The sequence below is a fragment of the Gorilla gorilla genome, chromosome 5 (genome assembly GCF_029281585.2).
Source record: "Gorilla gorilla gorilla isolate KB3781 chromosome 5, NHGRI_mGorGor1-v2.1_pri, whole genome shotgun sequence".
Lineage (NCBI taxonomy): Eukaryota > Metazoa > Chordata > Mammalia > Primates > Hominidae > Gorilla > Gorilla gorilla.
The window spans coordinates 195,278,672-195,564,277 of NC_073229.2; the positions used below are offsets into that span (position 1 = coordinate 195,278,672).

At 46.3% G+C, this 285,606-nt stretch overlaps 5 protein-coding genes, 1 long non-coding RNA gene and 1 pseudogene across 11 annotated transcripts; 6 read left to right on the forward strand and 1 right to left on the reverse strand.

Annotated features, from left to right (window-relative positions):
- Positions 1–18,270: 18,270 nt before the first annotated feature.
- Positions 18,271–22,461, forward strand: LOC129534177 (uncharacterized). 3 transcript variants are annotated; one of them, XR_010134430.1, is made up of 4 exons: positions 18,271–18,498; positions 19,274–19,464; positions 21,531–21,588; positions 21,707–22,461. XR_010134430.1 is itself a non-coding variant. In XM_063708019.1 (3 exons), the coding sequence occupies exons 1-3, from the start codon at positions 18,342–18,344 to the stop codon at positions 22,221–22,223; spliced, it is 732 nt and encodes a 243-aa protein (XP_063564089.1). In that variant the 5' UTR covers positions 18,271–18,341; the 3' UTR covers positions 22,224–22,459. The 3 variants fall into 3 exon arrangements, 1 of the variants encoding a protein (XP_063564089.1); XR_010134431.1 differs by having other exon boundaries at positions 21,710–22,461; XM_063708019.1 differs by lacking the exon at positions 19,274–19,464 and having other exon boundaries at positions 21,707–22,459.
- A 6,656-nt stretch (positions 22,462–29,117) lies between these two features.
- Positions 29,118–37,080, forward strand: LOC129534554 (uncharacterized). Its single transcript, XM_055392015.2, has 5 exons — positions 29,118–29,350; positions 32,734–32,791; positions 32,885–33,117; positions 36,150–36,207; positions 36,326–37,080. The coding sequence occupies exons 3-5, from the start codon at positions 32,961–32,963 to the stop codon at positions 36,840–36,842; spliced, it is 732 nt and encodes a 243-aa protein (XP_055247990.1). The 5' UTR covers positions 29,118–29,350; positions 32,734–32,791; positions 32,885–32,960; the 3' UTR covers positions 36,843–37,080.
- Positions 37,081–46,889: 9,809 nt separating this feature from the next.
- Positions 46,890–71,196, forward strand: LOC115930119 (double C2-like domain-containing protein beta). The gene is made up of 8 exons (XM_055392017.2): positions 46,890–47,086; positions 52,593–52,667; positions 54,671–54,780; positions 55,320–55,446; positions 60,868–61,025; positions 68,635–68,716; positions 69,563–69,659; positions 70,255–71,196. The coding sequence occupies exons 1-8, from the start codon at positions 46,967–46,969 to the stop codon at positions 70,389–70,391; spliced, it is 906 nt and encodes a 301-aa protein (XP_055247992.1). The 5' UTR covers positions 46,890–46,966; the 3' UTR covers positions 70,392–71,196.
- A 13,293-nt stretch (positions 71,197–84,489) lies between these two features.
- On the reverse strand, positions 84,490–99,534 carry LOC129534555 (MORN repeat-containing protein 5-like). Its single transcript, XM_055392016.2, has 4 exons — positions 99,191–99,534; positions 92,326–92,473; positions 89,489–89,600; positions 84,490–84,768 (listed from the first exon to the last, which is right to left on the reverse strand). The coding sequence occupies exons 1-4, from the start codon at positions 99,532–99,534 to the stop codon at positions 84,548–84,550; spliced, it is 825 nt and encodes a 274-aa protein (XP_055247991.2). The 3' UTR covers positions 84,490–84,547.
- On the forward strand, positions 99,467–208,044 carry LOC129534552 (NADH dehydrogenase [ubiquinone] 1 alpha subcomplex subunit 8-like; annotated as a pseudogene).
- LOC134758795 (uncharacterized) lies at positions 120,074–166,865 on the forward strand. Its single transcript, XR_010134434.1, has 4 exons — positions 120,074–121,096; positions 157,739–157,887; positions 163,632–163,744; positions 165,250–166,865. It is a non-coding gene; the product is annotated as an uncharacterized lncRNA (long non-coding RNA).
- Positions 208,045–216,143: 8,099 nt separating the features above from the next.
- Positions 216,144–256,163, forward strand: LOC129534553 (solute carrier family 35 member F5-like). Of its 4 annotated transcripts, XM_055392012.2 has the most exons (10): positions 227,864–229,949; positions 232,185–232,352; positions 235,338–235,425; positions 238,359–238,423; positions 240,500–240,604; positions 244,494–244,653; positions 246,844–246,934; positions 250,730–250,884; positions 252,096–252,193; positions 254,743–256,163. In XM_055392012.2, the coding sequence occupies exons 2-9, from the start codon at positions 232,289–232,291 to the stop codon at positions 252,169–252,171; spliced, it is 804 nt and encodes a 267-aa protein (XP_055247987.1). In that variant the 5' UTR covers positions 227,864–229,949; positions 232,185–232,288; the 3' UTR covers positions 252,172–252,193; positions 254,743–256,163. The 4 variants fall into 4 exon arrangements, 2 of the variants coding, with proteins under 2 accessions (XP_055247987.1, XP_063564090.1); XM_063708020.1 differs by lacking the exon at positions 227,864–229,949 and having other exon boundaries at positions 229,956–232,352; XR_010134432.1 differs by lacking the exons at positions 227,864–229,949; positions 235,338–235,425; positions 238,359–238,423; ... (4 more) ...; positions 252,096–252,193; positions 254,743–256,163 and adding exons at positions 216,144–216,660; positions 217,505–217,569; positions 224,080–224,270; ... (1 more) ...; positions 226,487–227,396; positions 234,153–234,234.
- Positions 256,164–285,606: the final 29,443 nt, after the last annotated feature.

The following is a 285,606-nucleotide window of genomic DNA, read 5'->3' on the forward strand; positions in this document are numbered from 1 at the left end:
CTAGGGTTAGGCTTGGTTTAGGGTCAGGGCCAGGGCTCAGGGTTAGGCTTGTTTTAGGGTCAGGGCCAGGACCGAGGGATAGGGTTCTTTTAGGGTCAGGGCCAGGGCCCGTGGTTTTTATTGTTTTAGGGTCAGGGCCAGGGCCCAGGGCTAGGCTTGTTTGAGGGTCAGGGCCAGGGCCCAGGGTTAGGGTTGTTTTAGGGTCAGGGCCAGGGCCCATGGTTAGGCTTGTTTTAGGGTCAGGGCCAGGGCCCAGGGTTAGGGTTGTTTTAGGGTCAGGGCCAGGGCCCAGGGTTAGGGTTGTTTTATGTCAGGGCCAGGGCCCAGGGTTAGGGTTGTTTTAGGTCAGGGCCAGGGCCCAGGGTTAGGCTTGTTTTATTGTTACGGACAGGGCCCAGGGTTAGGGTTGTTTCAGGGTCAGGGCCAGGGCCCAGGGTTAGGCTTGTTTCAGGGTCAGGGCCAGGGCCCTGGGTTAGGCTTGTTTTAGGGTCAGGGCCAGGGTCCAAGGTTAGGCTTGTTTTAGGGTCAGGGCCACGGTCCAGGGTTAGGGTTGTTTTAGGGTCAGGGCCAGGGCCCAGGGTTAGGGTTTTTTTGGGGTCAGGGCCAGGGCCCAGGGTTAGGCTTGTTTTACGGTCAGGGCCAGGGCCCAGGGTTAGGCTTGTTTTAGGGTCAGGGCCGGGGCCCAAGTTTAGGGTTGTTTTAGGGTCAGGGCCTGGGCCCATGGTTAGGGTTGTTTTAGGGTCAGGGCCAGGGACCAGTGTTAGGCTTGTTTTAGGGTCAGGGCCAGGGCCCAGGGTTAGGCTTGTTTTAGGGTCAGGTCCAGGGCCCAGGTTTAGGGTTTTTTTAGGTTCAGGGCCAGGGCCCAGGGTTAGGGTTGTTTTAGGGTCAGGGCCAGGGCCCACGGTTAGGCTTGTTTTAGGGTCAGGGCCAGGGCCCAGGGTTAGGGTTGTTTTAAGGTTAGGACCTGGGCCCACGGTTAGGCTTGTTTTAGTGCCAGGGCCCAGGGTTAGGGTTGTTTTACGGTCAGGGCCAGGGCCCAGGGTTAGGGTTGATTTAGGGTCATGGCCAGGGCCCAAGGTTAGGGTTGTTTTAGGGTAAGGCCCTGGTCCCAGGTTTAGGCTTGTTTTAGTGCCAGGGCCCAGGGTTAGGGTTGTTTTAAGTTCAGGGCCTGGGCCCAGGGTCAGGGTTGTTTTAGGTCAGTGCCAGGGCCCAGCATTAGGGTTGTTTTAGGGTCAGGGCCAGGGACCAGGTTTAGGGTTGTTTTAGGGTCAGGGCCAGGGCCCAGCGTTAAGGTTGCTTTAGGGTCAGGGCCAGGGCCCAGGGTTAGGCTTGTTTTAGGGTCACGGCCAGGGCCCTGGGTTAGGCTTGTTTCAGGGTCAGGGCCAGGGCCCAGGGTAAGGCTTGTTTTAGGGTCAGGGCCAGGGCCCAGGGTTAGGGTTGTTTTCGGGTCAGGGCCAGGGCCCAGGGTTAGGCTTGTTTTAGGGTCAGGGCCAGGGCCCAGGGTTAGGCTTGTTTTAGGGTCAGGGCCAGGGCCCAGGGTTAGGCTTGTTTTAGTGTCAGGGCCATTGCCGAGGGATAGGGTTGTTTTAGGGTCAAGGCCAGGGCCCATGGTTTTGGTTGTTTTAGGGTCAGGGCCAGGGCCCAGTGTTAGGGCTGTTTTAGGGTGAGGGCCAGGTCCCAGGGTTAGGGTTGTTTTAGGGTCAGGACCTGGGCCCAGGTTTAGGCTTGTTTTAGTGCCAGGGCCCAGGGTTAATGTTGTTTTAGGGTGAGGGCCAGGGCCCAGGGTTAGGGTTGTTTTAGGTCAGGGCCAGGGCCCAGGGTTAGGGTTGTTTTAGGTCAGGGCCAGGTCCCAGGGTTAGGGTTGTTTTAGGGTCAGGGCCAGGGCCCAGCGTTAAGGTTGCTTTAGGGTCAGGGCCAGGGCCCAGGGTTAGGCTTGTTTTAGGGTCACGGCCAGGGCCGTGGGTTAGGCTTGTTTTAGGGTCAGGGTCAGGGCCCAGGGTTAGGCTTGTTTTAGGGTCAGGGCCGGGGCCCAGGGTTAGGGTTGTTTTAGGGTCAGGGCCGGGGCCCAGGGTAAGGTTTGTCTTAGGGTCAGGGCCGGGGCCCGGGGTTAGGTTTGTTTTAGGGTCAGGGACCGGGCACAGGTTTAGGGTTGTTTTCGGTTCAGGGCCAGGGCCCAGGGTTAGGGTTGTTTTAGGGTCAGGGCCAGGGCCCAGTGTTAGGGTTGTTTTGGGGTCTGGGCCAGGGTCCAGGGTTAGGGTTGTTTTAGGGTCAGGGCCCAGGGTTAGGTTTGTTTTAGGGTCAGGGCTCAGGGTTAGGGTTGTTTTAGGGTCAGGGACCAAGGTTAGGGTTGTTTTTGGGTGAGGGCCCAGGGTTGGGTTTCTTTTAGGGTCAGGACCAGGGCCCAGGGTTTGGGTTGTTTTAGGGTCAGGGCCAGGGCCCAGGTCTAGGCTTGTTTTAGGGTCAGGGCCAGGGCCCTGGGTTACGGTTGTTTTAGGTTCAGGGTCAGGGCCCAGGGTAAGGCTTGTTTTAGTGCCAGGGCCAGGGCGCAGGGTTAGGGTTGTTTTAGGGTCAGGACCTGGGCCCAGGGTTAGGCTTGTTTTAGTGCCAGGGCCCAGGGTTAGGGTTGTTTTAGGGCTAGGGCCAGGGCCCAGGGTTAGGGTTGTTTTAGGTCAGGGCCAGGGCCCAGGGTTAGGGTTGTTTTTGGTCAGGGCCAGGTCCCAGGGTTAGGCTTGTTTTAGGGTCAGGGCCAGGGCCCAGGGTTAGGGTTGTTTTAGGGTCAGGGCCAGGGCCCAGGGTTAGACTTGTTTTAGGGTCAGGGCCAGGGCCCAGGGTTAGGCTTGTGTTAGGGTCAGGGACAGGGCCCAGGGTTAGGCTTGTTTTAGGGTCAGGACCAGGGCCCAGGGTTAGGGTTGTTTTAGGGTCAGGGCCAGGGCCCAGGGTTAGGCTTGTTTTAGGGTCAGGGCCAGGGCCCACGGTTAGGTTTGTTTTAGGGTCAGGGCCAGGGCCCAGGGTTAGGCTTGTTTTAGGGTCAGGGCCACGGCCTAGGGTTAGGGTTGTTTTAGGGTCAGGGCCAGGGCCCAGGGTTAGGGTTGTTTTAGTGTCAGGGCCAGGGCCCAGGGTTAGGCTTGTTTTAGGGTCAGGGCCACGGCCCAGGGTTAGGGTTGTTTTAGTGTCAGGGCCAGGACCCAGGGTCAGGGTTGTTTTAGGGTCAGGGCCAGGGCCCAGTGTTAGGCTTGTTTTAGGTTCAGGGCCAGGGCCCAGGGTTAGGCTTGTTTTAGGTTCAGGGCCATGGCCTAGGGTTAGTGTTGTTTTAGGTTCAGGGCCAGAGCCCAGGGTTGGGTTGTTTTAGGGTCAGGGCCATGGCCCAGGGTTAGGCGTGTTTTAGGGTCAGGGCCAGGGCCCAGGGTTAGGCTTGTTTTAGGGTCAGGGCCAGGGCCCAGGGTTAGGGTTTTTTAGGGTCAGGGCCAGGGGCCAGGGTTAGGGTTGTTTTAGCGTCATGGCCAGGGCCCAGGGTTAGGGTTGTTTTAGGGTCAGGGCCAGGGCCCAGGGTTAGGGTTGTTTTAGGGTCAGGTCCTGGGCCCAGGTTTAGGGTTGTTTCAGTGCCAGGGCCCAGGGTTAGGGTTGTTTTAGCGTCAGGGACCAAGGTTAGGGTTGTTTTTGGGTGAGGGCCCAGGGTTGGGTTTCTTTTAGGGTCAGGACCAGGGCCCAGGGTTTGGGTTGTTTTAGGGTCAGGGCCAGGGCCCAGGTCTAGGCTTGTTTTAGGGTCAGGGCCAGGGCCCTGGGTTACGGTTGTTTTAGGTTCAGGGTCAGGGCCCAGGGTTAGGCTTGTTTTAGGGTCAGGGCCAGGGCCCAGGGTTAGGCTTGTGTTAGGGTCAGGGACAGGGCCCAGGGTTAGGCTTGTTTTAGGGTCAGGACCAGGGCCCAGGGTTAGGGTTGTTTTAGGGTCAGGGCCAGGGCCCAGGGTTAGGCTTGTTTTAGGGTCAGGGCCAGGGCCCACGGTTAGGTTTGTTTTAGGGTCAGGGCCAGGGCCCAGGGTTAGGCTTGTTTTAGGGTCAGGGCCACGGCCTAGGGTTAGGGTTGTTTTAGGGTCAGGGCCAGGGCCCAGGGTTAGGGTTGTTTTAGTGTCAGGGCCAGTGCCCAGGGTTAGGCTTGTTTTAGGGTCAGGGCCACGGCCCAGGGTTAGGGTTGTTTTAGTGTCAGGGCCAGGACCCAGGGTCAGGGTTGTTTTAGGGTCAGGGCCAGGGCCCAGTGTTAGGCTTGTTTTAGGTTCAGGGCCAGGGCCCAGGGTTAGGCTTGTTTTAGGTTCAGGTCCATGGCCTAGGGTTAGTGTTGTTTTAGGTTCAGGGCCAGAGCCCAGGGTTGGGTTGTTTTAGGGTCAGGGCCATGGCCCAGGGTTAGGCGTGTTTTAGGGTCAGGGCCAGGGCCCAGGGTTAGGCTTGTTTTAGGGTCAGGGCCAGGGCCCAGGGTTAGGGTTTTTTAGGGTCAGGGCCAGGGGCCAGGGTTAGGGTTGTTTTAGCGTCATGGCCAGGGCCCAGGGTTAGGGTTGTTTTAGGGTCAGGGCCAGGGCCCAGGGTTAGGGTTGTTTTAGGGTCAGGTCCTGGGCCCAGGTTTAGGGTTGTTTTAGTGCCAGGGCCCAGGGTTAGGGTTGTTTTAGGGTCAGGGCCAGGGCCCAGGGTTAGGTTTGTTTTAGGGTCAGGGCCATGGCCCAGGGTTAGGGTTGTTTTAAGGTCAGGTCCAGAGCCCAGGGTTAGGGTTGTTTTTGGGTCAGGGCCAGGGCCCAGGGTTAGGGTTCTTTCAGGGTCAGGGCCAGGGCCCAGGGTTAGGCTTGTTTTAGGGTCAGGGCCAGGGCCGAGGGTTAGGTTTGTTTTAGGGTCAGGGCCACGGCCCAGGGTTAGGGTTGTTTTAAGGTCAGGTCCAGAGCCCAGGGTTAGGGTTGTTTTTGGGTCAGGGCCAGGGCCCAGGGTTAGGGTTCTTTTAGGGTCAGGTCCAGGGCCCAGGGTTAGGCTTGTTTTAGGGTCAGGGTCAGGGCCCAGTGTTAGGCTTGTTTTAGGGTCAGGGCCAGGGCCCAGGGTTAGGGTTGTTTTAGGGTCAGGTCCAGGGCCCAGGGTTAGTGTTGTTTTAGTGTCAGGGCCAGGGCCCAGAGTTAGACTTGTTTTAGGGTCAGGGCCAGGGCCCAGGGATACGGTTGTTTTAGGGTCAGGGCCAGGGCCCAGGGTTAGGGTTGATTTAGGGTCATGGCCAGGGCCCAGGGTTAGGGTTGTTTTAGGGTAAGGCCCTGGTCCCAGGTTTAGGCTTGTTTTAGTGCCAGGGCCCAGGGTTGGGGTTGTTTTAGGTTCAGGGCCAGGGCCCAGGGTCAGGGTTGTTTTAGGTCAGTGCCAGGGCCCGGCATTAGGGTTGTATTAGGGTCAGGGCCAGGGACCTGGTTTAGGGTTGTTTTAGGGTCAGGGCCATGGCCCAGGGTTAGGGTTGTTTTAGGGTCAGGGCCAGGTTCCAGGGTTAGGGTTGTTTTAGGGTAAGGCCCTGGTCCCATGTTTAGGCTTGTTTTAGTGCCAGGGCCCAGGGTTAGGGTTGTTTTAAGGTTAGGACCTGGGCCCACGGTTAGGCTTGTTTTAGTGCCAGGGCCCAGGGTTAGGGTTGTTTTAGGATCAGGGCCAGGGCCCAGGTTTAGGGTTGTTTTAGGGTCAGGGCCATGGCCCAGGGTTAGGGTTGTTTTAGGGTCAGGGCCAGGGCCCAGGGTTAGGGTTGATTTAGGGTCATGGCCAGGGCCCAGGGTTAGGGTTGTTTTAGAGTAAGGCCCTGGTCCCAGGTTTAGGCTTGTTTTCGTGCCAGGGCCCAGGGTTAGGGTTGTTTTAGGTTCAGGGCCAGGGCCCAGGGTCAGGGTTGTTTTAGGTCAGTGCCAGGGCCCAGCATTAGGGTTGTTTTAGGGTCAGGGCCAGGGACCAGGTTTAGGGTTGTTTTAGGGTCAGGGCCAGGGCCCAGCGTTAAGGTTGCTTTAGGGTCAGGGCCAGGGCCCAGGGTTAGGCTTGTTTTAGGGTCACGGCCAGGGCCCTGGGTTAGGCTTGTTTTAGGGTCAGGGTCAGGGCCCAGGGTTAGGCTTGTTTTAGGGTCAGGGCCAGGGCCCAGGGTTAGGGTTGTTTTCGGGTCAGGGCCAGGGCCCAGGGTTAGGCTTGTTTAAGGGTCAGGGCCAGGGTCCAGGGTTAGGCTTGTTTTAGGGTCAGGGCCAGGGCCCAGGGTTAGGCTTGTTTTAGTGTCAGGTCCAGCGCCGAGGGATAGGGTTGTTTTAGGGTCAAGGCCAGGGCCCATGGTTTTGGTTGTTTTAGGGTCAGGGCCAGGGCCCAGTGTTAGGGCTGTTTTAGGGTGAGGGCCAGGGCCCAGGGTTAGGGTTGTTTTAGGGTCAGGACCTGGGCCCAGGTTTAGGCTTGTTTTAGTGCCAGGGCCCAGGGTTAATGTTGTTTTAGGGTGAGGGCCAGGGCCCAGGGTTAGGGTTGTTTTAGGTCAGGGCCAGGGCCCAGGGTTAGGGTTGTTTTAGGTCAGGGCCAGGGCCCAGGGTTAGGCTTGTTTTAGGGTCAGGGCCAGGGCCCAGGGTTAGGCTTGTTTTATGGTTACGGACAGGGCCCAGGGTTAGGGTTGTTTTAGGGTCAGGGCCAGGGCCCAGGGTTAGGCTTGTTTCAGGGTCAGGGCCAGGGCCCTGGGTTAGGCTTGTTTTAGGGTCAGGGCCAGGGTCCAATGTTAGGCTTGTTTTAGGGTCAGTGCCACAGTCCAGGGTTAGGGTTGTTTTAGGGTCAGGGCCAGGGCCCAGGGTTAGGGTTTTTTTTGGGGTCAGGGCCTGGGCCCAGGGTTAGGCTTGTTTTATGGTCAGGGCCAGGGCCCAGGGTTAGGCTTGTTTTAGGGTCAGGGCCACGTCCCAGGTTTAGGGTTGTTTTAGGGTCAGGGCCAGGGCCCATGGTTAGGGTTGTTTTAGGGTCAGGGCCAGGTACCAGGGTTAGGCTTGTTTTAGGGTCAGGGCCAGGGCCCAGGGTTAGGCTTGTTATAGGGTCAGGTCCAGGGCCCAGGGTTAGGGTTGTTTTAGGTTCAGGGCCAGGGCCCAGGGTTAGGGTTGTTTTAGGGTCAGGGCCAGGGCCCACGGTTAGGCTTGTTTTAGGGTCAGTGCCAGGGCCCAGGGTTAGGGTTGTTTTAAGGTTAGGACCTGGGCCCACGGTTAGGCTTGTTTTAGGGTCATGGCCAGGGCCCAGGGTTAGGGTTGTTTTAGGGTAAGGCCCTGGTCCCAGGTTTAGGCTTGTTTTAGTGCCAGGGCCCAGGGTTAGGGTTGTTTTAGGTTCAGGGCCAGGGCCCAGGGTCAGGGTTGTTTTAGGTCAGTGCCAGGGCCCAGCATTAGGGTTGTTTTAGGGTCAGGGCCAGGGACCAGGGTCAGGGTTGTTTTAGGTCAGTGCCAGGGCCCAGCATTAGGGTTGTTTTTGGGTCAGGGCCAGGGACCTGGTTTAGTGTTGTTTTAGGGTCAGGGCCATGGCCCAGGGTTAGGGTTGTTTTAGGGTCAGGGCCAGGGCCCTGGGTTAGGGTTGTTTTAGGGTAAGGCCCTGGTCCCAGGTTTAGGCTTGTTTTAGTGCCCGGGCCCAGGGTTAGGGTTGATTTAGGGTCATGGCCAGGGCCCAGGGTTAGGGTTGTTTTAGGGTAAGGCCCTGGTCCCAGGTTTAGGCTTGTTTTAGTGCCAGGGCCCAGGCTTAGGGTTGTTTTAGGTTCAGGGCCAGGGCCCAGGGTCAGGGTTGTTTTAGGTCAGTGCCAGGGCCCAGCATTAGGGTTGTTTTAGGGTCAGGGCCAGGGACCAGGTTTAGGGTTGTTTTAGGGTCAGGGCCAGGGCCCAGCGTTAAGGTTGCTTTAGGGTCAGGGCCAGGGCCCAGGGTTAGGCTTGTTTTAGGGTCACGGCCAGGGCCCTGGGTTAGGCTTGTTTTAGGGTCAGGGCCAGGGCCCAGGGTTAGGCTTGTTTTAGGGTCAGGGCCAGGGCCCAGGGTTAGGGTTGTTTTCGGGTCAGGGCCAGGGCCCAGGGTTAGGCTTGTTTTATGGTCAGGGCCAGGGCCCAGGGTTAGGCTTGTTTTAGGGTCAGGGCCAGGGCCCAGGGTTAGGCTTGTTTTAGTGTCAGGGCCAGCGCCGAGGGATAGGGTTGTTTTAGGGTCAAGGCCAGGGCCCATGGTTTTGGTTGTTTTAGGGTCAGGGCCAGGGCCCAGTGTTAGGGCTGTTTTAGGGTGAGGGCCAGGGCCCAGGGTTAGGGTTGTTTTAGGGTCAGGACCTGGGCCCAGGTTTAGGCTTGTTTTAGTGCCAGGGCCCAGGGTTAATGTTGTTTTAGGGTCAGGGCCAGGGCCCAGGGTTAGGGTTGTTTTAAGGTTAGGACCTGGGCCCACGGTTAGGCTTGTTTTAGTGCCAGGGCCCTGGGTTAGGGTTGTTTTAGGGTCAGGGCCAGGGCCCAGGTTTAGGGTTGTTTTAGTGTCAGGGCCATGGCCCAGGGTTAGGGTTGTTTTAGGGTCAGGGCCATGGCCCAGGGTTAGGGTTGATTTAGGGTCATGGCCAGGGCCCAGGGTTAGGGTTGTTTTTGGGTAAGGCCCTGGTCCCAGGTTTAGGCTTGTTTTAGTGCCAGGGCCCAGGGTTAGGGTTGTTTTAGGTTCAGGGCCAGGGCCCAGTGTCAGGGTTGTTTTAGGTCAGTGCCAGGGCCCAGCATTAGGGTTGTTTTATTGTCAGGGCCAGGGACCAGGTTTAGGGTTGTTTTAGGGTCAGGGCCAGGGCCCAGCGTTAAGCTTGCTTTAGGGTCAGCGCCAGGGCCCAGGGTTAGGCTTGTTTCAGGGTCAGGGCCAGGGCCTTGGGTTAGGCTTGTTTTAGGGTCAGGGCCAGGGCCCAGGGTTAGGCTTGTTTTAGGGTCAGGGCCAGGGCCCAGGGTTAGGGTTGTTTTCGGGTCAGGGCCAGGGCCCAGGGTTAGGCTTGTTTTAGGGTCAGGGCCAGGGCCCAGGGTTAGGCTTGTTTTAGGGTCAGGGCCAGGGCCCAGGGTTAGGCTTGTTTTATGGTCAGGGACAGGGCCCAGGGTTAGGGTTGTTTTCGGGTCAGGGCCAGGGCCCAGGGTTAGGCTTGTTTTAGGGTCAGGGCCAGGGCCCAGGGTTAGGCTTGGTTTAGGGTCAGGGCCAGGGCTCAGGGTTAGGCTTGTTTTAGGGTCAGGGCCAGGGCCGAGGGATAGGGTTGTTTTAGGGTCAGGGCCAGGGCCCGTGGTTTTTATTGTTTTAGGGTCAGGGCCAGGGCCCAGGGCTAGGCTTGTTTCAGGGTCAGGGCCAGGGCCCAGGGTTAGGGTTGTTTTAGGGTCAGGGCCAGGGCCCATGGTTAGGCTTGTTTTAGAGTCAGGGCCAGGGCCCAAGTTTAGGGTTGTTTTAGGGTCAGGGCCAGGGCCCAGGTTTAGGCTTTTTCTAGGGTCAGTGCCAGGGCCCGGGGTTAGGGTTGTTTTAGGTTCTGGGCCAGGGCCCAGTGTTAGGGCTGTTTTAGGGTCAGGGCCAGGGCCCAGGGTTAGGGTTGTTTTAAGGTTAGGACCTGGGCCCACGGTTAGGCTTGTTTTAGGGTCATGGCCAGGGCCCAGGGTTAGGGTTGTTTTAGGGTAAGGCCCTGGTCCCAGGTTTAGGCTTGTTTTAGTGCCAGGGCCCAGGGTTAGGGTTGTTTTAGGTTCAGGGCCAGGGCCCAGGGTCAGGGTTGTTTTATGTCAGTGCCAGGGCCCAGCATTAGGGTTGTTTTAGGGTCAGGGCCAGGGACCAGGGTCAGGGTTGTTTTAGGTCAGTGCCAGGGCCCAGCATTAGGGTTGTTTTTGGGTCAGGGCCAGGGACCTGGTTTAGTGTTGTTTTAGGGTCAGGGCCATGGCCCAGGGTTAGGGTTGTTTTAGGGTCAGGGCCAGGGCCCTGGGTTAGGGTTGTTTTAGGGTAAGGCCCTGGTCCCAGGTTTAGGCTTGTTTTAGTGCCCGGGCCCAGGGTTAGGGTTGATTTAGGGTCATGGCCAGGGCCCAGGGTTAGGGTTGTTTTAGGGTAAGGCCCTGGTCCCAGGTTTAGGCTTGTTTTAGTGCCAGGGCCCAGGCTTAGGGTTGTTTTAGGTTCAGGGCCAGGGCCCAGGGTCAGGGTTGTTTTAGGTCAGTGCCAGGGCCCAGCATTAGGGTTGTTTTAGGGTCAGGGCCAGGGACCAGGTTTAGGGTTGTTTTAGGGTCAGGGCCAGGGCCCAGCGTTAAGGTTGCTTTAGGGTCAGGGCCAGGGCCCAGGGTTAGGCTTGTTTTAGGGTCACGGCCAGGGCCCTGGGTTAGGCTTGTTTTAGGGTCAGGGCCAGGGCCCAGGGTTAGGCTTGTTTTAGGGTCAGGGCCAGGGCCCAGGGTTAGGGTTGTTTTCGGGTCAGGGCCAGGGCCCAGGGTTAGGCTTGTTTTAGGGTCAGGGCCAGGGCCCAGGGTTAGGCTTGTTTTAGGGTCAGGGCCAGGGCCCAGGGTTAGGCTTGTTTTAGCGTCAGGGCCAGCGCCGAGGGATAGGGTTGTTTTAGGGTCAAGGCCAGGGCCCATGGTTTTGGTTGTTTTAGGGTCAGGGCCAGGGCCCAGTGTTAGGGCTGTTTTAGGGTGAGGGCCAGGGCCCAGGGTTAGGGTTGTTTTAGGGTCAGGACCTGGGCCCAGGTTTAGGCTTGTTTTAGTGCCAGGGCCCAGGGTTAATGTTGTTTTAGGGTCAGGGCCAGGGCCCAGGGTTAGGGTTGTTTTAAGGTTAGGACCTGGGCCCACGGTTAGGCTTGTTTTAGTGCCAGGGCCCTGGGTTAGGGTTGTTTTAGGGTCAGGGCCAGGGCCCAGGTTTAGGGTTGTTTTAGTGTCAGGGCCATGGCCCAGGGTTAGGGTTGTTTTAGGGTCAGGGCCATGGCCCAGGGTTAGGGTTGATTTAGGGTCATGGCCAGGGCCCAGGGTTAGGGTTGTTTTTGGGTAAGGCCCTGGTCCCAGGTTTAGGCTTGTTTTAGTGCCAGGGCCCAGGGTTAGGGTTGTTTTAGGTTCAGGGCCAGGGCCCAGTGTCAGGGTTGTTTTAGGTCAGTGCCAGGGCCCAGCATTAGGGTTGTTTTATTGTCAGGGCCAGGGACCAGGTTTAGGGTTGTTTTAGGGTCAGGGCCAGGGCCCAGCGTTAAGCTTGCTTTAGGGTCAGCGCCAGGGCCCAGGGTTAGGCTTGTTTCAGGGTCAGGGCCAGGGCCTTGGGTTAGGCTTGTTTTAGGGTCAGGGCCAGGGCCCAGGGTTAGGCTTGTTTTAGGGTCAGGGCCAGGGCCCAGGGTTAGGGTTGTTTTCGGGTCAGGGCCAGGGCCCAGGGTTAGGCTTGTTTTAGGGTCAGGGCCAGGGCCCAGGGTTAGGCTTGTTTTAGGGTCAGGGCCAGGGCCCAGGGTTAGGCTTGTTTTATGGTCAGTGACAGGGCCCAGGGTTAGGGTTGTTTTCGGGTCAGGGCCAGGGCCCAGGGTTAGGCTTGTTTTAGGGTCAGGGCCAGGGCCCAGGGTTAGGCTTGGTTTAGGGTCAGGGCCAGGGCTCAGGGTTAGGCTTGTTTTAGGGTCAGGGCCAGGGCCGAGGGATAGGGTTGTTTTAGGGTCAGGGCCAGGGCCCGTGGTTTTTATTGTTTTAGGGTCAGGGCCAGGGCCCAGGGCTAGGCTTGTTTCAGGGTCAGGGCCAGGGCCCAGGGTTAGGGTTGTTTTAGGGTCAGGGCCAGGGCCCATGGTTAGGCTTGTTTTAGAGTCAGGGCCAGGGCCCAAGTTTAGGGTTGTTTTAGGGTCAGGGCCAGGGCCCAGGTTTAGGCTTTTTCTAGGGTCAGTGCCAGGGCCCGGGGTTAGGGTTGTTTTAGGTTCTGGGCCAGGGCCCAGTGTTAGGGCTGTTTTAGGGTCAGGGCCAGGGCCCAGGGTTAGGGTTGCTTTAGGGTCAGGACCTGGGCCCAGGTTTAGGCTTGTTTTAGTGCCAGGGCCTAGGGTTAGTGTTGTTTTAGGGTCAGGGCCAGAGCCCAGGGTTAGGGTTGTTTTAGGTCAGGGCCCGGTCTCAGGGTTAGGGTTGTTTTAGGGTCAGGGCCAGGGCCCAGGGTTAGGGTTGTTTTAGGGAAAGGGCCAGGGCCCAAGATTAGGATTGTTTTAGGTTCAGAGCCAGGGCCCAGGTTTAGGCTTGTTTCAGGGTCAGGTCTGGGGCCCAGGGTTAGGGTTGTTTTAGGGTCAGGGCCGGGGCCCAGTGTTAGGTTTGTTTTAGCGTCAGGGCCGGGGCCCATGTTTAGGGTTGTTTAAGGTCAGGGCCGGGACCCTGGGTTGGGGTTTTAGGCTCAGGGCCAGGGCCCAGTGTTAGGGTATTAGTGTCAGGGCCCAGGGTTAGGGTTTTAGGGTCAGAGCCCAGGGTTAGGGTTTTAGGGTCAGGGCCCAGGTTTAGGGTGATTTCCAGGAAGTGACATCACAATGACTCAAGCTACCACTTACTGTTGATTGTGACAAAATGCCAGCTGAGGCACATGCCTTGGGAGCTAAGTGGTTGCTGCCCTTGACTACTATGAAGACTGGTGTGGGAAGGGTCGCTTTGGATGCACTTGAGCTGGGGTCCCCAACCCCTGAGCCATGGAGCCGTAAGGAGCCACACAGCAGGTGAGTGGTGTCGAGTGAGGGAGTGAGGGAAGCTTCGTCTGTATTTACAGCCACTCCCCTTTGCTCACATTCCCGCCTGAGCTCCACCTTCTCAGATGAGCAGCAGCGTTAGATTCTCATAGGAGAACGCACCCTGTTGTGAACCGTGCATGTGAGGGATCTAGGTTGCGCTGTTCTTATGAGAATCTAATACCTATTGATCTGTCACTTTCTCCCATCACGCTCAGGTGGGACCATCCAGTTTCAGGAAAACAAGCTTAACACGCCCACTGATTCTACATTATGGTGAGTTCTATAATTATTTTATTATATATTCCAGTGTAATAATGGAAATGAAGTGCCTAATCAACATAAATGTGCTTAAATCTTTTGGCCCAGCTCCTACCTCCCGGCAGCCTGGCCAGGCCCAGAACTCTCTCCAGTCAGCCTCTACAGACCAAGCTCATGACTCACAATGGCCTATTTAGGCCCATACCCTACCTCACGGCAGTCTCCGCAGATGAGCCTACTGCCTCACAACAGCCTCCACAGGCACAGCTCCGTCGTTACAATGGCCTCTTTAGACCCAGCTCCTGCCTCCCAGCCTTCTCTCCAGGCCCTGAACTTTCTCCGTAAGTTGAGGTAGCTGGGACTGTAGGTATACATGATGATACTTGGCTAATTTTTAAATTGTTTTGCAGACATGGGGTCTCACTTTGTTGGCCAGGCTGGTGTCAAACTAATGGCCTCAAGTGACCCTTCCACCCCTGCCTCCCATCTTCGAGGTATGTGCCACCACAAGGAGCACTTGTTCAATTTTCTAAAGAAAAAATTTCTAAAGTAAGGCTGTGGGATGATGGCAGGAAGATAAAAGAAAAACAGAAGAATAAGTTAGAATGACTTATTCACACATATTTTTTGACAGCAAGAAGAACTGTTAGTATATACATTCCTTACAAACAAACAAACGGCAGATAAACAATGTTGTATAGGAACTTCAACACACACTGTACAATATTCCCACTTTGCTGACATAAGTTATGGAAATTTCGTGGTTTCCTTGAGTGTCGCTACCAGTATTTTGCTCTTCTGACGATTTTTATCAACTTCCTCATCTGTTAACTTCTCTCCAAAGTATGTCATGACACGACATACTGCCGCTGCACGAACACGGCCAGTGTCTTCCTATTAAACATGTAGAATGCTTTCCTAATTTCTCCTTTTACTCTCTGTCTTTGTGTTCTGCATTTTCCTTACTTTTATTGTCAGAAACTCCAGAAAGTCAATCGTACTAATTTATCACGATTTGCTTTATTAATTTATACTATGCTTATATGGAATTTTGCCCAACAGACCTCATTACAATTTGGGCCAGGGCCCAGGGTTAGGGTTGTTTCAGGGTCAGGGCCAGGGCCCAGGGTTAGGCTTGTTTTAGGGTCAGGGCCGGGGCCCAGGTTTAGGGTTGTTTCAGGGTCAGGGCCGGGGCTCAGGGTTAGGGTTGTTTTAGGGTCAGGGCCGGGGCCCAGGGTTAGGGTTGTTTTAGGGTCAGGGCCGGGGCCGAGGGTTAGGGTTGTTTTAGGGTCAGGGCCGGGGCCCAGGGTAAGGTTTGTCTTAGGGTCAGGGCCAGGGCCCAGGGTTAGGCTTGTTTTTAGGGTCAGGGCCAGGGCCCAGGGTTAGGCTTGTTTTAGGGTCAGGGCCGGGGCCCAGGTTTAGGGTTGTTTTAGGGTCAGGGCCGGGGCCCAGGGTTAGGGTTGTTTTAGGGTCAGGGCCGGGGCCCAGGGTTAGGGTTGTTTTAGGGTCAGGGCCGGGGCCCAGGGTTAGGGTTGTTTTAGGGTCAGGGCCGGGGCCCAGGGTAAGGTTTGTCTTAGGGTCAGGGCCGGGGCCCGGGGTTAGGTTTGTTTTAGGGTCAGGGACCGGGCACAGGTTTAGGGTTGTTTTCGGTTCAGGGCCAGGGCCCAGGGTTAGGGTTGTTTTAGGGTCAGGGCCAGGGCCCAGTGTTAGGGTTGTTTTGGGGTCTGGGGCAGGGTCCAGGGTTAGGGTTGTTTTAGGGTCAGGGCCCAGGGTTAGGTTTGTTTTAGGGTCAGGGCTCAGGGTTAGGGTTGTTTTAGGGTCAGGGACCAAGGTTAGGGTTGTTTTTGGGTGAGGGCCCAGGGTTGGGTTTCTTTTAGGGTCAGGACCAGGGCCCAGGGTTTGGGTTGTTTTAGGGTCAGGGCCAGGGCCCAGGTCTAGGCTTGTTTTAGGGTCAGGGCCAGGGCCCTGGGTTACGGTTGTTTTAGGTTCAGGGTCAGGGCCCAGGGTTAGGGTTGTTTTAGGGTCAGGGCCAGGGCGCAGGGTTAGGGTTGTTTTAGGGTCAGGACCTGGGCCCAGGGTTAGGCTTGTTTTAGTGCCAGGGCCCAGGGTTAGGGTTGTTTTAGGGCTAGGGCCAGGGCCCAGGGTTAGGGTTGTTTTAGGTCAGGGCCAGGGCCCAGGGTTAGGCTTGTTTTTGGTCAGGGCCAGGTCCCAGGTTTAGGCTTGTTTTAGGGTCAGGGCCAGGGCCCAGGGTTAGGGTTGTTTTAGGGTCAGGGCCAGGGCCCAGGGTTAGACTTGTTTTAGGGTCAGGGCCAGGGCCCAGGGTTAGGCTTGTGTTAGGGTCAGGGCCAGGGCCCAGGGTTGGGCTTGTTTTAGGGTCAGGGCCAGGGCCCAGGGTTAGGGTTTTTTAGGGTCAGGGCCATGGCCCAGGGTTAGTGTTGTTTTAGGTTCAGGGCCAGAGCCCAGGGTTGGGTTGTTTTAGGGTCAGGGCCATGGCCCAGGGTTAGGCGTGTTTTAGGGTCAGGGCCAGGGCCCAGGGTTAGGCTTGTTTTAGGGTCAGGGCCAGGGCCCCGGGTTAGGGTTTTTTAGGGTCAGGGCCAGGGGCCAGGGTTAGGGTTGTTTTAGCGTCATGGCCAGGGCCCAGGGTTAGGGTTGTTTTAGGGTCAGGGCCAGGGCCCAGGGTTAGGGTTGTTTTAGGGTCAGGTCCTGGGCCCAGGTTTAGGGTTGTTTTAGTGCCAGGGCCCAGGGTTAGGGTTGTTTTAGGGTCAGGGCCAGGGCCCAGGGTTAGGTTTGTTTTAGGGTCAGGGCCACGGCCCAGGGTTAGGGTTGTTTTAAGGTCAGGTCCAGAGCCCAGGGTTAGGGTTGTTTTTGGGTCAGGGCCAGGGCCCAGGGTTAGGGTTATTTTAGGGTCAGGGCCAGGGCCCAGGGTTAGGCTTGTTTTAGGGTCAGGGTCAGGGCCCAGTGTTAGGCTTGTTTTAGGGTCAGGGCCAGGGCCCAGGGTTAGGGTTGTTTTGGGGTCAGGTCCAGGGCCCAGGGTTAGTGTTGTTTTAGTGTCAGGGCCAGGGCCCAGGGTTAGACTTGTTTTAGGGTCAGGGCCAGGGCCCAGGGTTAGGCTTGTTTTAGGGTCAGGGCCAGGGCCCAGGGATACGGTTGTTTTAGGGTCAGGGCCAGGGCCCAGTGTTAGGGTTGTTTTAGGGTTAGGGCCAGGGCCCAGGGTTAGGCTTGTTTTAGGGTCAGGGCCAGGGCCCAGGGTTAAGCTTGTTTTAGGGTCTGGGCCAGGGCCCAGGGTTAGGCTTGTTTTAGGGTCAGGGCCACGGCCCAGGGTTAGGGTTGTTTTAGGGTCAGGGCCAGGGCGCAGGGTTAGGGTTGTTTTAGGGTCAGGGCCAGGCCCCAGGGTTAGGGTTGTTTTAGGGTCAGGGCCAGGGCCCAGGGTTAGGGTTGATTTAGGTTCATGGCCCGGGCCCAGGGTTAGGGTTGTTTTAGGGTCAGGGCCAGGGCCCACGGTTAGGCTTCTTTTAGGGTCAGGGCCAGGGCCCGGGTTAGGGTTGTTTTAGGGTCAGGCCCAGGGCCCAGGTTTAGGGTTGTTTTAGGTTCAGGTCCTGCACCCATGTTTAGGGTTGTTTTAGTGCCAGGGCCCAGGGTTAGGGTTGTTTTAGGGTCAGTGCCAGGGCCCAGGCTTAGGGTTGTTTTACGGTCAGGGCCAGGGCCCAGGGTTAGACTTGTTTTAGGGTCAGGGCCAGGGCCCAGGGTTACTCTTGTTTTAGTGCCTGGGCCCAGGCTTAGGGTTGTTTTAGGGTCAGGGCCAGGGCCCAGGTTTAGGCTTGTTTTAGGATCAGGGCCAGGGCCCACGGTTAGGGTTGTTTTAGGGTCAGGGCCATGGCCTAGGGTTTGGGTTGTTTTAGTGTCAGGACCTGGGCCCAGGGTTAGGCTTGTTTTAGTGCCAGGGCCCAGGGTTAGGGTTTTTTTAGGGTCGGGGCCCAGGGTTAGGCTTGTTTTAGAATCAGGGCCCAGGGTTAGGGTTGTTTTAGGGTCAGGGCCCAGGGTTAGGGTTGCTTTTGGGTCAGGGCCCACGGTTAGGTTTGTTTCAGGGTCAGGGCCCAGGGTTAGGGTTGTTTTAGGGTGAGGGCCCAGGGTTGGGTTTGTTTTAGGGTCAGGGCCAGGGTCCAGGGTTAGGCTTGTTTTAGGGTCAGGGCCAGGGCCCAGGGTTAGGGTTGTTTTAGGGTCAGGGGCAGGGCCCAGCGTTAGGGTTGTTTTAGGGTCAGGGCCAGGGCCCAGGGTTAGGGTTCTTTTAGCGTCAGGGCCAGGGCCCACGGTTAGGGTTGTTTTAGGGTCAGGGCCAGGGCCCAGGGTTAGGGTTGTTTTAGGGTCAGGGCCAGGGCCCAGGGGTAGTGTTGTTTTAGGGTCAGGGCCAGGGCCCAGAGTTAGGCTTGTTTTTGGGTCAGGGCCAAGGCCCAGGGTTAGGGTTGTTTTAGGGAAAGGGCCAGGGCCCAGGGTTAGGATTGTTTTAGGTTCAGGGCCAGGGCCCAGGTTTAGGCTTGTTTCAGGGTCAGGTCTGGGGCGCAGGGTTAGGGTTGTTTTAGGGTCAGGGCCGGGGCCCAGGGTTAGGTTTGTTTTAGGGTCAGGGCCGGGGCCCATGTTTAGGGTTGTTTAAGGTCAGGGCCGGGACCCAGGGTTGGGGTTTTAGGCTCAGGGCCAGGGCCCAGTGTTAGGGTATTAGTGTCAGGGCCCAGGGTTAGGGTTTTAGGGTCAGAGCCCAGGGTTAGGGTTTTAGGGTCAGGGCCCAGGTTTAGGGTGATTTCCAGGAAGTGACATCACAATGACTCAAGCTACCACTTACTGTTGATTGTGATGAAATGCCAGCTGAGGCACATGCCTTGGGAGCTAAGTGGTTGCTGCCCTTGACTACTATGAAGACTGGTGTGGGAAGGGTCGCTTTGGATGCACTTGAGCTGGGGTCCCCAACCCCTGAGCCATGGAGCCGTAAGGAGCCACACAGCAGGTGAGTGGTGTCGAGTGAGGGAGTGAGGGAAGCTTCATCTGTATTTACAGCCACTCCCCTTTGCTCACATTCCCGCTTGAGCTCCACCTTCTCAGATGAGCAGCAGCGTTAGATTCTCATAGGAGAACGCACCCTGTTGTGAACCGTGCATGTGAGGGATCTAGGTTGCGCTGTTCTTATGAGAATCTAATACCTATTGATCTGTCTCTTTCTCCCATCACGCTCAGGTGGGACCATCCAGTTTCAGGAAAACAAGCTTAACACGCCCACTGATTCTACATTATGGTGAGTTCTATAATTATTTTATTATATATTCCAGTGTAATAATGGAAATGAAGTGCCTAATCAACGTAAATGTGCTTAAATCTTTTGGCCCGGCTCCTACCTCCCGGCAGCCTGGCCAGGCCCAGAACTCTCTCCAGTCAGCCTCTACAGACCAAGCTCATGACTCACAATGGCCTATTTAGGCCCATACCCTACCTCACGGCAGTCTCCGCAGATGAGCCTACTGCCTCACAACAGCCTCCACAGGCACAGCTCCATCGTTCCAATGGCCTCTTTAGACCCAGCTCCTGCCTCCCAGCCTTCTCTCCAGGCCCTGAACTTTCTCCGTAAGTTGAGGTAGCTGGGACTGTAGGTATACATGACGATACTTGGCTAATTTTTAAATTGTTTTGCAGACATGGGGTCTCACTTTGTTGGCCAGGCTGGTGTCAAACTAATGGCCTCAATTGACCCTTCCACCCCTGCCTCCCATCCTCGAGGTATGTGCCACCACAAGGGGCACTTGTTCAATTTTCTAAAGAAAAAATTTCTAAAGTAAGGCTGTGGGATGATGGCAGGAAGATAAAAGAAAAACAGAAGAATAAGTTAAAATGACTTATTCACACATATTCTTTTGACAGCAAGAAGAACTGTTAGTATATACATTCCTTACAAACAAACAAACGGCAGATAAACAATGTTGTATAGGAACTTCAACACACACTGTACAATATTCCCACTTTGCTGACATAAGTTATGGAAATTTCGTGGTTTCCTTGAGTGTCGCTACCAGTATTTTGGTCCTCTGACGATTTTTATCAACTTCCTCATCTGTTAACTTCTCTCCAAAGTATGTCATGTCACGACATACTGCCGCTGCACGAACACGGCCAGTGTCTTCCTATTAAACATGTAGAATGCTTTCCTAATTTCTCCTTTTACTCTCTGTCTTTGTGTTCTGCATTTTCCTTACTTTTATTGTCAGAAACTCCAGAAAGTCAATCGTACTAATTCATCACGATTTGCTTTATTAATTTATACTTTGCTTATATGGAATTTTGCCCAACAGACCTCATTACAATTTCTAACCTGTTTTATTTTGTTTTTTTTTTTCTGAGACAGGGTCTCCCTCTGTTGTCCGAGGCTGGAGGGTAGTAGTGCTATCGCAGCTGACTGCAGCCTCAACCTTCCAGGCTGAAGCGATCCTCCCATCTCAACCTCCCACGTGGCTGAGACTACAGGTGCTTGCCACTACGCCCAACTAATATTTGGTATTTTCGTATACGTGGATTCCAGAGGGGTGACAGCGAAACGTGAGTAAGCATGGATTTTGGTATATGCAGAGATGGGGGGCTGTAACTAATTCTGTATACTGAGGGACGGCAACTGTATATGTTTTTACAATTACGCTGTAGGATACATACTGTTGCATAGCCTTGAAAATAATAATTTTTAATGGAGTGGAATAATAATAATAATATTGCTAAAAGTAGCAGCTGGCCAGGTGTGGTGGCTCACACTGGTAATCGCAACACTTTGGGAGGCTGAGGCAGGAGGATGGCTTGAGGCCAAGAGTTTGCGATAGGCCTTGGAAACAAAGGGGGAGTCACCATCCCTACAGAAAAACACATGAATTAGCCTAGTGTGGTGGCACGTTCCTGTAGCCCCAGCTACTTGGGAGGCTGAGGTGGGAGGATCACTCAAGCCCAGGGAGGCTGAGACTGCAGTGAGTCATGATCAGGCCTCTGCACTCCAGCCTGGGTGACAGAGTGAGACCCTGTCTCAAAACAACAAAAAAGTAGCAGCTAACATCAACTGACCTTTTATACCAGGTGCCTATTGATACCATAGTTTAATTTCTTAGAACTGTTTCTTATTTCACTTACCAACTCTGTCTTCAGTTACTCCCAGATTTTTACTGTGTGTGTACAGATGACCTTTTGTTTAGATTGAATTGTCTCCCCAGAAGTAAGATTACTGTGAGTCATGGTGAATGGACATTCTCATTACCCTTGATGTAAATTGACAGGGTTTTGGGTGCCTCCCAGCTATAATCTTAGCACTTTGGGAGGCTAAGAGAGGAGGATTGCTTGAGGCCAAGAGTTGGAGGAGGCAGTATGGCAGTATGGTGAGACCCTGTCTCCATTATTTTAAAAAATTGACAAGCTTTACCCGGGAAGGCTTATACACAATGTAAACACCCCTCATAGTATAAGAAAGTGCCCATTTCACTGCACCTTTGCCAGCACAGGGTATTATAATTTAGTAAGTCATTTTTTGTTTGATTATTTTAAATAGATAAAAGACCTCATATTACTTTACTTGTCACATTTCAACATCTTTCCTTAGCTTATTAGCTCTACCTCTTTTCTGTCTGTAAATGGTTGTTGTTGTTTTGTTCTTTGAGACAGGGTCTTGCTCTGTCACCAGGCTAGACTGTAGTGGCATAATCATGCCTCGCTGCAGCCTTGACCTCCCAGGCTCAAACTTCAGCATTCCGAGTAGCTGGGACTACAAGTGTGCACCACCACTCCCAGCTAACTTTTTTCTTCTTTTGGATAGAGACAGGTTCTCACTGTGTTGTCCAGACCGGTCTCTAGCTCCTGGCCTTAAGCAATCCTCCTGCATTAGCTTCTCAAATTGCTGGAATTTCAGGCATGAGCCACCATGCCTGGCCTGGGCTAGTCCTGTATTCTCTAGAGTTCTCTTTACTTTGTGCTAGCCAATCTCTCATTATGCTGTTCACCTGTTATAATGAATAATTCTCCGTATTAAATTTTACCACTTTAAACTTTTGAGTGGTTTATGCTTCCTGATTGGACTCTGACTAATATGTTAGGAAGGGTCCCAGGAGATAAACCCACACAGATGGGATTTGGGCATAGGTTTGGTTTCCCAGGGGGCAGTGCTGAGCTCTTTGCCAGTGGGAAATGGGATGCTGGTGATTTCCAGGAAGTGACCTCACAGTGACTCAAGCTACCACTTACTGTTGATTGTGACGAAATGCCAGCTGAGGCACATGCCTTGGGAGCTAAGTGGTTGCTGCCCTTGACCACTATGAAGACTGGTGTGGGAAGGGTCGCTTTGGATGCACTTGAGCAGGGGTCCCCAACCCCTGAGCCATGGAGCCGTAGGGAGCCACACAGCAGGAGGTGAGTGGTGTCGAGTGAGGGAGTGAGGGAAGCTTCGTCTGTATTTACAGCCACTCCCCTTTGCTCACATTCCCGCTTGAGCTCCACCTTCTCAGATGAGCAGCAGCATTAGATTCTCATAGGAGAACGCACCCTGTTGTGAACCATGCATGTGAGGGATCTAGGTTGCGCTGTGCTTATGAGTATCTAATACCTATTGATCTGTCACTTTCTCCCATCACGCTCAGGTGGGACCATCCAGTTTCAGGAAAACAAGCTTAACACGCCCACTGATTCTACATTATGGTGAGTTGCATAATCATTTTATTATATATTGGATATATAATACGTATATATATTTATATATATGTAATAATGGAAATAAAGTGCCTAATAAATGTAAATGTGCTTAAATCTTTTTAAGCAGATTCTTCAGGCCCAGCATCTGCCTCACTGTGGACCCCCCAAGCCAAGCTCCCAACCTTTCAGCAGCTTCTACACACCCAGCTCCCACCTGCCAGTGGCCTCTTCAGGCCCATGGGGCTCATTCCTCACAACAGCCTTTCCAGTCCCAGTTTTTCCCTTCCGGCGGCCTCTCCGGGCTGAGAACCTCCTCAAGTCGGCCTCTCCAGACTCACTTGCACCCTCCAGGCGTCCTCTCCGGGCCAAGCTCCTCTTCCTGGCTGCGTCTCCAGGCCCGACTCCTGCCTCTCAACAACCTCTTTGGACTCAGTGCCTACCCATCTCCTGGCGTCCTTGGTCGGCCCACAGCTTCCTCAAGCCAAGCTCCCCAGGCCCAGGTCAGGCCTCACGGTGCCCCCTCCACGATGAGCTCCTGCCCTCCAATGGCACCTGCAGGACCCAAATGGTCTCCGGTCGGTGGGCTCCTCCACGCCAAGCTTGGGCCTCCCGGTGACCTCTGCAGGCCCAAGTTGTCCTGAAGTCGGCATCTCCCAGCCATGCCTCCCAGCAAGTAAGCAAGCTCTTTTGGCTCAACTCCTGCCCAGCTCCCAACCGCCTTTGTAGGTCCCGAACTTTCTCCAGCCAAGTTCTTTGGGCCTCATTCCTGCCGCCCGGTGGCCTGTACGGGCCCAGCAATGGTTGGAGAACGGCCTCTGCAGGTCCCGCTCTTGCCTCCCAGGGGCCTCTCCAGGCCCAGCTCTTGCCCCCACGGCGGCCACCTGGGGCCAAGTCCCTGCCTGCCTCCCAGCAGCCCGCATGCGGCCCAGCTCCTCCCTCACGGTGGCCTGTTGATGCCCATGCCTCTGGTACCCTGCCCAGAGGCATGAGCCCCTGCCACACACTGGCTCCTCCCACGCTGAGAGAGGTCAGCGTGAGCCCTTGCCTCACACCGGCCCCTCCCATGCTGAGAGAGGTCAGCGTGAGCCCCTTGCCTGACACTGGCTCCTCCCACGCTGAGAGAGGTCAGCGTGAGCCCTTGCCTCACACCGGCCCCTCCCATGCTGAGAGAGGTCGGCGTGAGCCCTTGACTCACACCGGCCCCTCCCACGGTGAGAGAGGTCAGCGTCAGCCCCTTGCCTCACACCGGCCCCTCCCACGCTGAGAGAGGTCGGCGTGAGCCCTTGCCTCACACCGGCCCCTCCCACGCTGAGAGAGGTCGGCGTGAGCCCCTTGCCTCACACCGGCCCCTCCCACGCTGAGAGAGGTCGGCGTGAGCCCCTTGCCTCACACCGGCCCCTCCCACGCTGAGAGAGGTCGGCGTGAGCCCCTTGCCTCACACCGGCCCCTCCCACGCTGAGAGAGGTCGGCGTGAGCCCTTGCCTCACACCGGCCCCTCCCACGCTGAGAGAAGTCAACATGAGCCCCTTCCCTCACACCGGCCCCTCCCACGCTGAGAGAGGTCGGTGTGAGCCCTTGCCTCACACCGGCCCCTCCCACGCTGAGAGAGGTCAACATGAGCCCCTTGCCTCACACCGGCCCCTCCCACGCTGAGAGAGGTCAACATGAGCCCCTGCCTCACACCGGCCCCTCCCACGCTGAGAGAGGTCAACATGAGCCCCTTGCCTCACACCGGCCCCTCCCAGGCTGAGAGAGGTCAGCGTGAGCCCTTGCCTCACACCGGCCCCTCCCACGCTGAGAGAGGTCGGCATGAGCCCCTTGCCTCACACGGGCCCCTCTCACTCTGACAGAGGTCAGCCTGAGCCCTTGCCTCACACCGGCCCCTCCCACGGTGAGAGAGGTCAGCGTGAGCCCCTTGCCTCACCCCGGCCCCTCCCACGCTGAGAGAGGTCGGCGTGAGCCCTTGCCTCACACCGGCCCCTCCCACGCTGAGAGAGGTCGGCGTGAGCCCCTTGCCTCACACCGGCCCCTCCCATGCTGAGAGAGGTCAACATGAGCCCCTTGCCTCACACCAGCCCCTCCCACGCTGAGAGAGGTCGGCGTGAGCCCTTGCCTCACACCGGCCCCTCCCACGCTGAGAGAGGTCGGCGTGAGCCCCTTGCCTCACACCGGCCCTTCCCACGCTGTGAGAGGTCGGCGTGAGCCCTTGCCTCACACCGGCCCCTCCCACGGTGAGAGAGGTCAGCGTGAGCCCCTGCCTCAACAGGCCACCGTGAGGGAGGAGCAGGGTCGCACGCGGGCTGCTGTGAGGCAGGCAGCGACTTGGGCCTGGGGGGTCGTGGTGGGGTGAGAGCTGGGCTTGGAGACTCCCCTGGGAGGCAACAGCAGGGCCTACAGACTGTTCTCCAGCCGGAGCTGGGACTGTTCAGGTACTGGGAGGTGGGATGTGGGTCTGAAGAGCTTGGTTGCAGAAACTTCGGGGTCTACAAACGCAGGTGGGAGCTGAGCCAAAAAAGCTTGTTTGCTGGGAGGCGGGAGATGCAGCCAGGAGAAACAGCTGTGCCTGCAGAGGCCGCCATGCGGGAGGCGGAGGCCGGGCCTCCTCAAATCGGCCTCTCCAGACCCACTTGCAGCCTCCCGGCATCCTCTCCGGGCCCAGCTCTTCCTCCCGGCTGCGTCTCCAGGCCTGACTCTGGCCTCCCAACAACGTCTTTGGACTCAGCTCCTGCCCAGCTCCCAGCAGGCCCAAGTTGTCGTCAAGTCGGCCTGGAATTGGGCCCGGAAGAGCAGCAAGTCGGCCTCCCCGGGCCCAGCTCCGTCCTCTCGGCGGCCTCTCCAGGTGCAAAACTTCCTCGAGTCAGCCTCTCCAGGCCCAGCTCCTCCTGCCTCCCAGTGGCCTCTTTCAGCCCAGACCAGCTCATGGCTCTTGGCGGCCTTCCCAGGCCCCGCTTTTGACTTTTGGTGGCCTCTTCAGGCCCAGAACTTGACCTCCAGTGGGCCTTTGCAGGCCCGGCCTCCTGCCTCTCGAAGGCCTGCACGGGCCCGGACTCACAGCGGACTCACAGCAGACTCTCCATGCCCAGCTAGCTCTCGCCTCATTGCGGCCTCCCGAGTCCAAAGCTCCTGCCTCTCGGCCGCTTCGGCAGGCCCAGCTCCCGCCTGCCAGTGGCCTCTTTAGGCCCAGCTCATTCCTCACAACGGCCTTCCCAGGCCCCGTTTTTCCCTTCTGGCAGCCTCTTGGCCTCTAATTTGTTTATCTTTTGTGTATAAATCCCAAAATATTGAATTTTGGAATATTTCCACCATTATGTAAATATTTTGGTAGGTGATTTATTTGGGGTGAGTTTCTGCACCAAGCCCGAATTTTTTATTTTATTTTCCTTATTATTTGGTGTTAAACAGGTTTAATGACGGTCATGGCAACTGTTTGGCACAATGAAAAATATCGCCCATGATCAACGTGTTCTGTTCTGGGGAAGGGGGCAAAGGCAGGGTGAATCACTTTCTTAAAAAGTATAGCTCAAGTTGGGAGTGCAGAGGGAATGGGGAGAAAACCCTCCCGCTGCCTGTGTCGAAGTGCAGGAGCCCCCACCCCCATACTCACCTGAGTCCAGCCCCTCTGGGGAAAGAAGGGGTGCATGAACTCCCCCTAGTCCACAGGCACCTCCCTGTGGCCCAAGGCCCTCTTCACACTCCATCTTGTAGCCCCAACAGGAGCTATTTTCCGAAAAGTGAAAAGCTCTGAAGGTCCCACAATTCATGGTATGTACACCTCCCTCACCAGGGGCTGCAAAGTGGCCTGGAGCTCCATACTGAGTAGAAGTCTTTGGGCCAGAGTCAGCATCTGGCTGACGGTCCGGATATCCTGGTTGGAGTGACCCTGGTGCGCCCTGCCAGGGCCTGGTGCCGCTTGCTGAAGATCATGACCGCCACTCATGGGCCACCGATGTGGTCCTTGTCCCATTTGTTGGGGCTGCGTCCATCCTTCTCAGAAGATGAGTCCTGTTCCTTGCGCAGGGCACTGAGGGACTGGGCCTGACATCATCTGAGTGGTAGAGGCAACTGGGTGTCAGGAGACATGATGGAGAGGAAAGCATCATCATGGTCATTCTCTGTCTCACTGTCCAGCAGGGACTCCCCTGAGGGGCCCAGGGCTCCTCCTCCATGGTGGGAGGTGAGCTTTTAACAGGTTCCACCACCCCCAAAGTGTGTAGGGTTGCGGGCCCTGGGCTTTCAGGGCAGGTGGCTCCAGGGGGCTGCCCAGGGTCAACACTCCCTGTGCCACCTGGTGGATGCTCATGAGCAACAGCTGCCAACTTGGCAGGTTGTTTTCTCTGGTTGGAGGCCACTGAGTAACTGGCAGGTTGCTGGGCCTCGTGTGGCTGCAGGGAGGGGTCAGGAAGGGGAGGGAGTACCAGGGGAACACGGCCACAGAGTGACCTTCCACATTCCTCCACACGAACATGCTGACGCCACGGGAGGCCTCACTGAATGCAGGCCTGGGGGCCGAGTACTTGGTCCGGGCAGGGAGTTCCTGGCAGGGGCTCACACCTCACCCCCTCCTCAGCCCAGGTGGCTTGGGCCCAGAGAAGTGGGGGTTGGAGAGGAGCAGAAGACCAGGCCTCAAGTTTTGTTTTTTTTTGTTTGTTTTTTTGTTTTTGAAATGTAGTTTGACTCTTGTCACCCAGGCTGGAGTGCAGTGGCACGATCTCAGTGGCCTTCATACCTGGCTAATTTTTTGTATTTTTACTGGGGGTGGGGTTTTGCCATGTTGGCCAGGCTGGTCTTGACCTCCCGACCTCAGGTGATCCACCCACCTCAGCCTCCCAAAATGGGATTACGGGCATGAGCCACTGCTCCCAACTTCATTCATTTTTACTTGAAAAACTCCGTTAAGCATTTTTTTAAGGTAGACCTAGTGGTCCTGAATGCCCTCAGCTTTGTTTGTCGAGGAAGCACGTTATTTCTTTTTTCTTTCTGAAGGACAGCTTTGTCAGACATAGTATTAGTTGCTGGCACTTTTTTTCTTTCAGCACTTTGAATGTATTATTCGATTCTGTCCTGACCTGCAAAGTTTCTTTAACTTTTGACTATTTGATTATATTGTGACTTGGTGAGTATCTATTTGGTTTGAACCTCTTCAGGAATCTTTAAGCTTCATGGATTTAGATGTGTAAATCTCTCCCATGATTTAGGCAGTCTTCAGCCATTCTTTAAATAAGCTTTCTTCTCCTTTCTCTACTTTCCTTTTCAAACTCCCATAACCTGACAATGGGTTGCCTAATGGTGTCTTGTTGGCTTTCTTTTCTCTGTCTTTTTTTCTTTTTTTTTTTTTTTGAGACAGAGTCATGCTCTGTCACCCAGGCTGGAGTGCAATGTGTGGTCTAGGCTCACTAGGGTTCTGGTTAGGGTTTTAGGGTAAGGGCGAAGGGTTAGGGTTTTAGGGTAAGGGCGAAGGGTTAGGGTTTTAGGGTAAGGGCGAAGGGTTAGGGTTTTAGGGTAAGGGCGAAGGGTTAGGGTTTTAGGGTCAGGGCCCAGGGTTAGGGTTTTAGGGTCAGGGCCCAGGGTTAGGGTTTTAGGGTCAGGGCCCAGGGTTAGGGTTTTAGGGACAGGGCCCAGCGTTCGGGTTTTAGGGTCAGGGCCCAGGGCCCAGGGTTAGGGTTTTAGGGTCAGTGCCTGGGGCCCAGGGTTAGGGCTTTAGGGCCAGGGCCCGGGGCCAGGGTTAGGGCTTTAGGGCCAGGGCCCGGGGCCCACGGTTAGGGCTTTAGGGCCAGGGCCCGGGGCCCAGGGTTAGGGCTTTAGGGTCAGGGCCCGGGGCCCAGGGTTAGGGCTTTAGGGTCAGGGCCCGGGGCCCAGGGTTAGGGCTTTAGGGTCAGGGCCCGGGGCCCAGGGTTAGGGCTTCAGGGTCAGGGCCGGGGCCGAGGGTTTGGGCTTCAGGGTCAGGGCCCGGGGCCCAGGGTTTGGGCTTCAGGGTCAGGGCCCGGGGCCCAGGGTTAGGGCTTTAGGGACAGGGCCCGAGGCCCAGGGTTAGGGCTTCAGGGCCAGGGCCCGAGGCCCAGAGTTAGGGCTTCAGGGTCAGGGCCTGGGGCCCAGTGTTAGGGCTTCAGGGTCAGGGACCGGGGCCCAGGGTTAGGGCTTCAGGGTCCGGGCTCGGGGCCCAGGGTTAGGGATTTAGGGCCAGGGCCCGGGGCCCACGGTTGGGGCTTTAGGGCCAGGGCCCGGGGCCCAGGGTTAGGGCTTTAGGGCCAGGGCTCGGGGCCCAGGGTTAGGGCTTTAGGGTCAGGGCCCGGGGCCCAGGGTTAGGGCTTTAGGGTCAGGGCCCGGGGCCCAGGGTTAGGGCTTTAGGGACAGGGCCCGGGGCCCAGGGTTAGGGCTTCAAGGCCAGGGCCCGAGGCCCAGGGTTAGGGCTTCAGGGCCAGGGCCCGAGGCCCAGAGTTAGGGCTTCAGGGTCAGGGCCCGGGGCCCAGTGTTAGGGCTTCAGGGTCAGGGACCGGGGCCCAGGGTTAGGGCTTCAGGGTCAGGGCCGGGGCCCAGTGTTTGGGCTTCAGGGTCAGGGCCCGGGGCCCAGGGTTTGGGCTTCAGGGTCAGGGCCCGGGGCCCAGGGTTAGGGCTTCTGGGTCAGGGCCCGGGGCCCAGGGTTAGGGCTTCAGGGTCAGGGCCCGGGGCCCAGGGTTAGGGCTTCAGGGTCAGGGCCCGGGGCCCAGGGTTAGGGCTTCAGGGTCAGGGCCCGGGGCCCAGGGTTAGGGCTTCTGGGTCAGGGCCCGGGGCCCAGGGTTAGGGCTTCAGGGTCAGGGCCCGGGGCCCAGGGTTAGGGCTTCAGGGTCCGGGCCCGGGGCCCAGGGTTAGGGCTTCAGGGTCAGGGACCGGGGCCCAGGGTTAGGGTTTTAGGGTCAGGGCCCGGGGCCCAGGGTTAGGGTTTTAGGGTCAGGGCCCGGGGCCCAGGGTTAGGGTGATTTCCAGGAAGTGACATCACAACGACTCAAGCTACCACTTACTGTTGATTGTGATGAAATGCCAGCTGAGACACACGCCTTGGGAGCTAAGTGGTTGCTGCACTTGACTACTATGAAGACTGGTGTGGGAAGGGTCGCTTTGGATGCACTTGAGCAGGGGTCCCCAACCCCTGAGCCATGGAGCCGTAAGGAGCCACACAGCAGGTGAGTGGTGTCGAGTGAGGGAGTGAGGGAAGCTTCGTCTGTATTTACAGCCACTCCCCTTTGCTCACATTCCCGCCTGAGCTCCACCTTCTCAGATGAGCAGCAGCATTAGATTCTCATAGGAGAACGCACCCTGTTGTGAACCGTGCATGTGAGGGATCTAGGTTGCGCTGTTCTTATGAGAATCTAATACCTATTGATCTGTCACTTTCTCCCATCACGCTCAGGTGGGACCATCCAGTTTCAGGAAAACAAGCTTAACACGCCCACTGATTCTACATTATGGTGAGTTCTATAATTATTTTATTATATATTCCAGTGTAATAATGGAAATGAAGTGCCTAATCAACATAAATGCGCTTAAATCTTTTGGCCCAGCTCCTACCTCCCGGCAGCCTCGCCAGGCCCAGAACTCTCTCCAGTCAGCCTCTACAGACCAAGCTCATGACTCACAATGGCCTATTTAGGCCCATACCCTACCTCACGGCAGTCTCCGCAGATGAGCCTACTGCCTCACAACAGCCTCCACAGGCACAGCTCCATCGTTCCAATGGCCTCTTTAGACCCAGCTCCTGCCGCCCAGCCTTGTCTCCAGGCCCTGAACTTTCTCCGTAAGTTGAGGTAGCTGGGACTGTAGGTATACATGATGATACTTGGCTAATTTTTACATTGTTTTGCAGACATGGGGTCTCACTTTGTTGGCCAGGCTGGTGTCAAACTAATGGCCTCAAGTGACCCTTCCACCCCTGCCTCCCATCCTCGAGGTATGTGCCACCACAAGGGGCACTTGTTCAATTTTCTAAAGAAAAAATTTCTAAAGTAAGGCTGTGGGATGATGGCAGGAAGATAAAAGAAAAACAGAAGAATAAGTTAAAATGACTTATTCACACATATTCTTTTGACAGCAAGAAGAACTGTTAGTATATACATTGCTTACAAACAAACAAACGGCAGATAAACAATGTTGTATAGGAACTTCAACACACACTGTACAATATTCCCACTTTGCTGACATAAGTTATGGAAATTTCGTGGTTTCCTTGAGTGTCGCTACCAGTATTTTGGTCCTCTGACGATTTTTATCAACTTCCTCATCTGTTAACTTCTCTCCAAAGTATGTCATGTCACGACATACTGCCGCTGCACGAACACGGCCAGTGTCTTCCTATTAAACATGTAGAATGCTTTCCTAATTTCTCTTTTTACTCTCTGTCTTTGTGTTCTGCATTTTCCTTACTTTTATTGTCAGAAACTCCAGAAAGTCAATCGTACTAATTTATCACGATTTGCTTTATTAATTTATACTATGCTTATATGGAATTTTGCCCAACAGACCTCATTACAATTTGGGCCAGGGCCCAGGGCTAGGTTTGTTTCAGGGTCAGGGCCAGGGCCCAGGGTTAGGCATGTTTTAGGGTCAGGGCTGGGGCCCAGGTTTAGGGTTGTTTTAGGGTCAGGGCCGGGGCTCAGGGTTAGCGTTGTTTTAGGGTCAGGGCCGGGGCCCAGGGTTAGGGTTGTTTTAGGGTCAGGGCCAGGGCCCAGGGTTAGGGTTGTTTTAGGGTCAGGGCCGGGACCCAGGGTTAGGGTTGTTTTCGGGTCAGGGCCCGGGCACAGGGTTAGGGTTGTTTTCGGTTCAGGGCCAGGGCCCAGGGTTAGGGTAGTTTTACGGTCAGGGCCAGGGCCCATTGTTAGGGTTGTTTTGGGGTCTGGGCCAGGGCCCAGGGTTAGGGTCGTTTTAGGGTCAGGGCCAGGGCCCAGGGTTAGGGTTGTTTTAGGTCAGCGCCAGGTCCCAGGGTTAGGGTTGTTTTAGGGTCCTGGCCAGGGCCCAGGGTTAGGGTCGTTTTAGGGTCAGGGCCAGGGCCGAGGGTTAGGGTTGTTTTAGGGTCAGGGCCAGGGCTCAGGGTTAGGCTTGTTTTAGGGTCAGGGCCAGGTCCCAGGGTTAGGGTTGTTTTAGGGTCAGGACCAGGGCCCAGGGTTAGGGTTGTTGTAGGGTCAGGGCCAGGGCCGAGCGTTAGGCTTGTTTTAGGGTCAGGGACAGGGCCCATGGTTAGGGTTGTTTTAGGGTCAGGGCCAGGGCCCAGGGTTATGCTTGTTTTAGGGTCAGGGCCAGGGCCCAGGGTTAGGGTTGTTTTAGGGTGAGGACCTGCTCCCAGTGTTAGGCTTGTTTTAGTGCCAGGGCCCAGGGTTACGGTTGTTTTATGGTCAGGGCCAGGGACCAGGATTAGGCTTGTTTTAGTGCCAGGGCCCAGGGTTCGGGTTGTTTTAGGGTCAGGGCCAGGGCCCAGGTTCGGGGTTGTTTTAGGTCAGTGCCAGGGCCCAGCATTAGGATTGTTTTAGGGTCAGTGCCAGGGCCCAGGTTTAGGGGTGTTTTAGGGTCAGGGCCAGGGCCCAGCGTTAGGGTTGTTTTAGGGTCAGGGCCAGGGCCCAGGGTTAGGCTTGTTTTAGGGTCAGGGCCAGGGCCCAGCGTCTGGGTTGTTTTAGGTTCAGGGCCAGGGCCCAGGGTTAGGGTTGTTTTAGGGTCAGGGCCAGGGCCCAGTGTTAGGGTTGTTTTAGGGTCAGGACATGGGCCCAGGGTTAGGCTTGTTTTAGTGCCAGGGCCCAGGTTTATGGTTGTTTTAGGTCAGGGCCCAGGGTTAGGGTTGTTTTAGGTTGAGTGCCCATGGTTGGGTTTATTTTAGGGTCAGGGCCAGGGTCCAGGGTTAGGGTTGTTTTAGGGTCAGGGCCAGGGCCCAGGGTTAGGCTTGTTTTAGGGTCAGGGCCAGGGCCCAGGGTTAGGGTTGTTTTAGGTTCAGGGCCACGTCCCAGGTTTAGGGTTGTTTTAGGGTCAGGACCTGGGCCCAGGCTTAGGCTTGTTTTAGTGCCAGGGCCCAGGGTTAGGGTTGTTTTAGGGTCAGGGGCAGGGCCCAGGTTTAGGGTTGTTTTAGGTCAGGGCCAGTGCCTAGGGTTAGGGTTGTTTTAGGTCAGGGCCAGGTCCCAGGTTTAGGGTTGTTTTAGGGTCAGGGCCAGGGCCTAGGGTTAGGGTTGTTTTAGGGTCAGGGCCAGGGCCCAGGTTTAGGGTTGTTGTAGGGTCAGGGCCAGGGCCCACGGTTAGGCTTGTTTTAGGGTCAGGACCAGGGCCCAGTGTTAGGCTTGTTTTAGGGTCAGGGCTAGGGCCCAGGGTTAGGGTTGTTTTAGGGTAAGGACCTGGGCCCAGGGTTAGGCTTGTTTTAGTGCCAGGGCCCAGGGTTCGGCTTGTTTTAGGGTCAGGGCCAGGGCCCAGGGTTAGGCTTGTTTTAGGGTCAGGGCCAGCGCCAAGGGATTGGGTTGTTTTAGGGTCAGGGCCAGGGCCCAGAGTTAGGGTTGTTTTGGGGTCAGGGCCAGGGCCCAGGGTTAGGCTTGCTTTAGGGTCAGCGACAGGGCCCAGGGTTAGGGTTGTTTAAGGTCAGGGCCGGGACCCCGGTGTGGGGTTTTAGGCTCAGGGCCAAGGCCCAGTGTTAGGATTTTATTGTCAGGGCCCAGGGTTAGGGTTTTAGGGTCAGGGCCCAGGGTTAGGGTTTTAGGGTCAGGGCCCAGGTTTAGGGTGATTTCCAGGAAGTGACATCACAATGACTCAAGCTACCACTTACTGTTGATTGTGACGAAATGCCAGCTGAAGCACATGCCTTGGGAGCTAAGTGGTTGCTGCCCTTGACTACTATGAAGACTGGTGTGGGAAGGGTCGCTTTGGATGCACTTGAGCTGGGGTCCCCAACCCCTGAGCCATGGAGCCGTAAGGAGCCACACAGCAGGTGAGTGGTGTCGAGTGAGGGAGTGAGGGAAGCTTCATCTGTATTTACAGCCACTCCCCTTTGCTCACATTCCCGCTTGAGCTCCACCTTCTCAGATGAGCAGCAGCGTTAGATTCTCATAGGAGAACGCACCCTGTTGTGAACCGTGCATGTGAGGGATCTAGGTTGCGCTGTTCTTATGAGAATCTAATACCTATTGATCTGTCTCTTTCTCCCATCACGCTCAGGTGGGACCATCCAGTTTCAGGAAAACAAGCTTAACACGCCCACTGATTCTACATTATGGTGAGTTCTATAATTATTTTATTATATATTCCAGTGTAATAATGGAAATGAAGTGCCTAATCAACGTAAATGTGCTTAAATCTTTTGGCCCAGCTCCTACCTCCCGGCAGCCTGGCCAGGCCCAGAACTCTCTCCAGTCAGCCTCTACAGACCAAGCTCATGACTCACAATGGCCTATTTAGGCCCATACCCTACCTCACGGCAGTCTCCGCAGATGAGCCTACTGCCTCACAACAGCCTCCACAGGCACAGCTCCATCGTTCCAATGGCCTCTTTAGACCCAGCTCCTGCCTCCCAGCCTTCTCTCCAGGCCCTGAACTTTCTCCGTAAGTTGAGGTAGCTGGGACTGTAGGTATACATGACGATACTTGGCTAATTTTTAAATTGTTTTGCAGACATGGGGTCTCACTTTGTTGGCCAGGCTGCTGTCAAACTAATGGCCTCAAGTGACCCTTCCACCCCTGCCTCCCATCTTCGAGGTATGTGCCACCACAAGGGGCACTTGTTCAATTTTCTAAAGAAAAAATTTCTAAAGTAAGGCTGTGGGATGATGGCAGGAAGATAAAAGAAAAACAGAAGAATAAGTTAAAATGACTTATTCACACATATTCTTTTGACAGCAAGAAGAACTGTTAGTATATACATTCCTTACAAACAAACAAACGGCAGATAAACAATGTTGTATAGGAACTTCAACACACACTGTACAATATTCCCACTTTGCTGACATAAGTTATGGAAATTTCGTGGTTTCCTTGAGTGTCGCTACCAGTATTTTGGTCCTCTGACGATTTTTATCAACTTCCTCATCTGTTAACTTCTCTCCAAAGTATGTCATGTCACGACATACTGCCGCTGCACGAACACGGCCAGTGTCTTCCTATTAAACATGTAGAATGCTTTCCTAATTTCTCCTTTTACTCTCTGTCTTTGTGTTCTGCATTTTCCTTACTTTTATTGTCAGAAACTCCAGAAAGTCAATCGTACTAATTCATCACGATTTGCTTTATTAATTTATACTTTGCTTATATGGAATTTTGCCCAACAGACCTCATTACAATTTCTAACCTGTTTTATTTTGTTTTTTTTTTTCTGAGACAGGGTCTCCCTCTGTTGTCCGAGGCTGGAGGGTAGTAGTGCTATCGCAGCTGACTGCAGCCTCAACCTTCCAGGCTGAAGCGATCCTCCCATCTCAACCTCCCACGTGGCTGAGACTACAGGTGCTTGCCACTACGCCCAACTAATATTTGGTATTTTCGTATACGTGGATTCCAGAGGGGTGACAGCGAAACGTGAGTAAGCATGGATTTTGGTATATGCAGAGATGGGGGGCTGTAACTAATTCTGTATACTGAGGGACGGCAACTGTATATGTTTTTACAATTACGCTGTAGGATACATACTGTTGCATAGCCTTGAAAATAATAATTTTTAATGGAGTGGAATAATAATAATAATATTGCTAAAAGTAGCAGCTGGCCAGGTGTGGTGGCTCACACTGGTAATCGCAACACTTTGGGAGGCTGAGGCAGGAGGATGGCTTGAGGCCAAGAGTTTGCGATAGGCCTTGGAAACAAAGGGGGAGTCACCATCCCTACAGAAAAACACATGAATTAGCCTAGTGTGGTGGCACGTTCCTGTAGCCCCAGCTACTTGGGAGGCTGAGGTGGGAGGATCACTCAAGCCCAGGGAGGCTGAGACTGCAGTGAGTCATGATCAGGCCTCTGCACTCCAGCCTGGGTGACAGAGTGAGACCCTGTCTCAAAACAACAAAAAAGTAGCAGCTAACATCAACTGACCTTTTATACCAGGTGCCTATTGATACCATAGTTTAATTTCTTAGAACTGTTTCTTATTTCACTTACCAACTCTGTCTTCAGTTACTCCCAGATTTTTACTGTGTGTGTACAGATGACCTTTTGTTTAGATTGAATTGTCTCCCCAGAAGTAAGATTACTGTGAGTCATGGTGAATGGACATTCTCATTACCCTTGATGTAAATTGACAGGGTTTTGGGTGCCTCCCAGCTATAATCTTAGCACTTTGGGAGGCTAAGAGAGGAGGATTGCTTGAGGCCAAGAGTTGGAGGAGGCAGTATGGCAGTATGGTGAGACCCTGTCTCCATTATTTTAAAAAATTGACAAGCTTTACCCGGGAAGGCTTATACACAATGTAAACACCCCTCATAGTATAAGAAAGTGCCCATTTCACTGCACCTTTGCCAGCACAGGGTATTATAATTTAGTAAGTCATTTTTTGTTTGATTATTTTAAATAGATAAAAGACCTCATATTACTTTACTTGTCACATTTCAACATCTTTCCTTAGCTTATTAGCTCTACCTCTTTTCTGTCTGTAAATGGTTGTTGTTGTTTTGTTCTTTGAGACAGGGTCTTGCTCTGTCACCAGGCTAGACTGTAGTGGCATAATCATGCCTCGCTGCAGCCTTGACCTCCCAGGCTCAAACTTCAGCATTCCGAGTAGCTGGGACTACAAGTGTGCACCACCACTCCCAGCTAACTTTTTTCTTCTTTTGGATAGAGACAGGTTCTCACTGTGTTGTCCAGACCGGTCTCTAGCTCCTGGCCTTAAGCAATCCTCCTGCATTAGCTTCTCAAATTGCTGGAATTTCAGGCATGAGCCACCATGCCTGGCCTGGGCTAGTCCTGTATTCTCTAGAGTTCTCTTTACTTTGTGCTAGCCAATCTCTCATTATGCTGTTCACCTGTTATAATGAATAATTCTCCGTATTAAATTTTACCACTTTAAACTTTTGAGTGGTTTATGCTTCCTGATTGGACTCTGACTAATATGTTAGGAAGGGTCCCAGGAGATAAACCCACACAGATGGGATTTGGGCATAGGTTTGGTTTCCCAGGGGGCAGTGCTGAGCTCTTTGCCAGTGGGAAATGGGATGCTGGTGATTTCCAGGAAGTGACCTCACAGTGACTCAAGCTACCACTTACTGTTGATTGTGACGAAATGCCAGCTGAGGCACATGCCTTGGGAGCTAAGTGGTTGCTGCCCTTGACCACTATGAAGACTGGTGTGGGAAGGGTCGCTTTGGATGCACTTGAGCAGGGGTCCCCAACCCCTGAGCCATGGAGCCGTAGGGAGCCACACAGCAGGAGGTGAGTGGTGTCGAGTGAGGGAGTGAGGGAAGCTTCGTCTGTATTTACAGCCACTCCCCTTTGCTCACATTCCCGCTTGAGCTCCACCTTCTCAGATGAGCAGCAGCATTAGATTCTCATAGGAGAACGCACCCTGTTGTGAACCATGCATGTGAGGGATCTAGGTTGCGCTGTGCTTATGAGTATCTAATACCTATTGATCTGTCACTTTCTCCCATCACGCTCAGGTGGGACCATCCAGTTTCAGGAAAACAAGCTTAACACGCCCACTGATTCTACATTATGGTGAGTTGCATAATCATTTTATTATATATTGGATATATAATACGTATATATATTTATATATATGTAATAATGGAAATAAAGTGCCTAATAAATGTAAATGTGCTTAAATCTTTTTAAGCAGATTCTTCAGGCCCAGCATCTGCCTCACTGTGGACCCCCCAAGCCAAGCTCCCAACCTTTCAGCAGCTTCTACACACCCAGCTCCCACCTGCCAGTGGCCTCTTCAGGCCCATGGGGCTCATTCCTCACAACAGCCTTTCCAGTCCCAGTTTTTCCCTTCCGGCGGCCTCTCCGGGCTGAGAACCTCCTCAAGTCGGCCTCTCCAGACTCACTTGCACCCTCCAGGCGTCCTCTCCGGGCCAAGCTCCTCTTCCTGGCTGCGTCTCCAGGCCCGACTCCTGCCTCTCAACAACCTCTTTGGACTCAGTGCCTACCCATCTCCTGGCGTCCTTGGTCGGCCCACAGCTTCCTCAAGCCAAGCTCCCCAGGCCCAGGTCAGGCCTCACGGTGCCCCCTCCACGATGAGCTCCTGCCCTCCAATGGCACCTGCAGGACCCAAATGGTCTCCGGTCGGTGGGCTCCTCCACGCCAAGCTTGGGCCTCCCGGTGACCTCTGCAGGCCCAAGTTGTCCTGAAGTCGGCATCTCCCAGCCATGCCTCCCAGCAAGTAAGCAAGCTCTTTTGGCTCAACTCCTGCCCAGCTCCCAACCGCCTTTGTAGGTCCCGAACTTTCTCCAGCCAAGTTCTTTGGGCCTCATTCCTGCCGCCCGGTGGCCTGTACGGGCCCAGCAATGGTTGGAGAACGGCCTCTGCAGGTCCCGCTCTTGCCTCCCAGGGGCCTCTCCAGGCCCAGCTCTTGCCCCCACGGCGGCCACCTGGGGCCAAGTCCCTGCCTGCCTCCCAGCAGCCCGCATGCGGCCCAGCTCCTCCCTCACGGTGGCCTGTTGATGCCCATGCCTCTGGTACCCTGCCCAGAGGCATGAGCCCCTGCCACACACTGGCTCCTCCCACGCTGAGAGAGGTCAGCGTGAGCCCTTGCCTCACACCGGCCCCTCCCATGCTGAGAGAGGTCAGCGTGAGCCCCTTGCCTGACACTGGCTCCTCCCACGCTGAGAGAGGTCAGCGTGAGCCCTTGCCTCACACCGGCCCCTCCCATGCTGAGAGAGGTCGGCGTGAGCCCTTGACTCACACCGGCCCCTCCCACGGTGAGAGAGGTCAGCGTCAGCCCCTTGCCTCACACCGGCCCCTCCCACGCTGAGAGAGGTCGGCGTGAGCCCTTGCCTCACACCGGCCCCTCCCACGCTGAGAGAGGTCGGCGTGAGCCCCTTGCCTCACACCGGCCCCTCCCACGCTGAGAGAGGTCGGCGTGAGCCCCTTGCCTCACACCGGCCCCTCCCACGCTGAGAGAGGTCGGCGTGAGCCCCTTGCCTCACACCGGCCCCTCCCACGCTGAGAGAGGTCGGCGTGAGCCCTTGCCTCACACCGGCCCCTCCCACGCTGAGAGAAGTCAACATGAGCCCCTTGCCTCACACCGGCCCCTCCCACGCTGAGAGAGGTCGGTGTGAGCCCTTGCCTCACACCGGCCCCTCCCACGCTGAGAGAGGTCAACATGAGCCCCTTGCCTCACACCGGCCCCTCCCAGGCTGAGAGAGGTCAGCGTGAGCCCTTGCCTCACACCGGCCCCTCCCACGCTGAGAGAGGTCGGCGTGAGCCCTTGCCTCACACCGGCCCCTCCCACGGTGAGAGAGGTCAGCGTGAGCCCCTTGCCTCACACCGGCCCCTCCCATCCTGAGAGAGGTCAGCGTGAGCCCCTTGCCTCACACCGGCCCCTCCCACGCTGAGAGAGGTCAGCGTCAGCCCCTTGTCTCACACCGGCCCCTCCCACGCTGAGAGAGGTCGGCGTGAGCCCTTGCCTCACACCGGCCCCTCCCACGCTGAGAGAGGTCGGCGTGAGCCCTTGCCTCACACCGGCCCCTCCCACGCTGAGAGAGGTCAGCGTCAGCCCCTTGCCTCACACCGGCCCCTCCCACGCTGAGAGAGGTTGGCGTGAGCCCCTTGCCTCACACCGGCCCCTCCCACGCTGAGAGAGGTCGGCGTGAGCCCTTGCCTCACACCGGCCCCTCCCACGCTGAGAGAGGTCAACATGAGTCCCTTGCCTCACACCGGCCCCTCCCACGCTGAGAGAGGTCGGCGTGAGCCCTTGCCTCACACCGGCCCCTCCCACGCTGAGAGAGGTCAACATGAGCCCCTTGCCTCACACCGGCCCCTCCCACGCTGAGAGAGGTCAACATGAGCCCCTTGCCTCACACTGGCCCCTCCCACGCTGAGAGAGGTCAACATGAGCCCCTTGCCTCACACCGGCCCCTCCCACGCTGAGAGAGGTCAGCGTGAGCCCCTTGCCTCACCCCGGCCCCTCCCATGCTGAGAGAGGTCAGCGTGAGCCCTTGCCTCACACCGGCCCCTCCCACGCTGAGAGAGGTCAGCGTGAGCCCCTGCCTCAACAGGCCACCGTGAGGGAGGAGCAGGTTTGCACGCGGGCTGCTGTGAGGCAGGCAGCGACTTGGGCCTGGGAGGTCGTGGTGGGGTGAGAGCTGGGCTTGGAGACTCCCCTGGGAGGCAACCGCGGGGCCTACAGACTCTGTTCTCCAGCCGGAGCTGGGACTGTTCAGGTACTGGGAGGTGGGATGTGGGTCTGAAGAGCTTGGTTGCAGAAACTTCGGGGTCTACAAACGCAGGCGGGAGCTGAGCCAAAAAAGCTTGTTTGCTGGGAGGCGGGAGATGCAGCCAGGAGAAACAGCTGTGCCTGCAGAGGCCGCCATGCGGGAGGCGGAGGCCGGGCCTCCTCAAATCGGCCTCTCCAGACCCACTTGCAGCCTCCCGGCATCCTCTCCGGGCCCAGCTCTTCCTCCCGGCTGCGTCTCCAGGCCTGACTCTGGCCTCCCAACAACGTCTTTGGACTCAGCTCCTGCCCAGCTCCCAGCAGGCCCAAGTTGTCGTCAAGTCGGCCTGGAATTGGGCCTGGAAGAGCAGCAAGTCGGCCTCCCCGGGCCCAGCTCCGTCCTCTCGGCGGCCTCTCCAGGTGCAAAACTTCCTCGAGTCAGCCTCTCCAGGCCCAGCTCCTCCTGCCTCCCAGTGGCCTCTTTCAGCCCAGACCAGCTCATGGCTCTTGGCGGCCTTCCCAGGCCCCGCTTTTGACTTTTGGTGGCCTCTTCAGGCCCAGAACTTGACCTCCAGTGGGCCTTTGCAGGCCCGGCCTCCTGCCTCTCGAAGGCCTGCACGGGCCCGGACTCACAGCGGACTCACAGCAGACTCTCCATGCCCAGCTAGCTCTCGCCTCATTGCGGCCTCCCGAGTCCAAAGCTCCTGCCTCTCGGCCGCTTCGGCAGGCCCAGCTCCCGCCTGCCAGTGGCCTCTTTAGGCCCAGCTCATTCCTCACAACAGCCTTCCCAGGCCCCGTTTTTCCCTTCTGGCAGCCTCTTGGCCTCTAATTTGTTTATCTTTTGTGTATAAATCCCAAAATATTGAATTTTGGAATATTTCCACCATTATGTAAATATTTTGGTAGGTGATTTATTTGGGGTGAGTTTCTGCACCAAGCTCGAATTTTTTATTTTATTTTCCTTATTATTTGGTGTTAAACAGGTTTAATGACGGTCATGGCAACTGTTTGGCACAATGAAAAATATCGCGGCCGGGCGCGGTGGCTCACGCCTGTAATCCCAGCACTTTGGGAGGCCGAGGCGGGCGGATCACGAGGTCAGGAGATCGAGACCATCCTGGCTAACACAGTGAAACCCCGTCTCTACTAAAAAATACAAAAAATTAGCCGGGCGTGGTGGCGGGCGCCTGTAGTCCCAGCTACGCGGGAGGCTGAGGCAGGAGAATGGCGTGAACCCAGGAGGCGGAGCTTGCAGTGAGCCGAGATCGCGCCACTGCACTCCAGCCTGGGCGACAGAGCGAGACTCCGTCTCAAAAAAAAAAAAAAAAAAAAAAAAAAAAAAAAAAAAAAAAGAAAAATATCGCCCATTATCAACGTGTTCTGTTCTGGGGAAGGGTGCAAAGGCAGGGTGAATCACTTTCTTAAAAAGTATAGCTCAAGTTGGGAGTGCAGAGGGAATGGGGAGAAAACCCTCCCGCTGCCTGTGTCGAAGTGCAGGAGCCCCCACCCCCATACTCACCTGAGTCCAGCCCCTCTGGGGAAAGAAGGGGTGCATGAACTCCCCCTAGTCCACAGGCACCTCCCTGTGGCCCAAGGCCCTCTTCACACTCCATCTTGTAGCCCCAACAGGAGCTATTTTCCGAAAATAGCTTTTGGAAGGGTTGCACCAGAGCCTGAGCAGGGTGAGGTGGGGTCAGGCAGGGTGGGAGTCAGGGCAGGGGCAGCAGCAGTGGACCCGCTATGCACACATCTTCTTCTCCAAGGTTTGTGTGCAGAACCTCCTGCCCATGCTGCCCCAGCAGCTTCAGTTGGCACCTGCCCCAGTCCAGCCTCTGGGACCCATGCAGCAGCTCCCAGCGGCCCTGCACCCACCACCAGCATCCGTTTCACCTGCAGTTGAAGATCCGTGAGGTGCCCAGAATATCATGTAGTCATCAGTCCCACAGAGCAGCCCGCGAGGCTGAGGGTCCTCCCACTGGACCGCCCCCCATCTGGCACCAGTGCTGCCCCTGCCCCTACTCTCAGCCTCACGTGACTCTCGGGCAGAGGCAGTGGTGGGGCAGCCAGGGCAGCGTCAAGAGTCTGAGCCAGGTGAGGTGCAGTCAGGACCCCCACAGGGCTGGGAGTCAGGGCAGGGGCAGAACAAACCTTGGAGGGGAAGATGTGTGCATAGTGGGCCTGGAGGGCGGCTGTGGCCTAGTGGACGGGAAGAAGCAGTGGGCCTGGAAGAGCTGCATGATCAGGGCTGGCACTGGTCCAGGGTGCGTGCAGTGAAGAGGACAGCGCCTTCTCGGTCTCCGGTTCCCTGAGCCTGTCCTCGGGAGCCTGCCCCTACCTGAGAGGCCCTCCTGCCCGGCAACCACCTGTGGAAGCCCAGTCCATTCTTCAAAGCTGTAATCACTAGAGTGCCGTGGGTTGCAAGTGACAGATAACCAACTCAGAGTGGCTTAAACAATGAGGACAGCTGAGGTCTTGCTGCACCAGGGTGCACCAATGCAGTAGCCCCTCAGCACTGTTAGGGTGATGGTTCTCTCCATCTTTGCTTGTGGCTGTGCGCTTTTCCTTGTAGAGCAAAATCAAGTCCCGTTTCCTATTCCTAAGGGTGTCTGGGTGAGGAAGGTTCAGGTGCAAACCAAGGTCAGAATGACGCTGTCAGTCTCCATCAGCCAAGCAGGACCCTCAGGTCCTAGGTGGCTGCTGCAGGTCCAGGCATCACATGTAACAATAAGGTCCTTGGCTGGGTAAGGAATTGGTAAGGACCGATTCCTTTTCTCGTGTCTCAGTTTAAGAGCGAGGAAACCTCTCCCAGAAGTCCCCAGGAGACCTGTCCTTTTGTCTCGTTGGCCAGAATTGGATCATGTGCCCGTGTTAAACCTGCCCTGTGTGGTTCACCCAGGACCGGGTCAGGACTGATGCCTGTGCAGGTCTGGAGCAAGGACAAGGCGTTGAGTCCACCACAAAGGTTCTCCATGTTAGGGGGCATATTCCAGCCCCCATGGGCTGTGGTGCCCCTTCCTTTGAGCCCAGAACCTCTTTGGCCCCAGTCATGTTCTACCTGGACCTGTGATATTTGTAATGCACTCGATGTTACGGCACCAACTATGTGGCAGGCTCTGTGTTAGGCACAGAGATACAAGAATGCTGAGAGGCAACCTCTGACCTGAGGGTGTTCATCAAAACCAAGACAAACAGGCGACCCCACAGCGAGGGACAGGGAGGCAAGAACCCAGATGGAAAGCTCTGGCTGGCGGAGGTCACTCACAGAGAGGGCTCAGCCCTAAGACTGGGAGGAGGGAGGAGGTGGGCTGACGGAAAAGAGGAAAGGGAGGTGCTCTTGGCAGAGGGACAGCTGTGTACGCAGGTCCTGAAGTGTCAGAAACTCAGCCCAGTGTAGGCAAAACAATAGAGCCAAGTGGCTCAAAGAAGGGGAAGAGACCTATGAGGAGGCCAAAGCGGTCATATCACACAAGGTCTTGAATGCCACACCAAGGAGGCTGAACTGAGTCCAGGAGTTGATGGAGAACCTTTCAACAATTTAAAGCAGATGAATGAAGATGTTTATAAAAATCTTAACACTTGTCTCTAAGCTCCTGGGAAGCAGGGATGATGGCTCGTTTCTCTCTGTCCCCCCTGCAGTGCCGGCCTGGCTGAATGGCTGTTTCCCCAACTATAAAATGCTTTCAACACAAGCTTGATGATTTTCTATGGTCCTTGCCACAGTTGTTTTGTTTTGTTTTTTAAACTATTTGAGAGCCTGACATTTTTCTTAAAAAAAAAAAAAAAAAAATCAGGGCAGATTTCCTATTCCCAAGGGTGTCAGGAAAGTCCAGGCACAAACCAAGGTTATGATGATGCTGTCAGGTCTCCATCAGCCAAGCAGGGGGTGTTCGGCCTTAGAGGAGCCAACAGGCACTTGAGCTTGATTTTCTCTGAATTAGCCCCATTAAAGCTCTGTAATTATCGACAAGTGGGTGACAACTCTCAAAGGCCCATTAGTGACCAACCCTCATGATTTTTCCAAAGATGCAAACTTCCATGGGGTCATGTGATTGGAGCACCCCAAGGGCAGGGCACTGTGGCTCACAGAGAAGCACCTTCTCCTGCCCTTAGGGCCCTCCTCACGCCCAGCACAAGCCCAAGGTGCTTTTCCAACTCTGAGGGCTCTTCAGGGCAGCGGCTGAGCCCCCACTCTCCTTCCCCTAGAGCAACTCTGCTTTTCTCTCTTTTTGTTTCTTAGTTGCATCCTCCTAAGATTTCAGCTAAACAAAGTGGCCAAAAAAAAGCTTTTTGGACCAGGGCAGAGTGGCCCGTGTGTGCCTGTAATCCCAGCACTTTGGGAGGTGAAGGCGGGAGGATTGCTTGAGCCCGGGAGTTCAAGACCAGCCTGAGCAACGTAGTGAGACCTACCCCCCGCCCCCCCCCACACACACACCACTGTCTCTTTTTTTGTAAATATATTTTTTAAATTAGCCGGGCATGGTGGTGGGCGCCTGTAGTCCCAGCTACTTGGGAGGCTGAGGTGAGAGGATCGTTTGAGCCTGGGAGGCTGAACTGTGATCGCACCACTGTACTCCAGCCTGGGTAACAGAACAAGACCCTGTCTCAAAAAAAAAAAACTTCTTGGGAGCCAGTAGGCTTTAAGGGAGAAACTATCAGGATGGAAGTGAAGAGGCCTAGATTCTGTGCCTGGGTCTGCTGGGCCACGCTGAGCAGCTCACCTCCCCTCTCTGAGCCTCATTTCTCTAAAGGGAAATGAAGAGTTTGGGCCATGTGCTCCGTAAGAGAGCTTCACCAGCCTCTCAAAATTGTGACTGAGCTTCTATTTATGAACTATCATTTCTTACAGACCTTCCAGTGGAGTTCAAAGAAATTCATCAGTCCCTTCCTGGTGACACACTGGGTGTGCTGTTCCTTCCCAGGAGGTGGTGACAGGTGTCAGTTTTCCCCCCAGGCAGTTGGAGAAGATCCCTGCCCTCCTTGGACAGGGGTTTCTGTAGAGCCAGTGCAGGGGCTCCTCCCCTGCAGGAGCTGGGTGTCCCAGGGGGAGCAGGCAGCCGCTCTGTCTTCTGGCTGTCCTTCTCTGGGGTTGGGAAACAGGCAGAAATGAGAATGTGCATTTTTACACTTGGGTGTCACACCAGATCCCAGCTCCTGGGAGCACCTGGAGGGCAAGTTGGTTTGAATGGACCAGCCATGTATGTCTGCATCTGCTGTTTGTGGGTCTCACAGGTGTGGCCAAGGCATGGTCCCTGTGCTCAGGGGGCTAATTCGCTGGGGGAACAAACCCCAGGTAGGCCTGACCTGAACAGCAGATCCATGTACTCTCATGTAAAGCCAACAGCTTCAGAGAATAACAGATTGGTGCATCTTGGGCTGTGGCTGTGTTCATTGCTGCAGGAGCAGTGGGATATACCTCCCTTCCTGCAGCCTCACCTGCCTGGTGTGGAGATGGCAGCTAGCATGCAGGCAGCTGAAGGCCAGCTATAGCCATTGCTGCTGCACACATACCCTGCTCAGGAGAACGTGCCTCAGGCTTCACTCAAGACCTAGTATTTATTTATTTTTTTGAGACAGGATCTCGCTCTGTCGCCCAGGTTGGATACAGTGGCACAGTCACACTCACTGTAGCCTCAACTTCCTGGGCTCAAGCGGTCCTCCCACCTCAGCCTCCCGAGTAGCTGGGACCACAGGCATGCACCACCATTCCTGGCTATTTTTGTATTTTTTGTAGAAATGGGTGTTTCCATGTTGGCCAGGCCAGTCTTGAAATCCTGGGCTCAAGTGATCCACCCGCCTCAGCCTCCCAAAGTGCTGGGATTATAGGCATGAGCCACCACACCCGGCCATTTTTGTAGTTTTTGTTGCCATGTTGGCCAGGCTGGTCTCAAACTCCTGAGCTCAAGTGATCCATCCACTTCGGCCTCCCAAACTGCTGGGATGACAGGCATGAGCACCACACCAGCCACTCAAGGCCTGTTGTCTCTTAGTTTGCACACAGTTCCAACAAGTATCATCACCTGGTCTCATGGGAGAAACAATTATTGAATAGGTGAGAGCTGTCTGCGCCAACACAGACAAGTAATCTAATAGGAGTTTCAGGCTGATGTCAAAGGAAGAGGCAGAAACATGAAGAAAACCAAAAAGAGGGCCACCCGGGACCCTCTGGTGCAGGGGTTGCTTCGTGTCCCCTTTTGCCTCTGGACCATGACCGTGACATACGGAAGAGTCATCGTGGCCATAGCAATGACTCAGGTTATTCAGAAAAGTTTAAGTGACTATTTGTATGTTCTGTTCCCAAAGGCAGGGAGGGAAATGAGCCAATTGAGGACAGTTTCATTCCAGAATGGGTCTTAGAGAAGCCAGTACTGTTAGCTAGAAAATCCACCATAGGGATCTGCTCCTTCTATAATGATCTACTGAGCACCTCCTACACCCCAGGCACACTGTGCTGTGAGGTGGATACTACCGTTGTCTCCATTTTACAGATGAGCAAACTGAGGCATAAAGACGTTAGATAAGCTGGCCACACAGCAGGGAAGTGCACGCTGGGATTTGAACCGAGGAGACTGATGTCAGAGGGCAGGTCTTGCACCCCACACTGCTGCAAAGACAGAGACATGTGCCTGATCCGTGTTAGAAGGGGATGATCTAGACAAATGCCACTCCCATCACCAGCTCAGAATAAAGGACACTCCACACTCGTGGCCTTTCATTAGCCAATTTCCCTGCAGACCCAAGAAACTTTGTTATGCCTGGGCCCAGCACTCGCCCAGAGATCTGCAAACTTGTTCTATAAAGAAGGGCTGGGTTGTAAATATTTTCAGCTGTGCAGGCCATAGGGTCTGCTTCTGAAGTAGGAAAGCAGCCGCAGACGAGATGTACATGGTGGGCCTGGTCAGGTGTGGCCGTAATTGGATCTAGATCCATGTTGGGAGCCTAGCTCAGAGCCTGAAGAGCACAGTCTTTCAAGTTTGGCCTTCCCTTATCCCAGGATCACACCAGCCACTAAGCCTGCACCTGCTGGTTGGCCTGTGGTTGGAATCGTCACCTCCCCCAGCCCCTCTTTGCCATTGGCCAACTCCTACTCATCCCTCATGGCTCAGGTGAAGCATCACCTCCTCCAGGAAGCCTTCCCTGGTGGTCCCAATTCACATGGGCTCCGCATGGCTCCCGGCTCACCAGACTCTACTGCGGCAAATTATTTCCATTTGTTCCTCCCCTTAGGCTGTGCTTTCCTTGGGGTAGGGACTCTGCCTCACAGATGTCCATCCCCTAGAGTCTGGCATGTTGTAAACACTTCGTAAATAATGAAGGAATGTGACACCAGTTGACCAGCCCTGCAGCCTGGGAGCAGGCTCTGGGCTTCTGAAGCCATCTGTGAATGTGCATCTTGCTGTCTGCGGACTGCCCCCAAGCTCTGCCCCCCACCATCACCTCGGCCTTCATGCTGGGAGCCGCTTCTGCATGGAAAGCCACAGCTGCTATGAGTGATTGCCCCCGGGGAGGGAGGCAGCTGCACCCAATTATGGCTGCACCCTCCCCCTGGCTTTTGGGAGTTACCATTGCCATTGAGAGACTTGGGGGCAGCAGTATGAGGACTCAGCTGGCTCCTCACAGCCTGCTCAGGGTTCCCAATGGGCCAGAGAGACAGAGGAGCTGCCGTCCTGTGTGTTGGCTGGGGGACTGTTGAGCAAATCAGCTGATCTTCCTGGCCAGGGCCTGTCCCTCTCAAAGCCTCATCTCCTCCGCCTTGTGTGATCCTTGTGACATTTCACAGGTGAGGGAAACTGAGGCACGGGGCCCAGACTGGCAGTTGCACCAGGAGGGCAGGAACTCCTTTGGCTGGGTGCCCAGCTCAGGTGGGCCACGCACTGGGCCAGACAGGGAACTGGAGTGACCCACCTGACTTCTCTGGGTCTCAGCTCCTCCTCTGGAAAGTGGGGAGATTATTGTGACTTCCCAGGGTTGGGTGGGACTGGGAGGATGGGTGAGGGGCTGGCATAGAGCAGGTGCTTGGTTGGTGGCAGCCACCATGGAACGGTGGCACCTGCCCAGGCCAGGCTCATCTGGTCTCACAGGGGCAGGCGAAGCCTCTCCAAGATGGGGCCAGGGTGGGACCTGTGCCCTCCTCTGTCCGCAGCCGCCCTGGGCACGCTGGACTTCAGCCTGCTGTATGACCAGGAGAACAACGCCCTCCACTGCACCATCACCAAGGCCAAGGTAGGCCCCGCCAGCCTGCCCCCAAATTCCCTGGCCCGGGGTCCTCGAGAGGGCCTAGGTCAGGGAGGCCAGACCACACCACTCCCCAGGTTCCTGTCCAGGCTTTTGGATGTCTGCGCTGTGTGGGGTGTGGGGCCAGGAAGGAATTCTTTAAACCTTCTTGAATACCCATCCCCAAGAAAGGCCTTGGACAGTCAGGCATTGCGGGGAGCAAAGAAACAGATGAGAATGGGAAGATGAAGGCCTGGACCGAGGACCCTCGAGCCTGGGGAGGGGCTGCTGATAGGCAAAGAGAGGGGCAGGGTGATGTCTGTCCTGCAGGCCAAGGGAGGGCGGGTTGGGTGCTGGTGCCTCCAGGCCTCCCAGACGCCCTGAGGAGTGGGGACCCCACTTTGCACCCTGGAAGCCGAGCCACTGTAGGAGGCCGATGCCACTCCAGGCAGGGTGTCCAGGGCCTGAGCCCAGAGGCCCTCTGAGCCTCACTACGTGGGCTGGGGTTGTGGGTGCCTGTGGACCCCTCTGCAGCCTGGCCCGGTCCCTGGTGCTGCCCTCTGCAGCCTGGCCCGGCCGCTGGTGCTCCCCTCTGCAGCCTGGCCCGGCCCCTGGTGCTGCCCTCTGCAGCCTGGCCCGGCCCCTGGTGCTGCCCTCTGCAGCCTGGCCCGGCCCCTGGTGCTCCCCTCTGCAGCCTGGCCCGGCCCCTGGTGCTGCCCTCTGCAGCCTGGCCCGGCCCCTGGTGCTGCCCTCTGCAGCCTGGCCCGGCCCCTGGTGCTGCCCTCTGCAGCCTGGCCCGGCCCCTGGTGCTGCCCTCTGCAGCCTGGCCCGGCCCCTGGTGCTCCCCTCTGCAGCCTGGCCCGGCCCCTGGTGCTCCCCTCTGCAGCCTGGCCCGGCCCCTGGTGCTGCCCTCTGCAGCCTGGCCCGGCCCCTGGTGCTGCCCTCTGCAGCCTGGCCCGGCCCCTGGTGCTGCCCTCTGCAGCCTGGCCCGGCCCCTGGTTCTGCCCTCTGCAGCCTGGCTTGGCCCCTGGTGCTCCCCTCTGGCTCTGCCGCTCAAGCATGTGTCAGCTCCATGTTCTCAACTGTCCTGTTCCCTTCCCCTCACCCCATCACTCCCTGTGGGAGGAAGGTGCCAAAATTGATGTTCTCTCGCAAGGTAAGGGCCTGCATGGCCAGTAGAGTCTCCGTAGTAGTGCCATGGAAGGGCCTGAGTCAGCCCAGCTCAGATCCAGCGGCTTCCCACAGAGCTGCCTGGGCCCAGCCCCACCCAGCCTCCCAACCTGCAGGCCCCCTGCCCCTCCTCCCAGCCTGGCAGCGAGGGCTGTCCTTGGCACCATGGCCACCCAGCAGGACAGGCTACTGCGTGCCACCCCAGGCTGTCCCCCAGCCCAGCCTGGGCCACATGTGGACTGCCATGGGTAGGTGTGAGTGCCATCCACGCCAGCCTCAGGGCCCTGGTAGGGCACTGAGAGGCCTGCACGCTCCATCCCACCCCTGCCCTCTCCTCTAGAACCACCCATGCTATGACTCAGGGCATGTCCAGCCCTGCCTGGCGGGGGCTCCAGCCCACCCCTAGGAGCAGAACTGAGCATTTGTCAAACCCCAGCTGAGCCAAGGTAGAGACCAAGCTAGACCCTTCCTCCTTTCCCTCTGTCCAACTTTGTAGAGGTGGTCCAGGCCTGGGGACTGGAGAGGTGCCAGCTGCCAGGCCACTCTGGCCAAAGCCCACCCCTTCCTCTCTCCTTGCCAGACACCAGGGCCTTCCCTTCCCAGCTCCAGGTGCGTTTGTGTGTATGCGCATACATGGCTGTATGTGTGTCTCTGTGTGTACATGTGTGGTACTGTGCGTGCACACATGTAATTGTGTGTCCACTTTGGGCTGTATCCCTCAGGTATCAGAAGTGGGGGTGGGAGGCCCAGTTCCTTCTCTGTGTAAATCCAGTTCTGTAGGGAAGGGGTGGTGCAGGCTGGGGAAGAGCTGGGGCTCTGGGCTGGGGTGTGGGGAGGGGCCCAGGGTGGGTGAGCTGAAGCAGGACTGGCCTCTGGAGGGCCAGGGTGGGGGCTGGACACCCTGGGGTGCACCCTTGCTTGTCCCCCCTTAGAAGGGTCAGTCTCAGTTTGCCCATCTGTAAATAGGGTTGGTTGTCCCTGCCCTACATGCCTGTTGTGAGCATTAAATGAGTTAACATGCGGCCCCTGGCACTACCAGTTCTGGGAGACTTTTTATTTTTATTGTGGTAAAATACACAGATATACATTTCCCACCTCAACCACCTTTTTTTACTTCTTCCCTCAGCGCTCAACCATTTTTAGCATACAGTTCAATTGTGCTAAGTACCTTCCACCTTCACACTGCTGTGAAACCCATCTCCAGAGCCCTCTTCAGCTTGCAAAACTAAACTGGGCCCATTAAACAACAGCTCCCCCTTCCTCCTCCCCTGGCCCCTGGGGAGGCTGCCATTTGGCTTCCTTCTCTATGGATTTGACTATTCTAGGGACCTCATGTAAGTGCAGTCTCCCGGTATCTGTCCTTTTGAGTCTGCAGTCCCCGGGATCTGTCCTTTTGAGTCTGCCTTCTTTCACTCCGCAGAATGTCTTCAGGCTTCATCCCCATTGCAGCACGTGTCAAAACTTCCTTTTCAGGCTGAATGATACTTCAGACTAGAAAGCTCCTCTTCTGAACACTTCACCAGCAACAGCCTCTGAGAGGCCCAGGGCGGGGCAGGGCTAGGTTTTTGGGGAGAGGCTCTCCTCTCAAAGCCAGACCCCCCATCTGTTCCCTCAGTGCCAGTACCAGCCAGGGCCTCCCCCGGGGCCGCTTCCGCCCATCCCCCCTGTATTAGTCCATTTTCATGCTGCCGATAAAGACATACCTGAGACTGTGTAATTTATAAAGGAAAGAGGTTTATTGGACTTGCCATTACACATGGCTGAGAAGACCTCACAGTTATGGCTGAAAGTGAAAGGCACTTCTCACATGTTTGGTGGCAAGAGAGAGAATGAGAGCCAAGGAAAACGGGTTTCCCCTTATCAGGCCATCAGATCTCGTGAGATGTATTCACTACCTCAAGGACAGTGTCAGACCATGAGATCTCGTGAGACATATTCACTACGTCAAGAGCAGTCTGGGAGAAACCTCCCCTTGTGACTCGGTTATCTCCCACTGGGTCCTTCCCACAACCTGTAGGAATTATGGGAGTACAACTCCTGATGAGATTTGGGTGGGGACACCGCCAAACCACGTCACCTCCCGTGAGGCCCACCCCTAAACCATGGGATCAGTTTATGTCTCTTGCCAACTCCCAAGCTGGGGATCATGTGCCCAAGGGCCCCACTAGCAGCTCCCTGCCCTGGAAACAGCCTCCCCACCTTCCCCTTCCGTGGACAGAGGTCAGGCTTCATGGGAGGCCAGCCCCACAGAAGGTGGAGGCACTGGCGGAACCCCAGGTCAGGGCCAGGGAAGCTGCCTGTTTGGGCACAGAAGTTGGTGGCAGCACAGTGACAGGGCCTCAGGCAGTGCCTGCTGGTCCTTTTGCTTTTGGCAAAATGTGTGGCTGCCCAGGGTGCTCAGGGAACTGCCGGGTGGAGGAGTAGAGAGCAGCAGCAGGGGCCTCGTCACAGTCCCGGGGTCTGAAGGACAGAGCAGGCATCCCTCCCGTCCCAGCATGACAGCGCCCCTCGACCCAGCCTAGCTCCCACGGGTGTCTCGGGGCACGGAGGTGGGACCACGAGAGCCACTGGAAAGACATACGCCAGAACATGTGGTGGCCCAGAGGTTTGTAAGTGAAACGTGTCGGGAAACATGGCCCAAATGGAAACATTTTAAGCTACAACAAACAAATGTATAAGGACTGTAAGAATAAGACACAGCAGTCAGGCACTGCCTGGTCAGGCCGGGCCACCAGATTCCCAGAACTCTGCACTTCAGGCACTTGGTGGGAGAGGTGCAAGGCAGGGTGAGGGAGTTGGGTTTGGAAGAGCAGCCTTGTCACCTTGAGCACGTGTAGGGCCACTGAGCCAGGCCCTGTCCCAGAGGCAGCCCCACAGTGCAGGGCACAGCTCAGATGCACCCAGCAGACCTCAGCCACTTCTCCGGCGTCTCATGGGGGCCTGGCGTGCAGGGAAGGGAGCAAACCCTGCCTGCCAGGCCCTGTGTCCACACGGTCTCCCTCCCTCTCACTCCAGCCCTAGGAAGGTGGGATTATTACACCCCTGCCCTTTTTTTTTTTTTTTAACTTGAGACAGGGTCTCACTCTGTCACCCAGGCTGGAGTGCAGTGGTGCGATCACGGTTCACTGCAGCCTCCGTGTCCCAGGTTCAAGCGATCCTCCCACCTCAGCTTCTCTAGTTGCTGGAACCACAGGCACATGCCACCCCACCCAGCTAATTTTTTAGTTTTTTGAAGAGACAGGGTCTTACTGTGTTGCCCAGGCTGGTCTTGAACTCCTGGGCTCAAGCGCTGGGATTACAGGCGTGAGCCACCGTGCCCGGCCAACCCCTTTAACAGATGATAAAGCTGAGGCTTAGCGTGCAAAGTAACTCATCCACTTCCCAGCTGGTGAACAGGAGCTGAGCCTGGAGCCCAAGCCAGCCAGGCCCCCAAACCTCTGCCCTTTGCCAGTGGCAGGGAAGTAGGTGGTTGGAAGCCCCTGCCGCATCCCCCAGAGCTCCGTCAAACTGAGGTGGGGTGGGCCTGGGAGGGAGCCCCAGCCTTCCCTTGGAGATGGGCCTGGTGTGAGCCGCCGAGCTGCCTCCCCGGCCTGGCTGGGTAGAAGCCCTTTGAATACTATCCTGGGGTTGCCGGCTGCACCCCCACAGATGCCACAGCTGCCTCCCTGCATCCCTGTGCACCATCCCAGAAGGAAACAAATGCAATTTTCAGAGACAAGAGCCTGCTGAGGTCAGCAAAGCCCCTCTCTGTCCATGCTTCTGTGTGCCTCTGGCTGTGCACGCGTGGCTGGGTTTTCTAAAAGAACCAAAGTGAGAGAGGGGTGCCATCTTGTGGAGGGACCCTCTGTGGCCAGTCTGCTTGTGTGATCTCTGTGGACTGACTGGGAGTTGTGACAAATATGGCCAGAAATGGGGCCTAGTCTCGGACTGTGTCCCGGGGTTACGTGGATTTAGGGTCAGTGAGGGGCGTGGCCACTCAGGAGGCCATGCTTGGTAGATGGGGGACGGGAGTCAGGATGATGGCAGGGCCTGAGCAAAGCGGGGTGGAGAGGGAGGCTCAGAGAAGGGGGAGCCACCTGGCTTCCAGGATGAGGAGAAGAGAAAGTCTGTCCTGACAGAGGCCCCATGACAGCTGCCCTGGGCCAGGATGTTTTGGGGAGGGGAGATTGCATCAGCATTGAGCCATCCTCACTCCCTCCATCTGGAGGTGTGGGGCCCGGGGGCTTCTGTGAAACGGGCCATGAATGGACCCAGCCAGGAGACCCAGGGGACAAGGGCATCTGCAGGCCCTGTCAGTTCCATCTCCCCAATTTCCAGTTCACACCGTTTGCTGTTCTCTGCCCAGGGCCTGAAGCCAATGGACCACAATGGGCTGGCAGACCCCTACGTCAAGCTGCACCTGCTGCCAGGAGCCAGTAAGGTGAGGGGTTCCACCCAGGCCTGCCCACCAGCTGCACCCGCCCACCACCTCAGGCAATGCACTCTGGTCCTTTCGCTTTGGGGCCTGGGCTGGGCTGCGGGCACCCAGGGAGGACCACAGCTGCCACTCCCCTCAGAGTCCAAGCAAGCTGATGGGACCTCAACCATTCAACTGCACACAGAGCACCCAGTCTGCCCCACACCCTGTTGCCTCCTGGGGACCTCACGAGTCAGCGTTACCTACCTGCTGATCTGGGGAAACCCCAGGAGAATTTCCAGGCCAGCATTTTATAAGAAGCATTCTCAGCTGGAAGTTACTATTAGGTGAAAACAAAGGACTCTGTGGTTAAATAACATGGGGAAACATTGTTAAACAGGTTTCTGTACCACAGGACTTCTCAGAGCATCTAACGTGTTGATGGGCTGTTCCCTGACTCTCCGTAAGGGGGATGAAGTGGGCAGAATCTGCCCCATGTGTTTGACCACAGGATGCCCTGACTCTCCGTAAGGGGGATGAAGTGGGCAGAATCTGCCCCTCATTCCTACGCCGGATGACCCAAGCGTCCGACCACACATGTGCTCAGGGCACCAGCACAACAGGTGCATCTCAGACAGGAGAGAGAAAAATTGCTGTTAAATAAAAGCATCAAGGTGACCTTGGGCCATGGAAAGTCAGAACTTAATTAGACTTCCTTCTGTGCATCCTACACTTCAGTGCTGTTTTATTTTTAATTTCATGGGGCAGAGTCTGAGTTTACGTGGGGGCTAAATGGGTAGGCCTGGGGCCCACAGCAGCCCAGGAGGACCACCCCAGAAGGGGCCCTTCCCCCTTCTCTAGGGAAGGCAGGGCTGTAGGAGAAATGGCAGTGCCCCACCACCTACTCCTGGGGAAGAAATGGGCTCCCCACACCGGGTCTTGATGCCCTTATGCTGCAAGAAGGGCTCAGGGATGTGAGGGCCAAGAGCGAGTATGACCAGGGAAGTGTGCTCAGTGACCCTTCATTTGTGGGACTGGAGCCGGCAGTGCATGGCTGCCCAGTTGTAGGAAGTCCCCAGGACTTTCCCTAGTGTTTTATAAAGAGCAGTCTCCTTACAAACAGCTCCTGAAAGCAATGGGAGAGAGGGATTCCTGTGCTCTTTCCACAGTGGGGAACCTGATGCTGCCACAGAGCTGGAATTGGAAGCCCAGGCTGTCTGACCTCCCAGCCTGGGCCGGGTGTGGCAGGCATCAGACCGATTCAGACAAGGAGCTCAGAGCCGCTGGCACAGGAGGAGGGAGTGGCAGCAATATTCCAGCTCGGAGAGGCCACCCCCGAGGCAGACCCAAGGACGGGATGGGTTCCAGGCAGAGGGGACGGTCCACAAAGGCAGGGAATGCCCTGGGAAGGAGACTCCAGTTCCACACAGGCCTCCTGCAGAACCTACCCCGTGGCATCGGGCTGGAGGTGGGGTCCTCCTTGGATGAGCCTCCTATGGCTGCTGCCAACAAATGACCACAAACTTCGTGGCTTAAAGCAGCGCGTTTACTCTCGGACTGCTCTGCAGGTTAGAAGTCCAACAGTGGTCTCTCTCTGGGCTAAAATCAAGGTGTCGGCAAGGCTGCATTCCTTCTGGAGCCCGGGGAGCCCACAGCTTCCTAGCTCTTTCCAGCTTCTAGAGGCCATCAGCCCTCCTGGGATTGTGGCCCCTTCCTCCACCTTCACAGGGGGCCCCATTGCATCTCTCTGGCCCCCTTCCTTGGTGACGTCCCTGACTGTCTTCTCTGTCCATTCTTCTGCTTTTAAGAACCCTGTGACCACGTTGGGCCACCCAACAATCTAGGATAATCTCCCTATTCTAATGTCAGCTCATTACCAACCCTAAGTCCACCTGCAGCCTCAGTCCACTTGGCCATGTTGATAACACATTCACAGGCTCCAAGATGAGCATGTGGCCATCTCTGGGGGCCATTTTTCTGTTTGACACACACTTTGATGCTAATAAGATCATTTTTCTCTTCTCCAGGCAAATAAGCTCAGAACAAAAACTCTCCGTAACACTCTGAACCCCACATGGAACGAGACCCTCACTTACTACGGGATCACAGATGAAGACATGATCCTCAAGACCCTGCGGTGGGTGAGGGCCCCAGGCCGCCTGCTCCCTCCCCAACCCCCACTCTCACCCGGCTTTTCCTAATGAAGGCAGGACTGGAGGGTCAGATGGTCCCCTGTGGGTTCAACCTCATGCCAGCAACTCCAGCCTGGGGGCTTGAAGAAAGGCAGAAAGGTCTGCCCATGCCAATGGAGCCTGGTGGGTGGAAAAGGGTCACCCTGGCCCCAGTCCCCTGAAGGTGCTTCCTGGGGCCTCTCAGGGTGCTGGAGGTGGTTCCCTCCAGAGAACCGGCTCTCCCAGCCTCCTGGCTACTCCTGGCACTGGTTCTGCCTTCTCCTGTCCCCTCTTCCAACCTGAGGACACTTGTCCATGAGGACAGTGCCTGATATCATGCCACACTCTGCCCCTGTCAGGGCCCAGGCATCTTGTGCGTCTCCCACCCCAGACGAGGGCAGGGCTTGGGGCAGGAGAAGCCAGGGCTGGCCCTACCTGTGCACATCTCCACCATGCCCAGTGCATCTGAGGCACTGGCTGTGCCCCTCACCACCGCCCCCGCTAGGATCTCTGTGTGTGACGAGGACAAATTCCGGCACAATGAGTTCATCGGGGAGACACGTGTGCCCCTGAAGAAGCTGAAACCCAACCACACCAAGACCTTCAGCATCTGCCTGGAGAAGCCGCTGCCGGTGAGGGGATTGATTGAGCACCTGCTGTGTACCTGGCTCGGTGGCAGGTGCTGGGAAGGCAGAACTTCCTGCCTGTGATGGGACTCATGAGGGGCAGAGTGAGAGGGGAGGGGAGACCAGGGAGGTGAGCATGGAGAGTCAAGGGGGTGGAGGTGAGGAAGGACCCTGGCTTTCACTCTGAGTGGCCACGGGAGGGTGCTAAGCTGAGGGATCACGGGGGATGACATTTTACCAGGCTCGCTGGCCTGGGCTCAGGATGGCTTGAAGAAGAGGGAGGAGAGGGCAGGAGGCCTGGGGAGATGGGGAGAGATGGGCACAACCCTGGCCTGACCTTGGCAGCGGTAGGAGGGCTTGATTCTGAACCGGATGTGCAGGCAGCAGATAGGACGTCCTTGGGTGAGGGAAGGGCAGATCCGAGGTTTGGGGCCTGAGCCACTGAAGCCTGAGGGGCTGTTTGCTGCGCTCAGAGGACTCAGCAGGGACCATGGGTGGACAGGACGTGCAAGGAGCATGCTTGGAACATGTTAGACCTGAGTGCCTGTGAGATACGCAGAGGAGACAGCAGAGTATCCTTTCCTAGAAATGGCATTTGTCTCAACGTTATGTCAGAACAGATTTGCCCCCGGCCTGCTCCAGCAGCTACGCCCTCTGAGTCTTGGTCTCTATGTCCCTCTTCCCTCCTCCATCCTCCCTTGTCTATGGCCTCACCTTCACCTGGTTCATAGGGCTGGTGAAGCCAGGAGTCCCCTGTGCCACTGGGGTCAAGAGAAATCCTGGGGCCTCAGCCTCCCAGTGTTCAGGACACAGGCGGAGGCACGGTCCCCTCGATGGCACGTTGTCCCCCTAAGAGGACTGGGCAAGGGGCAAGTTTGGGAGGACAGAGCCCGGTGGCTGTCCCCAGTGTACCCAGCCCCAGTGGGGCCCGGGGACGTGGACTCACCTCGAGCTTAGCCCAAGTCAAGCCCCGGGGGCGAGTCAGCCTGAGGCCACGGCTTCTTCCTAGAATCCCAGTTACTTTTGCAGAATTTGATCCAATTTTATTCCTTGTCACATTCTCTCCCCCTCAGACATTTGTGTGATGGATATAACTTTTCTTGTTTTATTATTAGTCACTAACCACAGGTAACCCGGTTTTTCCACATGGTCTATGTCACTTAAGAAAGGCAACATCTTAGGAGGCCAAGGCAGGTGGGTCATGAGGTCAAGAGTTCGAGAGAGCCTGGCCAACATGGTGAAACCCCGTCTCTGCTAAAAATAAAAAAATTAGCCGGGTGTGGGGGTGCATGCCTGTAATCCCAGCTACTCAGGAGGCTGAGGCAGGAGAATTGCTTGAACCTGAGAGGCGGAGGTTGCAGTGAGCCGAGATTGCACCGTTGCACTCCAGCCTGGGTGACAAGAGCAAGAGCAAGACTCTGTCTCAAAAAAAAAAAAAAAAAAAGCAACACCAGCCCTGCCTTAGTGTTCCTGAGTTTTCATCACTGGCATAAACAAACAACCACGTGGGTATGTACGTGGGGTGTCAGCGTGTGTGTGTGTGTGTGCTCGTGTGTGAATTGTGTGTAAGAGCATACGTCAGTACGTGTCTGTGTGCGACAGTGTGTGTGTCCACATGTGTGGTGTGCGTTCGTGAAAGCATGTGAGTCCCTGTGCATGGCCATGATCAGGGCGTTGCTGGATGCGCTACCGGCTCATTGGTGCCATTCGGGGACTCACAGTGACCGCAGGAGTGCGGCTGGGGATGCACCCCTGGCAGTACAGCCACATTCTGGTGGTACTTTTATTATTATTATTTTTTTGAGACTGAGTCTTGCTCTGTCATCCAGGCTGAAGTTCAGTGGCAAAATCTCTGCTCACTGCAACTTCTACCTCCTGAGTTCAAGCAATTCTCATGCCTCAGCCTCCCGAGTAGCTGGGACTACAGGCGTGTGCCACCACGCCTGGTTAATTTTTGTATATTTGGTAGAGATGGGGTTTCACCATATTGCCCAGGTGTCTCAAACTCCTGACCTTGAATGATCCACCTGCCTCAGCCTCCCAAAGTGCTGGGATTACAGGTGTGCGCCACCACGCCTGGCTAATTTTGGTATTTTTAGTAGAGACGGGGGTTCGCCATGTTGGCCAGGCAAGTCTCAAACTCCTGACCTCCAGTGATCCTCCTGCCTCGGCCTCCCAAAGTGCTGGGATTACAGGCATGAGCCCCTGTGCCAGGCCTCTGGCGGTAGGTTTTAGAATTTACAGTCTGCGAACATTATCTGTTTTAAGGCAATACTGAGCAAGACCCAGTGGTCTTCATATGAAACAACCCGAAGTACAATGTCCCACCCCTGAAAAAAGAGCTAAAAATATGCCTGCTGGTTGGTTGGTTTTTTTTTTTTTTAATGAGATGGAGTCTATGTCACCCAGGCTGGAGTGCAGTGGCGCAATGTCGGCTTACTTCAACCTCCGCCTCCCGGGTTCAAGTGATTCTTCTGCCTCAGCCTCCCAATAGCTGGGATTACAGGGGCCCGCCACCACACCCGGCTAATTTTTGTATTTTTAGTAGAGACGGGGTCTCACCATGTTGGCCAGGCTGGTCCTGTACTGCTGACCTCAAGTGATCTGCCCGCCTTGGCCTCCCAAAGTGCTGGGGTTACAGGCGTGAGCCACTGTGCCTGGCCCCTGCTGGTTTATATTGTTTAATTTTCACACCACACACACTGACACAAGCAGCACAGGGCATCGAGGCCCTCACACAAAGCTCTGCCTGAGCGGCAGATAGCGAGATCTCGCAGGCCTGGCCTGATCCACCAGGAATGGCTGCCTGAGCACTGTGTTGAAAAGGATTCTGAGGTGGCATTGGAGCCCAGGGCAAATGCTAGGATCGATTAGCCATGTCTGCTCTGGGCGTGGGAGGTGGCGAAGGTGGCCGGTGGGGCATGTATGTCTTCCCTGCTCAACATCCCTGCTCACCTCACAGGAGTCTCATCTCCAGAAAGGGTTAGATGTAGCCAGAGGGACTCACTTTGGTGTTAGGCAGGGCACGGTTGTGAGCAAAAGGAGGTGGCTGGGGCTGCTTAGGGGGCACAGTTGTGAGCAAAAGGAGGTGGCTGGGGCTGCTTGGGGGGCACGGTTGTGAGCAAAAGGAGGTGGCTGGGGCTGCTTAGGGGGCACGGTTGTGAGCAAAAGGAGGTGGCTGGGGCTGCTTAGGAGAGGAGCCTGTTAGAGTCCTAAGGGGATCCAGGGGGACACAGGGCTCAAGCTGGGTATGTCTGGGTGGGCTCAAGCTGGACGTGTCTGCATGGGCTCAAGCTGTGTATGTCTGGGTGGGCTCAAGCTGTGTATGTCTGGGTGGGCTCATGCTGGGTATGTCTGGGTGGGCTCAAGCTGGGTATGTCTGGGTGGGCTCAAGCTGGATATGTCTGGGTGGGCTCAAGCTGGGTATGTCTGGGTGGGCTCAAGCTGGGTATGTCTGGGTGGGCTCAAGCTGGGCATGTGTGGGTTGGCTCAAGCTGGGTTTGTCTGAGTGGGCTCAAGCTGGGTTTGTCTGGGTGGGCTGAGGGCCTAGGAGAGAGGGTTTGGGGTGTGCAGCAGCCAGAAGGAAGAAGCCGGGTAGTCTCGGGAGGGCAAGGAATGGAGAAGCATCAGGCTGGCTGGGGATGGGGAGGCCTGGAGCTGAGATCTGCCTTGAGAGGCAGGCACTGGCAGCTGCTGAGGCAGGGAAGGCACTGGATGGGCTCCCTACCTGGCTCCCAGCTTCTCCAGGGTGAGGAATGTACCAGAACTCTGTCTTCGGGGTTCTCCTGAGGGAGCCACATCCAGCACCCTGAGAGGCTCCAGGAAGCACCTTCAGGGAACTGGGGCCACGGTGACCCTTTTCCATCCACCAGGCTCCATTGTCATGGGCAGACCTTTCTGCCTTTCTTTGAACCCCCAGGCTGGAGTTGCTTGTATGAGGTTGAACGCACAGGGGACCATCTGTCCCTCCATTCCTGCCTTCACTAGTACAAGCCTCCAGTGGGCCCTTAGTGCCAGGCCCTTGCCCAGCCCTGAGGTATTAAAGATGACGCAGGTATTATCTGGATGCGGTGGCTCATACCTGTAATCCCAGCACTTTAGGAGGCTGAGGTGGGTGGATCACTTGAGGTCAGGAATTCGAGACCAGCCTGGCAGACATGGCAAAACCCTGTCTCTACCAAAAAATACAAAAATTAGACTGTGTAGTCCCAGCTACTCAGAAGGCTGAGGCAGGAGAATCGCTTAAACCCGGGAGGCAGAGGTTGTAGTGAGCCACGATCGTGCCACTGCACTCCAGCCTGGGTGACAAGAGTCAGACTCTGTCAAAATCAAAATTTACAGGTAGAGTTCCAACTTCAAGGAACTTAGGGGCTGGGGCAGACCCCTGAGGAAGCAGGGGGCCACACCGGGCCATGACAGGATAAACCCGAGGCAGTGGGCGCGCAGAGGGGACGGCCAACCCACCCTGAGGGTCAGAAAAGCCCCCCAGGCCCAGAAGGACCAGGAACTTATCAACGGTGAACACTGAGGAGGTCAGAGGAGGGTGCTGGAGCTGTGGATTAAGGGTGCGCAAAGGTGTGGAGGTGGGACCCGGCTTCAAAGCCAAGGGAAAGTCAGGGCGGGCTGTGAGGAGGACCTGGTGGAAGACCGTCCGCGGAAGCCGAGCGCACCAGGCCTGGGGCTGCAGACCCGTGAAGGGCCGCTTAGCACTAATGTTAGGCTCTGTGTGCCTCGCAATCTGTGGCCACCATGCAGCTCTGTCCTTAGGGCAAAAGCAGCCATAGAGAAGCATCACGGAGCTGGCAAGGCTGCGTTCCAACAACATGGTGTTAATGGAAGCTGAAGTGTGAATTTCATGTCATTTTCATGTGTCACAAAATATTTTTCATTTCATTTTTCTTTCTGCTATTCCAAAAAGTAAGAACCAGCTGGGCACGGTGGCTCATGTCTGTAATCCCAGCACTTTGGGAGGCCAAGGTGGGAAGATCCCTTGAGCCCAGGAGTTTGAGATCAGCCTGGGCAAAATAGTGAGACCCCTGTCTCTATTTTTTTGAAAAAGAAATTGTTTAAAATAAGGGTAAGAGCCATGCTTAGCTCACATCCCACACAGAGCCAGGCGTCGGGCCTGATCTGGCCCCCGGGCTGCAGTTGCCAACCCCTGGGCTGGCCCTTGCTGGGCTGTGAAGGCCACCGTAGGCCACATGCAGCCAAGAACAGGGAGGGTGTGGGTGAGATCCAGCCCTGGAAGAGCCCTTGGAAGGGAAGAGATGACAGAAGGGCTGTGAGTTCACAGTGAGGCCACTCACCAGGGACTGTGACCAGGCCCGGCTGCAGCAGCTGGATGGGCGGGCTCAGGAAGAGGAGGCCAAGGACGGCCAAGAGAGGGGTGGGAGCAGGTGAGGACTGAGTGACCGTCCCGTCCAACAGGTGGACAAGACCGAAGACAAGTCCCTGGAGGAGCGGGGCCGCATCCTCATCTCCCTCAAGTACAGCTCGCAGAAGCAGGGCCTGCTGGTAGGCGTCGTGCAGTGCACCCACCTGGCCGCCATGGACGCCAATGGCTACTCGGACCCCTACGTGAAAACGTGAGTGTGCCTTGCATGTGACCACCTGCCACATCTTCACCTCCAAGGACGGGGGTCCGTGTGCCAGCTCCGTGATCCCAGGTGGCAGGCACCTAGGGAGTACCTGAGGTACAGGGGCGCCTGCCACGTCTTCACCTCCAAGGACGGGGGTCCGTGTGCCGGCTCCGTGGTCTCAGGTGGCAGGCACCCAGGGAGTGCCTGAGGTACAGGGGCACCTGCCACGTCTTCACCTCCAAGGACGGGGGTCCGTGTGCCGGCTCTGTGGTCCCAGGTGGCAGGCACCCAGGGAGTGCCTGAGGTACAGGGGCGCCGTGTTCCCTGATGGGCTACCTTGGCAACTCCAGGGGTTAAGCATGGCCAGCCCATTTCACAGATGGGGAAACTGAGGGACAGAGAAGCTGAGTGGCTTCCCAGGGTCATGCAGATATTAGTTATCACCTGATGCTATGTCCAGGCCTCTCTGTGACTGAGGGGCCCAGGAGGGGCCATGAGTCGGAGGAGGGGACAGAAGGTGGGGCCAGTGCCAGGGGTAGCCAGGAGGCTGAGGGAGGATGCAGAGGAACTCTGCCAGGCCTTTGCAACTGCCCACATTTGCCCAGCCCTATACTGGGGCCACAGATGCGGATAAGAGTCCACCCAGCTCTACCAACAGGGCTGATGGTGGGCCCAGGGAGAGACACTAACTCAGGGGGCCATGCCAGGTGGCCTGGGCCACAGAGCTGTGGAGCTGTGAGCCTGGTCAGGAGAGGCTGTGTAGCTCTGAGAGCCAGGCAGGAGCTGGCGACCCTTTGGAGAGGGTGCTACAGGTGCCACAGTGACTACCGTCAGTGCTCGGGGCTCTTCAGAAACTAGGTAGGTATGAGTGTGAGCTCACAGGGAGACTCTGGAAAAGTGAGACTTGGGGAGGAATTTAGTTCAGCAGAAAGGAGGGGCAGGTGCTTCAGGGAGGGGGAATGACAGAGGGATGGCCCTGACCTAGGGGACACCAAGGACCCAGGTGACTAAGGCCTCAGGGACATCTTGGCACCATGAAGAGGCCAGTACTCCTCGTGGCACAGCTCTAGGGCCACCATTCCCATGGCCATGATCATATTTCTGTCACTTTAAAAATTGTATGTGGCAGGTGCAGTGAGTTACACTTACATTCCCAACACTTTGGGAGGCCAAGGCAGGAGGATTGCTTGAGGCTAGGAGTTTGAGACCATCCTGGGCAACATAGTGAGACCTCCATCTCTACAAAAAAATTAAAAATTAGCCTGGTGTAGTGGCATGTCCCTGTAGTCCTAACTACTTGAGAGGATTGCTTGAACCCAGGAATTTGAGACCAGCCTTGGCAACATACTGAGACCTTGTCTCTACAGTTAAAAATAGTAATAAATTAGGCCGAGTGCAGTGGCTAGTGCCTGTAATCCCAGTACTTTGGGAGGCTGAGGCGCACGGATCACCTGAGGTCAGGAGTTTGAGACCAGCTTGGCCAATATGGGGAAACCCGTCTCTACTAAAAACAAAAAAATTAGCTGGGTGTGGTGGCGGGCGCCTGTAATCCCAGCTACTTGGGAGGCTGAGGCAGGAAAATCACTTCAACCTGGGAGGCGGAGATTGCAGGGAGGCGGAGATTGCAGTGACCCGAGATCATACCACTGCACTCCAGCCAGGGTGACAGAGCGAGACACTGTCTCAAAATAATAATAAACAAATAAAAATAATATGACAATAATGGGATGGCCACTTTGGGAAGCAGCTGATAGTTCCTCAGAAAGTTAAACACAGAATCACCATTTGATCTGGCAATTCCACTCCTAGTTATATACCCAAGAGATAAGAAAAACATGTCCATCCTAAAACTTGTGCAGGAATGTTCATAGCAGCACTATCCACAACAGCCAAAAGTGGAAACACCCCAAGCGTCCGTCCACTGATGAATGGATACACAAATGAAGTCTGTCCCTGCAGTGGAATATCAGCCCTAAGAAGGAGTGTAGCGGGTGCGTGGAATATCAGCCCTAAGAAGGAGTGTAGCAGGTGTGTGGACTATCAGCCCTAAGAAGGAGTGTAGCAGGTGCGTGGACTATCAGCCCTAAGAAGGAGTGTAGCAGGTGTGTGGAATATCAGCCCTAAGAAGGAGTGTAGCAGGTGCGTGGACTATCAGCCCTAAGAAGGAGTGTAGCAGGTGTGTGGAATATCAGCCCTAAGAAGGAGTGTAGCAGGTGCGTGGAATATCAGCTCTAAGAAGGAGTGTAGCAGGTGTGTGGACTATCAGCCCTAAGAAGGAGTGTAGCGGGTGTGTGGAATATCAGCCCTAAGAAGGAGTGTAGCGGGTGTGTGGACTATCAGCCCTAAGAAGGAGTGTAGCGGGTGCGTGGAATATCAGCCCTAAGAAGGAGTGTAGCGGGTGTGTGGAATATTAGCCTTAAGAAAGAGTGTAGCGGGTGTGTGGAATATGAGCCCTAAGAAGGAGTGTAGCAGGTGTGTGGACTATCAGCCCTAAGAAGGAGTGTAGCGGGTGCGTGGAATATCAGCCCTAAGAAGGAGTGTAGCGGGTGTGTGGAATATTAGCCTTAAGAAAGAGTGTAGCAGATGTGTGGAATATGAGCCCTAAGAAGGAGTGTAGCAGGTGTGTGGAATATCAGCCCTAAGAAGGAGTGTAGCGGGTGTGTGGAATATTAGCCTTAAGAAGGAGTGTAGCAGGTGCATGCTACACGGTGGGAGGACCTTGAAAACAAGATGCTAAGCGAGAGAAGCCAGACACAGACGACCACGTGTTGCAGGACTCTATTTCTATGAAGTGTCCAGAATAGGTCAACCCACAGAGGCAGAGACTAGATTTGTGGTTGCAGGAGCCAGGGGAAGCTTGAGGGGACATGGGCAGTGTGTAGAATGTGGTACTATGAAGTTAAAAATGAATAAATTTGAACTAGAGGAATTATTGTAACATGGACAGCTGTCAAAAACACAACAAACGACACACACAGTAGGATACTGGTTTGCGTATATATGTGTTTTTTCTTCTGACTTGTCATTGACTTGAATCTCATGCGTATATATCCTTGCAGGAGGATATGCAATCTGAAGCCAAAATGGTGTGATTTTTTTTTTTTTTTGAGACAGAGTCTTACTCTGTTGCCCAGGCTGGAGTGCAGTGGCGTGATCTCAGCTCACTGCAACCTCTGCCTCCCAGGTTCAAGCAGTTCTCATCCCTCAGCTTCCCAAGTAGCTGGGATTACAGGCATGCGCCACCACGCCAGGCTAATTTTTGTATTTTTAGTAGACGGGGTTTCACCATGTTGGCCAGGCTGGTCTTGAACTCCTGACCTCAAGTGATCCACCCACCCTGGCCTCCCAAAGGGCTGGGATTACAGGCGTGAGCCACTGTGCCCGGCCTATGGTGTGACATTTTTAAACCAGTTTCAATGCCCACCTGCCAGATGGACAGGAATTCCAGGGTCACCTGCTGGGTTGCCCAGAAAGCAGAGTCTTACCTGCTGTGACAGATGGTCTGGTCAACTTCCACAGGCAGGTGGGGGGCCATCTGGGCAGGGCCTGTCCACTGTACCACAAGCTCCTCCCTGCCACAGGTGGCTGTTGTGGGTGCTGCTGGACCCCTGTGGCTGGGTCCCACCTGCCAGCCGTGGGCCAGGTCACGTGGCCTTTCAAAGACAGGCCGAGCTGTGGGCCACTCCCTATATCTGAGCCACGCCTCACCTGAGACCTCCACGTCTGTTTCAGACACCCTGGGTGAGACACGAGGGCTGCTGCTCAGGGCTCCTCAGGGGTCCCCATCTCTGAAAGGCCCCTTCATGGACCAGGGGCCTCTTCCTCACTAAAGCAGAGGAAATAAGGGCACAGATTAGATGGTAAGAGGGGCACCCCTCAGCTGCATCCTAGACCTGGAAGAGAGTGTGACCTGTGCCCCAGAAGAAAGGGAGGGACGTATCTAGCGGTTGATGCTGAGGGCCAAAGCTAGATGGGTCAAGGCCTTTTGTCTGCACTATTATTTTTATTTGTTTTCTTTATTTCTTCCTTTCTTTTTTGAGACAGTGACTCACTCTGTCACCGGGCTGGAATGCAGTGATGCGATCACAGCTCACAGCAGCCTCAAACTCCTGGGCTCAAGCAGTCCTTCCCCCTCAGCCTCCTGAGTAGCTGGGACTACAGGTGTGCACCACCATGCCTGGCTAGTTGTTTTTTGTATTTTTTGTAGAGACTGGGTTTTGCCGTATAGGCCAGGCTGGTCTCAAACTGCTGGACTCAAACGATCCTCCTAGCTCGGCCTCCCAAAGTGCTGGGATTACAGGTGCAAGCCACCATGCCCAGCTAGCACCATTATTTTTATAAAGCTCATCTCTGGTGATACTTGCCCCAGTTTCCCCAGGCTGGAAGTTGACCCCAGGCCCAGCTCTTGAGGGTTTGATGGAAAACCCCAGGAGTAGCAGTGCCTGTGACAATCGCTGACATGTCAAGTTACACGTAATATCCCTGAGCTGCGCGATGGCTGCGTGTGACGCGCTCAGCAGCCTGTGCGGTCGCTCCTGTTGTTATCTCCATTTCATGCCAGCGAAAATGGCAGTAACTGGCAGCAACGTGCTGTGCCACCCTGGGCAACTCCCTTCTCTGGCTGTCTTATGTATAACCAGAAGGGGTTTCTTCTCAAAGCCACAGGCAAGCAGAAGGCACTGTGCAGAGGGCTCAGAGGTACACGGCACAGGGCGGCTCTGTGAGCCCCGGTGGCCAGGACCACTGTCCTGACAGCAAGGGAGGGAGAGACGCCACAGGGTGGGCCTCAGGGGCTTTGCAGGGTGGGCTTGTGCCAGAGTAGGGTGTGCTCAGGGAGGGTGCTGAGGGATCTCCCCAGAGTGGTCAGATGAGGAGGGAAGGGCACTTCTGGTAGAGAAAATAGCAGAACAGAGGGCAACGCTGGCGGAACTGTCCATGGCTGAAGGTGCCGAGGCTGGAGCCTGTCGTGGAAGTCTGGTGGCTGAGTGAGGGGTCACCAGATGGGCACAAGTTGTCCAGGCTGAGGGTGCAGAGATCCCAAAACAACTTTCCTTCCAGGGGCTTGTGAAGGCAGGGCACGCAGGACCCTTCTGTCCCTGCTCCTCACCCGTCACCAAACAGGCCAAGGACAGTTCACAGCAGACACAATACCAATACGTAGAGAAATGGCCAAGGAGCATAGTAAGTAACTAAGGAAATCTGCTGTTTCTGGGTGGCGGGCTTAGGGGAATCCCCCCAAACTTTTTTTAAATCAGGTTTATTGAGGTACAGGTTGAGCGTCCCAAAGCTGTAAATCCAAAACCCCAAACATTCCAAGCACCGACATGACGCTCAAAGGGAATGCTCATTGGCGCGTTTGGGATTTCAGATTTTTGAATTTTTGAGTTAGGGATGCTGAACTGGTAAATATACTGCAAAGATTACGAAATATGAAAAAATCCAAAATTCAAAACATCTGGTCCAAGCATTTCAGATAATGGATCCTCAACCTGTATCATTCATATCCAGTGAGTTTTTCTTTTCTTTTCTTTTTTTAGAGACAGGGTCTTGCTCTGTTGTCCAGGCCAAAGTGCAGTGGTGCAATCATAGCTCATTGCAGCCTTGAACTCCTGGGCTCAAGCATCTTCCCACCTCAGCACTGTGAATAGCTGGGACTACAGGCATGCACCACCATGCCCAGCTAATTTTTAATTTTTTGGTAGAGATGGGGTCTCGCTGTATCACCCAGGCTAGTATAGTCTTGTTTCCACCACCAGAATCAACATAGAGAATATGACCCCAGAAAGTTCCCTGGCCCCAGGCAACCACTCACCTGTTTTCTGTCTCAATAGTGTTGCGGTTTCCAGACTTTCCCATGAAACAGTCAGATAGTGTGTTGCCCTGTGAGTCCGGCTTCTTTCACACGGAGGAATGCGTTTGAGATTCATCTGTCAGTTGCATGTACCAAGAGTTTGGTCCTTTTTGTTGCTAAGTGGTCTTCCATTGTGTGGGTACACCACAAGTTTGTTGTTGATGAGTTCCCCAGTTGAACGGCGTGTGGTTGTTTGCAATTTTTGGTGATGGTAGAAAGCTGCAATGAACAGGTTTTTGTGTGGACATATGTCTTCATTTCTCTCTCCTAATCCCAACTTTTGTCCACATGCATTTTCTAGTGCTTCTGTAATAAACCAGTATTATTTATGCCATGAAAGTCACAATTTTAAAATATGCAAAGTAAAGCAACTATGAGATATCATTTTCTGCCTGTCAAACCAGCAACGAGTTTTTAAATGATAGCATTCAGCTTTGTCGCAGGCACTGTGTGTCAACCATGCAGCCTTTCTGGAGAGGAACTGGGCAGAATAAGCTGGACATGGGCGTGTCTTTGGGCGGTGCCTTCACTTCTAGGGATGCAGGTTAAGCTGGACATGGGCGTGTCTTTGGGCGTTGGCTTCACTCCTAGGGATGCAGGTATTCGCTGGACAGATGTTTGTTAAGCTCCCTGGTGCCAGGCCCAGGGAGTTGGTCATGGGTGAGACCCCAGAGACCCCAGAGCACATTCAGCAGGGACAAGGCAATTGTCATGCAATTATCTATGCAGGAACAGGGTGAGAAGCTTTGCAAAGAAGTTGGGGACCTCTTGTCCCCTTCTCCAGCCTGCATATGACCTCCCTGTCATAGAGAAAGGAGTCTGAGCCTGGCTTTCAAGCACCACACTTGTGCTTGCGGGCTGTGTGACCTTGGGCAAGTCACTCCCCCTCTCTGAGCCTCAGAGGAAGACAGCTGTTCTGCATCAGAGTCTAAGGCCTTAGTGGCTGTGGAGGGAAGAACATCTAGGTGGCCTCCCTGTGACTGCACAAAAGGTCTTTTCCTTCCTCAAAGCTCCAATGGAGGTAGTGGTGATGGTTGTACAACTCTGGGAGCCTACTAAAGGCTACTGCATTTTACACTTCAGAAGGATGGATTTTATGATATGTGAATTATATCTCAATAAATCTGCTATTTTATAAAAGAAGCTTGAGGCCGGGGGTGGTGGCTCACGCCTGTAATCCCAGCACTTTGGGAGGCCAGGGCAGGTGGATCACCTGAGGTCAGGAGCTAGAGACCAGCCTGGCCAACATGGTGAAACCCTGTCTCTACTGAAAATACAAAAATTACCTGCGCATGGCGGCACATGCCTGTAGTCCCAGCTACTCTGGAGGCTGAGGCAGGAGAATCACTTGAACCCGGGAGGCGGAGGTTGCAGTCAGCCATCTGAAAAAAAAAAAAAAGAAGTTTGAACAAGAGACCAACTCTGCTAAAAACTCTGTTCTGGTGGGAAACGTGAGCTTTATGAAAATTAGACTTCCAGAAATGAGGAAAAACCCCTTTCCTAGGGGAATGGAGGGCGCCCCCAGGGTTAACTTCAGGAATGTGTGTGTGAACAGAAGTGCGATGGATGAAGGGACCACTTGCTTCTCGAAAACAACGTCTCGCCTTTGCCACAAAATAGCGTTGGGAAAATCCAATGATTAGGACAAAAGAAGGGCCCAGGAATCTCTCTCCAGGGACAGAAAGCTCTTTGAATACCTGCTGGCTTGATCTATACCCCATAGCATGTCCCCATCCTCTGCCTGTCCATTGGATGTAATTCCAGATACCTGAGGCCAGATGTGGACAAGAAATCCAAACATAAGACAGCGGTGAAGAAAAAAACCCTGAACCTGGAGTTTAATGAGGTGTGAGGGGCTGGTGAAGCTTCATGAAGGCCATTCCTCTGCCCCACAGCAGTGGGGGTGTGGCTGGGTTTTCAAAAGGTCATGGCGGGATGGGGAGGGTGGTCAGAGACGGTGGGGAGGGGCCGCACCAAGCCACAGACACAGGGGAGCTGAGGGACCCCTGGAAAGCTCTTGGCAGGATTTGTCGGATGTAGGGCTGGGGGGAGGGAAGTGTTGAGGGGAGTCCTGGGTTCCTCTTGGAGGCAACAGGGCAAAGAGGGGGTGAGAAAGATGGGGAGAAACTCTGTGTGGGGCAAGGGGACTCGAGACACCCTGGGGCCCCAGGAAGTCTTCCGCCCAAGGCGGCAAGTATGGCTGGAAATGCGGATTCCCCCCAAGGAACAAGAAGGAAAGAAGAGCAGAGGGGCCTTGGGTAGAGCCCACGCCACACCAGTGATCCAGAGGCAGGCAGGGGAGGTCGAGAAGATGCTTCCAGAGAGTGAGGGGAACCCCGGATGGAAGGGAGGGTCCCACAGAGAAGGGAGGGGTCAGCAAAGCCAGGCCCCAGAGAGGCCCAGGATGACAAGGACTGTGGGGCGTGCAGTGCCTCTGCAGTCAGGAGGCTCCCGGGGTGTGGGGAGAGCAGGCTCAGGGACAAGGAGCAAGCGGGCGAGGGGACAGGGGCCCTGAAGACCCCAGTGGAGCTCAGGGGGAAGTGGGCGAGACATGTGAGCATCCACCCCTCATCCACTCTGAGCACTGATCACCCCCGTCCCTCCTCTTTCCCTACACCTCATACCCCTCCTGGCCCCCGGCCGAGGCCCAGGCCTCGTGGCATCAGCCCTAACACTCCCTTCTTGCCAGCAGGAGTTCTGTTACAAGATCAAGCATGGGGACCTGGCCAAGAAGTCCCTGGAGGTCACCGTTTGGGATTACGACATTGGAAAATCCAACGATTTCATTGGTAAGGGGGCATAGTGGGAACACCGTCTCACTGTGTGCCTGTCCTGGATCAGGCCACAGCCCCTCTTTCCTGGTCCATGGGGAAAGCTGGAACCACGGACCACCTGCCCCTAGGTCAGGGGCCTCAGACCTTCTCCAGCCTGACCCTTGTGCCCCAGGAAGAGACAGACCCAGAGATGGAAGGAGTTCTGGGAGGGTCACACAGCACTCTGTGCTGGAGCACAGACAAGAGACAATGATGGGCAGTGCCTCGGGCTGGACTCTGAGCCCTAGAGGCCCCAAATTCCCAGTGGGCCTGGTGGCTGCGCATAGTGGGGCTGCCTGGCCCTTTCTCCCCTCTTCAGGCCCCCATTCCTTGACCCCTGATGCTGCCTCTGCACCCTGCCCCTATCCCTGCCCTGGTGGAAGAGAGACAGGATGGCTGGGCCCTGACGGGGCCAGAGTGTGGCATGGAGGTCAGGTCCTGTTCATGCTCAGAACCCAGCGGGCAGTGGGAGAGGCTGGCCTTCGAGCACAGAACCTGGGAGGGGGCATGGGCCCCACGCCTGGGAGTTGGGGGTCCCTGTGCCCCAGCTGCCCCTCCTGTCCTCCTGCAGGTGGTGTGGTTCTGGGCATCCACGCCAAGGGGGAGCGCCTGAAGCACTGGTTTGACTGCCTGAAGAACAAGGACAAGCGCATCGAGCCCTGGCACACGCTCACCAGCGAGCTCCCAGGGGCCGTGCTCAGCGACTGATGCCCACCCGCCACTGCTACCCCTGCCGCCACCTGCGCCCAGCACGGCCGGCCCCGGGCTTCCCCAGCAGCCACCAAGGCCTGTGGCCCCCACACTGGGGGAGATCCAGAACCCCTGCTTGGACACAGAGCCACTGCAGTCCCCGCTCGGAGGATGTGGAGGGCTCAGCCACTCTGGGACGGGGAGGGCAAGGAGCTGGGGTGGGGGGCTCTCAGCCCTCTGGCGCCCAAGAGGCCGGTGGTGGAAACAGACCTCAGCACCTGCCCAGGGGAAGGGGACACGCCCATCTGGGAGCAAAGACCCTTCTAGAGGCCAGCCCTGGTTGAGAGGACAGGAGTGTGGGGGTGCCTTGGCAGACAGTGGGAACAGAGGAGGGAGGTGGTGAGCAGACAGACAGGTGGAGGATGGGACCTTGAAGACTGGCTGCTCCAGCCCAAGAAAGCCTGACTGCATCCCTCATCTCCTTCGCTGCTGGGCAGATGGAAGAAGCGGGCCTGCCGGCCGAAAGTCTGCCAGAGTTCCCGGAGGCTCCTGATGACGGGTAAATTGGCACATGCTTCACTCAATTATTCCACAAGCCCTGGGGGTGAATGAGACACAGGGCCTGCCCTCAGGGAGTTCCCATCTAGTCAGGAAGCTGGGAACAAACCATTCCAACTGGGGTGAGAAATACCAAGACCAGCTTGGCCAGTCTGCAAGTACTGTGGGCTCTGTTGACTCTGCCGGGAGGTCAGGGAAGGCTTCCTGGAGGAGGCGGTGCTTCCGTAAGGCCTATGGAGGGTGAGTGGGGGCTTCTAAAAGCAGTCCAGGCAGTGGGAGTGGTCTAAAATGGCCTGGAGAGAGAAAGCCAATGGGGCTGGGGTGCTGTGGACCCAGGGTCTCCTCTCCAGGGGAGGGTTTGTTAGGAAGGTGTGAGGCTCGAGGCAGGAGGTGGGGGACGTGATCGAAACACCATGGAGAAACTGGTGTGGGCTGAAGTTCAGACCTCAGACCCAAGTCTCCCACTCTGATCTCTTTCTACTCCTGAGGGACCTCAAGGGCGGAGCCCGCCCCTCCTCCTTCCCGGCATAAGCATCAGGTCAGCTGCGGTGGAGAAAAGGGTCCCTTGTGCTTGGAAAAAAAGCAAGCATTCCTACACGTCCTGACTCTCCCCTCCCCTCCCCTCCACTCCCTGGCTCACACTGGGGGCCTCCGGGTGCTTGCTCGTGGCATCTTGGTCCCACTACCGCCGCAGATGTCCCTTTTGGGAGTAATCCGTGGCAGTCCAGGGCCTTGTCCACCCTCCAGGAGCTGAGAAAGAATCACCCTGGCTGGTGGGCCTGTCTGCTCCCCTGAGTAAGACTCCCCAGGAGGCTTGAGAGTATCTGAATCTTGGGGCCCAAGCCTGAAGCCCACAAACTTTCTCTGCCTACCAAGGGCCCCTCAGGAACGCTGGGTGAACAAATACAGAGCCAAGGAGTTGCACAGCCAGAGTCCCAGTGTGCTCAGCCCATCAGTGTGTGATGGAAACAGAGGCCCAGAGAGGTCAGGTGACCTGCCCAGGGCCTTCCAGCCCCCACACAGCTGGGACCAGGATCCACAGCCCCCAGCCCAGAGTGCTGGACACCACACTTCAGGGGAATTGGTGTGCTGACCTCACACCAGAGAGGTCCTGCTAGCTGCCAGCCTGGGGCTCCCCCGCCTGCTGCCCACCCCTTCAACACCGATAGAGGGACTCACAGGCACGACGGTGGGACCTTCCAACTGCAGACACAAAGCACACCACCACCTGAGGTCCAGGGTTGTGATTTGAATCCTACCAAGTGCCTATCAGGCCTTTCCCAGGTTGCAGGGAAAACAGGACCCCAGCCCCCACACAGTCCCTGGCCACCTGCTGCTCATGGAGACTTGTCTCCCCACCTTTAGGAAGGGTTTCTATGTGAAGGTTTTTGCATGCACTGGTCTGAACGCATGTTCACAGCCCTGCAAGGTGGGTTTGATTCTCATCCCCATCTTGCAGGTGAAACAGGTTCCCAGAGTCTGAGTAGTTTGCCAAGGCCACACAGCCAGGAAGGGGTGAACCAGGACTCAAACCCAGGTCCTCTGACTGCCACTTTCTCTCTCTGGGGGTCGGTACCCCCAGTCCCTTCCCTCTTGGTCTGTCGGAGACTCAGCAGAGACACCAGGTGAAGGCTCAGTAAGCTCAGGTGCGTGATGGAGACCTGGGGTCTTGTCACTGTCCTGCCACCTCATCCGCTGGCTTTGAAACCATCCGTGCTACTTCAGGCTTCCCCAGAGGTGTCTAACCTGGCCCCAAAACTCAGCCACCCCACCCTAGCCTCTGGGGGCTGAGGCAAGGGCTCCTCTTTTCTCCACACAGAATGGGCACCCTCTGAGGGCCTAAGGTAAGAGGTGGTCTCTTTCTAAAAGTCCTGGTGTCTAGTTAAGCTCTGGGTATCTTCTTAGCTTTGCTTTTTTGGGGGTCTCATTCAGAGAGGAGATTTGACAGCCGCTCTGAAGACACAGAAGTGAATGGCAGAGCGAGAAGAGGCTGTACCCCCCACCTACCATGACTTCCTTATTAGGCACATGGGGAATGTGAGGCCCAGTGGGTGAGAGGGGCCTGAAGGGGCACAGCTGGGACAAGAACCCAGAACTCCAGCCCCCCAGTCCAGGGCCCTCTACTGCCCAGGCTGTGCAAATGGGGCTGGGACCGAAAGATGGGGACATTCAGGCTGGGAGGCGGGCTTGCTGGCCAGCCAGCCCAGGGGCAGCACAGGCACTCGGGCAGGAACTCCCCAGGAAGTTTGGAAACCTTCCTTCCCTAGGATCTCAGCACCCTTTTAGATCCCTTGCAGATTGTCTTTCTGTTAAAGCGTTTTGAGGCACTATGGCTCACGCCTGTAATTGCAGCACTTTGGGAGGCCGAGGCTGGTGGATCACCTGAGGTCAGGAGTTTGAAACCCGCCTGGCCAACAGGGCGAAACCCCATCTCTACTAAAAATACAAAAATTAGCCGGGTGTGGTGGCGCACGCCTGTAGTCCCAGCTACTCAGGGAGGCCGAGGCACGAGAATCGCTTGAACCCGGGAGGTGAAGGCTGCAGTGAGCCAAGATCGCGCCACGGCACTCCAGCCTGGGCGACAGAGCAAGACTCCGTCTCAGAAAAAAAAAAACAAAAAACGCTTTGAGAAGCTGCAGAAGCGGCTCTGCCTTTGACCCCGAATGGGCATCTTTACTCGGGTCCATCATCCCCACAAAGACAGGAAATCTGATGCCAAAAAAAAAAAAAAAGTCATTCCAGGTGTCAGTAACCAGGCGCTGCCTCCAGCCCCGCCCCGCCCGCCGCCCCGCCCGCCGCCTGCGCCAATCCCCGACGGGCCCGTCTTCCAGCCCCGAAGCGGTCACCTCCTGACCTCTAGTGGCGAGCGCGGGGAACTGCGCCCCGGCTCGTCCGCCCGCCGAGCCAGGGCCGTGCATGCCCTGCCCGTTGTTCCTTCGCAAGCCGAGTGAACCTCCCGATGCATGGACTCTGGCTGTCGTCGACGCAGACTCTCGTGCACTGCTTAACCCCGTTTTGCTGCCATGTGACGGCTGCAGACACTGTCCTCAAACTGCAGTCCCACAGACAAGTTTTGTATTTTGGTCTGACCTACCCGAAGGTGTCCTTTTTAAGTCTTATTTGTTAATATTTATAATGACATATAATCCAAAGTAAATGGAAACTTCATATTGCGATCTCATTGCCTTGGCGAGACTCTCACCTTTTAATAGATTTGAAGGGGGTGGGGGCGGTGGCTCACGCCTGTAAGTCCTAGCACTTTTGGAGGTCGAGGTGGGAGAATTGCTTGAGGCCTGGAGTTCGAGACCAGCCTGGTCAACATGGAGAAACCACGCCTCTACACACACAGACACACACACACAATGACAATTAGCCTAGCGTGGTGGCACACACCTGTAGCCCCAGCTATTCAGGAGGCTGAGGTAGGAGGAGGAGGATCGCTTGAGCCTGGAAAGTGGGGATTGCAGTGAGCCGAGATCACGCCACTGCACTCCAGCCTGGGCAACAGAGGGAGACCTTGTCAAAAAAAAAAAAAAGAAAAAAAGAAAAAAAAAAGATTTGGAAGGGTAGGAGGGGAGGGTGGAAAGACGGAGGAAAAGGCAACTGAAACCTACTCCGGATATAGTCTTGTTACTCTTCACCAGGAACCCATTTGAGGTAGGCCCTCAAGTTACAGATGGGGAAACTAAGGCCCAGAGAGGTTAAAATACTTTTACAGAATCACACGGCTGGTCGATGGCAGAAGCAGGATTCAAACTGAGGCAGCCCAAGACATTTTGCACCAGGACCTGTCGACCATGCTGTTGTCCACTCATCCAACAAACAGCCGTGGAGTATTGACTAACGCCAGCCCGTCTGAGGCTCCAAGAGTCGTACATTTTGGAAGGTAATTTAAGACATGTACTGCTTAGGTTTGGAGGGAAAAAAATAAACCTTCCTAACCACAGATTAGTGCATTAGGACTAGTAGCAATCCCCACACTTTATATTTTCATTCCACCTTGTTAGAAAATGTCGATCAATTGTTGAATACAGTTTATTGTACATCATTCTTTAGGTCAGAAATTTCTCAAGATAAAAGCCTTTGCTTTCTAACATCGACTAACGAAGAAAATGTATGTCATTGAATATGCAAACCTCTCAATCTCTTTCCTCTATGTCCCCCTTCAGGGTCAGGGTCAGGGTTTAGGGTCGGGGTTAGGGTCTAGGATCAGGATTAGGGGTTAGGGGTTAGGGATTAGGGTTCAGGCTTGGGTTCGTACTAGGTCCGGGTCCAGGTCCGGGTCAGCGTTTCGCATTTAGTCAGGGTTTGGTGTTCGGTTTTGGCCGGGTTAGGGTGGGTTAGGACTCGGGTCATAGTTTTGGGTTGGTGCGGTCGGCATCCGTGCTGGAATTTCCTTTCTGGCTGTCACCGTGGCCGTAACCTGTATTCTGGTTCCACTGCTCTCCCCTGTCTAATTATCAGGGCTCTTTTCACCGCTGGCTCCATTCATTGCTCGCTCCTCCTGCTTATCTCTCCTGTCCAATCTGCAGAGCTCGCCACCTTCTTGTTCCGCCCTCTTTTCCCTAACATCCAATAGCAGCCTTCTCCGCAGTCCTTGCTCCTACCACTCCTGTCTCTTGTCCAATCAGCAGGCTTTACCAATGCTTACTCAGCCCACTTCTCTCTCTTGTCCAATTGGCAGGGTCTCCTCAGTGCTCACCCCACCTACTTCATGCCCGTCCAATTGCAGGATCTCAGTGCTAGCCCTGCCCTCTTCTCGCTCCTATCCAACCAGTAGAGACTCTACCAGTGCCCACCCTGCCCACTTCTCTTTCTTATCCAATGACAGGATCTCCTAGTGCTCACTCCGCCCACTTCTCTGCCCCATCCAATCAGCGAGCTCTGCCAGTGCGTTGCGTTCCTGTCCTTTGGGGAGGGAGTCCGGGGTCTCTCGGGGAAACGGAAACGCAGGCTCAGATGTGCGGGTCCAGTTTCGAGGCAAAGCGGACAAAGCGCTCTTCCAGCACACAGTGGTTTTGTGGGGCAAAGGCCGCGCGATTCCGCAGGCCCTGACCCTGCAGGGACTCAGGATGGCCCTGGGCGCTTTGTCCGGGTGGAGCAAGGGGTCGTGTGCGGGCGGCTGCGCAAATGGCCCCGCCGGCACCGCGCGGGCCCGGGTATGGGGGCAGCCTGGGGAGGCAGCGCCTGCGGGTGCCGCCCACGCCGAGCGCTCTCTGCCTCCCCGAGCACTCGCTGCGGACTCCAGGGCACCGTGCACCGAGTGTCATACCTGCTGTGCGCACAGGGGCTCGGCTGGGCTCCCGCTCCCTCTCCCGGTGGAATGAGCTGTCAGAGCCGCCTCTGCGCTCTCCCGTGCTAAAGGAATGGAAGCTGGGCTCCATGCCCCGGGAAAAGGGTGTTTGGCGCCACCAGCGACTGGCAAACCGGTTGCACACCTGCTCAGCTGTCAAGCTCATCTGAAGGACAAGTCCCCCGACCCCCAAACAACAAAACCTCCAGCCCGGCTGGAAGGCGGAGCTGTGGCTGCTCATTTGCAATCCGAGGTCACTGTGTGGCAGGGCCAGGAGCTGAGCTGGAGACGAGGGCATCGTGTGGCAAGAGGAGGGTTCAGTGAGTATATTTGAGAGGTGAACCAAGCACCAGGATTTGGGGTGTCTTGGATTAGTAGTAATGGATTGTTGGTTCAGACCAAAGACCTGCGAAGAAAGCAAGAATATTTGGATGGCCCCGTGGCAACAGCCTTTTGCAGCCAGCAGGGCTGCTCTTGCTTGCTGGGAAGGAGACTGGCACCCAGACGGAGTCTCACTAAGCCTCCCCTCCCATCTCATCGCTTGCAGAGGGACGTGAGGAAAAGGGGCCTCCACAATCCCCAGAGACAATCCAAGGACCGTGGGAGCCGCTGGCCTTAGCCTCGGACTTTCCTGGAGCAGAGACAGTTTCAGAGCCACTGGCTGCCAGGTACTATCATCCCATGGCCATGGGACCAGCTCGTGATCAGTTCCTTTCCCTCCTCAGATGGAGACTGGAGTGTGGAGTGGGTGTGTCGGTGCCAGGGCCCCGACACGGGGACAAGGTCAGACCCCAGGGATGGGGAAGCCACCAGCAAGGAGCCCACGTCAGGGACTGGGGTTGGGGGCTTCCTCTGACCCCACACTGCTCCTGCACCCTGACTCATCACCTGAGTTCATGTCTGTTTTGCAGAATGAGGGGACAGACTTCGAAGGAAACACATGCAGGCCTGACACCTAAAGAGAAAGCCAGCTGTCCCTGTGGTTTATTTCTAGTATTTTGTCTGATTGCTTTTCAGTGAGTCAGTGATAGCCAACGTCTTTAGTTCCTAGTACGTACCAGTGCTGTTTGAACACTCTCCCTGCGCTCTGTGCTCTTCCTATGATGAAGTGAAAACTTCATGTAAGGACAGGAAAAGTGTATCCTGGCCAGCTGTGGGGCTGGATCCACGCGGGGTCAGCCCATGGCATGTTTGGCCATCACACCATGCTCACTTCTGCTCCTTCTTTTCCTTGTACTGTTATGACATCAGCGTCTCTTCTGAGACCACCTGTGCCTGCTCATATTTAGGCCTGATACTGCCCAGGTGTGTGACCCTAGGCAGGTTCTCAAACGTCTCACCTGTAAAATGGAGATGGTACTAGGACCTTCCATGGGGTGGTTGCGAAGGTTAAGCGGGGGTGGTTAGCCAAAGCCTAGGAGCATCAAGGAGCACCATTGAGACACAGTGAGTATTTGTGGAATATTAATTCTTAATTCTTTAATAATTCTCTAATGAATTATTTACTTAATTCCTTTAGGATCAATCATCATTTATTCAGTCAACTGTTAGGCTCTAATCATTTTCAGTTAGGTTAGACATAGCATAGGGTTATGACTGTTAGGGTTAGGGTGGGGATTAAAATTCTATATGAGATTTGGGTTGGGAAACAGAGTCAAACCGTATCATCAGTTCAATATTTTATATTAAGAGTTACAGAGATGTTGAACTCATATTCCTCATGGAGGTTAAAAACTCTATATGATGGTGAGAAGTTGTAGTTAGAAAATTTATTTATTCTATAAATTTATCTTTGTACACTAAGGACCCGTATTCATTAAACTAAAATAAAATATTCTGAGAACTGTGTGATGTGACTAAGCTATGACCATACCAGCTCATTTAATCCTTACCAACTGATAACTATAGTGCCCACATTTTGCTCATGAGGAAACAGAATTAGAAAGATAAAACATCTTGCCTAGACTCCCAGCTAGCAAGTGACCTATGCCAGGCTTGAGTCTACAGACAGATCTGAAGTCTTGGACTTTTAATTACTATTCCTATTCAAGTCTATCATTTTGGATGTATTTTCTGGGTGACAGGGTGAGACCCTGTCTCAAACAAAAAAAGAAACCCAAAAAGTTTGTTTGTGAAGAAGGAGGAAAACTAGTTTTATGTGGTGTCATCAAGAAGTGAGAAAGGAAAATGTCTTGATCATAGAGCATGATCTGATACTTTAAAAGTTGCCGAGAGGTCAAATAATGAAGGCAGATGGGACCTTTTGAGCTTACTGGTGACCTTCATATGAGCAATTTCACTGTTGGAGATGAAGCCATGTTGGTGTTCAGTTACTCAACATTATTCAACATCCCTTCATGCTAAAAACTCTCCATAAACTAGGTATTGATGGAACGTATCTCAAAATAATAAGAGCTATCTATGACAAATCCACAGCCAATATCATACTGAATGGACAAAAGCTGGAAGCATTCCCTTTAAAAACTGACACAAGACGAGGATGCCTTCTCTCACCACTCCTATTTAACATAGTACTGGAAGTTCTGGCAAGGGCAATCAGAGAAAGAAATAAAACATATTCAAATAGGAAGAGAGGAAGTCAAATTATCTCTGTTTGCAGATGACATGATTTTATATTTAGAAAACCCCATCGTCTCAGCCCAAAAACTCCTTAAGCTGATAAGCAACTTCAGCAAAGTCTCAGGATACAAAATCGATGTGCAAAAATCACAAGCATTAATATACAGCAACAATAGACAGAGAGCAAAGTCATGAGTGAACTCCCATTCACAATCGCTACAAAGAAAATGAAGTACCTAGGAATACAACTTACAAGGGGTGTGAAGGACGTCTTCAAGGAGAACTACAAACCACTGCTCAAGGAAATAAGAGAGGACACAAAACAATGGAAAACCATTTCATACTCATGGATAGGAAGAATCAATATAGTGAAAATGGCTATACTGCCCAAACTAATTTATAGATTAAATGCTATTCACATCAAACTTCCAGTGACTGTCTTCAAAGAATTAGAAAAAACTACTTTAAATTTCATATAGAACCAAAAAAAGAGCCCGTATAGCCAAGAGTACCCTAGGCCAAAAGAACAAAGCTGGAGGCATCACGCTACCTGACTTCAGACTATACTACAAGGCTACAGTAACCAAAACAGCATGGTACTGGTACCAAAACAGAAATATAGAACAATGGAACAGAACAGAGGCCTCAGGAATAACACCACACATCTACAACCATCTGATCTTTGACAAACCTGACAAAAACAAGCAATGGGGAAAGGATTCCCTATTTAATAAATGGTGCTGGGAAAACTGGCTAGCCATATGCAGAAAACAGAAACTAGACCTCTTTCTCACACCTTATGCAAAAATTATGTCAAGATGGGTTAAAGACTTAAATGTAAAACCCAAAACCATAAAAACCCTAGAAGAAAACCAAGGCAATAGGGTTAGGGTTAGGGTTAGGGTTAGGGTTAGGGGTTAGGGTTCGGGTTAGGGTTAGGCCAGGACCAGGATCCCAGATCACCTATCCCATCACCCTGAGCCCATGTCCTTCACATGCTTCTCTCTTGCATCATCTTTCCAGAAGTATCTCCTACCTAATCTGACCTCCTTTGGCCTCTTCTCTATATTTAATCAAAGAAGTCTTTTTAAAGAACAAATGAGTTACTATGTTACCTGCCTAAAGCCTTCCCTTGCTCCCCACTGCCTTAGGGTGAAAGACAACCATAACCTTTGTCCTCACCCCCCCACCTCTTGGGCTTCATCTCTTCCCCTTTGTCTCCTTTCATACTGTTAGCTCATGCTCCTGAATTAATTGGAACTCCCTATTTATGACGTGTCTTCTCCCAACTGTAATCCTTTTGCACATGCTGTCCCCTCTGCCTTTAACACTCTTACCAACCCTGCTGCATTTGTCTGTTCTTTTTTAGGTTACCGAGTAGATCTTTCTTTTTCCAGGTAACCTCCCTGGCTTGCTGGCCTCCAGGGTAAAGTAATCCCTACTGAGTTCTCTGGGAGCAACTCTATGCTGTTATGATCTGTGTTACCACCAGTTTCTCCTGGCTCCTGAGAGAAGGCTGGATATAGAAGATAATCCTGCCATCCATTAGGAGAAAGGGAATGCTGTATGGAACCCAGCAGTTCTCCAGGACACCTCTTGGTACTTCCACTGACCACAGTAAACGTTCATAAAAAACTAACCCAACCAACTAAATAACCAACAAAGGCAGGACCACTAAGGGTTTGGACCCTTCAGGAATGAAGGTTTTGATCACCCTACTGGTAAAAAGCCAGAACAATGGAAGGGTGGGCTCAAGGCAAATGGAACCTGGGATGAATAATGTAAGAAGGAATTTATGAATATTAACTACAGCATTGTGACCAGTTACAGAAAGAGAACTATAGTAGTGATACAGTTTTTTCTCCTTGTTTGTATGTGTATGTCTATCTGTATCTATGTCATCTATCTTTCTATTTATTAATCTATATGCACATTTTGTTTTGTTTTGTTTTGAGAGGGGGTCTCGCTGTATCACCCAGGCTGGAGTGCAGTGGCGGATCTCGGCTCACCACAACCTCTGCCTCCTGGGTTCAAGCAATTCTCCTGCCTCACCCTCCTGAGTAGCTGGGATTACAGGCATGCATCACCATGCCCAGCTAATTTTTGTATTTTTAGTAGAGATGGGGTTTCACCATGTTGGCTAGGCTGGTCTTGAAATCCTGACCTCAGGTGATCTGCCTGCCTTAGCCTCCTAAAGTGCTAGGTTTACAGGTGTTAGCAACTGCACTCGGTCTGTTTTGTTTTAAGAGATAAGGTCTTGCTGTGTTGCCCAGGTTGCCCTCAAACTCCTGGGCTCAAGAGATCCTCCTGCCTCAGCTTCCCAAGTAGCTGAGGTTACAGGCACAAGCCACCATGCCTGGCTAGCATATTTGTTTTTATTAACTAATTTTTTCTTTTGTTTCCTCTTTTATCCTTGTTATTTTATAGAAGGATTATTGGCAGGAGCTTGTAGGTTATAAACTCTTCAGGCAGAACTGCCAAGGAATAACCTCACTCAAAAGATGGGTGCAGTGTCTGTTGGGGCTTCCTATCTCCCCTCTGTGGGAGAAGGGGAGAGGGCCTTGTGTTAATATGAAGGATGCATTGAAACTTGTTATACAAAAAATATACATTTATTAATGTAGTACAGAAGACTTAATATCTGTAGAAGAATGTGTGTGGATGCTGAGCAACAAAAGGGGTGGCTGGGCCAGTGAGAAGCTATTGACACCTGGTTAGGTGCAGTGTCAGGTAATTCCAGCACTTTCGGAGGCCGAGGTGGATGGATCACCTGAGGTCAGTAGTTCAAGACCAGCCTGGCCAACATGGCAAAACCCTGCCTCTGCTAAAAATACAAAAATTAGCTGGGCATGGTGGCGGGTGCCTGTAATCCCAGCTACTTGGGAGGCTGAGGCAGGAGAATCACTTGAACCTGGGAGGCAGAGGTTGCAGGGAGCCAAGATCGTGTCATTGTACTCCCGACTGGGCAACAAGAGTGAAACTCCATCTCAAAATGAAAAAAGAGAAGCTACTGACTCTCAGCTCCAAACTGAGCCTTCCATACTTAACTTGGCAATGGTGGGACTGGAACTGTCTGAATTACATTAGTTTTGCCAGCCGGCTCCTTGTTAGGGGCTGTCAGGCAGACAAAGATACACTCTTTTCTGTTGTCTTTGTTGTTCATGCCAATGTCATCTCAGCAGTGTCATTTCACTTCCAGTTTCCAGTTTTTTCCACACTCCTAGAATCAGCTTCATCTCTCTCTTCAGAGGCTCCACTGGGCAGTGCTCCCCCGCCAGAGGTCTGGGTCCCAGCTCTGCAGAAGCCCTGATCTGAGCTCCCAGGAGCCAGCCCCAGCTGGTCTCTGCTCAGGTGTCTGGGTTGCAGGTCCTGGGGGGTCCCTCTGTTGACCTTCTAGGTTCTCACAACCTAATCTCTTACTATTGTCCCCAGTCCTTGAGGGGGTGCCTGCATCCTGCAGTTACTTTCTCTGTTACCTCAATGTCTTCCTTTGCTTTTCTAGTTCCCTGGTAGCCACCAATTTCCTGATATTAAATTCTTTCCATTTTTCTTTTTCTTTTTTGAGATGGAGAATCACACTATCACCCGGGCTGGAGTGGAGTGGCGCTATCTTGGCTCACTACAACCTCCGCCTCCCAGGTTCAAGTGATTCTCCTGCCTCAGCCTCCTGAGTAGCTGGGATTACAGGCACCCACCACCACGCCCAGCTAATTTTTTGTATTTTTAGTAGAGACGGGGTTTCACTATGTTGGCCAGGCAGTCTCGAACTCCTGACCTTGTGATCTGCCTGTCTTGGCATCCCAAAGTGCTGGGATTACAGGCATGAGCCACGGCGTCCTGCCTCTTTCCATTTTTCTAACTGAACTCTTAGTGATACAAGATAATGCAGAGTTCCTTCTCACACGGATCCTACAGTCCAGTGGGAGAGACAGATATTAAGCAAATAATTACATTTAATTATGTTGAAATAAGTGCCATGAAGGAAAAGTACAAAGTTTATTAGCATATTAAAGGCCCTGAGAAGTTCTGCAGTAAATAAGCCTGGTTAGCATTGTTTAGGGCAACATCTCATTTTATTTGACCAAGAAACTTCATGGTAAACCTATTAGCACCCAGCAGAGTTAGCGTGCTACATAGTAGTGCATTGTGCAAATGGAAAAGGGAAGTCATTGAAGAAATGTGAGCTGGGGGACTTGGAGTGTGAGCATTTGCCATGTTCCTCCAGTAGCATCCAGTGGGTTAGGGGCATCTTAGCTGCAGGATTCCAGTCATAGGATCAACTGACAATTCTCCTTGCTCTTTTCTTTTCTTTTCTTTTCTTTTCTTTTCTTTTCTTTTCTTTTTGAGACAGAGTCTCGCTCTGTCGCCCAGGCTGGAGTGCAGTGGCGCGATCTCGGCTCACTGCAAGCTCCGCCTCCCGGGTTCACGCCATTCTCCTGTCTCAGCCTCCCCAGTAGGTGGGACTACAGGCGCCCGCCACCACACCTGGCTAATTTTTTGTATTTTTAGTAGAGACGGGGTTTCACCGTGTTAGCCAGGATGGTCTCGATCTCCTGACCTCATGATCCGCCCGCCTCGGCCTCCCAAAGTGCTGGGATTACAGGTGTGAGCCACCGCGCCCGGCCTCTCCTTGCTCTTACTCTAGCCCCATGAGGCACCTTTCTGGTCATCACCGACTTACTGAGTAAATTTCCCTATAGGGAGAGGATGCTCTCATTCACCAGCACAGATGTTCTGGTCTACCTGGCAGTTTCTTTCTCATTATAGAGCAAGGTTTCTTGACCTAGGTCTTTAGAGGGACCATCCACCCCTTAAGACTATCTGCAAAATGTGTGTGTGTGTGTATGCATGTGCGCGTGTGGGCGCACGCGTGTGTGTGTGTGCATGCATGGACATTTTTCCGGCAAGAGGGTCCATATCTTTTGATATTCCTAGTGGGAGTGTGACTTCAGAAAAGGATAAGTTTAGGAATCACTGCATTAAAGGAAAATGTTCTATTATTTGTGTATTGATCTCCTGTGAGTGTGGTCACTGTAAATGGGTTCTTCTTCGTCTGATCAGCCTTGTGTTGACTCACCAAACTGAGGTTTTGGATCCTCCAAGGTACCTACTCCCCTGGCTAAAGGATGAACCAACCTTCTTGGACCTCAAGGGATCACTCCCCTCTAGGCCATTGCCTGTGCCATTTCCTCTCGCTGGGAAACCCTCTCCCCAGGCCTTTGGTCAACTCCCAGTTATTCTTCAGGTCTCAGCTTAGAAGTCATTTCCTCCTTGAAACCTTCTCTGACTAACCGCTTCGGGATTTGATGGCCCTTATTTGTGCTCCCACAGCATCCGTCCCACCTCTCTGGGGCCCCTACTTTCCCTTCCCACAGGACCATGTTTTTCCCTTCATTGTGTCTGTTCCATGATACAATTAACTGTTTATAGTACTTCTCTGCCACTTTTAGAATGCAAGCTCCACAAGGAAGGGGGGCTGTGTCCAGCTTTGCTCTGCTTTTCCCCCAACACCAAGCACAGTGTCTAGCATATATTAAGTGCCCATTAAAATCGAAGGAATGCATACAAAAATAAGTACCTTAATCCTTTCAGTGCGACATTTATGTGCTGTCACAGCTAGACCACGAATGTCCTTTTACCTCACTCTAGGACTATGTACAGATTTGCCAGCCATGAGAAGTCCAAAAAATAAAACATCCAGGTAATCAACTTTCATCTTCTATCAGCAAAAGCTTCTTTCTCGTCAAGTGTGTGCATACATTTGTACATACAGATGCACATACTTATATGTGGGTGAAGAGAAAACGTGCTGCAGTGTCGGAAGAAACCTACCTGTGTTTCTTAGAAAGCGGTTCCTATAGCCCTTGACTACCCTTGTGACTGGGTTATAGAAGCCATCTCCACAATCGTAATAGCCCCTGGGGATTTTTCTAGGTGGGTCCATATTGGTGAGTTGAGCCATACCTTGAAAGAACATAATGGGCAATTAGTTCACCATCAAGGCCAAATCCAAACCCAGTGTTCCCATAAGGTCCACTTGTGGCTGGTGGCTCATGTGACTATCTGGCTCCCCTGTTGAACTAAATACCCCCTACTCAGGGCAAGAAGCAAACCCAGCAGAAACAGTGCCCCAAAGGAACTTTCTGAACATGGCTCTTGGGAACAGGGTCTTGGGAACGAGACCCTCTGTCTTCTTCTTCCTTTGACCCCATCGTCCTCCATTTCTTCGGATACCATGACAAAGGGCACAGGTTCTGAAGTTAGACAGATGCTGAGGGTAAGTCAGAGTTGGCAAATGGATAGGAGAGCATCAGATCCAGAAGAGGGGTGGCATTCAAAGCGTGGGCAGAGGCCAGAGGCATGGATCCTTAAGCCCCACTCTGGAAACCTTGTAGAGCAGAGCACGTATGAAGGAGAACAGCAGAAAAGAAATGGATCAGGTGGACAAGGGGCAGGTGGTGGAGAACTTTGACTCTTGCCAAAATTACCACGGTGGCTGCCACTCATTGAATGTTTATTATGTGCCAGGCATTGTGCTCCTCTTTTATTTAATCCTGAGAGCAACTCTGTGGCTCCATTTTACAGATAAGAAAACTGAGGCTCAGAGAAGTTAAAGTAACTTTCCCAAGGTTATCCAGCTAGGAGGCAGTCCAGCTCTGGAACCTGTATGTTCAGGTGCCAACATCAGGAGAGGAGACAGCCTAGGTGCAGCCACAGGACCAGGGACACTGAGATCTCTGGGAGAGAAAGAAGATTGAGTGCACCTTTTAGGTCATGCACGCTAGGTATGTGTATCTTGAAACGCCATGGCTCAAGTAAAGGGAGAGGTTGGAATAAATAACTTCTCAGGTTCCTTCTAACTATAGTTGCTATAGTTCCTTGTTCTCTAGACTGAAAGCTGGATGCCCACTGAGCACACAGCACCACGCCCACAACCCAGAGTCTTGCACACAGTAGGAACTCTTGTGTTGCTTAATGACATGCCTAACCGTAACCCTGACACTGACCCTGATCCTAAACCTAACCCCATATGTACTGGCTAATGACTACCGAGAACTTACTCCATGTCAAGCACTTTACAGCCATACTCTCACCAAAGCCTCATGCCAATGCCCATCTCACAGATGCTCCAAGAGGTCACGGGGCACTTTTAACCCTCACCCTGCCTTACAGGCAGGGCGAGTTGCCCTAACAATGCCAGCCCCGAGAGGCAAAGTGTGGAGTGACAAGGGAAGGAAGTAGCTACTTAGAATCAAGCTGCTCTTCTGAGGGTCACAGGAGAAGTAGGGGAGAGCCAGGCAGGTTCGGGGAGAGCCAGGCAGGTTCGGGAAAAGCCACCACGAGACTGGCAGAGGCTTAGCTTTAGCAAAACCAGCCATTGTGTGAGAGCTAAGGCTTAAGGCTGAGGGCTTTTTGCCTACAGCCTTAATTGGGGTGAAGAGCCCATGGCAAAGTCCAGGCCTCCCATCATAACTAATCCGGGAGGAGTGATTTGCAAGGTTCTCAAGCTGCAGCTAGACTGGCAGCTCTTTGAAGGGAGAGATGATGTCCTCTTAACTCTGGTCTCCCTGGGTCCAGCCAGTGTCTGACATACAGTAGGAGCTTAGGAAATATTTCTTAATGTCATTGCCTTAACTCCCCTAAGCACATACTTCACCCTGCACTGTGATGTCAATATCATTATCCCTGTTTGACAATAACTCTTTAACGAGTACCCACTGTATGCCAGACAATGTGCTAGGGCCCTGCCCTCATGTTGCTCACAGCTTGGGAAGACGAGATGAACACTCACGATCCAAGCCCTGGGAGGAGGTCATGGCTGCTGTGATATGCCACAGGGAGACCTTACCTAGTGTGGGAATTCAGGGAAGGGGCTCCCAGCTTCAGGACGTTGAGCTGAGACCTGAAGGACGGGAAGGAGTTATTTGGGTGAAGTAAGAGGGTTAAAGTATTCCAGGCAGAGAGAATGGCAGGAAAAAGTGTGGTCTCTTTGAGAAATAGAGAGAAAGCAAGCATGGCAAGAAGGGAGAGAGAAAAACCGAGAAGGGTGGGTAGCCTAGGATGAGGCTGGGACATGAGCAGGAGCCAGAGAATGTCACTGTTTCTGAGAATTTGAAACCTTATCTTGAGGGTATAGGGAGCACTCAAGGGGCGGGGCGGGAGGGAGGCAATCAGATTCACACTTTAAAAGATGTAAGCGGCCGGGCATGGTGGCTCACGCCTGTAATCCCAAGTTAAGGAGGGAAGGTTGCTTAAGGCCAGGAGTTCTAGATGAGCCTGGGCACCATGGCAAGACCCATCTCTACAAGAAACTTAAAAAAAAAAAAAAATTAACCAGGAATGGTGGCACATTCCTGTAGTTCCAGCTACTTAGGAGGCCAGATCACTTGGCAGGAGGATCGCTTGAGCCCAGGAGTTCAAAGTTACAGTGAGCTATGATCATACCACTGCACTCCAGCCTGGGCAACAGAGCAAGACTCTGTCTCAAAAAAAAAAAAGATGGAAGTGACTGCAGAATGGAGAATGACCTCAAGGGGGCCAAGTGGGGATCTCTGGACTCTGGTCATCAAGGGGAAAGATGATGGAGGGCTGGAACAGGGCAGTGGCAAAGAGTATGAAGAGAATGCTGCCTGGCACATGGAAGTGCTCAATAAATATTTGTTGAATAAACAAATAAGGTCTATATTTCAGAGGTAAAATCCATAGGACCATTGCACTTAGGGGGCAGGGGAAGGGAGGATTAGGCTTACCTAGGTGGATGGGCATGACATTCAGTGAGGCAGCCATCACGGTGGGGGTGACAATGAATTCAGTGCAAACAAGTTGAGAACGACCAATACAGGTGTCAGGGAAGCTTGATGCAGGGATCTTAGGCTCAGGGATTCTGATTTCAGTTTAGAAGCCGATGGTAGTTGAAGGCTTAGAAGTGTATCAACTTGTTCAGGAAGAGCATATAGAATGAAAACAGAAAATGCCTAAGCCAGAGAGCCCCGGGAACCTCAACGTGAATAACTGGGGGTGGGGGGATGTTGAGGAGGCAGTGGCAAAGAAGCCTGGGGATAGGAGGAAAATAGCAGAGTAAGTGTCAGGAGGGCAAAGGGAGAGAAGGCGGCTCACCCGGTCAACTAACTGACCCAAGGTCATGAAGCTGGGAAGGGAAGGAGATGGGGGTTTGAGCTCAGGTCTGCCTGACTCCAGTGCCTGGGTGCTTCCTGGAGGCTTCTGCCCTGACGGAGGTTGACTTGTGCAGGCTCATCCAGCTATAGACAGAGAATGCTAGGACTCAAACCCACAATTTCTGGCTCCATGCTCTGTCAACCACAGCTCATGGTCTCTCACAAGCTAAGTTGGGATTGTTTTTATAGTATACAGAGTTGTTTCCCCATCTGTCATTTTGGATATATTATCTCTGCTGTGCCAAAAACTACACTCTTCTTTTTTTATTTTTTTATTATTTATTTATTTTTTATTATACTTTAAGTTCTGGGGTACATGTGCAGAATGTGCAGGTTTGTTACATAGGTATACACATGCCATGGTGGTTTGCTGCACCCATCAACCTGTCATCTACATTAGGTATTTGTCCTAATGCTATCCCTCCCCTCCCTTCGTCTTGAGGCTCACCTGACCTGGAACACGTCTCAAAATTTTAAGGTGCCACTCTCTGAATCCAGACTTATAGTCCAAATGTAGCCCTCCGTGATGAAACACGGTTTTTGCAGGGAGGTAGCATGATACAGAGGACCTCAGAGAGGAAGACTGGGCTGCCAGTGTGAGCTCTGCCACAGGGAACCATGTCTGAACTCCACAGCCTCAACCTGGAGTGACATGGGACTAGGAAGGCTGACTGGGCAGGGTCATCTGGACATTAGGGAGACAGGGATTACAGAGAGCCTCCCCCAGCACCTGATACACAAAGCACATGCTCTGTCAGTACTGCTTTCGTCCTTAACTCTTTCTTTTTAAAATATTTACATAATTTTAGTGTTATAGTAGGTACCACGAATAAGAACAGCTGACATGTACCGTGCACCCACATGCATTCAAGGCATTGTTCTAAACACCTGACATGAATTATCTTATTTACAACAATCTTGGGAGGTAGATGATGCTGTTGACCCCATTTTGATTTTTTTTTTTTCCTGAGACCAGAGTGTCGCTCTGTCGCCCAGGCTGGAGTGCAGTGGCGTGATGTCAGCTCACTGCAAACTCCACCTAGTGAGTTCAAACGATTCTCATGCCTCAGCCTCCTGAGTAGCTGGGATTACAGGCATGCCACCATACCCGGCTAATTTTTGTATTTTTAGTAGAGACAGGTTTCACTATGTTGGCCAGGATGGTCTGGAAGTCCTGACGTCAAGTGATCCACCCGCCTTGGCCTCCCAAAGTGCTGGGATTACAGGCATGAGTCACCACGCCCAGCTGATTGACTCCATTTTGAAGGGGAGAAACTGAGGCACAGTGGGTAAAGTCCCTTGCCCATGGTCCTCTGGCTAGCACAGTGGAGCTGAGATATGAGGACTGGCCTTCCTGGCTCCAGGACCTGGCTCTTTTGTATTCTTCTACGCCTGCTCAGTTCCTCTTCCCCTTTAAGTTACTTCAGTAGGACACAGTCCACTTATCCGAAACTGTCTTAGTTTCCCTCTCAGTTTGGGTATGAAGGAAAGGGTGGGTGCCTGGGTACCTGCAGGCTTCAAGCCATTGAGGATCTCTGTGTAAAACCTCCGATCATAGCCGTCGCAGTAATGCCAGTTCTTCTCATCATAGTGCAGCCCATCTACGAAGGTATATGTGCCCTGGAAGACAAGGAGCACACATGTGCATCTGAGGAAGCTGAAGGCTTTTGGCCAGGAGGTTCAGATATCAAGGGAAGTGGGGGCCTTTCTGATGGCTGCAGTAAAGAAGTGGTAACTATCACAATTACTATGGTTGTGACGACAAGAGGGAATGGGTATAAGTGCCGAGCCCTGTCCCTGCCGCTCAAAGTGGGTGAACTCACTTTGGCAGATGAACTTGGGCAGATGACCCACTCTCTCTGGTCCTTCATTTCCTCATTTGTAAAATTAAGTTAATGATACTGTACATAAAATAGGGTTGATTGAAAATTCAATGAGATAGCACACGTGAAGCATTTAGCACAGTGCCTGGCTGTGATGGTTGATTTTGTGAGGCAACTTGACTGGGTTAAGTGAAAGGGATGCCCAGATAGCTGGTAAAACATTTCTGGGTGTGTTCATGAGGGCGTTTCTAGAAGGGATTCACATTTTAATCGGTGGACTGAGCAAAGAAGTTCCACCCTCACCAAAGTGGGTGGGCACCATACAATCCGTTGAGGGCCTGGATAGAACAAAAAGGCAGAGGAAGCGCCAATCCCCTGTCTCTGCTTGTGCTGGGACATCCATCTTCCTTGCCCTTGGACATCAGCATTCCTGGTTCTCAGGCCTTTGAACTCTGACTGGGACTTACACCATTGATCCCCCTGGTTGAGGCCCTTGGGTTTGGACTGGAACTACACTAACAGCTTTCCTGGGCCTCCAGGTTGCAGAGGGAAGATTGGGAAGCTTCTTAGCCTCCATAATCTTGTGAGCCAATCCCTAATATAAATCTCTTTCCATACATCTCTGTATATCCTGTTGGTTTTGTGTCTCTGAAGAACCCTGACTGACACACTGACACAAAGTAAGCCCTCAATAAATGTTATTATTCTTTTATTATTATTATAGCTGGAAAGGTCAGAGCCATCAGCCACGGCCCTTTGTCCAAACGCATACATTCTGCCTTTGCTGCCTTACTGCTAAAGGAAGCCTCAGGATGTAGAAATTGCATTGGCCTGGGCATCAGGAAACATGGGTGGAAATTCCAATGATACTATTAATTCACTGTGTGACCTCGGGAAAGTCACATCCCCTTCCTGGGGCTTAGACTCTCCAAGCTATAAAACAAGGAGCATTTCTTAACCTTTTTTAGGTCATGAGTCAGGCCCCAAGATGCTCTTAGTGAAACTGATGAAAGCTATAGATGCTTTTCCTGGAGAAAAACTTAGTCCCCTTTACACAGAAATTTCTGTATATAAATCAAGAGGTTTCAGTGACTCCCTGAATTCTATTCATGACTCACAAATACCAGGGGGTAAGAATCCTTGGATTAGGTAAGTTATAATGATAGTAGCAGTGATGGTGGTAATAAGAGCTAACACTTATTGAGTGCCTCTTGTGTGCTGGGAACTTAGCAAAGTGTTCACATATATATATATTGAGGTGCCTTGTACTATTGTGGTAGGCTGAATAATGGTCCCCCAAAGATGTCCCTGTCTGCTGCAACCTGTGAGTATGCTACTTTACATGGCAAGAGGGATTTTGCAGATGCAATTAAATGAAGGATCCTGAAGTGGGAAGATTATTTGGATTATCTGGGTGTGCCAAATATGATTGCAAGGTTCCTATGAGAGGGAAATAGTAAGGTCAGGGTGAGAGAAGATGAGATGACGATGAAAGCAGAGGGATGAAGGGTGGCGTGATGATGAAAGCAGAGGTCGGAGTGATGCGTGGCCATGAGCCAAGGAATGCAGGCAGCCTCTAGAAGCTGGAAAAGGCAAGGAAACAGGTTTTCCCATAGAGCCTCTGGACGGAATGCAGGCTTGCTGACCTATTTCAGACTTTTGAGCTCTAGAACTGTAAGATAATACATTTGTGCTGATTTCAGACTAAATCTGTGGTAACCTGTTATAGTACCAACACATAACTAATGCAACTAACTGTCCTGAGTTGATAGGTGAAGAACTCTCAGGGAGGTGAAGTCGTGGGCCTAAGACCAGGCAGTAAGTGGTGTAACAGATGCAAACTCATCATGGCCTCTCCACAGATCCTTCCAGATCTAGAGGGAGAGGATTCTAGAGCCCTGGGAGATCCAGAAGCAGGGAGAAATTAGCAGGGCATGGTGGCACATACCTGTAATCCCAGCTACTCAGGAGGCCTAGGCAAGAGAATAGCTTGAACCCAGGAGGCAGAGGTTGTGGTGAGCTGAGATCACACCACTATGCTCCAGCCTGGGCGACAGAGACTCGTTTTCAAAAAAAAAAAAAAGGTCAGGTGTGGTGGCTCGCACCTGTGCACCTGTAATCCCAGCACTTTGGGAGGCCAAGGCGGGTGGATCACAAGGTCAAGAGATTGAGACCATCCTGGCAAACATGGTGAAACCCAATCTCTACTAAAAATACAAAAATTAGCTGGGCATGGTGGCGCATGCCCGTAGTCCCAGCTACTCGGGAGGCTGAGGCAGGAGACTCGCTTGAACCCAGGAGGTGGAGGTTGCAGTGAGCCGAGATTGTGCCACTGCACTCCAGCCTGGTGACAGAGTGAGACTAAAAAAAAAAAAAAAAAAGTTGGGGGAGTGGGGGAGAAGCAAAGAGAAGAGTGAATGGAACGAGGTGGGCACCAGACAGGGACGATGGGGCGCCAGAGGGTGAGGTTCTTCTTGCCCGAGGATCTCTCCTCCACAGCACCCGCCCCCCCAGCTGATCACCTTTATGGCCAATCCGTTTTCCCAAATGGCGTCGTATTGGCTTCCACTGGGGAGGTACAGGGTTCCTTCGCCGTGAAACATGCCATCCTTCATTTCCCCAACATATATTGTTTCGGTAGGGAGGATGTACTTGGCTTTGCCCTCCATCCTGTAAAGACACAGGGAAATCACTGAGCCCTGTGTGACAGCTGGAGGATCAGAGCTGGCAGGCAACAGAGTGAGCAGGAACCCCGTTCTCAACATTCTCATCCTTCTCATCCCAGCAGTACTCTGCTGAAAACAAAATTTTTGTTTTGTTTCCCTCAAAAGCTCAAAAACGAAAAGAGGGGAATAGAGTTTGCTCTGTTCATTCTCCCCTTCACCTAGAGGCTCACTCTCACCTTGGAGTTCACACTGCTCCCTGAAATAAACCCCCTTAGTAGGCCCAGAGAGTGTAGAGATGTGCCCAAAACCACACACAGTAAAAACTGTGGACACTAGAGCCCAGGTTTTCTGGCAGCTGGTTCTGTGATTTCTCTGTCCCCCATGACCAATCCATCCTTGCCTATTATGCCACTAGTGGAATATTAGGGAAAACATGAAATTTAGAGACAGGAGTAAGGGTTTGAAGCTTACCACCATTATATATATATATATAAAATCGTGGATATTGATATTGTTTGGCTGTGTCCCCACCCAAATCTCATCTGGAATTGTAGCTCCCATAATCCCCACATGTCATGGGAGGGACTCAGTGGGAGGTAACTGAATCATGGGGGTGGGTTTTTCCCATGCTGTTCTCATGATAGTGAATAAGTCTCATGAGATCTGATGGTTTTATAAAGGGCAATTCCCCTGAACATGCTCTCTTGCCTGCTGCCATGTAAGATGTGCCTTTGCTCCCCCTTTGCCTCCACCATGATCGTGAGGCCTTCCCAGCCATGTGGAACTGTGAGTCCATTAAGCCTCTTTCCTTTATAGATTACCCAGTCTTTGGTTATGTCCTTACAGCAGCATGAGAACAGACTAATACAGATACTTTCCCAAACCTCTTTGCTTGTGCCTCCCTCCCTTCCTTCCCTTCCTTCTTTCCTTCCAAACAGATATTTACAGAGCACCTATATTTTGTCAGGGACTATGCTGATGGTCCAACTTGCTGAATACAACACAGATTCAACAGTGATCAAGGCAGATGCAGTCCCTGTCCTCGGGGGCTCACAGTCTAGTGGGCGACAAAATTGAGTAATTATACAATGTGTGATAAGTGCTATGCAGGAGGAAGACAGGCTCATACAGGAGAACAAGGCAGGGACACCAGCTTGACCAGTTGACTAGCTTCTTTGTTTTGTTTTTTGTTTTTTTCCCAAGACCAGATCTTGTTCTGTCTCCCAGGCTGGAGTACAGCGGTGTGATCATGGCTCAATGCAGCCTCAATCTCCTGAACTCAAGTGATCCTCCCACCTCAGCCTCCCAAGTAGTTGGAACCACAGGTGTGCCCCACCACGCCTGGCTTATTTAATTTTTTTTTTTTTTTGTAGAGATGGGGTTTCCCTATGTTGCCCAGGGTGATCTAGAACTCCTGGGCTCAAATGATCCTCCTGCCTCAGCCTCCCAAAATGTTGGGATTATAGGTGTAAGCCACTGCACCGGGCTGACCAGTTTCTTTATGGGTGAAATGGCTGCAATTAATACAGGTAACATATAACTATTTTCCTAGTAAAGGGCCTGACATATAGTGAGTGCTTAATAAATATGCTTTCATTCATTCCTTCTCCATTCCTCCTAACAAGCTGAAGGCTCCTCTCCTAACTCTGACCTTTTTAAGGCTTTTGCTAGTACCTCTGTCGGGATGCGTAACACTTTCTATCTTGTTTTGTAATTAGATATCTTATCTCCGGTATTTAAGATAAGCTTCTTTAAAGGAAGACTTTGGTATCCTCAGCTCCTAGAACCACTAAGCAGGGGCTTCATAAACGTCTCCTGAGTAAAGAATGAAGGAAACAGAAAGAGTAGTCAGTGAACAGAGTGGATGACAAAGTTGTTGAGATAACTGAGTGAGACGATGGTTGTGAAACTATAGCAGAATGCCCGGCATAGAACAAGAAATTGAAAACTATTTCACTTTTATTCTAGTGCAAGACATGGGGGGAAGGGAGAATTCCTCTTCTCCTTCCCTCCTGTACTCTTTGCTTGAGCTCACATCTATCATTTCTAAGCACCATCTCCATATTCAAGTTCTACACCCTTCTCTGAGGTTAGACCCCACCCCTTTTCTTACCTCGAACTGGACATCACTGTTCAGACCTCTCACAGACATCTCCAACTCGCCTAAAACAGAACTCATCTCCTCCTCCCCTAAGCAGCACCTCCTTAGAGTTCTCTATTTCCATGAATGGTATCAGAATCCTCTGGTTCAAGGCCAGGAGCTGGGCCCAGGGCTGGGGCTGTAAGCCATCTCTGGACGGGACTGGAGCCAATCAGCTGCCAACTCCTGGCAGTAAAATCCCCAAACCTCTCCTACATTTTTCTCTTTCCTGCGGCTTCACTGCTTCTGCCTTGGCCCAGGGTTCTGCTGCCTCCTACTGGGACAACTGCAGTGAGCTCTGAGCTGATCTCCCCATCTTCACTTTTCCTGCTTCCCTCCTCTCTGTCCCTCCTTCTCTCCTTCTCCTCCCTTCTTCTTTTTCTCCTTCACTCTCTCTCTCTTTCCCTTCCTTTCTCCCTCCTTCTCTTCCATTTTAAAAAATTCATTCAAGGTGAAAAGCCTGCCTTCTAAATTCAAAGTAAGTTAAAAAGAAGAAAAAAACCACTTTATAGTGAAGGCTTCAATCCATAATAAGGATATGATTTCCAGATCTCAAATACCTATCAATTAGCTGGGCATGGTGGCGCATATCTGTGGTCCCAGCTACTGGGGAGGCTGAGGTGGGAGGATCGCTTGAGTCTGGTGGGGTGGACATTGCTGTGAGCCAAGACTGCACCACTGCACTCCAGCCAGAGCCCTCCAGAGTGAGACCCTGTCTCAAACAAACCCCTCAAAACCTATGATTCATTCATTCATTCATTCAGCCAACATTTACTGAGTCTCTACCACACATATGCATTATGAGGAGAGTTACAGAGATGAAATAAGTTTTATTTCCTGATGCTTGGCCCTACCAGGATCTATCAGTGGTTCCTCCACCACCAGAATTGTGCACGGTATTGAAATTTCTTTGCCAGAGCACAGACCGCCTGTCCAGCTTCCCTTTGCATAACTCCTCTGGGCACAACCCACTCTCCTGCCAAACTGAACTGCCAGCTCTACTCCATACATGCCCTCTGGGCTATTGCTCATGCTGTTCCCTCTGCCTAGAAACTTCTAGAAAAAGAATTCTTCACCTTGCATCTCCAACCACCTAAATCCTACCCAACCTTCAAGGCCCATTTCAAATACTATCTCTTCCACGAAGCCTTTAAGGACGGCTCCGACTGTATGTGGCCTCTGAAGGGCCCCAGCAGCAGGGCTCTATTGTAGGAAGCACGTGGGCTTTACAGTCTGATCGACCTGGGTTTTAATACCTGCTCTGCCAAATGCTAACTGGGTGACTTTGGGCAAGTTTACTCCGAGCCTTACTTTTCCCATCTGTAAAACAGGATAACGATATCTATCTCAAAGAGTCCCTGTGAAGAGAAGATGCAGGCAAAGCCACCCAGAGCACAGTAGTTACTACATAAATGCTATGGGCGTCCCTTCCTCCCCTGTGTCTGTAGGTCTCTTCTGGCACTTACCTTGTGGTGCTTTGGAGTGGAGTTATCTAGAACTCCATTGTGCGACTACTCCAAAGAAACCATAATATTGAGGTCAGACAGATACTACATTAACCTTTTTTTTTTTTTAATATTCACATGTGGTACAGGGAAATCATGTCTCTTTAAAGGTTTTTTTTAAAGTAGATTTATTGAAGTGTAATTGACATACAATAGGCCACGTGTTTAAAGTGTACAATTTGACACGTTTTGACATCACCTGGGAAAACATTATTACAATCAAGACAAAATATCTACTTCCCATAAAAGTTTCTGCATGCCTTTCTGTAATACTTCCTCCTTGCCCCTGACCACAATCCTCATCTCTAGGTGACTACTGATCTACTTTCTGTCACCATAGATTTGCATTTTCTAGAATTTTACATAAATGGAATCATACAGTATCTACTCTTTTTGTCTGGCCTCTTTCAGTTAACATAATTTTTTGAGATTCATTCATGTTGTTCTGTGTACCAATAGTTCACTCCTTTTTATTGCTGAGTAGTATTCCAATGAATGGATATACCACAATTAGTTTCTTCATTCCCGTTGATGACATTTGGGTTTGTTTCTAGTTTTGGTTATTATAAATAAGGCTGCTATGAGTACTTGTATACATGTCTTTGTGTAGATATACACTTTCGTTTCTGGGGTAAATACCTATAAGTGGAATGGCTGTTTAACTTTTCAAGAAACTGCCAAACTTTTCCAAAGCAGTCGTACCATTTGATGTTCCTATCAGCCATGGAGAGTCTACATAAACTTTTTAAACCAAACGTTAAATATCAACTTCCTACTGTATAGAGAGGTTACTCTATTCATTTAAACTCCAAGAGGAAAATATCCCCTCCCTAAATTAAAAAAAATCGATTGAGTATCTACCATTTGTAAATAACACCCATATATGATCATTACATATTCCTTGAAACACTGCTGCTGAATGTGCATTGCTTTCCCATTTTACAGATGAGGAAACTGAGATATGGATGGTTGATTAAGTGTACAACAAGCAAATGGCAGACTTGAGCCCAGACCTGTCTCATGCTCTCATTACATGCTGAAATTTGAGATGCCCCAAATAGAATTCTAGTTAACTGTTGTTAAAAACACAAAATCAATACAGAATAACACATGTCCAACTTATGAAAAGAAGTATAACAAGTGAAAAACTGCTGACTTCTTGCTAGTTATGGGAAATTGGGAAGCCCTGTTCAGGTCTGGAAATCCCTATTGTGGTTACAGAGGTACCAGACAACCTCAAGCAAAGCCCAAATTCCTAGGGCCAAAGCATGGAAATGGCTGATTTGGCACAAAAACCCAATGAAAATACACAGAAGGCCAAAGGCAAATGGTTGAAAGCCTTCCCTCTTTTACCTTGTCTGTGTGTTTCTCTCTCACCCATATACAGCCCGTCAAAAATTAATGTAGTTTCTCAACTTTTTGTGCCTGAAATGCCCAATACCCCATCTCTATCTGCCAAAATTCTACCACCTTCACTGTAGCAGGGCCTTGTGAAAAGTAAGAATGTGGTTTGGACAGAGGATTGGGTTCAAATCCTGACTCTGTTACTTCCTAGCTGTGTATCCATAATGGTGGGCCAGTCATTTTGCTTCTCTTAACTTCTGTTCCTTTATTTGCAAGGTTAGCCTGAACTATCTCACTGAGTAGTGAGAGGGAGTACACACCAAGCACCTCAGCCACTTACCTGATGAGTAGGATAAGTGTCTCAAGCCCTGTAAGGGTCACCTTTGTTACCTGGAAAGATAATAACATCTTCCTTGCAAAATTGATGTAATGATTAGAGAGATAGCATCCCATAGCATTCCTACCACCCTCTCTAGGAATCTATCTCCTATCCCTGTCCAGACCACAGATCCCTCTTTCCTATTAACTCAAAATGCCCTGGAATTCCACCAACTTGTGAATGCAGAGCCCCAAGGTGGGAGTGCTTCACAGTCCCGACAACTAGCACTGGTTCAGCAAACCACTTCATATCGTCCAGCCTTGGTTTCCTCAGCTATAAAAACAAAGATTCCACTTTCTTCATCCAGGGTGGTTGGCAAAAAAGAGTGGCCACCTCTGTGTTTCCTCTGCTTCTCTCTACTACAGCTCTTATCACACTGAATCGCAGTTATCTGTTATGTCTACTAGTCGCATCATGTTTGAATGAACTTTCTGAAGACAGGGATTGTGCCCAGAGTCAATTCCAGGGCCTGGTACTTGGTAGCCACTCAACATTGTTGAATTGCTGGGCACGGTGGCTCATGCAAGAGGATCACTTGAGCCCAGGAGTATGAGACCAGCTTGGACAACATAGCAAGACGCCGTGTCTACAAAAGGCGTTGAAAAATTTGCTGGGGGTAGTGGTGCACACCGGTAGTCTCAGCTACTTGGGAGGCTGAGGCGGCAAGATTGTTTGAGCGTAGGGGGTCGAGGCTGCAGTAAGCAGTGAACAGGCCACTGCACTCCAGCCAGGGCAACAGAGCGAGATCTTGTCTGAAAATAAAACAAAAACGAGAGAGAGAGAAAGAAAGAGAGGAAGGTAGGAAGGAAGGAAGGAAGAAAGGAAGGAAGGAGGAAAAGAAAAGAAAAAAAAACTGTTGAATTGTTTTTTACTACTAGTCCACTACAGTGATTTGTGTATAAAATCCTCTATAATAATCCCTAGATCGTGAACTCCTCCTGGAAGGAAGCGACCGTGTAGATTCAGATTAGCCAGTCTCTCTTCCCTAATCTTCGTGTTTGTTTTTGTAGCATTTACCATTATCTGTAATTATTTTATTACTTATTTGTTTATTGGCAATACATCTCCAACTGGATTATAAACTCCCTAAGAGCAAGGATCTTGACATTTTAAATATTCCTATGTTTAAAACTGGCAGATAGCACACACACACAGTCAATGCACACACACATATAAGTATATATGGAATGAATGCATCTCAGCTTTGCTGCTTGTTAGATACGGTCCTTGAAAAAATCACTCGGGCAAGTTTGTGAAAGTGCCTGGCACAAGGTGTTTCGCAGAAGCAAAAAGCCGTTTTTTTCCAGTCACAGCTATTCAAGGTATAGTAAGTGAATCAAATGAGCCCCTTACCTCCCATCTACATATTCCCCGATATATTTGCTCCCTGTGTACTCCATGGCGCCTGTTTTTAGCTTCCAGCTGTTAGGATCCGGAGTCTCAGTGGATACGGCATCACTATGACAACCTGGAGGGGTGGGCGGAGCCGAATCGAAGCCCCACCCCGCCGGAGGCCGAAGAGTTCTCGGTATTGCGCACGCTCCCTCGCTCGTGGTTGGGCAGGGCGATACGCCTGCGTGTTGCCGGATGCGCATGCGCAGGCGCCGTGTGGCACTCGGCGGTCGAAAGGGGAGTTCGAGGAGACGGGGGAGACGCGGCTGAGGGCTTCTCGTCGGGGTCGGGGCTGCAGCCGTCATGCCGGGGATAGTGGAGCTGCCCGCTCTAGAGGAGCTGAAAGTAGATGAGGTGAGGCTATCCGGAGGACAGGCAAGGGAGACATGGGGCTGCGGCTTCTCGGGCCTGGGCCTAGCCCCGCTTGGGCTCCGCGGATCCTGGGACCCGGGCCCCCCTCCCCAGTCCTCCAACGCATATACAGGTCGACCCCCGGAGGTCCCCTCCGCAGCTTTGGGAGTCGCCTCCCCTCTCTACCCCACCCTGTCGCATCCTGCAGTGGCTCTAGAATCCTCCCCCTTTCGCCCTCCACAGCGACCTGTTTCTCCTTCCGTGAATAATAGTGATACATTTTATTAAGCACCAACCAGTCATTTTCCTTAGCTTATGTCGCTTAATCCTCAAACTTGCATGCGAGGTGAGTATACAACCCTAGGGGCTCACAGTCGAGGGGGACGGTCACCTACCTTGAAGTGGTATCACCGGTGCCGAGTGCATAGAGTGGGGTGACGAAGCCGCGGGAAAATGAGACAATATTGGAGCGTGCATCTACTCACAGCCTTGGGAAGGTGTTTGGTAACAGGACCCATTTAAAGCATTCGTTTATTCAAGAGATATCATTTGAGTAATTAACGTGTACACGTAACGCTGGAAGAGATGTACTTCGTGCTTTCATGGACTTTACAATCCAGTAGGGAGACAGACACATAAAGAGGCAGTCACAGTACAATGTAGTTAGTGCTGTGAGAAGTGAAGTAGAAACATACCCTACTAATTATAGCTAACATGATCAAGTCCTTTCTAGATACCAGGCAGGATGCTAATTACTTTCCATGCATTAATTCATTGAATCCTCCCAGCAACACTATAAGGTAGGATATATATATATATATATATATATATACACCATATATATATATATACACACCATATATATATATATACACCATATATATATACACACCATATATATATATATACACCATATATATATATATACACCATATATATATATATACACACCATATATATATATATACACACACACAATTGGTCATATACATATATATACACACACACACACACAATTGGTCGTAACGTTATAAATAAGGAATTAGTCCCCGAGAGTAGAAATGATTTGCCCAAGGTCACGGAGCTCGTAAGTAATAGAGCTGGAAGTGAACCCAGGTCTGATTTTAAAACCAGTGCTTTTCCACTATATTATGGGTGAGAACTCACAAGAATGAGACGGCCTAGCAGAACTTGTGTGTTTAGGGAGCCAAGTACAGTTTGATGTGACCCTAGTGGTGGTGGTGGGAAGCAGCAGGTGCTGAGCCTGGAGAGGCAACTCGGGCTGAGATAGGACTTGGAAGCAGCTTCTACAAGGCCAGACCAAACAGTTTGGACTTGATCCAGTAAGGGAGGTGGTGGGAAGAGGTGGAAGGTTTTAAGGCAGAGGAGTGTCATGGCCGGGCTGGATAGTAGAACAGGCTGTATTAAAGGAGAGGAAGGCCAAGACTAGAAATGATGTACCAGCAATGATATACCAGGCACCATGTTAAGTATTTTGTTTGTTTGTTTTGTTGTTTTTGAGAGTCTCGCTCTGTCGTCCAGGCTGGAGTGCAGTGGCGCGATATTGGCCCACTGCAACCTCCACCTCCCGGGTTCAAGCGATTCTGCTGCCTCAGCCTCCCGAGTAGCTGCGACTACAGGCGCTCATCACCACATCCGGCTAATATTTTGTATTTTTAGTAGAGACGGGGTTTCACCGTGTTAGCCAGGATGGTTTCGATCTCCTGACCTCGTAATCTGCCTGCCTCAGCCTCCCAAAGTGCTGGGATTACAGGCGTGAGCCCCCGCGCCTGGCCATATGTTAAGTCTTCTACCTGCAATGCTTCATTTAATCTTAGATGCCTGTGAGAGTGGCAACTGTTATTTTCCTCAGAGGAAGAAATTATTAGCTATGTTCAGGTACTTTATTATATTAAAGTGACATTTACTCTGAGGTGGCAGAGGGGAGCTGCCATGTGGCCCCCACTCTTTTGTTCCCCCCGGTGAACCACCCCCCTGCCCCCACCCCATGTAGCTGGGTTAATCTTGAGTTGCTGTATTTCTTGTTGCAATTTTTATTAGGTTCAACAAACATCTGAAGTTCTACTTCATACAACTGATGTATCTGAAATACATTTGCCTTTACTCTTCACACAATTGAATGAACATACGAATAATTACATAAATAACTAAAATACAAGACAAGGTGTGATTAAATACTATGAAAGGGGGAAGATGTGGTTTAGGAAAAGATTTGAAGTTGTATCTAAATTCTAGGCCTACCTGCCGGTCACCTTGATTACTTGATTTTAGCATTTGCAGACACGGTTATTTGTAAGATGAGGTGATCCCAGCTATAAAATTCTCTGAAACTAAAAAGGGAATAGAGAAAGCACTTTTTGGGCATAATGTAAGACATGACTAAATGGCATATGAAGAATGGCATTTATGGGCGGAGATGAAGAGAAGACCCCTCCCTCTAAGTGAGGGTAGGGTCCGAGCAAAAGTAAGGAGATAGGAAAATGCAGAGAGTCAAAAAGGAGTTCAGTGTTTTGAGAGAACAGTAAATAGTCAGTCCCTTTTTGAAATGTTGCGGGTGAGAAGGGTGGAAAGATAGTTTGGGTCCAGAAGCCTTTCGGTACCCGTTAAGAAGTTGAGGCTTTATTCTGCTGTTAAGGCTGAATGAGAGTTTGGTTGCTAATATAACAGCAGAGTAAAATAAGAATTGTCATTTAGGGAGATCATGGTAGCAGCTGTGTGAAGAATGGATTGAAGAAAGAAAAAGAAAAGCAGGGAGACTGGTCTCAGTGGCTCTGAAAATTATTCAGAAAGATGTTAATGATCCCAGTGTAATTGGTGCTTACAGAGACTGTGCTTACAGAGAGCAAAGAACAAGTATATCTAGAATTGATCAGACTTAGCAATGGATTAGATATTGGAGGTAGGGAACGTTGAAGAATCAAAGTCAGATTTGCAGCGTGGCAATAGTACTGGTGAAGCCAGAAAAAGAAGCCCGTTTGGAGAGCGAGTTAAATACATTTTGGACCTCATTGGCTTAGGAGTTATGACACATCCCCATTGAAAAAGCAGTCAGAAGCTTTGGACTGGAAAGTCCTTGGACACATTTGATAATTTTGAGTAAAAACAAAAATAGCTAATATTTATGGTGTGCTTTCGATGTGATAGGCACTGTTCTTATTATTTTTATATATATTAACTCATTTAATCTTCATAACAGTTCTATTAAGTACTATTCTCTGTTTTACATAAATTTAGGAAAACTCAAGGCATGGTATAAATAAAGTACTATAAAAAGAGGTACAGACGTAGTTTAAGGAGACAAGGACAGGACTAGAAGGTTGATTGGCTCTAGATGGTGACTTTGTCTCAGTTTCCACACCTGCAGACTGTGTAGCCCTGCTGTGCAGTGAGGCTGTTGTGAGAATAAATGAGAAGGATGTTGAAATTCTGTGTTGTTTGAGACAAAGAGATCTGAATGAATTTGAGACGATATTCATGGTAAACAGCTGTGAAAGGATGTTGTTTCTGTTGGAATTCATCAGTCTCAGTGAAGAAGCAGGTGAGGGGATATGGTGACATCTCAGGCTCATCCACCTCAGTGATGGTGATATAATGGGAAGAAGCCTGGTTGGAGGTCACAATCACTGTGTTCTAGTTCTGGGGTTGCCACTGACTCACTGTGTTGTCTCTAGCACATCCCTCTTTTTCATTAATTATGAAACAGACTCAATGTCTTCCTTTATTTTCCTGTGACTGGGATGGTGTTTTATATGCTCAGCAACATGTGTATACCTTCATTTTGATAAGATTTCCACATTTGTAGGGAAATAAATAATGTGTCAGGCTTTTTGGGCCGTATAGTTTTGGGCCTTTGAATAATTGAATCAGCCAGTTAAAGCTCTTTTAAGGCATATGACAAGTAAATATAACTAACTTAATTATTAAAATATATTAAGCTTTTAGAAAAGTTTGAGTGTTAGTTTTTATTCTCCTAGCTGTTTATAGGTAATAAAACAAGCAAATGTGTGCCAGTTTACCTAAATAAATTCTTTTATTTTCAAAAACTTTAATACTAAAACTTTACAGATTTTAAACATAAATTTATTAGAGTCATCATGGCAGATTTCACTTATGTCATAACTTTATCTTTGATAATTATAACAGTTGCACTATTAATAGACATAGTCATAACTTTATTCTCCTTTCTGTAGTGTATAGATTAATTACTCTTGTCATCTTTCCTTGCCTTTTATTAATAACCTAGCTGCATAAAGTGCATAAAAAATAAAATTACAGCTGGGCGTGGTGGCCCATGCCTATAATCCCAGCACTTTGGGAGGCTGAGGTGGGAGGATCATCTGAGGTCGGGAGTTTGAGACCAGCCTGACCAACATGGAGGAACCCCGTCTCTACCAAAAATACAAAATTTGCTGGGTGTGGTAGTGCATGCCTGTAATCCCAGCTACTCAGGAAGGCTGAGGCAGGAGAATCACTTGAACCCGGGAGGTGGAGGTTGCGGTGAGCCGAGATTGCGCCACTGCCCTCCAGCCTGGACAAGAGTGAAACTTGGTCTCAAAAAAATAATAAAATAAAATTACAGACTGTTCTCACACAGCAATTTTTAATTTTACAAATCAAATTCAGTAGTGTATTAAAGCATAATACACTGTGACAGACTAGATTTTATTCTAGAAATACATTGGATCAGTTTTACAAAATCTGTTAATGCTCTATGTTACATTTATAAATTAATGAAAACAAAGCCTAAAAATTTTAGTCTTTTCTGGTATAGAAAACAACAGTAAAGCAAAACTAATTAGAATTAGAAAGAAGCTTTCTTAACAAGGAATATCCAAACAACTATATTCCAGATACCAACAGCAAATATTATACCAAACTTGCTTTTAATTTTAGAAAAAGGGAAGGTTGTCTGCTGTCATTGCTCTTCATCTGTATTGTCCTGAAGGGGTTGGTTAAAGCAATAAAATAGGAAATGAGAATAAGAAGAAAAAAATAAAGTAGCAGAAGGGAAAGAGACAGTTTTTATTTGTAAATGGCAGTTTTTCTGTTAATCTTCTTGAGTTTTGTGTCAGAACTAACAAGAGTTCAGTAAGATGACTGGAGAGAAAATACAGTATACAAGCAAGCAGTAAACAGTTTGAAAGTCTAATAGAAAAACTATCCTATTTAGATAGTATCAAAAGTGCTAAAATACTGAGGAATAAACAAGAAATGTTCAAGGTCCCTATAATGAAGGAAACTAGTTTTAACCAAAGGACAAGAATGACTTGACTATGAATAAATGGAGAGAAATACTGTGTTGTGGATGAGAAGGTGTGATTGATGTATTCATATCTGTTTTCTAATTATTGTATCCCCATTTTCTAGCAAAGAGTGGGTGCTCAACAGCTACTTGTGCTAGACACTATTTTGGGTGCTTGGTGTGTACCGTATTCAACATTATATTTAATTACCATAGCTTAATATAGGGAGAATTGATATCTTTACAGTAGTGGATCTCTGTTGAAAACAAAATCCCTTCCCTCTGGGAGCTTATGTTCTAGTCACACACAGACCACTCAGGGGCTCTTAAAATTATTGAGAAAGATGTTAATGACCCCAGTGTAATTGGTGCTTAATACAGAAACTGTGCTTACAGAGAGGAAAGAACAAGTATGTCTAGAATTGATCAGACTTAGCACATGAATGCTAAGACCAGACCACATGAGTGACCACTGATGATAGCTTATATAAGATGATTAGAGAGAGGCTCTCTGAGGATGTGAAGTTTGAGCAGGCACCCAGTATTATAAAAAGTGCCCATTGTTCCCTAATTTAACATATAACTAAATTTAATACTATTTGAATGCAAATTATTGGGGGAAGGTGTTCATCTGAAAGAATAGCCAAAAAAGTTTTGAAAAGGAAGAATGAGGAGGATGGTTCTCCCAGATAACAAAATGTTATCTTCAGTGACAGTAATTAAAACATTGTGGTATTGGTATAAGAAAAGGTAGTACAGAAAAGGGACCACAGGTCTCTTGCTTAAGCAGCTGTTTGTAGGCCCTGGACAGTTTGCAGTTCTCTCTGAGCTGGCTATATCTACACTGTGTATCTTCTCAAGAAAATATCACTAAAATACTATTGAGCGAAACTGGTGGGCATAGTTAAAGGGATGGCAACCTTGGATATGCTCTGATTTTTAAAAAATTTGTAGATTTTAGTACTTTATTATTAGTTATTACTAGATGGACTAGATGCTCTTTGTGATCTCTTCCAGCCTCATCTTCTGTGACTCCGTAGTCCTCTGGGAGTTTTATTTATCCTTTAATTTAATTTAATTTAATTTAATTTAATTTTTTTTTTTTTTGAGACAGAGTCTTGCTCTGTCACCCCGGCTGGAGTGCAGTAGCGTGATCTTGGCTCACTGCAACCTCTGCCTCCTGGGTTCAAGCAATTCTCATGCCTCAACCTCCCTAGTAGCTGGGATTACAGGTGTGCACCACCACGCCCAGATACATCTCTAGTATCTTTACTAGAGACAAGCTTTCACCATGTTGGCCAGGCTGTTCTTGAGCTCCTGGCCTCAAGTGATCTGCCTGCTTTGGCCTCCCAAAGTGCTGGGATTACCTGTATGAGCCACTGTGCCCAGCCTTATATATCTATTAATTTTATTCCAGCAGCAGAAACTCAGCAAAGCTCTCCAGAGTTGGTTCCTCTCCCTGCATCCCAGAAGACTTCATCCTTCTCTACACCCCTTTTCTCTCTACCATAAATAAAGATTCTATTAGGGGTGCCATTTCTTCTGCTCTAAAATGGGAATATTAATCTCTTCATGAGACTATTGTAAAGTGAAGAAAATAATATATGTGAAAGAGCTTCGTGTTCTCTAAATCACCATAGATTTTAAAGAATCGCTGGGCGAGGTGGCTTATGCCTGTAATCCCAGCTACTTGGGAGGCTGAGGCAGCAGAATCGCTTGAGCCTGGGAGGCCGAAGTTGCAGTAAGCCGAGATCGCGCCACTGCACTCCAGCCTGGGGGATGGGAGTGAAACCCTGCCTCAAAAAAAAAAAAAAAATTATTATTATGACAGTGTTTAATTTTCTTGGTAAAGTCAGAACAGTGCTACTTTTGTGTTCTCTATTCTGACCCGCATGAGGTAAAGCTGAGAAAGTGGTATTCTGGTTCACAGTCTGTGGCCTTTGTCCCATCTTTCCTTTCCTAGGTGAAAATTAGTTCTGCTGTGCTTAAAGCTGCGGCCCATCACTATGGAGCTCAATGTGATAAGCCCAACAAGGAGTTTATGCTCTGCCGCTGGGAAGAGAAAGATCCGAGGCGGTGTTTAGAGGAAGGCAAACTGGTCAACAAGTGTGCTTTGGACTTCTTTAGGTAAAAATCTTTGGTATCAGTGCCTACTTGGTTGAAGCATAAAGGTTTAAATGAATAAGTGAACAGCCAGCTAATAATCTGGATTTTATTAGGAAGTACATAGGCTTTGAAATCAGACCAAGGTAAAACATTCAAAGGATGATAATTATTTTTGGTTTTGTTTTTATTATCTGGCAAGTTCTTTTATCTCCATGAATCTCAGTTTCCAAATTGTAAAATAATACCTATCTAGGTTTGCTAAGCAAGTGACTGGTGACCATTTTTGCTACAGCAAGGGGAAAGTCTTTTTGCTGTGAAAAATTTGAAAAGGCACGTAAAACAACCTATCACAGTCCTTTTTAAGCAGGCATTCACTAGGTTTTGTCATTACTACAGAACACAGGTATGATGGAAAGAAAACTGTATTCGGAGTTAGGTTTTAGGTAGGTCATTGTGCTTGATACTTAAGTAAAAAAAAACTAAACAGTGTAATTGTAGGAAAATGTTTTAACAAGCATATTAGCACTCTATTTAAAAGGAGAGAGAGTGAACTCAAAGGAAATTGGCTCTTGTAACTCTGAAGTCCAGAAATAGGCCTGGCATCAGGCAAGGCTGGATTCAAGGGCTTAAATAATTTCACAACTACTTGATGTCTTTTTGCCTCTCCTCTTTTCACAATCTCTTAGTCCTGGTTTTCTCTGTTGACCTCATTTCAGAAAGACTCTCACCTTGCTGTACCAAAAATGGCCACCAGCCACTCGAGTTGCTGTTCTGTTGATACTTGCTTAGCAAACCTAGACAAAGTGTGCCCTTTATCCAGAAGTGAGCAGAAGCTCCTGAACTGAGTCTAATTGTCCTGGCTGGCAGACTTCGTATACGTATCATTGCATCACTTGTGCTTCAGGAGATAAAAAGCTCTAATTGGTCAGGCCTGAGATGGGGAGTGGACTTAGCTTCATCCAAACCACATTGCTGAGAGACAGGGAGGGGTTGTTCCCAAAGGAAAATTAGAAGGATGTTACAGAAGAATGGGGAATGACTGCTGGCTAGGCAGAAACCACCGATGTCCACTACAATGAAGTTAGAGAAAAAAAATAGATACCTTAGCACAGTAGCTGCTTTCCTCCTTTCTTGCATCTGCTGTCTCTGTCCCTATGCAAAGATATTTTTGTGGTTATAATCATAGTATGTATACATTGAGAAATTCATTTTTCACTTGATATTATTGGAAACATTCTTCGAAGTTGCTATATAGTCTTCATGATCATCTTTTTTTTTTTTTTTTTTTTTTTGAGACGGAGTCTCACTCTGTTGCCCAGGCTGGAGTGCAATGGTGTGATCTTGGCTCACTGCAACCTCTGCCTCCTGGCTTCAAGTGAGTCACATGTCTCAGCCTCCTGAATAGCTGGGTCTACAGGCCTGCGCCACTACGCCTGGCTAATTTTTTTGTATTTTTGGTAGAGATGGGGTTTCAGCATGTTGGCCAGGCTGGTCTTGAACTCCTGACCTCAAGTGATCAGCTCTCCTTGGCCTCCCAAAGTGCTGGGATTGCAGGTGTGAGCCACCGCACCTGGCCATGATCATCATTCTTAATGGTTATATATTATTCCATCAGTGGATAAACCAACCATAACGTACCTGACCAATTCCTGTTATTGAACATCATTGTTGATTTCAGTTTTTGATTATTTTGGATAAATCTGCAGTGATTACCTTTGCGTATAGATCATTTTCATCAGTTAATAATTCCTTGGCATAAATTTCCTAACAGTGAGTTTACTCTATAAAGGGCTTTGAACATCATTATGGCTCTTGAACTGTATCGCTTTTTTTTTTTTTTTTGAGGTGGGGTGTCGCTCTGTTGCCCAGGCTGGAGTGCAGTAGCACGATCTTGGCTTACTGCAAGCTCCGCCTCCCGGCTTCACACCATTCTCCTGCCTCAGCCTCCCGAGTAGCTGGGACTATAGGCACCCAGTACCACACCTAGCTAATTTTTTGTATTTTTAGTAGAGACAGGGTTTCACGATGGTCTCAATCTCCTGATCTTGTGATCCATCTGCCTTGGCCTCCCAAAGTGCTGGGATTACAAGCGTGAGCCACCGTGCCCAGCAAATGCTTTTGTTTTTTAAATGTTGGATCAATTTATGCTGTCCTCAGCGCTGGATTCTGGTATGCATAGTATTTAAATATTTGGGAGGTGCAAATATTTAATTTGCAGTATTTGGGAGGTGCAAATGTTTCAATTTGCATTGATTTGATTGCCAGCGAGATTGAGTGTGTGTGTGTGTTTATTTAAACAATTTTTCTTTTTTTTTTTGAGACAGAGTCTCACTCTGTCACCCAGGCTGTAGTGCTGTGGCGTGATCTTTGTTCGCTGCAACCTCTGCCTCCTGGGTTCAAGCGATTCTCGTGCCTCAGCCACCTGAGTAGCTGGGATTACGGGTGTGTGCCACCTGCCTGGCTAATTTTTGTATTTTTAGTAGAGATGGGGTTTCGCCATGTTGGCCAGGCTGGTCTTGAACTCCTGGCCTCAAGTGATCCACCCACCTTGGCCTCCCAAGGTGCTGGGATTACAGGCATGAGCCACAGCATCCAGCCTAAACAATTTTTATTTTCTAAGAGAACTTTTGCAAAGCATTTTTTCCATGGCCCAGTGGTAGTACATTTTAAGGAATGTTTGGATTTCACAAATTCCCAAGGTGCCTAACTGCCTCCATAGAGGAATTTCTCACTGCTGAAGTTGCTGGCTTTAGGCATTAGTAGATAATTGTTAGGTATGGGTAACAGGGTCCAGAACAGGGATCCGTGCTACTAGAGTAGTGGCTTGCAGCCCGTCTGCTGCTGCTGCGTTTTGGAGGAATATAAAACTCCCATTGGAAATGGTTGCTTTCTACCAAAGTGATTCTTGAGTAGAAGTTATGTGGGTGCAGGTTATGCTTAGTATACCCGGAAGGGAAACCTAAGAAGCTGGTGACATTGGTGGACCTCTAGGAGAGCAACTGAGTGGCTTATTGGGCAGGGTGGAAAGCAGATTTTTCACTGTATACTTCCTTAAGCCATCTCTGAGATCCTTCCTTCCTGATCCATGTTAAACAAGATTCATGTGAGAGTGTAGCTAGATTTCTGGAGTATGACAGGTAAGCACTTAAATAATAAAATTATTATTTCATTGGGAGAAAGAGGTGTTCTGAATTTCACTGCCTCAAGTATGGCTTTTACATAAAATGATGGTATTTTATTCTTGCTTGAACATGCATACTAGCAGGGTTGAATGATAAGATAAGGAGGATTTTGCAAAAAACTGAAACTTATTCTTTTTATACACAGAAGTTAAATTTTCTCTAGCCATTTTTGATGGCCACAGAATGAATTATATGCTAGCCTGCTTCTTAACAGAGAATACCAAATATAATATAACTTTGTTCTTGATAGCAAGGATTAATATCTATTTTTGTTCAATGCGTAAATAAAATGAGGACCTTGAGCTTTTGAGGAGTGGAGTACAGTTTGTCTTTATACTGAATGATCCCAGGATCTTCTGCTTGTTAGTTTGTGTATTTGCTTTTTATAATTCTGTCTCTTCCTTTGCCGTTGTCTGTCGCGTTTGACTTCTATCAGCATGTCCATGATTTAATTATGCCTCCTTCTCTTCTAAATTTGCTAAGCTGATACCCTTAGAGGAATTGGATCTAAAGAAAAGAATAAATAGGCCCCAAGTAAGGAGTTCCTCTCTGAGTAAGATAGGCGTGCATTAGGCTACGCTCTTTTCTTCTTACTATATAAAGAAATTAGGTTTTCTACCTCAGAAATCTTTTTTGTTTACTAACTTGTTCTCAAATTGAGGATCCTGAAGTTGTCTTGTAAGTGAGGTAAGAATATGTACTCACTTACCTTTCAAAAAGCAAGGCTATGTATTTGAGATCTGTACCTATTTTTTTCTCACTTTTCTGTTTTTCATTGTTTTGCAAAGAGATGCCCCTAACCCAGCTTTCTTTTCCAGGCAGATAAAACGTCACTGTGCAGAGCCTTTTACAGAATATTGGACTTGCATTGATTGTACTGGCCAGCAGTTATTTCATCACTGACGCAAACAGCAGGCAAAGTTTGACGAGTGTGTGCTGGACAAACTGGGCTGGGTGCGGCCTGACCTGGGAGAACTGTCAAAGGTAAAAAGGCTTCTGCTGGAGATCTCGCTCTCTGACTCGGGTGGGATAAAGGCAGGAGGTGGTCAGCAAAGGGTCTCTGTAAATACAGATATGATGTAAGAACTTACCAGATTTACCAAGCATATTAATTAGGCAGTGATTATACACAATCCAGAAAGGAATTTTTAAAAATAGAAATATTTCTGGCTGGGCGTGGTGGCTCACGCCTGTAATCCCATCACTTTGGGAGGCTGAGGTGGGCAAATCATGAGGTCAGGAAATTGAGACCATCCTAGCTAACATGGTAAAACCCCGTCCCTACTAAAAATACAAAAAATTAGCCGGGCGTGGTGGTGGGCGCCTGTAGTCCCAGCTACTTGGGAGGCTGAGGCAGGAGAATGGTGTGAACCCGGGAGGTGGAGCTTGCAGTGAATGGAGATTGTGCCACTACCTCCACTCCAACCTGGGCAACAGAGCAAGACTCCGTCTCAAAAAAAAAAAAAAAAAATTTCTTTAGGCCTTCTAGCATGTGCAGATTTGTTTTTAGTTAATTAGCTAATTAAAGAACAGAAGGGAGTAGAGAAAGATAAAGTATTAGTGAAACACTGTCAGTTGAAAACATTGTGGAGGTTATTGTGGAATTCACTGGGGAAATAGGATCAGGCTTATGCCATATTTTTCAGAACATATCTAAGATTTTTTTTTTTAAAACTACATTCTTGTAGTTTTAAAAGTGTTTCTCTTTCTCCTATATTTCCTATCTTAGTTGTGACACCACCGTCTGTTGAAACATCAGAGCTAGAAACCTGAATTCTTCATTCCCTACTGATTCCATGCAGTCATCACTTCCTTTAGATTAGCATCTTCTGGAATTTTTTTTTTTTAATCCTCTCATTGTTCCTGCTGCTGTTATCTTATTCTTGGACAGGAGTTCTTAACCTGGGGTACATGAATTTCTGGGAGAGGAGGGTGGATCAATGTGGGCTTTAGATGAAATTGAAGAATTGAGGATTAAATTACACCTCCACAAGAAGAGTGATCTGTGTGGAAAACAAATCTTACGTCACTGTGTTTTTAAAAACTGTACGGGGACTCTGCATTGCTGGTGAGATAAAGCATCTTCTCCATAATATGGCATGCAGGCCCTTTATGATCTGACCCATCCCTGCTTCTTCAGCCTCAGCTCCCTCCGTTCCCTGTGGGGCAGCACAGGTAGCAAGGCATGGAGGAAAAAACTCAGGTCTCACTCTCTCTCCTAGGCTGGAATGCAGTGGTGCAATCACAGCTCACTGCAGCCTTGACTTCCTGGGCACAGGTGATTCTCCCACCTCAGCTTCCCAAGTAGCTGGGACTACAGGCGCAGGCCACCATGCCCAACTAATTTTTGTATTTTAGTAGAGACAGGATTTTGCTGTATTACCCAGTCTGGTCTTGAGATCCTGAGCTCAAGCAGTCCTCCCACCTTAGCCTCCCAGTGTGATGGGATTACAGGTCACCATACCTGGTCTAGTTCCCTTCTCTTTGTGTATAGCATCTGTGAATGGTTGGATTATAAGCTTGGTGTCATAAGTAATAACTTAGCATTTTTTTTGTCTTTTATATCTGGCTTGATTATTTTCAGATACTTTCTGATGTACTGAACATATTATTTTAAATAGTTGATAATTCTAGGTTGGAAAGTGGTAGAACTTATACATGTAACAAATAAAACTACCTTTTCTCATTTCTGACTTATGAAAGAAGAAATAACAAGTCATGCTAGTAAGAAAGCATATTTATTCTTGAATCTTTGTATTAACATTTTTTAAAACTCTGTGAGATAAAAAAAAATTCTCTTAACTCTTTTCAAAAGTGTATTTCTCGATCAGGTGCCATGGCTCACACCTGCAATTCTAGCACTTTGGGAGGCTGAGGCAGGAGGATCGCTTGAGCTCATGAGTTCAGGACTAGCCTGGGCAACATTTTTTTTGTTTTTCTTTTTGAAGTGGAGTCTCACTCTGTCACACAGGCTGGAGTATAGTGCCACGATCTCTGCTCACTGCAACCTCTGCCTTCTGGGTTAAAGCAATTCTGCCTCAGCCTCTTGAGTAGCTGGGATTACAGGCACCCGCCACCATGGCCAGCTAAATTTTGTATTTTTAGTAGAGATGGGGTTTCACCATGTTGCCTGGGCTGGTCTTGAACTCTGACCTCAAGTGATCCACCTGCCTCAGCCTCCCAGAGTGCGGGGATTACAGGCATGAGCCACTGTGCCCAGCCAATTTCATAAATGTCTTTAATTCCTTAAAGGAGCTGCAAATACCAGGGAAACACTAGTGGATCATTAGGAACCATCTGTACTTATGACAGGGCGGTGGGATAACTTTCAAAAGCAAACAAACAAAACTAGTAGACTTGAAGACTTAGGTTCCAGCTTTAGCTCTGACATTAGTGTGTATCTTATCTTAGGCATGCCAGCCTCCCTGGTCTTCATCTGTGCACTAGAGATAATAATGCCTCATAAGGTGGTTATAATAATAATTGTGTGATTGTATACACAAAAGCTCTGTTCCCAATAAAAGGTTTATGAATTTATACATCTAGGAAGATGAATCTGGTCATTTTACATGAGGTGACTTAAGAGTTCAGAGCAGTGGCTTAATACAACCAAAGTTTATTTCTTGCGCATGGGTTCAATGGGCGCTGGTGGGGTTGGGGAGCAGGGGTCTCTCATCATCTTGGTTATTGAGATCGTGGTCTCCCATTGTGACACCTGCTTTCATGAGTCACTGAGGGAGGGAAAGAGCATGTGGTGGTGAATTTGCACTGGTTTTTAAAACGTCTACCCAGAAGTGATGCATCCCTTCGGCTCACATTTGATTCGCTGAAGCAAGTTACAGGGCCATGGCTAACCTCAGAGGGATGGGGGATGTGCAATCCCACCGTGAGGGTGTAAAGAGGAGAATCAGGCTATTTGGTAAACTGTGCTAATTACCACCATGATATCACATGTAGAGATACAAATATATGCTGTATATAAATATAAATATACACATATTTTATTTTTTCTTTCTAGAGAGGGTCTTGCTCTGTCACCCAGGCTGGAGTGTAGTGGCGCAATCTCGGCTCACTGCAACCTCCACCTCCTGGGCTCAAACCATCCTCCCACCTCAGCAACCCTTGCCCCCCAGGAGCTGGGACTACAGGTGCACACCATGCCCAGCTAATTTTTAATATTTTTTTGTAGAGACAGCATTGTGCTATGTTGCCCAAGCTAGTCTCCTGGGCTCAAGTGATTCTCCTGCATCGGCCTCCCAAAGTGCTGAGATTACAGATGTGAGCCACTGTACCCAGCAGATATTTCATTTTTTAAAATGCTGCAGTTATACCATATAGATAGTGTTTGGCAACTGCTGTTTTAGCAGTACCTCATATACATCTTTCTCTGTTAGTATATATAGATTCATTTCATTTTAACAACCTAATAGTCCATTTTATATACCACAATTTATTGACAGTTGTTGTTTCTACGTGTTTTCTTTGCTATTACAAAGAGTGGTGCAATTAACATCACCCTTCAGACTCTTTTTTTTTTTTTTTTTTTTGAGACAGAGTCTCACTCTGTCACCCAGGCTGGAGTGCAATGGCACTATGTTGGCTCACTGCATCCTCCACCTCCCAGGTTCAAGCAATTCTCATGCCTCAGCTTCCAGAGTAGCTGGGATTACAGGTGTGTGCCACTATGTCTAGCTAAGTTTTGTATTTTCAGTAGAGATGGGGTTTCACCATGTTGGCTAAGCTGGTCTTGAACTCCTGACCTCAAGTGATCTGCCCCCTCTTGGCCTCCCGAAGTTTTGGGATTACAGGCATGAGCCACTGCACCTGGCCTTTTCAGACATTTTAAGTGTGTATTTGTGCAAATACTTCTGTAGAATAAATTCCTAGGAATTGTTGGATGAAAGGGCATATGTGCTTTATATTTTGATTGTTACTATCAAATTGCCCTCAGCAGGGTTTGAGACTGCCTGTTTTTGCATATCTGCTCCAATACTATATACTATTCATCTTGTGTATCTTTGCCAGACTGACAGGTAAAAATGTGTTCTTTTAATTTACATTTCTCTGATTGTCAACAAGGTTAAACTTTTTGCATAAGTTAATTTGTCATTTGTCTTGCTTCATCTGTGAAATGACTGAATCTATTTTTTGTTCATTTTATCTTTTGGGTTGTTTTGTGTATGTTTTTTCTTATTGGTTTGTAAATATTATGGTTACTTTTTATCTCATATGCATTGTAAATATTTCCCCGTTGGTTATTTAAATGTCTACCAAATATTCATTTGCCTTGCATGATCCACATTACAATTAAAAAATTTCTTCTTCTCATTCACTAAAAACAGTCCTTAATTACTTTTGACTTGTTAGCTCAAGAAGGCAGAAGAAACACATAATTCTGCCTTCAGGTGCTATGAAATACCTAGTGAATTAAGAGATTGTGTGGAGAGGCTTAGAGTTTTCCATATCCATGGAACTGGATATTTTATATGAAACTTTCACATAGATTTATCTAACATGACTTTGACTTTGTGCAGTAAGTATGGTAGATTTCATTATTTCTGTTGTACAGATGTCCCTGCATCTATAGATTTGGGTTTGAATCCCCACCAGGTATTAGTTCTGTCACATGGGGCGTCATGGTACTTAGGAGGTTATTCCATGTTAATCATACATGTAACATGTATGGCAAAGTCAGTACGCAATCAGTGTTTGTTCTCTTTCAACTCTTCCACTCTTCAGAGGTGTTAAGAGACACACAGCTTAGATCTAGAGGCTGGCTCTCCTGGCTTGTAGGCCAGGTCTTTTTCTGGTGGACTGTATTGCTCCTCTGAAGAGAGCGTGAGTTCCTGGCCCCTTTAGAAATAAGAACATCAGAGTTAGTGTTTACATAAGTCCTTCAGTGCAGGACTGGGCTTTGAGCCTGGATGTTGGTTTTATTTAAAAAGCACATTTCTCACTTATATAAATAATCCTTGTACATTGCTTAAAAATTTGGAAAAAATATTTTTAAAACATTTATAGTCCTACCATTGAGATGGAATGACTGCTTTCACGTTCGAGCATTTCTTTCCAGTATTTCTTCTGGGCATATATTTTTTTTGTTTTACAAATCTGATACGATTTTATTGTATCATTAACATTAATGCCCACATTATAATTTAAACATTTTTCCTTGCTATACAACTTTTTGTTAATGTCATTTTAATTGCTGCAAAATATTTCATTCAGTGGGTTGTATTTCATTATTTATTTTCCTGGTATTAAATGTTTAGATTGAACCCTCTATTAAAAATTATTCAGGAATGTGCTTCCTTCCTATATTTCATGTTCTTTTCTTTTTGTTTTTTTTGTCTTTAGAGACAAGGTTTCACTCTGTCGCCCTGGTTGGAGTGCAGCAGCGTGAACATAGCTCACTGCACCCTTGAACTCCTGGCCTCAAGTGATCCTCCCACCCCAGCCTCCAAACTAGCTAGGACTAAAGGCGTGCGCCCCCATGCCAGCTAATGTTTGTATATATATATATTTTTTTGTAGAGATGGGGTCTCCATATGTTGCCCAGGCTGGTCTTGAACTCTTGGCCTCAATGATCCTCTGGCTTGAGCCTCCCAGATTGCTAGGATTACAGGTGTGTGTCACTGCACCCAGCATATTTCATATTACTTTCTTAAGCTAACTTTCCAAAAATGAAATAATTAGACCACACGGAATATACATTTTAAGGCTTTTGGAATATATGGCCAAATTGCTTTCCAAAATAGTTTTAGCAATTTATGCTCAGCTCTGAGGGTTCCTATAAATACTTACTTTTGAAGAATATAATGACAAATACTGGAGAAGAGAGTGAAACAAATGAATCTTCTCCAACCTATGGGCCCTGTCTTCACCAAATACTTAATTCTAATCATCAGTGCATAGTTCAAAGTGGGGCATTTTGATATGGCTATTTTGGTGTGGCCATTATGCCTAATTTGAAACAGCCATATCACAATGTAAACTCACTCTTTTTAACATTCAAATAATGTATTCAGTGGACATGCTTGGCTTTCTCTTTATCCTTGACCTTCTTTTTTTTATTTTTAAAATAAAAAGAGGTGGTGTCTCACTATGTTGCCCAGGCTAGTCATGAACGCCTATCCTCAAGTGATCCTTCCACTTCGGCCTCCCAAAGTGCTGGGATTCTAGGTGTGAGCCACTGTGCCTGGCTCATCCTTAACCTTCTCATTAGTTCTAACTCCTTATGTCATCCCTGATCTTCTACCCAGAGGTAGGGCTTAAGCATTTCACATACTTTGGCAGTTTTATTGCCAAAAGTTTTGATAGGTGATTTCTTTTTTTTTTTTGAGACAGAGTCTTGCTCTGTCGCCCAGGCTGGAGTGCAGTGGTGCGATCTCAGCTCACAGCAACCTCCACCTCCTGGGTTCACACCATTCTCCTGCCTCAGCCTCCCGAGTAGCTGGGACCACAGGTGCCCGCCACCATGCCCAGCTAATTTTTTGTATTTTTAGTAGAGATGGGTTTTCACCGTGTCAGCCAGAATGGTCTCGATCTGTTGACCTCATGCTCCACCTGCCTCAGCCTCCCAAAGTGTTGGGATTACAGGCATGAGCCACTGCACCCAGCCAGTTTTGATAGGTGATTTCTTAGGTTTTGTCAAAATATTTCTGGAGTTAAAAAAAAGGGGGGGGGGTACATTAAGAGCTGCATTAAAATGTCATATGCCATCATTAGCTATTAGGGAAATGAAAATCAAAACCACAGTGAAATACCACTTCATACCTATTGGGTTATCTATAATAAATAAGACAGATAGTACATGTTGGCAGGGATGTGGAGAAATTGGAACCCTCATACACTCTTGGTGGGGCTGTAAAATGGTGCAGCCATTTTGAAAAACAATTTGGCAGTTCCTCAAATGTTAAACATCCTAGCAGTTCTCTCCTGATATATAGCCAAGAGAAACCCAAGAGAAACGAAAACATATGTGCACAAAACAACTTGTACACTAATGTTCATAGTAGCATTATTCACAATAGCCAGAAAGTGGAAACAATCCAAATGTTCACCATAAGGTAGTATGCAACCTGATGGAAGCTGTAACAGTACTCTAAACTTTCTTCGTAAGAATGACCTTTGTTTTTTTCAGGGAAATTTTGAATATTTTCCTGAAGAACAAAGTTCAGACTCCTTATGAAGGCTCCATATGACGCTTTTCACAACCCAAGATGCATTATGTCTTGGTGGGTGTAAGCATGAGCTCTAGACCTACACAGATAGGGGTTTGAAACAACTCAATGTGTAACTTTTGGCATATTTTGCTCTGAAACTCAGTTTCTTTTTCTGTAAAATGGGCATAATACAACCATATTTCATGGAGTTATGTATTGCCAGCATAAAAAGCTATAATCATGTAAAGTGCCAGGTACATAATGAAGACTCAGTTGAATATTTAAAAAAATTAACACTTGGCCCTAACCTTCTCTAGGCTTATTTCCCATATTCCTTGAACTTTATGCACTACTGACACCACACTGCATGTGGTTTGCTTGAGCCTTCATGCTGTGCTATTCCTCTTGACCTTTGTTCATGTTTTTCCTCCTCTGAATGCTCCCTCCCTTTGTTTGGCTACCTTTTTACGTATCCTTCAAGAATTAAGTTTTACCTCATGTTTTCTGTATATCTTCCCTGACTCCCACACACATGCCCCAGGCTAGGCTAAGTCCCCTTCCTTGGGTCATTTGGAGTATTTTATATGTATCTCAATTTGATTAGTTTTTTCAAAGAAGCAACTTTTGACTTTATTCATCATCTCCATTGTATCTTTTTTTCTATTTCATGGCTTGCTGCTCTTTATTACTTCTTCTCTTCTACTTTTTGAGGTTTATTTTGTTGTTCTTTTTCCAATATTAAGTTGGCTGCTTTGCTAATAAAAGCACTCAAGACTACAAATTTGCCTCTAACTACTGCTTTAGCTACACCTATGAGTTTTATTATGCAGTATTTAAAAAATCACCTTGTAGTTCTATGTATTTTACATTTTCATGAAGATTTCTTCCTTGACCCATGGGTTATTTAGATTTGTGTTTCAAGAACATTTCTAAGCAAATAAGGTTATTTCTACTTATCTTTTTGTTATTAATTTCTAACTTAATTTCATTGTGGTTAGAGGATGTTTTTTCTTTCCTTCCTCTCATCTTTTTTTTTTTTTTTTTTTTTTTTTGCAGGTTTTTGCTTTATGGCCTAATACATGGTCAGTTTTTGTAAATGTTCCATGTATGCTTGAAAACAACATGCATTCTCTAGTTATTGAAAGCAATATTTTACATATGTATGTTAGATTAACTTATGAATTGCATTATATAAGTTTTGTAGCCCTGATTTTTGTCCAATATTTTACATATGTGTGTTAGATTAACTTGTGAATTGTGTTATATAAATTTTATGGCCCTGATTTTTGTCTGATCTATTAAGAGTTATGTTAAAAATTTCTTCTGTGATAGTGATTTCATATCTTTTTTAATTGATTTTTTTCTTGTTCATTTTCTCCCTGCACTAGTCTGGAAGTTACATATTCTATTTTTATTCTTCTATTGATTACTCTAGAAAATTTAATATGTGTGTATAATTTCACAAAGCCTAAGGTTACTGTCTTTATTCTCTTTTTAACAACGCAAGGATCTTTAGTATGCTTTTTCATTTTGGCCACATCACTTCTGACATATATGCATTTGTTTTCCAATATTTTAGTCCTATCTTATTCTTTTTTGAACTTCACAAATTAGGCGTTATTGGTATTTTATATAGTCTGTGTCCTTTTGAGTTACCCACATTTGCCATTTTCTTTGTTTGCTGTTCTATTTTACAACTCAGACCTACCTTCTGGGGTCATTTCCTTTCTCTTGGAAGTATGTTTTAATAAACTCAGTTTTTATTTGTCCAAAATTACCTTCATTTTTTCCTCGTTCTTGAAAAATAGTGTTGCTGTACATACTGTTCTAAGTTGATAGCTATAGGGTCTCAGCGCTTTGAAGATATGCCACTGTTTTTTCATTTCCATTTTGCTGTTGAGAAGTCAGTTGTCAGTCTAACTTTTTCTTCTGCTAGTAAAATGTCTTTCCTTCTGGCTGTTTTTAAAATCCCTTTGTCTTAGATGTCTTCGCTGTCAGTAAGACATTTCTAGGTGAGGATTTCTTCTGATTTATTCTTCTTGGGATTTGTTGGGATTCTTGTCTCTGAGGTTTGGTATCTTATCAATTATGGAAATACTGTCTCTCATCCACTCTTTCTCTTCTGTCTTTTTGGAATTCTGATTTAGATGTTAGGCCTTTTTTTTTTTTTTGATGGTGATCTTATGTTCCTTGGAACTTTACTTGCTGATCATTCTTTGAGGCTTAGGTTTCAAGTTAGAATCTTCCTTTTATACAGATGCCTCAGGGGGCTTTACTACCCAGAACACTTAAAACTACATTTTTTGGTGTTAGACTTTTCTTTTGGTTATAGGTGTAGGATGAATTCTGACTCCATACTTGGATAGGAAGGTATCATGGTTAGACATTCTGAGCAGAGACTTATTCCTTTTATTTCCCCTTTCCTGAGGCAAGGCCAAAACACAGAAGGTTTGCTTCCAGTTTCACCCACTGAGGATGTGGCATTTCAGAGGGCCTGGCTTGGTATGGGAATTTCCAGTCTAATTCTTGCCTTGCCAGCAGACACTCGGGGGCCAGACCACTGCCAACATGTACAGGGAGCAAGATAACTACACTTTTAAAAAGATCGCTCTGGTTGCCTTATGGAGGATGGCTTACAGACGGCTTGAAGAGTGGAGGCAGAGAGGCAAGTTAGGATGCGATTATAAACCTCAGAAGAGAGGTGTTGGCCCCGGGACAGACAGAATGGTGGTGGATGGGGAAGATTATTGATTAAGATGATCTGTCTCTTCCCATAGACTGTAAGATACCCAGCCTCAGGGTGAGTATCATCACAAAGATGTTTTTCATCTCTGAGTCCTTCCAGTGCCTGGCACAGAGAAGGCATTCACAGATGCTGATTGAATTGAACTGTGGAATCAATAATGGTTCTAGAGCTGATTTTTTTCTACCTTCTAAATGACTGTTTTCCTTAAAGGGAAATTACATGAAGGGATTCCAGGCAGTGAACTCATGCCTGTCTCTGGCATTGCGAAGCCCAGTCCAGAAATAGAGAGCCAGCTGTTTGTAAGCCCAAAAGCCTTAGGTTTTGGAAGGGTTTACTTTCCATGATAACATAGCTTTCTTTAGCCTGTGCACTTGTTCCTTACTTAAGGAGTCTCAGACTCTGCTTGAGATTACTTACACAAAACCTTACCATCTTACTGGATTTTTATGGCATTTTCTTAGAAATTACTAAACTTTATGACTCTCTAGGCAGGTTGCAAAGATGTTCCTCTAATGATATATTACAGCTATGAAAAATTCTTCCTCCTAAGGCGTTCTTTTTGGAAAAATGCTCTGTGTTTAGAGAATGAAGGGAGAGGCAAGTGGTTCCTGCTGTGTGACAGTTTAATAAGCTTTAGCTGGTCACTAAGAACTGTTATTCTAAGAATGTATGCAACACTTTTCCATTAACTGTGCAGAAGTATTTCTAGAAGGTATCGTAAAATAAAGCATATATATGTGATTTTTAACTTTTGAGGCCTGGAAGTTCTTTATTATTCATTCAACAAATATGTGTTGAATGTCTGCTGTGGCCCAAGGCTTGTGCAAGGCACGGGTCATCACTATCAGACACCATCCCTGTGATCCCTACTCGCCCATCGTGTTCTTTTGTGTGAATTAGAAAAAGGCACCCATTCCTCAAGGAAAGAATATTAAATTCTTCAATATAGTACTTACATATCAATAGCAAATTTGTTACAACAATGGATTATTAATGATAAATAAATGTTGGTTATTAATATTTATGTAGCATTGTTGATTTGAACTTGAAATTCAAAAATATTCTTCCACAGTAAGCAAACAGCAGATTATTGAATTACAATATGAATGTGAATCTGATACCAATGAGGGATTTTTAAAAAAATTTAAAGGGACTCATCAATCATCTATCAAATGTCAAAGCAGATCCCTATTTAGAAACACAGACTATTTTAGATATGGTTACATCAACAAGGTCTTTTTTTTTTTTTTTAAGAGACCAGGGTGTCTTGCTGTCTTGCCCAGGCTGGAGGGCAGTGGCACAATATCAAATTCTTGGGCTCAAACCATCCTCCTACCTCAGCCTTCCAAGTAGCTGGGACTAGGCGCATGCCAACCCACTCAGCTATTTTTTTTTTTTTTTGTAGAGACGAAAGTCTTATTGTATTGCCCAGTTTGCTCAAACTCCTGGTCTCAAGTAATCCTCCTGCCTCAGCCTCCCAAAGTGCTGGGATTGTAGGTGTGAGCCACCATGCCCAGCAGATGGTCTCTTGATTATTGAATTTGTCAAAGGGGAACAATACATACTGGCTTATTAAAATAAGACATGACTGCCATTGCCAGAAAATTCTTGTTGTAAATAAAAAAACCACCCAAATATAAAATCATCTGATGTTAGTTTACAAAACCAAAATATTTCTCAATTCCCAGTTTAAATCAACAAGTACCTTCATGATGACAATATGTGTTATACAATAACTTACATTTGTTATCATGAATAATCCATTTGTTATACAGCTTATAATTATAAAAATATTCCATGTGTTAAAGTGTTAAAGATGTTTACCTGTGAACAGCATCATGGCACTCTGTTTTTTTTTTTTTTTTTTAATTGAGACGGAGCCTTGCTCTGTTGCCCAGGCTGGAGTGCAGTGGCACGATCTCGGCTCACTGCAACCTCCGCCTCCCAGGTTCAAGCAATTCTCCTGCCTCAGCTTCCCAACTTGCTGATATTATAGGTGCACACCACCACACCTGGCTAATTTTTTGTATATTTGGTAAAGATGGGGTCTCACCATGCTGGCCAAGCTAGTCTCAAACTCCTGACCTCAAATGATCCACCTGCCTCAGCCTCCCAAAGTGCTGGGATTACAGGTGTAAGCCACTGCACCCAGCCAGCATCATGGCACTCTTGTACATGACTTAAAAAGCCACACATGGTGGCCTTGGATGCTCTGTGCTGGGGGAAGCAGACGTAGCTGATGAGTCCACTGTGGGCTGCTAAGAGCCCTATTGGAAGTATGTACAAATATGGTGGGTGACAGAGGAAGGCAAGATGAGGTCAGCCTGGAGGTAGAGAAAGGCTTGTGTGAATGAGAGGCTTCTGGGCAAGTAAGGTCCATGGCCTTTTTAACATATTTTGGCTGTAAGTAGCCTTTAAGCCTTCTTTCCTGGTTCTGGCTACTGTCTGGATACATGAGATAGCTGTGTTCCAGATTGGTGAGGTGTTTCTATCTTTAGATAGACTGTCTGATCTTCTTTCTGCCTGCCTACAGCTTCCCCTGTCTTCAGGTCTCAGCTTAAATCTCACTTTCTTTAAGAAGCCTTCCCGGCTCCTTCCTTCCCCACCTTGGGTTGATGCTCCTGCTTTGTGCTCCCTCAGACCCCATCATAGCATGAATCAACTTTATTGTGGTGATTGCTTGTTGGATTTTGTTTCTTTCCCACAAGATTTTATTTTATTTTATTTCATTTTCTGAGATGGAGTCTCACTTTGTTGCCCAGGCTGGAGTGCAGTGGTGCAATCTTGGCTCACTGCAACCACTGGCTCCCAGGTTCAAGCGATTCTTGTGCCTCAGCCTCCCGAGTAACTGGGATTACAGGTGCATGCCACCATGCCTGGCTAACTTTTTGTATTTTAGTAGAGATGGGGTTTCACCATGTTGCCCAGGGTGGTCTCAAATTCCTGATCTCAAGTGATCCGCCTATCTCAGCTTCCCAAAGTGCTGGGATTATAGGTGTGAGCCACCACCCCTGGCCACCCACCAGGTTTTAAATTCAACAAGTGCAAGGGCCACATCTGTCTTGTTCATTATTGTTATTATTGGATCCTCATACTGCACAGTGCCTGATAGATGATATAATCAGATTTTGATAAATATTGGCTGAAGTAATTTTCTCATTCATTCCTCAAACATTTTCTAAGCCCTTACTTTGTGCCATGGACCCTGCCAAGCGCTGGGCAAACAAAGAAATGACACCCTGCGTGTCCCTTCCCCAGAGAGCTCCCTCTCTGCTTATTACTATCCGGTGTAGGAAGCGCGATGTTACAGGGAAGGAGGAGGGGAGGGACGGCTGGCTTAGGTTAAGGGTCAGAGGGGTTCTCCTCTAGGATGCACCTCTGAGCTGGATCTGGAGGATGAGGGGTGAGCAAGGGAGCAGGGGGCAGGGGCTCAGCATGGATTGTGGCATGGTGGCAAGCGAGAACACTGGGTGTTTAGAAGACTGCAAACTTTTATTTTTTTGAGACAGAGTCTTGCTCTGTTGTCCAGGCTGGAGTGCAATGGCACGATCTCAGCTCACTGAAACCTCCACTTCCCGGGTTCAAGCAATTCGCCTGCCTCAGCCTCCCGAGTAGCTGGGATTACAGGTGTGTGCCATCACACCCTGCTAATTTTTGTATTTTTAGTAGAGACGAGGTTTCACCATGTTGACCAGGCTGGTCTCGAACTCCTGACCTCAAGTGATCCACCCACATCAGCCTCCTAAAGTGCTAGGATTACAGGTGTGAGCCACCGCGCCTGGCTGACTGCTAACATTTTACTCCGGCTGGATCACAGGATATGGGAGGAGAGTGAAGGGAAGGGATCAGAGAGGTATGCAGGAGCCAAGTCATACAGAACTAAGCTGCAAGCAGAGACCTCTAGGGAGCCATTGGAAGGTATCTATTTTAAACTTTTAGAGGCTGGGTTTTGCTATATTGCCCAGGCTGGCCTCGAACTCTTGGGCTCAAGTGATCCTCCTGCTTCAGCTTTCTGAGTAGCTGGGATTATAGGTGCATACCATCATGCAGGCCTACACTGGAAGGTTTTAAACAGGGGTGTGTGTGTGTGTGTGTGTGCGTGTGTGTGTGTGTGTGTGTGTGTGTGTGTGTGTGAAAAATCTGATTTGTATATTAGAAAGACCCATCGGGCTATGGTGTGGAGTGTATTTAGGGGTTGCAGTGGCGAGCTGGAAGTGGGGACACCCTCCTTGAGGGCAGAGAGCATTGCTTCCTCCTCAGTCTCTAACATCTGGCGAGCAGCTGGTGTCCAGTAAGCACTGAAGTGATGCTTTATGATGGAGTCAATCTGCAGAGATAGCAAGGTAGGATTCAAAAGTCCTTTATTGCAGAATGGCAGCAGAATCACCGCTGTCACTTTACTGAGTCTCCCGCAACCCTCTGAGTGAGTAGGGGAATAGCATTAGTTCCACTTTTCAGGCCAGGTACCTGATCAGGCCTGACCAGAGGACATGTCCCTGGTCACACAATCTTTGTGGGTGGCAGGTCAAGCACCTTCTCCTTCATCCCGTGCTGCACCTAGGGGCTGGGCTGGGGGGGCGGCAGCAGTGCTGGGGAGAGCGAGGCTTGCTGGTGTCTCTCCTCTCTAGGGACCACCCTCCTCCTTTCTGCTGAGGGAGCGGCCCAAAGAGGCATCTCCAGGTTTCCAGCCACAGAGGGCCATCTCACATGTCCCCTCCAGGCAGTGGTGCCCCCTTTCTTGCATCTCCTTCCAGGCAGAGAGAGACGGAGACGCAGGGGGCAGCTGAAAGCTGTCTTCACCAAAGCAGCGGGGAGAGATTTGTGTGCGGCTCGCATTCTCATTGCCTGGGTATCATGCTGCTATTTAATAAAGGCCTCATTGCTTGAAGGGCCATTAAGTAACTAATGACATATTTCAACCTCACCGAGGAGGAAAACGCAGAGTTAAATCAAATTCAGACCGTGTGGAAGTAAAATCCTAAAGAGACTATTCACATGCACGCCCTCTCCTAAGGGGAAGGGAACAAGCCATGGGGTCCACTCTAAGCCAGGCACTGGATAGATGCTTTCACATTAGTTTTCTTGCTTAAAAAGTTCCAGCAACACTGACAAGCAGACTGTGCTGTCAGTTTTGTAGGTGAGGAAATGGAGTGCCCGAGACACCGGCCAGTTAGAGGTAGAACTATCCTCTCAGCCCTTGGTCTGTGATCACATGGTGCCTGCTCCTTCCATGATACCATGCTGCCCTCCTGTGGAGCCTGTCCTCTCCATAAGACAAGCAGTGATTGCTTTTCGTGCCAAGGCTGAATGGCAGGGAGGTCAGCAGCCTGTGCCCGTGTACACCATACACCGCCCGAAGGTAGGAACCCCTCTGTCTGCCTCCACACCCTGGCACGATGCTGCACACACAGCCGGATGAAGTTTGGTAGGTTCTTCCTGCCCTGAGGGGAGCGCTGGCCTTTGCTACCCTCTCATCACATTCCTTTTGTCTGTCCTTCCGTCTCCTTTATTCCTCTGTCCCCTCAGAGACACTCGTCCAGCCCTACTGGAAGATCATTTTGAGTCCATCCCAAGACCTTTGCTGGGTAGTAATGAGCAGGTAGATGAATCAGGTTGTGATTCTTCCTCGGGGTGTCACATTTAAAAGGAGACTCTGGATGACAACTTTGTCTGCAGGGGCTGAGGGGACAAGGTATCTCAGGTGGGATGAGGGCTGTGGAGTTGATGTTCTCACACTCAGTTTTTGCTCATGTCCTGGAAAAGCACCTCAAGCCCTCTCTAGCCAGCCTCACCCCTGCCAGGCTTGCCACTGCCCCCACCCCCTGTTGTGCTGTGGCCTAACAGCCCGAGGTAGTTGTGCCACCAACCTTTGCTCACACAGAGCTCTTGGCCTGGAATAACTTTTGTTACCCTGACTCCCTGCTGGCTGAATTGGAGCCCCTTTCAATATCCAGCTCAGTTATGAGCTCCATCTTGAAGCCTCACCTGCCCTGCAGAAGGAGCCACTTCTTCCTGTCTTGTCAGAGCCCTTGGTGTGTCCCTCCCTCTATGTGTTGCTCTTCATGGGGGATAATGATTTGCTTAAGAGCCGTGTCTCTCACTAAACCCTAAGAAGTTTGAGGACAGAGATAGTGTTCTGTTGTGCGTGTGTGTGTGTGTGTGTGAGATTCTCTATGCCTGGCCTAGAGTAGGTGCTCAGGAAGGGATTGTGACCCAGGAGAATGTGAGAATGTATAAGGTGGGGCCAGCGGTGCCATGATGAGCAGGAGCAAGTCCAGTCCTATTATTCTCCTCTCTCTGTCCTCTGGCCTCCTTCCAGGAAAGGCTGTTTTTGTGTGGGGTCACACTGCTGGGTCTTCTCTGGGGCTGTCCAGCAGGGGTGTTCATCTACCCTCACCTGGGAGAGTGACCAGACTGCACTACCTCGGAGTCCCATCCCTTCTGGCCCTTCTTTTGTTGTTGCTGTTGTTTTTTTGAGACGGAGTCTCACTCTGTCGCCCAGGCTGGAGTACAATGGCGCGATCCCACTCACTGCAACCTCCACCTCCTGGGTTCAAGCGATTCTCCCGCCTCAGCTTCCTGAGTAGGTGGGACTACAGGCATGCTCCACCCCGCCTGGCTAATTTTTGTATTTTTAGTAGAGACGAGGTTTTGCCATGTTGGCCTCAAACTCCTGACCTCAGGTGATCTGCCTGCCTCAGCCTCCCAAAGTGTTAGGATTACAGGCGTGAGCCACCACGCCCGGCCCCTTCCAGCCTTTCTTGTCTTCTGTCCTGAACCCCTGGCTGACTAGCAGTGAACAAATGAAAACTGGACACGCACGCTTTGCTTTGAAATGTCTCTGACCTAGCCTGAGGAGGTAGGGCTTAAGTACTTGGGGAGTCTCCCACTGCACAGGTAGGGACCATGCTATTCATCTCTGTATTCCCAGCCCCTTAGAACAGTGCCTGACTCACAGGAGTTGCTCAATGATGATTTGTTGAACACAAAGGGGTTTTGCATTTCTTGGTCTCTTGTTTTCTTTGTTCACTGTGTGTATTCACTTGAGTAGGATAAACAGTTGTAACGAGTAGGCCCAAATGTGTAAGGTCTCAACATCTGGAAGTCTATTTCTTACTCTTGTGATATGCGCCACTTTCACCTTGGCAGGTTCATCATTCAGGGGCCCAAGATCCGTCCATCTGTGGCTCTGTCATTCTCTGGGGTCTCTGCATCACCCACACCCAGGCAGCAAAAGGGGACAGAGCATGAAGGAGCACATACAGGAGGTTTTTATAAGTGAGCCCAGGAAGTGGTGCATGTCACTTCTGTCCCCATCCCACTGGCTGGAACTCAGGCACTTGGTCACACCCAAGTGCCAGGGAGACTGGGGAATGTAGCCCAGTGTTTTGTCCAGGAATAAGAGGAAATGGATTTCGGTGAACACCCCCCAGTATCTGCCACAATGCAGTGTAGAAAAAGCGCAGGATTTGGAGTCGGCCAAAATCACCTTCAAACCCAGGCTCTGCTTCTTACTAGCTGAGTGCATTTGGGTGAGTGATTTAACTTCTTTGAGCCTTAGTTTCCTCAGCTGAGTGATGGGGTATAATATCCCCCACCTTAGAGGAGGGTTGAGAGATAATGTTGGAACAGTCTCAATGGTACATAATAAGTATCCAACAGTATAACTATTACTATTAACACTATGTGGACTTTTATCTTTATTATTACTGTATATCCCAGTTTTATTGATTAGCAATTTAATAACATGCACGTGATAATGAATTTACATAGTAGACCAGTACATCCCACCTATAGTTCCCTTCCTCAGAGGCAAACCACCTGGAGCAGTTTTCTTGGTCTGTTTCCAGAGATACACATATCTAGGTATATATTGTATAAATAGCCCTTTTTATGTACCTAATGTTTTAATATAATCCACTCGATTCTGTACCTTTTATATAATTTAGTAACATAACTTAGCTATTGTTTTGTATCGTTATATATTGATTTACTGCATCCTTTTTCGTGGCTACATCACATTCCATAATACAAATGTACCATCATTTACTTAATTAATGCCCTATTGACACACCCTTGGCTACTTACAGGGTGTTACAACCGTATGTAAAGCTGCAATGACCATATCCTTGTATATATGTCTTTGTGTACTTGTGCAAGAATATCGTAGGATAAAAATCTAGGAATGACATCATGCATTTAATTCTCTTCAAAACTAAGGTATAAAATTTGGAATGTTTTCACTCTGGTAACTATTGTGGAGTGAAAGAATTAGGACTTGAGATTTGGCTTGTCATAAGAAATGGGAAATTAAGTACATTGTTTACATTTAAAACCTTTTGCTCAGGCTGAGCATGGTGGCTCACACCTGCAATCCCAGCACTTTGGGAGGCAGAGGTGGGTGGATCACGTGAGGTCAGGAGTTCAAGACCAGCCTGACCAACATGGTGAAACCCTGTCTCTACTAAAAATACAAAAATTAGCTGGGCGTGGCAGTGGGCGCCTGTAGTCCCAGCTACCTGGGAGACTGAGGCAGAAGATCTTGGCTGTAGTGAGCTGAGATCGCGCCATTGCACTCCAGCCTGGGTGACAGAACAAGACTCTGTCTCAAATAAATTAATAAATAAAAAATCTTTTGCTCACATAGAGTTTTGTATCCTCTTCTCATGGTGCCTTGGATTCAGATTCTGCAGCAGTAATATTGGCAGATTTATAAACCAATGCAAACCTACTCTTAGTGAGTTTATCTTCCCACATGAATAAGTTGTCTACCAGCTTTCCAAAGCCCATACCTGTCAAAGAAGTCAGATTCACCGTAATAGAAACAAAGTGCCTCTTTTGTTTTTGTTTTGAGTGGTAGAGAAGCAAACACATTTGGGGACTTTTCTGTGTTAGGGAGTTTTTATAGGTTATTTTATTAATTCTTGCAAATCCTTTGAGGTGCAATTATTATTCCTGTTTTCCAAACAAAGAAGGGGATGGGTTCACAAAGGTTGAGTGACTTGCCCAAGGTATGCAGAACTAGGATTTGAACTCAAGTCTTGATGTCATTATGATATGGGCTGGCTTTGTGTCCCTACCCAAATCTCATCTTGAATTGTAATCCCCATAATCCCTATGTGTCAAGGGAGAGACCAGGTGAAGGTAATTGAATCATGGGGGAAGTTTCTCCCATGCTGTTCTCATGATAGTGAGTGAGTTCTCATTAGATCTGATGGTTTTATAAGGGTCTCTTCCCCTTTTGCTTGGTACTTCTCCTTCCTGCCGCCTTATGAAGAAGGTGCCTTGCTTCCCCTTCTGTCATGATTTTAAGTTTCCTGAGGCCTCCCTAGCCATGCTGAACTGGGAGTCAAACCTTCTTCCTTTGTAAATTACCCAGTCTGGGGTAGTTCTTGATAACAGTAGGAAAACGGACCATACTACTCTGGACTTAATTAGGGGATTCAGCAGAACATTCCCGGATATCAAATAAGTTTTACTGATTGTGTAGACATTTGCTGATTTGCAGTGCTTCTGAGAGATTCTGTGGCTTCTCTAAGCTTAGTGGAGAAAGGGAGTCATGTCTGTTATGGCCCCAAACTTGGTTTTTAGCATGCTTAGTCCTAAAGTCATGGATCCAGCAATTCTCAGGTGACCAGTCCTGTCTTCATGGTCAGCTCTGCTGGTTTCCATCTTTCCATGGTCTCCACCCCTTAGTTCTAAGGCAAGATTGCTGTCTGCATGACCCTGGACTCTGGCTCAGTGATTTTTTTTTTGTCCTTCCCTGTTGTCTCCCACTCCACCCCCTGCACCTTTGATTAAACTTCTCTTGTGTCTTCTCTCTCTTAGTAAAGGGAAATCATTTAAAGCACTTTTTAAATTGGATGACATTATTATTACTAAGATGACCTATAAACCCTACAACCCTACCACCACCACCACCACCACCACCACCAACACTCTGCTCCCCAGTCCACCAGCCTTTGAGCTGGTGTCACTTCAGTCTGTAGTCTGCTATCATTTTTGGAACATGCATTCAGTTCTTACAGCTTCCAGGAAATCTATTACCTAAGAACAAAATTAGCACATTAACGCTCCCCTTCCTTCTACTCCACCCCCATTTAAGAACGTCCTACCCAGAGAACCAAACTGTAATTCAATCCACTCTACACTGGGAAGGGCCTGTTTTTCTGCAGTATAGCTTAGAATCAGTACTTTGTGGCTGTGAATGTCTCTTTTTAAGATTTAATATGTCTTTATTAACTGCTGATTGCATATTAGTACAGTCCCTCTCTTGCTGGGCTATAAATTCACTCTAGTTTTATTATTCATTGACAAACATTTGTTAATGACCTGATAGTGTCAGGCCACCCCCTCCATTATCTCACCTATTCCTCAGAATAAGTCTACGATGGAGGTAATCATTAGCCCCATGTGCAGTTTGGGAAAATGCAGCTCAGAGAGGTTCATTAATTTATCTATGTTTGTCTAGTAAGTGGTAGGTCTGGGATTTGAACCCGGGTTGTTTGGATTCTAAATCCATAACCTCTCCCAGCTGAAAGCCAAGGCTTGTAGTTTCTTATTATCTTGCTGCTTCCGTGAGTCTACTCAAGTCCTTAATTAGTGATGACTGGAAATTAGTAGTGTGTTACTGAGCCTCCTGGTGTGGAAATCAGTTTTGTTTTGACAGAAGTCACATAACCTATACTAAGGAGACATTACTTAATCCAGAATGAGAGACTGTAAAAACCCATAGGAAACCTGGAAGAAAGGAGGGGCAGCATTTTTATTTGACTGGCTGGCTGATTGACCTCTAGAGGTTTTTATTTTTTACCCATTCCTTTTCTTCTTGCAAGGCTAAATTACTTCGAGGAACTCTACCCAGTTCTTAAAATTGGCCAGGAGATTGCAGTTAAGTAAACGATTGTTTTGGGTTTTAGGTTTCCTGAAGCCATAACTTAGCATCTCCCAAACTTGTCTGATCCTAAGAATCACCTGGGGCATTTGTTAAAATGTGATTTCCCAGTAGGGATGGGACCTAGGGACTATTTATTTTTTTTTAACAAGCCCCTTTACGTGATTCTTCTGATCAACTAGTTTGGGAGACACTGAGCGTCACCACTGGGAATTTGGTCCCCTTTGTGGACCATCCTCTTTAGAATTGAAGCACCAAGGCTCACATTGTCTTACAGTGGAGGGAACATGAATTTTGGAGTCAGAAAGCACAGGTCTGAGAACCCCAAGCTGCCCCTTATAAATTGGGTTAATCTTGGACACATGACTGAGTGTTCTAATCTTAAGGCCTCTGTGTGCCATTTCCTCTGCCTAGAAAGAAAAAATTGTTCTCCTTTCTCTCCCCACCTCTTCCCTCCTCCTTTGTCTTCTTACTCTTCAGCTTTCAGGAAAGCATTCCTTGATTCCTCCCAAGCTGGGTCACTCGTAATTATTTTTGTAATGAGTTCTTGTGTCTATCATCCCCCACTAGATTCTAAGCTCAACAAAAGCAGAAACCATGGCTCTAATGTTTATTATTGCACACCCAACACCTAGCACAGTGCAGTGTGAATGACTCAGAGTCTGATTTGTTTCATCTGTAAAATGGATAAACGCTATTGATCAACAGGCGTATAGGGAGATTAAAATACTGAGCATGAGAGCAACCAATATACAGTAGGCATCTAATAAATGTTAGTTTTTGCCTTCTTTTGAGGAACTCATATATGACTATTGTGCTGAATAGAATGGATTATAACCAAGGCTTTGAGGGTCTTTGCTTGACCCGCTGTCCTAAAAAGTTTCCAGTATTTTTAACATTTTAGAATTTAGCCTTCTTTTCCTCCCCTCCCCCTAAGTCAAAAGAAAGTTTTTCACTGTCTTTTAACTTTGTTCTGGTGACCCATTTTGAGGTCTTTAATAATTTTACTTGATTTCCTGTGGATAGCATATCTTTAAGATTTCTTTATTCAGTTTGGTGCTGAGAAGGAAAATGATATAATTGTAGATTAAACTTAATATTTTAAAAAGATTATGAATGGCAGAATGGATTTGAAAGATAGCTTTATGGAATCTCTTTTCCTGGAATTCTTTAGAAGAGAATAAGAACATTGATGTGTGAAGAGTCTCTCTAATCCATTATGAAATCCAGGCTGATATTAAGTGAACTAAGTTCAGAATTTTATTGTTTCCTAACACTTAGGAATACCTTTCAGATATATGACTGCCTTTGAAATTTAAAGGGTGTGAGAAAGACTTGCTGTTAATAGGCTCTTTCTTCCATACATTGGCAAAAGGAGGCCGTGCCATTGCTAGGGTGACCAGCTGTCCTGGTTTGCCCAGGACTGAGGGGGTTCCTAAGACACTGGACTTCAGTTTTAAAACCTGGACAGTCCTGGGCAAACTGGGATGAATTGGTTGGCCATCCTGTTCTTGGAGAAAGAATTGGAGCAACAGTGAATTAAGCATTAACATGCTTTTCTGTTGTTTTAAGAAAAAAACAGGAACCATAAGAAGTTAAAATTGCCTTTAAGAAATTCTGTGAAAGTTTTTGAAAATAAATTTTGCTTTTAAAGCCACTAAACGAAATACAGGTGATCTTAAATAAATGTAATGGTTTTTGCACCATTTTTGAACTCAATAATAGTGATTTCAAAATAAATAGTATTGTATTTTAAAATGCAATCTTATTTTTTCTGTACCTGAATGGCTACAGCTAGTGACCTGTTTTCTAGCATTAATATAATTTTCACTGATATGTTTTGAATAGTTCATGTTTGAAGTATTTTCTTCCAGTTAAAAATCAACAATAGATCTGATGTTATCATATATGGATCTTCAAATAGGTCGATTTTGAAGTAAGGGTCTTAACTCACCTAAATTTTATATTATTTAAATCTCACAAGGTAAAATGTAAAATTATTTTAATATGTACTTATGCCTATTTTGTTCCCCAAAAGTATGTAAAATGGCTTTCAAAAAGACACACATTGTTATAAGTTTTTGGTTTCTTGACATTCAGGTAAAAAAAATTCGGGCAAAGGAGCAATTAAGATGATATAATAAGATAAACTCAGGCCAGGTGCGGTGGCCCAAGCTTGTAATCCCAGCACTTTGGGAGGTCAAGGTGGGAGGATCTCTCGAGCCCAGGAGTTCAAAACCAGCCTGGGAAAGATAGCAGGGTCCTGTCTCTACAAAAAATAAGCAAAATTAGCCAGGCGTGGTGGCATGCACCTGTAGTCCCAGCTATGGCGGAGGCTGAGGTGGGAGGATTGCTTGAGCCTGGGAGGTCAAGGCTACGGCGAACAGTAATTGTGCCACTGCACTCCAGCATGGCTAATAGAGTGAGACTCCATCTCTTAAAAAAATCTGGGGAAAGTTAATATCTAGAAATGCATAATATATCATGCCTGTAATCCCAGCACTTTGGGAGGCCGAGGAAGGTGGATCACCTGTGGTCAGGAGTTTGAGACCAGCCTGGCCAAGATGGTGAAACCCCATCTCTACTAAAAATACAAAAATTAGCCAGGCATGGTGGTGGGTGCCTGTAAACCCAGCTACTTGGGAGGCTGAGGCAGGAGAATTGCTTGAACCCGGGAAATGGAGGTTGCAGTGAGCCAGGATCATGCCACTGCACTCCAGCCTGGGCAACAGAGCAAGACTCCATCTCAAAAAAAAAAAAAAAAAAGCATAATATAAAGATCTTGCACAGTTCTTATAATGGGATACAGATTTGGTTTGGAGCTCTCTGGTTACCAAGGAAAAACAGAAATGTACCAAGTCATAAGTCATATCTATCAGATCAAATAGAAGATGTTGAAGAGAAGCTTGGCTTTTCCTAGCACTGAGGCTGGGAGAAACTCCCCCAGAGGGCTTCATAAAAGAGCCCCTGTGTGATGTGGTGAATAGCATCCTCCAACAGCCTCCTCTGATCAGTGCAGCGTCACGGTTTTGTAAGAGATCGAGCCCCTCAGTGCACTCTGAGGTATAATAACAAAGTGCCCATGAGATTGTCTACTATATTTAATATAGCGGGATGTGTCCAGGGTGTGCCCCCATGGGGCTGTGCCTCAGACTCCTCTGGTGAGTATTTTAACATTCAGATTCCTAGTTCCCTGACAGGATTACCTGACAGAGAACCACCTATTTAGAATTTTCAAAAGAAATTCAAAGAGGAAACCCAAATGTCTAATAGACACTTGAAAAAGATAATTCGGCTGGGCGCAGTGGCTCACACCTGTAATCCCAGCACTTTGGGAGGCCGAGGTGGGTGGATCATGAGGTCAGGAGTTCAAGATCAGCCTGGCCAATGTGGTGAAACCCCATCTCTACTAAAAATACAAAAATTAGCAGGGCGTGGTGGTGGGTGTCTATAGTCCCAGCTACTCACGAGGCTGAGGTGAGAGAATCGCTTGAACCCAGGAGGCAGAGGTTGCAGTGAGCCAAGATTGCACCACTGCACTCCAGCCTGGGCGAAGGAGTGAGACTCCATCTCAAAAAAAGAAAACAAAAAAAGGAAGAAAAACATTTTGTCTTACTAGTCTAATCATGAAATGCAAGTTAAAATAACAATGAGCTACCATTTCACATCCATCAAATTGGCAAAAATATTTAGCAATATTTAGTGGTGTTAAAAATGTATCTACTCTTCAACCCCAAAAATTCCACTTCTAGAGAAATTCTTGTCCATGTGCTCAATGAGATACAATAAAGATGCTTATTACAGTGTTCTGTGTAATGGAAAAATTGGAAAGCACTGAAATTCCATCACTAGTGGGATGCACACATCAATTTATGTATAGGGGTTGAATTGTGCCCCCCCCCCAAAAAGATATGTCCAAGCCCTAACCAGTATCTGTGAATATGACCTTATTTGGAAATAGTCTTTGCAGATGTAATTAAAGATCTTGGGATGAGATGATCCTGGTTTTAGGGTGCGTCCTAAATCCAATGACAAGTGTCTTTATAAGAGACAGAAAAGGAGAAGACAGACATATGGAGAGGGGGGCCATGTGAAGACGGTGGCAGGGATTGGAGTGATGTGTGAACAAGGCAAGTGATGCCAAGGGCTGCTGGCATCCAACAGAAGCCAGGAAGAGGCATGGAATGGATTCTCCCTTGGAGTCTTCAGAGGAAATCAACCCTGCTGACATCTTGATCCTGGATGTCGGGTCTGCAGAGCTGTGAGAGAATAAATTTCTGTTTTAAGCCACCAAGTTCATGGTAATTTGTTATGGCAGCCTTAGGAAACTAATACACTGATCTTCTCCCATACCCCAGGAATACCTGGAAGAGGGCATAGTTATACAGTTCTTCTTCAACAAGAAAATGGACCGTTGGAGCTAATAATCTCCCACAGTGTAGTTGAAACAGTCTTGTCCTGATTTGAGGCTGAAAGAGCCCTTGGAGACCATGTAGTCCAACTTCTCCCGCCATTTTACAGATGAGGATACCCAGAAAGAGGAGGTGGTTTGCACAAGACCTGGAACTAATGGGTTTGAATCCAAGCGGCAAAACTTGGATTCAAACCAAGGTCTGATTCCTGTGTTCTTCCCACTTCAGTCAAGGCACCGGCACTAGCTTGTGTCTGGTCCTTTTGGATCTATATGGGAGCACGGGCTAGAGGAAGGAGCTCAGATGTTGGAACTGGAAGGCTTAAGTTAACGTCTTGGCTTTCCCATGCTCTACCAGCATGGCAGGGAGCAGGCTATGTAACTTCTCTAACCCTTATATTCCTCTTCTGAGCAGTGAAGCTAACCTTTTCTCCTAGAGCACTGGGATTTCTGGATGGTAAGGCTCATATAACAGACTACATGTGAAAAGGTATTTATTAAATTGTGAATCACTATACAAATAGTAGCTATCGTCATTGTCATCTAGTCTAGCCTCAGGAAAGTGAAAACTCAGCAAGTGTGGTGGGAAGAATTCTAAGATGGCCTTGAATGATACTCTGCCTTGTATGATCCTCTTCCCTTTGAGTGTGGGTGGACCCTGTGTCTATGATAAGACATCGCCCCTGTGACCATATTACAGTGAAGGACAAAAGGGAGATATCCCTGGGGCTGATCTAATCAGGCTAGCCCTTTCAAGGAAGAGTTTTCTCTGGCTGGTTGCAGAAGAGGAAGTCTGAGAGATGCATTCCAGCCAGTCAGGAAGAAAGCAGATACCCATGTTATCAATTACCTATGGGGGTCACTATGACAAGCAGCTGTGGGCAGTCTCTAGTTGCTGAGTGTGGTCGCTGGCTGACAGCTAGAAGGAAAATAAGGATCTCAGTCCCGCGGCTGCAAGGAGATGAATTCTACCAACAACCAGTGAGCACAGATGATGACCCTGAGCCCAGATGAGTGCCATAAACCCAGCAACACCTTAATTTGAGCCTCGTGATAACCGGAGCAGGGAACAGAGAAACCAGTTACACCATGGTGGATTCCTGACCTAAGGGACTGTGAACTAATAAATAGGTGTTGTCTTCAGGCACCACATTTGTATTAATTTTTTTGTGCAGCAAGAGAAAGCTAATACAGGTTACACATTTTTTTTTCTGGATCACAGAGCATTAAGTGCACATGTGTACATGTCTGTGTATCCCTCCAAGAAACTTCAAGCTTCTCTAGGGCTAGAGCTGCATCTCATTCATCTCTAGAGTCATTTTGGCTGGGTTTGTTCCTGGCTCTGCCACTTATGAGGTTGAAAACTAAGGCAAGTTACTTGACGTTTCTGTGCCTCAGTTTCCTCATCTGTTAAATGGGTGTGATAATAGCACTTACCTGTAGGGTTGTTAGGAGTTTTAAGTAACTTCAAACATTGAAAGTGCTTAGAGCCATGCCTGGCACATAGTAAATGCTCAGCAAACGTGGCAATAGTGATTTTATTTTATATCCCAGCACTTAGCCCAGTAGCTAGCACGTGATGGGCATTCGATTAATGTTTGTCAAGTGGATGAATGAATTAATTAGGACTGGAATCTCAGTTTCCTGAGCCTTGATCCCGCAATGTTTCTATTAATCATTATTTGCAACAGGACACAGGCTTTTCCAAAGCTAAGTTGACTGGCTTGGTTTCTTCAAGGTGCAGCGAGAAAGCATCAGATTTATCACAGCATGGAAATGCAGAGGTGTGTGAGCCAGTCCCAGAGTGCTTAAGGACCTGCAGGCTGTGGATGCTGACTGAAAGCCGTACGTGGCCTAGCTCTGCCTTAATAGATCACGCCAGCTGATCAGGGTGACACACACTTAATGCAACTGCCTCATTATCTGGTCACCAGGGAAATGCCAGCTGTCATTGCCCACTGAGCTGGGCCATCAATCAGTTTGTTCTGAGTTCATTAAGTAAATTAAAAGGTATTGCTTAAATACTTAGTAGAGGAGTAACAGCTCTCATCTCAAGGAGCTAGTGAAAGCACTGGATTTGGCCACAGCTATTAGCTGTGTTGAGCTGTGAAAAATGAGAAGATTTGGAACTTATAGCTCAACATCAGAAGCAAAAGGAGGCTCCAAAATTTGATAAAGATGCCCATACGCGCTAGTCCCCTCTCCCATCATATTTGAGCAGTTATTGCTGATGATACCTTTTAAAATTCTAAACAGCAGAGTGGACTCTCCCTCTTGCAGCCAGAAGCTGGCCCATCCCTCTTGAAATTAGACCCCACTGTAGTCATATATTTCCTTTCCCCTGTGGTGAGGTGGACATGAATGTTATTGTTAAATCCTTGCCTGGAGAAATGAAGGACCAAATCTGAACATGACAGCTGTAGGCTTGAGCAGTTTCACATTGAAATTGGTCTTGAGGCTTATGGATTCTGTCTCCACTGAGTTCCCTGTCTGTTGCAAAGCCTCGTGGGCAGGCTTTCCTCCCTCCACATGGAGCTACATGCCATTAATTCCTCTAGCATCTGTTTCACGCCTACTCCCTCCCAGGCACTGGGCTAGGCACCAGCAGTATGGAAATCATGAAGGTGTTCCTGCCTCGAGGAAACCTATGATCATGCTCCTCATGGTCCCGTGCCCACACCACTTTCCTGGCTTCTAGACTTGGCAAATTCTACCTCACCTTTGACATTTCTTCCAAACCACACTTTTCCTTCCAGCAGAATAACTCATGCTCTGCTTCATGCTCCTGTAGCCCTTTGGCCCTGACCTGCTAGGACGTGGGTGAATTTGCATTATCATTTGTTTACAAGTCCATCCTGAAGACAGGGACTGAGCCTTATTCTTTTCTGAACCCCTCAGTGCCTGACACTGAGTTGATGCCTAATAAAGTGGGCTTGAATGAGAGACTAAGTTCATAAAAGGGCATAACTATTTTTATGTAAGGTCTGTAGGAGGGTGGAGGTGGGGATGGAGCCAGAGAATAGATGTGCTTTTTAAATACCTCTGTTACCACCAGAGGGAGAGGTGTGTTTATAAATATCCCTTTATGTAAGCCTTTTGGTTCTGTGGTCTCAAGGCCAAAGAGAAGCTCAGGGCCTTTCCAAGTGACTTCTCAAAATTTTAAGATGTTTTTACTTCAATTAAAAGTGGATATGATTGGCGGGGTGCAGTGGCTTACACCTGTAATCCCAGCTATTTGGGAGGTTGAGGCAGGCGGGTCACTTGAGGCCAGGAGTTCGAGACCATCCCGGCCAACATGGCGAAACCCCATCTCTACCAAAAATATGAAAATTAGCCAGGTGTAGTGGTGGGTGCCTGTAATCCCAGTTACTGACTCCGAAGGCTGAGGCAGGAGAATTGCTTGAACCCGGGAGCTGGAGGTTGCAGTGAGCTGAGATTGTTCCAGTGCACTCCAGCATGGGTGACAGAGTGAGATTCAGTTAAAAAAAAAAAATGTGGATTTGAGCTTGAATCGTGTCACCTTACAGCAGATCACTCTCTATTTTCTATTTTTCCCTGGAACACTTTGTCATTTCTTGTTCTTTCTTACTGGAGGTTTAGGAGTGGTAGTGGGAGTTTATTCACCGATTTAAATCTACAGGCAGTAAAATGCCATCCTCCCTGAACACCTTTAATACAATAGTGGGGTTTAATGCAATATTTGTTCTTGGTGCCCACTGTCTAGGGCAGCTGAAAGGAGTCTCCTTCCCTTCCCACCTCTGGCTTTGCTGTTTCTCAGCAATCACTCCAAGAACACATCCACCCATTCAGCACTTCTTTCCTCTATGATTCCTCTGTGAAGCAGACACGTGCCCTTCTTGCCTTGGCTTCTCTCTACTCCCATTCCTGAATTTCCAGTTCCTGTGGGATACCTCTGATTGATGTCCTGTTATCCCCTCTAGCTCAGTTCTTCTAAAAGTTAATTTTTTCTCCCGTTTATACTCCCATTCCCAACACTATTGCATTAGCGGTTCTGTTGGTCACTGATATCAGGAGGTGAGGCTTGACATAGGCATGGACACCCAGGTGGAAGATGCAGTGCTTTGAGTGGGAATGCTGTGGCAGTCTGTTCAGCACTCTGGAGAGCTCCTAGGTGGGGCCAGGTCCCTCCCCTGACTCTTCTCCCAAGAATGGGCCTAGGAACTCAGTACACACCCCATCATCACCGCAGTTCTATGACAGTTAAAGGAATCTCATCCATTTCTCCTAGGCTCAGTTCCATGGGGCCTAAGGATTTAATGAGGCTGGGTTCTAGTCCTTGTTCTACCACTTACTGGATGCAGTACCAGAGGGTTAAATAAACCAGTTATTTAATTGCTCTGAGTTTAGGTTTTTCACTTAGGTAAAGTGAAAATAATATATCTACCTATTTCGTAGTGTTGTTGTGAGAGTGAATTGAGATAGCACATGTAATATACACAGCACATAAATATTATCTACCATTTTCATTATTACAGAAATTATTGGTACAATATTAATTTTTGTTAATATGTGATTGTATGACTTGAGTCTCTTGTGGCAGTGGCACATCTCTGGGAATTTCAGGCTGGGTTTTGGGATCAGGAGGAGCAAATGAATTTGGAGGGGGCAGAGCCCAGTCACCTTTAGTTAGTCCTCTAGGAGACCTCTTCTCTCTCCCTTGGGTACGTTATTTTGGCAGCAGTGGATACATCAGGCTCAGCACAAGTCATTGTCGATTGCTGGAAAAGAAGAGCAGCCCCTTGCAGATTTGCAGAATGGGGGATATCCTGCGTATGGCAAATGGGGAAATAGGCTTGAAGAGGTCTGTGAATGCCCGAGGCAGCTCCGCAAGTTAGTGGCCACACACAGGACCAGCAACTTGGGCTCCTGGCTTCTCGCTGCTCAGTCTTTGCCCATGCGGTTTGCTTCCTCCTGAGGGAACACCCTCCCTCCCAGTCTTTTGGTAACTTCCCTTTTTTTCATCAAGAGTCAGTTCAAATGGCTTCAACCTTTCCGAGCCTTGGTTGCTCCTTCTGTGAAATGAGGATATGATGGCTGTTTACAAGGTGGTGTGGAGCTCTGACTGGAAATTTGACAGCATAGGTAAAAAGCTTGGCTTAGATGGTGACTGCAGGCCTTATTTATCTGACTGGTCCACTGGTTCATTCATCCTCCTGTGTTCCCCTGTGATGGTTAATACTGAGTGTCAACTTGATTGCACTGAAGGATGCAAAGTATTGATTCTGGGTGTGTCTGTGAGCGTGTTGCCAAAGGAGATTAACATTTGAGTCAGTGGGCTGGGAAGGGCAGACCCACTCATAATCTGAGTGGGCACCATCTAATCAGCTGCCAGGGCATCTAGAATATAAAGCAGGCAGAAAGATGTGAAAATCCTGGAATGGCTTAGCCTCCCAGCCCACATCTTTCTCCCATGCTGGATGCTTCCTGCCTTTGAACATCGGATTCCAAGTTCTTCAGCTTTGGGATTCGGTCTGGCTTCCTTGCTCCTCAGCTTGCAGATAGACTATTGTGGGAACTTGTGATCATGTGAGTTAATACTTAATAAACTCCCCTTTATCTATCTATCTATCTATCCTATTAGTCCTGTCTTTCTAGAGAACCCAGACTGATACATCCCCCCTTCAGCTTTGCCTGTCACCACTAACCCTCTGCTCCTGTGTGTGGAATGTCTGAGCATTCCCCGAGCATACTGCCTGGCTCAAAGGCATGACTTGCTTATGTGTTGAATAAATGAATTTATGGACTGGCAACACCGTGGTGCCGTTAGACCAATGCTCTGGTGGGACTTTTTATTGGGGAAAGTACTGAATTGGACTGGGTTCCTGGATAGCTGGGGAAAAGCCGCCCTAAGAGAAGTCAGGTGCGACTTTGGATAAAGTTGTCTGATATCCTGGGTGGGATGTAAGTGTTGCTGAAACGGAAACCTGATTCGCGTTGTTTCCATTTCAGTTAATAAACCATTTAAAGTTTTGATGTGGAAGAGTCTAGGTAATTTGAGGCCTAGTGGTGAATTGATGTAATTTACCAACTGTGAGAAAGTAGAGAACTGGGAGATTACTGTTGATAATTTGCAGGGTATAATGGAGTTCATCTATAATTTATAATTGATATTGGAGCTCTTTTCCATGGGCTGAATTATGATGGAATGGAGTAAGAGTCATTTAAAGAGATTATTTTGTTGTTTGTATCACCCTCATGAATTGGAAAGTGGAAAGAGAACATAGTGCTAAATTGGTATCTAATCTTTTCAGAGATATTTGCTAAATAAACTGGAATTTTAATTAAAACTGCAAGCCAAGAGGTAAATCGCTTTAGAAGTTTGTGAAGTTTTTCTTTTTCTGTTGCCTAATAATATAATTACTACTAATAAAGATTCTTTATGGGTGGGAAATTAGATAGCAGAATAAATAACTGGAGGAGATTGATATGGTATGCTGAAATTATGAAAGGGGCAAGGTTATCTTCCCCTCCTACTAATGGGTTTTTTTCCTCCCCATTGTTAAATTGTTTGGTAACAATTTTGATCTCATTAAAAGTATTGCAATCACAAGCGGAAGCAAGGCGGACGATGGGCCTCACCACCGCTCTTCCAGCTTCCATTCATATGAGTCAATTATAATGAATGGATTTAATAAAAAATACAACATGCTTTGGTGATTAACTCAGTGAAGGATGAATGGCACGCTTACCCGGGGTATCATATTTGCAATAATGAAGAAGAAGTGAACAGGAAAAGGAAACTTCATAGATCACAAGAATTGCTACTTTCCAGCAAAAGGTTGTTAATTACTTATCCTCTTGCTATATTTATTGGCTCTTATTAGAGGATGAGTAATTATTGTGTTCCTGGGAAATCTACTGGAGCCAGACGGCGCCTTTATTACATGGGAAGGCTCTTCAGAGCGCTAGTTATCTCCGTGGGAGCCTCTCCCTTCAGATTCCCAAACGACTAGGAACCTGGCGGAGGTGAGACAGGAAGGTAGCCCACGGGCAGTAGGGAAGGGCACTGTGAAGTGTGTGAACTGTCAGAGCAGTCCTTGCACGCGGAGCCACGACTGCCTTTACTCTCCCACGCCTTCCCCCAGCCCTGCTCCCTGCGCATACTTTTTTCTGGGCCCAGTCCCCACCCATGCTCCCTCCCCTTTCTCCCAGCCTAGGTCAGCTTCCTTATGGTCCTGGCTGCTCTCAGTCTCTCTCTACTCCTCATCCACTCTCCATTCTGCCCTGGTCTGACACAGCCCTGCTTGGGCACTTCCTCCACCTGCAGAGTCAAGCTCCAGCTCCGCAGCTTGCCCTGTGAGCCTACCGTGATCTGTGTGGGCTGTGTGGGCTGCGTGGACCTCTCCAACTTTGGCTGTTCCCCTGCCCCCCAGGCTCCAGGCACGTGGGACGTCTCTGCTGTCCTATAGTCCTCTGCCTGATTTCCCTTTGTCTCTTCCTTTGCGAAGGCCTACTTCACGCCCCGCTCCAGTGGCCCCTCCTTGGTTAAGCTTTTCTCATCTAGACCAGAAACCACTGCTCCTCCCTCTGGGATCTCACACAGCACTTTGACACGCAGAGTGCATTTGCAGATCTGTCGACACATCTGCCTCTACCCCGACCCAGCTCCTGGATTCCTGGTGGACCAGAGCCATGCTTGATGGACTGTGTTTCCTGAGGTGGGTTTGTGGAGGGCCAGCTTCTGCTTTCTCTGCCAGCAGGCATGTCTGGGGACTCTTCCTCTCTGCCTTTCTCACCAAGGGACTTAATTAGGTGAATAATCCAGGAGGCTTGCTCTCAATATTCTCTAATTGGACTAATTTGACTCCTACTGTCTGCCAGGCCATTCACAAACAGACTTTCACCTATGCGGTTGTTTTCTCCTTTACAACATCCCCTGTGAGGGAGGCTCTGCTACTCATCTTTCTCAGATGATGAAACCCAGGCCCTTAATAGTTGGCAGGGCTGAGATTTGAATCCAAGTTCCTGAACTCGAGGGAAGGAGCCTTTCTGCACTTGTGGGCTTTCTCCAGAGGTTACGTGCCTACCCATGAAGACTCACATGGCTTTAATACCCTGATTGTACCATGTGCACATTTAAACTTAGGCTAGTCCTGCAAAACACCCCCATCTCCTAGCTCTTTTGGGTAACAGAAAGATGGATGAAGGAAGAGTTTTTAAAAATCTTATCAGTCAATAAGTATGAGGTGAAGAATGATAGGAAAGAATGGAAGAGAAGAAGAAACCAGCAGTTTTTGAACACCTGCTATGCATCAAGCATTGTGTGCCAGGCCCCGTGCTAGGTGGTCCAAACATACTATTAATCCTTGTAATAACCCAATCAAGTCGACATTATTGTTCCCATCGAGGAAACAGGCTTGGAGTTGCTCCCACAGGTGGGCTTCCCCACCAGCCCCATCCAAAGACACTGCAGTCGGGAAGCTGTCTGGTCCCTCGCTGGCATGGGGAAACCTTTTCTCACCAGCTCCATTTTCCATAGGCAAGAGTGAGCCTGGAATCTTCCTGAGCCCCTCAGTTGGGGTGGAATTTCTCCTCTGCCTGGGGAGCAATGCTGTTCACTGAGATGTGAGCAGCAAGGCAGAGAAGTGAGCGGGCCTCCCTCTTTCAGGCCTGAAAGGGACATGCCTTCTTTTGATGTGCTCACATTTGGCAGATAGAACTGTGTTCCATCTGGTCACACCCTTCAGGATTTCATCAATTTCCACCAGTATTTTCTTAGTCTGCTTTTTTTCTCGATTGAGGAAGAGTGATAGTTTTTTTTTGTCCACTCTTGAAGGGCAGTTGCTTAGTTCTTTCTTTGTCTTAATTGGCCTCTTCTGGACTTTTCTGTGCTATGTTTTTTCTTTTATGATTTTTATTGTTATGGGTTCTTTCTAATTTGGTCTCGAGGTCTCTCTGTTGAGCGTGGCCACAGGCCAAGATAGCCAGTCTCCAGGAGAGCCCTGACCAAGGGGAAAGTTAGGTTTGGGTGTGTGTCAGATGAGACACAATGAGGAGGTGAAACAGAAGAAATTTATTACTCAGAGGATCCAGAGAGTTTAGGGGCATTGACTGGGGACTCTCTGGAAGTCTGGAGGGGACAGAGAGCTCAACCAGCGCGTGGGAAGTGAGAGCGAGTGAGTGAGCAAGAGAGAGACACAGAGAGAGAGAGAAAGAGAGAGAGAAGAGAGACAGACAGACTCTGGTGTTGGTGATTAGGTTTTGTTGTGGTCAGCAGCTGTGGGTGTGTTGGGTTTTGGGTCCGTGGGATGAGCAACAAGCAGGCAGTATCACAAACAACCACATGGGAGGAAAAGTTTTAACTAGGCCAAAGGCGATGTGGTATGACTGGGTTTCAAATAACTTATGCTAGACCACAAAATGGATGTCAAGGCAGAAACTGCAGGGTATGTTAAAGAAATTTATGATATCTTCTTTGAAGTGTTTGTCACAAATCTCTGCTGTATGTGCTCATTTCATCCATCCATCCATCCATCCCCCTTAGTCGAATTGAAGGAGTGCAGTCTTTGGAGATAAACCAACATGGCTTCAAATTCTGGGTTTGTCACTTATTAGCAATGGGATTATATTTCTTTATCTGCAAAATGGAGGCATTTATGTAAGATACCTGGCACATTGTTAAGTACTCAATAGTAATTACTATAATCATTATATTATAAGGATATATTAATCTTAAATTCCTGCATTCTCAGAACATGTTCTTTCTCTGGGACCTTGCTCTGAAACTGAAATGGTGCATTCATTATCTATTGCTGTGTAACAAGTTTCCCCAAAACTAAGCAGCTTAAAAAAAAAAAACATCCATTATCTTACACCATTTTTGAGGGTTAGGAATCTGAGTGTGACTTAGCTGGGTGGTTCTGGCTTAGGCTTTTTCATGAGGCTACAGTCAAGCTGTTGGGCAGAGCCGCAGACCCTGAGTACTTGACTGTGGCTGACGGATCCACTTCCAAGCTCACTCACATGGCTGATGGCAGGTGACTTCGGTTGCTTACCACGTGGGTGTCTCCCTAGGCATTCCCAAAGAAAGGGGGAGTGAGGAGACTAAGGCAGACACCGTAGTCTTTTTATAAAAATATCCTAAATATCAGAAGTGACGGCTTATCACTTCCGCTGTATGCCATTGGTCATCTAGACCAAGCCTGTGACAATGTGGGAGAGGACACACAAGGGATTGAATTCCAGGAGGCAGGGATCACTGGGGACCATCTTGGAGGCTGCAGACCACAGGTAGGGGAGAGGATAGAAAGAAGAATAAAATGTCTCTCCCCTGAAGCATCCTGTCAGGTGAGGGAGGCCGTCATGTAAACATTAATGCCCCGTAAGACAGTGGCTATATTACTGGCACCAACAGAATGCCAGGGGAACATTGGAGAGAACTCTATTAACCTGCCTGAAGGCATCATGGAAGGTTTCCCAAGTGCACGCACACCGCAGTGTCCTTACTCAAGAGCTGTCCTAATGACACACGATATTTGGTTGGCGTCTTTTTAAATTGAAGTTACTTGTTGAGGTGATTTCCTTGGACATTAAAAATAATAACTTGTCTCATATTACAGCAATGTACTGTTTACAAAATGCTTTCCCATGTGTTATCGCAGTCCACATAACAGCCCTGGGAGGTGGACAGGTTTTATTACTATTGTTTTTCTCAGTTGTAGCTGAGCTGAGGAAGCAAAGTCACTGTTGGAGTCTCTGAGTGGGGTGTGGTGGGTTGGGGCTTGAGCTGGGGTCTCGCTGGTCCACGCTTGGTACCTTAGCCATGACAGCACCTTCCCTGTGTTTCCTTTGAGTACTTTGGACCCCTCATCTTAGAGCAGCCATTTGGACCATTTCCCCCCTACAGATGCATTGCACACAGACTTGCTTATATCAAAGCTTATTTGCCACCTTTATCCTCAGTCAGTTGAAATGCTTTCTGTTCATAGAGAAGCTTTATGAAGAAAATCATTCACAAAGTACAGAAATGTGAACTGTGCTTTCATCAGCATTCACTGTAAAATTTCATTTTGCAAAGTCCCCCGGGGGACTTGAAATTTCTCTTTGGGCCATTAGAAGAGGGACCCGAACATCAATTCCTTAAACACAGATTTGCTCAAAGAACATTTAACAGCTTCGGTTCTCGTTTGAGCGTGACTATTTTGCAAGTTTGTTTTTAGTTCTTCTGGTCAAGAGGGAAAAGATTTCGGGTCCATCCAGGTGTATACTCTGGGGGAGGAGCTTTCTTTGTGACAAAGATGGTAGCATGTAGGGTGAGGGTTACAGTTATTCACGCGTGACTAGTAAATAAGACTATAGCAGTCTCCAAAAAGACATCTGTAGTGCTTAAGTGCATGGGCCTGGAAACTGCGCAGACCTGGATTTGATCCTGCCTCTGCCCTTAATATAATACCTCTGTGACCTTGGGAAAGTTATTTACTCTCCTAGCACTTGGTGCCCTCATTTGCAAATAGGGTTAATAGTAGCACCTATATCATAATCTTTATTATAGGGTTAATAGCACTTTTATCATGTTTGTGGATTAAATAAGGTAATACATGTAAAGTGTTTAACACATAGACATAGGAACAAGCATTACCTAAATGCTAATGTTAGTGGTGATGATGATGACATGTATTTGAGTGGCTGCTCTTTGTGAGTTCATTTATTCATGAAACATTACTGCAGGCATTGCTAACACTGGTATCTGAGAACAACTAGGGGCTGTAGGGAGTCTTTGAATCTCCTAAGCTCATGTGGAAGATTTTGTGCATGTGCGTGCATTTTTTTTTTTTCTGGCAAGGATCTCAAAGGAATTTATGACCTCAGAAAGGTTAAAAACAAAGCCTACAGGGTGCTGAAGACTTGGTGTTAGGGATACACTGATGATCATGGGCTTTCCTTGTGCTTAAGGAGTTTGCAAAGTGGCCAGGTGGACAGATGTACAGACAAGATGTTGCAGAATGGCCTGTGATGGGTGTAGCGACAGAGGCCACAGACAAAGAGAGCTGAGAGATCATCATCATGGAGGGGGAGTGGATGGGCAAGCCCAGTCAGGAGATCCCAGGCGGAAGGACATGAAGAAACCCAGGCCACCAAATAATAAAGTGCTGTATCCTTAAAGGATCAAAAGTAGTCACAGTGACAGTGCAAGTGCCCAAGAGTTAAGTGGCCCAACTTGAGGTGGGCAGGTTGGCAGAGGGGAGTCTGTGAAGTGTCTTTCAGATGAGGCTTGGAGCTTAGCCTTGATCCTGTGGTCGGTCCACGGGGAGGCATTGAAGAGTTGTAGCAAAGGAGCGATATGGTCAGAGCTGTGTTTAAAAATAAAAATCTGGGCTGGGTTCAGTGCCTCACATCTATAATCCCAGCACTTTGGAAAGCCAAGATGGTAAAACTGCTTGAGGCCAGGAGTTTGAGACCAGCCTGGGCAACATAGCGCAACTCTGACTCTACAAAAAGTAAAAGATATAGTCAGGTGCTGTGCCATGTACTTATAGTTCCAGCTACTAGGGAGGCTGATGCAGGAGGATCACTTGAGGCTAGGAGTTTGAAGCTGCAGTGAGCTATTATCACACCACTGCACCCAGGCTGGCTGACAGAGTGAGACCCCATCTCTGAAAAAATAAAAATAAAAATAATGAAAATAAAAGTCTCTCATCCTGCTGTGTGTCAGGTAGACTAAAGAGGAGACCCTGGAGGAAGGGAGATGGGGGAGGAGGCTGGTGAGAGATGAGGCCCTGAAGTAAGGCAGAGGCAGTGGGGATTCAGGAAGGAGAGGAAATTAAAAATAAGCTAGGAGATCAGCCAGAGGGCTTGCTGACCAGTGGATGTTGAGGAGGGAGAAGGTGACATGGGTGATTCTCAGGATTATGGCTTCTAATTTTCCTGTGGGCCTGGGACCTGCCAGATACCTGGTTACACCCCACTGGAGACCTGAGACATGCATATCAAATTGTCCCTAGCCCTAGAAGTGCATAGTGTTAATGAGGGAGATAAGGATTACACATGAAATAACTAAAGAACAGCACAGGCACATCCTAAGCATAGTAAGGGAATCAGGAAGGTGATGGTGTGAACTGGAGTGGTTCCAAAGCTCTCTGTGGCGTTATATCAAATGAGCAGTTTTTAATGTTCATCTTGTCTGACCTCTCAGCTTCCCACCACTCCTTTAGTCTTGAAACACTTTTCCCTTGCTTTTACAACATGTACTCTCTCTCTCTGTGGTCTCTCTTTCCCAGCTGGCTCGCTGGGTTCATTCTCTTCCGGGGAGAGGGGGCGGGGGCATGCTCCAGCACAGGGTGCAGCCCTACCTGAGCTGCCCCCTGCTGAAGTCTCATCTCCACCACTTCCCTCTTGTCCTCTCTGCTGCAGCCACCCTGACCCTCCATCAGGCTTTGCCTTGAGCCAATGACAGTCCTACCTCTGTGCTTTTACACATTTATTTTCTGTCTGAACACCCTTCTTCCCTCATCTCCTAGTCAACTCCCATTCTTCCTTCCAATCTCAGCTCAAATTGCCCATCCTCAGGAAAAGGTTGACCATTTTATTTATTACCCAAACTGGGATACATTTGAAAGTGCAATGGGTGTTATGAATAATAACACCAGGACAACAGGCATACGCTGGAACCTTCTGGACAAATGGACAGGTGGTCACCTGACACGGGGTGGCCTTCTCAGGCTCCCCAGATGTGACTGGGTCTTCCTGTGCCCTCGTTGCTCTCTGGGATTCCTTCCACAGCCCCTACCATGGTTTATAGTGATAACTTTGAGCACCATCTGGCTTATCATCTTCTCCCCCGTGGACCGTATACTCCAAAGGCAGACATTTCCCATTGTGTTGTTGGCTCCTGAGACCCTTTGGTGTGTAGGAGGTACTTAATCAACACCTAATGAGTACCTGAATCAATGATGGAACTCAGATTGTGTTGTTGTTCTGTGGCATGTACTAAGCCCTTCCATTTCCATATCTTGGTTGGTTCTCCTCGCTGTCTTGCCACGTTTCCTCATCTCTATCTCCTGAGGATAGAGGCTTAATTACAATCTCACAGTGAGTGCCAGAGACAAGTCTAGGACTCTCAGGTCTGCTGATCCCAAATCCAGTGCTTTTTCCAAAAGTGTCTGAAGAAGAGAAAAGGAAAGATGACTACCAGATTTAGAACCTGGGAAACTGGGAGGATGGTCAGGACTGGAAAAAGATGGAGAATGGGGATCTGAGAACCATTTGTCAGCTTTCAATGCTCCATGACAATCTGAACAGCATTCTACGCTGCAGACAGCTCAGAGTAGAGCCACAAATGGCCCCTCAGCTGCAGGGGGCGTATTAGTCTGTTCTTGCTATAAAGAACTACCTGAGACTGGGTAATTGATAAGGGAAAGAGGTTTAATTGGCTCATGGTTCGCAGGCTGTACAGGAAGAATGGCTCTGGAGGCCTCAGGAAACTTACAATCATGGAAGAAGGCAAACAGGAAGGAGGTGTCTTACATGGCTGGAGCAGGAGGAAGACAGAGAAGAGGGGGAGGTGCTACACACTTTTAAACAACCAGATCTCGTGAGAATTCACTGTCACGAGAGCAGCAAGAGGGAAGTCTGTCCCCATGATCCAATCACCTCCCACCAGGCCTCTTCTCCAACACTGGGGATTGCAAGTCGACATGAAACTTGGGCGGGGACACAAATCCAAACTCTATCAGGGGGCTTAAGTAGATGGTGTTTTGTTTTTATTGTGGTAAAACATACATGATATAAAATTTACCATTTTAACCATTTTTAGGTGTACAGTTCAGTGGCTTTAAGTACAATCACACTGCTGTCCGACCATCACCGTCATGCATCTCCAGAACTTTCTCATCTTCCCAAACTGACACTCTGTACCCATTAAACACTGACTCCCTATTTCTGTTCCCTTCAGCCCCTGGCAACCACCATCCTACTTTCTGCCTCTATGAATTTGACTACTCTAGGTTCCTCAGATAAGTAGAATCATACGATATTTGTCTTTTTGTGTCTGGCTCATTCACTTAGCATCACATCTTCAAGGTACATCCATGTTGTAGCAGAATTTCCTTCCTTTATAAGGCTGGATAATTTTCTATTGTATTTATATACCATACTGTGTTTATTTCTTCATCCACTAATGGGCACACCTGGGCTTTTTCTACATTTTGGCTATTGTGAATAATGCTCCTATGAATGTTGGTATATAAATATCTGTTTGAGTTTCTGCTTTCATTTCTTTTCTTTTTTTTGAGATGGAGTCTCACTCTGTCGCCCAGGCTGGAGTGCAGTGGCATGATCTTGGCTCACTGCAACCTCTGCTTCCTGGGTTCAAGCGATTCTCCTGCCTCAGCCTCCCAAGTAACTGGGATTACAGGCACACCACGACGCCCGGCTAATATTTGTATTTGTAGTAGAGACAGAGTTTCGCCATGTTGGCCAGGCTGATCTTGAACTCCTGACCTCAGGTGATCTGCCCACCTCGGCCTCCCAAAGTGCTGGGATTACAGGGGTGAGGAACCACTCCCAGCCTGCTTTCATTTCTTTTTGGGGATACACCCAGAACTGGAATTGCTAGATCGATCAGCCAGTAATTTTTTTTTTAAACTACACAGCTTTCTATATTCTTAATGTGCAAGGGTTCCAATTTCTCTATATACTTGCCAACACTTAGGTCCTGTGATTTTTTTTCTTTTTTTTTAGATAGGGTCTCTATCATCTAGGCTGGAGAGCAGTGGTGCAATCATAGTTCACTATAGCCTCAAACACCTGGGTTCAAGCAATCCTCCTACTTCAGCTTCCCGAGTAGTTGGGACTACAGGCATGCCACCATGCCCAGCTAATTTTTCAGGTATTTTGCTGTTGTTGTTTGTTAGATGGGGGCCCTGCTACATTGCTGAGGCTGGTCTTGAACTCCTCCCGCGTCAGCCTCCCAAAGTGCTGTGATTACAGGTGTGTGCCACCTCGCCCAGCCTGTTTTTGATAATAGTTATCCTAATGGGTATGAAGCAGTTTCTTATGATTTTGATTTGCAATTTTTTAAATGATTAATGATGTTAAATATTTTTTCATATGCTCATTGGCCATTAGTATATCTTAGGAGAAATGTCTATTCAGGACTTTTGTCCATTTTGTAAGTGTTTTTTCATTGTTGAGTTGTAGGAGTTTAAAAATATATTCTGCTCATCATCACTGGCCATCAGAGAAATGCAAATCAAAACCACAATGAGATACCATCTCACACCAGTTAGAATGGCGATCATTAAAAAGTCAGGAAACAACCGGTGCTGGAGAGGATGTGGAGAAATAGGAACACTTTTACACTGTTGGAGGGACTGTAAACTAGTTCAACCATTGTGGAAGTCGGTGTGGCGATTCCTCAGGGATCTAGAACTAGAAATACCATTTGACCCAGCCATCCCATTACTGGGTATATACCCAAAGGATTATAAATCATGCTGCTATAAAGACACATGCACACGTATGTTTATTGTGGCACTACTCACAATAGCAAAGACTTGGAACCAACCCAAATGTCCAACAACGATAGACTGGATTAAGAAAATGTGGCACATATACACCATGGAATACTATGCAGCCACAAAAAAGGATGAGTTCATGTCCTTTGTAGGGACATGGATGAAGCTGGAAACCATCATTCTCAGCAAACTATCGCAAGGACAAAAAACCAAACACTGCACGTTCTCACTCATAGGTGGGAATTGAACAATGAGAACACATGGACACAGGAAGGGGAACATCACACTCTGGGGACTGTTGTGGGGTGAGGGGAGGGGGAAGGGATAGCATTAGGAGATATACCTAATGCTAAATGATGAGTTAATGGGTGCAGCACACCAACATGGCACATGTATACATATGTAACAAACCTGCACGTTGTGCACATGTACCCTAAAACTTAAAGTATAATAATAAAATAAAAAAAGAAAAGAAAAAAATATATTCTGACTATTGATCTATTATCAAATATATGATTTTCACATATTTTCTGCCATTCTGTGGGTTACCTTTTCACTCTGTTCATAGTGTCTTTTGATGAAAAAAGTTTTTGATTTTTATCTTTGATTTACCTATTTTGTTTTTTGTTGGCTGTGCTTACGTTGTCATATCCAAGAAATCATTGCCAAATGCAGTGTTATGAAGCTTTTCTCCTATGTTTTCTATATTTCTAGTGTTATGAAGCTTTTCTCCTATATTTTCTTCTAGGGGATTTAATAGTTTTGGCTCATATGATTAGGCCTTTGATCTATTTTGGGTTAATTTTTGTATATGGTATAAGGTAAAGGTCCAACTTCATTCTTTTTGCACGTGGATATTCAGTTTTCCCAGCACCACTTGTTGAAAAGACTGCCCTTTCTCTATTGAATAGTCTTGTCATCCTTGTTGAGAATCATTTGATCACACCTGAGAGGCTTTATTTCTGAGCTATCCTATCCCACTGTCCTCTATATCTGTCTTTATGCCAGTACCACACTGATTTTTTTCATTTGTTTTTATTTTCATTTTTAAAGCATTTTTGGTTCACAGCAAAATTGAGCATATGGTGCAGAGATTTTCCCCCACCTGCATTGATGGCCTCCCCCACCATCAAAATCCTGAATCAGAGTGGTGTGTTTTTTACAACTGATGAAACTACATTGACATGTCATCATCACCCAAAGTCCATAGTTTACATTACTCTTCACTCTTGGTGCTATTCTATGGGTTTTGAAAAACGTATAATGACATGTATCTACCATTATAGTATCACACAGAGTATTTTCACTGCTCTAAAATCCTCTGTACTTCACCTGTTCATCTCTTCCTCCCCTCTGGCCCCTGGCAAATACTGATCTTTTTACTGTCTCTGTAGTTTTGCCTTTTCCAGAATGTAGTTTAGTTGGAATCATACAGCATGTAGCTTTTTCAGATTGACTTATTCCATTTAGTAATATGCATTTAAGATTCCTCCATGTCTTTTGTGGCTTGACAGCTCATTTCTTCTTAGCATTGAATAATATTTCAATGTTTGGATATACTGTAGTTTATTTATCTACTCACCTACAGAAGGACTCACCTACTGAAGGACATCTCAGCTGCTTCCAAGTTTTGGCAGTTATGTATACAGCTGCTATAAACATTCATGTGCAGATTTTTGTGTGGATATAAGTTTTTCAACCCATTTGGATAAATACCAAGGAGAACTAATTGCTGGATTATATAATAAGAGTATGTTTAGTTTTGTAAGAAACTGCCAAACTGCCTTCTAAAGTGGCTTTACCATTTTGCATTTCCACCAGAAAGGAATGAGGGTTCCTGTTGCTCGACATCCTTGCCAGCATTTGGTGTGTCAGTGTTTTGGACTTTGGCCATTGTAATAGGTGTCTAGTGGTATCTCATTGTTATTGTATACACTATTTGATTACTGTAGCTTTGTTTTTGGCATCAGGAAATGTGAGACCTCCAGCCTGGGTGCAGTGACTCACGCCTTTAATCCCAGCACTTGGGGAGGCCGAGGCAGGTGGATGGCCTGAGACCAGACTGGCCAACGTGGCAAAACCCAGCCTCTACTAAAAATACAAGAATTAGCCGGGTGCGCTGGCATGTGCCAGTAATCCCAGCCACTCGGGGGGCTGAGGCGGAAGAGAAAGAATCACTTGATCCAGGAGGCAGAGGTTGCAGTGAGCTGAGATTGTACCATTGCACTCCAGCCTGGGTGACAGAGGAAGACTCTTGTTTCAAAAAAAAAAAAGGAAGTATGAGAACTCCACTTGGTTCTTTTTTTTTTTTTTCAAGATTGTTTTTGCTATTTGGGGTCCCTTGTAATTCCATATGAATTTTAGGATGGATTTTTTTATTTTGAAAAAAAGTTATTGGGATTTTGATAGAGACTGCATTGCATCTGTAGACCATTTTGGGTAGTATTGACATCCTAACAATATTAACTCTTCCGGTCTATGAGCATAGGATATCTTTCTGTTTATTTGTATTAATATCTTCTTTAATTTCTTTTACAAATATTTTATAGTTTTCAGTGTACAAGTCTTTCACCTTTTTGGTTAATTCCTAAGTATTTTATTCTTTTTGATGCTATTATAAATGGAATTCTTAAAAACATGTCCTTTTTGGATTGTTCCTTATCATGTATGAAACACAGTTGATTTTTATGTGTTGATTTTGTATCCTGCAACTTTGCTGAATTTGTTTATTACTTTTAATATTTTTCTGTGGAATCATTAGAGTTTTCTACATATGGGATCATGTCATCAACAAACAGATAATTTTGCTTCTTATTTTCTAATGTGGACACCTTCTATTTCTTTCTCTTGCCTATTCTGGCTAGAATTTATAATACTATGTTGATGTTAAATAAAAGTGGGCATCTTTGTCTTATTCCTGATCATGGAGGAAAAGCTTTAAAGCTTTTAGTATTTTACCACTGAGTATGATGTTAGCTGTGTAAGCGGACAGTTTTTAAAGGAGCTTAAAAAGAGGTAGGATTGTGAAATCCTGGGACTTAATTAAAATTATATCCCCCATATTCCTAGCACCTAGTCTGGCATATAATAATTACTGAGTGAATGGACACATTTTTAAAAATGGTAGTTTCTCAAAACTGAATGAGCTACAGGTGCCTCTAAAAGGAGGGGCAATTTGGTATTCATGAGGGTGGTAAGCATTAAAGAGTGATGAAAAAGGAGATAAGAGTCATTGGGTTGCCCACTGACAAGGTGTTTGTTCCTCATTGTGGGCAACAAAGCAAAGCCACTTTACCCTTTGCTTGGATAGCGTGCTTAATTCTGGTTATTTTCTCCTTCTCTATATTAGCACTTAACAGCTAGAAGAAAATAACATATGTTGTATCTCATTGTATTTATGAGTACTGAATTAATAACTTACAGCCCATTGCATAAAAAGAAAATGAGCAAAATGCTGTAAACTATAGATAGAAGTTGTTAATGTGAGTAGAGTGTACAACATATGCCTCACTGTGCACGGCTTTGAAATAATGTGACTGATTTAAATGACTTGAGGCTGGCTTCATTTTAATGTGGAATGGATGGAAAGCATTGAGTCACCACCATTTCATTAGTAAGGCTATGTTCTTCCATTGGACCTTGGTCCCTCAACTTGAAGTAGATAAAAATTCTGATTACCTATAGTCCTAGAATGGGAAAATCAAAAGATTTTTATTTAATATGTTGGCATATCTATTCGTGTGCACTTTTAACAAGCAAATTCTGAATATGAACTAACATGGCCTCCCTTTTCTCCTTTAACAAGGTCATCTGAGTTACAGATTTAAAAAATATGTTCATTAAATGCAGAGCTTGTTGATAACTTTGAGAAGCAGCAGGATGTAGTGGAAAGAACAGGCCCTTTTGTCTCGGTGAGAAATTTTCTGGCTGCAAATAATTGAAACTCTATAGCTTGTGCCAAACAAGATTTTAGAAGACCAAAAAGGTGTTCTCAGGATACAAGGCTATCTTACAGGCTTACGCAGGTCTGAGGCCACTCAGTCTTAGTTTCTAGGGCCATGTTGTCTCATCTCTGCTTTCCCTCCCACACCAGCTCCTTTCTTGTCTCTCAGCAGACTGGCTGTCTCTGCTCCTGTGCGCATAGCCAAGCACAGCTGCCCTGCCCTGGCTTTTTATCCCTGCCAGTTCAAGGGCCAGCAGAGGCTGCCTGGCATCTCTGATTTCCAGATTCCTGGAAGAGAGAATCTGGTTATCTCATCTTGAGTCAGATGACCACTCCTGATTTGTTCATTTATTAATTCAGGAAGACTTTACGAGTTTTGGGAACTGTTTCAGGCACTGGGATTCATCTTACCCTCATGGAGCATATGTGTGTGTGTATGTGTGTGTGTGTGTGTGTGAGAGAGAGAGAGAGAGAGAGAGATAAAGGAAGAGGGACTCTGAAAGCTTATTCTTTTGGGCTCAGTTGAGGGTTGTAATTTTCAGAGGAAGGGATGTATGGGCTTGGAATTTGGATAGACCTGGACTCTAATCATGGTTCCTCCCCTTACCAGCTCTGTGTGACCCTTGGGCATGTTAAATTACCTCTGTCAGCCCCAAGTTTTGAATCAGCAAAATGGGAGTAATCCTTTATAGGGTAGTTATAAGGATTAAAGTGAAATGGTGCCTGCAAAGCCAGGAGTGTAGTATCTGCCACATGTAATCAGAGCTCTACCACTTGGAACAAGTTATTAAACTGGTTTGAATCTGTTTCCTCATCTGTAAAATGGCAAAGAATATCACTTACCTCATATGCGTATTATAAGGATTAAACCATGGTAAGTACACCAGGGTGCCAGGAATGTGTACATAATGGATAGTCAGTGTGGTCGCTGCTCTTCTTATTCTTATTGTGAGTCACATTTTTTCTCTTCTAGTTCCCATTTGGCCGGCGCTTGCCTTGTGACATCTACTGGCATGGAGTTTCATTTCACGACAATGACATATTCTCTGGTCAAGTGAACAAGTTTCCAGATATCTGCTGTTATTGTTGACATTTAAACATGTTTCTAGGGCCAAGTCTCAGGTACACTCTTCTACTAAAACATGACAGTTATTTTTGAGATCAGATTTGAGGACTCTTAATTGGGAATTGCTGTGTTCACTAGCCATTAAGGGTTTAAGGATTGGAGACAGGCTTTTAAAGGTTCAAAGGCAGGCTTTCTTGGTCTAATGCCACTGGTGGAAGAACATGGTTTCCACTTTTTGGGTTATACATATAATATGGGGTTCTAATGAGAGGAATATATTCTGAAAATGAAAAAATAATAGAACATTTCATTCTTGTGGGAAACAAAAGCACCAAAATTCTAGGCATATGTCATAGAAATGGGGTATCAGCTTCCCTTTTCTTTAAGTATTATATTTGGAGGTACCATTTTTAAAACCAAATATACTGGTCTCCATATTAAGTACTACAGGCTGCACACAGCCTCTGCCTTTTACCTAATGACATTATCTCAGCAAGACTTATCCTGCAGGGAGAAATCTTAGTGCTAGAAAAGCATCATAGCCAGCACTAAGATATCCCTCTCACTCCACTACCAACCTCCCAGTACAGCTTTTTTGTTTTGCATTTTAATCTCTACCACTTTTCTGAGATGGAGTCTCGCTTGGTCACTCAGACTGGAGAGCAGCAGCACGATCTTGGCTCACTGCAACCTCTGCCTCCCAGGTTCAAGCAATTCTCCTGCCTCAGCCTTCCGAGTAGCTGGGATTACAGGCCTGTACCACCATACCTGGCTAATTTTGTATTTTTAGTAGAGACAGAGTTTTGCCATGTCACGTTGGCCAGGCTGGTCTCAAACTCCTGACCTCAAGTGACCCACCTGCCTCAGTCTCCCAAAGTGCTGGGATTACAAGCGTGAGCCACTGTACTGGGTCTCTTCATTATTTTTGATGGCTGAATGAAGAGGATATTTAAGATGGTAGGACAGCTTAGGGAGAAGGAGCACTGGATTAAGCTGGGTATGATGCAGTCAAAGGGCCTTCCACTTATTTTTTAAAATGTTAATATATTACACAAACCATATTATAATGCCATAATAAATACTTTCTAAAAAGAACATCACCCTGAATCCCATATCTCATTTAACAAAACAGCAATATGAATATTTCTATATTTCCTCCCAAACCTTAAGCAAGTTTACTCATCCTTTTTGCATGGTTGCAATCCTGGTGTAGTTGCCTAAATATAGGGTGTTTTCTCTTAGTATTTTATCAATTTAACCTATTTTAAAGGGAGAATCAATTTACTCTTTCCTTGAAATTCTATCCCACGTCTTTAAGAAAACGCATTGCAGAAAACACAATAGCCATACCTTATACACGGGGTGGTAGTTATGCCACATCCACTAGAGGTTTTCACCTAAGCATGCAGTCTTACAAGTTCACTACCATAGGCCACACTTGGCTCAGATTCACTTAGAAGGATACAGGGCAGGAAACACGGCTTGCTGGACAGTCAGTGTCAAGCATTTCTCTTCAGTGGAGTATTTGCAAGAGTTCCAGAGACTAGTCTCTGGCTCCTCAAGTGAAAGCTCGGGTGCAAAAGGACAAGATCCACATTGGTGGATATGAGTCTTTCTTGGCTTAGATGCCCCAAAGAAGCCAGTATCTCTTAGAACTGCTCCATAGTATGCCTTCTAAGGTCCCAGCAAGGGTCATATTAAGTTACAAGAATCATTGCACTCAGAAAAGCCTAGAGCTATGACTTTCTACTAGATATTTATGCAATTTACCAAATCTGGGATCATTTTAACCATATGCTTTGTTGCCTAGTAATTCAGCTAACATTCTACCTTCATTGTTTTCTAGGGGAACTGAGATAGAAAGTTAACCCAAGGTCAAATTTATCCTTAGAGAAGGAGAAAGGGTTTTGTTACAGAACAAGAGTAATTCTTGCAGCCAGAGTTCTTGCCCAACAGTTTAATGGGATAGCTATTATTTTTTGTGTCTTGCTGCTCAGAAAAGGATGCTTTGTGATGCCACTTAAAGGATTTATTAGGATATTGGGAGAATACAGTTTGGAAGAGAAAACGCTTTGAATGAGGACAGAGTTCCTAAGACATGAATCATCAAATGAGGCTTTATTTACATTTTCCCCATTTGCTCATGCCTCATCTAGTGGCTCAGAGTAGGAAAGAAGTAGCTATAGATCTACATTTGGAATACAAATTAGAAATATAGAATGAAGTACCCACAAAGGATTAGTTTTATAAAGGTGATAGAATGATATTCATTCCAAAGAAGCAAGTTTGCCCCATCCCATGTTCCACATGCCGGTGATTGGAACATAGACTTTTCCACATTGCTAACAGAAATTAATTAGTTCTAATGACAAAGCAGGCTCTTGAACCTCTAGGCAGAGGAACAGTGCTGCCACACCCTCTACCCTGTGAAAGGTAGTAATCCTCAGCAGAGGGGTAATTCCAGAACAGTCTGTCCTCTGATACCAGTTTGTGTCCAAGCTTATCTTCTGTCTCTCATATATCTCATTATTCTAAAATGCACTTTCTATGCATTGTATATTACTTAGGGTAAGTTCTAGTGGATATCCCAGGCAAGTATAAACGCTTTATGTGCTGGGTCAACTGAGAACCGATATATACAGATGGAAGTGATTAATTTCGTTTGTGTCAGCACATTAGATTTTAGTCACTTTTCTATGGGTAATTTCCTGGTTCAAATTACATTATTATATTTTGGCTGATGAATTAAGACTTTTTATGAAAATAATCTGATTTAGATACGTCTAAAGAAAGTAGATTATTAGATATGTCTACTTTCTTTAGATGTATCTAAATCAGACATGTCAGATTAGACATATCAGATTTAGCTTTAAGAAAGTCCAAAACAGTCCATTCTCAGGTTCTGAGCAGGTCTTTTGCTGAGTTTCAGGGTCTGAGATGTATGGCATCACATGGCAGGTGGTACCTGAGAGCCCACCTGAGGAGGGGGCTTTCTGCTGGAGAGGGAGGGAGCTTCAGTGAGGAACCTGTGGGGACAGCCATCTGTCAAGCATTGGTCTGGGCTCTGGGGCTATAAAGACACAGAGAAAGGCATGTAAAGAGAGAAGACAAGTACAGCCTAGGGGCTATGCTGGAGGAAGCTGGAATGCTGTGGGGGTCCGGAGCAAGGGCAGGCAACCTAACCCAGATTTGCCCAGGGAGCAGCAGGGTGAGAGCTCCTGGAGAACAGGACTGGCATGGAAACTGAGCCTCCAGGATGGATGGGCCTGATCCCCATGCCAAACAAGGGAGCAGAGTTGGTGCAAAGACAGAATGCCTTCAGCATATTGCTCGTTCAGCGAAGGGCAAGTGGCCCACCATGGTTAGAGGGCATCAGGTGAGCAGGGCAGGGGAGGGGTGATGAGTAGGAACCCAACTACAGCATTGTTAGAGCCTGAAGGTCATGGGGAGCCACTGAGGAATTTTTAAGCCAGACAGTGACACGGGTCAGCTTGCATGTTAGCAAGATCAGCCAGAGGGACACATTAGAAATGAGATGGCTCAGAGAAGAAACAGAGATGTAGCTCAGAGTCTGCTGCAGCATCCACCCAACAGATGAGTGAATTAGTGGCAATCAGAATAGAGAGAACAGGATGGATCTGAAAGGATTTATTTGTTGTTTGGTGGTTCTAATGTGTTTTTGCCAAGAATTATTGTTATAAATAATATTTTGATTGAATAGTGCTCCAAGTATAGCTCAGTTTTAGTTTGTTTTGTTTTACATTAACTGGGTTAAGTAGGGCTGCATGGGCAAACCTGAGATTGAACTGTTATGCTGTCAGTTAACTTGAATGGGATGAGACCCACTAGGCCTTGAGACTCCAGCGTAGCAGACAGAAAAGCCCAGGCCTCAGAAGGAGGGGCAGGAGGTAAGCCCTTGGTGTCAGAAACTCCCACCTGAATTAGGAGGTTTTCCCAATCGATAGGGGAACTGCCCTCATAGGGACATCTAGGGATAGACCTTATTGAGAAACCTAGGTGGGCAGTCAACCTCAAAAGGAGCTGTTAGGTAGCAGGACCCCAGACACTGGGCGAAAGTCACAGACAGGAGGATTCCAGCCCTTGCAGGGTGGGCTTGAGGGGAACAGAGGAGAGGTTGGAGAGAGGAGGGGCATTGGAGAGAACAAAGAAAAGGACGCAGCTCTGCATTGCTAAGGCAGCCACTCAGGCTCCAGGAGCAAAAGATAAGGTCACCAATATTTGGATACAAGCAATAGAACACCGGAAAAATGGGTAAAATCCTTCTTATGTGATTGGAATACAAAGTCTAGGTCAGACTTTTAGCAGAAGGGAGCTGGGGGTTAGACCTAGAGCTTCTATCTCAGTTCAGAATTGGTCCTAGAGCCCAGGGAGGGGACACAGGTGATGAGGGGTCAGGTGCTGCAGCTGCTTAGGGAAAGGGGACAGGGCCTGGAGCCAGTAGGGCCTGAAGTCAGCAGAGCTGGCCATGACCTTCCTTCTCACAGATTTACTCTGGGAACGCGTGCCCTGGATCAGCTAGAAACCCTGCTACGCTTGTCAGGGTCATAATGGAGAAGATGCCACTCCCACACCTGTCTCTGAGCCACCTCCAGAGGTGGAGATGCCAGAAACTTCCATGTGGGTTCTAGTGAGGGGCCAGAAACTCTTTCCCCGGTGGCACTGCATAGGAGTACAGCTTAGATATGGAGGAGCAAAGGTTTGGTGCTAAGTGGATTGAGAGAAGTCTATACGCGTCCCTCCTGGAGACAGACATTCAGGCAGGTTTGGAGTGAGCTGCCTCCGGCCTGCAGGCAGGAAGTGCCTGGCTTCCAGGGGTGCTTCTTAAGTTGGCCATTTTCAGTAGAAAACTGCCTGGAGACATGAAGGTAAACTTGGAAACATCTATTAGCTGGTGTGGGGCCTGATGATGCACATTACAGAAGGAGCCATTGCCAATATTAAATGAATATTGACTGAATTTGCTGGACATAGATTTTCACAAAACTTTTCTGGAGCACCCAGACTGCCCTCAAGTACCCACAGCTCTCTGTGTTGTGTGAGCCCTTCTGACCTGCTGAGGGATTTTGGAAGAGAACATTCCCCCGGCACAACGACTTTAAAGTGCAGAAAATACCACAACACTATTTGGTCAGGAGGCATCCTCTACGTGGAGTAAGGTGCTGTATTACAGTTAGTTATGAAGGCTTTAAGTTCAATACGGTAACTAAAATGTTAGTAAACCTCAAGCAAAAGGATTCCAAAAAAGTTGAAGTTTTGCTTTGTTTACTTTATGGTCAGCTCTAGTGTTTATAATGCAACAATTCTAATTTCGAGGGAGAATAAAAGGAAATAGCTGTGATTTTCCAGACTCCCTTCTTGGGAAGCTCAGAACAGTGTCCTCAGTGAGTTTTCTTGACTATTGAACAGTCCGTGTTAGAGCACAGTTTATTAGTGCTTTTTAAGCTCCTTTATTTCTTACTTAATCCTTCCCTACATCCTTCTAAACAACAACTAAGACCTGGGCACTGATGTCTTGAAGCTGGGATCTTTAGATTTATTGCACTTTTTAATATGCTGATGGAAGCAAGAAGTTGGTTCTTAAAACTTTCCTTCCCAGATGTTTACCCTTTTCTTCCTGAACGTGGGAATTTAGAGGAAACTCATTCATTCTGGCTGCCCATTTGGAATGTGTGATAATTTGGGCATGCCAAGCTGACATGGAACTTTGTATTTTCTATTAAAAATAGCTTTGCCAAGCACATTTCTAGTATCAGTAATGGAACTGTTTGGTCTCTTTCAGGGTAAAGGCCATTTGTAGCCGCCATTTTTGGCAATGATATTTGTCTTAAGAAAGAAGCATGATAGCCGGGTGCGGTGGCCACGTCTGTAATCCCAGCACTTTGGGAGGCCGAGGTGGGTGGATCACCTGAGGTCAGGAGTTCGAGACCAGCCTGGCCAACATGGTGAAACCCCTTCTCTACTAAAAATACAAAAATTTGCTGGGCATGGTGGTGCACACCTGTAATCCCAGCTACTCAGGAGGCTGAGGCAGGAGAATTGCTTGAACCTAGAAGGCGGCAGTTGCAGTAAGCCAAGATCATGCCATTGCACTCCAGTCTAGGCAACAAGAGCGAAACTCTGCCTAAAAAGAAAAAGAAAAAGAAATAAGGATGATGCCAGGCATGGTGGCTTACACCTGTAATTCCAGGGCTTTGGGAGGCCAAGGCAGGTGGATGGCTTGAGCCTAGAAGTTCGAGACTAGCCTGGGCAATAGTGAGACCCTGTCTCTACAAAAACAAAAACAATACAAAAATTAGCCAGGCATGGTGGCACACACCTGTAGTCCCAGCTACTCGAGAGGCTGAGGTGGGAGGATCCCTTGAGCCTGGGAGGTGGAGGTTGCAATGAGCTGAGATCATGCCACTGCACTCCAGCCTGGGCATTAAAGCAAGGCTGTGTTTCAAAAAAAAAAAAAGAAAAAATGAAATAAACATGCTAAAATTGATAATAATTTTTACCTATTTGCTTAAAATTTGCTACAATATATAGTACTCAGTTTCTTCTCTTGTCAGAGTTACTAATGATGTTACAAGAAAGAAAATCCACCAACCTTTTTTTTTTTTTTTGAGACGGAGTCCTGCTCTGTTGCCCAGGCTGGAGTACAGTGGCTCGATCTTGGCTCATTGCAAGCTCTGCCTCCCAGGTTCACGCCCCCACCATTCTTTTAATGTTTTATAACAGTGAGATATTTCAATTCCCTCTGGGCAAATTAATGAGATAGGATCAATGTCAGTGTCAGTCCTTATAACTGAGGAACTCCTACAGATTGCATTTTTTCCCTTGAAGTATAAATTATGGTATTCTTTTTATTTCCTGTCCTTCATTCAAGGAGACAGATTTTATGCTGAAAGATGTGTATTTTCCTATTCCATGCCTTTAATACTCATGAAACAGTAAAAGAAATAAACTTAATTAAACCTCTCATAATGTAACCAGAGTCCACTAGATGATATTCTCTAGGGTACAAGACGGAAGGAATCCCAGAAGCACGTAAGGTGGCCCCAAATTAAAGAAGGTATTAAATTTTAAGTGCAAGATATAAATGCTTCCCTATTCATTACCTAAGGGGGTGACAAAGAATAAAAGAATAAACTAGGTGAAAACTCATTCCTTCAACCTGATGCTTCATTTTTATAAAGAGAAAAGAACACCCGTCCGTTACCTCTAGTTTTTCATTAACTCAGTAGTTCTTTCCAAACCATGAGTCACCGCTGTGGGGAACAACTCAGACCTTTTTTAAAAATCCTGCCTGAAAAAGAGAATATGTCGGGTGGGTGGTTTTAAAAGTCCCGAATAATGGCTGTTTTATAGCTAGTAGCCCACTGTTGTTAAAACCTCACAGCGTCTCTTCTCCCCAGGCGTGACGGAGATGGTGCGCAAAATTACTCTGAGCAGAGCAGTGAGAACCATGCAGAATCTTTCCTGAGGAGTACAACTTCTACCCTCGCTCATGGATTCTGCCTGACGAGTTCCAGCTCTTTGTTGCTCAGGTAGATGGCACTCCGTCCCCATGACCCCTGAATTATATTATGGTTGCAACTGTGTCCTGGGTCCTGTGTGCTGGGAGCTGGGACGGGGGTCCCAGGGAGCTGCGACTAAGGGAGCATCTTAGCAGTACACAGTAGGTGTTGGCGGCTATCAAAACAGCTTGCAGAGTTGAACGAGTAGGGTGACAGGTAGGTAAACTGAAGAAACGGGTCTTGACACAAGGAGACAGCCCTAAGGCGGATATCAGAGCTGGATCATGGAGTCAGGACGCTGGGGAGCCGGGGAGCTGGAGCCGGAGCAGGTGGTTGGGCCCCCAGGTAGGATGGGGCCGCTGGGGGAATCCTGGAGCCGTGGCCTCGCCGGCTTCCTGTGGCCTGAGATGTGGGAGGTCAGGCTCTGTTTAAAGGCCAGGGAGCAGGTCTGACAAACTCATGGGGAACCTTTTAAGTGTTTTGCTTTAAACTTGTTCCAGAATCAATTGTCAAGTGACCCATTCCACCTCGAAGCACCAGGTTTGAGCATTTAATACACTGGAGCCCTCACCACTGATTGTGAAGTGGAACTCAGAATTGCCATTTTTGTTAGCCTTTTAACAGTTTCATTTAGGATCCCTTCAAAGCCTTTGTGTACAAGTTTCACAGTCTGTCCCATAACTCTGGGGTAACTATACAACCAATGCCTGTCTAATTGTGATAAGGCTAACACCATTTACTGTTCCTGCTATGTTCCAGGCTTTGTGCTAGAAGTTTAACATTTTTTATTTATTTTTATTTTTGTGTTTTTGAGATGGAGTGTTGTTCTGTTGCCTAGGCCAGAGTGCAGTGGTGTGATCTTGGCTTACTGCAGCTTCCGCCTCATGGGTTCAAGCCATTCTCCTGCCTCCGCCTTCTGAGTAGCTGGGACTACAGGCGGGTGCCACCACACCAGCTTTTTTTTTTATTTTTTTTTTATTTTTTGTATTTTTGGTAGAGATGGTGTTTCACCGTGTTGGCCAGGCTGGTCTCGAACTCCTGACCTCATGCGATCTGCCCGCCTCAGCCTCCCAAAGTGCTGGGATTATAGGCATAAGCCACCACGCCCAGCCCACATTATTTCTTTTAATCTTCACAGCAATCTTGTGAGGCTGGTTTTATTATTATCCCCATATTATGGATGAGGAAACTGAGGCTTTGAAAAATTTAGCAACTTGCTTGAGAAGTAAGGTTTAAAACCTAGAGCTATTTCCAAGGCATATGCTTTCTATAGTCTATTTTATTGCCTCTGTATTGTTTTGGTTTTAATATTGAATTATAAAACTTGTGATAAAATTATCATTTACTAAACACAAAAACAGCTTGAAGTGATAATTTTTAAAGGAAGTTTTCTCTGAGATGGTGGTCACATGGGTTTATATACATTGCTTAAAATTCACCGAACTATTAACTTAAAATGGGTGCATTTAATTGTATGCAAGCTATGCTCCAATAAAGTTAATTTTAAAAGATAACTCTCAGCTGTTCCTCATAATTACCCCCCCCAATGTCTCTCTTCTGTGGCTCTGCTCATGCTGTTGTTGCTATGTGGAATACCTTTCCTTCCCAGCTTTGCATCCAACTACAGTCATGAGTCACTTGACGGGCACACATTCTGAGAAAAGTGTCATTGGGTGATTTCATCATTGTGCCAACACCATAGAGTGTGCTTACACAAACCTAGATGGTATAGGCTCCCACACATCCAGGCTATATGGTATAGCCTATCGCTCCTAGGATACAAACCTGTATAGCATGGTACTGGACTTAATATTGGTAAGTCTTTTTTGTATCTAAACATAGAAAGGGGAAAATACTGTATAAAAGATGAAAAATGATACACCTATGTAGGATACTTCCCTCCACTCCCCACCGTCTCAGGCGAAAGGGTTTGGGGTCAGGTATGTTTACCTTCCACTGACTTTTCAACTTCCGGCTCCTTCATTGCTCCAAAATCCTAACTACCGCAAGGAAAAAACACACAGAGAGGCCACAGCACAGAATCAAGAGACATGCAAGATTAAACTACACGCCTGACCACACATGAACCCTGGCAGCATGGCACAGACACAGTGAGAGACACGAACATGGGGTCAAGCCCACGCATACGGTGACCAAAGGAACTCCCAGCTTGGTGGCTCCCATTATCCCAAGGGCCTGCACCGAAGCAGGTGAAACCCACAAGGGCCCTGCACCTATGTCCACTGAGGCATAACCTGTGAACCAAGTCCCACATGAGGGTGTGGGGCCCCCAGAGTACACTCAGAGCCACTTGGGAGCATCAGGGAACACACCCACTTGGGTGACCAGAGCTTGGTTGAAGACCCAGCTGTGCTGTAACCAGCATTGAGGCTGGATTTTCACCCCAATCTTCAGGCTGCAAAGCCGACATGCATTCCACAGTGGCAACCCACCTCCTGCTTTGGCCTAGAGCTGCTCTGCATCTGGAAGCTGATGGACAGTGAGAGTTAGCCTCATCAGTGATAGGAAAAAATGAGCCCAGAGTCCCCCTGGGGGTGCCTGTGGGGCTGAGAGAGGCTCTGGAGGGAGGTGGATGAAGTCCAGATCTGGAATTCTGCACTCCAGCCTCCTGAGCTGCCAGGACTCTGGACTGCTGCCCTCAGCAGGAGTTGAAGCAGTAGGACCACCCACGGTTCTGCCTGAGGTCACCCTCTGTTCTTGGTGGCCCTGGCAATCAGAGTCCCAGGCACTGGTCACCTTTCATTCACTCATTTATTTATTTAAGACAAAGTGTTGCTCTGTTGCCGAGGCTGGAGTGTAGCGGCACCATCTTGGCTCACTGCAACCTCCACTTCCTGGGTTCAAGCAATTCTCCTGCCTCAGCTTCCCAAGTAGCTGAGGTTACAGGCACGCACCACCACATCCAGGTAATTTTTGTATTTTTAGTAGAGACAGGGTTTCGCCATATTGGCCAGGCTGATCTTGGACTCCTGACCTCAGGTGATTCACCTGCCTCAGCCTCCCAAAGGGCTGTGATTACAGGCGTGAGCGACTGGGCCCGGCCACCTTTCTTCTATTCACAGTCTGCCCCTCGTTTTATTGCTTGACTGTTTAACTTACATCTGCCAGGCGAAGGGTCAGAGCCCTGGCATTGGGAAGTGGTCAACTCATGGGTTGGTAAAAATAATTTACCAACAATAGTATAGGTTTGAAAAAGGAAAGTTTATTAGAAAGGAATCACACTGCAAAAGGGTGCAGTGGGTGCCTTATTGAGAGAGGATTGAGCATGCCGCAGTGAATTTTCCTTAGGAGCATTTACGGAGCTTAAGAGGGGAGCTTGAGGGTAATTTGGGACACATTAGCCACGTAGGTTATAATAATGATTACATTTGTAGACGTTTTGGTGCCTTAATGTAAGCAAGCATTGCAAAATGAGTTTCCACATGGCATTTCAGAGATGTATGGACATTTTAGTTACTTATAAAAGTTGAACGAGGCCTGGAACCAGATGCCGACTTTAGATACTAGAGAAGTTTAATTATTATTCCCAGGGAAGGAGTTTTGCCTCCGGATGGCCTGTTTGATGGTCACCAGGGGGTCTTTGCTCCCTTCCAAATTCCGCAAATTAGGAGTTTTTTACTCCATTCTCTGTTCAGTGGTCACCAGGTGACTTTTACTCTCCTCAGCAACTGCCACCCTTTCTAGACTGTAAATCTTCCTGAAAGCAGGGATCATATCTGTAGTAGTCCATTCTCACACCACTATAAAAAACTGCCCAAGACTGGGTAATTTATTAAGGAAAGAGGTTTAATTGACTCACAGTTCCCCATGACTGGGGAGGCCTCAGAAAACTTACAACCATGGTGGAAGGGGAAGCAAATATGTCCTTGTTCTCATCGTGGCAGGAGAGAGAAGTGCCAGCAGGGGAAATGCCAGACATTTATAAAACCATCGGATCTCATGAGAACTCACCCACTATCATGAGAACAGCGTGGGGGAAACTGCACCCATGATCCAATTATCTCCACCTGGTCCCGCCCTTGATATGTTGGGATTATTACAATTCAAGGTGAGATTTGAGGGGGGACACAGAGCCAAACCATATCAATATCTGAGCCACCTCTGTATCATTCACACGCATTGCCCCATCGACCCTCAGGACACCCCTTTGAGGCTGAGTTAGCATCTGTCCCCAGGGATAATAGGAGGCCTCAGAAAGCACACATGGCGGCACCGGACAGACCTGGAGCTGGTTCCAGCTCCTCCACTCCTTAGCTGGTGTCTCTTTGTGCAGATTAGTGAAACTCTAAACTCCTCTTTTCTCTTGGGGGTCAGGCGCTGATGTGGAAAGGAGACATAGCAAAGGCTCAGAGTAACTACGTGAGCGACTGTTGTCATGTCCTCATTGATATGACAGGAGGAAACAGGCTTAGTGGAAGGCTTGTCCTGTCTTGCTACCCAGCAAGGCAGTGGGGGGACCTGGTGCTCAGGGACTCAAATTCATTCCTCTAAGAAAAGTGTGAAGAGGGTACACAGATTCAAAGACACTCTATGTAGTCTGTTCTTCATTATCAGATGAGAAAACACCATGAACGGCGTGTTTCTAAGCTTAGCGAAGAGCAACGTGGAATGAACCCCAGGGGTGAAGGAGAAGCCCTAGGAGGCCCCAGGCAGCCTTCACAAGAGCAACTGGAGGCTTGATGTCCAGCAGATTCCTTTGTCCATGGTGACCTCTCCCTCCTGTCTCCTGACCACTGCCTCAGCCCTGCCTGTTCAAACGCCTAGAGGAAGTGGCTATTTTTCCTGCGTGAAGTCTCCTGGGGAAAAGTCTTTGAATCCTAGTGCCTGGGGGAATGAAAGCATCTAAAGTGACAGCATCAAGGCCCAGAAGGCCGACTCAGGGATGAGGTCTGGGAGGAAATCACTTAAACCTCACCCCTCTGCTGCCCTGAACCTCCTGCAACCTGGACATTGGGGTGGCACCCAGAGCACTGGCTTAGCTGTGAAGACAGGAGTGTGCACTCCAGCGCTGCCTTCTCCTAATAACTGGGTGATCTTGCAGAGTTACTTTGAATCTCTAAGCCTTGATACCCTCCTCTGTAAAAACATAGTTTGAGGGATTAAAGCTGAATACTTTTTTAAAGTACATGCCACAGTGAAGTGATCAACAGCATCAACTTCCTTCCCCTTTTCCTTTTCCCCTCAGAACTCCCCCCTCATAGTTATGGATTCTCCACATCTTCAGGGCAGAGATCTGAAATAGTGGAGGTTGAGGTGGTAGGGGAGTTCAGTCTAGGTTTTCTGTAGCTATGAAAGATGGGTACCATGGTCCTGTTTCCCCCAAACTGATGTTGAAACCTAATGCCCTCCAAAGTGATGAGTTTAAGAGTTGTGGCTTTTTGGAATTGACTAGGTCATGGAGGTGGAAATTTCATGGATGGGATGAGTGACCTCTTCAGAGAGGCCCAAGAGAGACCCTTCATCCTTTCTAGTATGTGAGGACACAGTAAGAAACCACCATCGATGAACTAGGGAGTGAATCCTCCCCAGACACCGAATTTGCTGGTGACTTGGTCATAGATTTGACGCCTCCATAACTGTGCGCAATAAATTTCTGTTGTTTATAAACCTCCCAGCTTATGGTATTTTGTTATAGCATCCAGAGCAGACGAAGACAATGGGTGACTCTTGCCACAGGAGTGTAAAGGTCTTGTCAGTGTAGTGGAGGGGAGGGGTCTCTCCCAGCCCATGGCCTGCTCTGATTACTGAAGCAAGGACCCTTATGCCCTCAACACCATTTACGAGATGGCTCCAAGGCTGCACCTGCCAGGACATATGGCCCCTGCTGGGTACGTAGAGAAAGCTGACATGTGCAAACATCACTCACTCCTCTTCCACTCTTGCTCTCTGTTCTCTCACTGTATTGATCAATTCATGTTCTAGATCCTACCAGTGCCAAAATCACCTTTTCTGTTCCCCGTGCTCCACTTTAACTTGTTTGAAAAGAGATAGCTCCTCCCCACCATTGGACAATAATTGCTTTACCTGGGATTGAGGAGAAAGGCAGTGTGAGCTTGCCTTGGAAGTCAAAGCCACTGAGAAACCTGAGCCTGGAGGTGCATCACACACAGGTCCAGAGTTTTCTCTTCTGGGCTATTATGGAGAAATGGCCATCCTGGAGGAAGAAGAAGCTGTCTCCCAGGGACTTCCAGGCCTTGGCGGCCCAGGGAGGCTCACTCAGCAGGCCCAGGCTCAGCTAAGACATCCCATTCTCAAAGCCCTGTGGACAGAGGCAGCTCCCTCTCCCCAGAATTGTCTCCCCAGGTCTCTGAATCCTGGCAGGAAGGGGGAAGAGCCTCAGCATTTTGTAAGAAGAGAAGGGCAGGCTTATGGTTCAGCCACTGGATTATAGACACTGTCCTGGGCTTCCACCCCTGATGATACCTGAACTTACAGCTGAGCATCCTCTCCTGGAGTTCTGTGTAGCTTCTTGCTTTCTGGAACTCCTTCCTGGCTGTGCCATCCACTCAGTTCCCATTTCAAGGAGTCCCTTGTGGTTGACATTTGAATACTACCTTGCAGGAGTCAGCATTAGTTCACACCTTCAGCATGGATCATCTCTTTCCTGCTTGAAATGCCTTCCTCTCCAGGATTCCAGGATCCCACACACTACACCTCAGTCTCTTACCAGGTTCCCCTTCTCTGCCCCTTCTCTCTAGGAAGTGTTCCTTTTGCAAAATAATGACCACATCTGTAGCTTCAGCCCTGACTTCACTCCTGGACTCTAGGTTCATTTATCTATCTGCCTCTGCCTCCTCTGCAAGCATCTCAAATTGAGAAGATCCACAAAAATTGTTGAATTCACACATCCAAAAACTGTTTTGCCCATCTTCCTTGTTTTTGTAAATGGCATCATCATGTGCTCATTCCTGAGACTAATGCCCTAGGAGTCATTCATGGTTCTTCTCTTTCCCTGGAAACACTGGTCTGGCCCATAAGAGATTCTCCTGAATTCTACCTTCTAAGTCTTTTCCTAATCCAGTCATCTTCCCTGTCTCCATTGTGACCAGTGCCATTCAGCATGCCATCATTTCTTGCCTGGACAATGCAACAACCTCTTATCTAGCCTTTCTTTCTTCCCTCTGAAATAAAAATTTATTATTCCCTCAGAAGGCAGAGTAATTTTCTGAAATGTGCATCAGACCGCATGATTCCAGTGCACACTGAACATGGTTCTACATGACAGCCGGTCTCCCGAGTTATCCAGCTCACTTCCACACCTCACTGTGTCCCAGCACACTCATCCTTGCCTTCTTTCAACATCTCAGGGATGTTTCTCTGCCTAGAGTCCTCCCCGCAGGGCTGCACACATAGCCACCCATCTCCCATCACTCAGGCTGGAGAATTACCCACTCAGAAAGGCCTCCAAAGACATTACAGTCAGAACCTCATGTTTCTTCCCACCTCAGTCTCTCTCTCTCTTTATACTCTATTTAGATTTATATTATCTTTCTCTTTTTTCCCTTCTTTTCTGCTTTTTTTTTTTTGAGATGGGGTCTTGCTATGTTGCACAGGCTAGAGTGCAGTGACTACTTACAGGCGTAAGCATAGCTCACTATAGCCTCGAACTCCTGTGCTCGAGTAATCCTGCCTCAGCCCCCTGAGCCCACGGACACATGCCATGGTGCCTGGCAAATATTTAGATTTTTTCACAGCACATATTACTACCTGAAATTGGCTCAACATTTTCATTATTTACTTATTTATTGTCTTTCTCCCTGGCAGTAAACCATAGGAACATGTTCTCTGAAGTATGCCCATTAAAAAATTGTGTATATGCCTAACCCCAGCTACTCAGGATATTGAGGTGGGAGAATGACTTGAGCCCAGGAGTTTGAGATCAGCTTGACCCATATAGCAAGGCCCCATCTCAAAAAGTATATATTGCATGTATTGGAAAATTATTATAAAATTATTTATTGTATACATTGCATGTATATACTTTGTGTATAGTATGCATATGTAACATGTGCATAACTAACATTTATTATTTTAACCATTTTTAAGTGCACAGTTCAGTGGCATTAAGTACATCCACACTCTTTTCCAAACATCACCATCTTCCATCCCAAAACTTTTCCATTAACTGAAACCCTGCACTCATTAAACACTAACTATTCCCCTAATCCAGACCCTGGCAACTACCATTCTACTTTTGGCCTCTATAAACAGGACTACTCTAGGCACCTCACATACGTAAACTCATACGTTATTTGATGTTTTGTGATTGATTTATCACAAAATAAATGTGGAATTACAAACCAAAATATGGTATATGTATATGTGTGTATATTTACTCATGGATTCGATTTACCAGAAACCGTTATTTTTATATGCCACGGCTTCCAGTTACTCTTTGGGGTCCTTTTATTTAGATTTGAAGGAGTCCCTTTAACATTCTTTTTTGGGCAGGTCTTGTGGCGATGCACCTTCCACCATTTGTGTTTCTGGGAATGTCTTTATTGTGCCATCATTTTTGAAGGGCAGTTTGTTCAGATATACAACCCTTAGTTGAGAGTTGAGTGTTTCCTTGTTTGTTTTCTCAGCATTCTAAGTATATCCTCTGACTGTCTTCTGGCCTGTAAAGTTTCTACTGAGAAATTCCCCGATAGTCTACTTGGGAATCCCTCTTACATGGCAAGTCACTTTCCTCTTGCTCCTTTCAAGACTGTCTATTTTACTTGGTTTAAGGCAGTTTAACTATAATACGACTCAGTACAGGTCTCTTAGGATGATTCTATGTGGACTCATCAAGCTTCCTGAATTTGTAGATTCAAGGATTTCTTGGGAAGTTTTCAACCATTATTATTTTGTAAAAATAATCTCTGTCTTTCTCTCTCAGTATCTCTCCTCTCTGAGACTTCCACAATGCATGTGTTGGTTCACTTGTCAGCGCCTTATAAGTCCATGAGCTCCTTTTACTTTATTTATTGTTTCTGTTGTTCCTCAGACTCGTAATTTAAACGACCTGTCTTCAAGTTTATTGGTTCTTTCTTCTCACTCTTTGAATCTGCTGTCGAACAGCTCTAGTATATTTTCCAATTTGGTTACCATATTTTTCAGCTCTAGAATTTCTGTTTGCTTCTTTTTTTTCTAATTTTGGTTATTTTCTTATCATTTTAATGTATATTTGTATATTGCTTTTCTTATTTTCTTTAGTTGTTCGTTCGTGTTTTTCTTTAACTCTTTTAGCATATTGAAGTGTTGTTTTACTTTTTTTTATCTAGGAAGCCTGATGTGTGTTTCTGCAAAGACAGTTTCTGAAAACTTATTTTGTTTTGCAAATGGTTGATGTTTTTCTGTACCTTTGTGTGCCTTGTAATCTTTTGTTAAAAACTGGGCATTTGAAGAAACAGGTACCTCTCTCAGTCTTTACAGACTGATGTGGCATACTTTTGCTAATTGGTGAAAGATGTCCTAAGTCTGGATCAGCCTGGGATAAAGCCTTATGGTCATTTTAGGTATTTTCTGGGCATGTGTCCTCCCTGGGCGTGTGTGTGTGTGTCTGTGTGTGTGCGTGTCTGTGTGTGTGTGTGTGTGTGTGTGCATGGTCTTGTTTTCTTCCCTCAATTTCTCCCATATAAACAGCCGCTTTTACATGTCTTAATGAGCCTCATTCAGCTTCTCTCAGGCTCAGGCCTGAGATGTTCTATTGCATTTCTCTGCCCATGTTCCTTTGCCCCAGGTGTCCACAGTCTGCAGCCTCCCCACCAGTTCTCCCATGCCTTAGTGTCTGCCATTGCTTTTCAAGGCTTCCAGCAGCCTGAGAGCCAAGCCATGGCACCATTCTCCACCTGAGCTCCCAGCCAGGCAAAACAGAAACAAGTCTCTTGGGCAGCCACATACAGAGTAGAATATTACAGATAAATGCTGTCCTTTTTCTTCCAGCCTGAGGGAGGGAACTGGGAATTGTGCTGCAAGATGCCAAGGATGGGTAGAGCGAGGGTGAATATAAATTTCACAGTGTTTCCTGCTGTCTTAAATGTAACTTTTTCTTAATTTGGTGTTTTCTTAGTTGCTGTAGATGCTAGATTTGTTTTCAGAGCTCCTATAAAGTTATTGTAGTCCATCTGTAGTTGCTTTCCTAATATTTCCATGGGGAAACAAGTGTTTGAAGCTTCCAGTCCACTGTCTTGCTGATATCACTCCTGGCAAGCCCATTTTTAAAATTATGGAACTAAGACTCAGAAAAGCTGGTAAGTGACAGCACTTTGACTAAAATCTGTGAATGTGAATCTTTAGACTAGTGTTTCTTCTACACGGCTGACCTCAAGCTGTCCTTCTAATAATCAGAGTGATAATAACGATGTGCATACAAATGGCACACTGCAGTTTAAAAACTAGCTTTGTGGCCGGGCGTGGTGGCTCACGCCTGTAATACCAGCACTTTGGGAGGCTGAGATGGGCGGATCACAAGGTCAGGAGATCGAGACCATCCTGGCTAACATGATGAAACCTCGTCTCTACTAAAAATACAAAATAATTAGCCGGGCGTGGTGGCGGGTGCCTATAGTCCCAGCTACTCTGGAGGCTGAGACAGAAGAATGGCATGAACCCGGGAGGTGGAGCTTGCAGTGAGTCGAGGTCAGGCCACTGCACTCCAGTCTGGGTGACAGAGCAAGACTCCGTCTAAAAAAAAAAAAAAAAAAAAGAAAACTAGCTTTGTTTTCTTGTAAGGCATCTAGAGTTCCTGTTTAGGGTAGTTGGGAGAGAGGGGAACTGTCCCATTTGCTAGATGAAGAAACTGGACTATTTGTCCAAAGTCACATACAAATTAGTGGAAAACTCATATTAGTTTATCTGCCTCCATATGGCCATTTTGGCCTCTGCTCCACACTTTCAGAGGCTTGGAAGGTGCAGGTGGGAAGATGAGGAAAAACATATCAGAGAGGGATATATTACAGGGCAGGTACCTCACCTTCCCTTACCCCAGAAGCTGCCTGCCATGCAAAAGCCGCAGGCCATGGCCTGTGAGAGTTCCCTAGAATTAAGCAATAAAGGGAAGAGTCATGGGGAGGGTCAGAAACCTGAATTCCAGGTCCCTCTGTGAGCCCCAGCCTCTCTGTACCTTGGTTGTGCAGTATCTGCACTGAGGCCTGACCCCATCTCCTTGTCTAGGACTGCTGGCCTGTTCCTCTCCCTCCTCTTTACCCTCCCAGGCTCTGTAGGGACAGCTTGAAGGCTTCCCTGAACCTGGATCCAGTCCCACAGCCAGGACTTCCCTGTGCCCACCTCCTTGGTGACAAAATCTACCCTGGCTGCTGGCCTGGTTGGGAACAGTGGGAGGAGAAGAGGCTGCCCAGCGCTGCAGCTTTTATTCTCTGAAGCCAGAGACCCACCCTGGGAGATTTTATCAGGACTTCTGCTCCCAGGTCCCTCCTTCTACAGACACCCTGATCCCCAGGATCTAAAGCCGCCTCCTTGGAACTCTCTTCTCAGTCAATGCCCTGTCTCCTGAGTGGGTCCCAGTCCTCCCTGCTTCCTGCCACCCCCTGGGAGGTCCCAGCCCTCCTGCACATGCCCACAGCTGTGGAGTTGTGCAGGCACAGCCCCTGGGATGTGGCCTCATCGTAGTGTGCAGGGAGGCCCTGCAGTAAAAACCTGCACACTTCTGCACCAGGACACTGGAGTCTGCCGTCCTCCCCTGGGCTGGGGATGGGGAAGCAGCACCTAAGTCTTCCTCACAGGTGACAAGCCTGCGGCCTGTGTGGAGGCCACCAGGTGAAGTTAACTACAGGAGTGGTTAACTGTACAGTCTCTAAAGCCAAGTTATTGTTGGGTGTGGAAAACAGAGAATAGGAGCACACAGCTGAGGCTCTGCAGTGATCACTAATTTTCAAAAAATAATTGGAAATTTTTCTCTAGTTGCTAATTGTTCAAGAAACTTAGATCATGAAGAAAATAAATACAAAATCTGAACTACGGTATAATGGTTTCTAACAATCTTGAACTTGGACTTGGTTTTCAGAGTAAGGGAACAAGGGAAAGTGCAAATTAACCTGGGAGGTTATCTGGGCAGCAAAAGCCTCTCAGGAGCATATGTAGAGTCCAAGGGTGGAGGAATCTGAAGCGCTTTTGGTATGAAATTCTTTTATAAGCAATTTTCTTCGGTCCTCTCAGAAGAGACCTCTAACTGTATTCTTTTAGCGTGTCAGAAATGATGCATCTAGCTGCTTCCTCAGCGTCTTGTGATTGGCATCTGAAGTGGAGGGTGATCTTGTGTGACTGAGCCCCCAACCTGTGGAATCAGCTGCTGTCTCCAGGTAGATAGTGTCAGAACTGAATTGAATTGGAAGAAACTCAGTTGTATCTGCTGGGGAATCTGTAGGATTGCTTGGTGGGGAAACTCCCCACAAATCTTGGTGACGGGAGGTCACAGAAGTATTGCATGTTGATGGTTGAGTGAGGAGGTGGGAGAAGTGCGCTTTGGCTGTCTTCTCCCTGTCTCTCCTTCGAGGGTTTGTCGGCTGTACACCGATCTCCCAGCAGCTTCTGCGTCTTTTCTCCCTCAGATGTTCTCTCCTGTACCCTCCTCCTTCAGTGAGATGTAAACAAGCTGCCTCATGTGTCTTGTCTTATTGGAAGCCCGGGGCTTGACACCAGATATTTATCATCTCAGGATGTGTGCACCCCACAGTTCTCTACCCCAAAACTCTTTTTCTCACTTTCTTATACAACTTGATTTTCAGGCATTGCTGAAAATGCTTGACTTTCAAAAAAATATCAAGACTCATCTTAAGATCTGGATTTTGCAGTGCCTTTATTACTTCATGTGTCTTCTGCTTATTCTCATGTGAAATTGTATTCTAGGTACTAATTAATTATGCCAAGGCTTTCTTCCCTTTCAGGATAACTTGCAGTGTTTGGGATGCTAACTGCATGGTGTCCTTACTGTTTTGTCAAACATCAGCCCCTTTATTGCCTTGGTCCATCAAACAAGCCCATGGTCCTTTATTTATTTTCCAAGCCTGGTTTTCCTGCAGGGATAAGCACTGACCCTGATGGTCCCTCTAAGGTCACGTGTGTGGCTGTGAAGAAGTTCAGTGGAGCAAGTGCCAGACAGAGGCAACACAGCCCAGTCCAGATCCCTGCCGGCCCTGTCCACAGCCTCTCTGTCTCAACTCCTTACTTAAGGAAAGGACAGAATGCCCCAAAGGTCAAGACAAAGCTGGGGCATGTGAGAGCTCTTGGGACCATGGGAGAGTGGACAGCGACCCCAGGAATCTGCTCAACACTGGGTGAGGAAGGTAGATTGTGTTTATCCAATTTGCTAGGTCTTATCTCCAGAATTCGTCACAACTGCATAGGAGACCAGGTGAGTGATTGCACCTAGACCCTCCCATACAGGTGGGATTGCACCTTAATTGATCTCGCTGTTGATACTGGTGGATAACTCCATTTGGTTGGCCAAGAAGGATGTCTAAATACACATGACAATGGTGAACGAGGTAGAGAGTCAAGAAAGGCTGGGTCCAAAGTAAAGAAGCAAAAGTTTCTCTGACACACAGAGTGGGTGGAATTTGGGAGCCCAGGCAGCAGAGCCCCACAGAAGTATCTTCACATGGAGCAGAGCCCCATTCAGCCTAGGATTGAGGGCTCATTCTCAGGATGGGCTGGTAATACCTACGCAGTGCTTTGGACTTAGGAGAGCCTCAGGGTACTAGGGCATTCACTAAAGCAGGACCCAGGACATAAATATAGTTCTAAGGATTAAAGCCCAGGGTGGGGCTTGGCTTCAGAAACCACACTATCAGATTCTGGGCACCAGGTCAGTGTTGGGCCGGTAATAAGGATCTTTACCATCAAGTCCCTGAGTGTGTGGCTGTAGCTGTTGAAGTACTACAGGACTTCTGGTAGAAGGACTGACACTTTCTGTAGATAGGGATCAAGGGGCTTTGCTGTGTTGAGGAGGCTGCACGTAGAGGCCAGAAACTAGGCTGAGCCTGGCAGGTTGGAAGGTCATTCATGGACCGAGCACATGGGCTTCAGTCCACGTGAGCCACTTGGCATTATTTCACAGCCAATGGGTGCTGTTTGTGAATGTTCCTTGAATGCATATTTTGGTCGAATGAGAGAATTCATTCATGTGAATTAATGAGAGAGGGAGTTGGAATAGTAAGAGGCGGGCACAAGCAGCCACTCATTAAACTCTGCGGAATTAATGAATGACTAATACAAAAAGGATCACCAGCTGGAAAAAAAAGTCACTCCACGCACTCCTCTAGTGAGAGGAAAGAATCATGAGGTTGTGGCACATGGCAGGGTTTGTTGGTGGGTCAATGACAAGCTTTCAGTTTGGAGGATGACTTGGGTACATTGGAGACAAAATAAATCCGCACAACTCTCACCTTTTTGTGACACCTTGTCACACTGCATACCTATTTTACCTTCAAGACAATCTCATGAACTGGGTATTTTTATCTATATTGTAGAGCCCAGAAGCTGAGCCTCAAAGGTCCCTCAGCTCTTGGACACCTAGAACTGTGCAGTTTGAAACAAGCCATGGTGAGAAGTGTTCCCTGAGTCAGGGAGAAGAGACTGGCTCCACAGAAACAAGCCCTTAGCCAGGCAGGGCTCAGGAAGTAAACGTCAGTGGCTCTGAAGGCAAGGCTGGTGCATTCTGATCCTGGACACAAGGTGACTTTTGCGCTGCAGGATGTGAGCAAGCTAATTTCCAGGCGTGGATCACTTCGGGAAGAAGGTCTACTGGCCCGTGTTTGAGGCAGAAAGAGAAATGCAAGGATTAAATTTATACCAATTTTGCCACAAAGTAACAGATTGTGAAATCTCACAGATCCAAGTGAGGTAGGCAATGTTCACTGATGCTCATGAAGAGTGACAATACATTTATAATCTCATCCGTGCAACTTTCAGAAGCAAATGTTTGCATATTTAACAACTACTCTAGACCTCAGACATAGCCAAGAACTGTCTACAGCAAGCTGAGACCAGTGGCACCATGGATCTGGGGACTAGGTCTCTGCAGCAGGCTGGGCACAGCCTCAGGACTCCAGGATGCAGAATCCAATGGCAGAGGCCAGATGAGGGCGACATACAGCACACTCTCTGCAGGAATCATCCCCGTTAGACCCTGGAAAACTGAGGGGATAACTGAAAGTGCTGAACTCAACGGACATAAGAAAAACTGCCCCAAATGGTTGTGTGACTAAGGCAAGTCACATGATCTGTTTTGAGTCTCACGTTCATCATCTTTACAATGGGAATAAATAATTTCTTGCCTGTCTCCCATGAGATTGTTCTGATGTTTGAGTAAAACAATGCCTGTAAAAGTGCATTTTGAAGGGAGCAGTGTGACGCACACGACAGAGCACAGTTCCGAAGCATCATTCATTTCCACCACCACAGCCACACGAGGGAGTGGGAGTGATGTTTCATAGCCCTTCAGGGATAACATGAAAGATCCTGCTCCCCAGGTGTAGAGCTTTGGGGGACAAGGTCAGGGAAGGCAGGGCTGGCACAGGTGCTCTCAGAGTGATGTGTGGTCCTAGAGAGCCCAGTTAGAGCGGGGACACTGCAGGAGCCACATTTGGGCATGTGGACACCCTGGGTCTCAGGATTTTATACCTGAGACAGTCAGCCAATATGTGTTATTATAAATATGTTTATTAACACATACTTCAGAAACACCCTGTCCCTAAACTAGAGATGACCCATGGGAGGTGTCCTTTCTTCCTTTGGATCTTACAGTGACACACCAGAAAGAGTGATGGGAAACTCTCTAATCTGCAGAAGAGTCAGAATCTTCAAAGGTGAGGAACAAGTCGCAAGAAGTCATACCAGGATCTGATCTAGAAGTCATATCTGTCATTTTATCTAAATGAGGGCGAGTGAGACAGGAAAGACCTTGTGCGTCCTTTGCTTCTAAAAGTAAAGGCAATGAAGATTCCAGCAGTACATTCTGAGCAAAATTTACATTTACAGACAGAAACCATACTTGTTTGTTATGCGAAAGTTCTGTAAAAGCTTGGATATGCACTAGAAATTATTTAGGTTGAGACAACTGGTAACAACTCTGGCTATTGCTAGGGGTCATTGCACTTAAATACCGAATGCCCTCCTGCCCAGGGCATCACATTCCTTCTGTGTGAAGCATACAGTGGACTGTTGGTGTATTAGTGAAGTAGAATTTATGCAGTTTTACCCCTTCCAAGGCGCTGTTATCCCTTGAAAGACTTCTCAGTCAACCCTGTACAGAAGGAAAGTTTGGAGAAATGTTGAAGAAAGAAGACTCACAGAAAGTTGAGGGGCAGGTTCTTAGAGAAGGCAGTCTGCATTATCCCTCTACTGCTGTGAACATCACCACAAAATTTAGCATCTTAAAACATCACACATTTATCTCAGTTTCTGTGGGTCAGGAATCTGGGCACAGCTGGGGTGAGTCCTCTGATTATGGCCCTGGAACAAGCCTGCAAACAAGATGTAAGCCAGGGCTGGCATCTCACCTTGCAATGGAAAACTTTCTGTGTCTACTTGACTGGATTAAGGGACATCCAGATAGCTAGTAAAGCATTTTTTCTGGGTAAGTCTGTGAGGGTGTTTCTGGAAGAGATTAGCAATTGCATCAATAGACACTGTATTCGCCAGGGTTCTCCAGAAAGACAGAACCAATAGGATATCAATATCTAGATACAGACAGAGATATGCGAAAAGAGATTTATTAGGGGAAATGGATCACGTGATTATGAAGGCTGCAATGTCCCACCATAATCTGTGTGCAATCTGGAGACCTAGAGAAGCCCATAGCATGTCTCAGTCCAGGTCTTCAGGCCTCACAACCAGGGAAGCCCATATGTAACTCTCAGTTCCAGGCTCAATGTCTGGGAACCCGACAGGGTGGTGGGGACTTTGGGCATGGTTCTAGTGGGAGTCCTGGAATCCACAGGCCAGAGAGCTTGGAGTTCCGATGTTCAAGGGCAGGAGAATGGTGTCCTAGCCCCAGGAGAGAGAGTAGGATAATAACCTTTCCTCTGCCTTCTTCTTTAGGATTCTCTCCAGCTGATTGGACAGTGCCTGCCCACAGCCAGGGTATCTTCCCCACTCAGTCTACTGACTCACACACCGGTCCCCTCTGGAAACAGCCTTGCACACATCCAGGAATAATGCTTTCCCGGTGCTCTAGGTATTTCCTAATCCAGTCAAGGTGACACCCAAAATTAAGAATCACACTGAGTAAAAAGAATTGCCCTCGCTGATGTGGGCTGGCATCACCCACAAAACAGAACAGAAGGCTGGGAAGGGTGGATCTGCTCTCTGAGTTGAGACATGCATCTACTCCCACCCTCCGACACAGGGGCTCCTGGCTCTCAGGCTGCTGGATGCTGATTGAACTACACCATGGGCTTTCCTGGGGCTCCAGCTTGTGGGGGACCGGCCATGAGGCTGATTCCTTGGCCTCTGTAATCACAATTTCCATAATAAATTCCTTTCTTATCTCCACATATATATCCTAGTGATTCTCTTTCTCTGGAGAACCCTGGCTAATCCACACCTGAGATCTTGGCTGGGGCGGGGTTGTTCCTCCCTCACGTGGTGTTGGCAGGACTCAGTTCTCTGTGGGTTATTGTGCTGAGCCCCTTGGCTTCCTGCTGGCTGTGGCTGCAGGGCACCCTCAGGTCCTGGCCACACAGGCAGCTGCTCATGATGTGGCAGCTAGCATCATACAAGCTGGCAAGGGCGAGTGTCTGTTATCAACAAGGATATTATAATCTCATGTGATTCAATCACATCTGTCACAGAAGCAGCATCCCGTCAACCCTGAGAGATCCTAACGCCACAGCAAGTTACTCAAGAAAAGGAAATTGCACTGGGCTGTGAATACCAGCAAGCAGGGGTCACTGGGGTCATCTAGAGGCCACCTACTGCAGCCTGCCCGTCAACCCCTGGTGATGCCACCCTCTGGCATCCACGTTCTCATGTCACCTTCTCCCCTAAGTGTGGGCAGGACCTGTGGCCAATTCAACAGCCCACGAAATGCCAACCCTCCAAGGACCACATGAGCTTGGAAGTGGATCTCTTTCTCAGTCAAATTTTGAGGTGAAACCTCCAACCTGAAGGCTCATGAGACTTCCTGAGGAAAAGAACGCAGGTGAGCCCGGATTTCTGCCTCCCAGAAACTGCGAGATGATGATCGCAAGGAGTTTACAGCTGGGAAGTCTGTGGAAATGTGTCACACGGCGTTAGATACCCAAGGCACCATCTGCAATTACTCTTCCAATGGCAGAAGCTGCAGACAACAGCTTTGGGATGCTGGGAGGATTTCTGTGCATGTTAACTTCCAGGAGAGACTTAGTGTAGAGATAAACCCTGGAGTAAATGGAAAGAGAGCATTGCAGCAAGTCTATGCATGAAGCACTGGCCTATGTGATACGGCGATTTACAAGTCCACTGTGTATTATGTAATATTATAGAATACCCCTCTTTTCTGTGGCTCTTGTCAATTTTTTGTATCTCTGAATGATGAACTCTGCACTTGGCAAACAGTTCCTGGCATGCGAATGTGAATGTTGAAGGCACTGATCCAGCCTCTCCTTTCCTTTAAGTTTTCACTCTTTATCACCAGACATCAACTATCCGTTTGAGTTTGGCACTGGAGATGTTGACCTGAGCTGACCTCCTGGGCATAGTTTTTTCATTGGAGGGAGCTTTCACCCTAAAAATGGCATCCCTCTAGCAAGGAGTCATGTGTCTTGAATCCTCGTTTCGGCTCAAATCCTGCCTTGGGGTGCTCTTGGCTGAGGAAAAGTCCTCCTTTGCTGCCTTTGAAATGTTTGTAAAGCCCCGAGGCCCCCCAGCCTGGCCTGTTTCCCTTGGGGGGCTTCCCCATGGGCAGGACATGCTGTGTGCTTCTCATGCCTGGCGGGGTTGCTCATGCAGGCCCAGGTGAAGTGATGGGTGATGGAGTCTGGGAAGGAGGGTGCAGGTCCGTATGCTTCCTGCCCTGGTACTCCACAATTCTCCTTGGGACTCAAGTGGCCCCAAATATTGGCATGCACCAGGAAGGATCCCAGAACAACTTGGCTGGCCCCATGGTCTAACTCGTGGGCTTCACGGTAGTGAGGGCTGGACAGTCACACTCCCAAGGCAGTCCAGCAAGGCCCAGCAGAGGGGTGGGTGGTAGGATGGCAGGGCTTGCAGGTCACAGCATTCTGATGGGCCAGGGGCCAACCCGAGCAGGGCTGCTGTGTGGGCCCATATTCACAGGCATTGCTATGGCTTCAGCCACACATGCTCCATGTGTGAGCATTAGGAAGCCCCTCTCCTTTAGGGAAGATGGACAGTTACCCGAGCAGGGCCATGTGGGGTAAATCACAATGGTGGTTGTGAAGTTTTTTCAGAGACAAGATGCTGTGGCCACAACACATGTGGAATTCCACTGCAGGAACACCCAGTGCCACGTTAAAAGACACGTGAGTTTGGAGTGTATGTGGGTGTTGGCTTAGTGGTTTCTCTCCATCTTCTTTGTCTACTTTTCTCTTTCTCCTCCTGCTTGCCATGAGCCTGAGGGCAGGGCCTGAATCCAGCAGCACCAGAACCCAGGTGGCCTGGCTCTCAAATAATTGGAAAAGAAAGCTGGGTGGAAATATGGAGGACAATGGTAAAGGCCTGGATTACAATTGAGTGTTTACAGATCTGAAGTGGCCTGTGTCCAGGTGCTGAACTTAGTCCATCCTATGCAGCTGAGTGGTTCCAGACGTCAGCCACTCCCAATCCCTGTCCTGCTTGCCTGCAGACACCAGGCTCCCTGCAAGGCCCTTTCCCTCTGCCCTTGATCTAAGGGCATTCATGCCTCCCTGCTCTGTTCGGACACTATCCTGCACAGAACACAGCTAAGCACACGCTTACTATAAGAGTCAAGCTGCATTTCTCCCCAGCCCCAATTCTGGCCCTCACTCCTCTTTCTGGTTTCCTCTCTCCAACCTCTGAGCCTCTGCACTGCTTTTCCTCTTGTCGAGCACACCCTTCCCTCCATTCCACACATTACAATCTTACTCACACATCAAGCCTGAGTACAGGAGGATGGGCCTGACCACTCGGTGAGTTCCCACTCCTCTGAATTCCTGTGTTATTAGATGAGCAGCCCTCTGATTTTGTCCTCAGTTGTAGTTGGACATGACTGATTTAAGCAGCAGAGGCATTTGTCTAGCTTCATCTCTAGACTTCAATCTCCCTGAAGACAGTGAGCAAATGTTGTGCATCTTCAATGTGTCCCTGCAGTTTGCATGGTGTTGGCAAGTAACCGAGCCTGGCATGTGCAGTGAGGTGGATGGGTGGACAGGTCTAACATGAACCCCAACAAGAGGGAGAAGACAGGCAGGAAAGTGGCGAGGATGCAAAACAGACAAAAGCTCAGGGTGAAAAATACTATCTAGGTGGGGGTGCTGGGGCTGCAGATCCTAGAGTTTCTCAAAGGCAACTCGATGTTTTGTAATTACATCCAGTCTCCAGCACCACTATGCAGCCTCAGCATGTGTACTGTCCAAGCAACTCCACCCCTGGGGGAAGACGGGTGCCTCCTTCAGAGGGTGTCCGCAGGAGGACGTCAGGACCCTGGGGGAAGACGGGTGCCTCCTTCAGAGGGTGTCCGCAGGAGGACGTCAGGACCCTGGGGGAAGAGGGGTGCCTCCTTCAGAGGGTGTCCGCAGGAGGACGTCAGGACTCTGTGGGGCCTGTGGGTGGCCTGGTATCTGGGGTCTGGGAGTCGTGCTTGGCAGCAATCAGATGATGCCTGGAATCCTGGGCTGGCCTCCTCCCTGTCTCCTAAGAGCTCCATGGAACTTGGTCTCCCATTAAGTGGTTTTTGACCCCAGTTTTCCTGATTCTCAGATTCATCTGGCATGAAAGCCAGATAGCTTTACTGCATTCTGAGGCTTTTTTTCCCACTGACAGTGAGTTTATAGGAGTGCTTCTGTGCCGCTATTTTATTTTTTACAGGAAAGTATGAGTGATGCCTGGGGGACGTTCACTTTCTGCAGAAATTAAAAAAAAATAAAAATGGCCTTGCTGAGGAAATTAAATTTACATTCAAGTGCTATTTCTTTACTGCACTGGGAACAAGCATTTCAAGCAATTTCAACCCTGCTGGACCGCATCAAGTGAGGGCCGGGATGGAAAAGCGGCCGTGCCGAGGTGCCCCGGAAGCAGCCTCCAGAGTGTGCCTCAGAGTTTCTGGCCATTTCAGCTAAGACTTTTCTTCTGACAGACTAGAAGTGAAAAAAAGAATTATTTACTTTGCTGGGAAATGTGACAAAAGGTTAAAATTCTACTAGTTCATAAAATATTTGAAGCTAACTTTGTTTTTATAAATAAAATTGTATTTACAATTTAAGCTTTAGTTCTCATCCTTGCTGTTATAAAAGTTATTCTAAGTTATGTCAGTCTTTGAGGGTAAATGTAGAGTATTTAAAATAGCTTATATTTGGAAAACTGAACGGTGTTTGTTGTCATGATTTTACTTTGTTCTTGACCACATTGGTCCCAGAGAAAGTCAAGGTCTTCACCCACGGATTCAAGATTCTTGTGGCAGCTGCTGAATTCTTTTCCAACAATGCTCGGGCCTCATCAGCGTCATGTTTGTGCACTACCCCAGCCCCAACCACAGACATGGGCAGGAGGAACAGAGCTCTACCGTGTAGCTTCACTGCCAGTAAGAGTCTGGCTCTCCCATGAAGCATTACTCTTCCTCTGCATGTATCTTAGAATTTCAAAAGCCATTTGGCCTCCATTTCTTTAGATTGTGGATAAGATCCATAAACTTGTACTGGGGTCACTGTTCCTCCAGCCTCTTTAGCACGTATCTGCAGTCTCATTTCCAGGCTGTTTCCTCTACGGGCCACTGCCTGCAGAATTCCCAGATGAATCCATTGCCCATTCCCTGTAGCCACATCTCCAAATCCACAGCCGTTCTCAGCAGCTGCCTTCACACTCACATCCCAGAGGTCAAGTTGCCACAGCTGGTGTGTGTTTCCAGCCACTAGGCAACCCCAGGTCTTCATCTGAGCACCCAGGGCCAGAAGTCTCACCCTGTCCCCCATACCATCCCTTCCCAGACAGCCACAGTTTCCTTCCTTCTGTTGCTCACACAGTGCTCTCAGCCCCAGATGCCCTTCCTGACACTTCCTCCCAAGGAAACCCAAGTCATCCATCAGGGTCCACCCAAATGTCCACACCCTCTGGTAGCCTGCCCAGCCCCAGAGGCTCCCCTGAGCTCCCTTCCCCCATTAGAGCCTACAGAGGCAGTGCTGCCCAGCAGACATCTCGGCTGGGAGTCAAACAGAGCAAGGCTATTTTGGTCCCTCTCTCCACTCTATGTGACCCTGAAATGTGCCCTGGCCTTAGGAAACATTCAGCTACATCAGAGAACGTGAGTATGCATGTGGTTTGTATAACACAGGCAAGACATGGTTTTTAGATACGTTCAGAATAGATAGTTACAGAGGACAGGTATGTTACATGTGGGAAGGAAGAGACACAAGGGCCAAGAGATACTTAATATGCATGAGGCTCCTGGGCACTAAATGTTCAATTCACAATGTGCCTTTATACAAGAGACACCTAAACATGCAGAACCATGGGGCCTTTGCTCTCCACCATTCCTGGTGCCCATTCTGGTCCCATGCGTCCTCTGCCCAAGAAACACGTAGAACTCATGGCAGTGCAACAGCTGCTTCTTGGCAACTCCACCATGATCAGGCACACTTGTCCCATGTCTGTCCCGTTGAGCCGGTGTGTGTCATAAGCCCTTCAGCTGTGAGCACTCTTGCCCAGACCTCGGCTCTGGTCCTCGTGGCCACACCTGAGTGTGTGAGGTTGACTAGCAGAGAAAGAAGAGAACCGATGAATGTTGACAGCACAGGAATCAGGTCATACGGCCCTCCCATCTCCTTCCCTCAGCTTCTTGCTGTGTTTTGCGAATGGATTTTATAAACCTGTGATTCGAGCATCCTCAGTTGCTTCTCGAGCCTTTCCGCTCCATGAACTCTGGGACAGCTTGCCTGGTACTGCAACTGGAGGACATCATTGCATCCAGAGAGCTTCCCACATGACAGTCTGTGAGCAAGGGACTTCGCCTCCCTGGATGGTGGTTTTCTTTTATGTAAAAGATGTGATCGTAGTCTCTATTTCTCAAGGGTGCTGTGAGAAACACACAGAATAAGGCCACGTGAAAGTGTGTGGCAGGTAGCGGATGCTCAGTAACGTGAAGCCTGCCCTTCCCGTAGCCTTTCTCTTCCTCCACTGGGTCTAGACTTCACATTGTCCCATGGTTCGAGATCCTTGGTTCATCCCGAGTCTTATCATCATCCCAGAAGCTTGGAGGGAGCTCCTGGGGAAATCCAGCTTCACGGTCCCACACTGATCACTTCCCCTGGGCATGGCCTGGTAAATGCAGCTCAGATCCGCTCCCCAGGCAAGTCAAGGAAGTTGCTGCCCAGAAACCAAGTGAGGACATTTACAAGAACCGGCAGCAGCAGCAGCAGCAGCAGCAGAAGAAGAAGAAGAAGAAGAAACTGGATTTGCTTTTTCACCAGAGGATCCAGATTTCCCTGTGGCCTCACAAACAAAAAGGAAGGAAGAAGGAGCAGCACAGTCATCCCTTTGTGAAAAAGGCATTCAAGTAACTGAGTGACTCAGCAAGCCTGGGTCTTGGGGCAATTACGAATACCTGGTTGAAGGGCAGTCCTCAGGCAGAGCCCCTGAGACCTGTTGAACTCTAGAGTGTGGGAGCAGAGGAGATTCAGGGCCTGCCCAGGGGCAGTGTCCACAGGGGCAGAGTGCCCCCAGGACTCGCCCTGGCTCAGTTAAGGACTCCCCTCAGGATCTGCAGAGGTGCAAGGCAGGGTGCATCTCTGCCTAGACTGAGCTGGAAATGCAGCCGTGTGGCTGAAGTGGCCACTTCCTGCTTTCTGTAAAGCAGCCACAGGGACCTGTGAACAGGTAAGACCCTTACTCTTGATTACTGAAGAACTAGAACCCAGGCTCCCTTGACCTTCTCTCCAAAAACCCAGATGACACGAGGACCCTCTCCCAGCTGAAGGGGCAGATTCATGCTTTAGAGTGTGGGGAGTCAGCTTGGGGGCACGTGAGTGTTTAGCTTAGGTGTGGGCCTCACAAAAGAGTCAAAACAAGTCAGCCAGGACTCCAGCAGCCTTCATTGTGTGAGAGATGCCAGCACTGTGGCCACAGCCTGACAGCTGCGCAGGCCACATAATGTGTGGGGCCGAGTGGAAAACGTGGGTTTTTTTTGTTGTTGTTCAAAATCATGAGCTTCCAGGGGCGGCAGCAGAACCTTAAACTGCTCTGAGGCCCTTCTGAGCACAGGACTTGGTATGAGTGCACAGGGATACCTGGCAGGCCAAGTGCAGGGACAGAGCAATCAGCCCAGAGGCCAGCAGGTCCCCAGTCAGTGTCTGGCACCAGCTCCCTTCATGACCTGGGCTGGCTCAGTTTCACGGGACTCCCAAGGCTGGAGGCTTCCCCGGAACACCATCCTCAGGGATTTCCCAACAGGAGCAGCCTCTGGCTTCAGATCTGTCCTTGTTTGACTCATAAATTATCACTCAGACTGAGAAAATTAACACTCAGTGATTCCTGAAAGGGTGCCCAGTGCAATAGATAATTTTCAAAGTGAGTTCATCGGGGATTTAATAGCCAGGCAATGTCCATTAAAACAGCGACAAACATGGGGAGAAAAGGAAAAGTTCCAACTGGAAACTCATGCTGGCTTGACAGTTGTTCTCAGGGAGCAGAACAGAAGTGGGCATTTTCATTCTGGTTACACCATCAGCGATACCTCCACGGAGCCTCTCAGCTGGTTCCTCCTGGGTCTGGGCCACAGGCCTCCCAGTATTGCCGGTCTCGGAAGACATCTGTGGGCAGGTTCTGTAGAGGGAATCTGAGGCTGTGTGGGATGATCTGCAGGACCCCCTGTGGGGAAAGGCAGGAGGCAGCACCAGCTCCTTCACCAGGACCTGAGGGTACTGTGGCTCATCAGGGGCCATCGAGGACATGGAGACCCTGCACAGTGTTTGAGGAGTCCTGCTACATCAGTTTATTCTGGTTTAGGTGGTTGAGGGGAGACTCAGTGAAGTCTTGGGGGTTCAGGGCTACACTGCCAGCCTCTGGGACAGCAGCCCCAGTGTCCCCCGACCCAGGCCTTGCTCCTCCCTGCTGATGAATGCCCACTCTGCTCCCAGATGCACATGTGTCCTGAAGACACCCGGTTCTCATGCTCTTCTCTGCAGCACCTGAATTGGGCATTCCTGGGTAAAGCAGTTTAAGTTACTTTCACTTTTATCCATCTTGTTTCCGTTATTTCAACCATGCATGTCCCTTGTGTATGTAGGATAAAGGTGTCTAAGAATAAAGGTCCATGATTTAAAGTTTTTTCCTCTTCTTTCCCTGTCCTGACCACCTGATCATAAGCTTGTAGAAATAAATTGTGTCTCATGTTGTGTATCTTTTGATGCATCTAGAGAGATGGTTATATTCATATAAATAAACGGGCACATCCAGCACATTATTTCTAGTTGTCGTCTGCTAATAAGTTTACATCTGGTAAATGCCAGTGTTTCTTCAAATGGCTGCATTGCACATGAGTCAATCTGTGTGACAAAGAAAGTGGCAGGTTTTGTACAGCCTTTGTAAAGACATTCTTCAATGCTGCCTTTTAAAATAGAAATGTTAAATCCTGTAACTAATCAACCTATGCCTTGTTAGAGGGCTGACATTTTCAATAATTCCTTTACAAAGGGTAGTGAGATGCATCAGATCCCCCAGTGGCCCCAAGTAGGGACAGTGACAGTCAGCAGTTCTTTACAGACACCTGCTCCGTGGCAGGTTCTCTGCCGGCCCTGGCTGCGGGCGCCCTCATCTAACAGGATGCTTCAGTCCATGGGTGGAGGACAAAGGCCTATGGGCTTGGGGAGCGAGTTCTTTCGTCTCCTACATGACCTTCATCTGCTCGCGTTTCCCACGAAGTGCATCTGGGTTGGAAGGAGATGGTGGTTTCCCACGGAAGTCTGGTCCCTAAGTGACGCCTCTGCTGCCTACATCAAAATCTCCCCGGCTTGCTCCACAATGGTCCCGTCACGTGGTGCAGACTCAGGCGCAGTCTTGTGTGTGCAGAGGCAGGCTTGGTCTAGTGTGCTCTTGATCATGCACCTAGTCACATCTGTTCTACAGTGTTGCATTCTTCTAATTTCCATGCACATCTTTGCATAGGCGTGTTCCCATGCCAATAAGTGGTGTGCAAGGTTCCAGAGTGCGCCAGTATTTCTTTAGTCGGTGTCATGCTGTTGGATATTCAGGTTTTTTAACCTAGTGTAAATAACATTCACATTTCTAAAAACCAGAAGAGTGTTTGTGATTAACATATCATCTTAGTGGATATTAAATTGCTGCATCTGATTTCATTTCTCTTTCCCAAATAAAGAGTCAGTTGTGTGGGCTAGTCTCATTCTGAAACTGCACACTCCCATCCCAGAGGTAGAAAGCGAGATCTCCTGCCTGCATTTCATGGAGCATGTGATTTTGGAGGTGTCCAGTCCCAGCAAACAGACCCCACATTCTTTTCCTTCAGTGACTCAGACGCAATATGTGGAGAGTCCCAGACAGTATCGCTCCCTCACGTTCATTAACCTCCAGAGATTAAACATCACCTGATACACAGAACTGTGGGTTCCCCGTTTGGCTAAGCATCAGGTGCAGCCAGGTTCTTACCTAGGTGCACGTGACAAGGTGCTGCCAGATGCCACCAGCGCAGACAGTCAGTGAGCCCACCTCATCAGAGGGCACATGAGATCCCCAAATGAGAAAGAACTCTAAGGAGCCGAAATCTGCCAAGATGGGTACATTAAAGCTTGCAAGTTTGCACGTGAGCGCACCCTCAGACTCAGCCAGTTTATTCTCCTTTGCAGTCCATTCTGAAAAGTCCAGCCAGATGATGGCTAAAGAGTAGAGAATGGAAGGTGGAAGGCAGTTGCTGCTTGCAGAAGAGGCACGCTGGCAGCATTGGCAGGGAGGAAGAGACTGGAAACTGAGTAGCAGATCCGAGAAACCAAAATGCTCAGCAAATGAGGGCAGGTGGCATGGAGCTACTTCCCTGGGTCCAAGAGCCTAATTACCTTATTGTTCCATAAGTTCATGGCCTGCGGTCATCAGGGAAAATAAAACACGGACTGGGGGTCAGTCTTTTCTGTTTAGAGGAGGCTCCCCGAAACCTCCCCCTCCCGGGTTCAAGCGATTCTCCTGCCTCAGCCTCCCGAGTAGCTGGAACTATAGGCGCCCTCCACCACTCCCGGCTAATTTTTTTTTTTTGTAGAGACGGGGTTTCACCGTGTTAGCCAGGATGGTCTCGATCTCCTGACCTCGCGATCCGCCCGCCTCGGCCTCCCAAAGTGCTGGGATTACAGGCGTGAGCCACCGCGCCCGGCCTCAGCTGGTTTTTCAAAAGTCATGGCGTGTAATTGTCAGAACAGTGAACTTCGGAGATCCACCGGAGGGGCGAGGCCACAGCTCAACCGCGAGCACCTGAGCATCCTGCACCGCCTGCGACGGCCGTCAGGGGGCGCGATGCCGCCTCACAGAACCTCAAGAGGCGCCCGGGTTCCGGCACAGAAGCCCGGCGGCTCCAGGGGGCGGAGCCGAGCCTCCTCCTCAGGACCTACGCAGGAGGCGCCGTCATCCCTACAGGGACACCTGAGAGGACCCAGCCTCCTCCTCCTCAGGACCCACTCGGGAGACGCCGCTGGCTCTATAGGAACACCTGGGGACCGTGGCCAGGGACGACCCAGCCTCCTTCTCCTCAGCTCCTCAGGAACGACTGGGGAAGCTGTGGCTTCATGGTCCCCGAGGCTGCCCGAGGAAAGGTGAGGAAAAGCTTTCCGTCCCGGCTCAGTGCTGAGGCGGCCGCGCTGCCTCGCGCTCCACTTTCTCAAGTTGTATTTATTTTATTTTACAAAGTGGCCCATCATTAAGTGGCTTTGTTATTCATTATTACAGCATACCTGAGTTGTTTCGTTTTTAAATTTTTGACCAATTTGGGTTTGTTTGGGGTGGATCCGGGACAGAGAAGGGAGAAACCCTGAGGGCAACATGGAGAGCCCCAGGGAGACGCGCACCCCACGACTTGCTTTTATTTGCGTTCCAGTGGCTCGTTTTTCTTAGAGTGTTAAAGTACTTGAAAAATATTGAAGACCAGATGTAGATGTGAGTTTTCACAACCGTATTTTAAGTGTAAATACTGGACTTTGTCTGTTAACAGGATTTTAGGTAAAATAAATTTAAGCGGAGTTTATTTCGGCAAAGGAATGGTTCATGAATCACGCAGGAAGCACCAGAACGGAAGTCGGCTTGGGGCTTCGAGCTCTTAGGGTGGCCCGTAAGTGAGGCTCCTCAGTGGCTCCAGCTAGGCGACCGCCTGTGGTGGGGATGCTTCCCTCGGCGTCCCTAGTCATACAGCCAACTGGCTGCTGGGCTTTTTGGCATTGACTGTGGTTGGTTTGTGAATTTTTTTAAGTCAGTTCACATGCCTCCAAGTTCGGTTTCTGTTTGCTTAGGGAAGGCCTCAGGCTAACCCCCGCCGTATTTGCTTTAACATGTCAAAACCATAATTTATTTTTCATTTTGCTTTCCTGGCATTAATAGAAGTAAATTCACATTTGTGCGTTATTCAGAAAGTCAGTTTAATTGGCAACCTATTTGTGATGGTGCATAAAATAATGTCTTTTAATCATTGGCATCTTAGATTAGATGAAATATGTTAACTCTCTTAAGCTTTGTTATTAACCCATAACAAGAGTTAAGTTTCTTTTTTTCTCCTAGGCTTTGACCATTTAAAATACACTCAGGCATCTCGTAACGATGTTATACTTTCTGAGAAATGTGTCCTTAGGTGATTTCATCTTTGTGTGAACACTGTAGAGTGTCCTTATAAAACTTAGATGGTGTAGCCCACTCCACACCTAAGTTACATAGTATAGCCTATTGCTCCCAGGCTACGAACCTGTACAGCATGTCTCTGTACTGAATGCTGTAGTCAACCATAACACCATGGTGATTGTAGATTGTGATCCCAGAATATCTGGGACAGGTCTCAGTCAATTTAGAAAGCTTATTTTGCCAAGATTAAGGACACGCCCGTGACACAGCCTCAAGAGGTCCTGACGACGTGTGTCCAAGGTGGCCAGGGTAGAGCTTGCTTTTGTACATTTTAGGGATACATGAGACGTGTAAGATGTACAGTCATTTGGCCCAGTAAGGCGGGACAACTGGAAGCAGGAAGTGGGGGTGCTTCCAGGTCAGAAGTAGGTTAGAGACAAAAGGTTGCATTCTTTTGAATCCTTCATCAGCCTTCCACTGAATACACAATTTAGTCTGGCTCAATGAATCTGCATTTTTACATAAATAATAGGGCAGAGGAAGCAATCAGATATGCATCTGTCTCAGGTGAGGGATGACTTTGAGTGCTGTCTGTCCTTTGTCCAAAAGGAAATTCTTTGTGGGCAAATTGTGAGTGAGGTATGTAGCTTTTTGTCTTTGTAGCTATCTTAGTTAGGAATAGAATGAGGGCAGATTTGCCTGACATAGCTCCCAGCTTGACTTTTCCCTTGGCTTAGTGATTTGGGGGTCCTGAGATTTATTTTCCTCTCATGGTATCAGAACAGAGAAAAGGTAATGCGTTGAGCCATGAGCTTATGACAAGATGGCTAGGAAGGAATTTTTCAGCTCCATTTTTATCTCATGGGACCACCATCATATGTATGCAATGCACGAGTGTAAAATCACATTTAGTTAAGTCAGCTTACACTAAGCTATGGACCCAGATGGTCCTGGGGCCTTTTTCCACTGGGAGATCTTTAAGGACCTTTCTTAGCTTTTCTATGCTAATTGGTATATTCATAGTTGCCTTATTTCAGTGCCCATTTTGTTAATGTGTATTTTTACTAGGAAATCACCCATTTTTCTAGGTTTCCAGTTTGATGCAATTATTTGACTTTTAATTTCTCCTCTGTTTTTAGTTTTGTACATAATTTTCCTATCTACTTTTGCACTCTTTTTTCCATCAACAATATTTTTAAAATATACTTTTTAGCTTTTTTTGAAGAATTGTTATGTTTGACAATTTTTTATGACCTAATCATGACCGTAAATGATTTTTAATTAATTTCAGCTTAATGTCTTTTGTAGGGCACAACTGTTAAAATACAAAATTACAACAAATGTGGGTTTGCAGATCTTAATTGGCTTTTTTTTTGTGGTTCTAGAATCAGGCAGCAGTCCAGACCAAAAATGGTTCAGAATGATCTGCCACACAACATGTGCGGGTTATATTTATAGCCAGAGAAAAAAAGTGACATACAGAAAACAGAAGTGAGGTATAGAGGTGGCTGGATTGGTTACAGACCTGGTTACAGCCCGGATTTGCCTTCTTGGAACTTGTTTTGAACAGCTGGCTGCTGGCCATTGACTGACACTCGGCTGATGTGATTGGCTGAACCGCCGCAATTTGTTACCATGATACATCCCCAAGTCAGATTTTCAGTTTGTTTCTATACTAAATTAGGTTGCGATTCTTCTTCTTCTTCTTCCCTTTTCTTTTTTGAGGCGGAGTCTCGCTCTGTCGCCCAGGCTGGAGTGCAGTGGCGCGATCTCAGCTCACAGCAAGCTCCGCCTCCCGGGTTCATGCCATTCTCCTGTCCCGGCCTCCCGAGTAGCTGGGACTGCAGGCTGCCGCCACCAAGTCCGGCTAATTTTTTTGTATTTTTCTTTAGTAGAGACTGGGTTTCACCTTGTAAGCCATGATGGTCTCGATTTCCTGACCTCATGATCCACCCGTCTCGGCCTCCCAAAGTGCCGGGATTACAGGTGTGAGGCACGGCGCCCTGCCGCGACTCTTTACAAGGACTCCTTGGGAGGCTTCTAAAGCCCAAATGTTGTTTGATGTAAGAATTCCTCCCTTTTGGTCAGCCTCTCAATTTTGAGATATTGATCAAAACTTTGGGCATTGGTGTCACTCTTTGTTATCGTAAATTGAGTTATTAGGACTTATTTGCTTTCAGTGTGGCATTTTCAAGTTTTATTTGGTCTCAGTGCCCTCTGGGCAATAGCAGAACACTGTGTTGTGTAAGGCGGAAATAGAGCAATAGAAAATAACAACTGATTTGTTAATATCAGATTACTTCAAGTTACTTGTTTTGGTAAGAATTAAAGCAGAGGGGACTTCTTTATGCTGACTCAGGTAGACTGGAATCTCTTCAGGGAAAAAGGGAGCTCTTTTGGGATCTATCTACTTCCTTAAAGTTTCAGCTTTGTTGTGTGTCATTCAGCGTGAGTGTCTCCATTCTGGTTTTGCCTGCTCAGTGTGGCCTAATGCGGGAGTTGTGACCAAAACAATGACCTCCCGTAATTTGTTCAACAGTTCTCCCCTTTTGGTTAGGTTCCTACCTAGGTGAGGGTGTGACTAAAAACTTAGGGCATTAGCAGTATTCTCAGTAACTATCATTTTAGGTTTCCGGTCTCAACACATCATTTAAGAAGTCAGTAAAGCTTTCTTCTATTGTGACAGCATATTTAATACTGAGAAAGAAAAGAAAATTTTTATCTTGCGAATGTGAGCTTCCTCTAAATTATCAGGTCCAGGGAGGCATGGGAATGAGGCAGCAGTCACGTCCCATTTCCCTCTTAGCTAAGTAATCATATCTTGAAGCTGCTTGCTATGTAGACTAGACTGACTGTCATCAGCTATAGATTAACCTAAGAGTGTCTTTGAATATTTTTTCCAGTGGCAAATATTTGCTTCTGTTGTATCGTAGCTGAAAGGAATGCTGGGAAACAAAATAAAGACAAGCATTCATTAGAATAAGTGATCCAGTCACAAGGAATCAATTTGAACTTTTTTTTTTCACAAAGTCATACTTTGAAAACGTCCAGCCATAAATTGAAATAGTCTCCAAAATGTGAATTTTTTTCCCTGGTTCTAAGATGACCAGCTTTCTTAGAGAGTGAACTACACCATAAGAAAAATGATATGACCATGTTTACACATATATGTTATCATAACATAAAACATGTAAAAGGGGCATTTCTTTGAAAGTATATATTAGTCTGTATAATTTACTTTGCAGTATCATGAATGCTCTTATTTTTAAAAGTAGGAGTAGTTACTGTCAATTACTAATTTTTAGTACAAATAATTTAGCAGATATCTGAAAAAATTACAATTTTTAAATAGAGGTTTTATTTTAAATTAGTTTTAGATTCATATAGAAATTGGGAAGAAAATGCAGATTTCCCATGTAGATGCAACCTAGTTTCCCCTCTTTTTAACATATCAACATGTATCAGATAGGTTTAACAGCTTTTTTTTTTTTTTTTTCCCAGACAGAGTCTCAACCAGGCTGGAGTGCAGTGGCGTGATCTCGGCTCACTGCAACCTCCGCCTCCCAGGTTCAAGCGATTCTCCTGCCTCAGCCTCCTGAGTAGCTGGTATTACAGGTGCCTGCCATCATGCCCGGCTAATTTTTGTATTTTTAGTAGAGATGAGGTTTCACCACGTTGGCCAGGCTGGTCTTGAACTCCTGATCTCAGGTGATCCGCCCGCCTCAGCCTCCCAAAGTGCTGGGATTACAGGCATGAGCCACCACTCCTGACCAACATCTTACATCATTTCTTGTCATACTTAATGACTGGGTATTACTATATTATTAAATAAGCTCACATCTTATTTGGTTTCCCTTAGTTCTGCCTTTTTCTCTCCCAGGATCCTATCTAGGATCCCATAGGACATTTAGTCATCATGTCAGGCTCTTCTTGGCTGTGACAGTCTCTCAGACTTTACTTCTGAGGACCTGGAACAGTGTTAGGAGGATTGGTCAGGTATTGTGTAGAATGTCCTCCATTGTGGTTTACTTGGGGCTTTTCTCATAATCAGCCTGGGTTTAGGGGTTTGCGGGAAGCAGAGCAGATGTGTAGTGTGTCCACAAAAAGAGTCAAAGACTGTAAAATATTTGAAGAGATGTATTCTGAGCCAAATATGAGTGACCATGGCCCTTGACACAGCCCTCAGGAGACCCTGAGAACATGTGCTCAAGGTCGTTGGGGTACAGGTTGGTTCTATACATTTTAGGGAGATAGGAGACATCAATCAAGTGTATTTAAGATATATATTGGTTCGGTCCAGAAAGGTGGGACAACCCAATGGATTAGGGTGGGATGGGGCTTCCAGGTTATAGGTACATTTAAAATTTTTCTGATTGGCAGTTTGTTGAAAGACTTACTATCAATAGAAAGGAGTGTCTGGGTTATGGTAAGGGGTTATGGAGACCAAGGTTTTATCATGGAGATGAAGCTTCCAGGTAGCAGGCTTCAGAGAGAATAGATTGTAAATGTTTCTTATCAGATTTAAGGTTGTGTTGATGTTAAATGCTGATTGGCTTTTCCTGAATTCCAAAAGGGAGGAGGGCATAATGAGGCATGTCTGACCACCTCTTTCCCATCATAGCCTGAACCAGTCTTCCAGGTTAACTTTGGTGTCCCCTGGTGGAGAGGTGGTTGTGGGAAAGATCTTTGAATTTTATTTTTGGTTTGCATGTGCTAGTGTAGTCACTTCATGCTGTCACTTCATGCTCTCAAGATGTGTTATCACCATTAATGTTAACTTTTATCACTTGGTTGAGGCAGTGTTTTCAGGTTTTTCACTGTGAGGTTACTTTTTTCCCATGTCTATATTGTATGTATGCTTTTGGAGGAAGTCATCATGCAGAGCTCATACTTAAAGGAGTGGGGAGTTAGCCCCACCTCCTTGATGGCTGTCTATATCAGGTATTTGGAATTCTTCTGTATAAGAGGTTTCTATTCAGCCCATTTGCATATCTGTTTAATCATTTATTTATACCAGTATGGGTCTACAGATAGTTACTTTAATCTTTTGGTTATCTAATTGTACAGTATTTTGTTGCTCTTTGTTCATACCTGTGGCCATTGGTAGCTCTTTCCACTGGCTCCTTTTACATAATTTCATGTTTTTTTTTTTATAATTTATTTCTGTTACTTCAAAAGTACCCTGGCTCATATATTTTCTGTCCCAGTCCTAGTTTCAGCTATTTCTTCTAATAGCCCTGATTTCTTTTGTTAGAGAATGGTATGAAAAACTTACACCTGGCCACTAAATGTGGTCATTGCATCATGACACTTACAGCTAACAGTGCAAAGAAATATATGTGTGTCTTCTAACTTGTATGCACCCACTTAATTATAAAGGTTTCTATGTGGAATCATCTATGTATATGTTAAGCTAAATGTGAATTTATACTTATGTTGTGTATATATATTCTGACTCATTATGACAGAGATCATTCTAGGCTTCCCTATTTTTTATCTGTAACTTCTCACTGTAATAGTGAGGAACCTGGCTCCTACTATCTGCCATTTATTTCATCCCTTGTACCATTGGGAACAAGGAATTCATTCTTGATCAAGATTCCAGGTTGGGACTTAATAAGAAATATATGTTTGGTCTGTGTCTGCAGTTCCTGGTACAGAGCTTCTAAAACTATTATAATTTCCTGAACAGTAGGGGTGCTAGGAGCATCTTGTGTTCTAATATTTGGTCTTTGGCCCTGGTTCCTGACGCAGAGTTCCTAAATCTCTTGGAATCTCCTGGATAATAGGAATGGCTTCTGTTCTAATAAGGACACTCTGTGGGTTCCTGGATGGTTTCAGGATGGGGATGGTCACCAGAAAGACCAAGCCATGATAAGAAGGTTGTAACTTTTAGCTTAACATGCAATCCTTTGAGGGTGTGAAGGGACTGGAAATGGAGTTAATAATCCGTCATGTCTACATGATGAAGCTTCCATAAAAATTCCTAAAATATGGAATTTGGAAAGTTCCAGATCAAGGCTGACAGATTTGATGTCTAGTGAGGGCTCATCTATCATGGATAGTGCCTTCTAGCATGTCGTGACATGGCAGAATGGGGAAACGGGCTCCTAGATGCTTTTATAAGGGCACTGGTTTCATTCATGAGGACAGCACTCTCATGATCCGATCACCTCTCGGTTACCTCTGAATACCATCCCTTTGGGGATTACATTTCAAAATAGGAATTTGGGGTGGGGGTGTACACACATTGAGACCATAATAACTAGTAAACATAAGTAAGTATTTCCTAGTTCCGTAAGCCATCATAGCAAATTGTCAAACCTGAAGAGGGGGTGTAGGAATGCCTAGTTTCTGGCCAAGTCATATAGAAGTTTGGGTAAACTGGGGATTCACTACTTGTGATTGGCATCTGAGGTTGTGGACAGTCTGGTGTTACTAAGCCCTTAACCTGTAGGGTGTATACTAACTCCAGGTAATCAGTGTCACAGTTGAATTACAGGATACCCAATTGTTTTCCAGAGAGTTGGAATATTGGTTGGTATGGAAAACACCCCCCACCCCCCACAATTTGCTGTTAAAAGTGGAGTGTTGATAGTATAGAGGAAAATCATGGTTATTTTTCTTTTTACAGATATAGTAGTTTCAAAATTAACTATTATCCCTATGGGAAATAACTTTATAAAATGAAGTCCACTGTTCGTGTATATAGTACGTTTTGTTTTTAGTCTATGGATTCTACTCATTTCCAGCTCAGCACCTTTGGCCCACCACTTGCAACATACATTGGTAATACAGTTCGATTCTTGGTTGCACTCTGTATTTTGTCCTTAGATACTTCCACATCCTAAATCATTTAATTTGTGTAGATTGTGATTTGTTCTTTGTGCATTAAAATTCTGTGGGTTTTATCAAATGCATAGTGTCAGATATCCACTACTGAAGTAGCATACAGAATACTTCAAATCCCCACCCCAGACAGTCACTGATCTGACTATCATCTCTTTGGTTGTGCTTTTTCCAGAATGTTATATGAATGGAGTCATATAATGTATAGCATCTTCATACTGCCACCCTTTACTTAGCAACATAGATGCAAGATTCATTCATTTGTTTTCATGGATTGACAGTTCATTCCTTTCTGTTGGTGAATGGTATTCCATTGCATGGTTGTACTTCAAATTGATTATGCATTCAGCTATTGAAGAACGTTCTGATTACTTCAAGTTTTGGCCATTATGAGTAGAGTGGCTCATATATAATTACATGCTAGTTTTTGTTTGAACATAATTTTTCAAAGCAGCTGTCTAAACATACACAATTTAGGGGTGCATTTGTTGGATTGTAAGGTAAGACTTGTTTATCTTTGGGAAAAACTGTCAAACTATTTCCCAAAGTGGCTGTACCCATTCATGCATTCTGCCAGTAATGAATGGCCGTACCTATTGTTCTTCAACCTCCAATTGTTACTGTTGAGATTTTTTAAGAGTCCCACAGTTGTACTAGGTGTGCAGTGATATCTCAGCATTATTTTAATTTGCAGTCTCCTAATGAGATATATTGAGCATCCTTTTGTGTGATTATGTGCTATCTGTGTATTTTCTTTTTTTTTCTTTTTTCTTTTTTTTTAATTGAGATAGAGTCTCATTCTGTCACTCAGGCTGGAGTGCAGTGGCATGATCTTCGGTCACTGCAACCTCCACCTCTGATGTTCAAGCAATTCTCTTGCATCAGCCTCCCAAGTAGCTGGGATTACAGGCACCCACCACCATGCCTGGCTATTTTTTTTGTATTTTTAGTAGAGAGGGGGTATCACTATGTTGGCCAGGCTGATCTCAAATTCCTGACCTCAGGTGACTCACCCGCCTCAGCCTCCCAAAGTGCTGGGGTTATAGGCATGAGCCACCACACCTGGCCTGCTATCTATATATTTTATTTGGCTGGATGTCTGTTCAGATATTTACCCAGTTTTATTTGGGTTTTTAGTTTTCTTAGTGTTCGTTTGAAGAGTTCTTTGTGTATTTTCAATACAGTTTTTAAAATCACGTTTGTATTTTGTAAATATCTTCTCACAGTGTGTCTTGTCTTTTTGTTCTCTGAATAGGGTTTTTCATAGTAGAAAATTTAGTTTTATAAAGTCTGTTCTCAGTATTTTCACGAATTGGCACTTGATGCTGTGTATTAAAACTCAACACCAGATCCAATGTCTCTTAGGTTTTCTTTTAGATTGTTTATAGTTTTGCCTTTGAAGTTGTAGTCTCTGGACTATTTTGAGTAGGTTTTTCTGTTTTAATTTGTGTATAGAGTCATTTCATTCTATATGGCTTCCAAATAACTCTTCCATCACCATTTATGGGAAGGGTATGGATATAGTGGCCTTTACTTCGGTTTGAATTTCCAAAATTATGACACTGAATAAACCGAATATTGAATTTTATAGGGATTTCAGGACAGCCAGGAGGGGGCGCACATCCGCCGAGAAACTGTGAGCAAGAGCGTCTGTGCTGAACCACGGAGCCACCAGAGGGCGCGCGATCCCGCCCCAACCAACTTCCCGCGGAGGTGCCAGAAGCAGCGAGGAGCTTCAACTTCCTCAGGGCAGCACGAGGGTCGTGTTAACTTGGTGTTCTTCATTGGTGAGTAAAAAGCTCCTGTCCACGGCCCTGAGTGCCAAGGAGTGAGTCTTTAGAGCACTCAGCAGAGGAAGAAATCCATCTAGAAAAATAAAACCCCCAAATCTCACTGTTTGGAGTACACCCTAACATCATTGTCAATGTCCAAGACACAGTGGCTGCTAATATATATTCTTACAGTGGCCTCTAATATAATAATCACACTGTGCCCTACATTACTATGATATCCACACCGTGCCCTAACAGCCATATAGTATCCACATCATGCCCTAACACTGATGTAATCCACACCATCGCTTCCAATACTAATGTAGTAATATCCACACCGTGCCCTATCACTGATCTAGTCGAGACCATCGCTTCCAATACCAATGTAATAATATTCCCACCATGCCCTATCACTGATCTAATCCACACCATCGCTTCCAATTCTAATGTAATAATATCCACACCATGCCCTATCACTGTTCTAGTCCACACCATCGCTTCCAATGCTAATGTAATAATATGCACACCATGCCCTATCACTGATCTAGTCCACACCATTGCTTCCAATACTAATGTAGTAATATCCACACCATGCCCTATCACTGATCCAGTCCACACCATCGCTTCCAATACTAATGTAATAATATCCACACCATGCTCTATCACTGATCTAGTCCACACCATCGCTTCCAATACTAATGTAATAATATCCACACTATGCGCTATCACTCATCTAATCCACACCATCGCTTCCAATATTAATGTAATAATATCCACACCATGCTCTATCACTGATCTAATCCACACCATCGCTTCCAATAGTAATGTAGTAATATCCCCACCATGCCCTATCACTGATCTAATCCACACCATCTCTTCCAATACTAATGTAATAATATCCACACCATGCCCTATCACTGATCTAATCCACACCATCGCTTCCAATACTAATGTAATAATATCCACACCATGCCCTATCACTGATCTAGTCCACACCATCGCTTCCAATCGTAATGTAGTAATATCCACACCATGCCCAATCACTGATCTAGTCCACACCATCGCTTCCAATACTAATGTAGTAATATCCACACCATGTCCTATCCCTCATCTAGTCCACACCATCACTTCCAATACTAATGTAGTAATATCCACACCATGCCCTGTCACTGATCTAGTCCACACCATCGCTTCCAATACTAATGTAATAATATCCACACCATGCCCTATCACTGATCTAGTCCACACCATCACTTCCAATACTAATGTTATAATATCCACACCATGCCCTATCACTGATCTAATCCACACCGTCACTTCCAATACTAATGTAGTAATATCCACACCATGCCCTATCACTGATCTAGTCCACACCATCGCTTCCAATACTAAGGTAATAATATCCACACCATGCCCTATCACTGATCTAGTCCACACCATCGCTTCCAATACTAAGGTAATAATATCCACACCATGCCCTGTCAATGATCTAATCCACAGCATCGCTTCCAATACTAATGTAGTAATATCCACACCATGCCGTATCACTGATCTAATCCACACCATCGCTTCCAATACTAATGTAATAATATCCACACCATGCCCTAACACTGATCTAGTCCACACCATCGCTTCCAATAGTAATGTAATAATATCCACAGCATGCCCTAACACTGATCTAGTCCACACCATCGCTTCCAATGCTAATGTAGTAATATCCACACCATGCCCTATCACTGATCTAATCCACACCATCGCTTCCAATACTAATGTAATAATATCCACACCATGCCCTATCACTGATCTAGTCCACACCATTGCTTCCAATAGTAATGTAGTAATATCCACAGCATGCCCTATCACTGATCTAATCCTCACCATCGCTTCCACTACTAATGTAGTAATATCCACACCATGCCCTATCACTGATCTAGTCCACTCCATCGCTTCCAGTACTAATGTAATAATATCCCCACCATGCCCTATCACTGATCTAGTCCACACCATCTCTTCCAATAGTAATGTAGTAATATCCACACGATGCCCTATCACTGATCTAGTCCACGCCATCTCTTCCAATACTAATGTAATAATATCCACACCATGCCCTATCACTGATCTAATCCACACCATTGCTTCCAATGCTAATATAATAATATCCACACCATGACGTATCACTGATCTAGTCCACACCATCGCTTCCAATACTAATGTGGTAATATCCACACCATGCCCTATCACTGATCTAGTCCACACCATCGCTTCCAATACAGCTTCCATGCCCTTCTGTTTTGTAGTTTTGGTTGTGATGGGGTGGGGTTAGGGCTAGGGAGGGGGGTTTTGGCTGTGTTGCCCTGAGGTCAAAGTGATCCGCCTGCCTCTGCTGCCAAAGTGCTGGGATTAGAGGCGTGCACCACTGCACCTGGCTGCTGTAAAGTCTTATTTCACACAGCTGAGACATATTTTAGGAAGTTTGCTAAAAGACCCCTGGAGACCTCCTTATTGTGACCTCCCTGTTATTGTGTTTAATTTGATTGAACTTTTCTGCCCTCCTGCTTTTCAGCTTCTCTAATAGTCTCACATTAAAGCAATTCTAAGAACCACCAAAAAGGGGAAATTTTTTCTTGAAAGCAATAAAATGATATGGACTTTTTGAATGTAAAATATATGAAGTCAGTCATTATACGTTAGTGCTGCTCTGACATAGGGACGTAGTATTGAGAAGCAACTTTTGCTTGATTTTCAGAGAAATGGAATCATCGTATCGCTGATCTACGTAAACAAATTGAAGAATTGTCTGAAAGAAAATATGGTATGTCTAAACTGGAAAAGTCCTGTAATCTTATGTTCATGGGCGTTTACACAATGGAGTTACTGTTCATCATGGGGGTACCGTGGACAATCCCAGGGCTGCCGGCGAGTCATGCCATCCTTACACATTTCTCCTTGTAAGGTGCTTTGTAGTGTCTACACACTTTGTTTCTAGATTGCTGCAAAGCTGAGGAAAAGTTGTATTTCTTTAGTTATTAGTTAGCATTTCTTTTAAACTTTCAGTATGGAGATTGGAAATTTATTTACATATTTATTGCAAAGCCCTGGATCTTAGGGATTTCATTGAATTATTTATTTATTTTTTTTTGAGACGGAGCCTCACTCTGTCGCCCAGGCTGGAGTGCAGTGGCACGATCTCGGCTCACTGCAACCTCCGCCTCCTGGGTTCAAGCAGTTCTCTGCCTCAGCCTCCTGAGCAGCTAGGATTACAGGCACCAGCCACCACGCCTGGCTGATTTTTGTATTTTTAGTAGAGACGGGCTTTCATGATCTTGGCTAGGCTGGTCTTGAACTGCTGACCTCCTGATCCACTCACCTCAGCCTCCCAAAGTGCTGGGATTACAGGTGTGAGCTGCCATGCCTGGCCAAATATTATTTTTTTAAATGAATTGTTTCTCTTAGTCTGCTTTGTTAAATTTGGAATTCATCTGGGCGCGGTGGCTCACACCTGTAATCCCAGCACTTTGGGAGGCCAAGGCAGGCAGATATCTACGTCGGGAGTTCGAGACCAGCCTGACCAACATGGAGAAACCCCGTCTCTACTAAAAATACAAAATTAGACGGGTGTGGTGGCGCATGTCTGTAATCCCAGCTTTTCAGGAGGCCAAGGCAGGAGAATCGCTTGAACCCAGGAGGCAGAGGTTGCGGTGAGCCGAGGTTGCACCATTGCACTCTAGCCTGGGCAAAAAGAGCAAAACTCCATCTCAAAATAAATAAATAAATAAAATGTTCAGCACTCACCAAGGTGCCCCTATTGTCTCTACTTTTATCTTGATGCATCACTGAATTGATATTAGATTTCAAATTCATCATCGCCCTGATACTATTCTATCCTGAAGCCACCTTTATATAGTGATGAAAGAAATTAGCGATTTGTTATTATCCTCTCTCTGTTGGTATACATCAAATGCTCACCTAAAAAGAGCAACAACCAGTGGAAAACATGATGTTTTTATTTGGGTGACTATTTACTTGTAACCTACTAGCAAACTATAAAATTGTATGATATGCAGAATTTTAACTGAATTGCTTTAAGTGAACATTTAAACATGATAAACAATATTGATGGTATTTATGTTAATGTACTTAAAATGAACATTTTTCTTCATTATGAGTAATATAACCTACTCCTCAATGAAAACCTAGCACTAAATTTGCTAATGAATTCAATAACATTTCCATAATATTTTTAGTTACATGCTTAAGGTTCTCTTAGTGTTTCTCCCACTTTTTAATAGCTTATGCCTTTTTCACCTTTGGTTTATTTTGGTTCATTTTAAAGCAAAAACCTCACAACATGTGATATCTGGAAACACTGTAACCTAGTGGTAAGACCATAGGCCCTGGGGACACAGGCTGGCCACATCTCTTCTCCTGTCTGAGCTTTAGTATCCTCTTTTGTGGTCATGAGAACTGAAGATCTGTCCCGAAGATTTGATAAGATAGTAAAGTGCTTCACATAATACCAGACATATACACAGTAAATGCTTCCTCCTTATATTTTTATTGATTGATTGATTGAGACAGAATCTTGCTCTCTTGCCCAGGCTGGAATGCAGTGGCGTGATAATGGTTTCTGCAACCTCCACCTCCTGGGTTCAGGCAATTCTCCTGCCTCAGCCTCCCGAGTAGCTGGGATTACAGTTGCCTGCCACCATGCCCAGCTAATTATTGTACTTTTAGTACAGACGTGGTTTTACCATGTTGGCCAGGCTGGTCTTGAACTCCTGACCTCATGATCTGCCTGCCTCGGCCTCCCAAACTGCTGGGATTACAGGTGTGAGCCACTGTGCCCAGCCTGTCTTTTCTCTTCACACCCGCAGTTCATGATGAAATATTAAATATGTACTAGTGGATATTACTTTGTTGAATATTGTCTAGTGAATATTAAGTATTTATTCTCACCTTTCAGACATGAACTTATGAATTCAACAGGTGAAGATTTACAACTTGATAAATCAGCTTTGTGAGGTACGTCTTCAGTCTTAAGTCAGATTAGAAGATTATGTGAGGTAATTAACACTTAACATTGATTTAATGGTAGCTTCCACATGAAATAGTATGCCTCTAAGTATTAATTATGTTCTAGGACAGGAGAATTCATGTTGTCAAAATTCTCATACTCTCTAGAGCAATAAACATTTTCTTTTTATTAGTAAATATTGCATTTATGGGTAGACAAAACTGAACGAACAATATTTGTTCTACTTTTGAGATGCAAGATTCATCTGGCATAATGCATTGAACAGGTTATTATTGAAGTCTACACCAGTCAACTGAATAAGCATTCATCAAATGTCCATGATATGCAGGACGTAAGTTTTCTTTTAGAGTATGGAACCATGCATATTATCTTTTAAGTAGATGATTTAGTTAGATATGTTTTTAAAGAACTAGAAATATAATTGATTTTCTTGTTTTGGCTCTGGAGTGGAGTGGGGACGAAACAGAATGGATTCACACAGTTTAGATTTACTAAAATGGAAGGATTGCAGCAGGATCATATCCCTAGTCTCCCCATAGCAAATGTCACCTGCTAGCTGTTTTTTTTTTTTTTTTGGAGGTTGAAGTTTTGTTCTGTCGCCCACGCTGGAGTGCAGTGGTATGATCTCAGCTCATGGCAAGCTCACCTCCTGGGTTCAAGCAATTCTCCCTGCCTCAGCCTCCTAAGTAGCTGGGATTACAGGCCTCTGCCACCACGCCTGCCTAATTTTTGTATTTGTAGTAGAGTTGGGGTTTCACCATGTTGGCCAGGCTGGCCTTGAACTCCTGACTTCAGGAGATTCACCCGCCTCAGCCTCCCAAAGTGCTTGGGATTATGGGTGTGTCACTGCACTTGGATTTAATGGGATATTTCACTACAGACTTTGGTAAACAGAATATTAGCATTTTTGGTGTTTTTATTTTACTCATACTATTTTTCTTTGGACTCAATCACAATAACAGAATTAAAGATCAAAGTGTAAAAGTTAAAGACCAGTACAGATTCAATAATTATTCTTTTCTACATACTGTGTTTAAATGATATCCCTTTTTCTTTTTGTTCTTATAGCTCAAGCTGTAAAAGCCAAAGGTCCGGTGATGATCCCATACCCTTTTTTCCAGTCTCATGTTGAAGATTTTTATGTAGAAGGCCTTCCCAAAGGAAATTTTTTTTTTTTTTTGAGATGGAGTTTTCACTCTTATCGCCCAGGCTGGGGTGCAGTGGCGCAACCTTGCTGGTCACTGCAACCTCTGCTTCCTGGGTTCAAGAAATTCTCCTGCCTTAGCCTCCCAAGTCGCTGGGATTACAGGTGCCCACCACCACACCAGGCTAATTTTTGTATTTTTAGTGGAGATGGGGTTTCACCATGTTGGCCGGGCCAGTCTCGAACTCCTGACGTCAAGTGATCTTCCCGCCTCGGCCTTCCAGAGTGCTGAGATTACAGACGTGAACCCATGCCTGGCCAGGAATTTTGTTTTTTAGGAAGGCTTTCTACTAATGGAATTCCTGGCCTTGAGAGGATGTTACTTTCGAAGGAAAGGATTTTTTTGTTATTAAAAGGTAAGATTCCTGGATTCTTATTGGACTGTTATCTCTGTTATGAGTAATCCATCTTTAATCATTCACCACTAGGGTTGTATTTAATTAAGTCTGAGTTATTTTATGGTAGTTTTGTTTTGTTTTGTTTTGTTTTGTTTTGTTTTGTTTTTACCGAATTTCGTTCTCATTGCCGTGGCTTGAGGGCAATGACGTGATCTCAGGTCACCACATTCTCTGCCTTCCAGGTTCAAGCAATTCTCCTGCCTCAGCCTCCTTAGTAGCTGGATTTACAGGCATGCGCCACCATGCCTGGCTAATTTTTTGTATTTTTAGTAGAGATGGTGTTTCACCATGTTGACCAGGCTGGTCTAGAACTCCTGACCTTGGGTGATCCACCTGCCTCGGCCTCCCAAAGTGCTGGGATTACAGGCATGAGCCACTGCGCCCAGCCTGGGCCTGCTTCTTTCTCTTTTTCTTTTTTTTTCATTAGCAGCTTAAAATTGGTGCCTTATTCAGACACAAGCAAAAGGACATTAGCCCAGCTTTGGAAATAGGTGAGAGCCCATCTATGATTTTCCTAGTTTCTCCTCCCCTTTTGCTTTTTGCTCTCTTGTTAGTATATTAATTGTTTTCACTCTCTGAATCTTTTTTCCCCATTTCTTTGGCAGACATTTTTACTTGTCTTGGAAGAGTAGGTGAAGAGCTGTTTTTAGGACTCTTTGAAAGGGTACAGTATGGGTGACAGTCTTGGCTAATGGTAACATCCAGGGAGCTGGGGTCAGCGTGAGCTGGAATCAGTTCAAATTAGCAAAACACTGGCACTCAGTGGCAGGAATACAAGTGACTGCAAAGTGTTAAACACATCTGGAAAGGGATACTGACATCATCCTCAGAATCTGTGGGGAGTTCACATAGCCAGTTAAGACTCATTCCTCTTTGACCCTATAAAGATTCTTTAAAGAATAATACCCTTAGTGGTTTTCTAGCCAGCTTGCCTGCTCATTTATCTTTGAGGACGACATGCCTTGTGGAGCTCCACAGGCCCCAGAGGGGTATGGATTCTGCATTTAAAAGTGCTGAAGCTGAGAGACTGGGTCTTGGTGGACCCCGAGAGTTCTGTTTCTCCTCTACTCATTGTTCCTTTTTTTCCCAACAGCTGGCATTGCTGTTTAAATGGGTTGTTCTTTGCTGTTTTAAGTTGTTTCATAGTGGTGTGTCAGGATTTGGGTTTTCTTAATACTTTCCAAGCTGGTGACTTGAGTGGTGGTTAGGGAGGAAATGTTTTAGGGCTGTTCTGGAGCTATTGAGGTCAGGTGTCTAGATACTCCCAGCTTGTCTGTTGAGGAGAATGCTGTTCTCATTGTGCTGCCTTTGGTGGTGCTGTGTGTGGCTCTTTAGATGTGGGTGGAGGTGAGCTGGGGGAGTTAATGAGATCTTTTTTAGGTGCTTTTGATAAAGTAGCCTGCCCTACAGGATTCACTGTGACTTTTTTCCTTAACCTATGCATTTCTCTCTGCTAGCTTTTGCTGTCTTTCTCATGCCTTTGATTTTCCCAGCTCCTCTTAGTTGAATTAACCTAAGTGCTCTGCTATGGTTTAAATGTGTCCCCCAAAGTTTATGTGCTGGAAACTCAATCCTCAATGCAACAGTTGGGATGTGGGGCCTAATAAAATAGCCTTCATGAATGAGTTAACGTTGTTATTGTGGTAATAGATTAGTAATCACAGAGTGGGCTTATTATAAAACAGAGTTCAGCCCCTTTTGCCCTCTTGCTTTCTTGCACTCTCTTTTCCTTCTGCCTTCTGTAGTGGGATGATGCAGCAAGAAGACCCTTACCAGATGCAGGCCCCTCAACCTTGGACTTCCTAACATCCAGAACTGTTAAGAAATAAAATTTATTCCTTTCCTTTCCTTTTCTTTCTCCTTTCCCTTCTCTTCCCTTTTCTTCCCTTCCCCTCCCTCCCTCTCTCTCTCCCTCCCTCCCTCCCTCCCTCCCTTCCTCCTTCCCTCTTTCTCTCTTTCCCTTCCTTCCTTTCCTTCTTTCCCTTCCTTCCTTTCCTTCCCTCCTTCCCTTTTTCCCTCCTTCCCTCCTTCCTTCCTTTTTTCTTTCCTTCCTTTTTTCCTTTTTATAAATTATGCAGTCTGTGGTATTCTTTTATAGAAGCATGAAATGGACAAAGACTCCATTTTCAAGAGCAAGCACTTTTGTAGTTTCTGAGCGAATTATGACTGCAAAGGAAGTTCTATAGGTAGCCTCAGATCCACTACCTAGGAAGCATGCTACCAAGCAGACCTAGGATCTAGGATTTGATCAAGTGCTGGGCAACATGATACCTCTGCAATTTAGCACTTCCCTATATACCTCCAGTTGGCTCAGCCCATTAGGGCTAAAACTACCCCTCATATCCTGGTGTCTCTTATAGGCAGAAGCCTTGCCTAAACCCTAAGCTGCTTGGCTCACATTCTGTCTTGTGGTTTTTTTGTAGGGGGTTCAAATATACACAAAAGAAATATGTTGAACCTCCATGCACCCAACCCGCAGATTAAGCAGTTACCTCCATTTTTCCAGATTTGTTTCGTCTGCTTCAATCTCCCTAAAAATTTATGTTTGTACAGGAAAGACTGAATAAATAGCTAATTCTCCACCCTACCTCTCATCTTAAGTCACTTTTCAGAGTAGTAAGTTAGTGACCTAGTAACCTTCCCTCTAATGACCAGTAGTTTTTTTTTCTGAATACCATTATGAACTCATAGATTATTGTTTGCATTTGATGTATTTCAGGCCATTGCAGTCTTTATTGTTTTGGATGCTTACATTGTCTCATCTAGGTTAATAATTATCTCTTCAAGTTGACTTTCGTGTCTTTTTGACGTGATCCTGTTGGACTTTGATGGCTTCCTTGCTTTCTGGCAAAAAAGATGTTCCAGGATCAATATACTGCACCATACATGGAGTCAGCCATTTCTCTAGGGAAACTTGATTCCTTTTAGTAGAGAACACAGTTTGAGGTCTTGGACTGAATGACTTTTGTGAACCTCCTCTCCTGAGACTACAGCCTGCATCCCTGCATATAGCCCATTTGGAGCTCTTGCTGGGCACCAACAGATCTCCTAAAACTGCTATATAGTTCTGCCTCACTCTTACAAAGATTCATCTCTTGAGAGTTTTGTGCTCTACCCCCAGAAGTGGTCTTTCTGGTTCTGAAGCTTTTGCTTCAGTCACCCTGAATTTTGCCAGCCCTATGCATGCTATACCTTGGATTGCCAACTTGCCCTCACTGAAGCCAGTTTCTCTGGTTAGAATAGTTGCCCAAACCCATGCCTAATACTCTAGTAAACAAGGTTCTACCTAAGTTCATCAGCCTCCCTAAGTTCTGGAATTACAGGCTGCCACCATGCCCGGCCTTCACCAACATTTGCCATTATCCGTTTTTTTTTCTTCCTTTATACCTTAAAGCAGTATAAGAACAAGTGTCTTCAATTATAGGAAACAGTATAATCCCAGGGCATTAGGAGGCTAAGACAGGAAGATGTCTAGATGCCAGGAGTTTTTTTTTTGTTGTTGTTGTTGTTTTGTTTTTGTTATTGTTGTTGTTGTTTTTGACAGAGTCTTGCTCTGTCACCCAGGGTGGAGTGCAGTGATGGGGTCCACTGCAACCTCCACCTCCCAGGTTCAAGTGATTCTCCTGCCTCAGCCTCCCGAGTAGGTGAGACTACAGGTACACGCCACTACTGCCCAGCTAATTTTTGTATTTTTGATAGAGTCAGAGTTTCACCATGTTGGCCAGGCTGGTCTCAAACTCCAGACTTCAGGTGATTTGCCTGCCTTAGCTTCCCAAAGTGCTGGGATTACAAGCATGAGCCACCATGCCCAACCTGATGCCAGGAGTTTTAGACCAGCCTGGGCAACATAGCAAGACCTTGTCTCTACAGAATATTTAAAAATTAGCCAAATGTGGTGGTGCCTGTGTATAGTCTGTCTCCCTCTCTCTCTTTTTTTTTTCTTTCTAACTTTTTGTGACATGGTCTGGCTCTGTCACCCAGGCTGAAGTGCAGTGGTGTGATCATGGCTCACTGCAGCCTGAAACTCCTGGGATCAAGTGATCAATCCTCCCACCTCATCCTACCAAGTAGTAGGGACCACAGGTGTATGCCACCCAGGTCTTTCTATGTTGTCCAGGCTGGTCTTGAGCTCCTGGCCTCAAGCAATCCTCTCACCTTGGCCCCCCACAGTGCAGGGATTACAGGTATGAGCCACCATGCCTGGCCCCTACCCTGCCTACTGAGAACCAAAAGAAGGACCCAAATTCTCCTTAGCTCAACTCGAGCCATTTCCTGATTGCTTCATCAGCAAGGAGCTGGTTATTGGGCTGTCCAGGCCTCCCAAGCAGCACAGAAATGAGGTGAAGGAGTTTTCCTGTTGCTCCACTCTGTAAGGAGTTGGAGGGTGATGTTTACTCGTTTGCAGAGAGAGATGCCTTGTAGGCACCTCAGGATGGAGAGGACCCTGATTCCAATGTCCTTTTTTTCTTCAGAAACAGGACCTTGCCCTGTCACTCAGGATGGAGTTCAGTGCTCCTATCATGGCTCATTATAGCCTCAAACTCCCAGGCTCAAGCAATCCTACCATGTCAGCCTTCCCGTAGCTGGGACTACAGGTAAGCATCGTGACACTCAGTGAATTTTGTTTTTATTTTGTTGTAGAGATGGGACCTCAGTATGTTGCCACAGCTGACCTTGAACTCCTGCACTCAAGGGATTTTCCTGCCCTGGCCTCCCAAAGTAGTGGTATTACAGGCATGAGCCATTGTGCCCACCGTCTCTGGTTCTTAACCTTCTGCCTCCCTCTTCCAGTTTTAAAGAATGCTTGTAATTACATGGGCTCTCCTAGATACTCCAGGATAATCTTGTTTTAAGGTCAGCTGATGAGCAACATTAATTTTATCTGCACTCTTAATTCTCCCTTCCTATGTAATTGTGCTGTGTAACATAGGACATGAGCAATTGGTGGTGGTGGGGGTTATTACTTTGGCCACCACAGTAACTATTTTATGCCAGGTACTCAGCTAAGCACTGGTGAATTAAGCATGAATAACACACACTCCCTAATCTCCATCCATTCATGGGAGGAGCACTTCACCTGCCATGCTCCTGAGAATCTCGGGAGTCAAAGAAGTCTTCTATGAGGAGGTGATGCCAAAGCAGACAAGTGACAGAGGAGTCGAAGCTAGCTAGTAAGAGAGTAGAGGTTTAAGGGGAAGCATATTATAAGCAGAGGATATTACCCACTTCAGAGACTCCCAGAGGAGAAAAAGTGTGTGTTCAAGGGGCAGATGAGGCTCAGTTGGACTCCATAGCAGATGAAATGGAGAGGGGCAAGCAGTGAGGCTGCCTTGCAAGGCAGGGCAGAGCAGGGGCTGTTAAGGAGTTTGGACTTAATCCCTGAGGCAAGGAGAAGTGATGTAAATGGGGGAGTAACATGATGAGATTCATGGATTAGAGACATGGCTCAGGCTGCTATAGAGAAGGCACCAGGGAGAGCAGATGGCTCAATGGGTGTGCAGGAGACCTCTCCCTGAGTTTAGGGAGAGGTTTTTAAAACAGAAGAAGTTTGAGTAATTTAAATGACGATGGGAAGGAGCTAAAAGTGGGGGATAGGTTAAAGATACAGGAAAGTGGGAGGAAGAACTGACAAGTGAGGTTCCAGAGAGGGCAGGAGAAGAGGAGATTCCCATAGGGGGCTTAACACTTTCTTTTCTTTTTTCTTTCTAAGACAGGGTCTCACTCTGTCGCCCAGGCTGGAGTGCAGTGGCACAATCTTGGCTCACTGTAGTGTAGACTTCCCAGGCTCAAGGGATTTCTCCCATCCCAGACTCCCAAGTAGCTGGAACTACGGGTGTGCACCACCACCACACCTGGCTAATGTCTCTTTTTTTTGGTACACACAGAGTCTCACTATTTAGCACTGATTGGTCTCCAACTCCTGGCCTCAAGCGATCCTCCTGCCTAGGCTTCCCAAATTGCTGGGATTACAGGCATGAGCCACAATGCCTGGCCTCTGCTAGTTCCGTATTCTCTAGAGTTGTCTTTACTTTGTGCTAGTGTGTCCCTCATTGTGCTGATCCTCTGTAAAAATTAATCTTTTTTTTTTTTTTTTTTGAGATGGAGTTTCACTCTTGCTGCCCAGGCTGGAGTGCAATGGCGCTATCTCGGCTCAGCGCAACCTCCACCTCCCGGGTTCAAGCGATTCTCCTGCCTCAGCCTCCCGAGTAGTTGGGATTACAGGCATGTGCCACCATGCCCAGCTAATTTTGTATTTTTAGTAGAGATGGGGTTTCTCTATGCTGGTCAGGCTGGTCTCGAACTCCTGACCTCAGGTGATCTGTCTGCCTTGGCCTCCCAATGTGCTGGGATTACAGGCATGAGCCATTTTGCCTGGCCAAAATTAATACTTTTTATATTAAATTTACTTATATACATATATATACGTTTTTTCTTTTTGATACCAGGTCTCACACTGTCACCCAGGCTGGAGTACAGTGGCACAACCTCTGCTCACTGCAGCCTCCACCTGCCAGGCTCAAGCAATTCTCCTGCCTCAGCCTCCCGAGTAGCTGGGATTACAGGTAAGTGCCACCACACCCAGCTGATTTTTGTGTTTTTTGTAGAGACGAGGTTTCGCCATGTTTCCCAGACTGTTCTCAAACTCCTGAGCTCAAAGCAGTCCACCCACCTTGGCCTCCCAGAGTGCTGGGATTACAGGTGTGAGCCATCTTGCTCATTCTAGTTTAAACTTTTGAGTGGTTTGTGTCTCCTGATTGGACTCCTACAAATACAGAATTGATGCTAGGAAGGGTACCAGGAGATAGACGCACACAGATGGGATTTGGGAATAGGTTTGGTTATCCAAGGAGCAGTGCTGAGCTCCTTGCTAATGGGATATGGGATGCTGGTGATTTCCAGGAAGTGAGCTCACAATGACTCAAGCTGCCACATACTGTTGATTGTGAAATGCCAGTTGAAGTATATGTCCTGCGAGCTTAGGGGTGCTACAAGTTGACCACTGCAGCAGTAAAGATGACTGAAGAATGGCGTGGGATGGATCCTTTCAAATGCACTTGAGCAGCGGTCTCCAACCACAGGGCCACAGAGCTGGAGGTGAGCAGCAGGCGAGTGAAGGGAAACTTCATCTGTATTTCTAGCCCCTCCCATCGCTTGCATGACCACCTGAGCTCCATGTCCTGTCAGATCAGCAGCAGCATTAGATTCTCATAGGAGCACAAACTCTGTTGTGAAGTGTGCATGTGAGGGATCTAGGTTGTGTACTCCTTATGAGAATCTAATGCCTGATATTCTGTTACTGTCTCCCATCACCCCAGATGGACAGTCTAGTTGCAGGAAAACAAGCTCAGAGATCCCACTGAGTCTACGTTATAGTGAGTTGTAGAATCATTTCATTATATATTACTATGTAGTAATAATAGAAATAAAGTGCACAATATATGTAATGCACTTGAATCATCCTGAAATTATTCCCTCACTCCCAGTCTGTGGAAAAATTGTCTTCCACACATTCACTCTGTTTTTTGGTAGAGGCAGGGTCTTAATATATTGCCCAGGCTGATCTCAAACTCCTGGCCTCAAGTAATATACCTCTCTCAGCCTCCCAAAGTGCTGAGATTACAGGCATAAGCCACCACCTTCAACCAAGACTTTCTTAAACCAAATAAAAATTAAGTGAGATTACTTGAGCCCAGGTGGTCAAGGCTGCAGTGAGCCTGATTGCACCACTGCACTCCAGCCTAGGTGACAGAATGAGACTGTCTCAAAAAATAAAATAAAATACAAATTAACCCTTTATGACATTCCCAGTAACTTCCTACGTGTTCCCCAGAAGTCTTTGAATTCTGTTTAATTTTCACATAACATTTAAGACATTTAAGAATTTATGTCTGTCTGTGTCATCCGTTTATGTCAAAAGATGTCTTTTTGTCACTTCCAGCTGGATCTACCATGAAGGACTTCTGAATCCAGGAAGAGAGACTGACTGGGCAACATGTTATTCAGGTACAAAAAGATTTGGACTGTAACTTAAAAATGATCAAATAATAGTGCATGCATCAAGTGCAATGGGAAGCTCTTCTGGAGAGTGAGAGAAGCTTCCAGTTAAGGTGACATTGAAGCCAAGTCCTGAAAGATGAGGAAGAGTTGTATGAGAGTGGGGAGGGAAGGGGGAGGTGGAGGGATGGGGAATGGGCCGGGATGGGATAGCGCAAACTGCCCGGGAAGGGAAACCAGCACCGTACAGACCTGAACGACGAAGATGGCGTATTTTGTTCAGGGAATGGTGAATTAAGTGTGGCAGGAATGCTTTGTAGACACAGTAATTTGCTTGTATGGAATTTTGCCTGAGAGACCTCATTGCAGTTTCTGATTTTTTGATGTCTTCATCCATCACTGTCCTTGTCAAATAGTTTGGAACAGGTATAATGATCACAATAACCCCAAGCATAATATTTCGTTAATTCTCACAGAATCACATGTAGGTGCCACAGTTATCTCCATTTTATGAATGGAGTGATGAAGCCTTAGGAATAATGAATGATTTGTGCAGGCTCACCTGGATATTAAGACTGAGTCAAATGTTGGGTCTGGTCTGACTTTAATGTTTGCTTTGTTCATGAGCACCACATATTGCCTCTCCTATGCAGTTAAGCAGGTAGGTGACAGAAAAGCCCATGTTTGTCTCTACTCACACACTTCTGACTGAATGTATGTATGGAGTTTCTACACCAAATTCTTCAGTGCTCTGGATATTAGCTGGGTATCCCATGACTTTATTCTGATACTACCTGGAGTTAGCACAGACCCCACAAGTTAGGGGCTCAGTCCCACGAGGCCATCCTCACTTCAGATGCCAATGGCAAGTCCTAAGTTGTCACCATACTTTTGACCAACCTGTTACCAATCGGGGGTTCCCATAACTGTCTTCTTGGGTTTAATAATTTGCTAGAACAGTTTACGGAACTCAGAAAAACAGTTTATTTTCTTTTTTTCTGAGAGAGAGGGTCTTATTTTGTTGCCCAGGCTGGTGTGCAATGGTGCAGTCATAGCTCATTGCAGCCTTGATTGTCTGGGCTCCAGTGGTTCTCCCACCTCAGCCTCCCTAGTAGCTGAGACTACAAGCCTGCACCACCACATCTGGCTAGTTTCTTTTATTTTTTGTATAGATGGGGTCTTGTTGTGTTGGCCAGGCTGGCCACAAATTCCTGGCCTCAAGTGATCCTCCCACCTCAGCCTCTGAAAGTGCTGGGATTACAGATGTGAGCCACCACATCTGGCCAGTTCATTTCCTATTACTGGTTCATTGTGAAGGATACATCTCAGAAACAGTCAATGAAAGAGACGTGCATGCTGGATGCAGTGGCTCATGCCTGTAATCTCAGCACTTTGGGAGGCCAAGGTGGGAGGATCGCTTAAACTCAGGAGTTTGAGACCAGCCTGGGCAACATGGTGAAAACCTGTCTCTATAAAAAATTAAAAAATAATAATAATAACCGGTGTGGTGTTGTGCACCTAGAGTTCCAACTACTAGGGAAGCTGAGATGAGAGGATACCTTGAGCTGCAGACTGGGGAGGCTTAGGTTACAGTAAGCTGAGATTGTGCCACTGCACTCTAGCTTGGACAAAAGAGCCTGATCCTGTCTCAAAAAAAAAGAAAGATACCCAGGGCAAATTAAGTTCGGAGGGGCACAGAGCTCCCATGCCCTCTGTTGAACATGCGACCCTCCCAGCATCTCCTGTGTCCAGCAACCCTGAAAGCTCTGCAAACCCCGTTCAGGGTGTTTATGGAGGCTTTATTATGCAAGCATGATTGATAAAATCTTTGGCTGTTGGTGATTAAGTCGGTCTCCATCCCCTCTTCCTCCTGGAGTTCAGTGCATGAGGCTGAAAGTTCCAAGCCTCTTACCATGTGGTTGCGTGGTAATCAGCCCTCCTCTTGAAGAAATTTAGGAGCTTGCAGTCACCCAGTCATCTCAACAACATCCCCAAATGCATTCTTACCATGCTGGAGATCCCAAAGTTCTTAGAGGCTCTTGTGTTAGAAACCTTGGACCAAGACCAAATATTAAAACAAAAGATGTTCCTGTCACATCTATCACTGAGGTCTTTGTAAGAGCTTTAGAAGCTGTGTGCCAGGAACCAGGGACAGAGATTAAATATATATTTCTTTTCTTTTTTTTGAGACAGAATCTCCTGTGTCATCCAGGCTGGAGTGCACTGATGTGATCATAGGTCACTATAGCTTTGGCCTCCTGAGATCAGGCAATCCTCCCATCTCAACCTCCCAAGTAGCTAGGACTACACATGCATGTCACCCATGCCCAGCTCATTTTTGTAGAGTCAGAGTTTTGCCATGGTGGCCAGGTTGGCCGTGTTGGCCAGATGGGGTCTTCTTTTGTTGCCCAGGCTGGCCACAAATTCCTGGGCTCAAGTGATCCTCCCACCTCGTCCTTGTAGAGATGAGATTGAGTTATGTTGTCCAGGCTGATCTCAAACTCCTGGGCTAAATCGATTGTCTCACCTCAGCCTCTCAAGGAGCTGGGACTACAGACGCATACCACCATGTCGGGCTAATATTTATTTTTATTTTTTTCTAGAGGGGGTGGTCTCACTGTTTTTTGTGCTAGTTTCAAACTTCGGGCCTCAAATGTTCCTCCTGCCTTGACCTCCCAAAGTGTTGGGATTCTGGGTGGGAGCCACCATGCCCAGCAATCACAAGGGTCTTTATAAAAAAAAGAGAGTAGGAGACTCAGAATTGGAGCAGGAGATGTGGTGATGAAAGCAGAGGTAAGAGAGGGAGATTTGAAGATGCTTCACCTCTGGCTTTGAAGATGGAGTCAGGGGCCATGATCCAGGGAATGGGGGTGGCTTCTAGAAGCTGGAAAAGCCAAGGGAACATATTAGAGTCTCCAGAAGGAATGCAGCCCTGCTGACACCTTGACTTTAGCCTTAATAGACCTAGTTTGGGTTTCTGGCCCCTAGAACTGTAAGATGGTAGATTTGTGGTGCTTTAAGCCACTAAATGTAGGAAACTGCAAACTATGTTGCAGCAGCAAGAAGAAATGAACATGAAGCCAGGCATGATGGCTCATGCCGGTAATCCCAGCACTTTAGGAATTTAGGCAGGAGGATCACTTGAGGCCAGGAGTTCAAGACCAGTCTGGGCAACATAGCAAGACCTTGTCTCTACAAAAAATGAAAAAATTGGCCAGGCATGGTGGCTCACGCCTGTAATTCCAGCACTTTGGGAGGCCGAAGCGGGCAGATTACCTGAGGTCAGGAGTTTGACACCAGCCTGGCCAACATTGTGAAACCCCGGCTCTACTAAAAATACAAAAATTAGCTGGGCGTGGTGGCACACACCTGTAATCCCAGCTACTTGGAAGGCTGAGGCAGGAGAATCACTTGAATCTGGGAGGTGGAGGTTGCAGTGAGCCGGGATCGCACCGTTGCACTACAGCCTGGGCAAGAAGAGTGAAACTCTGTCTCAAAATAAAATAAAATAAAATAAAATACCAAAAAATTTAGCCAGGCATGGTGGCATGAACCTGGAGTCCCAGGTACTCGGGAGGCTGAGGTGGGAGGATCGCTTGAGCCTGGAAATTTGAGGTTGCAGTGAGCTGTGATTTTGCCACTGCACTCCAGCCTTGGTGACAGTGAGATCTTGAAAAAAAGAAAGAAGAAAGTAAAGAAAGAAGAAATGAGCATGGTGGGCATGGGGACAGATGGTAATGTTAAATAGAATAGTCAGGGGTGGCCTCCTAAGTGAAAATTGAGTAAAGATTTGAAGGAGGGGAAGGAGGTGGCCAAGGTGCTGAGGGAAGAGGATTGTAGGCAGAAACAATAGAATAAACTGTCTGAGGTGTGTCTCTGGCTCTGGAAGGAGGCCCATGGAGCAGATGGAGAGAGGAAGAGAATTAGGGGAGGGAGCCAGGGAGTTGCTGGGTGGGGATCAGTACAGATCACATAAGCCCTGGGAGGTTATTGCTGGGGCTTTGGCTTTTACTCTGACTGAGATGGGAACTGCGGGAGGGTTCTGAGCAGAGAGGCGACATGATCTGTCTCCCGATTTAAAAGCATTCTCTGGCTGCTGAGTTGAGAAAGACTGTGGGAAGATGTGATAGAAGCATGGGGGCCAAGCTTTGGCAACATCCAGGTTGGAGATGATGGTGGTCCTGACCAGGGTCGTGGTGGTGTTGAGAGATGGTCAGAGGGGAGAAGTAGGGGAGGAGGCCAGGGAGTTGCTGGGTGGGGATCTTTAGTAGATATCGAAGACAATCAACAGGATTTCCTGACAGACCGGATATGGGGTGTGAGAGAAGGCAGTGGTCAAGGTTGAGTTTGATTGTTACTGAAATTATTAAGTAATTTTAAAAAACACTACTGCCTTTCCCAATCCTACCAAGTATGGGATGCTAGATTAAAGAAATCTCTTCAGGCTGATTGCAATGGCTCATGCCTGTAGTCCCAGCTCTTTGGTAAGCAGAGGTGCGAGTATCTTTTAAGGGCAGGTGTTCAAGACCAGCCTGGACAACACAGCAAGATCTGCTCTTTACAAAAATATTTTTCAAAATTAAATAAATGTAGCTAGGCATGGTGATGTGTACTTGTAGTTTCAGCTACTCAGGAGGCTGAAGTGGGCAGATCTCTTGAGGTCAGGAGTTTGAGGCCAGCTTGGGCAACATAGCAAGAACCCTCACTCTACAAAAAAATTTAAAAAATAACCAGGCATGGTGACACTCAACTGTACTACCAGCTACTGGGGAACTGAGGCAGGAAGATGGCTTGAGCCCAGGAGGTCGAGGCTGCAGCGAGCTGTAAATGCACAGCTGCACTCCAGTCTGGGTGACAGAGCAGTACCTGTCTCACAATACAAATAAAAATACAAGTAAAATAATATCTCAAGTCAGAGCCTTTTGGCTCTGCAGCCCTTGAAACCCCTCAGCCGTGCAGTGGGGTTTGCATCGCTGGGAATGAGGAGACCCCTGCCCGGTGTTGTTGCCTGGCTAATCAGTGTTTTAAAAGATACATTAATCGGGGTGGGCGCGGTGGCTCACACCTGTAATCCCAGCACTTAGGGAGACCCAGGCGGGTGGATCATCTGAGGTCAAGAGTTCAAGACCAGCCTTGCCAACATGGTGAAACTCCTTCTCTACAAAGAAAATACAATAATTAGCTGCACATGGTAGTGGACGCCTGTAATCCCAGCTACTTGGGAGGCTGAGGTAGGAGAATCACTTGAACCTGCGGGGCGGAGGTTGCAATGAGCTGAGATTGAGCCACTTCACTCCAGCCTGGGCAAGAGAACAAGACTTTGTCTCAAAGAAAAAAAAGTATTATATCAACATGTAATGGTTTTATTATTAATATGTAATGAATATTAAATATTTTTAAAATCTTATATCAACATGTAATGGCTTTAATATGTGATGAATAATATTTAAAAATTTGGGTCTTATTTTCTAGTTTTAATATAATTATCTACAGAAAGAGATAGTCTTAGAGATCTTCAATAAAGTTAAAAAAGGTAAAGGGATGTTAGACCCCAAAAGATTGAGAATTTCTAGTTTACAAATATTCAGACTAAGCCACATACAGCTTGCTACTTGAACTACTTTTTTTCTTTGTTTTTTATTTTAGGAGATGGGGTCTCACCCTGTCACCCAGGCTTGAGTACAGTAGTGCTATCACAGCTCACTGCAGCCTTGAACTCCTGGGCTAAGGGTACTCCTACCTGAGCCTCCTGAGTAGCTAGGACTGTAGGTATACATGACGATACTTGGCTAATTTTTAAATTGTTTTGTAGACATGGGGTCTCACTTTGTTGGCCAGGCTGGTGTCAAACTAATGGCCTCAAGTGACCCTTCCACCCCTGCCTCCCATCTTCGAGGTATGTGCCACCACAAGGAGCACTTGTTCAATTTTCTAAAGAAAAAATTTCTAAAGTAAGGCTGTGGGATGATGGCAGGAAGATAAAAGAAAAACGAAGAATAAGTTAAAATGACTTATTCACACATATTCTTTTGACAGCAAGAAGAACTTTTAGTATATACATTCCTTACAAACAAACAAACAGCAGATAAACAATGTTGTATAGGAACTTCAACACACACTGTACAATATTCCCACTTTGCTGACATAAGTTATGGAAATTTCGTGGTTTACTTGAGTGTCGCTACCAGTATTTTGCTTCTCTGATGATTTTTATCAACTTCCTCATCTGTTAACTTCTCTCCAAGGTATGTCATGTCATGACATACTGCTGTTGCACGAACACGGCCAGTGTCTTCCTATTAAACATGTAGAATGCTTTCCTAATTTCTCTTTTTACTCTCTGTCTTTGTGTTCTGCATTTTCCTTAGTTTTGTTGTCAGAAACTCCAGAAAGTCAGTCGTACTAATTTATCACGATTTGCTTTATTTATTTATACTTTGCTTATATGGAATTTTGCCCAACAGACCTCATTACAATTTCTAACCTGTTTTATTTTGTTTTTTTTTTTCTCTGAGACAGGGTCTCACTCTGTTGTCCAAGGCTGGAGGGTAGTAGTGCTATCGCAGCTGACTGCAGCCTCAACCTTCCAGGCTGAAGCGAACCTCCCACCTCAACCTCCCACGTGGCTGAGACTACAGGTGCTTGCCACTATGCCCAACTAATATTTGGAATTTTTGTATACGTGGATTCCAGAGAGGTGACAGCGAAACGTGAGTAAGCATGGATTTTGGTATATGCAGAGATGGGGGCTGGAACTAATTCTGTTTACTGAGGGATGGCGACTGTATATGTTTTTACAATTATGCTGTAGGATACATACTGTTGCGTAGCCTTGAAAATAATAATTTTTAATTGAGTGGAATAATAATAATAATATTGCTAAAAGTAGCAGCTGGCCAGGTGTGGTGGCTCACACTGGTAATCGCAACACTTTGGGAGGCTGAGGCAGGAGGATGGCTTGAGGCCAAGAGTTTGCGATAGGCCTTGGAAACAAAGGGGGAGTCACCATCCCTACAGAAAAATACATGAATTAGCCTAGTGTGGTGGCATGTTCCTGTATTCCCAGCTACTTGGGAGGCTGAGGTGGGAGGATCACTTGAGCCCAGGGAGGCTGAGACTGCAATGAGTCATGATCAGGCCTCTGCACTGCAGCCTGGGTGACAGAGTGAGACCCTGTCTCAAAACAACAAAAAAGTAGCAGCTAACATCAACTGACCTTTTATACCAGGTGCCTATTGATACCATAGTTTAATTTCTTAGAACTGTTTCTTATTTCACTTACCAACTCTGTCTTCAGTTACTCCCAGATTTTTACTGTGTGTGTACAGATGACCTTTTGTTTAGATTGAATTGTCTCCCCAGAAGTAAGATTACTGTGAGTCATGGTGAATGGACATTCTCATTACCCTTGATGTAAATTGACAGGGTTTTGGGTGCCTCCCAGCTATAATCTTAGCACTTTGGGAGGCTAAGAGAGGAGGATTGCTTGAGGCCAAGAGTTGGAGGAGGCAGTATGGCAGTATGGTGAGACCCTGTCTCCATTATTTTAAAAAATTGACAGGCTTTACCCGGGAAGGCTTATACACAATGTAAACACCCCTCATAGTATAAGAAAGTGCCCATTTCACTGCACCTTTGCCAGCACAGGGTATTATAATTTAGTAAGTCATTTTTTGTTTGATTATTTTAAATAGATAAAAGACCTCATGTTACTTTACTTGTCACATTTCAACATCTTTCCTCATCTTATTAGCTCTATCCCTTTTCTGTCTGTAAACGGTTTTTGTTGTTTTGTTCTTTGAGACAGGGTCTTGCTCTGTCACCAGGCTAGACTGTAGTGGCATAATCATGCCTCGCTGCAGCCTTGACCTCCCAGGCTCAAACTTCAGCATTCCGAGTAGCTGGGACTACAAGTGTGCACCACCACTCCCAGCTAACTTTTTTCTTCTTTTGGATAGAGACAGGGTCTCACTGTGTTGTCCAGACCAGTCTCTAGCTCCTGGCCTTAAGCAATCCTCGTGCATTAGCTTCTCAAATTGCTGGAATTTCAGGCATGAGCCACCATGCCTGGCCTGGGCTAGTCCTGTATTCTCTAGAGTTCTCTTTACTTTGTGCTAGCCAATCTCTCATTATGCTGTTCACCTGTTATAATGAATAATTCTCCGTATTAAATTTTACCACTTTAAACTTTTGAGTGGTTTATGCTTCCTGATTGGACTCTGACTAATATGTTAGGAAGGGTCCCAGGAGGTAAACCCACACAGATGGGATTTGGGCATAGGTTTGGTTTCCCAGGGGGCAGTGCTGAGCTCTTTGCCAGTGGGAAATGGGATGCTGGTGATTTCCAGGAAGTGACCTCACAATGACTCAAGCTACCACTTACTGTTGATTGTGACAAAATGCCAGCTGAGGCACATGCCTTGGGAGCTAAGTGGTTGCTGCCCTTGACCACTATGAAGACTGGTGTGGGAAGGGTCGCTTTGGATGCACTTGAGCAGGGGTCCCCAACCCCTGAGCCATGGAGCCGTAGGGAGCCACACAGCAGGAGGTGAGTGGTGTGGAGTGAGGGAGTGAGGGAAGCTTCGTCTGTATTTACAGCCACTCCCCTTTGCTCACATTCCCGCCTGAGCTCCACCTTCTCAGATGAGCAGCAGCATTAGATTCTCATAGGAGAACGCACCCTGTTGTGAACCGTGCATGTGAGGGATCTAGGTTGTGCTGTCCTTATGAGAATCTAATACCTATTGATCTGTCACTTTGTCCCATCACGCTCAGGTGGGACCATCCAGTTTCAGGAAAACAAGCTTAACACGCCCACTGATTCTACATTATGGTGAGTTCTATAATTATTTTATTATATATTCCAGTGTAATAATGGAAATGAAGTGCCTAATAAACGTAAATGTGCTTAAATCTTTTGGCCCAGCTCCTACCTCCCGGCAGCCTCGCCAGGCCCAGAACTCTCTCCAGTCAGCCTCTACAGACCAAGCTCATGACTCACAATGGCCTATTTAGGCCCATACCCTACCTCATGGCAGTCTCCGCAGATGAGCCTACTGCCTCACAACAGCCTCCACAGGCACAGCTCCATCGTTCCAATGGCCTCTTTAGACCCAGCTCCTGCCTCCCAGCCTTCTCTCCAGGCCCTGAGCTTTCTCAAGTCGACCTCACCAGGCCCAGCTCATGCTTCTTTGAAGCCTCTCCAGGCCCAGCTCCTGCATCTTGGCCCCTCCAGGCCCAGCCTCTGCCTCCTGTCGGCCTCTACAGTCCCAACATCTACCTCACAGCAGATTCTTCAGGCCCAGCATCTGCCTCACTGTGGACCCCCCAAGCCAAGCTCCCAACCTTTCAGCAGCTTCTACACACCCAGCTCCCGCCTGCCAGTGGCCTCTTCAGGCCCATGGGGCTCATTCCTCACAAAAGCCTTTCCAGGCCCAGTTTTTCCCTTCCGGCGGCCTCTCCGGACTGAGAACCTCCTCAAGTCGGCCTCTCCAGACCCACTTGCACCCTCCGGGCGTCCTCTCCGGGCCAAGCTCCTCTTCCTGGCTGTGTCTCCAGGCCCGACTCCTGCCTGTCAACAACCTCTTTGGACTCAGTGCCTACCCATCTCCTGGCTGCCTTGGTTGGCCCACAGCTTCCTCAAGCCACGCTCCCCAGGCCCAGGTCAGGCCTCACGGTGGCCTCTCCAGGATGAGCTCCTGCCCTCCGATGGCACCTGCAGGCCCCAAATGGTCTCCGGTCGGTGGGCTTCTCCACGCCAAGCTTGGGCCTCCCGGCGACCTCTGCAGGCCCAAGTTGTCCTGAAGTCGGCATCTCCCGGGCCTGCCTCCCAGCAAGTAAGCAAGCTCTTTTGGCTCAACTCCTGCCCAGCTCCCAACCGCCTTTGTAGGTCCCAAACTTTCTCCAGCCAAGTTCTTCGGGCCTAATTCCTGCCGCCCGGTGGCCTGTACGGGCCCAGCAATGGTTGGAGAGTGGCCTCTGCAGGTCCCACTCTTGCCTCCCAGGGGCCTCTCCAGGCCCAGCTCTTGCCCCCACGGCGGCCTCCCGGGGCCAAGTCCCTGCCTGCCTCCCAGCAGCCTGTGTGCAGCCCAGCTCCTCCCTCACGGTGGCCTGTTGATGCCCATGCCTCTGGTACCCTGCCCAGAGGCATGAGCCCCTGCCACACACTGGCTCCTCCCACGCTGACAGAGGTCAGCCTGAGCCCCTTGCCTCACACCGGCCCCTCCCACGCTGAGAGAGGTCAGCGTGAGCCCCTGCCTCAACAGGCCACCGTGAGGGAGGAGCAGGGTCGCACGCAGGCTGCTGGGAGGCAGGCAGCGACTTGGGCCTGGGAGGTCGTGGTGGGGCGAGAGCTGGGTCTGGAGACACCCCTGGGAGGCAACAGCGGGGCCTACAGACTCTGTTCTCCAGCCGGAGCTGGTACTGTTCAGGTACTGGGAGGCGGGATGTGGGTCTGAAGAGCTTGGTTGCAGAAACTTCGGGGTGTACAAACGCAGGCGGGAGCTGAGCCAAAAAAGCTTGTTTGCTGGGAGGCGGGAGATGCAACCAGGAGAAACAGCTGTGCCTGCAGAGGCCGCCATGTGGGAGGCGGAGGCCGGGCCTCCTCAAATCGGCCTCTCCAGACCCACTTGCAGCCTCCCGGCGTCTTCTCCGGGCCCAGCTCTTCCTCCCGGCTGTGTCTCCAGGCCTGACTCTGGCCTCCCAACAACGTCTTTGGACTCAGCTCCTGCCCAGCTCCCAGCGGCCCTGGTAGGCCCACCACTTCCCGAAGCCAAGCTCCCCAGGCCCAGCTCAGGCCTCACGGTGGCCTCTCCAGGCTCAGCTCCTGCCCTCCAATGGCAAGGTCAGTGGGCTCCTCTAGGCCCAGCTTGGGCCTCCCGGCGGCCTCTGCAGGCCCAAATCGTCCTGAAGTCGGCCTCTCCAGGCCCAGCTCTGGCCTCCCGGCGGCCTCTGCAGGCCCAAGTCGTCGTCAAGTCGGCCTGAAATTGGGCCTGGAAGAGCAGCAAGTCGGCCTCCCCGGGCCCAGCTCCGTCCTCTCGGTGTCCTCTCCAGGTGCAAAACTTCCTCGAGTCAGCCTCTCCAGGCCCAGCTCCTCCTGCCTCCCAGTGGCCTCTTTCAGCCCAGACCAGCTCATGGCTCTTGGCGGCCTTCCCAGGCCCCGCTTTTGACTTTTGGTGGCCTCTTCAGGCCCAGAACTTGACCTCCAGTGGGCCTTTGCAGGCCCGGCCTCCTGCCTCTCGAAGGCCTGCACGGGCCCGGACTCACAGCGGACTCACAGCGGACTCTCCATGCCCAGCTAGCTCTCGCCTCATTGCGGCCTCCCGAGTCCAAAGCTCCTGCCTCTCGGCCGCTTCGGCAGGCCCAGCTCCCGCCTGCCAGTGGCCTCTTTAGGCCCAGCTCATTCCTCACAACGGCCTTCCCAGGCCCCGTTTTTCCCTTCCGGTAGCCTCTTGGCCTCTAATTTGTTTATCTTTTGTGTATAAATCCCAAAATATTGAATTTTGGAATATTTCCACCATTATGTAAATATTTTGGTAGGTGATTTATTTGGGGTGAGTTTCTGCACCAAGCCCGAATTTTTTTATTTTATTTTACTTATTATTTGGTGTTAAACAGGTTTAATGACGGTCATGGCAACTTTTTGGCACAATGAAAAATATCGCCCATGATCAACGTGTTCTGTTCTGGGGAAGGCGGCAAAGGCAGGGTGAATCACTTTCTTAAAAAGTATAGCTCAAGTTGGGAGTGCAGAGGGAATGGGGAGAAAACCCTCCCACTGCCTGTGTCGAAGTGCAGGAGCCCCCACCCCCATACTCACCTGAGTCCAGCCCCTCTGGAGAAAGAAGGGGTGCATGAACTCCCCCTAGTCCGCAGGCACCTCCCTGTGGCCCAAGGCCCTCTTCACACTCCATCTTGTAGCCCCAACAGGAGCTATTTTCCGAAAAGTGAAAAGCTCTGAAGGTCCCACAATTCATGGTATGTACACCTCCCTCACCAGGGGCTGCAAAGTGGCCTGGAGCTCCATACTGAGTAGAAGTCTTTGGGCCAGAGTCAGCATCTGGCTGACGGTCCGGATATCCTGGTTGGAGTGACCCTGGTGCTCCCTGCCAGGGCCTGGTGCCGCTTGCTGAAGATCATGACCGCCACTCATGGGCCACCGGATGTGGTCCTTGTCCCATTTGTTGGGGCTGCGTCCATCCTTCTCAGAAGATGAGTCCTGTTCCTTGTGCAGGGCACTGAGGGACTGGGCCTGACATCATCTGAGTGGTAGAGGCAACTGGGTGTCAGGAGACATGATGGAGAGGAAAGCATCATCATGGTCATTCTCTGTCTCACTGTTCAGCAGGGACTCCCCTGAGGGGCCCAGGGCTCCTCCTCCATGGTGGGAGGTGAGCTTTTACCAGGTTCCACCACCCCCAAAGTGTGTGGGGTTGCGGGCCCTGGGCTTTCAGGGCAGGTGGCTCCAGGGGGCCGCCCAGGGTCAACACTCCCTGTCCCACCTGGTGGACGCTCATGAGCAACAGCTGCCAACTTGGCAGGTTGTTTTCTTTGGTTGGAGGCCACTGAGTGACTGGCAGGTTGCTGGGCCTCATGTGGCTGCAGGGAGGGGTGAGGAAGGGGATGGAGTACCAGGGGAACACGGCCGCAGAGTGACCTTCCACATTCCTCCACACGAACATGCTGACGCCACGGGAGGCCTCACTGAACGCAGGCCTGGGGGCCGAGTACTTGGTCCGGGCAGGGGGTTCCTGGCAGGGGCTCACACCTCCTCACCCCCTCCTCAGCCAAGGTGGCTTGGGCCCAGAGAAGGGGAGGTTGGAGAGGAGCAGAAGGCCAGGCCTCAAGTTTTGTTTTTTTTGTTTGTTTTGTTTTTTGTTTTTGAAATGTAGTTTGACTCTTGTCACCCAGGCTGGAGTGCAGTGGCACGATCTCAGTGGCCTTCATACCTGGCTAATTTTTTGTATTTTTACTGGGGGTGGGGTTTTGTCATGTTGGCCAGGCTGGTCTTGACCTCCCGACCTCAGGTGATCCACTCACCTCAGCCTCCCAAAATGTGATTACAGGCATGAGCCACCGCTCCCAACTTCATTCATTTTTACTTGAAAAACTCCATTAAGCATTTTTTTAAGGTAGACCTAGTGGTCCTGAATGTCCTCAGCTTTGTTTGTCGAGGAAACACGTTATTTCTTTTTTATTTCTGAAGGACAGCTTTGTCAGACATAGTATTAGTTGCTGGCAGTTTTTTTCTTTCAGCACTTTGAATGTATTATTCGATTCTGTCCTGACCTGCAAAGTTTCTTTAACTTTTGACTATTTGATTATATTGTGACTTGGTGAGTATCTATTTGGTTTGAACCTCTTTAGGAATCTTTAAGCTTCATGGATTTAGATGTGTAAATCTTTCCCATGATTTAGGCAGTTTTCAGCCATTCTTTAAATAAGCTTTCTTCTCCTTTCTCTACTTTCCTTCCCAAACTCCCATAACCTGACAATGGTTTGCCTAATGGTGTCTTGTTGGCTTTCTTTTCTCTGTCTCTTTTTTTTTTTCTTTTTTTTTTTTTTGAGACAGAGTCATGCTCTGTCACCCAGGCTGGAGTGTAATGTGTGGTCTCGGCTCACATTGCACTCCAACCTCCGCCTCCTGGGTTCAAGCGATTCTCCTGCCTCAGCCTCCCAAGTAGCTGGGACTACAGGTGTGTGCCACCACACCCGGCTAATTTTTGTATTTTTAGTAGAGATGGGGCTTTGTCATGTTGGACAGGCTGGTCTTGAACTCCTGACCTCTTAATCTGCCTGCCTCGGCCTCCCAAAGTGTTGGGATTACAGGCTTGAGCCACCACACCCAGCCTTCTTTTCTCTTTTTTATTCTTTTTTTCTTTGTCCTCTGACTGGATAATTTCAGAAGATCTATATTGAAGTTTACAGATTCTCTCTCCTGTTGAAGTTTACTATTGTGTTATATCACCCAGTCTGGTCTTGAACTCCTGGGCTCAAGAGATCCTCCCACCTTGGCCTCCCAAAGTGCTGAGTTTACAAGCATGAGCCACTGCATCCAGTCAGTCCCAGCACTTTGGGAAGCTGAGGTGGGAGGATCACTTGAGCTTAGGAGTTTGAGACCAGCCTGGGCAACGTACTGAGAACTTGTCTCTATATTTAAAAAAAAAAAAAAAAGTCTTTGGGAGGCCAAAGCGGGAGGATCACCTGAGGTCAGGAGTTCGAGACCAGCCTGGCCAACATGGCAAAACCCCATCTCTACTAAAAATACAAAAATTAGCCAGGTGTGGTGGCACACGCCTGTAGTGGTGCTGCATGCCTGTAGTCCCAGCTACTCAAGAGGCTGAGGCAGGAGAATCACTTGAACTGGGAGATGGAGGTTGCAGTGAGCTGAGATCGCACCAGTGCACTCCAGCCTGGGCAACAGAGTGAGACTCCATCTTATAAAAGGAAAAAAGAAGAAAAGAAAAATTCCATATCTGAGTGTTTACTCCTGAGTTTTTGAGATTGTTATTAAGATCGTGCTCTACTGTGATGATTTGGGTTTGTTTGATAATCAGAAAAAAGCATATTCTTTTGGGTGTTCAGCCACACTGCTTTGGTGTCACAACTGCACATTGGTTTCACAGCTGCAGGACAAATTCGAGCATCTTAAAATGATTCAACAGGAGGAGATAAGGAAGCTCGAGGAAGAGAAAAACAACTGGAAGGAGAAATCATAGATTTTTATAAAATGAAAGCTGCCTCTGAAGCACTGCAGACTCAGCTGAGCACTGATACAAAGAAAGACAAACATCGTAAGAAGCAACAGTTTCTCCTACTATTCTGAGAGCCTTATCATTCTACATCCCATCTTCCTGTGAGATTGTCTTTGTAGCATTTAACTCTAATTGCAGTTCTCTTTTTAAAAATTGGCTTGCTTATTGTATATTTTCCCCAACTAAAGCATGAAGTCCTAGCAGGTCGTGGTGGCTCATGCCTGTAATCTCAGCACTGTGGGAGGCTGAGGTGGGTCGACTACCTGAGGTCAGGAGTTCGAGACCTATCTAGATAGGCATGTGAAATTATCTAGGAAATCAAAGGATTGCAGATGGAATCAGAACCACGTTGCCACAGTTTCATTCTGGCTTCAGCCTTGAGTACAGTATGGACTGAATGGAGACTACTAGGCTCTCAGCCATCTGCTGCGTTCTGGTAGTGCTCTACAATCATGTGTCTCTACTACTTCTTTTCAATGTAAATACTAGTGTAAAACTACTCAGCCACAAGCTCTGAGAGAGATCGAGAGATGTCCTTCTCTTAATAGAGATAAGTCATTTGGTGGAATAACTCTTCGAGTCAACCAGTGTAAGTAACAGAGACACCAAAAACCAGCTATTAGTTTAGTTTGCTTGACCCAGCAATCTACCTCTTAGTATATGCTTTGGTGACACTCATGTACTTATGCACCAGGTGGCAGGTGTGTACTAGAATTAAGATATTCATAGTAGCATTGTTTCAGATAGTAAAAAAGTGTTATCCACAAAAAAATGGATGAATTATCAGTGAAAATTACTGAACTTTGGACACACACACATCCTGCCAACCGTCATCAAAAAAAGTATTATTTCTTATTCTCCATCCTAACCTAGATAAGTGGAAGAGAAGAAAGAATTTTTTTAAAAAAGTCCTGATAGCTGGAAAACTTCCTTCACTGTATCCAAAGTTATGAGAACTCTTTGGGTTGTGTCTCCAAACTGAGATTCAGAAAAGCAATCACAATTAATCAATAAATTATCATTTTCATAGGACATTTCTAAATTTCCAAAGTGAATATAGCCTTTTATTTTTCAATCCAGCTAGCTAGCTAGGTCCATCCATATCCATGCACATCATCTGGTTTAATAGATTTCTCATTATGCTGTATTCATCTGTATATATTCTAATGTTGGAGAATTTTCTCAAATTTAAATATGATTTAGATAAACTTAACAGAGTGTCAGCAGTACTTAGATAAAGCAATTTTTTTTTTTTTTTTTGAGAAATGGTCTCTCTGTCACCTAGGCTGAAGTGCAGTGAGGGAGTTATGCCTCACTGCAGCCTCAACCTCCCAGGCTCAAGTAATCCTCCCACCTCAGCCTCCTGAGTAGCTGGGATTACAGGTGTGCACTACCATGCCTGGCTAATTTTTGTATTTTTTTTTGTAGAAATGGGGTTTCACTGTGTTGCCCAGGCTGGTCTTTCTGGGCTCAAGCAATCCACCCACCTCAGCCTCCCAAAGTACTGGGATTACAGGCATGAGCCACTACATGCAGCCTAGATAAAGCAAATTTTTAAATTGATTTGATACTTGATTTTACTCATAAAAAAAAAACCTGAATGCTAATTGTTAACCAACTATTGTTAAATTTTAAGGGCAATTGGGTAGCATGGTCTTAGGTCTGATTATAAATGTTTGTCTTTTTTGGGAGCCTGTGATTTTTTCAATACAAAGCAGCTTTTAAAACATCTTGTGAGAACGGTATTTAGGAGGAGAACAAAAAAGGGAATTCTGAATTGTAATGACAGATGTAAACATGTCTTTCATTAGGGTTCACTTTGGTTTTCTTTTTCTTTAGTGGTTTTTGGCAAATTTGTCATATCAAGAAGCACTTTCAGACACACAAGTTGCTATAGTTAATATTTTATCTTCAACTTCCAGTAAGAAATTTGTCTTTAAAAATCTGCATTATAAATCAGTGTATGTATTTCTGTTATATATATGTGTACATGTACAACATTTTAATCTTGTTATAGCTTCTTACATTAGTTCTAATATACATTAGTCTATTATAACTGCCTTTTAATCTGTATACAGTCAGGTGCTGCATATGATGTTTCAGTCTACAACAGACTGCATATACGATGGTGGTCCCATAAGATTATAATACTGTATTTTTACTGTACCTTTTCTATGTTTAAATATGTTTGGATACACAAATACTTACCATTGTGCTACAGTTGCCTACAGTATTCAATACAGTAGCATGCCATACAAGTTGGTAGCCTACAAGCAATAGGCTTATAGCATATAGCCTATCTGTGTAGTAGGCTATACCATTTAGGTTTGTGTGAGTATGCTCTATGATGGTGGCACAAGGATGACATTGCCTAACGACACACATTTTCTCTATATTTATCCCTGTTGTTAAGCATGACTGTAGTTTCATGCCTTAGCCTGTGCTATTTATGTTCCTTCAAATACTTTACAATATTTTTTATATAACAACATATTACAGTTTTATAGGCTGGCCTTTTGTATTGTAGTTGCCTTTCCCTTCACACATCCTTTCCAGAGATCTTTTTCTAGACCCTTTGGCTAAAATTTAATTGCTTATTTCAGAACTATAATTTGCCCTATGATAGGTGTTTTATTTTTAAGATTGAATCACCTTTCAAATCTGGAAGACAAAAGTATTTTTAAAGCTATAAAAGTAACTTTAGGGACACAGGCTTGATTATGATGAAGTCAGCTTGTTACTCTGAATAAGATTTAAGTTTCTTATTAGTTTAAAATAAATAGGACTGTACTTGATCTGTACTGTTGAAATAAACATGGTGTAGTTTGGAGGCTATTTTATGCATGAACTTTAAACATTTCAGTCTAGTCATTACTTAACTGCAGTCATTTTCTTAGTTAAGAGTGACAAAAATAATTTGAAAGGTAGGTATATAATTTGCTTATTTAAACAATGAAGTTGGTAGTAAAAATGTTGACAGTATTTAAACTCATGTACCATTTTTAAATTCTTTTCTCCTCATAGGACTTTTTACCTTAATCCTTGCTGCAGTATTTCCAAGTAAGAGTGGAGATAGATTTACCCTTTCTAAACTATTAGCTGTAATTTTAAGGTAAGCATATAGTGTGATAGCTAGTTTACTCTGCTTAAAAATACAATATTACAATTTCTGATAGTGGCACCAGGGTAGTTTGTATTGTAAGAGCAAAGAAAGATGTGGATAAAAGAAGGCTTTAAGTGGACATGATGCTACTTAGCCCTGTCACATCCTGCACTAGGTTTCTAAACCTTCCTGGGTAGGGTAACCAGAGGGAAAACCCCAAGGCTGCTTTGGTTCCCATTCATGTGTCTGCAGACTCATCAAGTATTGGACTGACGTTCACACTTAATGTGGCAGCTTAATCCTCATAATCTCCCAAGTTTCTATTTCTTCTTCTTAAGGCAATTTCCCCTCTTTGTTTTGATTTTTATTTCTCCTTTTTCTACTTCTCTTAGAAAGCTAACATTCAGTTTTCTCTAATTGTCTAAGCCTCAGGTGATGTTTCAGTTATTTTCTGTATAATTCATTTGGCAGTTTTGCACTACTGCATAATATGAGTGTTGCTGATAACTATACTTAAATATTTTAATTTAACTTTGTGTATGTTTGTCTTGTCTTCCCTACTGGTTTGTAAACCCTTGAAGACCATAGCCTTGTTTTATATTTGTGTCATCAAAGACCTAGCATAGGGCTTTGCCCATAGACAGTATTGAAAAAAGATGTGTTGGTTTAATAAAACTTATTTTATGAAACAAAATCAGAGAAGGTAGCAGGATGATTTGATGGAGAGTAGTGTTTCTTGGTTATCAAAGCTGAGATTGAATAAGAGCTCTGCTGTTTGCCCTGGGGCAGTTTCCTTAAACTCTGAAAGGGTTTCCTAGTTGAGAAAATGATATTATCTATTTTACCTTGCAGCCTTGTTTTAAAGTTTAGTGGTAATAGCTATGAAGTGTCTGGTATTGGGCAATCATAGAAGACTGGTAGCTCTTAGTATTAAATGTTTTTCTTTTTTAGTTATAAGGGTAAATTAACCACGGTTGCTCCAATGGGCAGCTGGTTGATCCAACTAATTTATCATTTAGACTTTATGGCCACTAGGGATTTATTCTTTTACATGGCTTACTAATGTTTTAAGCCGAGCAAATTTTTGCATTAGGGAAATATGTTTGTATTGGAGAAGTAAATGAGGTTTTATTTAACTTTATTTAAAATATGTGCTAATTTATAACTTTTCTTCGTGGTATCCTAATAAAGACTTGATAAAGAAGGAAATGGATATAAAATATTGAACTTGTAAGTATTTTGACAGAGTACATTACTTCTTCTCATTAAAGTAGGTAGACGAACAGAGGTTGGCAAACTATGTTGGGTCAGCTGCTGGTTTTGTAAATCAGATTGTATTAGAACACAGCCACTCTCATCTATTTGCAAATTGTCTATGGCCATTTTAGCACTACAGAGGCAGAGCTGAATTGCAATACCATGTGGCCCAGAAGCCTAAAATATTTACTATCTGTACCTTTAAAAAAAAAGTGTTACTTAGAAATTTTTTGAGTAAGTATATGTTCTTAAGAATTATGTATTAAACATTGTTTAATATTTTGTTTTGAATTGGCGTTTTACTAAGAGATTCAATTTCTGAGGCTATAAAAAGAATTTTACATAGCAACAATCTTGAAGGGAATCTAAGCAAAGAAATCTCATTTCATCAATTGAGAGACAAGAGTGTGGCCTCAAGCCAAACAACTTGGAATCCAATCCCATCTCCATCATTACTAGTTTTGAGATCTTGAACAAGTTCCTTACATTTCTGTGCCAATTTTCTCATCTGTATATTGGGGATAATAATAGGATTTCTCTCATAGGATTATTATGAGGATTAAATGAGTAGAAGTTCTAAAGTGCTTGGAACAATGTCTGATACACAACAGGAGGTGCTCACTATATTTAGCCATTATCATAATCTTCATCTTTTAAATGGAAACAAAATCCCTGGTTTCTAATATATTGTGGATACTCAATAAATAATAGCTGAATCTGAATATGAACAGTGATTATTACAGAAAATTGTGATGATTTAATTGAAGGGTTTGCATATTTAATGTGAGGACTACACTTGAGTTCTGATGACATCTTTCCGTAAGGGAATACATATTTTCTTTCATCTTCCTCTCCCACTGCCACACTGGTCTTTCTCATCAGGGTGAGAGAATTAGGCTAATTTTTTTTTAATTAGCAATATCTCATCTACTTGAAAACGTGTTACAATTTATAAGATTCATAGAAATAGACAATGTAAAGAGTTCCCTGAGGACAGGAACCACATCTGTATTGTTCACTTCTGTAACCCAGTGCTTTGCCCATATTAGATGCCCAGAAAATAACAATTGAGTTTATGAATGACCTCTGATATCTCTACATCCTTAATTCAGTCTTATTTTTATCCACTAAAATCATGAGATTAGTGAAATTGTTTAAGCACGTAAGGATAGTTTTACTGTTAATTTAGATTTTACCAATAAGCAAGAGTAGTACCACTGGTGGATTTATATGGGTTTGATATATTTGTATAATCCAAAAGAAAGATTGGAAAGGGATGACAAGTTGGTTAATTCATTCTTAACTGAAAGACAGTGGATAGCATAGCACATAAAAGCACTGGACTCTGGAGTAAAACTGCCTGTATTTCAGTCTCGGCTATGTGATCTTGGTCAAGTTACCTTACCTCTTTATGTATTAGCTTTCACATGTAAAATGGGAATGGCAGTAATAAGACTTCCTTATAAGGTATAATATTGTACATTTTGTGAGGATTAAATGAGTTAATACAAATATAACACTATATTATATTGATATTGTTAGATATTATTATTGAAATTGCTAAATTATTTGATAGTTTTACCCAAAGTTGAGATTAGTCTTGATCACTTATAAATAATTTTTATCTTTATGATTAGCCTTTTCAGAATTCTTTAGCTCATCATTAATGACTGTTATTCTCATAGCATTGGAGGTGTTGTACTGGTAAACCTGTCAGGGTCTGAAAAATCTGCTGGAAGAGATACAATAGGTAAGTACTTGACTCTGGATTCTCTCTGTTAGAGTAAACAAGAAAGTTACTTGTGCGTGCTCATGTGCACAGATGAACGTACGAAGGGTAGGCACTAGCAGGGTGTTTTTTTTTTGAACTTTTCCTTTGGAAATAACATAAAAAAATGCGTAAATAGTTTAGTGAATTCTCATAGCCTTCACCCAGATTTTTCAAATGTTAACAACTTACATAAATATTATACAGTTATAAAAATCAGAAATTAACGTTGATTATGATACTGTTATCTATAAAGCCTTTTCAAATTTTGCCATTTTTTCCACTAATGTTCTTTTTCTGATCCAGGATCATTTATTGCATTTAATTGTCGTGTTTCCTTAGTTTCCTTTAAATGCAGAAGTGTTCCTCAGTCTTCTTGTCTTTTATGACCTTGACACTTTTGTAGGGTACCACCTAGTTGGTTTGTAGAATGTTCCTCAATTTGCATTTGTCTGACATTTGCTTTGGTTAAATTGAGGTTGTGCATTTTTGGTAAGAATATAATGGAAGTGATATTGTTTCCTGATCAGTGCATTCTACCAAAAGGCACATGATATTGATTTGTCCTGTTGCTGGTAATGTTAATTTTAAGGTGGTTAAAATTAACCACCCTACTCCAGTGTAAAGTTACTAATATTTCCCACTGTAAGTAATAAGCATCTTGTGGGGGATACTTTGAGGCTATACAAATTTCCTGTTGCTGTCATATCTTCACCCACGAATATTGTCATTTACTCTTGATTCTTGATTCATAGTTACTGCTATGGTGAACACTTAGATTTTGATCCATTGCTTAGACTTAACAAAAACAAAAGTAATCAGAACCTAGCTGGGCTGAGCATGGTGACTCATGCCTGTTATCCCAGTGCTTTGGGAGGCCAAGGTGGGAGGATCGCTTGAGGCCAGGAGTTCAATACCAGCCTGGGCAGCATAGTGAGACATAATAAAAAATAAACCTAGATTAATTATTTCTCTTTGAATACTTCTTTAGATATTTGAGGTTTATTGAATAGAACAATGCTTTCTGAATTATTCCTAGCTACTACCCAGTGAGCTGTGCTTTGAACCTCCTCACCTCTTTCTCACCCAGAGCAGCTTTGTGTATATAAAACAATGTATGTATTTGGTATGTGCATGTGTATGCAAGATTTTGTTGACAGGCTTTTCCTTAGCTTTAAAAAAAGTTTGAAAATAATAAAAAAAATGTAATAAAACATTCGTCTTTTGAATAATTGATTAAAGTATTGAATATGACCACTTGGCAGAACATTATTTAGCTGTTTAGAAAAGTTTAAATGTTTTTGAGAGTTAATAAAGAGAATCAGTATTTATTATTCATGTACTGTGAGATCTGTATTATGTTAGCTATTTCGGAACATTAAAAAGTATAAATTATGTGTTTGCAGTTTTCAAGGAGTTCTTGATTTGGAACAATATGAGATTTATAAAATGAAGCTACTAGGGATTAAACTAATACCATACTTGACAATAGTAAGTATTGTCTAAAACAGAAGACAGGACAGAAATACAGCCGATTAGAAAGAGGATGCTTTGTGGAAGAAATGGAACTTTAACAGAGCCTTTAAGATGGGAGTGGTAGTGCAATACATATTAAGAATGGTATATGGGGGTAAGGAAGACAATACAAGCAACAGCTTAGTGATGGAAAAAAACATTTGTTAAGTTGGAAAATGCCAGGTGTCAAGATTGTTTATGTAGGGTAAAATAAGAAACATGCATTTCTAAATTAAAAACAAAGTGTTACTTTGGAGTTGTATTATTATAATATGTATAGGTTTTGGTCGGATCATTGAGGTGAATGCTTTTGCATTTATTTGTTAACACATTAAACTCCTTCCTGTACTCCTAGAAGACTTGGATGGGGTAGGCTATGCCTTTTCATTATATATCTTTATATCAATATAAAGGTGATTTATATCATTATATATCTTTTCACTTTTGTATATTCTTGCAATATTATCTGACACATTGTTGGATTTTAAGCGTATATTGAATGAGCTAATGAGTGATTGCTTTAAATCACGTCCATTTTTACAGGTTCCATTTGGTCTCTTCCTGGAGCCATGCTCTATGCTGTCTATATTGTTATGATTAAGAGAAAAGTATATAGAGAAGACAAGTTGGATATTCCAATGTTCTTTGGTAAGAATATATGTAACTTGGGAGGCTATTTACTCTAAATGATTAACACAGGGTTTTGCTTTTGTTTTTTGGAGGGAATAGGGAAGCCTTTTTTTTTCTTCCGTATGATTCTTTAAAACCATTTAAAGATTATGAAGGCCAGTCCCAATGTTTTCCTTACTTTATCCTGCATAGTTGTGCACCTATGAGGGAGTGCCCGTCTCCTCAGTGTGAGACAGAAAGAAACTCCTAACACTTTTTTCAAATTGATGTCTTCAGACTGCAAGTCAGATATTTATCTCACTGATAGGACAGATTTATGCTCTTATAAGCATGTGAGAGTTTACCTGCTGTATTTTACATTTTGCCATTTTTGAATAGTTAGCAAAGGACTGGGGAGACTGCCCCCGAATTATATGTTTAATGCTGTCGCAGTCTATGTACTTATGTACATTAAAAATTGTGGGCCATTTAAATGCTTTTCATTTGCATTTTATCTTTAAGACATAGACACTTTTATAACATAGATTCATTCTCAAATTACCCAATTATAGTTTCTGGATATGGTTTATAAATTTTCCTTTGCCTGACATCAGTTCAGGAAAGAACTTGCGATATCTGTAGGACTACAGATGAAGAACACATTGACAAGATAATCTTTCAAAAGATATCTGAATATAAATAGATAAAGAAGCTCCGTGATAAGAGTTCAAAGTGCAGCTTACAAGGAGTCAGGAGACCTGGAATCCAGCTGTTGTAACTTTATTTATCTCACAGGCATCTGAAATATGAGGAAATTGGACTAGAGGAATGGCCTCTAAACTGTGATTTAGGGAATAGGTAGGCTTCTGGGATGGTTGGAAGGAAATACAGTTGCATGCAGGGGTCTAGTTCTTGGACTCCTTTGCTGCTTCACCTGTGGAACAGCTCTACTTTGTTGAGCATTTTGCATTAGAATTTAATTTATAGTAAAGATTTTTCTTATGGCTGGGCATTGTGGCTCATGCCTGTGATCCCAGCACTTTGAGAGGCTGAGGCAGGAGGACTGCTTGAAGCCAGGGATTCAAGATCAGCCTGGGCAACATAGGGAGACTGCATTTCTATTTAATTTTTTTTTAAAAAAGACTATTTTAAAACTATTTTAAAACTAAAAATAGATTAAATACTTGTACCTAAAGACTAACAAAAATAAAATGTTTGAAAAGCCATGAGGCTGAATGATTGCTTAAATTCTTTTTAAATATAGAATTCAAGAAATATAGCATAATAGCCAGGTTTGGTTACATGTGTTTGTAATCCCAGCTGCATGAGAGGCTGAGGCAGGAGAATCACTTGAGTCCAGGAGTTCGAGTCTGCAGTGAGCTATGATTGTGTCTCTGCACTCTAGCCTGGGTAACAGAGTAAGATGCTTTCTCTTAAAAAAGAAAAGATAATTTTAATGATATTTTATTTGAGAGTCATAGAAAATTTTATTTGGAATGGAATAAAATGCTAGTTTTTTTTAGTGTTATAGGTAGATGGTTGGGTCAGTGGTACTTTTTAAAAATTTATACATTGACAACTTGCAAGAAAAATTGCTTAATTTACTCATATTAGGGAGAGTGCATATAGACATGTGGCTTGTGTTGGTCCTGTTCATATGTGATGTGATATGTAAAGCAATATTGATCTGCCCTGGGCTTTAGAATAGACAGGATTTGGAGAAGTTAGGATTGGGATGTTGGGGGCTCTTCAGGCAAGGGAGTGTGAGCAGAGGCTTAACAGGGAGCAGTGAGTAGATCTGAATGATTGTGCTGGAACTTCGCTTTGTGGAAGAAGAACAGAAAGGCATGTGGCGCCAGATTCTGGGCAGTCGAGGGAATAGGTGGGGTCATTGGGACTTTTGTCTCTAGGTCAAAGGATGTTAATTTATGTGGGATTTCATAGACTCAGCACTTCAGGGACTAGAAAATAGATTTAGATCTTGGTAATGTCACATTTTGGTGTTTCATTAAAACAACTTTGTAATGTTATTTAAGCATTTTAGGTCATGTGTCCTTGCTGTATATGTGTTCTTTTGTTGTTGTTTTTTTAATCAATAGATGTAAGTTGGTGTATTAGTCTGTTTTCACACTGCTATAAAGAACTACCTGAGACTGGGTAATTTATAAACAAAAGAGGTTTAATTGACTCAGTTCTGCATGGCTGGGGAGGCCTCAGGAAACTTACAATCATGACGTAAGGTGAAGGGGAAGCAAGGCATGTTTTACACACTGGCAAGAGAGAGAGAACTTGAGAAGAGGGAACTGCCAAACACTTTAAAACCATCAAATCTTGTAAGAACTCACTATGATGGGAACAGCATGGGGGAACCACCCCCACGATCCAGTCACTTCCCACCAGGTCCCTCCCTGACACGTGGGGATTACAAGTCAAGATGAGATTTGGGTGGGGACACAGAGCCAAATCATAATAGTTGGGCTCCCTAAAACAGGATATGAGATGGGGAATTTGTGTGGGTGATTTTTTGTGGGGAGTTCACTGAAGGAAAAACTTGCAGTGAAGGAAGCAAGATAGAGAAGGGGAAAGAACTGTGTGGCGCACAAGTATAACTGAGGTTTGGCCCAATTCATTGCAGGTACTGAGGCGGGGAGCAGAGGGAGAGCAGCTAATATGTCTGGGCCTTGAGTCGTGATGGCTGGCCTCGTAAAGCCTCCATCAGTTAGTCATGAGCTGCAGAAGATGGGGTGGAGTGGAGGGTGGGAACTTGCTGGGAAAGGCAGACTTATTTGCCCCCCTTCACAGAAGTGGGGTGGCTGTGAGTCTTTAGCATCAGACAGAGAGTGGGTGCTCCTGCCCTGTTAAGATTTAACTAGGCATCCTAATGACTGGTTTATTATTTAGGTGACATAGTAAGTATCAATTATATATCTACTGTAATTTAATTTTCTTTTAAGAAAGCTGTATAGTTACATAAATCATATAGCAAATTTGTGACATAAACTGTATAGGAAGTACAACAAAATTTATTATAGAATTGTAATCTTTTTTCTTTATATTCTTTACTTTTACATGTATATAGTCATATATAAACTTAATTTCTATAATAATATTAGCTAACTTTTATTAAGTGCTTACCATGTGCCAGATACTATGCTATATTTTATGTGTTTTGTCTAATCTTCCCAGAAACCTAATTAAATATTATTAAATGTTATTTTATGCTTATAGATTGGAAAACTGAGGCTTAAAGAGGTATAAGGCTTGCACTACTATTGAGTGATATATAGAGCTGGGATTGGACCCAGGCAGTCAGACTGCCGAGCACACACTTAACCACTATGTGGGATGGCTTTCCTTAATAACTAGTCAGTGGTACTTTGCTCATACGTTGAATAGCTCTTTGTGTGTACATACTTTCTCACTAACTAGTTAGAGGTCTGGGAATGCAGGAACCAAGAGTTTTATCTCCTTTGGAACCTTCTTCCATTATTTCTCGCAAAGCACAAGTGTTTTGGACATAAATAATTGAATCAGAGAGCAAACCATCTAATTCCTCAAAATTAATTTAGGCTGAGTACACAAACACATACATACCAGTTATTTCTTTTAAGTTCTAGGGCACTATATTATCAGTAGCTAAGGTTAACAACCCTTCTTGTTGAGTTGTCCTAAGTGGTTTATTCCATAGTAGTTGCTCCCATACAATGTGGATAGTTGAACTGAGTGATCACCAGTTGCTTCAGACAGTTTTTTTTTAATGGTGTTGAGCTATTCACAGGACTGACTTAAAAACAAACCAACAGAAGTTTTAGCTAAGGAAACCTCCCAGAGTGCTTTTGTGCAAAATCTAATTTTGATTTTAGAGTTAATAAGCTTCAAAAATAGAAATAAATCAATTTTAACTCTTGTCTCTTTTATACATGTTCAGGTCTTGTAGGTTTGTTTAATCTGCTGCTCTTATGGCCAGGTTTCTTTTTACTTCATTATACTGGATTTGAGGACTTCGAGTTTCCCAATAAAGTAGTATTAATGTGCATTATCATTAATGGCCTTACTGGAACAGTACTCTCAGAGTTCCTGTGGTTGTGGTATGTACTGTTTATTCTCCAATTATTATCAGTTGATTAATTTTTGGATATTTTAAGCGTTTATATTTGTCTGTTTGCTGGTGGCCCTTCCTGTGCACCCCATTCTGCAACACACATACAACTGAATACTTTAACTCCACTAGAGCAGGGACTTTGTTTTTTAACTTCTGTGTGCCCATTCTAGAGTAGTAGCTTGTCCACAGAAGGAGCTCAATAAATACTTGTTGAATGAAAGAATGAATATGAATGGTGTAAATCTGTAAAAATGTTTTAGAAAGTGGAGTATTATGCAAATGAAAGTAGTCATTATCTAATGGATATCCAAGCATATGAGGTATGTATGCCAAGTATGAGTGCATGAGTTCTAGTTGAGAATCCAGGAGATGGTGCTTATTTAAGAGGCTTTGGAATATCTGTTTGCTTGTTCATAGGTGTTTTTGTTTTATTTATTTTCAGGACCTTTCATATGGGTGAGCCAGATATGTAAACCTTAAACTGTGATTGATTTGAGATGTTAACATACTTTGATATGCTGTATATCCAATATACTGATATGCGATAATAAACTTAAAATAGTTTGAAGACAGTATCATGTATGGAGTTTGAGAGACCTTTCAAATAACAGAGCTTTATACTTAGTCCTATTTTTATTTAATAGAAATTTGAAATGAATAGAATGAATAAAACATAAGTGAATAAAATGAATTTTATTACATACCCATTGAAACTGTTAACTAGTTTTCCCTTGCAAAAGACTGTAACAGAAATAGACTTTTTTGTGGAGTCTTCCTTAATGCTCTGCCTATAGTGCTGTGTCTCCCTGCCCAGTTAAGAAATACCTATTTTCTTGGTATCCCCCATATCACTCTCTTTTGTGTAATACTTAAAGATTTACTTTGTATTGTAGTAATTTATGTTCTTATCTAAACTCCTTTGCTGATCTAAAATTCTTTAAAATCATAATCCATTTGCTCATTAATTTTTTCATCTTTAGTTATGTACATTTTAGATACTCGATTTTTTTAACCTTAACTATTAACAGATGACAAAAGGCTTTAGCCTTTAGCTAAATTGGATCCACCTTAACAGCTGGATTAAGTCAAACAGGCTTTATAATTCTACCTCCCAGGTTTTTTATTATAGTACTCTGCATGATAAACATCCAAGAACATATGCTGTATTTGACCCCGAATGCTCTTTTCACAGAGCAGCTAAGTAGTGGGAACCACAAGTACTTGTTTCCTTTACCTCATCAATAAGGACTCGTTGTTCAGCCTCTGTTCATTACTTCTAGTGACACTTTATTGAGAGATAGCCCCTTTTATTGCAGGACAGCATTATTAATTCTGACATATACTGAGCTAGATTTTACTTGCCTATAACTTCCATGGATTTGTAGTCCTAACGATATACATTATGGTTTTATCTTGGCTTATAATTCATTTTCTCCTTATATGACCAAATTATCAGTCTTTATAAATGGCTCATCTGTCTCCATTGGGTGTAATATTTTCTTTCAATTCAACAAAATTGTATGCAGATAGATATTTCAAAATTTCATACCCACATTGATAATTCAAGGTGAAAATAAAGAGCTTACTTAGCTTTTGGTTAGGACAATTGTTAGAAAAATGGAAAACAACAAGAAAATATTTTTTAAGAATATTCAAGTCTTTCTTTTTTTATGCCAAGCCAAATCAAAAGAGTAACACATGATTTTAGTGTTCATGAAGGTGAGATATTTTTGCCTGGTGACAGAATCACATGTTTGCTTATCACTTCCTTAAAGTCTATGTGTGAAGTATTGTCCTGCAATGTTAATAATGCTGTTTTCTTTGTTATCTACAAATCATCACAAAACTGTAATAACTGTTCAACAGTTTTTTAAAAAAATTAATGAAATATAAGCTATACACCCAAAGTTGAATAATATCTGCAAACAGATCTTGAAAATAGCATAAAATATTTTGAGCTTTTTATACTTATATATTTGTATTTTTAATATTTGAAGAAAAACTTTGAGAATCATCTTAATAACTTTATTATATTTTATGTTTCAATCCATCCTAGCCTCTTATCTTTGCTCCTGATCTCACAGGCCTATATTATAGGATAGAAAGTCTTTGTTCAGTGTTTTTCTTTGGTCGTTTAATTTTTTAAATATAGAAATGTATATTTTCTTTTTTTTAGGGGCTGCTTTCTTACCTCATCATTGATAGGCACACTTGCACTAAGCCTTACAATACCTCTGTCCATAATAGCTGACATGTGTATGCAAAAGGTAAGGAAACTATTTATTATTCATAGATATTTTAGGTGTGTTATTAAAACAAACCTAATGAAAGTTGAGATGTGATTAAATTATAAGGATACAAACATAAATAATACTTGATGCTTTCTCTCCCAAGGTGCTTTACTACATAGAAATATAGAAAGTACCGAAGAAATAGATAATTTCCATTTTTAGCTTTTCCATTTTTTCCCTAAATTTCTAAGTTAAGGGCATCATCTTCATAGGTAGTTCTCCAGTTTTTGAGCTGATTCTGTTCCAGATGTTCTTTGGTAAGTCACATTTTATCATACAAGCATTTTAGTTTCTGCGATAAACCCTGTCACAGGCTCCTTCACACTGTGCTGAATGAGCAGCACAGGAATCATGCTGTTTGCAGTAAAAGTTAGCCATCTCTCTCTGGACTCAGCAGAGTGGGTATCCCATCCCTTTTCTCTGAAGGCCTAGTATGGATGTGGGGATTCTCGTGATAAATATTGGCAATGCTAACACCACAGAAAAGAGAATCTGGGATGTTGCTGCCAGCAGCCTAGAAGGGAAGAGTTTATTCAGTGCTCCTGAATGTAGCAGGAAGAACAGAGGTATGCTGTTGCCCAGCACTGAAAGATGGAGCATAGCCATTTATCACACAGTTCAGTATATGTAGGCATTTAACTTTTAACTGCAACTACTAAGTCACAGAAGTGTGTGTGTGTGTGCGTGTGTGTGTGTGTGTATGTGTGTTTTAGTCTAATATAATTTGAAGAGGGAAATACTTCAAGACCCAAAGGCTTATAATGTGTACAAGCAATAATCAAAATTTTAAACCTATTTTTCTCTAGGTCTTAGCCAGGCACAGTGGCTCACGCCTGTAATCCCAGCACTTGGGAGGCCGAGGCAGGCAGATCACTTGATGTTAGGAGTTCGAGACCAGCCTGGCCAGCATGGTGAAACCCCGTCTCTACTAACAATACAAAAATTAGCTGGGTGTGATGGCAGGCACCTGTAATCCCAGCTACTTGGGAGGCTGAGGCAGGAGAATCACTTGAACCCGGGAGGCGGAGGTTGCAGTGAGCCAAGATCATGCCACTGCGCTCCAGCCTGGGCAACAGAACAAGACTCCATCTCAAAAAAAAAAAAAAAAAGATAAAAGCAAAATATGCTTAGTGCTGTATATCCTCTTTATTTATAAAATAATTCTTTACTGATATTTAACTTTGTTTTATGGTCAGTAAATTCTTATTTGTCATGGTTAAAGAACTGAGATTCTTTCCTTAATTGAGAATTAATTATCTTACATAACTTGCATTTTCAAAGAATGTGGATATTCTATATAACACTAACATTGCACATTATTACACATCATTCTTTTATAGATTTAAGTAATATCTAGGCCCTTCTTCATCTTCAGGTCATAATCCTGAATATGAACCAAACTGGTTGTGAAACTGGGAAGGTGCTACTTGTTAGAGGATTTTGGTAGACTACTGTGTAAATCATCTTTATTGTACTGATATTTTAAAAACAAAAGCTTTCGTAGATTGAAAAAAATTGCAGCTTAATGTTCAGGAATTTTTAAGAAAATAGTCACAGGGGACCTAATTGTATTAAATGATTAGTCATTTCATAATTATCATTACAAACAATAATGGTTATAATTTGTTTAATAAAGTATTTTAGGGTAAAGACAAAACGGGGAAATGTATGCACATGCAATTAATTATAAAAACATAACCAAACTTTAACTGATTGCCCAGTTCTGGATATGAAGACAATCAAGAAAAGATTTGGTGTTCTTGATTGTCTTCATATCTAGAACTGGGCAGTCAGTTAAAGGAGCAGGCTGTGTGTTGGTGTCAGGATTGAGGTTAGGGAGATTCCATCTGGAAAAAGCAACAGTGTGTGTCCAGAACTGTAACACAAACATGATAAGAGAAATATACTTTTCTAGGGTTTTTAGGTTTAATTAGCTAACTGTATTTATATATAGCTTCTGAAATGTTAGCATTTATTAACATTGTGCTTGAAACAAATTGGTTATTTAAATCTATTTATAATCATTTTATATAATAGAAAGCATCCTTGATCATATTCTATTTGATATTCAGATATATTTAGGAATTAGAAAAAAAATTTTTGTTTACATAGGTAATTTTCTTTGTTGTAATAAATGGCTTCATTTCTTTTGTCTTAGCTTGTTGGAAATCAAATTAGAAGTTTTTTATTATGAGACAACATATAAACAGCTACATTGTGGAAAGTGAACTTGCCTTCTAAAGTCTTCTAGGGCTTTATCTATCTTTATTAAGTTTGCTTTGATTCAGTTATGAAATAAGGTTTTTAGTTGAATATTCATGAAATCTATCAACTATATCTACATTTTTAATCGCATTATTTATAACTTCTTAATACCTTTTCTGATCTTGGATAATTTAAATGCAGCATGGTTTTTCCTGATTATTAGTCATTCTGGCAAATATTCCAGGAATATGTTAAAATATATTGGTAATTTCATAACTAAATGAAGGCTTTTCAGTTTAATGACTATTCTTTCCGGGGTGTTCTTAGGCTGACTCAGTCATTGTATATGAATACCATAGAAATAGGGCATGCATGTTAAAAATTGTCAGTTATTATTCTTGTGTTATGCATTGTGAGTTCCCTCATAAAAGACATTATGCTCACAAAACTCGTTTACTCTGACTAATGGTGCTATGAAATGGAATAGTATATGTTTTCCACCAGAGGGAGTCTTACCTATGACTCCATGCCCTTTTTTTTTTTTTTTTTAAATTCTCAAAGAGGGCAAACACAGTTTTCCTTCCCTATTTTATAGATAGAAGTTACTATTTTCATCATTATTTTTAAAGCAAACCTCCTGTGTGTTACACTTAAGTCTCAGTGGTTGATCAGTGTAGGCTTCTTTGACAATCGTTTCTGATCTTTAGCTGAGTCTAGATGGTAAAAGTGAACCAGTGAAAGGGAAGAATGAGTTTTGTTTTGGATGGCATCTCATTATTTTTTATTTTCTTTTTATTTATATATTTGTTTTTCTTATTTTTTTTCTTTTTGATTTTAATACCTCCACCCTACTTACAGATATTTTTTATTTTCTTGACAAGCCTGATAAATGATGGATTGGAGGATCAGACTTGTTGACATCACTGATGAGGCTTGTCTTGTTGCTTGTCTTCTCTGGCTAACATTCCTTAGTAAAAATATTTCTATTTTTTTTCTTTATTTTATTTGGTCATTATTTCATTTTGAGCTTTTTTCATTTATTACTAGATAAGCGAGTTTTGAGTGTCAAATTTGCACTTAATTTGTTTTTGGTACTGTCATAAGGACTGTAGCATACACAGCATACTACAACTGTAACTTTTTATGAAAATATACATTTTTTGAAGATGACTTCAGAAACTGAGGGAGAGAGACCCACTTGAGACTAGGCAGCAAACTGTGAAGGAGAAATGAGCAACATGGTGTGCAGGAGCAAAGTTTCATACTGTATATCTCTACTCTAAGTGTACAATGCCTATAAATGGAAAGTATGCTTTCTTGGCTTTCCTTTAGCTTATTTTCCAAGCAAGAACTATTGTTGTTGGTAATTTAGGTACATGGAATAGTAAGTTGAAGTCTTGAATTCTTATTTAATAATAATACACTTAATACATTGTCAGTGTTTAATTTTGTCTTCCCATTGTTCTTATTCCTGCTAGTTTTCACAAATAGAAAACTTACACTGAAGGGGAAAATTGCCTTAATGATCATTGTGGGTGTGTTTTTTCCTCTATCTTTTATTTTTAGGTGCAGTTTTCTTGGTTATTTTTTGCAGGAGCTATCCCTGTATTTTTTTCATTTTTTATTGTAACTCTCCTATGCCATTATAATAATTGGGATCCTGTGATGTTGGGAATCAGAAGAATATTTGCTTTTATATGCAGAAAACATCGAATTCAGAGGTACGTTTAGTCCCAATACACATTTTTAAAAATAGTGTTTGCTAGATAACTGAGAATTGCATCATGCTGGCCTAGCTTTTAGAGATTTTGTGAGGAATTATTGAAAGATGATAACTTATATGTTACGGCAGATGAAAATAATTTGTTTAGATCTTTTGGGTAATAAGATTCTTTCTCTTTCTTTCTTTCTTTCTTCTTTCTTTCTTTCTTTCTTTCTTTCTTTCTTTCTTTCTTTCTTTCTTTCTTTTTCTTTCTCTCTCTTTTTCTTTCCTTTTCTTTCCCTCTTTCTTTCTTCTCTTTCTTCTCTTTCTTCTTTTTTTCTCTTTCTTGACAGAGTCTTGCTCTGTAGCCCAGCCTGGAGTGCAATGGCACGATCTCAGCTCACTGCAACCTCTGCCTCCTGGGTTCAAGTGATTCTCCTGCCTCAGCCTCCTGAGTAGCTGGGATTACAGGCGTGCACCACCATGCCCAGCTAATTTTTGTATTTTTAATAGAGGCAGGTTTCACCGTGTTGGCCAGGCTGGCCTTGAATTCCCGACCACAAGTGATTTGCCTGCCTAGTAACTACATTTTTTTTAAAAAAAAAAATGTGATTCACAGGTAATACCAAAAGGTTTACTGTTTTGCCGTAACAAACTTAAATATAGAAAACTTTTATTGGTTTGAACATAATTCATGATAGAATAGTATTGCCTCAGTTTTTCTTTCCAATTTCTTTCTTTTTAAGAATGAAAGCTTTTTACATTTTGCTATAAAAAGAACTTGGTTCCAGTGGCTCTGGAGCTCAAGACCAGCCTGGGCAACATATCAAGACCCTGTCTCTAAGAAAATTTAAAAAAAAATTACCCAGACACGATGGCATATACCTGTAGTCCCAAGCTACTTGAGAGGCTGAGGTAGGAGGATCACTTGAGCCCAGGAATTCAAAGCTGCAGTGAACTATAATAGCACCACTACACTTTAGCCTGGGTGACAAAGTGATACCCTGTCTCTTATTTAAAAAACAAAAAGTGAGACCCTATCTCTTATTTAAAAAACAAAAACAAAAAACGCTAACTTGGGACAAGTTCTTGGGAAATTTTATCCTAGTGGTGGTTCTGCCACTGACTTGCATCCTGTCCACATAGCTTCAGCCAATGGAATAAATAAGGTTTGAGGTTCCTTTTCAGCTCTAAAGCTTTCCTTAATTATTGCTTTTTTTTTTTCTTAAGAGTTCCAGAAGACAGTGAACAGTGTGAGAGTCTCATCTCTATGCACAGTGTTTCTCAGGAGGATGGAGCTAGTTAGCTGTTTGTTGTCTGTAGCCCAGGTTTGTATGTGAGCTGGGTTTAGTATTGAATAAGGTTCTTATCTGTGTCATATTCAAAGGGTTGATTTTCTATAATTAGTTGTTTGAGAGGCAATACAGCCTTAGAGGCTAAAGGGGATAAAGCCTGGACTCCAGTTCCGTCTTCTCCACATACTAGCTGTGTGGCCCTATGCAAGGTTCTTAATCTCTTGATGCTCCGGCTTTCTTATTTGTGAAATGGGATTACAGTAGAACCTCCCTTATGAGGGTGTTAAAATAGTAAATACTTGGTAAATATAAAGTATGTATAATAGTGCCTGACTCAAATGATCAGAAAGTTTTAACTCATTTTTATTCATGCTAAGGGTCATTTTATTTAATAATATGCTTTAGAAAAATATTTTTTCTCTGATGATAAAAGAAAAATGTAATATCCTGGGGTACAATATACTGGTTGGAAAATACTAGTCTTTGTGTGTTTTACATAACTGGCACAGTGTTTATCCTCATTCTCTGACATTGCTTTGTCATTTAACAATGCTTCTGGAATATTTTTCCATTTTTTACATTTTAAGAAATAGTGTCTTTTATATGTCTTCGATGATAGAGTACATGACATTTAATATTTTGCTGAATGAAAGCTTGAATTAAATGTAACATACAGATTTTGCAGGTACAAAAGTGATTATTTAGAATGAAAGATCACAATAAACTACTAGAATTTTTCTAGTTTTTCTAAGACATCTTTAGGCAATTTATATTGAAATGTTTCTTGATTGCTACTGAGTTTTCCCTCCCTATCTAGAACATTGTACAACTCCTGTCAGTTGTTAACACATATTAGGCTTGAAGATTAAGTTTCGTTATCCTCATGGTAAACTTGCTTCTAACCTACAGCTAATTGTCCTGGTTTTCTGTTTTTCTTTAGTGTGCTGTTTTTAAATCTAGTTTATACCTGCACATGGTTTGAGCTCTAGTTCTCCAAGACTTTTTGTACAAGGCAGTTACCCCTGCCCTTCCCTGCCCTGCTCATCCTGCTTTCATTTTCTTCCCACTCTGAGGAAATTAAACTCTTAGCTGATTCTTTTGGTATCTTCCTTCTTGTCTCCCTAAGTATCACGCTTATGACTTGTGTTTCATGAGTTCTCGGTTTTAGGCATCTTCAGCTGACTTTCCCACTAAGATCAATGAGGACAGATTATTTTCAAGTTTACTCCTCCTCTGCTCCCACCTCATATGCCTCCTGTCTCCATATCAGTTCGGCCTCCTCATCATCCCTGTATAGTTATTGCATAATTTTGGATATATCTGTAGTCAGTGTTTATATTGTTGTCACTAAAAAATTGTTACTTATAACTGAGCTATGTAGGGTTCGTCCTGGTATTTCCCTTATCCAGAGATTCTCTGTTACTACCCTTTTTGGAGAGTAAACCTTAAAGTCTTCTCCTGGGATAGAGAAAAGGCACTTGGCCAACTGTGAAAAGTAAGAGAGGGCATCTGAGTGTCTGTCTGCTTTTTCTATAGACATTATACCAGTCTTCTTGTTTTTAGTTGTTTCTTCACCCCTCCTTACAGAGATATCTGGTCCTGTTTTTCCATTGCTAACCAAGAGTTGGCTGTTATTTTCTCATCTCTCTACTTTTCTTTTTGTTAATGTGGTTTATTCCTTTTAAGAAAAAAATTCCAGGCTGGGCATAGTAACTCATGCCTGTAATCCTAGCATTTTGGGAGGCCAAGGAGGGAGGATCACTTGAGCTCAGGAGTTTTAGACTAGCCTGGGCAACATAGTGAGACCTTATTTCTGTTAAAAAATATATTTTTTTAACCCTTTGTTTCCTTTTTAGTGAGGTTTTGGAGAACAAGTGGAACTAAATATATGTTTATGTGCCATCTTTAAATTTAAAAAAAGTAAACACAATTACAGTAAGTCCTCACTTAACATCATCAGTAGGTTCTTATAAACTGTGACTTTATGCAAAATTACAGCAAAACTTTTGTTTTTGCATCAACATTATAACATAACAACACTGAACGAAAAAATGTTATTCGGGGACCTAAAGTCAGTTTCCTAGAACCTATGACATTAAGTGAGGACTTTGTATTCTTGAAAGCTTTTTAATGCTGTAATTTATGCATTATTTTTCTTGGGTATGCTGTGCATTGTTCTCATACTCACACTTAAACCTACCCATATCCAGCAAGGTTTCAGTATTTTTAGAAGTGAGAGCTGTGTAAAGAAGAGAGTGAAGACTAGAGAGGATGGATTGCAATAGAGTAGAATAGACTGGGCAGGTGTCTTTGTCTTTGCAGGAGTAATGGTGGAATATACCAGGAGTACAACTAACTGCTAATACACAGTCTTTAGTGTTGATGTCAGCTTTTGACATTGCTATAGAAGTCACATTCATAAGTTCTTAGTACTCCAAATTTGAGTATCCAGTTATTAAGTATGTATACAGTGAAAATAGGTATTTCAATTTTAAGATAATTTGCTTTTTAAAATGTAAACTATAGAAAACTAAAACTGTGAAATTATAATCTAATCACATTTCTGTGGTTTCTGTTTTTAGCTTGATAATGGAACTATACAGCGAAGAGACAATCTCTGGCAAGTTTTTGTAGAAAAAATGTTTCAGTGCCTAGTCTGAAAAATAACAGTTTCAGTTCTTCGAAACTCTAAAATATATTTTTCTCATACCTGTTTTCTTCATTTTCATAATGAAGCACTTTGCTATGTAGCTGTGTACATATCACTACAGTTATAGGAAGTTTCAGTCTACAGTCCATCCAAAGGACCAACCTGCCTTACACATCTCAAGGAATTCAGCTGTTGAAATCATTTGAACTAATCAAGGAATAAATCCTAATGTTCTGGGACTTTATTTTCACATGTTAAATGCTGGAATATATTATGAAAATGTTTTCAAGAAATCACTCAAGTGTTCATAGACCAGTATTTCTGACAGGTAAAATGCTAAAATAAGCTACCTGTAATAAGTGTGGATTATATTTTTGGGTTTTGTAGAATATTGCAAATTAACTACACAAAAAATGTTTAATTTATGCAACAAGCATGTTTGTGCAAATTTCATGGGACTTTAAAAAGAATAAGTATTTGAGAAAATATCTGGTTCACTTACACTACATTTACTGTATTATTCTTTTATAGCATTAGGTGCCTTGTATTTTAAATCTGTGACAAACCGTGGCAAATTTTTAAAGGGGAAGTATTATTATAAAATGAAGAAATATGTATTTCTAAAGGCTATATTGCTGTAAACTTAATTGATAAAGCTCTGTTTAATTTAGAGTTTTGAAGAAATAGTCTCCCTTCAATTAAGAAATTTTCATAATGGAATGATTTAAATTGAAGTGACAAAGAGTATTATTAAAATACAATGTTTATACGTGTATTTGTGTATTGTAGATGTATCAAGTGATTTCTAATTTTTTTCACATATGAATGTGCCAGATTACTCTAGAACTAGATGTCTCTTCTTTAAATAATTTTAGTTTTCCTGAATAAATTTGTAATGGTTAAAGTACCAAGTAAGTAAGGCGAGAAGGGATTCTGTTTTTAAAATCACATCAGAACTTTTCCTCTACTAAGATTATAAATTAAATGTAAAATACTCCTAATTGCAATTCTTAAACTTAGGCCTTACATGTACTTATTATGCAACTGCTCCTGGACTCTATTCACCATAGATATCAGTAAACGTATGTCCCAGGATTCACAGGCTTTTGATTAATCAATATTCTCTTCAAGTTTTCTGTGTGAAGAGTTTAGTTCTCTTCAAAATTTCTTAACTAATCTGATTTTTAAGAGTTCTCTTTGCAGTGTTTAGCTTCCTATTCACATTCTTAAAGTTGCTTTGGTGTTACCATGAGTCTAAAATGAAGTTTAGCCTTCCTTTTGTTTCATTCTGAGAACTTCTATATTATATTACCTTTAAAAATTGTTTATGATATTAAATTTAAAATACAAACAGCTCTCTCTTTTTTTTTTTAATCATCCAGCCCAAAGTGGCAAAAACAGCTCTTTTCTCATTTGGCACCACCAATAATGCAAGTTAAAAATAATGTTGAGTTTATTATACTTTTGACCTGTTTAGCTCAACAGGGTGAAGGCATGTAAAGAATGTGGACTTCTGAGGAATTTTCTTTTAAAAAGTACATAATGAAGTAACATTTTAATTACTCAAGGACTACTTTTGGTTGAAGTTTATAATCTAGATACCTCTACTTTTTGTTTTTGCTGTTCGACAGTTCACAAAGACCTTCAGCAATTTACAGGGTAAAATCGTTGAAGTAGTGGAGGTGAAACTGAAATTTAAAATTATTCTGTAAATACTATAGGGAAAGAGGCTGAGCTTAGAATCGTTTGGTTGTTCATGTGTTCTGTGCTCTTATCATCACACAGGTCATGTGTTGTTCCTCAGGATTCTGGAAGTACTAAGCCGTAGTTAACAGGCTGCATAGACCTTCAGCCAATCTTCTTTCATTATACTCCTGCTTTTCTGTGTCTTAAAAAACAAAAATCAATGAACAACTTCTTTAGAAGGAAGCACCACTGTTCAATTGGTTAACTGAAAGTATGAATCACTGCCGCTTTGCTTGCCCACCTGTTGGCTTTTTCTCACAGGTTTTATTTATCTGAATGATTGTTGCATTTGAATACTGTAGCCATGGTGAGTGAGCAGTTGAAGACTTCCTTTCTGCACCTTCATAGTTAAGGGTTCATCTTCTCAAGAAATAAAGTTGTGCTGGGTTGTTTCAATTCTGTAGATCACCCAGAAACTAGGTAACAAGGCCCTTGGATCACAATGAGCACATTGCAGGTCTTTGGAAATGCTGGGAAGGGGTTACATTCAAGTAACTGCTGACGTCCTTCCTCTCTGTCAGATCCATGTTGGCCTGTAATTATATTTTTCTGAATCTAAAAACAAATAGAAATTTCTGATATCTTTTCAGTCTCCTACTTTTCTTTCCATTCATCACTTAAATCTCATTATTGTATAACGTTTCAAATTATGACCTGGATTGAAGGAAGTCTGTTTTGTCAGGGACTTTGTTAGGTGAACATCAGAATCTCAACTACAACAAAGCTGAAAAATGAGGCAGCCTTAACAGTAAATGCTTTTGGGCTGGGCGCGGTGGCTCACGCCTGTAGTCCCAGCACTTTGGGAGGCTGAGGCGGGCGGATCACGGTCAGGAGATCGAGACCATCCTGGTTAACACAGTGAAACCCCGTCTCTACTAAAAATACAAAGAATTAGCTGGGCGATGTGGCGGGCGCCTGTAGTCCCAGCTGCTCGGGAGGCTGAGGCGAGAGAATGGCGTGAACCCAGGAGATGGAGCTGGCAGTGAGCCGAGATCAGGCCACCGCACTCCAGCCTGGGCGACAGCGAGACTCCGTCTCAAGAAAAAAAAAAGTGAATACTTTTGAAATGAGTGCTTTTTGAAGCTTAGAAGAACCATTAGGTTTATGTAATGCACCCATACTTATTCCTTTAAATAAATTTTAATTTAAAAACATTGAGATATTGGCTTCTGTCAACCTGATTTAATTAATTCTTTACATTAAGCTGATTTTCCCCGTGGCAGCTGACAAATAAGTTCATTGTTCTTGTAGAAGTGAGCTCACAAGGTTAAATGTGAATGTTCTCAAAGGTACACAGCCTTGTTTCAGAAGAATTTTAGTGCCCACTGTAAAATCAATCATACAGAGCCAATTTGGGGTATGACTCCAAGGTATGCAAGGTATGACTCCTCTGGAAGCCAAGTTTTTTCATAGGGCACTGTGGTAATACCCATAGCACTAATCCTCAGTGTGCTGGTTGAAGAAATAAAATGTTTTTAAAGAAGGATAAAGGAGGAATTAATTAGAAAATGTTTTTTTCCACATATTAGCAAATAAATGAAATGTCATTTTCATATTAAGTAATTATAGTTATGATCTTGCTTCATTTCTACCTACTCTCCTTTTGAAATATTCTTTATTACTAAATAATATTTTAGGAGGAGTTAACAGAAATAATTACCTGTAACATCTGCAGATAAACTTACATAGCTAACATTGTGTGCTGACTTTTTTAAATGGTGAAGTGACATTAATGAGATGTTCAGTTTACAGAATTTGAAGTTTGAGTTCTATTTGAGTAGTCTGCCGTGTCCCCCAAATCCCATTTAGATAAATTGAGGTTCATTTTTCACATAGACTTGCAATTTTTAGACACCACATTTTTTTATAGTAACAGCCTCATTTGCCTGTACAATAACTAATAATACAGTATTTCATAGGTACATTGTATGTGCACAGGAAATTTTTCTTTAAATCTTAAGAGCCTTTAATAAACGAGATATTTTAATATTTTAATGTTACTACATTTAAAAAATAGTGTTTTCCTACAAAATTTTCTGTATTCAGTATACGTTAACTATGAAAATGTCAAACAATGAAATCATTGAAATATATTTAAGGAAAAATTACCAACCAAAAGTAATGAGTACCCTCTATATGCATATTTGCTGGAATGTTCATGTGAAATGGTAACATTTCCAATAACAGCATTTTGAATCTGGGGTGACACAAACATGATTTTTATTTTTGAGCTAGGGATTTTGATGGAGAAGCACCTAGATGAAGACACCATTTCATTCATGATGTTTTAAAATTAGAAAAGTAAAGCTTCTAAATTGAAACTCTTAACAGGTCACTTCATGAAATTTTTAGTTTTAAATTTAATTTTACATGAGATGTCTTTCTGAAGAGCTACTTTTATTAACTTTCACTTAGATCGTTGTATGCTAGGCATTCAGTATTTCTCTACTTGATTTTCCTATGCCTAGTTGTGATTACAGCAAGTATTTAATAATAAAGTCAGTCATGTGAGAGTATCCATTAATTTCAGTGGGTCCTTGGAAGGCAGGCAGAAGATTTCTGTCCAAAAGTCTTATTTTTGACATGAGATGAAATTCTTTTTTTTTTTTTGAGATGGGGTCTCACTGTGTCACCCAGGCTGGAGTGCAGTGGCAGGATCTTGGCTCACTGCAACCTCCCAAGCTCAAGCCATCCTCCCACCTCAGTCTCCTGAGTAGCTGGGACTACTGGCATGTGCCCCCATTCCTGATTAGTTTTTTTGTATTTTTGGTAGAGATGGGGTCTTGCTATATTGCCTAATTTTTGTGTTTTTAGTAGAGATGGGGTTTCACCATGTTGACCAGGCTGCTCTTGAACTCCTGAGCTCAAGTAATCTGCCCGCCCTGGCCTCCCAAAGTGCTGGGATTACAGGCATGAGCCACCATGCCTGGCTAAAACCAATTCTTTAGATTGTTTTTGCCACCATTTGCTTACTTGGAATAGCTTTCACATTTATTTTTCTTATGAAGAAATCCAGTGTCAGACCATGTAACATCAAAGCAAAATTTCATTGAAGCCTATCCTTGTCTTAATTATTCTAAAATAAAGTACAATAAAGTGAATTATTTTGCCCTTTGTAGTAGCATAGTGTTAAGTTATATATATATTTTAATATGCATACTCCTAAGTAAAGTTTCAGAGACCACATGCTGGAGAGCAGTGGCTTTCAGACAGCATCAGCATCACCTGAAGGCCTTGTTGAATACACATTATTGGAAGAGAGGGGAGAACACAGGCTCATGCCTGTAATTCCAGTGCTTTGGGAGACTGAGGCAGGAGGATCACGTGAGCCCAGGAGTTCAAGATCAGGCTGGCCAATACAGCAAGACCCCTGTCTCTACAAAAACAAAAACGAAAAACAAACAGGCATGGTAGTGCATACCTGTAGTCTGAGCTGCTTGGGAGTCTGAGGCAGGAGGATCACTTGAACCCAGGAGTTCGAGGCTGCAGTGAGTTATTATTGGGCCACTGCAGTCCAGCCTGGGCAGCAAAGTGAGACCCTGTCTATTAAAAAAACAAAACCAAAAACTTGATTGCTGGGTGCCACCCTAGAGTTTCTGATTCAGTAGGTCTGGCGGTGGGGATGGTGGGCCTGGTAATTTGCCTTTCTAACAAGGGTCCAGGTAATGCCCCAGCTGCTGGTCCCAGGACCACACTTTGCAGATTATTACTCTGAGAAGAGCACTAACTCTGACGTTGGATTCCTTCTGTTCCTCATTAGTGAATTTATTTGGGGGAGATTATTCAATCTGGCAGATCCGCATTTACTTAGCTGTGAAGTGGAGGTTAATGCAACCTGCCTGAGACTGTGAGAATGAGAAACTCTAATTGAAATACCAGGCCCAGCGTGCCTGGATGCTTGAAAAATGCTGACTCCCATGGTCAGTCCTTCCCTCACTCTTCTCAGCTATAAAGTGAGGAGCGAAATTCAGTATCTTTTAAGATTCCTCTCAGGTGTAAAATGCTGTGATTCTAAAAGTTTAATTTTGTAGTTCCAGAGACAATGCCAAACACCTGTGTGTACTTAGTGCTTTGTAAAGAGTGGTGATAACAGCGACGCCACATAGGCCGTAGTTTTGTAGTTCCAGAGACAATGCCAAACACCTGTGTGTACTTAGTGCTTTGTAAAGAGTGGTAATAACAGTGACGCCACATAGGCCGTAATTTTGTTTTTGCTTTTGTTAGGGTGTTCAGCATCTTGACTCCTTAAAAGTTTTCAGTCAGATTTATAAAGCAGCATTGAAGAAGTTGTATTATGTTTGAGTACAGTTGGAATCCATGGCAGTTTTATGGAGGCCGAATATGTCAGATGAATAGGCTAATTTTCCTGAGTTGCTGGCCTTATTAGTCCCTACTATGTTGCCCCCTGGTTACCTAATGCATGTTCAAAAGGTATAGTTTTCATCACCTGCTTGATCTTGATTTTCAGACAGCATCAAATCAGTTGCAAAACAAATCCAAGCTAAAATTGTGAGCGTATGATTAATTTACTATAGCATGTAATTATGCAGTATTTTATTTTTTATTTTTAATTTTTTTTGAGACAGAGTCTCGCTCCATTGCCCAGGCTGAAGTGCAGTGGCATGATCTCGGCTCACTCTAACCTCTGCCTCCTGTGTTCAAGTGATTCTTCTGCCTCAGCCTCCCGAATAGCTGGGATTACAGACATGCACCACCACGCCCAGCTAATTTTTTGTATTTATAGTAGAGACGAGGTTTTACCGTGTTGGCCAGGTTGGTCTTGAACTCTTCACCTCAAGTGATCTACACGCCTCGGCCTCCCAAAGTGCTGGGATTACGGGTGTGAGCCACTGCGCCCAGCTATCCAGTATTTTATTTAAAAGTTGTCACTAGGGTGTTCACTATTGTGAATTTATAATCTTAAAAGTTGGGGATGCTAAAAGTACCAGACTAAAATACTACGAGGTTTTCTCATCTTTTAATTCCATTTTGTTAGAAAAAAATAATCACAACCAGGGTTCTTTTACCTTTCCCCAGCCATCTAGACTGCTTTACTGCAATGTTGGGAAGATTGCATACAATAAAAACTGTAGCTAGTTGATTGGGATTTGGGAAAATTGAATCAAGCATTTGCATTCATCCAGAATGGTCTTAAACTGCTGACTGTGGGGTGCCCACAGGATGAGCACTGGTGGCATGGGTGGGAGGAATTTCCTTGGATACTGCAATTGCATTTGAAAGATCTATTTTCCAAAACCCGAGCAGAGAGAGGCTAGGAGGAATGCAGACAGGACATTGAAAATGCGAATTCCCTTTACTAGTAGAACATGAAATATCTGATAATGGTTTAAAAAAAATAAGTGTCAGGATACATTGTAGTATAAAGGTTCAACTAGTATAATTTAAAATGAGTCTTTATATTCAGGCCAGGTGCGGTGGCTCACACCTGTAATCCCAGCACTTTGGGAGTCCGAGGCGGGTGGATCACCTGAGATTAGGAGTTCAAAACCAGTGTGACCAACATGGAGAAACCCCTTCTCTACTAAAAATACAAAAAATTAGCCAGGCATGGTGGTGCACGCCTGTAGTCCCAGCTACTTGTGAGGCTGAGGTAGGAGAATCGCTTGAACCCAAGAGGCAGAGGTTGCAGTGAGCTGAGATCACACCACTGCACTCCAGCCTGGGTGACAGAGCGAGACCCTGTTTCAAAAAAATAAGAAATAAAAAGTGAGTCTTCATATTCAAATTAGTATATGAGGTTAGGCAACAATTCTTGTATGGGACCAGGTATATTTAATTTGCCTTTCTTTGCAGTCATCCTAGTAAATCCTTGTAAAGGGTTATTTTATATACAATTTTGTAGTATATTCTAAATCCCCTTTGGCAAATAAAGCTGAAGTTATCTAGTGTCAGCATACTGTGATTTGTATATTTATATAAGACAAGATTGCATCATTCTGATTAAGTTGCAGCATTTTAGTTTTATCTGATAGGCCTGTATTGAGTAATCAGTAGCTATGTGCAAATATTAAGTCAACTTAATTACCAGACCCAGAAGTCCAGAGGTAATCAAAGAGTACTTTCGGAAGATGAAATATTTATAATGAGTTATGGAAACAATGTTTTAGAAATGTTTTTCTTGGTGTAATTTAATGCAGATTTTTACCTCAATTTTGTTAAAAAACTTGATAATTTGATCCCTCCATCTATTTAATATTTAATATTTTCAGATTCTAGAGTATTTAAAATTTAAACACAATTATAAAATTAATTATAATTCCTACTTATGTTAGCTATGATTTAGGGCCAAAACTACCCTGGTTTTGTCTGCAACTTGAAACATTGTGTATTTTAAAGTATATAATTTGGGAACATTATTTTATAGACTGTGGATAACCAAATATAAGATTTGTGATTTTTAATGCTTCATTTGTGTAAAATCATTTGTATATTCTATTTATAGTATGCATTTTCTAGCTCATTAAAAGTACAGAAAAACCTCAAATCTGTCCTTATACAAATATTTGATTTCTAGTTTCCTTTTATTAAAACATTTTCACTCATTCATTCTTTCACACCTTAGTCTCTAAGATGTGTCTCGGGTATTTGATAAAGTAGGTCTTCTTGTGGAGCACATCACTCAGCTTTGGAGACCAAACATTAAACACACTGAGTTGCATCTTATGCATGTTAAGGTCTAAAGCCAAAAGGTGAAATTTTTGAATAATCAAATTGCCCTTGGGAGGGTCCTGAATAAGAGATCTACATTCCATCTCATGATAAGTCCCTTCCATTGAACTTTTCCTCCAAAATTGGAATAGAAATTAGCAACAGCAGAAAGCCAATGCTATCCCTAGGATGGTGGGGTGGAGGGAGGAAGCCGTCATAAAGCTCAAGGCCAGGGTCACCCAGAGGAAGCACAACCCCCGCAGCAGAGCACAGGGGCCTTCAGGGTGCTGCAGCTGGAGGCAAAGAAGGAGGGAAAGAAATACTCTCGCTTTGCTTTGCTTTTTGCCATTGACTCCCAGTGGCAGGAGCTGACTGGAAGCCAGCTGGCACAGGAGCTTGGAGCTTGGTGGTATCCCTCTGGTGTCGACTCCCCTGACTTAGAGCAGAGCCGCAGACCTCAGGTCAAGCAGGCTCAGAATTGGCACATTTGCACTGGGGACCATATTGTATGGACAACACTTACTTTCAACAGTAGAATCACAGCCTGCGAAGATGTCACAGTACAAGAAATATTCTGGAACCAAGATCACCTTTATCCATGTCAAGTCCACTCCAGAAAGTGGAATTAGGGGAAAGTACCTGCCCTGGACTAGTATTTCGAATCCCTTCCCTCCTCTACTTACTCCCCTTTCCCTTTTTCTTCTCCCAAGCTGAGCTAAAGGGAAATGTGAAGAACATTATTGCCTCTTTAAAACCCAACATATATAAAATATGAAAAATATTTTTCAGTGACAAAATATAAGAATGAAAGCATTCAGGATAGTGTATTCATAGAAGCTTTGGGAAAGAGTAAAAATAATTTCTTAAATTTTTTTCTTGAAAGACTGAAAATAGAATCTTAAGGAGATAGTGTTCTTAAAGCCTTGATCTGACTACTTGACTACTTATAACTTCTTTCTTCATCTACTAATTATTTTGAAAAGTCACTTAGTCATTTGTCAATCCTAACCTTTAGAGATAAACATTTAAAATCAGTTCACTAATCACAGCATTTTTTTTTTAGATGGAGTCTTGCTCTGTCGCCCAAGCTGGAGTGCAGTGGTGAGATCTCGGCTCACTGCAACCTCTACCTCCTGGGCTCAAGCGATTCTCCTGCCTCAGCCTCCCGAGTAGCTGGGACTACAGGCGCACGCCACCACACCCAGCTAAATTTTGTATTTTTAGTAGAGACGGGGTTTCACCATGTTGGCCAGGATGGTCTCGATCTCTTGAACTCGTGATCCGCCCTCCTTGGCTTCCCAAAGTGCTGGGATTATAGGCGTGAGCCACCGCGCCCGGCCCACAGCATCATTTTTCAAGGGTCTCTAGGGTGACGAGGTGTGCGGGTTTGCCAAGGACAGTCCTCGTTTCTACCTGCTGTCCTAGGACAATCATGAATAGTGCCCCTTTCAGTTTCAAAAGTGTCATAGTTTAGACATTAAATTACCTGACCACCCTTATATGCCCCATGTTTCTTAACATCTAGGCTGCTGACAAAATTCACATTTTCTGACTGTCAGTCTAGTGTTCTCTATACTAGACTGATATGGATCCACAAAGGAAGCAATATTGGCCAACAATTAATCTTCAGTCTTTGGATTAGTGAGAGGTGACAACGTGCTGGCAGCCGTCACAGCCCTCGCTCATTCTCCCCGCCTCCTCTGCCTGGGTTCCCAGTTTGACGGCACTTGAGGAGCCCTTCAGCCTGCTGCTGCACTGTGGGAGCCCCTTCCTGGGCTGGCCAAGGCCGGAGGCGGCTCCCCCAGCTTGCGGGGAGGTGTGGAGGGAGAGGCGAGGGCGGGAACAGGGGCTGTGCGCGGTGCTTGCAGGCCAGCGCGAGTTCTGGGTGGGTGTGGGCTCGGCGGGCCCTGCCGGCCCCGGGCAATGAGGGGCTTAGCACCCGGGCCAGCGGCTGCGGAGGGTGTGCTGGGTACCCCAGCAGTGCCGGCCCACCGGCGCTGCGCTTGATTTCTCGCCGGGCCTTAGCTGCCTCCCTGCGGGGCAGGGCTTGGAACCTGCAGCCCGCCATGCCTGAGCCTTCCCAGCTCCGTGGGCTCCTGTGTGGCCAGAGCGCCCCCTGCTCCACGGTGCCCAGTCCCATCAACTACCCAAGGGCTGAGGAGTGCGGGCGCAGGGCGCGGGACTGGCGGGCAGCTCCACCTGTGGCCCCTGTGCGGGATCCGCTGGGTGAAGCCAGCTGGGCTCCTGACTCTGGTGGGGACTTGGAGAGCTTTTATGTCTAGCTAAAGGATTGTAAACACAGCAATCAGCACCCTGTGTCTAGCTCAGGGTTTGTGAAAGCACCAATCCACACTCTGTATCTGGCCAATCTAGTGGGGACATGGAGAACCTTTGTGTCTAGCTCAGGGATTGTAAACTCACCAATCAGTGCCCTGTCAAAACAGACCACTGGCTCTCTGTAAAATGGACCAATCAGCAGGATGTGGGTGGGGCCAGATAAGAGAATAAAAGCAGGCTGCCGGAGCCAGCAGTGGCAACCCGCCGGGGTTCCCTTACCAAGCTGTGGAAGCTTTGTTCTTTCGCTTTTTGCAATAAATCTTGCTGCTGCTCACTCTTTGGGTCCACACTGCCTTTATGAGCTGTAACACTCACGGTGAAGGTCGGTAGCTTCACTCCTAAAGCCAGCGGGAGCACGAACCCACCAGGAGGAATGAACAACTCCAGACGCGCCGCCTTAAGAGCTGCAACACTCACCGCGAAGGTCCGCAGCTTCACTCCTGAGCCGGCGAGACCACGAACCCCACCAGAAGGAAGGAACTCCGGATATGCCGCCTTTAAGAACTGTAACACCGCGAGGGGCCACGGCTTCATTCTGGAAGTCAGTGAGACCAAGAACCCACTGAGTCTGGACACATTAGGATGTTAGAGTCCTACCTTCAAAGCATTTTTCTCCTGGAGTGGACTTTGCACAAATGGTAGGCCGATTGTGGAGTCAGTGAAGAACCAGGCTAATCCAGCTTGTTTTATTGGCCCCAATTTTTCTTCTCAGGGCCGTAAACCAGTTATTACCAGGAAACAAAAGCAAAGTAAGTATTAAGTTTTGAATTGGTATTGAGGAGAAACATCTAAAATCAAATCTCGCCAATCTAATTAAATTAGATTCCCAAACCGGAAGAAGCTTTGCAATTACTGCCAAAATGTCTCAGAGGGCATTAGGTTAATTGAAGCTGGAGAGGAGTGAGAAAAGAGGCAGCTGCTAGTCACTGAGAATAAGGACTATTTGCTGTGAGGTTTGTAGGGGCAGCACTTTGCTGTTGGGGTTTGGTAAGGGGATTTGTTTTAAAATTGGAATTATATTTTGTTGGCTTTTAATCAAAAGCAGGGAAATACATTTTTCCTACGCCTAAGAATTTACATAAGCTAATTTGTTCCATAATTAGAAAAATCCTTGCTTTTAGCATATGGACTGTAACAATGGGGTCGTAACTCATGAGTCGTGTGACACATTGTTTCCCTTTGGTGAAGTTTTATTTTAAGATCTGTTGAGTATATCCAGGGAGAGAGATGAAGGTCAAGACATGCTTATTTTTACAGAGAGAGAGAGAAAGAGATTCATTAAACTTTGAGTTATACTTTATTTTTATTTATGTATTTTTTTGAGATGGGGTCTTGCTCTGTCACCCAGGCTGGAGTACAGTGGCATGATCTTGGCTCATTGCAACCTCCACTACCAGGGCTCAAGTGATTCTCCCACCTCAGCCTCTCAAGTTGCTGGGACTACAGGTGCACACCAACAAGCCTGGCTAAGTTTTTTGATTTTTAGTAGCGATGAGGTCTTGCTATTTTGCCTAGGCTGGTCTCGAACTCCTGGCCTCAAGCAATCTGCCTGCCTTGGCTTCCCAAAGTGCTAGGATTACAGATGTGAGCCACCGTGCCTGGCCCATATTTTACTCAGTAGGAATCTTTGCTATTTGCTATGATTTTTAATTCTTCTTGCATGTTAATTTTGCTTCCCCAATGAGTATGTTAAATGTTCTTTAAAATCTTCCTGTAAAAAAATCATAAACATATTAAACAGCAGTTCTCTAATTGAATGTGCTAATTTGATAAATATTTGAGTGGATACCTACTATTTGCAAAGCTTCAAGGAATACAGTGGTGAGTAAGATAGTCTTTTTTTTTTTGCTCTGTCTCCCAGGCTGGAGTGCAGTGGTGTGATCTCGGCTCACTGCAACCTCCGCTTCCTGGGTTTCAAGTGATTCTCCTGCTTCAGCCTCCCAAGTAGCTTAGATTACAGAAGCACATTACCGTTCTTGGCTAATTTTTGTATTTTTGGTAGACATAGTTTCACCATGTTGGCCAGGCTGGTCTCGAACTCCTGAGTTCAAGTGATCCCGCCTTTCTCGGCCTCCCAAAGTGCTGGGATTACAGGTGTGAGAGACTGCACTTGGCCAATAAGATAGTCTTTAATGTCAAGGAGTTTATGATTTTTTTCTTGGCGGAGGTGATAAGAAAATATGTAAAAACAATAAACATAGTTTACAGTAGTTGGCATCAAAGGAATGGGGAAGGGCTTTTTACCAAGCTTGTCTAGCTTGTGTACCGCAGGCTGCATGTGGGCCAACACAAATTCATAAACTCTCTTTAGACATTATGAGATTTTTTTTTTTTTTTTTTTAGCTCACCAGTCATCATTAGTGTTAGTGTATCTTATGTGTGGCCCAGAAAGCCAAAAGATCAGACACCCCTGCACAGAGAAAGTAGCGCTTGAGATGAACTTGAAGGTTGAAATTAAACTTTGAGAGGTATTGTTGGCAGGCAGGAGATAGGAAGCTAATAACTGCATCGAGTTGGAGAAATTTGTTGGTCTTTGGGGAAAAGCAAGTAGTTCAGTCTCGCAGGAGTTGGAATAAGTGTTAGGGAATAATGGGAAATAGAGTTAGAAAAGCAAATTGTGAAATACTGTGTATCAGTCGGCGTAGGCAGTTAAACTGCAGTAACAAAGGACTCTCCAAATCACAGCAATACTACAAGGTTATTTCTCTCTTACATTACATTTCCCTTGTGGGTATCTGTAGCTCTGCTCCATGGCTCCTTTGTTCTGGGGTCAGGCTGCAGAAGCAGCTTCGATCTGGGCTATCATCAATTCTGGCCAAGGGAAAGAAAATATGGGAGAACTGTTCAATGGTTTTCGTAGTGTCCGCTTGACTGTGGCATATGTTACAGCTGTTCACGTTTCATTGGCCAAAGCAAGTCACTTGGCCATGCCTGCCATCCCTGGGAAAGGGGAAATATAATCCTCTTACAGGAAAGGACAAAAAATATATAAAACAATTTACCAAAAGCCTTGAAAGCCAATCTGAGTCTTTTGCATTTAAATCTTTAGATGGCTTGGAGCCATGGCAAGTTTCTGGACAAGATAATATGGCTTAGTAAAACAAACAAACAAAAACATCAGGGTGTTTGTTGTTGTTGTTGTTGTTGTTGTTTGAGACAGAGTCTCGCTCTGTCACCTAGGCTGGAATGCAGTGGCGCGATCTCGGCTCACTTCAAGCTCCGCCTCCCGGGTTCAAGCCATTCTCCTGCCTCAGCCTCCCGAGTAGCTGGGACCGCAGGTGCCCGCCACCACGCCTGGCTAATTTTTTGTATTTTAGTAGAGACGGGGTTTCACCGTGTTAGCCAGGATGTTCTCGATCCCCTGACCTCATGATCCACCCCCCTCGCCCTCCCAAAGTGCTGGGATTACAGGCGTGAGCCACTGTGCCCAGCCCAGGGTGGTTTTTATGTTGTGTGTGTGTTTGTGTGTATGTGTGTGCATGTACATAAAAATTATTTAGGGTATTTATTATAAATGCGGGTTCCAGGATTCCAGAAGGTCTGATTCAGGGAGCTCAGGAATCTGCCCGGTAGCAAGCAGCCAGGTGGAGAGAATGTAGATTGTCCACAGACCTCATTTTATAAAACCCGGATCAAGGAATCAACGGAGAGTGCTCAGGCAAGTGTAGGTGAGATGGGGCAGTGAGTGAGGGAACGGCAGGTAGGTCATGAGTGCAGAGGCCCAGATGCAATGTTGGCACATGGTAAATGGCCAGTACGGAGGCAGATAGATAAGAGAGAACAGATGGAACTAGACTTACTCAAGGTGGGAGGCTATGGTGCAAACAGCCAGGAAACAGGGTAGTGGAAGGGGCAAATCTTGGGAGCTGAGATTAGGAATATCAGGGGATCTTGATCTTCCCTGAGGAGGAGGAGGCAAGCCTAGCTGATGCAAGAAAAAGCTGAGAACTTGAGGAGAGCAGAGGCAATAAACAGGAAGTCGCAGGAAACTCAGTGCCTGTAAGCAGCTATGGAAAACTTGACTAAAAGCGGCCACATAAATTTGATTTTGTATTCGGCCAGAAGAGGGCACTACAGTAGCACATATGCTGATGTCTGGGCTCGGCCGCCCAAACTGAGTCATGCCAGCTCCTGTCCAGTAGGATTATTAACCCGACCCACAGTGCAGTATTTTGGGCGATTCATTTATTACTTTTATAGCTGTGAATCTTTTTAGAAGGAACTTTAAGGTTTCTATTTATTAAGGAATCTGGGGTTATTTTGTTTTGAACTGTGAATTCCTGTAGTCAAAAAGAAATTAATTCCACGGAGTTTAAGGGAATTATTACCCATTTATTGGCATCACTTGAGGCATGGAGAGGAGATTAGGACAGAGAGGAGAAAAGACCTAGAAGACAGAAAAGTGCATTTGAGGCATGACTTCTGGGAGTGTAATTGCTGAGCCCAAAAGGTTGGAATCTTACGGGTTTTGTTTGTTTGTTTGTTTTTGAGATAGAGTCTCGCTCTGTCGCCCAGGCTGGAGTGCAGTGGCTTGATCTCGGCTCACTGCAACCTCCACCTCCCAGGTTCAAGCGATTCTTCTGCCTCAGCCTCCTGAGTAGCTGAGATTACAGGCATGTGCCACCACGCTCAGCTAATTTTTGTATTTTTAGTAGAGACGGGGTTTCCCCATTTGGCCAGGCTGGTCTTGAACTGCTGACCTCAAGTGATCCACCCGCCTCAGCCTCCCAAAGTGCTGGGATTACAGGCATGAGCCACCGCGCCTGGCCTATTTTTATGACCAAATAATACTCCATTGTGTGGACAAACTACATTTTGTTGATCTATTCATTAGTTGTTGGATGTTCGGGTTGTTTCCACCTTTTGGCTATTATGAATAGTGCTGCTGCGAATGTTCGTGTTCAAGTTTTTGTGTGGACACGTTTTTATTTCTCCTGGATATATACCTGGGAGTAGAATTGCTGGATCGAATGGTAACTCAGTATTTAATGTTTTGAGGAACTGCCCAGCTGTTCTACAGTGGCTGCACCATTTTTCCTTTCCACCAGCAATGTATGAGTGTCTCAGTTTCTCCACATCCTCAACAACATTTGTTATGCTCTGTTTTTTAGGGGCTTTCTTGTTTTCATGCAGCCTTACTCGTAAGTCGAAGTGGTGTATCACTGTGATGTTTTGGTTTCGTTTTTATGGTCTATGCTTGATATAGTTACTCTTATGTGTCAACTTGACTGGGTGATGGGATACCCAGCTGGTTGGTTAAACCTTATTTCTGGTGTGTTTGTGAGGGTGTTCCCAGAAAAGATTAGCATTTGAATGGTTGGACTGAGTAAAGAAGATGGTCAACATGGGTGGGCATTATCAATCTACCGAGGGCCTGAATAAAACAAGAAGGCAGAGGAAGGTTGAATTAACTCTACTTGACTACTGAGGTGGGACATCAATCTTCTCCAGCCCTCACCACTCCTGGTTCTCAGGCCTTAAGACCTGGACTAGAATCTACACTATTGATTCTCCACCTCTTGGACTTTGGGACACCACAGGCTTTCCTGGGGGTCCAGTTCACAGGTGGTTCGCAGCGGGACTTAGCCTCCAGAATGATGTGATGCAATCAATATCTCTTTAATTTAATTTAATTTAATTTTACTTAAATTCTGGGATATATGCATAGAACATGCAGGTTTGCTATGTAGGTATACATGTGCCACGGTGGTTTGCTGCACCTATCAACCTGTCATCTAGGTTTTAAGCCCCACATGCATTAGGTATTTCTCCTAATGCTCTCCCTCCCCTTTCCCCCCACCCCCAATAGGCCCTGGTGTGTAATGTTCCCCTCCCTGTGTCCATGTGTTCTTATTGTTCAACTCCCACTCATGAGTGAGACATGTGGTGTTTAGTTTTTTGTTCCTATGTTAGTTTGCTGAGAATGATGGTTTCCAGCTTTATCCATGACCCTCCAAAGACATGAACTCATTCTTTTTCATGGCTGCATAGTATTCCATGATATATATGTCTCACATTTTCTTTATCCAGTCTGTCATTGATGGGCATTTGGGTTGGTTCCGAGTCTTTACTATTGTAAATAGGGCTGCAGTAAACACACGTGTGCATGTGTCTTTATAGTAAAATGATTTATAATATACCCAGTAATGGGATTGCTGGGTCAAATGGTATTTCTGGTTCTAGATGAGCCAATCAATAGCTTATAAACAAGCAAACAAATTCTACTGATTCTATTTCTCTGGAGAACCCTGACCAACACAATGCTTTAATTATTTTTTTCTTACTGTGGTAAAATGTGCAGCACATAAAAGTTATAATTTTAGCCTGTTGTTGTTGTTGTTGTGAGACAAAGTCTCACTCTTGCCCAGGCTGGAGTGCAGTGGTGCAGTCACAGCTCACTGCAGCCTCAACCTCCCAGGCTCAAGTGATCCTCCCACCTCAGCCTTCTGAATAGCTGGGACTACTGGCATGTACCACTACACCCAGCTAATTTTTTATTTTTTGTAGAGCTGGGTTCTCCCCATGTTGCCCAGGCTGGTCTTGAACTCCTGGGCTCAAGGAATCCTTTCACTTTGGCCTCCAAAAGAGTGGGGATTACAGGTGTGAACCACTGCACCTGGCCTATTTGAGGCATTTTTAATTGTACAGCTCAGCGGCCTTCATGGCATTCATATTGTTCGCTTCATGGTGGTTTTGGTTTGCATTTCCCTGATGATTAATGATGTTGGGCATCTTTTTCCTGGGCTTGCTGGCCATTTGTATATCCTCCTTGGAGAACTGTCTGTTCAAGATCTTTGCTCATGTTTGATTTGGGTTGTGTTTTTATTGTTGAGTTGTGACTATTCTTTATATATTATGGATACTTGTCTCAATTGTAATGGCAGGATTTTAGTTTATGGAGGTGACTGAATGATGATGTGGAGAGGCCAATGTTACTGAAAGAAGAGTTTTCTTACAGTTCCTGAGAGGAGGGGACATGCCACAACACGCAGGGCCACAGCGAAAGCGTTAGGATGGTCAAGAGGCAAAAGATGAGTGAGAAGGCATGGGCCATAGCCCTTACTGGAGTTTCTGCAGGAAAGACAAGGCAGGGCCGGGCCATCAGTTTAGGACTGGCTACTTTGAATAACATGGGTGAGCCTGGGCTATAGGGGGTGGTCTCTAGTTGCCTGGAACCTGGCCTTGGGATGATTTAGGATAAGGGAAGTATTGGTTTGGTGCGTGAGAGTTATATAGAAGGTAGGTGGAGGCACAGACTTGGATCAGCCTGTCTGCACACGAAAGGAGAATTCCAGGCGACTTGACGTATATTTGTACAATTGTTTGATAATGCATTTCCATGTTTTTGGAAACAGTGAATCAAACGTGGATGGGAACAAGTCTCCCTCACTTGCCTCCTGCACCCAGCCTTGCCTCCGTGTGGGAATGCCCCATCCTTGGAGGGGAATGCCCCTTCTTGAAGGAGAGAGGTAAACGCTTGTCTGCTGGCCTTGCAGTTACTAGATGCCAAATAGACATAAAGAATTTAAGGCCAGGCGCAGTGGCTCACGCCTGTAATCCCAGCACTTTGGGAGGCCAAGGCGGGCAGATCACTTGAGATCAAATCACTTGAGGTCAGGAGTTTGAGACCAGCCTGGTCAAAATGGTGAAACCCCATCTCTACTAAACATACAGAAATTAGCCAGGTGTGGTGGCGTGTGCCTGTAATCCCAGCTAATTGGGGGGCTGAGGTGGGAGAATGGCTTGAACATGGGAGGCGGAGGTTTCAGTGAGCTGAGATCGTGCCACTGCACTCCCACCTGGGCAACAGAGCGAGACTCCATCTCAAAAAAAAAAAAAAAAATCTGGGAAATCACAGGACAATATTAGACAGACCCTGAACAGATATATACAGTTGGCAAACATATTCTCTCATTCTGTGGGTTGTCATTTCACTTTTTTGATAGAGTTCTTCAATGCACAAAAGTTTAAAATTTTGTTGAAATTCATTTCATCTATGTTTTTCTCTTGTTGCTTGAGCTTCTGACACACACTATGAGGGAGTCAGGATTCTCAGAACAAAGAACCCATTGCCAAATCTGAGATCATCAGGATTTATCCCTGTGTATTCTCTTACATGTAGGCTTTTGTTTCATTTTGAGTTAATTTTTTATACGGTATGAGGTAAGGATATATCTTATAAAAATTTTTATGTTATAAAGTGATAAGCCAAAGCCTACAAAGGACAGTCTGGTGATATTTATTGCAAATGTATATCTCTCCCAATTCTATTTCTAGGAATTTATTCCATAGATACAACGCAAAAGATATATGTGTAAGGTAATTCACTGCAGCATTCTTTTTTTTTTAAATAATAGTAAAGCATTGTAAACAGTCCACGTGTCCCTCAATAGAGGCTTTGAAATAAATTGTGCAAAGATAAAATACTATAGGGCTACAAAAAATGAATTTCTGTATGCGCTGCTTTGGAAAGCTCTCCAAAAATTATTGTTCAATGAAAAGAAAAACAAGGTTTAGAACAGAATGGTTTTTTGGTGTGTGAAACATTTGGGACAATAAGATACACATTTATTTTTGAAGTTTTTAGGTGTTTTTTTTTTTTATTTTGAGACAGAGCCTGCGCTCTGTCGCTCAAGCTGGAGTACAGTGGTGTGATCTCGGCTCACTGAAACCTCTGCCTCCTGGGTTCAAGTGATTCTCCTGCCTCAGCCTCCTGAGTAGCTAGGATTACAGGCACATGCCACCACACCTGGCTGATTTTTGTATTTTTAGTACAGAGGGGGTTTCCCTGTGTTGGTCAGGCTGGTTTCAAACTCCTGACCACAAATGATCCCCCCTCCTCAGCCTCCCAAAGTGCTGGGATTACAGGCATGAGCCACCAAGCCTGGCCTAAGTTTTAAAAAAAATTAATTAAAAAATAATTGCATGTATTTATGGGATACAATGTGATGCTTTGATACACATATACACTGGGGAATGATACAACCAGGCTAATTAGCATATCCATCACCTCCGATAGTTACCATTTCTTTGTGGTGAGAACATTGAAAATCCTCTCCTTCAGGTCTTTTCAAATACACAATACATTAGTATTAACTATAGTCATCACGCGGTGCAATAGAGCACCAGAACTTAATTCTTCTAACTGATGATAACTTTGTACCCATTGACCAACCTCTCCCCTTTCCCTGCCCGCCCCTCCCTCCAGCCTCTGGTAACCATCATTCTACTCTCCACTTCTGTGAGTGTGACATTTTTAGAGTCCACACGTAAGTGAGGTCATGTAGAATTTTTGCTCTGTATATGCACATGTCTCATGTACAAGTAAAGACGCTCTGCAAATTTTAAGACACCAAGGATGGGGCATTCCCACAGCGAGGCAGGCGCTGGGTGCAGTAGGTAAGTGAGGGAGTGTTGTTCCAGTCCAGATTTGATTCACTATTTCTGAAAACATGGAAATGCATTACCAAACAATTGGACAAATATATGTCAAAATTTAAAAAGAACCTTCTGCAGAAAAGAAAGGAGCAATGGGGATAAAACAGCCACACGGTCATGGGTGTTGCACGTATAACATTTTGTTCCAGTTGAAGCTCCGTGTTTTCTTAGCCAGTTTTCTCGTGACTACTGATGTACTAAGTACAATCGCACCGGAGCTGGCCGACTCCGGGCTGTGGCCACGGATGTCAAATGACAGCCCTGGCCTCGTCCACACGGTAAAGAGCAGACCTCACACGGGATGGTTTACCATCGAGGGGTCCAGACAGAAAGGCTGTTCTAGAACCCCTCTCACTTAAAGAGCACAAATCCGAATGAATACGTTGTTTTATTGTTTTACCAGTAAGGTTCTTGACACTGATGACTTACCTTCCTATCCCCAGGAAACAGACGGTAAGTGTCCTTGAGAAGAATATCCCTTCACAGCAAATTCACATCTGTCCTTCAGCCTAGAGAGATCAGACAGAGATGAAGACCTCACCACTAAAGACCCACTCTCCTAGCTGTTTTGGAGAGGTCGCTCTTGTCTTTATAAACTTCTGAAGTTGTCTCTTGGCATATTTCCTTCCCCTCAAATCCTTATAAAAACAGGTGTGGCTAAAGCCTGTCTTTGCTGAAAGAACACTCTCTTCCTTAATAGAAAATTCTCTATTGAAAACTTATTTTCCCTGGCTGGGCGCAGTGGCTCACGCCTGTAATCTCATCACTTTGACAGGCCAAGGCGGGTGGATCACACAGTCAGGAGATCAAGACCAGCCTGGCCAACATGGTGAAATCCTGTCTACTAAAAATACACAAATTAGCTGGGTGTGGTGGTGCATGCCTATAATCCCAGCTACTTGGGAGGCTGAGGCAGGAGAATAGCTTGAACCAGGGAGTTGGAGGTTGTGGTGAGCCGAGATCGTGCCACTGCACTCCAGCCTGGCGACAAAGTGAGACTCCATCTCAAAAAAAAAAAAGAAGAAAAAAAAGAAAGAAAGTAGTTTCCCTTTCTGGCTTCTGTGGTTAGCGGTGCAACAGTAGCAAAACTGGTCTCAGACATGTGAGTGGGAGGCAGGAAATCTGCAAAGTGACAATGGTCACCATGTGTACTTTTCACCCTTTCTGTGTGCTAGACCAGAGGCCCATGCTGGCGTGCCATTCTGACATGCACTGTGAGGGAGGTGACATTCTCAGAACAAATGCCGCATGTGTGGAAGATGGAGGAGCCCCGTGCCAAATTCCTTCTGTTTTTATCCTCCTTCCAGTAGGAGCCCCAGATATCAACTCCACAAATTTGAAACTGTGCCAGACCAGAGTGTGTAGAGAAGTGATTGGGGAACTGTGGGAGGGGGAGAAGATAATATTGGTATAATAAAATCAAATTCGGGGCTGGGCATAGTAGCTCACGCCTGTAATCCCAGCATTTTGGAAGGCCAAGGTGGGTGGATCACTTGAGGTCAGGGGTTCGAGACCAGCCTGACCAACATGGTGAAACCCTGTCTCTACAAAAAAATACAAAAATTAGCCAGGCGTAGTGGTGCCTACCTTTAGTCCCAGCTACTCTGGAGGCTAAGGTAGGAGAATGGCTTGAACCCAGGAGGTGGAGGTTGCAGTGAGCTGAGGTCGTGCCACTGCACTCCAGCCTAGGTGACAGAGTGAAACCCTGTCTCAACAAACAAACAAACACACACAAAAAAAAAAAGAAAAGAAAAAAGAAAAAATCAAACTTGAAAAAGAACTCCATTAAAAAGAAAAAAACTGATTTTATAACTATAATAAAACTATGCTATAAATATAATAAAATGCCATGGAGTCTTTGTCTAACTCTGAAGAAAAAAAATTGTTATCTAAAAGACAGATTCTGGAACCAAACACCAGAAAAGTTCTCAAGAAATGAATGGCTTCTTTAGAAGACAAAGAATGAGTAAGTTCAGTTGTAACCAGAAGTGAAAGCAAAGTCGTCTACAGCTATGCTTGGAGACGTTGGTCTTTCCATAGCATGGTCTTTTTGTGGCATGCAGCAGTGAGGGCAAAGAAACCACTAGGGAACTTTGAAGCCTTGGTTCCTGCTGCTAGGGATTCCATTGTACAGATCTACTATGCACCAGTTAATGGATAGTTTACTTTATCTATGCACCAGTTAATGGATATTTGAATTATTTTCAGTTTTTACTTATTATGAATAATGTGGCTTCAAACACCCCCATGTACGTTTTTAGGTAGACATAAACCTTCAATTCTCTTCATAGATACTTAGGAGTGAAATTGATGGATCGTTTGTTAAGTACAGGTTTAACTTTTTAACACACTTCCAAACTTTTTTCCAAATGACTATGTCATTTTAAAATCTTACCAACACATACTTGTCAATACTTGGTATTGTCAATCTCTTAATTGTAGGCATTTTAGTGGGTATGAACTGAATGTACGTTATTCTGGTTTTAGTTGCATTTCCCTAATGATTAACTATTTGGAACATTTTTCATGTGTTTATTAGCCATTTATATATCTTCTTAGGTGATATGTCTACTAAAATCCTTTACCCATTTTTAATTAGCTTCTAACTATTGAGCTGTTCAAATTCTTTGCATTATCTGTATATAAATCCTTGATCAAATAAATCATTTGCAAATATTTTCTCCAAGTGTATAGTTTATCTGTTTACTTTCTTAATGCTGTCTTTTGAAGAAGAAAAGTTTTAAATTTTGTTGAAGTATAATTTATCAATATTTTCTTTTATGAATCATATTTTTGATGTCAAATCTAAAAATCTTTTTTTTACCTAATTCAAGGCCACAAAGATTTTTCTTCTATCTTTTAAAGAAGTTTTATAGTTTTAGTTCTTACATTGAAGCTTATGGTCCATTTAAATTAATTTTTGTGTATATCTGCTGGTGGGAATGTAAATTAGTACAACCTCTATAGAAAACAGTATGGAGATTTCTTTAAAAATTAAAAGTAGAGCTACCATTCGATCCAACAATCCCATTTCTGAGTATCTACCCAAAGGAAAAAAAATCATTATAAAAAAGACACCTGCATGCATATATTCACTGCAGCACAATTCACAACTGCAAAGATAAGGAACTAACCTAAGTGCTCATCAACCAATAAGTGGATAATGAAAATAAGGTATATATATACCATGAATACGACTCAGCCATAAGCAAGAATAAAATAATGTTTTCTGCAGCAACTTTGATGGAGCCGGCGGCCATAATTCTAAGTGAAATAACTCAGGAATAGAAAGCCAAATATTGCATGTTCTCACCAGTGGGAGCTAAGCTATGGGTATGCAAAGGCATACAGAGTGATATAATGGAATATGGAGACTCAGAAGGGGGAGGGTAGGAGGGAGGGCAAGTGACAAAAAGCTACATATTTGGTACAACGTATATTACTCAGGTGACGCTTGCATTAAAATCTCAGACTTCATCACTATACAATTCATCCATGCAACCAAAAACCACTTGTACCCCAAAAGCTATTGAAATAAAAAATATTAAATAAAAATACAAATTAAAAAGGCAAAAAATAATAATTTTGTGTATGATGTGAGATAAAGGTCTAAAGTCATTTATTGTATATCAATTCAATTCTATATTAGTCCATTCTTACGCTGCTAATAAAGACATACCAAAGATTAGGTAATTTATAATGGAAAGAGGTTTAATTGACTCAGTTCAGCATGGCTGGGGAGGCCTCAGGAAACTTGCAATCTGGTAGAAAGGGAAGCAAACACATCCTTCTTCACGTGGTGGCAGCAAGGAGAAGTGTCAAGCAAAAAGGGGAAAGGCCCTTATAAAACCACCAGATCTCATGAGAACTCACTATCATGAGAACAGCATGAGGGTAACTGCCCCCATGATTCAGTTACCTCCCACCGGGTCCCGCCCATGACACATGGGGATTATGAAAACTATAATTCAAGATGAAATCTATGTGGGGACACAGCCAAACCATATCAATAAACATCATCTGTTGAAAAAAAGCTGTCTTTTCTACAGGGATTGCCTTTGCACCATTGTCAAAAATCAATTGTCCATAAATGTAAAGGTTTATTTTTGTACTCTCTATTCTGTTCCATTGACCAACATGTCTGTCTATATGCCAATACCGCCCTGAGTTGATTACTCTAGTTTTACAGTGAATTTTGAAATGAAGTAATATGAATTGTGGGTTTTTTTTCAAACTTACATTGGCTAGTCTACATCCTTTGCATCTTAATATATATTTTGGAATCAACTTGCTAATTTCTACAAAATCCTAACTGGAGTTTTGGTAGGGATTGCATTTGAATTTGTAGGTAAATTTGGGTAGAATTGCCATCTGAACAATACTGAGTTTTCTGACCCAGGAACATAACATATTTCTCCATTTATTTAGATCTTCACAAAACATTGTTTCGAAATTCTCAGTGTATGAGTCTTACACTTCTTTTGTTGATATTTTCCCAAGTGTTTTATTATTTTTTATTGTATTGTGAGTGCAATTTTTTTCCTTAATATCATTTTAGATTGTTCATTGCTAGCATATAAAATACAATTGATTTTTTATATTGGTTTTATATCCTGCAACCTTCCTAAACTTACTCATTAGTTCTAGCAGGTTTTTTAAAATAGATTCCATCAGATTTTCTACACACATCTTCTGTGATTAAGGACAGTTTTATTTCTTTTTTCCCAGTCTGGATGCCTTTTATTATTTTTTTACAGTCTATCCCTGGCTATAACTTTCAGTAAAATTTTCAATAGAAGTGTTAAGAATGGACATGCTTGTCTTGTTTCTGATCTCAGTCTTTCACCATCAAATATCACATAGATACAGGTTTCTTGAGAAAAGCTCTTTATAAGGTTGAAGAAGTTCTGCTTTTTTCTACTTTGTGGAAAGTTCTTTTTATTTTATCATGGATTTTGTCAAATGATTTTCCTATATCTATTGAGATAATCATGCGATTTTTCTTTATTCTATTAATATGGTATGTAATATTAATATATTTTAAGATGTTAATCTAACCTTACTTTCCTGGGGTAATTCCCACTTTGTCATGGTGGGTACTTAAAAATATATGTTTATGTATTCAGTTTGCTAGTATTATTTTTAAAGAGTTTTTGCATCTATTTTTATGAGAGATTTTAGTTGATAGTTTTTCCTACTTCTGATATCTTTGTATTGTGTTGGTATCTGGGTAATGATACTGGCCTCATCGAATGAGTTAGGAAATATTTCCTCCTCACCTATTGGTATCGGTTGAACTGTGCCCTCCTTCCCAAATGTATACGTTAAAATGCTAAGTGCCAGTGCCTCAGAATGTGCTCTTATTTGGAGATGAGGTTTCTATAGAGGTAATCAAGTTAAAATGAGGTCTTTAGGGTGGGTCCCAATCCAATACGACTGGTGTCCTTGTAAGAAGCGGAAATTTGGACACAGACACAGACAGAGGGGAGAGAATGTGAAGACAGGCGGAAGATGACTCTGCAAGCCAGTGAAAGAGGCCTGGAACAGACCCTTCCCTCACAGTCCTTGGAAGGAACCAACCTACCAACACCTTGGTCTTGGACTTGTAGCCTCTAGAACTGTGAGACAGTAAATTTCCATAGTTTAAGCCACATAGTGCAGTACTTTGTGATGGCAGCCCTCATAAACAAATACACAGATTTTCTGAAGAGTTTGTATAGGATTGGCAAGATTGCTTCCTTAAATATTGGATACAATTGACCAGTAAAGTCATCTGGGCCTAGAGGTTTTTTTTGTGGGAAGATTTTAAGTTACTAATTCAATTTCTTATTTGTTATCAGTCTCCTCAGATTTTAAATTTCTGATTGAGTCAGTTTTGGTAATTTTTGTCTTTCTAGGAATTTATACATTTCATCTATGTTGTGTAATTTGCTGGCATAAAGCTGTTCATAGTATTCTCTTAAAATCCTTTCTGTAGGGTCAGTAGCTACATTCCCTTTTCATTCCTGATTTTCATAATTTATGTCTTATTTCTTTTTTTCTTAGTCTAGAGAAAATTTTATCAACTGTATTTCTCTTTTCAAATAATCAGCTTTTGACTTTCTTCCTTACTGTTTTTATTTTATTGATTTGTATTTTGATCGCTATTGTTTCCTTCAATTTACTTTGGGTTTAATTTGCCCTTCTTTTTCTATCTGTTGAAGTGAAAGATTAGATTATGGATTATAGATCTTTCTTCCTTCTAATTTAAGCATTTAAAGCTATAAACTTTCTTTTAGGCCTTGCATTAGCTACCCTCAGAGATTTCAGTGGTTTTGTTTTCATTCAGTTTGAAATGTTTTCTAATTAACCTTATGATTTTTTTTCTTTGACCCATGGTTATTAAATTATTTATTTATTTATTATTTTATTTTGGGGGGGGGGTGTTTTGCTCTTATTGGCCAGACAGGAGTGCAATGGCACGACCTCGGCTCACTGCAGCATCCACTTCCCAGGTTCAAGTGATTCTCCTGCCTCAGCCTCCTGAGTAGCTGTGACTACAGGCGTGTGCCACCATGCCAGATAATTTTTGTATTTTTAGTAGATACGGGGTTTCACAGACGGAGTCTCATGCTGTCTTCCAGACTGGAGTGCAGTGGCTCAGTCTCAGCTCACTGCAACCTCTGCCTTCCAGTTCAAGTAATTCTCCTGCCTCAGGTTCCTGAGTAGCTGCGACTACAGGTGCGTGCCACCATGCTGGCTAATTTTTGTATTTTTAGTAGATATGGGGTTTCGCCATGTTGGCCAGGCTGGTCTCGAACTCCTCACCTCAGGTAATCTACCCTCCTCAGCCTCCCAAATTGTTGGAATTACAGGCATGAGCCACCGCTCCTGGCCTCCATGGTTATTTAGAAGTATGTTTTTCAAATGTTTGAGGGTTTACCAAATTTCTTTCTGTCGTTAATTTTCAATTTAGTTCCATCAGGGTTGGAGGACATACTTCAGATGACTTCAATCCTTTTAAGTTTATTGAGACTAGTTTCGTGATCCAGCAAAGGCTCTATCCTGGAAAATGTTCCATGTGGATGTGAAAGGACTGTATACCTTGCTGTTGGGTGGGAGCATTCTATATGTTAGCTGGGTAAAGTTGGTTGACAGTTGTGCAAGATTTATATATCCTTATTCATTTTATGCCTAGCCATTCTATCAGTTACTTAGAGAAGGGACTTAAAATTTCTAATTACAATTACTAAATTGTCCATTTCTCCTTTCCATTCTGTCAGTGTTTGCTGCATGTATGTGTTATTCAATGCCTATGTCTTTATAATTGTTTTATGTTTCTGATGTTTTGATACTTTTATCATTATGAAATATTGTTGCTATTTATCCCTACCAATATTTCTTGATTTAAATTGTATTTTTTTCTGATATTAACATAAGTACTTCAACTCCCTTATGGTAACATTTTGTATGATTTACATATATTTTCTCCATTTTTTTTTTTTTTTTTGAGACAGAGTCTCTCTCTGTCACCCAGGCTGGAGTGCACTGGTGCAATCTCAGCTCACTGCAACCTCCGCCTCCCACGTTCAAGCGATTCTCTTGCCTCAGCCTCCTGCCTCTTGAGTAGCTGAGATTACAAGTGTGCACCACCAGGCCCAGCTAATTTTTGTATTTTTAGTAGAGATGGGGTTTCACCATGTTGGCCAGGCTGGTCTCGAACTCCTGACTTCAAGCGATTCGCCCACCTGGTCCTCCCAAAGTGCTGGGATTACAGGCATGAGCCAGCTATATTTTCCCTATTCTTTTACTTTGTAACTACTTTTGTCTGAATTAAAAGTGCTTTTCTTGATGACAGCTTATGTAGTCATGTGTCAATTAACGACAGGGATGTTTTGAGAAATGTACCTTTCCAGAAACCTAGATGGTATAGCCTGCTACACACCTAGACTATAGGGTATAACCTAGTGATCCTAGGCTACAAACCTGTACGGCATGTTACTGTACTCAACACTGCAGGAAATTGTAACATAATCATGACTATTTGTGTATATAAACATTTCTAAAGATAGAAGAGATAGAGTAAAAATATGATATAAAAGATAAAAAATGTAACACCTGTATAGAGCACTTCCCATGAATGGAGCTTGTAGGACTAAAGTTGCTTTGGGTGAGTCAGTGAGTGAATGGTAATTGAATGTGAATGCCTAGGACATTACTGTACCCTACTGCAGACTTTATACACACTGTACACTTAGGCTACACTTAATTTATTAAAAATGGTTTTCTTTCTTCGATAATAAAATAACATTACATACTACAACTTTTTAAATTTATACCCTTTTATTTTTTTGAGGCAGAGACTAGCTCTGTTGCCAAGCTGGAGTGCAGTGGTGTGATCTTGGCTCACTGCAGCCACTGCCTCCTGGGTTCAAGCGATTCTCCTGCCTCAGCCTCCTGAGTAGCTGGAATTACAGGCACGTGGCGCCACTCCCAGCTAATTTTTGTATTTTTAGTAGAGATGGGGTTTCACCATATTGGCCAGGATAATCTCAATCTCCTGACCTTGTGATCTGCCCACCTCGGCCTCCCAAAGTGCAGGGATTACAGGCATGAGCCACCAAGCTTGGCTTTTATCCTTTTTAATATTTTAACTTTTTGACTTTTTTGCAATAACACTTAGCTTAAAGCATATATTGTACAGCTGTACAAAAGTATTTTCTTTCTTTATAGCCTTATTCAATATTTATTTTTAAAATTTGTAATTTTTTTTCCTACTTTTCAAACTTCTTTGTTAAAAACGAAGAGACAAACACACACATTAGTCTAGGGCTCTACCGGGAGGGTCAGGATCATCAATATCACTGTTTCCCACCTCCACATCTTGTCCCACTGGAAGGTCTTCAGGGTCAGTAACATGGACGGAGCTGTCACTTCCTATGACAGCAATAATTTCTTTGGGAATATCTCCTGAAGGACCTGCCTGAGGCTGCTCTACAGTTAAAAAAAAATAAGTAGGTGTACACTCTAAAATAGCAACAAAAAAAGGTATAGTACGGTGTATACATAAACCAGTAGTGTAGTCATTTATTATCTTTATCAAGCATTAGAGACTGCAACTATAATTATGTGGGCTATACTTTTATATGACTGGTAGTAGATTTGTTTACACCAGCTTCACTAGACACTCATGAGTAATGCTTTGTGCTGCAGCGTTACCACAGATATGACATCACGAGGCAACAGAAATTTTTCAGCTTCTTTATAATCCTATGGGACCACCGTCCTATATGCGGCCTGTCATTGACTGAAATGTCATGGTGTAGCACACGACTGTATTGGACCGTGCTTTTTCGTACATGTTGATAATGACTGCCTTTTGATTGGAGTGTTTAATCCATTACATTTAATTTAATTGTTGATATCTTTGGATTTACATCTGCCATTTTACTATTTGTTTTTGTATGTCCCATGTCTTTTTTCCCCCCATCCTATTTTGCTGCCTTCTTTTGTGTTAAACACATCCTTTTTTTTTTTTTAAGTGTGAGACATTTTAAGTCCTAGGTTATTTTATTAACTATTTTGAAATTTAATTTTCTTTGTGGTTACTCTAGGGATTATAATACATATCTTATCACAATCTACTATAACTTAATGCTGGGAATTTTGAAAAATATAACAACTTTGTTCTAATATAGCTCCATTTCCCCATTCTTTGAGCCATTAATGCTATATTTATTATACTTATATATGCCATAAATCCGACAGAACAGTGATAGAGTGATTGCCTTATGCAGTCATATAATATTTAAACAAACATTTTAAACTATTTTATATTAACAAATGTATATATATATATATCATAAGAACTTACATAATCTATAAATATATATTTAAACAGAACATTTAAAACAACCTCATATAAAAAAAGAGAAAAAAACCTGTTCATACAGCCCTTTATGCTAACCCACATATTTATCATTTCCATTGCTCTTCATTTCTTTCTGCGGATTCATTTTCTGGTACCATTTTCTTTCAACCTGAAAGTCTTCCTTTAATATTTCTCATGGGACAGTTCTGCTGGCTACAGATTCTGTTTTTGTTCATCTTTCTTTTGAGCAGAATCTCGCTCTGTCACCCAGGCTGGAGTGCAGTGGCACGATCTTGGCTCACTGCAACCTCCACCTCCGGAGTTGAAGTGATTCTTGTGCCTCAGTCTGCAGAGTAGCTGGGACTATAGGTGACTGCCACCACGCCCAGCTAATTTTTGTATTTTTTGTAGAGATGGGGTTTCACCATGTTGGCCAGGCTGATCTCAAACTCCTGAGCTGAAGTGACCCATCCGCCTCGGCCTCCCAAAATGCTGGGATAACAGGCATGAGCTGCTGTGCCCGGCCTGTTTTTGTATATCTTTGAATGAATTTATTTTAGCTTCTTTATATATATATATTTTTTATTATACTTTAAGTTATAGGGTACATGTGCACAACATGCAGGTTTGTTACATATGTATATATGTGCCATGTTGGTGTGCTGCACCCATTAACTCGTCATTTAACATTAGGTATATCTCCCAATGCTATCCCTCCCCCCTCCCCCCACCCCACAACCGGCCCCAGTGTGTGAT

Bases quoted from the DNA above. Each gene is read 5' to 3' on its own strand.
- LOC129534177 (XM_063708019.1), top strand. From the start codon at position 18,342: ATGGCCTATTTAGGCCCATACCCTACCTCACGGCAGTCTCCGCAGATG. The intron at 18,499-21,530 runs GTAAGTTGAGGT...CATCACGCTCAG, and splicing joins CCAGGCCCTGAACTTTCTCC to GTGGGACCATCCAGTTTCAG. The intron at 21,589-21,706 runs GTGAGTTGCATA...AATCTTTTTAAG, and splicing joins CCCACTGATTCTACATTATG to CAGATTCTTCAGGCCCAGCA.
- LOC129534554 (XM_055392015.2), top strand. From the start codon at position 32,961: ATGGCCTATTTAGGCCCATACCCTACCTCACGGCAGTCTCCGCAGATG. The intron at 33,118-36,149 runs GTAAGTTGAGGT...CATCACGCTCAG, and splicing joins CCAGGCCCTGAACTTTCTCC to GTGGGACCATCCAGTTTCAG. The intron at 36,208-36,325 runs GTGAGTTGCATA...AATCTTTTTAAG, and splicing joins CCCACTGATTCTACATTATG to CAGATTCTTCAGGCCCAGCA.
- LOC115930119 (XM_055392017.2), top strand. From the start codon at position 46,967: ATGGGGCCAGGGTGGGACCTGTGCCCTCCTCTGTCCGCAGCCGCCCTG. The intron at 68,717-69,562 runs GTGTGAGGGGCT...TCTTGCCAGCAG, and splicing joins TGAACCTGGAGTTTAATGAG to GAGTTCTGTTACAAGATCAA. The intron at 69,660-70,254 runs GTAAGGGGGCAT...GTCCTCCTGCAG, and splicing joins AAAATCCAACGATTTCATTG to GTGGTGTGGTTCTGGGCATC.
- LOC129534555 (XM_055392016.2), bottom strand. From the start codon at position 99,534: ATGACGGCTGCAGCCCCGACCCCGACGAGAAGCCCTCAGCCGCGTCTC. The intron at 92,474-99,190 runs GTAAGGGGCTCA...GTGTCTTTACAG, and splicing joins GGGGAATATGTAGATGGGAG to GATGGAGGGCAAAGCCAAGT. The intron at 84,769-89,488 runs GTACCCAGGCAC...TGTTCTTTCAAG, and splicing joins CAATGGCTTGAAGCCTGCAG to GTATGGCTCAACTCACCAAT.
- LOC129534553 (XM_055392012.2), top strand. From the start codon at position 232,289: ATGAAAGCTGCCTCTGAAGCACTGCAGACTCAGCTGAGCACTGATACA. The intron at 244,654-246,843 runs GTATGTACTGTT...TCTTTTTTTTAG, and splicing joins TCAGAGTTCCTGTGGTTGTG to GGGCTGCTTTCTTACCTCAT. The intron at 246,935-250,729 runs GTAAGGAAACTA...TTTTATTTTTAG, and splicing joins CTGACATGTGTATGCAAAAG to GTGCAGTTTTCTTGGTTATT.